We start from the raw sequence: 219,484 nt of genomic DNA, 5'->3' as shown, positions 1-219,484 counted from the left end.
GCAGTGTATGTCTAATGTGCATTTTTAACGGATAAAAAATGGGTCACAAACTGGCACCAATGTGATCAGACAGTTGGCGAGAAATACGCAAATGAGGTCATCAAAAAATAAAGCAACACAAATGCGGAGAACACATTTGGGACTTACACTTGAATTTTAAAAATGTGCGGTCAACAACAAAATCCAGCCTGGGACCCACTTAAAATGCATGCGGGGAATGCAGCAAGGTGCCCTCTTCTCCTGCACCTGAGCCTGTGCAGGCTGGACGGGGCAGATCAGGGAGTTTGTGGAATGTGCAAACTTGTAGAAAGTCATGTGGTCAAATGAGAACTTAACAGAAATCTTTATAATAAATTCTACTCGTAGTGTCTACAGGGAGAAGAATGGAGAGTTGCATACCAAGAGCACACTGTGAAGCATGGGGTGGGCACATCATTATTTGGAGCTGTTTTTCTGTGAAAGGGAACGGATCAGTATGAAGGAAATGACAAATCAGGGCCATATATGGAGAGATTCCGGGCTAAAATCTATTCTCAGGGAAAGTATTGAAGATAACATGACTGAATCTTCTAGGATAACAGTGACAACTGTAAAACATCACAGCTCTTGAGAAAATCTGCAAGGAAGAATGGCTACAATGAACAGCAGTTGTCATTATCCAACCAACAGACAACATTATCACAAATTTGAAAGGAAAAAAAATTTTGTGGCCTGATTGAAAATAATTTTGGTTCGAATGCTAAATAATAATGGCACAAAAAATGTAAAAGAAATGTCCTGCCTTGCTAATGTTTCGGTCACAAATACAACTGCCACCGCTTGATGGGGAGGCATCAACAAAATCTCTGTCAGTCAAGCGGGGACGACGACGTTTCGAAATCGGGCGGCCACAGGGCAGTGGCAGCTGGATCGCCAGCTGGCAGCAGCTCTGACTGACGATGTCTAAATGTCTCCGGATGGCGGCGTCAATATCAAGTGTCATCTGCCGCCAGCCGCTTGGGGGTATATAAACTTTCTATTTACTGCCCGAGAAATATTCTTGGCTGCAACAATGGTCTAATCTAATAACAACTTCTTCTTCATCGTGTGCGCGTTACTCTTCATCTATGAGTAGTGCAGCAAGCACAATGATCTGTCTTCTCCGTATTCTTCTCAGCATCAACTGCAATTTCGTCAATACGCAGGTCTTGGACTCTTTGTGGTGCTATCAGTGACATGATACGTTTTGTGCTGCAACAATGCTGCCTCCCCATTGATATACAGGACCCATGGTGCTCGGGATCGTCAGATTGACAACTGGTCAATGCCAGTAGTTAATCTCCTTCTTTAGCTAACCTCCTCCTGTAGCTATCCTCCTCTAGTTGCCAACCTCCTAAAGTTGTTACCTCCTCCCCTACGATTTTTCTAACAATGAGACAGTGGCAGTGGGATGGCAGCACAGGGACAAGGGTGGCAGTCTGAAATCATCCAATCATCAGAAGATTTTGGGGACCTTGGAGACCCTCCTATCATTTCAAATAATTTAGTTGAAAATTATTACTGAAAACTAACTTAACGTTTATTACATCTTTTAGAAAAAACAGCAGCAACTTCCAGCTTTTTCTACCACAACTATCACAAAAATGCACATGAGATTGCAGAGGGACTGTACATTAAAACAGACTATAGAGTATCTTCTTTTTTAATTTTTGGATGTTGGTGTGCCGCAGGATTTTTGTCAAGGAGAAAGCGTGCCTTGGCTCAAAAAAGGTTGAAAAACACTGGTCTATCAGGATGTAGAAACCAGAAAAACCAGAGAAACCAAATTCTTTCTACAAAATCTCACAAGAACAACTTTTAAAAGTATTTCTTTTATACTACTAAATATTGAAGGGAAATGGTCTTGAAAAAAAAACTGTTCTTGGCCTGGCAAAATGCTGTTGCCCAAATAGTTTTATTGTGTTTTAGAGCACCAGCTCAATATCTGTCAGTCCACCACAAGTACTGATCCACCAAACCAGCTTTAACGATGACACAATAACAATCATAATGCATTCTGTTTTGTTCACACTTCATTGTTATGCTGTTTGCTCAGTTTTTTAGTTTTTCACTGTTCAAGCATTTGTTTTAAAAACTGCTGTTCCATCAGCTCCAAAGTAAATGTCAGATGCTTCCACATCACATTTAGTGTTCTGCGTGAGCCTGTGAAATGCTCTTTCCATCTATGTCTCTCCTTTGCTCTTTCCTCCCCTGGTGTGATGATCGCAGTCACTGGCATGTCTCTCCACGACACTGCTGTGATCACTGAGGACAGGCGAGGGAGGCAGCAGAAGGGAGAGGAGGAGGAAAGAGTCATGGGAGTAGAGCAGATGTTCAGTCTGACTGAAACAGTGTCACACTGCCTCCATCTGGCCTGGAGGTACACAACAAGTTTCTCATTTTAATGCACAAACTTTGTGACCTTGCCAAAATCCAGAGAACATTATTCTCCAGGCCCACAGAGGGATTTGGGGTGTGCTGTACTAGTATTGTAGTATTGTATTACAGAATTCAACACTATCAAATTCCATCTAATTATTATTACATTTATAATTTTAGCATTCATGTCATGGCTCGAAGGCACATTAGTCGCGCCAATCCCTTTGGCTCAACTGATGCTACCTTCCTAGTAGGTTGCTCATATGTTCCATATTTTTGTCTTGTTGGAGTTAATCTTTGCCTAAAAATCTGTGCTATGGAAGGACAAAACAAATCTGTCTGGAAAAATAAAGCAAAAAATGTTTAAATAATTACAAATAGAGCCACATGAGCCAATGAATCAACTAATGGTTATTAGAGAATAAAACATTTGATGGAGATTTGCATAATGATTTGCTTTCTTACATCCTGCCACAGCTATTTACAAAAGAAATTTCTTATTTAAAATTTAAATACATCAACCAGTCTGTATCTAAGTAAAAAGGATGATGAGCCGTGGGCTGTGGACTAAATGAACTGATACAACTGAAAAAATAGGAGGCAGTTGTGAGCCGGAGGGTCTCCCTTCAAGGTGGGCTATAAGAGGCCTTAGTAGACCCCAAGAAAGAGGTGACCTCAAGCCCAAAGAATTAACAGATAACAGATTAAGGATAGAAAAGACAAAAAATACAAAGTTCTGTGCGGAAATATGTTTAAGAACAATAACAGCTTAGGGCTTAGGACTTGCAGCATGGAGAGCTGCTGATTCAAGTCTATTCTCATGCAACTGTGATCATCTTTCGATCTACTTTCAAAGCAGTCCCAGTGGTCTTTTAAGTATAATTATGCCTTTTTTTTAGCCAAAAAAAAAAAACCTGTGTCATTTTCGAGGACATTTGCAAATCAGCAGTAGTTCATTTGAAATTTGCCTCAGAGTTCTGGAGTTCTGGCTGGACTGTTGCTGAGAGCTCTCTGCATTTTTCATCTGCTTCTGATTCACAAAAATTTGAATAAAGAAAAATGTTTATTGTTGTTTTATCGCAGAGTACATTTCTATTATTTATATTTCAGAACACTAGATTTTTACACTCTTTCACGGATCTATTTGTCTGCATCAGAATGAAGCGGAGCAGGGAGTCTGTGGCTCCTGTAGGCACAAGCTTTTTCAAGTGGCATTTTTTCATCTGCTCCTGATTCACAACGATTTGAAGAAAACTGTTCTTTACATATATCCTTCGTCATCAGAAAATGCCACAAGAACGTGTTAAAAACACCAAAACATCATTTTCATAAGAGTTGGTCTTTAACGGCGACTTTTAGACTGTTGCATAAGATTTTAGCAATTTATCGTGGTAACCCTTTATATGTAGTTCTGTGGTAAAATGTCGGTATTTTTACTGAGTAAACCTTATTAGAAAAACATTTAAACTTCAAACTTCCACCATCCCTAATCACAGCTACTCCACCCTCTGCATATTGATAAAAATTTCATGAATCATAAAAGTCAAAAGCTGATTTTGTCCTTTCACAGGTCTGTAAGACAAAATTCTTCGACTCACTTCATGTCTTTGCTCCCACTGCGCTGTAGCTTGTACAAATAGCTTTTTGGCTTTCATCAATGCCTAATCATGGATGTATGGTGTTTAGATTACTCTCCCTTCATAAAATATCGACTGACTGTGCATCTCTAACAGTTCAGGTTAATAGATTTGAAAAGTAAAACACATTTTTTAAATAGTTTTCAGCTTTTGCCTTTTTTTTTTTTAGTTGTAAGTCTTGAATTTGACCCTTTTTTTGTGTCTAATGGTCAGAGTTGGTAATAAATACTGGAACATTTTATTAGAAAATCCTTTTAAAGTAATGCCCCTTCATGTTTGTTTAAGCCTTCACCAATCTTTTTGTAAAAACAAAATCTAAAAATGTATTAAGTTAATAAAAAAAAGAGAAAATATAGAAAATGACTGAATTGAAAGCAGTGAAAACATTTTTTGCAGTGATGAAATAGTGATGAAATAGTTTTTCTTAAGCAGCTTGAATTTGAGCTAGAACTAGTACGTTTTAGCTCAGGCAGAAAGATAACAGAACGGGGAAACAGCTGTTCTGTCCTTCCTCACCTGCAATTAGCAGCTTTTCTAGGTCATGGACTGTTTGGGGCTACAGAGTACACCAAGCTGGACAAACCTAAATAGAGATACAAAATAGTAAAAGAAAAGCAGCTAAACTCAATTTAACTTAATCAAATTGACTGATTACCCTGTTATTTGTAAAGAGGCAGCCATGGTTGGAAGTTGCCAGCTCGTTGCTGGACGGGGAAAATTGAAGCACACTAGACCCAAAAAATAATTGGAGTCTGAAAAACAAGATATGTGTTACATAAATAGTCTGTGCTTATACTGTGTCATGCATACTAAACTCTCTGTTAGGGTTGTGTAAGGATTACAGCTAAATTGAACTGTGATGTGCAAGTACACTTGGCTCCTCTAAACATCCCCATGACCAAAATATTTCCATACGGTGTAAAAAAAAGTGATGGAGGTTTTATATAATCTTTTTCAATCCAGTATCTGTGAAGTTATGGACTCACTATGACATGGTGTCACTTTATGAATGATGTGAGTCATAATGAGTTTAGTCAATAGCGGTCAATTTTCCAAATATTAAGATTCACTTCTCGGTAACCAAACATGTAGGTGGCTGGAAAATCATGACTTAGCTCAATATCTTGCACTTCTGTGATTTTATTCTAAGACATAATGTTCCCTCTGCTAGAGGGCTGCTGTGAAAGCAATATTGCATACTGCAATCTCGGAGAGATGATCATAGAGATCAACAAACCAATGTTTACTGCAAACATTATAGGAGATGCTTGATTTTTAAAAGAAGATAAGAAAAGTGTCCAATGTCTCCAATGGAAAATTACAGATTCAATAATCTGTAAGAAACAAAATGTGCATTGTTCGTAACCTGTATCAATGTAATATTTGGCTCAAAAGATTATTCAAGCTTAATTTTTCCCAAAAAAATCCAAAGACATTATGATTCAAAACATCTGAAATTTATTGGAAAAGATAATAAACCAACTGTGCTGGAAGTAGATTGTTACAAAATTCAAAAACGTTTGTACCACACATGACAAGGCCCTAACAGAAGAAAAAAATCTGCACAGCAAAAACTGCTCTGAACACACGACTCACAAAAAATATTTTGATCAAAAACCATGACTAAAAAATTTGATTTTCAATTTAAAATAAAGGTAAAAATCCAGCCATTTGTTTTTTTGTGTGTTACCTTACAATACATGGCTCGGAACTGTGATTAAAAGCTAATGGTCTGACCCAATACCAAAGTTAGGTTGGCTCCTAACTTTGCTAACCTCCTCTTATAGCTAACCTCCTTTTGTAGCTAAAAAAAAATGTGTTAAAGTCAAAAGTCCCACTATCTTTCACACGTGTGAAATTTGTTCTCCGCATTTGACCCAACCCCTGGGGGAGCGGTGAGCTGCAGACACAGCCGCGCTCGGGGACCATTTGGTGGTTTAACTCCCCAATTCACCCCCTTAATGCTGAACGTCAAGCAGGGACGTTATGACTCGGCCTAGATTGGAACTCACGACCTTCCAGTCACAGGGCAAACACTCTAGCACATGGCCACTGAGCATTGCAGGTTCGATTCCCGCCTTGCGCACCCATGAGTCGATGTGTCCTTGGGCAAGACACTGAACCCCACCTTGCCTCTGGTGGGAGGTTGGCGCCAGTGTTCAGCAGCGGAGCCACTGTAGGTACCATAACCGTTCGGCCTAGAACTTCCATTCGGGGTCCTTTCGACTGAAGCTAACGTCCCACTACGGTAACCCCACTTGGACAAACTACGTAGCGTCGAGATCTGCATGAGCTCTACAAATTTTCATTTCACATTCCCTTTTGTAACCTAAGGTTATTTTCCCTCATAAATTGTGTCTGACAATATTCTTTGTTATTTTTATAAAGAGATTTTGCCACAATCCGCTTGTTATTCCAGTTGAAGTTCAGCCGTGGCTGAAAATGTTGTCAGCACGGCTAAATGTTGTTCTTCCGAGTCCGTTCTGTCAATAATAAAGCACTGGGCGCACTGATTAAAAAAACTATAAGCGAACATGCATTCAATAATACTCATAACAATAATAAAGGCACTTTAGAAAACCATCTTGCTTTATGTCGGAGATCTGTTCGTTTACAACAGACTTCATAATATTTTCTTCTATGGTAGTATCCTAATTTTTCCAGACCAATCACTATCTGACACGTCATCAGACCAACGCACAGCCAATCACATAATGTGGCGTCAGCATTAGTCCCACGACCCCGTATGCAAGTTCCTGGCCGAACGATTATGGTACCTACACCGCCACCAGTGTGAGAATGTGTGTGTGACTGGGTGAATGGGTCTGTGACTGTAAAGTGCTTTGGGCCTTGTAGGTAGAAAAGTGCTATAGAAGTATACGCCATTTACCAACATCCTATAGTTGCTACCTCCTTCAATAGCTAACCTCCTCTTGTAGCTAACCTCATTTTGTAGCTAACCTTGTCTTGTAGCTAACCTCATTTTGTAGCTAACCTTGTCTTGTAGCTAACCCCCTGAAAAAAGAAAAAGAAGAGAAATAAAAAAGAAGGTTTGGTTTAAATAATACATATAAAACTCCTATTGATTTTGCAGACACAAGGGTACAACAGTGTCAGCTCACACTTTCCTTCTCCACCTGAACAAAAAGAGACTATGGTAGAAAACTAATGAGGACAATGCTGTTTACACACAGGCAAAAAAAGTAAGGCTGGTGTTTGACAGTGAAGGACATCATGACACTTTGCAGAGAAAAGACGAAAGGCCTTCAAAGAATAGCTCACACATTCAAACATGAGGTTCAATGATTTTTCATGTTCTTACACTGGCTACCTTAACTGTGTGAACAGTTTCATTAAACTTGATGATAACAAAGTAATTTTAAAACACACTGCAAACCAACAACAGTTGTTTCAGTTGTGTTTCATATGTCGTCCCATAAATAAACATGATCTGAGTAAGGATTAAAAAAAACAAAACAGTGCCTAATTCTTTTTGAAGATGTCCTGCAGCGGCAAAACATTAAAACAGTTCAACACTTCTGTTATCCCATTTCAATATCTTTGAGGAAATCTCTCCAAGCAATAATTCTCGGCTCACACTCCGTCTTACAAAATTATTGAGTTAGGGGCCCGGGATGTGATGCTCTTCCCAAATAGTGAACAGGGGGAAGGAAGAAGTTTGTTTTAAAAAAAAAGTTTAAAAATGCAAAGATGTTTTAGCTTTGGCTGGTGAATTCGTTTTTTCATATGACCATGTGCATTTGATCTTTAAAGGCCCCCCTGAATTGAACCTGTTTAAAGGCTTTCTTGTTAGTAATTCTAGTAAGTAAATTGCATACACATCATCAAATCAAATACTGGGATACTTGTCAAACGAAATGAGTGTAGTTTAGAAATAAAGGAAAAATGTGTAAATTTCAATTTGAACAATTCATTAACATTCACAAAGTGATTTTCATATTTTGTCTTTGTTCCCATAAATATCTTGTCAAAGCCAGGTGTAAGACAATGAAGTAATATGACTGACATTTAAATTATAGTTAAAAAACAGCCTAAATGCTTTAATCATTTTTGTAGTACAAAAACTGATGTGCTGCAGTACAATTTCAAGATATGAAACGCAGATGGTAAATCCGGCTCACACAGTGACTCTTCTGGATATGACTAATAATGTAATTAAACAAAAAGCACATTATTGTTTCTGGTTCAAACAAACATTCTCTCATTTGAATGGAGACAGCTGGTCTGAAAGGCAGGGAAACAACAAGGGCAAAGCTGTGACCTGCTTGAATAGGAGGGTGCTAATTAGAGAAATGATTACTGGTTGTTAGCGCCACACTGGGGACTTGATTGAAATTAACAGGGTACAAATCACAGCAAGAAAGTAACTATGAGAAGCATCAAGAACTGAAAAAAAGTGAGCAATAAAGGCCAGAGAAACAAGAGACATGGAAGAAAAAGAAATAACTTTTTTGTCATGATTGAAATTCAGATCACAGATTTGTCCAAGTCCCATAATATTTTACTATTATTAATATTATTTAATTGTCCCTCTCAGTCCTGTGCAAAGTCATGGCATTCAGGTTGTCAGTCCATCACTAAAGTGTTAGGGTTATCCTTAAAGCTACAGACACACTGGAGATGTGATGCCCGTTCAAGAACCTGCGTTTTGGGTTTAATACATGGTGTTCACATTAGACAAACAGGGAGGGGCTTCTACTTTTGTTTTCGTACTGTTTGTCAGAGCATGTTCACCACCTATAGTTGGAAGAGGCTTGGTGGCAAATGCTGAAGCAGTGCAAATCTTGCAAACATTTCTCCATGCTTTTTCTTTCACTACTATAGTCTGATATATTAAAAACATGGTTACATAAAATTTCCAACCGGTCGTGCAAAAACCACAATTAATTCTTTCTCTTCCTTGATTAATTTTCAAACAGTTGGCACTTCCGTAATTTCAAAAAGAAGCCATCGTTACGTTACAACCAAATCTAAATTGCTGGATTGGTTTAATTTCAAGCTGGTTTAACTTTGCACATTTTGCAAGTTAAAAAATTGCGTAGCTTCGTGTGAATGTGAGGGTTTTGAACTGAGAAGCCAGAAACAGACGTTTACGTGGGTGTTCATAGACTTGTCATTGGAAGTGGCCACTTCAACGTGGCCAAGGGGTCTGTATCGTGCTTTTCTTAGGCCTTTTAGAGTAAACTATATCCATATATAATAATATATTATCGTTAGCACACTAAAGAAGACTTTTTTTTAATTAAATATTTGTTATTTTTGCAAGCTCACTTCCTACCTAGATGTAAGACGACTCCATCTCTGAGGCACCTCCTTTTGCTCCTTGTGGGTGCCGCCCATTTCATGACGTCACCCTAAAGCCGCCTTCAGCTGCGTGTCTGTGTTTCGCTCACAAAAACAAACATCGGAACTTTCGCAAAGATGGATGTGTATATTAAAGGAAAGCGTTTACCCGATCCCCGCTAGCGCCGCAGAGACAGCTGGTGTGTGCGTTAGCCTGGGGGCGCCACTTGCGGCACAGACTCCTCCTGGAAGAGGGTGTTCCTTACTTATCTACGTCAGCATTTGAGAACCCACTAGCTTTTGTGGATTGGGAGGGGCTGGTGCTCAGAGAGCAGGGTTTTAGAGGATTGTGCGTGAATGCATCAAAATAGCGCTTTACAATACACTCAAAATGTCGATTTTCCATGATACAGGCCCTTTAAGGGAAAATTGTGTTACCAGCCAACCTCAGTGTATGAAAACAACCTACACACGCACGGGGAGAACAAGTAAACTCCACTTTGAAAGACCTCTGCTGGGATTTATTTGAACCAGGGTTTTTTTTCTCTGTGAGGCCTCAGTACATAAACCCATTCATACATTTATATCAAACAAATTAAGAGATAAAAAAAAAACATGTTTAGAGCTGCTTATCAGACAGTGATCATTTTTGTTTTTCGTTGCATTGTAGGTTCTTATATTTCATTAATTATAGGTTCCACAACAAACATAAAAAAATCCTACGTTATGTTCATGTTTGACTGGAAAAAGGTCTATCCCAAAGTCAGGTTTTTGGCTGCCACGCAGTCCTCCTGGTAGAGGGAGTAGTAGGCTCGAGCTAAACTGAGGAGTGGTGCGTCAGAGCTGTCCATTTCCTTCTGCAAGAAACCAACACAACACAGTGCAGTGAAATGTCAAAGCTGCACAGCAGATGCTCAAAGGACAGACTTGAATAAAAATTCACATTTCCTCCTGAAAACACGGGATCTACATGAGCAGGACACAGAAAATGCTGTACTTTCAGCAACACTCACAGCTGATGTCTCATGGTACTCCAGGCCCTGGCTCTGGGCCCATTCCTTGGCAACAGATGCCTGTACTTCCCTCCTACCGGACAGATCTGACTTGTTGCCTAACAGGACACCTTGAAGCAAACAAACAAACAAACAAAAACCAGCACTCAGGCAAACACTACAAAAAACTAATAGAATTGGTAAAACAGAATATTTCTTAAACCCTCTTTAATTCAGCGTTTTTTTAAAGTTTGTTAGGTAGCCCTAATACTCGTTCAAGTATAATGCCTTTGTCACAACTGCGCTTACAGGTAGACACTGGCTGTCCACGGGCGAAAAACAGGCAAACTTCAACGGGACACACAGAAAATGATAAGGTTGTAGACTGCTTGGTGAGCCCATAAAATTATATTTTTCATGCAAATTTCTTCTACAGGCATCCCGTGAGAGCCAGGTCGTAGCAAACACTGAAAAATAGGGTTTTTTAACTCTGTAGTCTGTATTTATGTCAGTCCTTTCATGATCTTGCGTGCAGTTTTTGTGATAATAGAGGCACAAAAAGCTGGAAGCTGCATCTGTTTTTCCTAAAAGTTGTAATCAAACTTGAAATAATTTTCAACTACATTAGTTGAAAGTAGTTGTTTTTACCTCCAGTTTTTTTAAATGCTATTAACAAAATAGCAAATAAAAACATTAAATACATTGTTTCTTAATAGCGATTTAAGAATATGTATTTTTAAATGTTTGTTAAAAAGTAACTGTAATTTCTGAACAAATATATAATCACAGGATGCTTGATAAAATTTAAACAAAAAATACCAACATTATATTCATGTAAGTAGTGAACACTGAAAGTTTTAGCTTTTCTTTTGTCTAAATCAAAAATGCAACTTTAAAAAATACTTTTTTTTGGGTGAATAAATTGGCCGCCTTACCGCTGCACCAGGGGCAGCTGTAACTTTGAGGAAGGTAAAAAGATAGAAAAGGTAGAAAAGTGCTATACAGGTATACGCCGTTTACCAAGTGTCTGTTGGTCTCTTAACATTAATGCTGTTACTTTTATTTTATTATTACCTATATTACTTATTACTTATGTAAGGGTTAATGGCCGACGAAGTGTGCGGTTACTACTTTTTAACGCACGCCGTGGAAGCCTGAACCGTCCGACGCGAACCCGCTTATACCATGGTCACTTACAAAAGCAATACATATTAACCAGGTTTTAGTCCTTAATTCTTGTTTTTTTTTCCGATTTGGATCACTTTTCTCATAAACAGCGTACTATATGTTACGTGATGCGGCGCATCGCGCCGCATCACGTAACATATAGTCCGCGTCGCGCAGCACCACCGCTGCAGTCAAGATTCGGCGATATATATATGCTGATCGTCCCGATGGGTTGAATAAAGCATCAATTCAGAGGGAAAGTTAATCGCTTACCGCTTGTTTTTGCCCAGATGATGAAGCAAAAGGTTGTTTTACAGAAGCCGGCGCAGTGATACAAATCATTTAAGCTAGCCGACCGGAACTTCTTTTTTCACCGTGCGGTTATCAGGTTTTAACGCATACCCAGCAGCCAATCAGAATCGAGTATTCAACCGGACCATGGTATAAATTTAAACTTAACTTCAGAAGTGCTTGAAGTCTGAAATAGATTTTGTTCATCAAACAGACATTATTAGAAAGCAGATGTTTCAGTTAGAAAGATGACAGGAATCTCAGGCTGATAATGATTCCTTTGTGCTCCAGAACAAACATTTAAGAACTTAACTGTTCTTTTAGACACGTTTACAACAGACTAGGGCTGCACGATATGAGGAAAACTTGCGATATGCGATATGAGGGATTAATATTGCGATAACGATATAATTTGCGGTATATAAACAAATAGCGAAACAACCAAAAACATCACTACCATTTTCTTGCAACAGTTTAAGAACTGTACTCCAAATGACTCTCGTTGACATAGGACGGAACATCTAACATAAAAGGGCTCCATCTGATTGGTCAACAACGCTAAAGGCTCTATCCGATTGGTCAAATGCATAAAGGGATTTATTTGATTCGTTAAATAATTTAAGCTGCCATAAGATTGTTTTAGCACATTTAAGGTAACCATTTATTGCATTTTTTGCTGTGTTTTGCGATATGCATATTGCACAGCTTGATCTTGCGATAACGATACATTTGCGGTATATTGTGCAGGCCTACAACAGACAGTTGGATGTTTGCGTTATTTGTGCTTCATTACAGTTAACAGCAGCACAGAGATGGTATCACATTAACCCAGTGAATCATGGGAGATGTAATGAGAAACTGTGGGGCTGAAGCCGGACGGATTAATGTCTTTCAGCTTCATCATTTTATGCACTTTTTGGACTGTCTGACGGCGGATCCTGCAAGATGCTACGCAGCAAAAAACACCTTTAGATGTTATTTTGTTGGAATTGAGAGACTTTCTGAGTTATGTTGGTACAAGGAAATGAGGACGGTAACCACCTCTGATTGGTTAGACTGATGACGTATTGATAAAGCCTTCGAGAAAGATTGGTGGAGACAGTTTGAGGGGTAGGCCTTTTCCAAAAAGAGACCAATCGGCTAAAGTTGCTGCTAAATCGAGGAACAGTCATTCCGATCAAAGTGTCTTAAACAGGAATCAAATAAAAAAAAAATCAAAACAGTATTTTTACGATCTTTCATTTTCTTAACTAGCCGGTAAGAAACCTGGTCCTGTTTGGACGAAGGCAGAGCTGATACTCTGGAAATGGTAAATGTTTTTGTGACTAGTGAAATTGAATAAATTCCCACAGAACACCTGACTGTCTCTCACGGCACACTGACTTAAAAAAAAATACTGACTTAAGCGACACAAAAAGATTAATAAGGGTGAAGCAGAATCAGATCATTCATTTATTGTGTGGGTATCCTACGGGTGTCCTATGGGTAATTGGACGCCTGTGCACCTTGAGGGTGGGGCATTTTGGGTGCAGCATTTGTGTGCACTCAGTAAGGGGCCAAGACACGCACCTTATGCCTTAGTCACATGTACCTGTACGGAGGTTGCTGACCTTTCTGGGTGCTGCAGGTCTTTTGGGTTGTCCCGGCCCATGGAAAGTCATAGACATGACCTAACGCACACACCCACTTTATGTGTGTAGCTAGCAGTGATCAGGTGAACCCTTTCCTTTTATATGCACATCCATCTGTGCTAAAGTCCGGATGTTGTTTGTTTTCATGGGCAAAACGCAGACATGCTGCTGAGGCCGGCTCTAGTCATGAACTGGGCAGCACCCATAGGGAGTGAGAACCGGTGTCTCAGAGATTGAGTCGTCTCACTTCTGGGTAAGAAAATTAGCTGTGGAAATAACTCATATTTCATTAAAAACATTTATTTAGTGTACCAAAGGTAATATATTAACATATATATGGATATAGTTAACTCTAAAAGGCTTAAGAAAAGCATGATATAGGCCCTTTAAGTGTTTGCTAAAACCTGCTGTCTGCAGCATGCCCGTAGAAAAAATGTGCATGAAAATTTTCGCTCTACGGACTCACCAAGGGGTCGACAATCTTAAAATTTTATGCTGGATCTCTGTACAGATTTGCCAATTTTTCACTTGCAGACAGCCCGTATCGACCTGTATGGGCAGTGGTGACTAAAGCATCACAAACAACTAGATTGTTAGTAAAGACACCGTATGACAGCGTCAATTGCGTCATCAGTACGTGCAACTTACATTATGTTTACGTTAAGATTTTATATAAAAATGAATTACCTGGAGGCAGAATTATTCAATCTGCCCCCTCTAGAAAATCAGTCCTTGTTTTCTCAGCATGTTTTAAATTGTGTTTACAGTTAGATGAAATTAAAGACATTCATCCCATTTATGAATTACTTTTATGCTATTTAACTTCCTTAAAAACATTTGACTTGTTATTCTCTTCAGCTGGTTCAGACTGACTGACACCCCTCTTCTGGGGCCTTTTTTAGCACAGTGTGGTGCTGCTGTGCTAAAGAAAACAGAAACAAATTATTTGTGAGAAGAAGAAAAAACTTCATAGACTTCTTGAAAATGGCAAAAGCAGAGAGCAAAAACTGATTAGAAATAAATAAAGGAGTTGCTTAAAAATAATTTAGTTGGACAAAAACAACAAAGTTGTTTTTATATTATATTTCAATTCAACAAATATCAATAAAATATCTTTTTTTATTTTTATAAAACCTATGGATTTTCTTTGTAATAAACAAACAAACAAATAAATAAACAATTTGGTTTGTTGAATTTTTTTTCTGTACTGTCCCACTTGGCTTGTGAGTCAAAAATTTGATTTTGGTCACTGGGGTCGTGACTTCAAACCTGGAGCATCAAACCACATGCTGCAAAATCGGTTTCAAGGCTGTTGCTACCAAAAATGCCCTGCTGAGTGCGTGTAGTGCTTCTCTTTATGAGATGCTCAAGATAGCAGTAGCGCACAAAACATTTACAGTTGTTCTACAGACATTTTTCAGCTTGTATTTAGTTGAATTTTGGGTTTTAGCCAATTTCCAAAGGAGATGTTAAAATAAAATAGTTTTTGGTAAATATTTTCTGTCGTTTCTAATATTCGTTAAAGAACATGAAGGGAAAGAGAAAAAAATCTATTAAAATTGAATTTGGTCTGCAAAAAATCTGAGATTTTATTTTTTGGCCATTTAATTTTATTATTCAATAAATGTGGTGTCTTACCTGGAACACGAAAACCTCTGCAGTGTCGGCGGATTCTTTCCAACCAACGGCCGCAGTTGACAAATGACTGCTCATTGGTCAAATCAAAAACGAGGCAAAACAGGGAAGGTTCACCCCACTGTTGTAGGAAATGAATGTCCATTAGGGCTGCACGATATGAGGAAAACCTGCGATTTGCGATATTAGTGATCAATATTTCGATGACGATATAACTTGTGATACAAGAAAGAACAGCAAAACAACTAAATACATCATTTCCATTTCACTGCAAAAGTTTAATTTAGATAAGAGTTAAAATAACTTAAATTATGCTCCAAATGACCTTTGTCTACATAGAGGTGAGCATCTTACATAAAGGGGCTCCATTTGATTGGTCAATAACTTAAAAGAGCCAATCCGATTTGTCAAATGCATGAAGGGATTTATTTGATTTGTTAAATATTTCAATCTGCCATAACATTGTTTTAGCAAGTTTAAGGTAACCATTTATTGCAATTTTCACTAACTTTTGCGATATGCGTATTGCACAGCTTGATATCACAATAACGATAAATTTGAGGATTGATAGTATCACATCGGTTTTCTCCTTTAATCGTCCTCTGGGTCAGATTTCTGGCTCTACATTTTATGTGGGTGCAGAGCTCTCCATGAAAAAAAAAACAACCATTTTATAAAGACGGTGTAGGTACCATAACCGTTTGGCCAGGAACTTGCGTTTAGGGTCCTGGGACTAATGCTGACGTCACATTATGTGATTGGCTGTGCGTTGGTCCGATGACGTGTCAGATAGTGATTGGTCTGGACAAATTAGGATACTACCATAAAAGAAAATATTATGAAGTCTGTTGCAAACAAACAGATCTCTGACATAAAGCGAGATTGTTTTTTAAAGTGCCTTTGTTATTGTTATTATTATTATTGAATGCATGTTCGCTTATAGTTTTTTCAATCCGTGCGCCCAGTGCTTTATTATTGACAGAACGGACTCGGAAGAACAACATTTAGCTGACAACATTTTTAGCCAAGCTAAAAGACAAGCGGATTGTGGCCACATCTCTTTATAAAAATTACAAAGAATATTGTCAGACACAATTTATGAGGGAAAATAACTGTAGGTTACAAAAGGGAACGTGAAAGGAAAATTTGTAGAGCCCGAGCAGATCTCGACGTTACGTAGTTTGTCCAAGTGGGGTTACCGTAGTGGGACGTTACCTTCAGTCGAAAGGACCCTGAAGAGAGGTTCCAGGCCGAACGGGTATGGTAGCTACAACGGAAAAAACCTCCAGAGAAGCAGCCTTACCAGTTTTTCACAGGCATCCACGAGGGCCTCCTTCCCTGCAGAGTCAAAGATGTAGAACTCCTGTAGAGGAAAGGAGCAAAGAAAAATGACGAGATGTGTTACAAAGAAAATTTTAGTTAAATAGTTTCCCATTTCCTTGTCTTTCTGGCAGAAGCATTTCTCTTCCTCCCTCCATGCTGCTACAAATGAGAAACTGACTTTTAGATATCAGCACCCCATCCATCCCTAAGATAAATAAAACAGAGGTGAACCAGCTGAGTGCTAAACTCATCTTAGGCAAACCAGCAGTCTGTTATTTTGTGTTAGTCCTCTGAAGTATCATACAATCTATACGACAAGTACAATGTCAAATTTTCAGCTAAATGAAAAAATAAAATGAGACAAATACATTTATTTACCGACTGCAACCACATGCTTCCGTTTCCTGTAGCTCAGTTCAGACGGGTTTTTTTGACAGATGCACTGACTGTCCGACCGGAAAACCACAGACTGAGAGCTGCTATGAAAGAAGAGGAGACCATGCTCACCACGCTGTGTGGAGTTTCTGGGATGTTGATACACTTCACCACCAGCTCCACTCCTGTTGTCTGAAAAACAGAAAAAGGGTTTTTTATATGCAGAGCTATTAGGGAAATACCTTTATTTTATCTAGAGTATTTTTTTCTTAAGAATGACGGGCAGCATTTGGACATGCCTGCATTAAGATATTATGAATGCAAGCTTTTGATTAAAAAGAAAAGGGTTTGCTAATAATTACTAGAAAGCTGGTTGTGTTCCCTGACTGTTACTTTCTTTGGTAGAAATATATATATTTTTGGTTTTAAATCAATTTGCTGCAATGCTGTGTGAGCTTCATGTGTGTTCAGTGGAGGTAAATGCATTACGTAAACAAATACCGGATGGCAAACTGTTAACTTCTAAAAGTTTTAAAAGGATTTTGGCAGCGGCATAAAATGTAATACACAACTTTGCATTAACCCAACTTTTGCCTCTTGTGCACATAGATGCACAAGAGAAGCATACTGCAGCCCCACTCCACAGCAGTCTAATGAGCTGCTGTGATGCACAGGAGGCCTCTCTGTGGAATGTCAATGAGGTTCTGTTAGCGAAAAATATCGTACAATATTGCTAACAGGCTGTCTGGCATTTTCAAAGGAGGATGTAAGCAGAATGACTTACGGAATTGGCTACCCTTCAAAACCAAAAGTGAAAAAACAGGAGCAGTGAGAGGACTTTCTTTTATCATAGTTTTACAACTGAAAAGAAAACCACAACTATTTTAATTAACAAAAACATCATTGAAAACAACAACAACAACAACATCTACATCACATAAACAAATAAAAATGTTATCAAAAGAAGTCATTTAACTTGTGTTTTTGGTGTTTTTAACATGTTTTTGTGAATTTTTTCTGATGATGGAGGACAAAAAAAAGAAAGTTAAGATTCAAATTGTATTTTTAAGTGGTTCTGCCCACAACCGGGGCAAATTTCTAATAAACTGCTGCCGTTCTGCAAGAGACTATGTCCTAGAAAACAACAGCTTTTTAAATTTTGGCTAAGAACTATATCATCATAATTAAAAGACAACTGGAAACACGTTTAAAATAGATCAAAAGATGTTTGAAAATGGGACTTGGAAACATTTAAAGCATTTTCCTTTTTTTTGCAAATGTTATGTATAGAAACATAAAACCTAAAACTAGCATCACAAAACGTGAAAGGATAAACATGCTTTTCCAGTGACAGACTAACTGCACTTACTGCATTTCTCCATGTGGTTTATTGACTTATTAAGTACATGTTAAGTACAGATCCTGCTGTAGTCATTTTCACTATTTCACTCTTTCTCTATTCCAATATATGAAAGATGTGGTGTCACAAGATTCTAGTCACGTACAAACAGCAGTTATTAACTAAAGATAGAGGTTGCTTTAAAGTAGGAAGTGTGAATGCAAGGGAATTATGAAGAGGATCACAAAACTTTATTTACATGCATAACATGAATACATTTAGAATCTACTACATAACTTAGCACCAGCCGCTCTTGCCAAAGAAGCACGTGTGAGCGTGTAACCAGATGATCTGTGTGGTGACCGTGTTAATCCCTCTGCGTAAAAGTACCTTAAGTCAGTCAGCCTGCACTGTGAGAGGTTTTAGAGAGAGCAACTTAATACCACACCAAATCATTTACCAACAAACAAAGCTTTCACTGAACTTTAAACAAGGCCTTAAACACACACACACACACACACGTCAACACTAAACCTGAACCTGCTTGGATTTTGTATTTCTAGACATGAACTATTTTCTTTATGTACGTTTCTTTGTTGTATCTATTGTTCCTAAATGCATGTATAGCTGTACTGAGATAGAAGCTTGAATTTTATCTTAATCTTATGTCTCCAATAATTGTTTATCTGTGCTGACCTATTACTGTATTTTACTGCTTTGTTAACATCAAGGCCAGAGGACTGAAGATGAAAAATAGCCTTCTGGTTAATTGTGTGGGCTGCACAGTGGAGCAGTAGTTAGCCCTAGTTCAAACCCAGCTGGGACCTTTCTGTGTGGAGTTAGCATTTTTCCCTGAGCATGCGTGGGTTTTCTCTGGGAACTCTGGCTTCCTCCTACAGTCCAAAAACATGCTTCCCAGGTTAATTGATGACTCTGAATTGCCCTTAGATCTGCACGTGTGCATATGTTCTGCAACAGACTGGGGACCTGTTCTGGCTAGACCCCACCTTCTCTCAATAGTAGCTGGGACAGGCTCCAGCAGGCCCATGACACAAAAGGGGTAGAGCAGATTCAGGAGATGGATGGATGGGTTGATTCTCGCTTTTTAGCTCGTCCTTTAGTTTGTGTTTTAGGAAATTGCATTGCCCCTTTTATATAAGCTTTTTTTTTAATCCAATCCAGTCTAATAGAATTAATAATTAATAATACATCATTAAATATTTTGGATATAGAGTTTAAAAAAAAGATAAAAAATGTAGTAAAATAGTCAGTATTCGTAGTGTAGCTTCATGCATTATATACAGTCTGGGCCATAAATATTTGGACATATTTGCATAAAAATGTGAAAAACTAAAGCATTTTTTTAAACACAATCCCTTCATTTCATGGGCTCGTAAGTAATTTGACAAATGAAATAACTGAAAACAAAATCGTCATTACTAATACTAATATTTCAGTTGCTGTTTGTTTGTGGGCAGATGGACAACGACCCAAAACAAACAGCCAAAGCAACTCAGGAGTTTATTAAAGCAAAGAAGTGGAATTTTCTTGAATGGCCAAGTCAGTCACCTGATCTTAACCCAATTAAGCATGCATTTCACTTGTTGGAGACTAAACTTCAGACAGAAAGGCCCACGAACAAACAGCAACTGAAAGCCGCTGCAGAAAACCCAGCATCTGGTGATGTCCATGAGTTCAATCCTTCAGGCTGTCATTGCCAACAAAGGGTTTTCAACCAAATATTAGTAATGACCATTTTGTTTTCAGTTATTTCATTTGTCCAATTACTTACAAGCCCATGAAATGAAGGGATTGTGTTTAAAAAATGCTTTAGTTTTTCATATTTGTATGCAATCATTTTGTTCAACCCATGGAATGAAAGCTGAAAGTATGAACTTCAATGGCATCTGAGTTGTCTTATTTAAAATTCACTGTTGTAATGTACAGAAACAAAATTAGAAAGAAGGTGTCTCTGTCCAAATATTTATGGTACTGACTGTAAAAAGCAAATTAAAGCAAGTAAGGTGGAATATTAGTGTGTGAAAGCTCCCAGAGACTAACAAATAATAGTGTATCTGTCTTGTTCTATTTTACAAAAAAGAAAAGAAAAGAAACACAATCTAATCACATATGATGGCAGCAAAAAATGATCAGTCCATCATTCCAGTCCAATGTGTGAAAACACTTTGAAGTGTGGATGAATGCTCTTATAATGTTCCCTTTGCATTATTTTAATTTGGAAAAACAACAGTGGGCTGAACTTTATGGGGCTAAAATATGAATGGATTTGCCATAAATTCTTGTTCACTTGTTTGTTTTTAATTTAAACTTGATTATAATGAAAGATATATATTTATTAGTGGCACTGGTTGAATTTTTGGCTAAAGATGCCTCAGATCGATTTTAGGTCAGTGAATCAGATCAAATCGGATCTTCAAAATGAACCAAAATCGACTAAGAATCAGAATGTCAACCAAAAATTATCATATGAATCGATTTGTTGTTAAAATGAATCCTTACACCCACCCAACCAGATTTGTAAAATCCTCACTAAACCAGCTAATAACCACTTCTATTGACTGAGACGTAATAATATAAAAGAGTTCTTTGGGCCAAAGCATGTTCCACTAAACACCCCACATTGAAAGTAATATGAGAAGCCCCCTGCATTTGCCTCAGGGTAACAGAACGAAACACTAGTTAGTTAAATGAAACCCTCGTCATACCATACTATAGTTCTTCAGAGTTCCATCACTGCAGATGAGAGAGCTTTTTCCCACAGCGGCATCACCTTCACACACAGACAAAAACACAAGGAATGAGGACATTCAGGGAGGAAAGGGGCTGTAGTATTATTCTAGAAGCTTCTTAACTGAGTCAGTGCGCATGCTAGCGAAACATCCATCACACAATAAACACATTAAACTTAACCAGACTGTTTCCTTCCCGCACACAGAACCAAGCAAAGAGTCTGCAAGATATAACACATATCTGCTAGTCCTTAACACTCTTTAGCTGCCTTTTTACCCTAAAGCAGTGTCAACTCTTTTTAATTAGCATTAGCCTGTTTCGTTTACATCGCAGAAAAGTTACAAACTTACCAACAAGCAGGCATTTGGCCCTCAATTTCATTATTGCATTGGATAAAAACTGTCAGTAATATCGTATTATCTTACTTATAAGGCTAAATTTAGCTAAATTTCTGAGGGGGATTAGCGCTATTTTATATACATTCTGCCATTCGACTCAGCAACATGGATTAAATTCGTCTCCCAGCAACCAGCCACAGTGGCGCTTATTGGTTAGTTAGCTGCAACGTAACCGAAAAATCTGTGCACTCGTTGGCTGAGAATAAATACTGTTGATAGAGCATTATTCCCCAGAGTAAGGTCTGTCAGGCAAAGATACTTGAACCAGGAACAACCTACCTATACATCATAATTACAGTTTGCAATAATTTCCGTCAAACACTATTGTATAAAATGTGAAAGTAAAGGAAATTTTTATTTAAACCTAAGTAAATAGGAATAAAAGTGAAGAATGGCCACAAGGGGGCAGAATTGTTAGAACTTCAACATACCTTTATTGGCTTAAATTGCATGCATTTTTTTCTAAAACAGACATATTTCTTTAGTTAAACATGACCAACAATATTTATTGAGGAATGTATACTGTTCATTATGTGAGATGAATAGCGAAGCGCGTGACACAAAGATCTCGTGAGCTCCAGCGCGTGTCCGTGTCGACTTTTTTGCGCTGTTTTGATCTGAGTGCGCGCTCCAGCGCAATTCAACAAGCACACTGTGAGGCGTGATAAGCGAGGCGCGTTCACGTGGGTGCCACTGGCTACAACACTGACAGCATCACCAAAACACCGGCTTCCTCCGTCCACACTCGACCTAACAACAGCCAATTTAGAGGTTTATCTGAACGCAGAAACAGGAGTGGAGAGCAGAGCCTCCGCGACAGAAACTAATCCCTCCTTGCAGGCAGACGCAGGACTTGTAGTACTAGTGGCTGCAGTAGCTGAGCGGTGGATCTATTTGTTTTTGTGGTTTCGCGTCGGTGCTCCACGCACACGCCGTGTCTTTGAAGTGGAAGTGGGGAGAGGAAGAGCATCTCAGTGGCGGCTGTCAAGAGAGGAGGAGGACAATGGAGGGGATGCAGGCATACGGAGCCGGGAAAGCCGGCGGAGGAGCCTTCGACCCTGTCACCTTCCTCCAGCAGCCACAGACCATTCTCCGCATAGTGTCTTGGGTAAGAAAGCAGTCCTGCAGAGGCCACAACTTAAATAGTATAAGTACTACTTCTTTACCATATTTGCTGTTTTCTTTATTAACGAAAACAAATATGCATAAACTGCTTTACAACTTTATTTATATTTTTGGAAATTATCATTTGAATTTAAATTTAGTGATTATCATCATTTAATGTAATCACTGGGTATCTTGTCTGTTCACAAATCAGCAATTAATGTATCTTTTTTTATATATAATAATTTGTTAAAAAACAGTTTAGGGTGAAACTATTTAAAAGGATTTCACAATAAAAGTTCTCTTGACTGTTTTTATCCGCACAGGAAGCAACATTTAAAAAAGTAGGCTATAATTATGAGGCATATTCAACACGTTTCCACATTCAAACGTTTAATACTGTAGGGGAAGTTCTTACCTTTAATGGGAAACCAAGTTTTAATTGACCATATTTGGTGTACTTAAAATGTGATAATAAATAAACCCAAACTCATTTAAATAACTATTGTGAAAAATCAGCTTGTGTGCTCAAATAAACATCACAGACAGGAGCTTAATCTGGGCCCAAGAAAGCCTTAAGTCCATTGTGTTTATAATAAAATGTTATCTACAATGACAAAGGTGTTTAGTGAGACAAGAGAAGAAAAAAATCTTTTTAGCCACTCTTGACAATAGTCTCTAAAATGATGTGAGCATTCTATCCCAAATTGATGCTGAATTTCCAAATAAACTCAGATTTAGTCATTAGTACACTGTGTGTCTTTAAAATGCCTATTTAAAACTTCTTTTCATATCCATAAAACAAAAAATACACACGATCTTATACTTGAAAAAAGAAAGGGAACAGAAAGAGGAAAACTTGTTTTTCTGCTCTTTTTACATACATAGAAAGCATAAAAGAGTGGACATAATAATACAGAAAAAAATGGTACTGTATCTAAACATACACATGTCTGCTATATAGCACATAGGTATTCTTTTGGTTTGAATTGAATGGAATTAGATGAATTGAATTGAACTTTATTTATCTCACAGGGAGAAATTCACTAATCATGGCAGCCCAAATCAAAAAGAAAAGTGATAATATAATGACAGCTCAATAGAAATTGTATCAATAAAAAAAACAAGTAAATAGATACACACACCAAAGCATTCAGCATAGGATAACATCAACACTGACGAGTTTGTATCTTATTTCTAAGCAATAAAGTTCTTTAATTTTGATTTTGTATCTTTATATTTTCAAAAAAATATAAAAAAAAAAAATTGTCAGATCAAACTGACACGCTTTCAAGAAAGTGTTAATGAGGGTTGCACTAGTCAATAAAATTATTATTACCAACAACTGTAATATTTTTTTAATGTTCTTATCTATAGACCAACAAATGGATTATGATGGATTTAAGTCTGTAGTTTGAAGCATAAAATGTGTTGCACAGCTCTACCTTTTATCAAGTTGTTTGAATCTTGGCTTTGAATGTGTTAACCCCTGTGTCAGAGGAACATGTGAGGGTCAGTCATGTGGTCCTTCAGTGATTTTCTCAGTCATGGGATGCAGCTTTTGGTCCTTGTGAACTGCAGAGAGTAACACCCATTTCTTTTCTAAGATCTATCCTCCTGTTTCTATTTATTTCTTTTTTCATCATGATGTAAAAAGTGTTCCAATTCAGTTTTCGATTTTCCATGAACATTTTTTTCCACTTTGTTTTAATGAATCTGCATGAAAATGGAGCAAGGAGAAAATGTCTGAAAACAAAAAGTAATACAGCAGTTGCTTTTATAATGTTGCTAAATATTAAATTAGTGGTCTAGTTTTTGTTTTTGCTGATGACAAATGTGGTTAAAGCAATTCAAATGTTTAAAACTTTCTTACTGTTAAAGTCCTACTCCGAACATCCTTTGATTTATTGTAAAAGCATTCCCAGTGGTCCTGGTTACACGATTACACGTTTTTAGCCAAAATAAATAGACTTTAAAAAGCTGTAATTTTCTGAAAATAGTTTCTGCGAACCGGCAGCAGTTTATTAGACATTTGCCTATGAGTTGTGGCCGAGATTGTTGGTGCAGAGCAACCCCCATTATCCTTCCCATTTCTGAAAGCTTTCTGTTTTCATGCTCTCCCGCTAGCTTACAGCCCCTCACACCCCCAACCTAACATTAGCAGTGCAATAAATATGGCGACCATTATTGGAGCGATCCAGCTGTACGGTGGACAAGGAAAACAAAGATGTAGCTGGATCTGTTTGTCTGCAAGTGGATGCGTCAGATTGGAGGGGAACAATTCAATTCAATTTTATTTGTATAGCCCAAAATCACAACAACAACCGGTAATTGTAAAGTACACATAAAATCATAAGGATCACGAACACATAGAATTCAATAGGAACATTCTGAACTAACCTAACTAAACAGACTAAACTAAAATGGATGTCCCTGGCCTTAGACCCTCCTTTGCGGTAAGGATAAACTCCTAAAAAAAATAAAAGAAAAACAAAGAAGAAACCTCAGGGGTGAAGGAGGGATCCTCTCCCAGGACGGACAGGCAACGTACCAAAACTCTTAGAGAAGAATTCACTTATCTAAATCTACAACTACATATTTAAATAGTCCAGCAGATGAGCTTCATCCACACGGCGGAGGGTGCGAGATCAGCCAGAGCCAGGATCCACAGCCAAGTGTAGGAGCTGGAGCAGAGACGAGGTACACGGCCAGTTACAGGAGCACGGACGAGCCCAAGCACTCCCACTCCCCCGGAGTGGGAAAGCAGGGAGCTTGTGACTTGCCGATTGCAACCTACCAATTTAGCATGGTTACAACGCCACATCCTATCCGAGTATTGTTGCTAACCATGCCCACCCCTTTATGACCTTAGTGTACCATCTTCTGATGGCTACTTCCAGCAGGATAAGGCACCATGCCGTAAAGCTCGAATCGTCTCAGCCTGGTTTCTTGATCATGACAATGAGTTCACTGGAGGCAAATGGCCTCCACAGTCACCAGATCTCAACCCAATAGAGCACCCTCAGAATGAGGTGGAACAGGAGATTGGCATCCTGGATGTGCAGCTGAAAAATCTGCAGAAACTGTGTGATGCTATCATGTCAATATTGGCCACACCCTCCAATGAATGTTTTCCAGTATATTGTTGAATCTATGCCACCAAGGATAAAGGGAGTTCTGAAGGCAAAAGGAGGTCCAACCTGGAACTAGCAAGGTGTATCTAAGAAAGTGGCTGGTGAATCTGTGTCCTCCATCATAAGAAAAATGCTGCAAGATGTTAAAAACACTATTTTCATCAGCGTTGGCGCTGTGAGTAAAACCAGAACTTCATTGTGTTCATTTATCTGAACTAAGACAACATATGGTATTTTTAATGCCTTGCAAGTTAACTGGACATCTGATAAATTACATAATTTAATATCTACAAACTACAATTCTTGAGCCGCAACATGCTTTGCTTTTTATAATCTTTTAACATTTTCTTTAGGAACTTTTTAAAGCCAAACTACAGAGTCCTCTGGCTCCAAAATACTACTAATACAACAGCCAGTGAGTATCATACTATAGAAAATAACTAAAATGATTACTAAAGTGCTTTTAAATAAACTTGTTGGCATCATAATGATCACTTTGGTCCTTAAATCCCATATTTTCTGTTTTATGCTTTCAGTTTTTGTTTATTTTCTCTTTGCGTCAGACATTCATACAGTTGTGTGTCTGTTTGATGACCCATCATCCATGGCCCCACCCTATAGCATCACTGGAGCAACAAGATGTCTCCATAGTAACAGGCACAGGCTGAGTTGTGATGTTTTGTATGATGATACAGATTCTCTGTCTGCAATAGGGTGTGTGGCAGATGGGCATCTCTGCACTTTGAACATTTTTGAGGCTGAGTCAACAAAAAGTACCTTATGAATGGTGGTCCCGGGTTTTCTCTGCCCTATCAGGGCTTACTGGGGAAGGGATATTTATCCTCTGTGGGTGTGGATGGTGTGTGTGGGTGTGTCAGCCTCATAGAGTCATTCTGCGTGTGGGGGAGATGAGAAGAATGGCAGATGAAGAAGAGTACCTTCTGTGTGCTCACGTTCTGCGGCCAAGATAGGGCGAGAACTGAATCTATGGAAAGGATTCAGCTAAACAGAGTCAACCTACCCTGGAAAGCCGAGACGCACCTCTATTGCCTGTAGTTCTACTTTGATTTTCATTTGAAAGAGAAACACATGTAAGAATCAGATCCTTCCCTCTTTGCTTTGAGCAAAGTCCCATGAATCACATTTTGCATGAATGTTCCCGCTGCAGCAAAAATGTTACATAAATTGGTTGTTTTAGTGGAGCTTCTTGCTTAAAGTGTTTTGTTTTCAGAAGTTAGTGGGTTCAAATCTATTTCTGTCTGTAACCCAGAACTGTAAGGCTGGATGGCTCCAATATTGCTTGCCATTTTTGTTGCACTGCTAATGTTAGGTTGGGGTTGTGAGGAGCTGTAAGCTAGCAGGATAGCGTGTAAATGGAGTTCTTAGTTCTTGGTTTATAGGGCGGCAGTGGCTCAGGCGGTTGAGCTAGTCAGTTAATGATCGAAGGGTCGGCGGATCAATCCCCGCTCCCCCTAGTCAACTGTTGTTGTGTCCTTGGGCAAGACACTTCACCCTCCTTTCCTCCAGTGTTGCTGGTGTTTGAATGCGTATGAATGTCTTGGTGATGGTCAGAGGCATCATTGGAAGCCACGCCTCTGTCCGTCTGCCAGAAATGAATTTCTAATGAAACTATGTCCTAGAAAATGACACAGGTTTTTTGATTTGGTCTAAAAATTGCATAATCATAATTAAAAGAAAGGCTTTTACAATAACTGAAAAGATGATCAGACTGGGACTTTAACGTCACTGATCTGTCCTACAGCGGCTTTCTCTGCTTATAAATTTCTTTTTATAAATTCCTTTGGCAGAGAGAAAGTAAACCAGCATTTTGTACACAGTGCAAGGCTGCACATTTTGTCAACTGCATGTTAAGCAAACAGACACACCCACAGTTTTTTCATACCTTCATGTCAGAAATCAGACACAGTGGAGGCCACACTGCATGTTTCATTTGAAAACATTAAAGATTAAGTTCTTGACTACACTGCATGTACATGCTCCTTTATTAAAAGAAAAATATTCTCTGATGTCATTTTCCAACAGTACAGTGTTAAGATTTCTTAAACTCTGATTGTTTTCAACTGTCAGGAACTAGTGGTGAAGGACCCAATATGCAGGAGATCAGACTTGGTGTCATAAACCTTTACATTTGTTAAATTATATCAGTGGTGGACCGTCAGGGCCTTCTCTGAAGGCCTAAAACATATCTGAATCATGTGTTAATTATATTTCGTCCATGCATACTCATTAAATCGTTCCAAATGTTCTGTCCATTCTCTTTTATTATGTTTATGATCGTTTTGAGCTGTCAGCTTCAGCATCTCCAGTGGCCACAGTCATCTTACAGCATTCAAACTTGCAGCATCGTAGGTAATGTATCTGATCTATTGTTAAATTTCAGCAGTTAAAGAGAAAATTACATTTGACTGACTATCTTTTTATAGTTTTTGTTTAATGTGCAGATTATTTATAAACAGATATATTTTAATGCAGTAATATTTTAACCCTTTAACTACCCAACCAAGACAAAGTCAATAAAAAAAAGTTTCTTTTCTGCTGCTTATCACCTGCAACTGCTACATCCAATCCATATTTTTAATGATGTGTTTTCTAAATGTTCTCTACTGTTTGGTTGAGCAGGCGCCTAAACAGTTAAAATTACTTGTCTTGATAGTATGTTGTAGGGAAGTCCCAATCCGATAACGTGGCTGGAAATCGGACCAAGTACTGTCTGACTTGATCAAAATCGGATCTCGTCTCACGATCAGAATCTGATATTAATTTTTTATTATTTTGATCGGTAACAAAAATACAACAGCAGTTTGAGCAGGAGGCTAACGGTTAACAAAAACAACTCAGTAAAGTTGGCAAGATATTCACAGACCTGGACTTTGGAGCCAAAAACCTCTTTTTAAAAAGGTTGACAGCAAGTGTCTCTTGCTTTTAGTTTTAACGCAAAAACGGCCTAAAAGGGTATCTAAAAGAACAGATATAGGCTTTTTCAGTCTTTTTAATAAGAACAGCGCTCTCCTGCTGCCAACAGTGAGGCAGCTACAAAGTGCAGGCTCCAGGAAGTGATCCAAAAAATAATAATAAAATAAAACCATAATCTCCCAAAAATGACCAAAACGAATACATTACTACATTGATATGAGCTAGTCATGATAAAACATCATCATATTCATGATTCAACAACGGTAATAGGACAAAGTTCTTGCTTTAAATTTTTAATGGAGATGTGAATTACATCTGATCAAAAATGTTCCAAAGATACTTAAAGCTTCAGTCACCATACTATGTTTACATGACTAATTATTACTTTACTGTCGTACTGCAACAAGTATTTTTGAAGAAAATGACTTTTATTTTTCAGAAATTTTTCATGTAATCATCGATCATAATTAATCAAAAAGACTTTTAGTTTCAAAGGAACTAAGCCTACAGTTTCCAAACTTTGTCACATGACCAATTATCATCTATTTTTACTAGTTAACATTTTTTTTGTTAATAGTTGCACTATTTTTACTCAATTATTTTACTCATTTCACCGAGGTGCTCTGTTTACGTGTTTAAAGATAAAAAAAAATGTGAATGAAAAAAAAGTAAGGCACCACCTGGATCAGTTTATAGCATTTTTTTCATTTTTTAAAATTGTTTTACAAAAGTATGGGATCAGGACGCTGTATCAAAGTGAAATGACTTGGAATCAGATAAGGGCCAAAAAATTCTGATTGGGACATCACTAGTCCAGTATGCGATGGCCATGTTTGCGAGAAACTGCATCTCTAAGCTTTCATTTAAATGTAGTGGCCTCAACCACCCTTTATGTACGCTGCAAATCAAAAACCACATCATTTTGATGAGGAATTACACATTTTTACAAAGAATAGAAATGTATTACAGCTGTGTCCCTTACAGATGTTTTGATTGCAAAATGCTGACAATCTTTCATAATACACACTCATAATTGTTTGCAATGTTGCGCAAATTGTTTTAATATTTATTTTTTTAGCTTCACATGAAATCAACCTGACAATCAACCTGAAATTGTGTCAGTGATAATGAAATAATGCCTGTCTGACAGCAATTGAATGTATTGCCTTCTGAAGCAAACAGGACGGGAAGGTTGAGGCCAAACAATACAAAGTGCTCTTGTAATCACAGGATTTAAACAGTTTTGCAAGCTCACTTCTCGACAAACAATGATACACTCAGAGTGATTAGGGATTGATGAAATCAGGGGGTTAAAAGAGGAAAATTTGGGATGTTTACCAGAAAACATTTATCTCTTTCATAATGAAAATCATCCCCTGAACTGTTAATTGTAAGAATAAAGAGCCAAGTGTAGAGGTGACAGACAAATACAGATTTTATGTAACTGTGCGACTGACTGTTTACATAACTGCAGCCCTAATGAAGACCACACAGCTTGACAATCTGCAATTCATTAACAAGGACCAAGCCATAACAGATGCATTGATTGATGATGGTATGAAGAAGAATGAAGAGTTAAATACAAAAAAGGGGTTAAGTGTGAAAGAAGGGGTTTGACAGATAAGGGGTGGAAAGGGAGGGGTCAAAAAAATTGAGACCACTGAAGATATATGACAACTGGACTGAGTGACCCCTCCCCCTTGGTTTTCCAAACAGGAAGAATCCACTGGTTCCAAGAAGCCAAAATCCCAGAGACTTCCATTAAGAAGTAAACAGCTATTACTCAGTCATTCTATTTGTCAGAATAAACATTCTTGCTCTAAAACTTTTTAAATATATTCTTGCTAATCCTAATTATTTTTTCATGATTTTCTTTTCTGCAGTGCAAGTTCTTTCATTCATTCAACTTCTAATCCGTTTGATCCCTTTCGGGGTCACGGGTCTGCCGGAGCCTATCCCGGCCACTTGCGGGCAAAGGCAGGGGACATCCTTGACAGGTTGCGAGTCTGACGCAGGGCAACAGTCCAAGTTATTCAAGTCATAAACTGGCTAATCAGATGCCTTAATGAAAGTATATGGTTTCACGTAAAACGTTTGACATGTTTGATTGACAGAGCCCTCTTTCAGTGGTAGGGGTGTGGCCTTCCAGCAAGCTCACTTGATTGGTGGGAGTAGCTGCCATAAAAAAAGATGACTCAGATCAATTTGGACAAATCACTGCTTACTGATGTTGTCTGGCTCCAACATGGTGACATCTGCATCGTGGAAAAATGGAAACTGATTTGACTTAATTTTCTTTAAGCAAAAGTCAGCCATTTTCTACGGCTGCTGTTTTTCTGATTTGTTTAGTAAGTTATTGTGTGCCTTTGTCAGATGGAAATAGTTACATGTCCTCTCATTGAAAGCAATTGTTTCAAGAAATATTAGTTTTCAGTCTATTTTATGTTTTGCAACCTGATCTCAATTGAATCTTATGTAACACACACAGATGCTAAATTCAAACAGTGCAAAGGGACAGTAAACAAGATTTTTGGCTAACCTTTGGTTGTTAAATTACCATTAGTTATTTAAAATATAAAATTATGAATTGATGACACTTCCCATTGCTGCTGCATAGCTGACTTCAATGCATGTTTAAATGAAGTCATTGTTCACCTTTCTCCACCTCCCCTAAGGGGTTGCCACAGCGAATCAGCTTTCACTGATTTGCACAGGGGGTTTGGTATTACTAGAGTATTACGCCAGATGCCCGTCTGACACATTTTATCAGGGCTGAGGACCGGCACAAGGAGACCCAGACCCGGGCCCGTTTATGTCTACATATGTAGGCAGTAGGGTGGAGGGCCTTGCCTAAGGACCCACACTTGATTAAACTCATCGTGCCCCCGAGGATTCAAACCTAAATTTCCTATGTGCTAGTCTTACACGCAGCCAACTTGGCTATCTAAACCACCACAAGCAGACAAGGATGTAACCTCAAAATGTGCTAGCACTTGTCTTTGAGTTGTGGTAATCATGAAACATGGTAAACAGGACATGAGAAAAACTTGAAACCCATTCAACAGACTTTTTTTCTACTAAGACTGTGGCTGAGCAGACTAATCTCAACAATAGCCTTATGAGAAATCACAATAGTCTTTTCAAAATTCACAAATTCAAGAGCCATTTCTTTTTATAGATTTTTTAAAGAAAATAACCTAGATGAAATATTCTTTTATCTAGGTCCATTTTAATTTCTTTATTTGACAACAGACAAGGATTTATAGGTTACTCTTGATTTAGAGGACATTGCTTTGTTACAGTGTAAAGTACAGTGCTGTCATTGAGATAATTGGCTGTTAGATCCACATATTGTGCCTCTTATGTGGATATCTGTAGCTCAGTTTGGGTAATTTAAACACACACAATCTCATATAAGTATTAGCTTCCTGCATTCATTTTTTGTTAATGAATTCTTATAGTGTTTAAATTGTGCATTCGAAAAAAGCTCTGAAAAGCAAATAAGAGAAATGTTTATAAAATTTATGTAACTTTATCCTTAACGGAAACCAAAAATTTCCTAAAAATTGTCTTTGACCCCTTGACGCCTATTGATGCAAATATGCACCAAACCACTTTAGCTCCAAAGTTACCTTATGGATGGATGGATTGGAATTAACTTAGCATTTACTTGAAAGTAGAAACATAACAGATATTATTTTTCTTTCATAGCTGGAAATAATGTTAGACATCATTTTGCAAAATGTTCTTGATCTATAACTGGTTTGTAAAGCTTTTTAAGCTCTTTTCCATTCAAAAAAACAAAAGATGACTTTCACTCAGTGCTCTGAGATGAAGTGGCGACTGTCGCTTCTTTTTAGTATTTTTTATTTATAATAGAATGTACCGTGCAGACAATCCTCCATTGATGGTGTTTCAGTATTTTTCCAGACTGGAATGTGTAACCAATGCAGCCTGGAGTTCTAGAAGTTCATCAGTCATACGCAAATGCTGTAACGAACATTTTTTCTATTATACCACAAACATTCAAATGCAATAGTCTCTTGCAAACATCTTTAAACTGATGTAACTCAAAGCTTGATTTTGATTGATATGATTTTGATTTATTGTTCTATTTCAAGTATTGTAGTCAAAGCAATAAAGAATTTGCACATATTTATCAAACTCATTACAGAAATAAGGAAATGCATAGATTAAAAAGACGGAAAATAAAACAAAACAATAAAGTCACTTAAATCACATTTGCTTAATTAAATATAGTGATCATTAGCTAAAGTATAAGTACGGCTTGATTTATTGCTTGAAAAGGAGTGGGTAGAACCGAACTTATCTAATCCCACCCCTACTGAGTTCATTCATTTTATAGTTTTATAGTTTTGTAATCTGGTTCTGATCCGATAGATTCTTTTCAAGTAACAAAATCCAGTGCCTAGTAATGATTGATTATCTTCAGAAAACATTCATTCATGGTTTCAGTAAACAGTCACGGTAACCGTTATGTAATAATCATTGATTATTATTAGAACACAGGATCACATTAAACCAGTAATTATTACACATTGCAGATCAAATAAAGACAATCTATAGCTTATTGATTGCAATTAAAACATTTCAGTAATCATTAGTTGCACATTACACAATGTTATAGTCATTGGTTGTAATTAAAAGATCTTTGATTATTTCACCAAGTTCACACATTTATTTGGAATTATTCAAACACCTATTGATCCTTAACTCCTCTTATCTTCATATTGTGAAATCAGAGTTTCTTTATACATTTTCTTGAATATTTGGATATTTGAACATTGTTTGAGCTCAATACTTAACCCCTTCCAAAGTTTAGTGCCTCACACTGACGCACAGAAACTTTTCTTTGTGGTTCTTATCAGTTTGATTTTGAAGTTCCTACATCCCTTCAGTTTGTAGTTTCCTTCATTTTCTAAGAACTGTATTTGGTTATTGAATGGTCAATAAGCTTCATATTTCTCATCACATACCCTGTGTCACGTGTCACATGTCTTGCAGCCTTTTCTGCGAACCCCTCTTCTGGATTTTTGTGATTTAACACAATAAGGACTCAAGTTGTGCTAAAATGCTAAAACCTGTGGAATGTCAGGAAAAAATCTCCACTGCCAAAAAAGTCTGAATGTTTTTTGTTTTTTAGATCTAATAAGTTAGATCATGTGAACATTTTTTTCTTTAAAGTCACACTCCAATCATCTTTTAATCTATATTTAAAGCATTCCTAGTGGTCTTTTAATCATGATGACGCTCAAGCTAACATTACCGGTGCAACAAAAATGGCAGGCAATACTGAAGCTATCCAGCCGTGCAGTTTTGAGCCAGATGCCAGCTCAGACGAGGAAAACATAGACGTACATTGATGTTGATCAAAGATTTGTCTGCAACTGGATGCAATTTGTATAAAAATAAAGCTAAATATTACAATGTCACAGCTAAAATCTTTTTCAAACAGCATTTTTCTATGCTACTTTCTTTATTTTAATAAAGAAAGACTCAGGAATGCAATTTTAAGATTAATTTCCTTTATACAGTGAGGTCAATAAGTATTTGATCACCCTGTGATTTAGCAAGTTCTCCCACTTAGAAAACATACCTATTTGTCACAGTAATATACAAATAAATTGTTTTAAAAAATCGTACAACGTGATTTCTGAATGTTTCTTCAGATTCTGTCTCTCACTGTGGAAATGCACCTATGATGAACATTTCAGACCCCTCCATGTTTTCTAAGTGGGAGAACTTGCTAAATCACAGGGTGATCAAATACTTATTGACCTCACTGTATATGTCTTCCATTATCAGAAATATGGCATAAGAACATGTTAATTTCATTACATTTTCATCGGAGGGGGTCTTTTATGTTGTTGTTTTTAGAAACTATGCATCTATTCCACCCCTTTTATCCCGACATTAAAGAACTTTGAAATTCACTTCTTCATACACACTCTGAGCTTCTTTTTTTTTTCAGTTCATAGTTCTGGGTCTAATAACGTCCATCTATAAGCAGACTGAGGGCAATTTGTGGGTTCACTTCTTAGGTTTGGAACACTCTGACACACAAAGGTCTTGAGATTAGCTTCTGGTGAGCTAAACACACTACCACCTATGAGCTCCCATCAAGTTTTGCTTTTGCTTGATTCTGTTATATGCAGGCAAATCTTTTTATTTGAACTCAGACTGGTTTTTAAGATTCTTCAGGAATCGACATCTTAGTTCAAAGGAAGAGTGTTAAAAAATGGGAGGTTAAATAGGGCTAAATTTTTGTGCCAAGCGTGTCTGTTTGATTGTGAAACTGGAATACTGCAGTGGCTCTCCTTGAATTGTACTTTGACAAGACCTGCTCTCTCCCACTCTCACTCCTATTACACTAGCTGCTGCTGCCATGGTGACAGCAGGTATCCCCCAACCCAGCGTTTTGCAGCTCAACACACACACACTGACACACGCATACAGGGAATGTAACAGCTTTCACCAGGTAAATCTGATCATTACTTCAAGGCTCACTTTTTGGTGCCTTTTATAGATTTTTAGCTTCTGTTCAAAGGAATGTTCTTGTCTAATTTCATTTTAAAATACCATTATGGTTTGCAGCTAACCACAGAAAAAGTAGATTAGGATTAAAATACATATCTCTTGACACAACAATCGTGTGAGGAGCAGCGAAACACCCCATTTGGAGAATTGACTTTCCAAAGCATGAGCACACTCATGTGCTCACACCTCTGACAATTAGTGTCCATAATGTGCAGTTTGGAAATGATCACAAGATCAGAGGTCCACGTGGTATTCTTCACAGTGCCTGCTTTCATCACCTCTGCAAGCCTTGTGATCTGTCTGCAGATCTAAGGGGCGGGGAAACCTCTCTGGATGCAAAAATGCGGCATCACACGTACTCCGATTTAACCAACAGTCAGTTGTTGCATGACTTGCTTTTTTATGTACAGTTTTTACGTGTGATTACCTGTGTGTTGCAGTACTTTTTTTTTTGCATGATATGCAAATTATTTATTTTCAACTACAAAAAAAAATTCTCATTTTTGCTTTTTAAGTAGATGCAAAATTAAGGTGATTCTGGAGCTGAAGTGGTTTGATGCATATTTGCATCAAAAGGCACCATGGAGTTAAATCCAAATGACTTCTGCAATAAAATCTCAATGTAATACTGATGTGTTGAAGGGAGCTTCAGAAAGAAGCTAATAAAAAAAAAATGAGTCACCGCGTTACAAACTCGTGCCCCCTGCAGATTGAGATGTCCCTGTAATGAGAACAGTCAGGGATGTGTCTGTTATTGATCGGGAGTTCTGTTCTCTGATGGATTGGCTACATGTTTTGGAATTATTCTTAACCCTTCTTATAATGGTAGAAATAGAAAGTTAAGCACAGCATAGGTTTGTTCCTGAAATGTTGACCAGAGTTTATGAGCTTTTTCAGAATTATTTACCTAAATTAAAAAATGTCTTTTTTTCATTAATGGTTTTGTTGCTGCATGGTAGTGCAGTGGTTAGAGCTCTCGCCTCAGTGAGAAGGCCCTGGTTCCAATCGAGGCTGGGACTTTTCTTGTGTGGAGTTTGCGGTTTCTCCTCGTGCATGTGTACATTTTTTCCAGCTTCCTGTCACAGTCCAAAAAGCGTTCTCATAGGTTAATTGTTGATTTTCTATTGTCCCTAGGTTGTGAATGTATGGAGAGAAATTAGACTCAGTCGGATTTGTGCGTGCGTAATTCTTGATTTGTGCGTAAATTAGGATTTGTGTTTGCATATTCTTGCTTTGTTCGTGCGTAAATTGGGATTTGTGCATAAATTTGGATTTGTGCGTGATTTGTTACTCACATAATACGTTTTGTGTATAAGTTAAAAAAATATAAAATGAAAAAAATACAAAATGCAATTTACTTATGCACAAATTAAGATTACAACAGCTTGAAACTACTTACACACACACACATCTTTAAAAAACACGCACGAATCCCTTGTTACGCACACACAAAGCCAAAGTTACGCACGGATCTACCGTGAGACTGTTTTCACGTCTCACAAATTCGTCCGTAAATGCTGCGTTTAAATACCAGTGGAATGCTCGGTCATTAGAATTTTCCTATCAGCCTTCCCTTCTAAACGTATCCAGACAATGACTCAATCAATACATGAAGACAGTAGATGTTAGTGTTGAACATAGAGGCTACTTACTTCGGGGCGCTGACCACCGAGATGGCCCGTCATTCTTCCCGTGACTCTCTCAGTCTGACTGCCTTTGAATTTTCCGGAAGAAAAAAACTGTGCCCCCTACTGGTCGTTCCTGTTACGCATTTTGTATCAATTCGGTGTCTCGGAGAATAATATACTTTTAATATATATATTAAAAGTGAACGTCATATTCTCAGATAATAATTTTTATTTTCCTTTAAAGTTTTTTTAAGCCCTGCTACACCCACTAAAAGGAAATACGTTTAGAAGGGAAGGCTGATAGGAAAATTCTAATGACCGAGCATTCCACTGGTATTTAAACGCAGCACTTACGGACGAATTTGTGAGACGTGAAAACAGTCTCACGGTAGATCCGTGCGTAACTTTGGCTTTGTGTGTGCGTAACAAGGGATTCGTGCGTGTTTTTTAAAGATGTGTGTGTGTAAGTAGTTTCAAGCTGTTGTAATCTTAATTTGTGCATACGTAAATTGCATTTTGTATTTTTTTCATTTTATATTTTTTTAACTTATACACAAAACGTATTATGTGAGTAACAAATCACGCACAAATCCAAATTTATGCACAAATCCTAATTTACGCACGCACAAAGCAAGAATATGCATACACAAATCCTAATTTACGCACAAATCAAGAATTACGCACGCACAAATCCGACTGAGTCTAATTTCTCTCCATATGAATGTGTGTGATTGTGTGGCCCTGCGACAGACAGGTGACCTGTCCAGGCTCTACCCCACCTTCACCCAACAGTGCCTGGGATTGGCTTCAGCAACCCCGTACCCCAAAAGGGATTCAGTGGATCTAAAAGGCGGATGGATGGTTTTGTGCATTATTTTCACACCATCTTATGATACATGCTAATTTGAGTAATTAGCATTCTGGGACACTCCAGAGTGTTGTGATAAAGTGTGATCCAGTTTCATTAACTGATGCTGAAAGAGAAACTGTGAATGGAGTTCTAAGGGGAAATAGTTTGTTTGCTAATGTAATCATAAAAAATTGAAAAATGCCTTTATTCTCTGCAAGATCTCAGTGATAAACATAAACCAGAAAGTTATAGAAACACATGATAAATGGTCCACATGTTGCAAAAATATTATTAGCATGATCAACTTTATGGTTAATTCTTGTCTATTTAGACAAAAAATATATACATATATAAAAAATTTTTTCTTTTTTAAATAGTTCAATACTAATTTATTTTATTAGTGCCATAAATATTTTAAAAAGAAAACAGATCAGTGCTTGAATCTGGACTTTAAGGTCTTTGGATCGCTATTTATATCACTAAATCATGACAGTGAATACTTTTGTAGTAAAGATTCTTAATTTATTGGTATCTTAGTGTCAGTAGTTGCTCTTTAAATTGCATTTTGCGGTCATGTTTGTTTTGGGCTTGCAGAGTAGCAACATTGACAGTTTTCTTTAACTTGTAATGCTTGATCTTTTACTTGGCAAAGTTTAGTTTCGTTGAGTTTGTTTTAGAGATTGAATATTATCTTATTTCGATTTTAAATTCTGATCATCTTTTGAACTTTTTTAAAACCATTTTCAGTGGTCTTTTAATTATGGTTATGCTGATTTTAGGTGAGATTTAAAAACAATCTGTGTTGTTTTATTGGAAATACGTTCTGGAGAGATTTGCCTCTGATTTATTAGCAGGACCGTTGACATGGACCAAACCCACTCCCACTGCCCGTCATCTATAATTGAGAGCTCCCTGTTTACATGCTCTCCCACTACCTTACAGCTCCTCAAAATCCCAACCTAACAATACCGGTGCAACAAGAATTATGAGCAATATTGGAGCTATCCAGCTGTACAGCTTTGAGCCAGATACCAGCTCAAACGAGGAAAACATGGATCTATTTTTTATCCGCTAGTGGATACATCAGAATGGAGCAGAGCAGGGAGCTTGTTTTCCATCCAGCGTATGTTCTACGTCACAAATAAGCTCTTTTTCAAAACTGCATTTTTCGTCTGTTCCTGGTTCACAACAGTTTGAAAAAAGAAAGACTCAAAAAGGCAATTGTGAGCTTAATTTGCTTTATATATTTGCTCCATCATGAGAAAAATGCCACAATAACATGTGAAAAATACCAAAAACACCATTTTCATCAGAGTGGGCCTTTAAAGCAAAACATTTTCCGTGAAGTTAAGTGTTTCATATAAGAAACAAAACAATTATTCACAAATCAATAGGGCCTTTACTATTTCCTAATCATTTCAAATGTCTATCTATTTTTAAAAACAGGCAGCATGTCTGTGGATGGTAGTGTTGATGGATGTCTAAAAATATATATGTAGGACACAAAACACAAAGACTTGTGTATTTATTTTGAGTGTTCTTGGTACTCGTGCAGTCTTCTTAAAGGGGTGGAGTTAGAGGTTGTGGCTTTCACATGACTTTGTCCTTTCTGACCTGGATCTTAAGCCGACTATGTGCAGCAGTGGAAAGAGCATGCGTGCGTTTAAACGTATGTAGCTAAGAGAGTGGGTCGCCCGGCGCACTCAAGAGTGCTTGTGGGCAGAGGCAAGGCCAGCAACAAGGGGAGATGGGAGAAGATGAGGGGGAGGAAGGGAGCTATGATGCAGCCAATCTAAAAATAGCACCGCCTCCATGTTCTTTCTGCCCTGTTCACTTTCCACCACTATCCTTTTATGATTTCCTTTATCTTCTCCTCATCTCTCCCTGAATGGAAAGACTGTAGTTGGAAAAAAGGGACGTTCCCCAGTCCTCTTCTTGGTTTGGAGCATTGTGGCCCAGAATGATGTGACATCCCGAAACCTTCAAACATCATGTCATGTTTCTCTGCATCCTATAAGCGACTATACTGTACTCCCTTTACTTTTGCCTGGGAGGAAATTATGTCACAAAATATCTGATTATGATGCACTGAGACTCATAAATATAACTTATTTTTCCCTTTTTTTGTGTTTATCACATTCACTGGCCTATAACTATGTCAGCAGAGCTTTAGATAACCAAAGGAGAGGATAAAACAAGGCAGACAAAATTGGTATTTTAATTTAAAATTAACACACACTTTTTTTTGTGATTTAGCTGATACATCACTATAGCTTTTTTCCACATTAAATCAAACTGAATTTATAAAGTACTTTAAATTTCCTTTTAGAACACAAAGTGCTGTACTGAATAAAGATACTTTTTAAATTTAAACATTAACACCCCCCTGCTATTCTATAATCATCCTCCTATTTCCTTGCGCCCTTACGCTACCCTCCTCTCAAATATCTTCTTTTCCATCCAGTATTTACAAAAAACTGATACAAATATAATCAATTTAAATGAATTTTAGTCTAAATTACAAAAGGGGTTTCTACAAATATACACCTTGTGTGAAAGAAGAGTCATAACCCCATGTTTTAACAGTAAAATAAGTCCAACACAAGAGGCTTTCAGCTCTCATCTGTTGTCTCAGCTGTTGGACAGGACAAAAATAAATAAATTGAAAATTAAAATTAGGTGACGGACCAGTGTAAGACAACCAGTGTGTTTCACCGTGCCACTCTCCACCAGTCCACCCCACTTGCATGATTATTTTAATAACAGGCTCCACCACTATACTTGCCTTTCTTGGACGTTCCTTGCCATCTTATCTTGGAGTTTCTATCCTTTCCTCTAAGTTTGCAGTTTTTTAATTGATTTTTTTTACATCTTTTTGTCTATTCTTCATCTAATCACCTTCTTTTGATTTTTCAATCATGACTCTTTTGTAAAACCTTCACTGAATATAAACCTAAAGCAAACTAGAGATATGATCATCTTTTCCCATTGCTGAATTGTGGATTAAACTAATAGCAATCTGTTTGTTTTAAAGAAGGCTACACAAAGGCGGAGGAACATTCTGGAAGAAGCCTTAATATGTTAAGGATGGAGTGGTTTTGCTCTCTGCTTTCCCAGTTTCTTGTGTAAGAGAGCTCCAGGCACAATTATAATCCTCTTCGCAAAGGGAGCCCATTCCTGTGATCCAGTTAAGACTGCAGAACTCATATACACTCTGGAGAATCTCATTGAACATGGAACCTGGACAGCTTCAAGCTACTTGGGCTGGGGCTTCATTTATATAAATATATGTGTGTGTGTGTGTGTGTGTGTGTGTATATATATATATATATATATATATATATATATATATATATATATATATATATATATATATATATATATATATATATATATATATATATATATATATATATATATATATATATATATGTATATGTGTATATATATATATATATATCAATACATTTATATAATTATACATAAAAGTATTGACATAGCGATAAATCACTGGAAGCAAAAGTAGAGAACAAGAATGTTGTATGAGCCTTTGGAGAATGTTTAGGTGAACAGACGAGACAAATGTAAAAGACAAATGAGATGGAGCCAGTTTAGGTGGCTTGGACATGTAGTCCGGATGCCTCCTGGACGCCTCCATTGGGAGGTGTCCCAGGCATGTCCCACTCGGCGGAGGCCCTGGAGAAGACCCAGGACACGCTGGGCCTGCGAACGCTTTGGGGTCCCCCCAAAAGAGCTGGAGGAAGTGGCCGGGGCGAGGGAAGTCTCTGAAGAGGGCATCTTTGCTTAGACTGCTCCCCCCGCGACCCGATCCGGATAAGCGGAGGAAAATGGATGGACACTGACAGGCTCCTTTGTGCAGTTTCAGGAAAGTTGAAAATAAAAATCAGTACAACATGGCTGCATCTCACCTTCTTAACCCTTACTTTAAGTGTTGTTCAAGTGTTTGCCACGACCTGTCGCCGCAGCATTCCTGTAAAAAAAAAGGGAGAATGAACATTTTCAATCTATAGGCTTACTGAGCGGTCTACGATCTTAAAATTTTTTGCAGGCCCTGCACAGCTTTGCCCATTCTTTGCCCGCTAACAACCTATTTTCCTCATACATTTTGCTTTCTGTTTGTGAAAAACAGAAAGTAAACCAACCAGTATGGAGAGAAATTAGACTCAGTCGGATTTGTGCGTGCGTAATTCTTGATTTGTGCGTAAATTAGGATTTGTGTTTGCATATTCTTGCTTTGTTCGTGCGTAAATTGGGATTTGTGCATAAATTTGGATTTGTGCGTGATTTGTTACTCACATAATACGTTTTGTGTATAAGTTAAAAAAATATAAAATGAAAAAAATACAAAATGCAATTTACTTATGCACAAATTAAGATTACAACAGCTTGAAACTACTTACACACACACACATCTTTAAAAAACACGCACGAATCCCTTGTTACGCACACACAAAGCCAAAGTTACGCACGGATCTACCGTGAGACTGTTTTCACGTCTCACAAATTCGTCCGTAAATGCTGCGTTTAAATACCAGTGGAATGCTCGGTCATTAGAATTTTCCTATCAGCCTTCCCTTCTAAACGTATCCAGACAATGACTCAATCAATACATGAAGACAGTAGATGTTAGTGTTGAACATAGAGGCTACTTACTTCGGGGCGCTGACCACCGAGATGGCCCGTCATTCTTCCCGTGACTCTCTCAGTCTGACTGCCTTTGAATTTTCCGGAAGAAAAAAACAGTGCCCCCTACTGGTCGTTCCTGTTACGCATTTTGTATCAATTCGGTGTCTCGGAGAATAATATACTTTTAATATATATATTAAAAGTGAACGTCATATTCTCAGATAATAATTTTTATTTTCCTTTAAAGTTTTTTTAAGCCCTGCTACACCCACTGAAGGAAATACGTTTAGAAGGGAAGGCTGATAGGAAAATTCTAATGACCGAGCATTCCACTGGTATTTAAACGCAGCACTTACGGACGAATTTGTGAGACGTGAAAACAGTCTCACGGTAGATCCGTGCGTAACTTTGGCTTTGTGTGTGCGTAACAAGGGATTCGTGCGTGTTTTTTAAAGATGTGTGTGTGTAAGTAGTTTCAAGCTGTTGTAATCTTAATTTGTGCATACGTAAATTGCATTTTGTATTTTTTTCATTTTATATTTTTTTAACTTATACACAAAACGTATTATGTGAGTAACAAATCACGCACAAATCCAAATTTATGCACAAATCCTAATTTACGCACGCACAAAGCAAGAATATGCATACACAAATCCTAATTTACGCACAAATCAAGAATTACGCACGCACAAATCCGACTGAGTCTAATTTCTCTCCATAAACCAGCAGCAGAAGCTATTTGTGCTAATGCATAGACATAGTAAAGTTTAAAAAGCACTGCTGATTTTATGCTCTCCTCTGGTCCTTTACTCAAATTCTAGTAGGTCTGCTGTACATGCATCAACATTTCAGATTTAATGCAACAAAGATACATCAGTGCTTAGAAATTCATTTCTTTCACTTGTTTTGGAGAGTTGAGGATGATTGATCCCTAAGCAGAACAGAGGGCTGTGATGGAATCCAATGCCAAAATCAGGAATAAAGAACAGGAGTAAAAACCAAGGAAGAACAGATGTTGGCTATGTGTGAATTTCTGCATTACTTGTGTTTGAACTTCTTACTGTCCCATCACAGTGAAACATCAAGGGCCCTCTGCTCGTCTCACTGGTAGGAGCAGGGATCGCTCTACTTTTCAGCAGGACACATGGTGATTTTGCTTCACAAATTATGCCTTAGTCACAACTGCTCTTACGGGTGGATGCAGGTTGTCTGCTGGCAAAAAAATAGGAAAACCTCGGGAATCCAGGTGGCCTGCACAAAATTTAAAAAATGTCGACCGCTAGGTGAGCTCGCAGAGCGAAAATGTTCATGCACATTTTTTTCCACAGGCATGCTGTTTGCAAGAGATCATAACCAACACTTAAACAGCACATAACTGTAAGTAAGGGTGAAGTAGGTGAGATGCAGGTGTGTAGTAACGATTTTTTTTTCAACCTACCTGAATCCTCTGCACTTCACAAGGAACTCTCACTTCTCACTTGAACAGCACCAATAGGCCCCCTATTGGTGCTGTCCAAGCAATAAGTGTGAGTTCCTTGCACATGCCTTGTTAACAACTTAAGGAAATTAGACAATCAGATTGTAGTTTGTGTGGACATCCAACATGCATCCTATGGGCACTTACATATCACCTCAATGACAAGGCTCCGGCGTAAGGGCACCGTACAACAGCATCACCCGTACATCATATGTGTCTGTAACTTTGATTGTTCTTAAAATTACTTCACGATACCATTACCACATGCACAACACTGGTACGTTCTATTTTGATGACGTCCTTTAAAGTGGCCGCACAAGCAACAAGGTTACTGCAAGACATGCCTGTGTTTTGTCATGTTTGTCTTTGTTTGAAATGCTTCCATCATCAAAGTTGACGCTGAAACATGATAATGTAGGACTCCATTCAGTGGAAACTGGGCATAAACTGTGGTAACTGTGGATCACAATTATGTTGTGTTTTTGATTCTCATTGAACCTTCATTGCATTATCAGGAACATGGTGCTTTTGCTAAAAGAGTTTAATTAGTTAATGTCATTTAGACCGTTTTGAAAAATTATGTTTCTTGAGAGGTTTTCCGTTTGTTTGATAAAGATCTCTAAAAAAAATCAACCTCATCCTTCAGGGCATCTTTCAAACAACACGTGTGTTTGGATTGGTAAAGTAAAAGGACTTTGTTGCATCAGCTACTGTATTTACCCCCATGCATGACATCTCTGACTCCTTTCAGCCTTGATTCTGCTTCACGACCAGAGCTGTCAGTGGAGGAGAAGGCTATTATGTAATCTCATTTTTTGTCACCGTTTAGTGAACAAACAGACACAGCAGCTGAGTAAACAATCTCCAAACTCAAGGTTCACCTTTAGCTTACTCTGTTTTAGTCTTTCAGTTACGCAGATACACTTTAAATCCATCACTCAACATAATCCCAACACAGGCTGCCGACAAGCATAAACTGGCCTCAGCCCAGTTTACCCCTGGCAAAAAAAGCTTCCTGTAGTTTTTGTCTGGACTGAGCTGTCTTCTATCAGCTGAGGTTCTAAAGCAAACTGACGGTACAGCACAGCGGAGTGATAAACTAACAGAACAAGTGTTTGACCATGGCACCATTGAAAGGGGATGAGAGCAGATTAGATTCCATCTACATTACTAACTCCTGTTGCTGACTCCGTTTTGTACTCTATTACTTAAAAGCTTAATTTTTACAAAAAACGATGGTGCACCTAAACATTCGGATCGCCTTATAAATGGAATAATTCTGCTTGTGTTTACTGATGTCGAAACAAATTTTGAGAGATCCACAATGCTCTGTGAAAATGATAAAAAAAAATTATACAAGTTGCAAACAAATTTGAGTGTTATTGTGAATGCGCCAATGCGGCTAGTGTGCAGCTGTGTTGGACTGTGTTTCTTTTACGTGTTACTTTCAAGGTTGGGTGTTTTTGTAAATACGCTAAAACGGCTAACATGTAGCAGTGTCAGACTGTGCTTTTTATGTGTTACTAACAAGGTTGGGAGGTCGTGGAGCTACAGTAATATTTGTTGTAGCGATATCGATCTGTTTTTTTTAGCGTGTTGCAAACAAGGTTGGGAGTTACGGGCATTGTGAATACGCTAATGCAGCTAATGTGTCACATGTATTTTAAAAACTGACATACTCATCTCTGACCGTTTTGTTTCACTTAATGTGCCTTGTAGTTCATTGCGTCTTATGTATGACAAAGGTTAGAGAATAGACCATTTATTGACAGTGTGCCCTAAAATCCTATAGTGTGGTAGGTTTTTTGGGTCTTTACCCCGTTAAAGAAAATAAATGCAGACCCTTTTTAACAGATCCTTTCTGGAGGGTTAAAACTTCTTTAACCATTAACATGACTGGTAAAAGAATATACAGGTTTTTTTTTATTGCTCACCATTTCTGTTGCACCAGTAATGTTAGGTGGGGGTGTGAGGGGTTGTAAGCTAGCGGGAGAGCTCGTAAACAGATAAGTGACGGGAAGTGGGGGTGGGGTTACTCCGCGCCAACAATCCTGCTCACATTTTAGAGGTGAATTCCTGACATACTCTTGGTTTTTAAAGAAATGGCATGTGTGTAATTAATTAAAAGACCACTGGGAACGTTTTTTAAATAGATCAAAAGATTATCAGGGTGGGACTTTATTACAATGTTGCGGAGTGTTTAATTTTTCAAAGCATTTGTTTTTGTAGATAAGTAACAATGTCAGTGCTTATTCCCCTCTAGTTATTCACAGTCAAAGTGGAAAAAGAACAGCAGATGCAATTATTCATAAATGAATTTAAGGCTCGTAAGAAGAAAGTGAATAAACCACGGTCAAAGCATCCCTTTAATGTTTTATACTCATGGCATGTTACGGGGGGAATAGGAGGGACGTACCCAGGCGCAGAGAGGAGAGGAGGCAGGAGGATGCAGGGAATGGGGGTTTTAATAACAAAACTTACAAGAAAAAACCAAAACCACTGCTTAAGCAGGCTCGAAGACTCGAAAGACAAAACGCTCGAAAACAGGCAACAGCACAAATACAAACTATCACAGGAGGAGGGGAAATACAAGACTTAAATACATACAGACAAACGAGACACAGGTGAACACAATCAGGCAGGATGGGGAACCAAAGTAAAACTCACAACAAAAACAAAACAGGAAACCCTACAAAAGAAAACAGGAAGTGAACTGAAAACATCACAGAACAAAAAGGAAACAAACCACAAGGGCAAAGAAACAGAAACCGTAACATGGCATTATTATTATTTGTTAACTGATGCTCATAACTTCAACTGTAGGTTAAGAAACAGTTGCTTTTTTGTATTCATAGGAAAAAACATTTCCATTTTTTCCATTTTTGAGTCAAAGTGCATTTGATTGCAATTTTGTTAACTTATGTTATCTTGTAAACTTTACTGTTTGATGCTTGGACTCTTTGGTTCAAAGCTTTTACATCCCCCATGTAAACTCTTTTTTTGTTCTTTCTTCTTTTTCATTCAAGCTCTTCTCCATCGTGATTTTCGGCTGCATCGCTAATGAAGGCTACATCAACCGGCAAAATGAAATGGAACAGTACTGCATCTTCAACCGCAACCAGAATGCCTGTAATTACGGTGTCTTTATGGGCTCCATGGCCTTCCTCTGCTGTATTGCCTTTTTGGCTCTGGACATCTACTTCCCTCAGATCAGCAGTGTCAAAGACCGCAAAAAGGCTGTACTGGCTGATATTGGAGTGTCAGGTAATAACGTTCCCACCCTATTTTTCTCCTTAAATTGTTGATTTTTCTTTGGATATATGGCACCGGTAGAGGAGCGGAACTTTTCAATTAAATTATTATTGAAAGTTATTCATTCATCTTCTTCCCTTTGTTCCCTTTCGGGGTCACGGGGCTGCTGGAGCCTATCCCAGCCACTTACGGGCGAAGGCAGGGGACACCCTGAACCGGTCGCCAGTCTGTTGTAGGGTCACAATCACACACTCATTCACACTTAAGGCCTGTTCACACCGGGACGAATTTCGCCGGCGATTTTCGCCGACGTTTAACGCCTCGTGACTAAACAAAGGGCACCAATGAGAGTGTGCACACCGACGCGTAAAAACGCCACGCGTCAAAAAAAAAACGCCTCGGGTTCGTTTTTTTTTTTCGACGCGTCGCGTCGAAATCTACTCGACCAATGAGAATGGCGCTTTTGCTCACGTGTCTGGAGCTTCTGAAGTTACAGTAAAACACAACTTGGGGGCGCTCAAACACAAAACTGCCTTGCTGAGCACACATACCAGCGAAGAAGATAGACGCCAAGTAGCGTCTACACAGCCGCGAAGCAATAATGACGGACATTCTAAAACATCCCCGAACCAAGTACCAGTTGGAGCTACTGGTGCTTGAAATATTCATGTTTTCTTTGTTTGATTCTGACAAGCGTGTAAATACTTGCTCTCTTCTTCTGAGTGAAAAGCGACTTTAAGAAGCGTAAAGTTGCGCAGCGCCACCTTGTGTACAGGAGTATTTCTGTTTTACATTAAGCGCCATCTAATGTCAGGGAATGAAATTGCATGTTCACTCCACTCATCGTCAGCGAAAATCGCCTGGGTGTGAACACAAAAAACGTGGCGAAAAACGCTGGCGAATAACGCCTGGCGAATATTCGTCCCGGTGTGTACGGGCCTTCACATTCACCCCTATGGACAATTTAGAGTTGCCAATTAGCCTATGAAGCATGTTTTTGGACGGTGGGAGGAAGCCAGAGACCCTGGAGAGAACCCACGCATGCATGGGGAGAACATGCAAACTCCACACAGAAAGATGGTCCCAACAGATGGTCTGTTTCAGGTCCCCCAGCCGGGACTTGAACCGGGGGCCTTCTTACTGTGAGGCAAGAGCGCTATCCACTGCACCACCTTATTCAAAGCCCTTATTGAAAGTTATATTGAAAGTTGTGTAGTTACACACCAGTTGTCTGATGCCAAGGGAACCTTGGTAAAATATGACATTGTTTTACTTTGGTGGTACACATGGACAAAACTGTCTATTCATTTTTTGTAACTCCAGGTGTTTTACTCAAGCCCATTTTCACATCCATCTTTGAAAGATGTGCTGGTCTCAAGAGCTCAGTATTATTGACTGTTTGTAAGATTTGCACCGCTTCCACGTTTCACACCAAGCCTCTTCTAACTGCAAGTGGCATACATGCACTAGTAGAAATGAAGAGGATGCCACTTCCTGCTTGTCCAGGGGGAACACCATGGGCTAAAAGTGGGTTCAAGAACCTGCATTTAGCGCATTCTTGAATACGTGTCACATGTCCAATGTATCTGTAGCTTTAAAGAAAGATGTTTTGTGGATAACTGGAAGAGTCAACAACTCCTATAGTTCATTGAGCAGAAAGATCAGTGCTCTGCTGATTCTAAAACTGATGATATAACTGATTTATCTAGTTACAAATCTACATTCTTGCAGCATCAAGCAAGGTCTCACTTGCTGTGGATCAGTGAAAATAACTATTGGAGGGACTAATCAGATTTCTATGTTTAACTGTTTGATGGAGACCTCTGAGTTTAGTGGAAGCATGAAGAATTTAACTATCTGACCATATTGTGCCAGTTGTAAAGTCAGGTGGTATCCTGTTTTAATCCTGCTCTTAATTTTTTTTAATACTAAAATTTGTGCAAATTTGTGAAATTTTCCTCAGAAACTTTTAAAATTTACATAAATCTTTTTAAGAAGGGCTAAAAGTAGTTCTGTCTGCAAAAAGAGACAAGTTCCAAAGGTCCCATCATTTTTTGCAAATATTTGCGCAGTTGTAATTTGGTTAAAGTCCCTTTAGTTGAAAGTAGTTTGAAAGTTATTTTCCGTATTCAACCCATCCCCAGGGGGAGCAGTGAGCTGCAGACAAGGACGCACTCGGGAAGCGTTTGGGTTTAACCCCCCAATCCAACACCTTAATACTGAGTGACAAGTAGGGAGGCATTAGGTCGCATTTTTAGAGTCATTGGTAAATGACTCGGCCATGGATTTGAACACCTAACCTTCCGTTCTCAGGACGGACTCGATTTAAGCCAAAGTAAAAAGTAAACATAGATATGTTTGCTGTATAGCACAAATAGACAAATAAAATGTATTGATGTGATAAGACATTTAAAAAATGTTACAAAAAAGCATGTAGTAAGTCATTTCAGGGGACAGAAACTGCTGATCCAGGTCAGCACACTGTGGCATTTAAAGACATGGCTGCTACAATTGACCTATCCTTTTAGCCCTTTCTGACCTTAAATTCATCCAACTTTCCGTTTTATAATCCTTAATTTGATCCAAATGTTCCTCAGCCATCTGGAAAAAAACAAGTTAGAGCCTTAAAATGGTCCTGCGTAGCTATACTTGAACGCAAGAGTTTTAAACGTAGAAACGTGAAACGTGTGTTTACGTCTGATTACATTTACTTTTCACTGGAATTGGCTTCTTGAATACCCGTTACTAAAGGGGTGGAGTGTATGTAGCATAACACTTCTAGTGGGACAAAAATTACAAGCAATATTGGAGCTATCCACCCGAACAGTTTTGAGTGAGATGCCAGGTAGGACGAGGAAAACCGAGATTGTGGCCTGCCCAGCATTTTTCCTATGTCATAAATAAGCTCTTTTTTAAACCCTGAACTTTTGTCCGCTCCTGATTCACAACGATTTAAGTAAATAAAAAATCAGAAATGCTATTTTAATCTTAATTTTTCATTATATATGTCCTCCATCATCAGAAAATTCCACAAGAACGCCAAACACCAAAAACATGTTTTTTATCTTAGTGGGTCTTAAAATAAAACGTCATTCACATACTAGTCATATAAATTGAACAAACGTGAAAGATTATGACCAAATCCGAATTCCTTCCCTACCCCTACATTTAGTCCTCCAAGCAGAGAGTTATGGAAAATAGTGTCTTCAAACATGGACATTACTATCACTTGATGACGTCTTGAGTAATCGCCGGTCATCCACGTTAGCACGTTGCTGCTGGCGCCCAAAAAATACATACATTATTTTATAACTTTAAGAAGTCATGCAAAAACAAAACATCATTACTTTCATTTAAATGTAAACTTCGTAACACACCCAGGTGAAGAAATGCATTTCTCCTCTGCATCACAAGCATGACTCAGAACTCAGATCCCCATAGAGGGATTGCCAGCCCTGGGTCACTAAGTCTCCCCCTTAGTGGTTTGGACACCACTATGGCTCTAAATACCCCTACAATTGAAGCAATAAGGGAGGAGCCAAAGGGATAGGGAATGAATCAATACATTACAGTGACCAAAAGACCAAAAAAAGTATTTATTCCAAAGGAGCATTTACTGTAATTTTCTTATAGTTTTTATTTAAAAAGTCTTTTTGGTAAAATGTTGCCGCTAACTTATGCATAAGGTAATCTTCTACCACCTGAATTCAGTGGCACAACATAAGTAGAATATTAAGAATCCTTGATGAAAATAGGGGCCATTTTAAATCAAATAGGTGTAAAACTTGCTACAGGTGTGCTAACATGCATTAGAGATGTTGTGGAGGTGTTGTTTGTCCGTCTGCATCTCTGTGTGAATATACCAATGACGCAGTTGAGTCTCTTAATGAGGATGTTCTTGTCTGAGACCAGATTCTCCTTTTCTGCTTCTATCACTTGTTTGTACTCTTGTTTTCTGTCTCAGGCTACATCTACATCATGTTTTGCATGCTAATGAAATAAAGGAACAGCTGGTAGACTAATGAGAATGGATGTTTCTAATTGAACCTCCAACATTTTCTCCCCCGCTACCACGCTTCCCGTTTTTGACAAGCGTTTTCTCTTTTATCTTTTCTTATTGTGATCTTGCAGAAACAGAAAAACTTCAGAATTCTTTTTTTTTTATTTTCTGCTTATAAAAGCCTGTCAGTATAATATATTAACTGATTCATATTTATCGTGTTAAAGATTCACAAGTCAAATATAGGGGAAATAAATAGTTGGTTCTAAAGTGAAGACATCAGAACTCTTGTCCAAGAAGTCCTTTTTAAAATTAAAGAGAAAAAAACTAACAAAACAAAATGAAAAAACAAGACATACTTTTTTGTAAACTAGAATTTGGAACTGGTGAAAACTGAGGTATGCACACCCCTTTAATTTTCATGACAGCGTTTTGTTCAAGTTTTAGCAGCTGCTCTGAAAATGAGGCGTTTTCTGTTGCTGTTGGAAGGATGGAAAATATGGAGTCCTATACTGTTCATAATTAAATAAATAAATATTTAATTCAATAAATAAATATGACGTCATGCAAATACACAATCAACCAATAAATCTCTCATAAATATATAAAAAGATCATGAAATTGTGAAAAACCTGCACACTGATTTTAAATTAGCCATTGTATTATTCAATATATTTCATTTTGCTTTAAAAACATGTTCATTATTTTAAAACAGCATTTTAAAAATATTCATTTTAATCATGTGGAATATATTATAATTTTACGTCTTTTTTCAGAACCTCGGATTTCAAAATCAATATTTTCCAAAGTAGCTTTGTTTTTATTTAATGTTGCTGTTTTTCACAATGGCTGATTTATTTCATGAAGAGCTTTTTCAGGAGAATGGGTCTGTCTGTCAATCAAACTAGACAAGGCGGAGACACTTTTCTGATTGGCTATTCCTTTACCCAGACATAAGCAGCAGCACCCTAACTCCCCTGACTGTATCGATCGAAGATGCTTCAGCAAACGTGATGGCGCAATGCACACCCCTCAACACTAGGGGTAGTATGCACCTCAACACATCCACAGTGTTACCATGAATTGGGCAGTTTTGGTTCTAAATTTGCGGATAAAAGTGGCTTTGGGCGAGTGTGCATAATTCAGGTGATTTTGTGGTCGGTTTGGCAATTTTCATCTTCTCATGAACGTATAGTAGTGGCCTAAGTTAGGCTGAGTGATTGTTGGAGTTCCACTAAGCTTCTATGAACTGGAGTTTCCATGAACGCACCATGCCGCGTGTGGGAGGGGCTACCAGCTAATGTTTTTAGCCTTATAGCCACATGGAGCGGTTGCTTGTGCTTATCTCAGTAACAATGCATGGATGCACAATGTACATGGAGAGTGTTAAGATGTCAGAAACGTCATCGCAGGAAAGGTTCAACATTTTTCTTGAGAGGGAAAAATAAAATCAGGACCTGATTATAATCATTGTCTCATTGAAAATAGAAAAATATCATAAGGTTCAGGAGGCCCGAGCAGGCTTGTCCCGCTTTGCGCAGCTGCCTGGTCTCACTCTGTCGATCCTCCTGCGAGCCGACATATGTCACGATGTGAGCTGTGAGTGAATGGCGTAAGAATGAGGAGTGTGAAAGATGTTGACGACCGGAGCTCCTTTGTGGTTTGGTTCACACAAACCCTCAAACTACAAAAACAGAGTTGTGGATGTTTGCATCTTCTGCAGCAGACAGATAGTTTGTCTCTATTTGATCCTCTAATGTCAGCAAAGCCTCGCGGATATTGCTGAAATATGTCATCTCTCTGACTGGCACACCGCTGAGCGGGTATCTAGGAATATGAGTCGATTTCCATGGATCAGCCAATGAGCGTTTAGATCCCGCCCACTTTCACTGATTGACAGATAGACTCATTCTCCTGAAAAAGCTCTTCATGAAATAAATAAGCCATTCTGAAAAACACCAACATGAAATAAAAACAAAGCTACTTTGGAAAATATAGATTTTGAAATATGAGCTTCTGAAAAAAGACAGAATTATAGTAAAATTCAACATGATTAAAAATGAATATTTTAAAATGCTGTTTTAAAATAATGAACATGTTTTTAAAGCAAAATGAAATATATTGAATAATACAATGGCTAATTTAAAATCAGTGTGCTGGTTTTTCACAATTTCATGATCTTTTTATATATTTATGAGAGATTTATTGGTTGATTGTGTATTTGCATGAGGTCATATTTATTTATTGAATTAAATATTTATTTATTTAATTATGAACAGTATAGGACTCCATAGGAAAAGGTGGGCTCACCACTCGCCAACAGAGATCAGGTTGATGGTCAGCATCACAGTAAATATTCCTTAGTTGTGGTTTGCTCTAACGTCAGTGAAGAACTCGACAACTGTCAAACATGTCTAAATGCTTAGTTTTGTGCAAATTTTAAAAGTATGTAAGGTATAATTTTGGGCTTTAAGTCACACCAGGAGCAGTTGCAGTTGCCAACAAAAGCACAATAAAGAAAAAAACGATATATAAGTCACAGTTGGAAGAAATTTATTCAACAAAATACGAGAACCAGAATGGACATTTGAAAGGCAAATCATAATAATGGAATAGATAACAGTAATAGACTGAGTGTTTGCACGCTTCACTACCGTAACACGATAAATCTAGTACATCAGCGCAACACATGAACAACTATTCAGATAACTATAGCATAAAAAACATGTTTACAAGTCAACTAAACTCTTTATATAACTTGAAATCACAAAATCAAAAATGAATTCTTTTTCCTCAATGTTGCTTTGAAACATTTCCGCCAAGCCTGGCGTACAGCTGCATTCAGACCGGGTTTGTGACACTCTAAACATGCATTTTTGAACACACATTTAGCCCATAGTGTTCACACTGGACAAGCAGGAAGGGGTTTCTTCTTTTCTTTTTTTACCGTTTACTAGCTCGTGTCCGTCACCTGCAGTTTGAAGAGGCTTGGCGCAAAATGGCAAAGCAGTGCAAATCTCATGAATCTTGCTCCAGGCTTTTTCTTTCATAGCTCTATTCCAATATATGAAAGACCTGGGGCCTCATTTATAAAACTTTGCGTAGGATTTGCGTCAGAAGTGGCGTACGGATGAAACATAGGACGTGCGTACGCACAGAAATATTCGGATTTATTAAACCGTGCGCACGCACATCCTACGCATCTTTCCCTTTATAAATCACAACCGATTCTAAATGCAGCGCAGCTTTTTGCGGCTACATGACACGCCCACAGTTGCCCATAAATAGTCCGTGAAACGCCCACAAATTAATATTCATGGCTTGCTAAATCATGGCAAACACAGAGAGGAAATCAAAAAAACATAACTTCACTCAATGTGAAGTAGAAGTTATCGTTGGCGAGGTGGAAAAGAGGATAAAACGTTGTTTGGAGGGCACAGTGTGGGCATTACTAATGCCAAAAAGGCACGTGAGTGGCAAACGGTGGCAGACGCCGTAAATGCTGTAGCCTCACAACCTCGGACCCTGGCCGAAATAAAAAAGAAATGAAAGAAATGATCGGACATCAAAGTCGAGGCAAAAAAACGTCTAGCGCTGCATCGGCAGAGTGTGTCCGCCACGTGGGGGGGTGGGGGTGGGGGGACCGGAGCTGAACCCTCTTGATGAGAGACTGGCGGCTATTATTGGGGAATCCCTATTAAGTCCCCCTTATCGGCGTCCTCCTCCGCCTCAGTCACCTGACTGAGACGGAGGGGACGCCGACGCGCCAGGGTCAGGCTGACACAGGTAAGAGAAATTATTAAAATGAATGCAGTCAAGTCACATGTATGCAGGCTACACAATTACAGATTATTAATATAGAACAATTTTATTTTAGTTGCTGGGTGTTCCAGCAGGGCCAGTGGTTACGATGCTGCAGCTGAGCAGCCGTCTGGACCCAGCGTCTCCACGGCACGCGGCTCTCAACCCTCCAGCAGTGGACGCGTCCTCACCGATGCAGTCCTTGAAATGCAGAGGGAAGTCAGTAGTTCAATCAGAGAGGTGGCCAAGGAGTTGGGCGAAATCAAGATCGCCCTGACTGAAATAAACTGCACGATGAGGGAATTCTTAAATAAATAATATTTTCCACACCTCTTTTTCTTTATAAGCGACGCATCACTTCCAAACGCTGGCGCACAGCAGCAGCAAATGGCTCAAATGCGTGGGGATGGGGTTCAGGGTCGGGGCCAACACAGCAATCAGCGCCAGGGGGTAGAGGCACGTTTTTAAGCTATGCCACATTGTGTAGCACAGCACATGCCAGCACGATTTGGCACACACTGTCACTTTCACGTGTTTCTTCCATCTGCCGACGGTGTCGCCGTTTCTCATTTCACCCGTTTTTGTGCGTACGCCTGGGTCAGAGCTTGCGTGGAGGACCGCACATTTTCCCGTCAAGTTTGCTTTTTATAAATCTCAACTATTGCGTAGAGAGTGGCGTACGCCTTCTTTTGTGCGTACGCAACGTTTATAAATGAGGCCCCTGGTGTTGTATAATTCCAGCCAGGCACAAACCACAATTAATGCTCGTGTCCAAATTAACTATTCACTGTTTAATACACTATATTGCACGTTCGGCATTTTGTGGACTTGTCTGGATACAAAAATCCAGTGCCCTGGAAATTTCCCATTTTAAATATTTTTTATGTGAAGAAAATTTATTTTAATTTATTTTTTTATAAGCCGTCCCAGTTTTCATTTTCAGAAGTTGACTTATAAATAGTCATCGTAAGATGTTCGTATTTATTCAATTTTTACTTCAGGAAATCTGTTGTGTTAAATTTGCAGTTTAAAATAAAAAGCAGTTGACATGGTGTTCAAATTGCTTTTAAATCTAGGGTAGTCCCATACTATTTGGTTGTTTTTTTTTTGTAGTTAAGGAGTAGGGAGTAAATTCGGACATTTTTTCTCCTCCATGATTAATTTTTAAACTGTTGGCACTTCCATGAATTAAAAGGGACCCCATCCATACGTCACTACCAAATACGTCCCTGATTCTTCATAGTTCAGCCTGGTTTAATGGTCATATGTTTTGTATCTAGAGAGTAAATGGTTAAACGTGAATGTGAGAGTTTTAAACATGGAAGTCCAAAACATGCGTTTACATTGACTTTTCATTGGAAGTGGCTGTCTGAAGGCTCTTGGGCGAGGGCAGTGGGAACATAGCTTCAGACTGAGCGGTGCTTCTTCTTCTGCGTTGCTGTCAGTAAAAAAATCTGATATACACACCCACAGTGCCCTTTAGCGGTTATATTTATTTTAAAAAATCACAAATAAGTTGCACCCCCAGCCGAGCTATGCAAAAAATGCGACTTATATTCTGAAAACTATAAAATATATTTTTGTTTGTTCCTTGTTTCTTTCTTCCCTCTATTATTTTTTTCTTAGAAATCAAGCATCGACTTATTAAAAAACAATGAAGACAGAAGCAGGGAGACAAATCAGTACTTTCTGCTCTTGTTATAGGGAGTACTGTGGTTCACAACCATAATTTGAACTTTGATCCTGTATGTTTGACTTTGTTTTTCCAGCATTCTGGTCCTTCATGTGGTTTGTGGGTTTCTGCTTCTTGGCCAACCAGTGGCAGGTCTCCAAGGAGGAAGACAATCCCCTCAGGGAAGGAGGGGATGCAGCTCGGGCAGCCATAACCTTTTCCTTCTTCTCCATCTTCACATGGGTGTGTTTTTCTTTTATCAATTATTATTTTGGTCAACTGAGAAATAAAAACCATCAAATGCTGGTGTGGACAGAGTAACCCTGACCTTCTGACTTGCGCTTCCAGAAAACCTCTTTTTTTTAATTGTCATGATCCATGTGAACTCATAAGGCTGTTTTCCCAACAGGTCGCTCAGACTCTCTTCTCCATAGAGAAGTTTAAGAATGTGTCATTTGAAGAGGAATACACCAAGCTGTTCCCCCCTCAGCCTCACCAACCTTTAGTCTAAGTGTTCTGTCTAACTCTGCCTTCATCCTGCTGCTACAATAACCCTCTGCAAATGAACATGCTCCCACAGTGGCTACTCTTGGTTAAAGGGCTACTGACAACACCAAGAAACTGCTGTTAGCAAGTGGAACTAAAACCCAGCTGTAAGAACAACTGCAGATCTGAAGCGATTGCGTTTTCTGACAGCCAACAGGGTTGATTTAGCCCCAAATGAGTATACATCTTGATCATTTTTCTTTACAAAATGCACGATTTCTGGATATAAATGCTAAAAGTCTTTTCTTAAACGTGTACATGTGCTCCTCAATGAAACATAAAACCAAGCAAACTCTCTTGGGGTTTACCAATTTATTCCTTTGATTTGCTCTGCTTTTTTTTATTGAGGTTTTTGCTTTTTATATCCTCAAAGAAGAGGCGTGCACTGGTTGCTCAGGTAGTTAAAGTTACTATGTAAGTAAATGTACAGGTGTGCATTGATGCAGCTGTAACCACACTGGAGTTCTTAAGCAAGTGACAGTTTACATGATACTTATCCCTGTAACCGTTTATGTGCCGTATTCTCTAGTCTCACTGGACTATAGGTCGCACTTTTGGGAGAAATCATGAAAATTTGAAAGGCAAATCATGATAACAGAATAGATAACTATAATGACTAAATATATGCATGCTTCACTGGCACCGTATTTTGCTTCATGAAACAGGAATCTAACATATTAGCCAAACAGTTACTCAAATATCAGTTCCATAGAGAACATGCTAACAAGTCAACTAAACTCTTTCTATCACTTTAAATCACTAAATCTGTTTAATCTCTCCTCCTCTGTGTCACTTTGGAACAATTCTGCCAAGCCTGGTGTATAGCTACAGTACAGACCAAAAGTTTTACACATTTTCATTTGATTGAGAAGGTGTGTCCAAACTTTTGGTCTGTACTGTACGTTCACTCAGAGTAAGTGACAAACTAAACAGGTAATCATGAACACCTGTTTGTTGCTATCAGCAGCAAATACTGATACATACCTACAGTGGCGCCCAGTGGGGGAAATGCGCGAGCCTTTTTTTTTTAATATCAAAGTCACACCTCTGGCCAAAGTGCAAAAAAAATGCGACCTATATTACAAAGAATTTGGTAATTCAAGCTGTTGAGCCTTCTCTTTTCATGATGCAGTCCACATTGCATGTTTTATCAATTACATCTAATGCATCGTGATACTAGTATCTGTAATCAGAAATGTCACCTGTTACTAAAAGATGATTGAAATGCAAGTGGAGAGGGGGGTCTTTCAGACAGAGTTAGCTTCTCATCGTGATGCATTTAGGTTTTCTGCTAAATTGTAATGTAGAAAATGAGTAAATCTTGATTAAAACGTCAGGGTCATTTCAAGGTTCGCGTTTTTACATAAGGCTTCCTAAATGTTGCTCAACAGGTGAAAGGTGTTTTCTCTTAATAGTGGATAGCAATGGTGTAATTGACCTTTTTTGATGCTGCAAAGCATAACTTGCTGTGGCTGACTGATTAACCCCTTTTAAGCTGTCTAACCTACTTCACAAGCTTTACCAGCACACTAATAAATGTCTTCATTTCTGCCATTTTCTTTTTCTCTCCTTCCTGTCTAACACCCCTGCTTCATTATATACCTCTATTTTCATCTCCTGCCCTCTATCCATCTGTTTCGTCATTGTTCATCGTTCAACCCTCATCTCGAAGGCGGCGCAGTCCTTCTTGGCCTTCCAGAGATACAAGCTCGGGGCCGACTCAGCGCTCTTCTCGCAGGAATACACCGACCCAAGCCTGGATGCGGGTGGAGCGCCTTACACAAGCTTTGGGGGCGAAAACATGGAGAGTCCGAATGGGGAAGGAGGCCAAGCCAACAGCGATGGGGCTTTTGATGGTACTGGGGGCTACCAGCGTCAAGACTACTGAGATGTCGGAGGGCTCAGATTTATGTAGGGAATAACAAAATTGTCCAAAATAAAGTCTAACTAGAAATAGTATTGTTTTGTTTCCATTAAAATTGTACGGAAGCCACAAACTGACAACATTGCTTTTTTTTTTTGCCCGTTTTTTCATAATAACGAAGTAGTGGATGTCGTTTCTCGTAATAACCACATCGACTATCTCTATATCATGATAAATCACGTTTTTTTCTTGTGATGAAGAGAACTTGAGCTAGTATTTCTTGTTAGCAGCAGAACACTTAAAATGAAGCCATTGATCATCGTATATCCGCTTGTAGACATGCAAAAGGAAAACATAAGCAGTCGCCTGGGCAAGTGTAGCCGTGCCAACCTTTTTCTCAAATGACGATTTGGACGTCGTTTCTAACCGACAACATCAGCACAATCTACGCCTTAGTTACAACACAATTAGAGTAATCAATTATAAATTGATCAGTTCTTCTGGTGTTCAATGATCTCCCTGAAAAATTGCTTTGTTTTGCTGCGGATCGTCCAGAAATGGAAAAAAGTATTTTCTTCGTTATCTCATTACCATGATGTTACAAAATTTGTTATCTTGTGATGACATCTACTACTTCATAATTTTTTTATGATAATGTGATAATAGAGATTGTTGTCACGAAAAAACGGGCGAAAAAAAAAAGAAAAAGCAAGGTAGGCCATTTGCAACTTCCGTAAATTTGCTCTGAATCAGACTGTGGTAGCTATTTGCTTCACTTGTGCTGCTAGCAATTCTGCTTGGACCCAGGACAGACAGAACAGCTCCAGATCTGGCCTTAATGCTGTTAGCAGTAAGAGCCGGTACTGTGTATGTCATGAAGCTACGTGTGTTTAAAATGACCAGATTAGAGTTTACAACCATCACAAATGTTGCAGCTGATGTTCAAATTAAGGTTTTTGGTGGAGTCCTAGTAGTTTTTGAGCATTAAAATTTTACCTTGCGCAGATTTTGGAGGCACAACTTGTCCCAAAAATGAAAATAATAAAGGTTCAGATCATTCTTGTGGAGAGTTGCTTGACTTAAAGCCCCACTCCGATCATCTTTTGATCAATTATAAAAGTGTTCCCAGTGGTCTTTTAATTATAATTATGCTGTTTTTAACCAAAATCTAAAAACCTGTGTTGTTTTCTTGGACAAAGTTTCTGCAGAGCGGATGGAGTTAGGAAGGAATTTGCCTATGAGTTGTAGGCAGGACCATTGGCGTGGAGTAAGCCCGCTCCCTTCCCATCATCCATCTGTTAACACGTTCTCCCTCTAGCTAACAGCCCGTCACACCCCCGACCTAACATTAGCGGTCCAACAAAAATGGTGAACAATACCAAAGCTGTCCAGCCGTACAGTTTTGAGCCAGACACCAGCTCTCACAAGGAAAATGAACAAGCACGAAGCTTATGGCCATAAATCTTTTACGTGTTCTACAAGCTTTTCAAATGGCATTTTTTCATCTTTTCTTGATTCACGACGATTTGAAAAGATTCAAAGATTTGAAAGAAATACTCAGAAATGCAATTTTAATCATAATTGTCTTTAAACATGTCCTCCAGCATCAGAAAAACACTACAAGAACATGTTAAAAACACTATATACAGGATTTTCATCGGAGTGGGTTTTTAAGATGTTGCATTGTGGCTAGAAATGATAATTATTAGTAGATATTCTGGAAGGCAGCATAGTTTAATAGCAAAAACTTTCAAAGCAAGGCACATATTCGCAGCACTTTGAAGGTGATTGTTGTCTGTGAAGAGAAAACCTCTCAGTGCTGTATTACAAAGACCGACATGCATACGTAACAGTAACCACCCCAAAAATAGAGAGAAAGAAGACTGCTTGTGTTTCCTTTATTCTTTTGTGAGGGTGTTTTTTTAAATCTTTTTCTGCAAATCTTTTTCTTAGTTGTTGCCTTAGTGCTGACTGCCAAGTCAAATCCAACAAACACTGGATGCCACATGACCCCCACAAATAGCACACTCATCTTTTACCATTTAAAGACTTGATTTTTTTCTTTAAAAAAACTTGTTCTGCATTAATAAATCCAACCTTATACAGTATCAGTAGACCGAAAAGGTCCTGCAGGGAATTTAAAAAAAAAAAAATTTTTATCTCTGTTTGCAAATCTGCATTTAAGGTCCACAATCAACACCCCAAGTATTTCTAAACATGCATTACGCCGCTTTCTGAAAGAATATTGTATTAGTAAATCTATAAATTAATGTTAATCTATAATTAAGCCTAATATAGTGTTTGACGGGAAGAATCAGCATTCTTTTAGAGCAGTATGCTTGTTCTGTATTTAAAAAAAGAAGAGCTCTATGGTCTGTTGTTACTGTGGTAAGATATACGATGAGGTAGTCTAAGCCTCATCCTTTATTTTGCTTTCAGGGTAGGGAAATCTTTTTATTTTGGATAACAATACTAACTGCTAAAAGAGAAAAAAAAATTACCAAAGTATATAAACAAGTATATACTTTATATTTTACATCTGTGTAGTTGAAAATGTGTGATGTTCCTCTGTGAAATCTGTTTAGAAATACAATGACTGAAAAAAAAGAGTAATGTGTTCAAATGTTTGTTTTTGATGTTTCAGTTTTAACCAACAGAAATAAAGAAAGACGATGTAGACAAGTGATTGTCCTTCTGTGTGTTTACTTCCCATGGCGTACTTTGTTATTTTTTCAAATAAATTTGAAAAAATAACCATCAATTAAACTGCAGCAAATCTATGTATAAGTTAGTAAATAAATTAAGTTTACAAAAGGAAAGTTTGACAAGTAAGCATTAATGCCAGTGTTTACTTTTTTTTAATAAACCTTTTAGGCTTTTGTCTTTTTGATTATCTAAAAATAGTACAGATAATCTTTTGAATATTTTGCTAATTTCAAAGTACTTTAGTGAAAATTTTTGCCCATAGGCCTATGTTGTACAGACATGTGTTGGCTACCTGTTAATATATTTTGAATAGCCCCAGTAAATAATATATATCAATGAATGTAAAAAGATAAAACGATTGCCCTTGCGCACGCGCAAGCGACACATGAATCCAAGACGGTTTTCTCAAATGTAATTCACACAGGATCCACAGGGGGGCAACATGACCAAAGAAACCGAATGAAGCCAAAGAAGGCGTTTGTAAAGATACGTTCACATGATGTAGGACAATCCACTAACCTACACTAATGCAATACCTTATAAGTAAAGCAAATGCCGTATAAGTAAAGCAAAAGTAAAATAAAAAAAGGAAAACACTTTTTAAAATCGAAACATCTATCATTCTGGTCGTATATGGTCAAAATTCGCGTTGTCTCCCCTTCTTTTATTGTAAATACCTGTAAATGAAACACACAAATAGTTCCTAATTCAGGTAAATTTACCTTGGAGAGTCATAACATGAAAGACTACCGAAATCTTGATTATTTTTAAAATTTTTGTCGTTGTTGCTTCAAAGTAGACCTTGAAACTTCAGATTTTATGGTTAAAATCAAAACAAAAAATAGAATTTACGATAGCAACCGTAAACGCACCGAGCCCCATCCAACATGGCGGCGCATCGCAGGACTTTGATGCAGAGTGTACGTTAAAAACTGCCCTAAATTACTTTTTTCGACTGATAATGCTCATGTTGGGTCATACATAACTGTTGCTTTTAGTGTGTTTGTTGTCATTTAATTTGCTGCGTGACTTTGTAACATTCGGTGTTTATTCTAACCTTAAAGCTGTGTCAAAAGTTAGCTACTTCAGATGAGCCAAGTGCTTTGCTAACCGCTAACTAGCTACATTTTCTAATTCTGTTGGGGACCTACAGTAACCAAGTTTATGTCTGTCATAGGAATATAGCAGACGGGATCAAATGTAGGAAATTGTTCTTGATTTTTAAGGAATTGTTGTTTTTAGGGCCTATCATTTTGCAATAGTAGTCCTTCCGAATACTAACTTAGCCCGGTTGTTTGGTCGTATGTTGTTTACATTCGGTTTCAGACTGAGTTATATTTCATTTTTTGTGAAATCTTTTGGGGGGAAAAACTAAAAAATATATAGTATAAGTATACCGAAAACAGCAAAAAAAGTTGACATTTATTTCGAAAATTGTTTATAGATAAACCCTACGATCTGAAAGCGTTTGTCTTTTTAAACTTTTGATGTCTGGAATTAATTGAATTTTTTTTTTTAAAGCTGTTAAATAGTTTTGAAGGCATGGTATTGGTATTGGTGCCAATATAATTTTGCATAGTTTTTATCATATAAACGTTGTAAAAGATGTATTGAATGAAGGTGAGCTTTTGAACACTTTTTCACAATTTTCTCCCAGCAGCATCAGAGTTGGACGGATGACCTGCCCCTCTGTCAGATGTGTGGGGTCGGCGCCGCCCCAAACTGTGTGTACGGCCCAGATGGCAAAGGGACTCAGAGCCACCCCATGGAGGACGGACACCTCAGACTGAGGTAAATAATCCCAGGAAAGAAAGGATCTTAAATTAGAAATGTTAAGAGCGAGAGAATAAACACTTTATTGAAAGTTCATATCTCCATTCTGAAGTCAGCTTCTTTTTTTGTCACTTCAGGTTTTGGCGCTAAGCTTTTTGTTTGAAATCTTATGATAATTACTAGGGACCTCCTACGTGATCAGAAGCTGGGCCTGCATAGTTTCAGACTCGATTGGAATCAGATGTTCCATCCAGATTTGGGATCATTATTATTATTATTTCTGCTATATCAATTACCACTATTTTATTACAATTACGCTATTTATTTTAAGCTTATTATTGTAGATAAATTCTCTTCTGGAAGTCTGCATATCATGAACACACCATGACATTTTGTTGCTGTAAAGCGCAGCAGAAAATGGCAGCAGTTTGAGCAGGAGACACAGACAAGCAGTTTCATAAAGGTAGAGAGATATTAACAACTTTAGTCTTCTAGGCTCAAAACTCTTAATAAACGATTTAAACTGACAGCAAGGTTGGGTTTTTGTTTCTTTTTAATGAGAGTGGTTCTGCCTATTTTGCTGACAGAGAGATTACAGTGAGACAGCTGCCAAGGGGCCGTCTACAAAGTGCAAGCCCTGGGAAAAAGGGATTTAAAAAGAATAAAAATGTATGCTTTCCAGAAAAACAACCAAAACAAATACCGTAAATTCCGGACTACAAAGCGCACCCGATTACAAGCCGCACCCACCCATTTTCACGTGTTTAATTAGTTTTATACATACACAAGCCGTGTCAGAGTTCAAGCCGCGCATGTGTTAGGCGATATTGTCATCCTGACAGATCAAGGCCAGCATCCCAGAGTGAGTGCAATTTATTAGCACATTGTGGGTGGCTCATGTATTTGAGTGTATCGATATCTGTCAAACAGCATGGACCTCTATTCTGTTCACAAGTTCCTCAGTTATGGTGTTTTTATTTCATTTTTTTTTTTACTTATTGACAATCTAGGTATCATACTTAAAATTACAAACAGTAACCATATAATCAACATTACATCCCTCAGTTATGAAGAGGAAATTTACATCCGCGATTCCACATTTCCCATGGGTCTTAGGGGCTAAAGGCGGGGCCAATGCCCGGCTCGCCATTCTGTTGTACGTGTTTAAGAATGAGCAAGTATCAGCAGTGCATGGAGGGGTGAACGGGTACAGCTCTCCTTCCGCTTGTGTCGCGGCAGCGTTATGGGAGTAACAGGGCTGGTTAAAAAACACACCGGTAAAATACAGCAGCGGGGACTGAAAAGCGCGCGCCTCAGCGTGATACGCGCGCCTCAGTGCGGCGCGTGCGGCAGAATTCAGAAGCCTCTGCACTCCGCGGACGCCTCTGCGCTCCGCTCCCGCGCGCTCCTTGTCTCCCCTTCCTATCTACTCCGACACCTCTGGCCAGGGCGGCTTCAAGGAGGAGCACTTCGTCCCCGTTGCGCCGGTGGATGGAGCAAATCGTTTCTGTGCAAAGCAATCGGACTGAATACTGTACGTTTTGTGTATGAGGGGCGGGTGCGTTGTTACGTGTGGGAGCCTTCAGACTGCCATCGGCCCCGCAGCTCAATCAGCAGGAGAAGATGTCTCCAGCTCACACGGAGGCTGTGAGTTTTTCAAAGCAAAATTCCGCTTTTACGGTTTCCTTAGAAACCGTAAATGGAGTGTAAATTCACTCCATGCGCTGTTCTCTCCGTCACGCAGCAAACCGGCTTTTCCAAACCCGTTGGTGACGGTGGACTTTTTTACGCTGCTTTTAACGATTGCTTTTAACTTGAAAGCTTCATCATATTGTAGCGGCGATCTGGTGCACGTTGGGTCTAATGGCACCAAAGGATTCTGGGATGCGGCCGGGCATGCGTGTTTCATTTTGTTGAACCATGACTGAAGTGTCTAAGACCTGAAGTCAAGTCCATGCTGTTTGGCTGCTTAGAGGTGTGTTGAATATAAATGTCTTGTGCTTGGTGTTAGATAAAGAATTCAAACTATTCACTGAGTTTGAAAGTACGTACATGTCTGCCGCTAATTAAATCCATAAATTAGCCGCGTCACTGAATAAGCCGCAGGGCTGTAAGCGCAGGAAAAAAGTAGCGGCTTGTAGCCCGGAAATTACGGTATATTTTTACTTTGATATATGCTAATCATGAATACTCATCATCATATTTATGCTACAAAGTAGGCCTGCACAAAATACCGCAAATTTATCTTTATCGCAATATCCAGCTCTGCAATCGGCATATCGCAAAAGACTGCGAATATCGCAATAAATCGTAAACCCAAAATGTGTTAAAACAATCTTATGGCAGCTTGACGCTTTTAACGAATCAAATAAATCCCTTTATGCTTTGACCAATCAGATAGACGCTTACCCATTGTTTACCAATCAGATGGAGGCCTATTATGTTAGATGTTTGTCACCTATGTCGATGAGGGTCATTTGAAGTGTAATTGTAAACTGTTTCTAATGAAATGGGAATGATGTTTTTGGCATTTTTCTATTTTTTTATATACTGCAAATTATATCATTATCGCAATATTAATCTCTATATCGCATATCCCAAGTTTTCCTCATATCGTGCAGCCCTACTACAAAGACAATTGAACAAAAAAGTTGAAATTAATTTTTAAGAATTTCTAAAACTACAGTCACCAAACTTTCTCACATGACTAATCATCACCCATTTTTTTTTTTTTTACTATTTTACTGTTTATATTTGAATAAATTTATTCTAGTTGATAATTGCAATATTTTGGCTTGACTGTTCAAGCTACTTCATCGAGGTACACTTTTTAACTGTTATATGATGAATGTTTACGTCCAGTTAAAGTTGATTGATTTTTTGATTTATTTTAAGCATGGTGGTCAAAGCAATAAAGAATGTACACATATTTATCAAATTCATTACAGAAATGATGAAAGGCATAGATTAAAAAGACAGAAAATAAAACAAAACCAAAAAGTCACTTAAATCACATTTGCTTAATTAAATATAGTGATCATTAACTAAATTCATGTAGAGTTTGATTTATTGCTTGAAAAGAGTGGGAAGAAGCAAATTTATATAATCCCACCCCTACTGAGTTCATTCAGTTTATAGTTTAACAGTTTTTGTAAACCGGTTCTGATCCGATAAGATTCTTTTCAAGTAAAACAAATGTTCAAGGACAGAGATGGGGATTACAAGTTAAGAAATCAGCTGAACTTCAAAAAGCAGTGCATTCGTTCTACAAAAAAAAAGGGCTTATCAACATGTGGTGGGAATTTATGGAACGGGTTGGAAGAAGTTTTAAAACGAAGCAAAAGTTTACATATATTCAAAAAACCTACAAGATGTCACTAATGGAAATTTACAAGGCTAGAAATGATCAATAAAAACAAAAAACAAATGTCACTTCTGCATAGGTGCTATACAGAAAGTAATGTGATTGTTTTGAAGAAAAAATAACTGTAAATAGAAATCTGTACAACCTGTTTTAAAAGGGGTGGGATCGTACAAGATTTCTCTTCAATCCATTCCTTTTCAGGGACACTGTCTTGATTTATCTGTCTGTTTTAAACTCTTGTGTTTTTATTTTCATTTCGTGTTTGAAGTAAAGAAAAAAAAAATTGAATTGAAAAGGTTAATGAAATATAAATCAGGAACAACTTGGGTATGTTTTAATTACATTTGTTAATTTTTTAAAATTTGTTGCAAAAAGTATTGGATCGCGACTCAGATCAAGCCTTTCAAAGCAGGACAGAACTATTTCATCATAACGGTTCAAGCATGTACAAAAAACGGTATTTACACAATAAGGAAGTGATTTACTTGAGTTTTGAATTACATTTGTATGTTGGCTTCATAATTTGTCCAGACCTGTGTGAGGATTAAGAATCCCAGTAAACATCTATCTAGCTGTACTAAGGATGACTCGAAATACATTAAGAAACATTTAGAAGAGAACTTTTTTGAAAATTTGATGGAGCCTAAACCTCTGGAATGTCATTAACTAGTCAGCAGTGTTCAAATGACTAAAGACTAGGATTTATTGAGGTAAACAAGCCTTATTTTTTTAGGCATAAAAATATTTTAGTTTTCTTTTCATCTATTTAATCCATGACATTGTTGTATTTGTTCTATTCAACTTTCTGAAATACCTGTAAAAATGCATTTTTATAAGTTTTGTAGTCTGTTTTTCGAACCTAACGTTCATTTTTTTGGTCTAATATTCAGAGGTGAAGATGGCTGCTTTCTGTACGGAGTCTTCAATGGTTATGATGGCAGCAGAGTGGCTAACTTTGCTGCTCAGTGTCTCACAGCTGAGCTCCTCCTCGGGCAGTTGAACTCCAGTCACACGGATGGAGACGTCCGCCGGATCCTCACGCAGGTCTGTGTCTGCACGCTTATTTCTCTTCATTCACGCTTTTTTTTCATTTACTCCTCATCTACAACATTTAGAATAAAGATATACAATTTTGAACTTTATTTTCTTTATAAATGGTAAATTGCATACACTCATATAGTGCTTTCCTTAAGCGCTTTCCAGTCACAGTCCCATTCACAAACACCTTCACACACTGTTGGTGGCTCCGCTGCTGAACACTGGCGCCAACCTTCCACCAACCTTCAGTGTCCTGCCCAAGGACACTTCAAAAAAATGGGCGGGCAAGGCGGGAATCAAACCTGCAATTTTCCAATCAGAGGTCGATCGCCCCATCACTGCACCACGGCCGCCCCATAAATGGTCTCCATCATCTAAAAAATGCAACAAGACCATGTTAAAAACACCAGTTTCATCAGAGTGGATCTTTATGGCTGGTCAGACAAACACATTGCATCATTTTTTCACCTTCATTAGGCGTCTGTAATCCTCTGGTGTTGCCAGCAGTGGATTGCAGACCATTACTCACAACAGTATTAAGGTTTGCACCACTGCTAAGGCATATAACTTTCCCTGTTGCTTTTGTGTGTTAAATATTGGTTTAATGGTGAATGAAAAAAGAAATGTTTCTATTTTTAACTACCTATTTTGTTTCATTTTATCCAACTTCTTGTCTTTTCTGAAAACATGGATTTTAGTTTGACAATTTCCACAGGATACTTTTTGGTGGTTGGGATACCAAGCACCCCATCTGTGTTTTACAAAGCTGACTGATGGTTTCTTTGTGTCTCCACCTGCTGTCACAGGCCTTTGACGTGGTGGAGAAGAGCTACTTTGAAACGATAGATGATGCTTTGGCTGAGAAAGCTCACTTATCCCCATACACCCTGCCACACAACGAGGTATACACACATACACACTCACACAACATATTGACTGATGAAAGTACAAATCTAGAACAGGATTTAGTTTCCATAGCAACTGGAGCCCTGGTAGTAGTTTTGCGCCAACGTTCAGTGCTGGAAGAATACGCTTACTTTGATTGTTCTCAGCAGCCTAATTGTTTAGGCTAGTTAGTGTCAGTCCACATTTTATCAGCACAGTTCTACTCTCTTTTTTTCTGCCCCTCCATCACCTTTCCCGCCCCTCTGCATGGTTAGAATGTGGCATTCCACCAGCTCACCCCTCAGAGTCAGAAGGTGCAGGAGCGCCTGAAGGAGCTGGAGCAGGAGGTGTCGGGAGGCGCCACAGCTGTGGTGGCACTAATTCTCAACAACAAGCTTTATGTCGCCAATGTTGGTATGTACTCAAATGTGCACAGGATTGATTTTCCCTAATGGCCTATTTAAAACACAACGGCTTAAAGTATCACTCCAATAATCTTTTTACCTTTTTAAAATCATTCTCATTGCTCTTTTAATTATGGTTGTGCCGTTTTTAGGCAAAATAAACATACCTGTGTCGTTTTCAAGGACATGGTTTCTGCATAAGCAGCAAGAGTTCATTAGAAATTCACCTTTGAGTTTTGGGTGGGACTGCTGGCACAGAGCAGCCTCGCTCCATTTGCCCTCCCCATTGCCGAGAGCTCTCTGTTTATGCGCTCTCTTGCTAGCTTACAGCTCCTCACACCCCCAACCAGTATGTTACATACACAACAGACATTTGACATACGTTCAAGAATGCTCATTTAGCTTATGGTGTTCACACTGTTCAAGCAGGGAGGAGCTTCTTTTTCTACTGGTTACTAGTGCAAGTCCGCCACATACAGATGGAAGGAGGCTTGCTGTAAAATGTCGAAGCTGTGCAAATCTCACAAATTGGGCAAGAAAAACAGTTTGATTCGTTGGTAGCGTCCTTGCAATGGCAGAAATAGATGACATTATGAGAGGGGAGTGGCCTTGGTTTCCCTCTGTTTTCTCTGTCATACGGCTGGTCCTCATGTCTGAGTTCACCAGATATTCAAAGTTGAGTTTGACCGCCTGCATATGTCACAACCAAATCTGAGTCCCGATTACTTACAGTTTGACCTGGTTTGACATGCCCATTTCATTTCCACGTGTTTTGTACATAAAGCCAGAAATAGTCGTAAAATGTTGCATCCAGTCATACAGTTTTGAGCCCGATGCCAGCTCAGACCAGGAAAACGGAGCTTGTGGCCCACCCGCCAGTACAAGTGTGTGCCGAACCGTGGCTAGTGGATCGAATGTGATCTGTTGCACCCCTAGTTAAAACTGTGGTCTTTTTTTTCCGGCATAGGTAAGATGAGACAGGATCACCTTCAATAATTCATTCACTGTCATGGGGTCACATTTTTGTATCTATAGAGCAACCAACACAGTTAAACATTCAACTTTTTTATGGTTGAAAATGTTTCATCATAATAGGCTGTTCACTTAATTATTTTCAGTTTTTAAAATAATTTTCCAACAGAAAAAATTCAAAATATTTGAAATATTTAATAACAAAATGTGTGCATGTTTTCATATGTAGTGCCAACCTAAACTAATTTTAGCAAGTAAAGTATTTAAAAGTGATGATACCTAACCCAGCTTTACTTCATGCACCCTGCAGCAGCGGTGGGGTTTCCTGTTTAGGTGTTTTAGAGACTCATGAATTATTCATGGTGGCGTTTTAGGGCATTTCGTTTTCATGTCGTTTTCAGCAGGATGTGGAAGCTGTTGTTACAGAGAGTGCTCAGAACTTCTGGCTTTTACCCACGAACCTAAAGTCAGATTGCAGGCATGAAGAGATCCACCTGAGGGTTTGTTTCTGCTCTTTGCCTGTGAAGTTTTTAAAAGCAACACTAGAGGGAGCACGCTGATTTATCACTGCAAGAACAGAGATGGGCATTATTGCACTCCTGTTTTGCTGTAATCATATAGGAACAATCCAAAAACCAAAGTTGTGCAAGAAGGACTAAAACTGGAGAAGAGGATGTTTGGACGTAACAGTAAATCTGAAAATAGAAGCGGTTTAAAGATGGAGCAAAACACATGAGCCCATCGGCTGTTGCTTGTCTAAAGGAAAATAAAAATAAAATATATGGCCTGGACATGTCTCCAAAAACCCAAGTCTTATAAAAAATAAGTGAATTTAATATCTTTAAGCTTAATTCATACTTTTAATTTCAATATTGTACGCCGACCTTCATCAGAATGTTTAAAGTAAAATAAATGTTACGGTAAAGTTAAGTGGTTGAAATCCTACAAAGCTGTCATTGGCTGCACTGTGTTTTATAAACAAATATTAAATAATTTATTTTAAAAATTGACTTTCTTACATTTGAAGATGAAACTACCAGTAAAAAACCTAAGAATATTGTGACCTATGGCGGACTTTTAAACCTAAGTATTTTAATACTCAGAAGGGTTTGCCATTGAATGGACTGTTCTGCTCAGTGGCCCAGAAGTACCACTGTAAAAGTTAATTAATCATTGATCTGTCCTTTACTTTTCGTTTTGGGTCATTGTCGATTCAGACATTTGGAAATGCTGTGACATGACAGTAATCATCTTCCAGTGTTAGACACTTCTGTTTTGTGTTTTTGAATCTCCAAACATGGATGTTTATCAGGTCACTGTCATGTCATCATTAATGGTTTTAATGTATTTACAACAATAACCGGAACCGATTCTTTAGATCCAACCATTGACTGTATGTGAGAACTGGACTGAGTTGCCTCTTCCTCCCGTTAGATTCTAAACACAAAGTACCTTCTGGCTACAAGAAGCCAAAATCCCATAGACTTCTACAAATTAAACTGATATAATTTAGTCATATTTGTCAGAGTAACCATTCTCTGATACATTTTATAACCTTTTATCCAGTCAGCTTTATATTTTGTAACCTGGATCCAGTTAGCTTTGGTATTTTGTTTTTCTCTCAGCAAATAGTGTACTCATGTTCATGATTAAAAGGTAGTTGAAAAGTTTGGATGATGAGTCAATGTCTTGTTCTTTGACCTGTAGATACACGTTATAGTTTCATTGCAGACAGTTTTTTCAACAAATTTCATTGACTTCAATTATGAATTGAACACTGAAGTCAATGTTCATTATTGAAGTCAATGAACAGAATGTTTTGTAAAAAAAAGTAATTAAAGATTCATATGCAATTCTGTTACTGTAAAGCAATAATTGTGTGTTTAGATTTATCTGCCAAAACAACCATAAACAGTGTCTGTAAACAACCCACTTTTGTGTGAGTGTGAGTGCGTGTTTTTTTACACATTCTTTGGGTATTTTTTTGAGGATGGACGACATACACTATATAACCAAAAGTATTTGCTCACCCATCCAAATGATCAGAATCAGGTGTCCAGATCACTTAACCTGGCCACAGGTGTAGAAAATGAAGCACTCAGTTATGCAGACTGTTTTCACGAACATTTGTGAAAGAATGGGCCGCTCTCAGGAGCTCAGTGTGGAACTGTCATAGGATGCCGCCTGTGCAACAAATCCACTGGTGAAATTTCCTCGCTCCTAAATATTCCACAGTCAACCGTTAGCTCTATCATAACAAAATGGAAGAGTTTGGGAACAACAGCAACTCAGCCACCAAGTGGTAACCCATGTAAACTGATGGAGAAGGTTCAGCTGATGCTGAAGTGTCAACCTTCTGCACAGTCAAATGCTACAAATCCAAACTTCATGTGACCTTCAGATTAGCCCAACGTTGTGGACACTCCTCCCAAAAGAGTTGAAGCTGTAATAGCTGCAAAAGGGGGGAATGGGATGGTACTTGAGTTCATATGTGAGTCAAGATAGGTGAGCGAATACTATGGTAACAGAGTGTTTATCAAATGGATGTGACTCAGGAGTAGCCAATAAACTGTTGTTGGAAAAAGAGCGTATTTGTGACGATTCCACATACAACTACTGCCTCTTTTCAGAAACTATGTCCTAGAAAAAGATGAAAGTTTTTGATTTTAGCTAAAAACAGCATAATCATAATTAAAAGACCTTTGGGGGCACTTTAATAATATATCAAAAGATGATTGGACTGAGGCTTCAAATAAAGATGAGTCTTTGTGATTTTATCTCTAAATAAACTCAGGTTCATGAGTTTTCATTTGTAATGAAAATTTCTATATTTGCTAATATGTAAATTGTTTGTTAGCTGAGCTTTTAGATAAATTGATGCTTATAATACCTCCTTGTAATTTCAGGCACTAACCGAGTTCTACTCTGCAAGTCTAGCAGTGACGGTCAGAACCAGGTCCAGCAGATTGGTCGACCTCATAGCACAGACAATGAGGAAGAGCTGCAGAGGCTCGCTGCACTGGGTGAGAGGAAAACAACTGAGAACACCTTCCTTTAAAGCATTTGTGTTCGCGTGTGGAATTCCCTTCTTTATAAATACTTAGTTTTTTCAAAGTTTGCTCTGACAATTGTGATGAGAAATGTCAAGTTTTTGGCACAAATAAAACAAAGAAAAACGTAAAAATTAACTTGTTGCTGCCAAACTAAAAACGACTGCTTTTCAAAGAGTTAGGTTTTTTATTCATGAGAAACAGGTACAAATCCCAAATAGACTTTAGTTGTTGCCTCCTTTACAGTTTTTCTCCATTGGTTTAGCTCATTTCTTGAAACAGAAATTACATTCTGAAAATTCTAAGATCATTTGGCAAAACAGTCTTACAGTTCAGCACAACACCATAGCTCACTTGCAACATCTAATATATCTCCCAAAACTGTTCACTCCTGCTTCAAAACTAAATTCCTTTCCCATGTAAAGAGTCAGTGCCATGAAAATGGCAAAGATCCTTCACAATTGCTTTGGCTCTTTTCCTGAGGCAGACCAGACGTTCTCAACACTCTTGGTGCTTTTGCCAAAATAATGTGGATGGTTCAGCACAACACCATGGTTCACCTGCAAAAGCTCATATCTCTCCCAAAAATATTCACTCATCTGTCAAAACTACATTTCTTTCTCATTTAAACAGTCAGTGCCCCCAAAATACTCCATCCCTTCGGCAATGTGTAAGCACTGCAAGTCAAAATGATTACCGTAGATGTTTTGTCACTTTAGCAGAGGACCATTGAAATATCCCTCATGTCCACCTCTCAGTCTTAGCTCAGTCATTCATTGACAGTGGATACTGTACTGTTTTTGTATAGCTAACAGAATACAATTTTGTATAAAACTGAAAAACAGAAAAAGGATTTTAGGGGAAGAGTAGCCTCTTAGGTTTACAGTAACAGCACATATTGCACTCATACTGCCAAGGAAATTCTAACCATTATCATTCACACACATAAAGTAACCATCATACATCAGAGTAAAAAGAAAATGTATACAGCATAATAATACTTTAGAATATAAACAAAAACAAAAAACTATGACGATGATATGCAGCCTACAGTGCTGTAAATCTCTTCTTTCTCTTTCGGCTTTTCCCATCAGGGGTCGCCACAGCGAATCATCGTTTTCCACCTCACTCTGTCATGGACATCTTCTACCCTAACATTAGCCAACTTCATGTTCTCTGTTAAGACATCCATATATCTCCTCTTTGGCCGTCCTCTTGCCCTCCTGCCAGGCAGCTCTATCTCCAACATCCTTCTACCAATATATCCACTATCCCTCCTCTGAACATGTCCAAACCATCTCAGTCTGGCTTCTCTGACTTTGTCGCTAACACAGGCAACATGAGCCGTCCCTCTGATGTACTCGTTCCTTATCCTGTCTAACCTGGTCACTCCTAAGGAGAACCTCAACATCTTCATCTCCGCTACCTCCATCTCAGCCTCTTGTCTCTGTCTCACTGCTACCGTCTCTAACCCATAGAGCAGAGCTGGTCTCACCACTGTCTTGTACACCTTTCCTTTGAGTCTTGCTGACACTCTTCTGTCACACAACACTCCTGACACTTTCCTCCACCCGCTCCAACCTGCCTGCACTCGCCTCTTCACCTCTTTTCCACACTCCCCATCACACTGAACTGTTGACCCCAAGTACTTAAACTCCTGCACCTTCTTCACCTCAGCCCCCTGTAACCTAACGCTTCTACCTTGATCCCTCTCGTTCAGACACATGTATTCTGTCTTACTACGACTGACCTTCATGCCTCTTCTTTCCAGAGCAAACCTCCACCTCTCTAGCTGTTCCTCCACCTGCTCTCTACTCTCACTGCAAATTACAATGTCATCCGCAAACATCATTGTCCAGGGAGATTCCTGTCTTACCTCGTCTGTCAGCCTGTCCATCAGCATAGCAAACAAAAAAGGACTCAAAGCTGATCCTTGGTGTAGTCCCACCTCCACCTTGAACTCCTCTGTCTGACCTACAGCACATCTCACCACCGTCATACTTCTCTCATACATGTCCTGAACTACTCTGACATACTTCTCTGCCACTCCAGACGACCTCATACAGTACCACAGCTCCTCCCTCGGCACCCTGTCATACGCCTTCTCTAAATCTACGAACACACAATGCAGCTCCTTCTGACCATCTCTGTACTTTTCCATCAACATTCTCAAAGCAAAAATGGCATCAGTGGTGCTCTTACGGGGCATGAAACCATACTGCTGCTCACAAATCTCCACCTTCTTCCTAAGCCTGGCTTCCTAGCCAGGCTACAGTGCTGTAAATAATGGTTGTAAATCCTGTGATTAAAACAGAGTAATGGCTGCTCCTGATCCCACTTTTTCATCGGTGAGAATGCAGTTTTTAGTTTTTATACTTACTAATACACATTTTTTGTTTTTATCCATCTTGTTTTTGACCCATCTACACACAGTAAAAAACTGATAGAAAAGCAAGTTTTACAGAAAGTAATGAATCTGACTCAAGACCCACCCCAATCATCTTTTGATCTATTTGATCTATTTTCAAAGTCTTCCCAGTGCAGAATTTCTGCCAAAATCAAAAGCCTGTGTCGTTTTCTAGGACATGGTTTCTACAGAGCGGCAGGAGTTCATCAGAAATTTGCCTCTTGAGTTGTGGGCTGAAGTGTTGGCGCTAAGCAAGCCCACCCTCACTTCCCATCACCCACTCATCTGCTAGCTAACAGCCCCTCACACTCCCACCTGACATTACTGGTGCAACAAAAAGATTGAGTAATATTGGAGGTATCCAGTCATATAGTTTTAAGCCAGATTCCATCTGGGACGAGGAAAACAAAGACGGACGTGGATCTAGTCCTCCACAAGCGGATGTGGCAGAATAGAGCGAAGCAGGAAACTTGTGGCCCTCTGATGCAGCTCCTCGTCACAGCTACAGGCTTTTTCCAATGGCATTTTTCGTCTGCTCCTGATTCACAACAATTTGAATAAAAATAATCACAAATCCAATTTTAAGCTTAATTTCCTTTATAAATATCAGAAAAATGCTACAAGAACATGTTAAAAACTCCAAAAACATGATTTTCGTTGAGTTTGTCTTTAAGGGCTCAAGATGCATTTTAAGAAACTCGTCATTAGAGGACAGTTTGGTTTGTGCTTCACCTAAAAGCATCCTTTATGTAAAACAAGATGTCAAGAAAAGATGAAGATGCATGCTGTGAATGGCCACTGTTCATTTTTTCTTCAAAGTTGTTCAGAAGGAGCACCACAATTACTATGTAAGGCCAGGAGGAGGTCCCCACATTTTCCTCCAAACACGCTCACACATTCTTTGACTTTTACTTGCACTTCCTGCCTCTGAGTTTTGCTCCTGTGGACAGCATCACCCTCACATCCTCATTGTCTGCTCCTCTGACGTCTCCATGCAGGTGTGGATTCTGCTCGGGTCAGACAAGTGGGGCAGATAGCAGGACAGAGCAGCACCAGGAGACTTGGAGATTACCGAGTCAAGTTTAACTACAATGAAGTCGAGCTGCTCAGGTGAAACCTGCTCTCATAACATTTTCTGAACGGTGACTATATAGCTTCTTATAAGCATCTCAGACGGCTCGTTTCTTCTGTTTCTCAAATAACATTTGCATTTGCAGTTTCATCTGGGAACTCCAGCTCAAAATTCCTGCTTCTCTATCTTGTCTGTTACCCATTTCCTGTTCCTGTGGTTTCTTGTTGCAGTTTCTTCATTTTTAAGCTACTTTTGCTGCAGTGTTGATTTCAGAGACAGTAAAATCTTGGTGGTGTCAGCGTAGAAAATGGAAAAGTCAATGAATTTCAGAGAGCAGTATAAGCCATTGTGTGGATCAATAAGATTATCCAGCCTCATTGTGTGGATGTCAACTGCACTTATGGGTCTTTTCATCCCCCATCCTTCCTCTTTGTCCTTCTATCTCGTCCTTCTGTGTCTATTCTTGTTGTAGCTGCTTTTATTTTGAAGTGTGATTGCAGATTTTGTGATACTTTCTTGCACCTAGTGCCCCTTGTTTCAATCTTAAGTGACTTAGATCGATTCCTTCTCTGTCTTCTTCCACTGTTAGTTCAGCAAAGACGAAACCAATCATCTCAGAGCCGGAGATTCATGGCAGCCACTCTTTAGATGGACTGACAGGATTTTTGTTGCTCATGTCAGAGGGGCTGATAAATGCACTCGAGTCAGCCCACGGCCCCGAACAGGTCAATCAGGTCAGAGGAGAAATCCTTTTTTTTTTTTTTCCTCTTTTGTTTACTCAATTTAAGATTTCCTGTAAAGTAGATGCGGATTTGTAAGAACCTTTTCTAACTTCTTTACCCTTCTTTCATCTAGGCCTATTATATTTCTTTCATCTTCTTTTCCAGTTTTTATTTTTCTGTTGAAATATTTCTGTTTGCTCCTTTGCTATTTTTTTTTACCTCTTTGTAGTTTAAAGTTGAAGTACCCACTCTAAAATGTCCCCCTCTGTCTCTGGTTACATTCTGGCCTGATTTTCATCTTCTTCTGCTCTTGTCCTTTCACATTTCATTATATTAATTATCTCCATCTTCCAGCAGCTGTACAATTAATCTTTGTGGACCTCCTGTGTCTTTTTCTGTCCTCTTTAGGAAATAGTTGCCATGGTAGCAGCTGAGCTGGCCCAGCAGACCAGCCTAGAGGCGGCGGCTCAGTCTGTAGTGGAACGGGTCAAGCGACTTCACCACGACGCGTACGTTTCTGGCCGTCAGAGGGAAGCCTACAGACACGAGGACATGACCATTCTCATCCGCACACTCAATTACCCGTTGGCGGATGGAGCACTCACACCCACGCAGGGTAGGACTTTGTATTCTCACTGGGCTGGAGACCATTTCTATAATGGATTCAGAGTGTTCATTATTCAGTTTTAGGGGGTTTTGTAGTATAGAATCAAATGGAAAGTAGATTAAAAATGTAAGAAGTGGTTTAGGCCTGGGTTTCCAGTTGGATACTTTTTATGCACCAATCAAATGGCTTCACTGCAATTGATTATCAAAACAATCATTTTCACTTAACCCAATTTTGTAACCAAATGAATCATCCAGTCAGCGTTAGCAACAGCTAACCTCACAAAAATGTAGCTGTTCAATACTGCGTGAACTTTAATCAAACTGTTTGCTATAATATGATGTGTTGATAACAATTTGTTCCTTTTGCTTTAGTTTATTTATTTTTTGGATCTTAATTTATGCAGTGAGCCTGTGAAAAGAGTTAAAAAATCAAAAAGCACAGCCAAAACTTCTGAGAAAAGCAGTTAGCAGTTATAGTCTTGTTATAGACCCACCCTTAACATGTTCTTGGCTTTTTTCTGATGATGGACATTTGTAAAGAAAATTAAGCTTTAAATTGCATTTCTGAGTATTTCTTTTTTCAAATCATTGTGAATCAGGAGAAGATGAAAAATGGAATATGAAAAAGAACTCATTTGTTACAAAGAAAATATGCTCTGCGCCAATTGTCCCACCCACTACTCAGAGGCAAATTTCTAGTGAACTCCTGCCACTTTGCGGAAACTGTCGTACAAAATGACAGATTTTTTTTTTAAACTTTGGCAAAAAATGGCAACAAAGTTGTTTTGCATTTGATATTAAATTTAAGGTATCAGTGTCTTTATCAGTATAGAACGTTTTGGAATTATATCCAGCCATTTTTTACCTAAAATGAACAAAGAAAAGTATCTTAATCCAAGTTTTTACACTGTTTCCTGAGATCTAGCCTAAATTGATTTGCTGCATTTGAAATCAAAGTCCCACTCTGATTATCCTTTCACTTAATAAGAAATCGTTCCCAGTGGTCTATTAAATATCATTATGCCGTTTTTAGCCAAAATTTAAAAGAAAAAAATCATTTTCTAGGACATAGTTTCTGCAGAGTGACAGACGTTGATTAGAATTTGACCTTTGAGTTGTGGGTGGGTGTGTCAAAGTAGTTGGATCTACTTGTCACCTGTCTGTCATATCTCATCAGTTTTAGACACATCATGCACAACCACCAAATGTTTAATACTGGTTTGATTATGTAATGTTTCTCACCTTCTCTTCCTGGTGCCCAAGGAACAAAATGGTGGCCAAGGCCTTTGCTTCCTGTTTAATAGTTGGGCACAGGAAGTGGAAAGAATTTGGATTTCTTCGTGTACCTTTTGTTGTAGTGATTTGAGTTGTTTATTTATGTTTGTCTGTATTTGCAGGACTTTAACTGTATGATTTACAAGACATTACTATCTTTTGTTGTATATTTTCTTTATTGTTTGTTTAAATGAGGCTTCCTTCCTGGGCGTGGCCAGCCAATTAACTAGAGCCCATAAAAGGAAAAGAGCTCAGTGTGAAGGAGAGAGAGCATGAGTAAGCTGTGCAGCCAAGGTGTAACAGAGAATAAAACCTGTTCCTGAACTCAACTGCCTCCTATGTAAAGCAGGCCACTCTTGTCACATCACATTGTGACAGTGGGAATGTTATCAACCCTGACCTTTCCTCCTCTCTCCGTTGCTGAGAGCTCGGAGCAGGGAGCTTGTGGCTCGCCCAGCGTATTTCACGTCACAAATACAACCTTTCTCAAAATGGTAAATATTTGTCTGCTCCTGATTCACAACTATTTGAATAAAGAAGTACTCTGAAATGAAATTTGAAACTTTATTTTTTTAAAATATGTCCTCCATTATTAGAAGATTCTACGCATTCTACACAAGAACAAAAAACACTATTCTTATTGGAGCATGTCTTTAAGGGATGTCTACACCAACAACAATCTTGTTTCTACAAGCTACCAATTGTGGAACGTTCAGCTGACACGGTGTCAGGTCAAGTGAGGAACATCACAAAGCATCACATTACCCACAACCCTCTGCCAAAGCCGTCTTTGTTGCTGACTGGCTCTTTGAAGCTCATTCATGTCCTCTGACAGTCACCAGGACTTCATTAAAAAAGAAAATGATGCTGACACACATGAATGCTTAAATAAAATCAGACTTTTAGGAAGACCGCTCTTCATAAGAGTGGAAGGCTCTTAACTTCTCTCATGGTTGTAGAAATGAGTGGAAATGACTTTTCAGATTGTTCATAATCGGATTTTTGGACTGTAATCAGAGCCAGGGATGGCTATGCACCACTCATCTGGCACTTTGTGTGATTTTTGAAAAATGACACAGTATCAGTCTATCATCACAGTTACATTCTTCTATGCCAGAATAAAATACAATCTCTGGAAGAAATCCTTCTTTGTACTTCAGGTGTCTTTAATATCTTTTCAAAATGATGGAAACCAAGTAATCGCCTGTTTGCAAAAGATGGTAATCTGGAGTCTAGACAGTTCCTTGACTACCTGCAATTGTTTTATGAATACCTGGAATGCAGAGCATTAACTGTATATGAGAACCGGACCAAGTGAGTGTGACCTCACTCATAAAAATAACTTACTTCCAACTCCAGCCAAATGAAGTCGATTCAGTCACCATTTTTTCGCAATATGGATGCCACCATGTTGGAGCCAGACATCAGTTAGCAGTGATTGGTCCAAATCGGTCTGAGTCTCTATGGCAACCACTCTCACCAGTCAGGAGTGAGCTTGTTAGAAATCCACACCCCTACCACTTAAAAGTGGTCTTGGGAGAAGCTGTCGGTAAGATGTTTCAAACGTTTGATGTGAGACCACAAACTTTTAATGAAGGATCTGATTGGCCAGTTTATGACTTGAATAACTTGCAATAAAAATGGATTACCAAGAAAATGTTAAAAAGAGATAGCAGAGAATGGTTATTCTGATCAATAGAATGAGAGGAGTATTAGCTGTTTATTTCTCAGCAGAAATCTATGGGTTTTTGGCATCTCGCAGCCAGCAGGTACACTGGAAAAACTGAATCTTAAGAGTGTAAAAAGTCATCTGTTTGTCCCTCAGTCCAGTTCTCATTTACAGTCATTGGATCAGACAAAATATCTTACTGTCTCCTAACTCCCTAGCTTTCCATCTTTTCACATTGTTTTTAATTATTATTGATTATTCATACCCCTCTATGAAGGGATATAAATCATCTTGAGGAGCACTGTTTATGATCTTTTATACCTCTTCCTTTATTAAGAAAGAATGTATATTTGTTGTTTACATGTTGGAGTTATCACCAAGATGAGGTCTTTCATGTCTAGTTGCAGATGACAGGAGAAGACTGGACAGGAGGCACTTTGATCCACTGCCTTTGTTTGGATTGTTGTTTGTCTGTCAGGGCCTTTTGAATAACAAATCACAGACTGTCAGAATGTCACCAAGTACCGCTATTGGAGCCAAAATAACAGGGTTTGTTTAGCCTTCTGAAGATGCCCGTTTTATGCCCAAGATCCACACGGCTTTTAGTGTTATTTCCCCAGTATTGGTGTTTCTTTTATCACAAGGATTTATCTGCAGTGTTTTTCTTGTTGACATTTAAAGAAATGACGTTAAGACGGTGTTTTTCTTCAGGTGGACGGATCTACCCTGTGTCAGTGCCGTACTCCAACAGTCAGAGCACCAGTAAAACCAGTGTCACACTCTCACTGGTGATGCCCTCTCAAGGGACCCTCACTAATGGAACTAGCACTGCCTCCACCCTGGAGGAAGGCACCCCCACACCGGGGTAAGCTTCACATTTCTGGTTTCCTTTTGCATCTGGATTTCTTTTTTTTCTCTTTTCCCCTGCATTGTTGTGTGAGCGTGCATGCTCGCTTTTTTTTTTATCCGCTTCCTTTATCTTTTTATTTTCAAACTTTGTTCTCACTGTGTGCTGCTGCTGCACACAAGGCCCTCAAGGTGAGCCTCTTCTGACCCCTCACTCCTGGAACTGCTAAGTTTATTTATGGGTGCGTTTAAAATAAACAGCGAGATAAGACCTTGTTCTACTTTTGCTGTATTTATTTTTGGTGAGCTGGACTTCAAGTCTTGTGTGCGGAGAAATGTCTGAAATTAAGAGGAACCCCAGAAAGGACTCCTCATCTTCAATACACTGACGTCTACACGTTCTCATGCTGTTATGTATAACACACAGCGGTAACACAACAGTGACAAACAAGAAAAACATATTTGAAGTCAAATTCTTTTGTTGGAATGTCAGTGAGAACACAAATGCACTGCTTATAGTCCCCTATGAAAATTCTCTTTTATAGAAATGTAGCAAGTGGTGTTTTAATTATGATTATAAAGTTTTTAACCATAATCCCACAACCTAAATGTCTTAAAAAGCCATATTTTATGCGGGTCATTCATTCAAACCGAGTATCTTTGCGACAGTTTGATTGACAGCGATTCAAAAGGAGAAATTCTCTGAAATGCAAAAATTAAATAATTATTTATTATATATGTACATTTTCATCCAACCATATTTTTTCTTTTGAAAAATCGTTCGCTGTATTCTTTTAATCATGATTGTGCAGTTATTAGATGAAATCAAAAACCATTAGTCGTTTTTGCAGACATTTTATGCCCATCAACAGCAGCTCATTAGAAATACAATTTTGGTTTGTGGGTGGGAGTGTTGGCATTTCCACAACGCCCTAACCCCGCATTCTTGAATGCACTTTTAACACATGGATTTTTTGCAGGACAAAAAGAGAGAGGGGCTTCTTCCTCATTTTTTTCTCTTCTGTCTAGTAGCACATGTAGACCACCAGCAGTCGAAAGAGGCTTGGTTCCAAACGTCGAAGCAGTGCAAATCTCGTGAATCTTGCTCCAGGCGCAGCTTTTATTCCGATATATGAAAGACTTGGTTTCATATAATTCCAGCCGGAAACAGCAATTATTAATTTGTACTTCATGTTCAATTTTGGAACAGATGGCACCGTGAAAAAGAAAAAGAAAAAAAAGACGCCATCCATATGTTACTAACAAATACGAGTCACTGATTGGTCAAAGTTCTACCTGGTTTAGCAGACAAACACACGTTTTGTATGTAGAGACTAAAAAAACGTGTGTTGCTATGCATGATTGGGAGAGTTTTGATCGAGGGAGCTCAAAATGCGCATTTACATAGACTTTTCATTGGACATGGTCGCTTGAACCTGTATTGCCGAGGGGGGTGTGAGCATAGCTTTAGACCTTACTGCTGCTTTTTCCTTATTTTCTGTGCTGCACTGAACACAGCAGCTTTAGATTCTAAAAAGATTCAGCGGAAATCAGAAGTGCGTTGCTCTCAGCCCCTGCTACACACAACCAGCAACAGACTTACGCATTCATCTGAAACGATAGAATAATGTCAGCATCTGTCAGTCATTATCCTGCTTGGAGTGACCTGGTGAACAGTCCAGCCCACTAACATTTTGTGCATGTCTACTCTGTGTGGGGCTGAAAAGCTGCTTCATTCTCAACTCCACAATGTTTGTCTGTCACTCACCATCTGAATTTTCTCCTTTATGCTCCACATTATCCAACCTGTCTCCTACCATATTTGTGGCTTATCCCCTTCACTCCTCTAGCATGTTTCATCCAACTACCTCCAAAACTGTGGACATCTTGGAGCCCTTAATTGAAATCCCTTTTTCCCCTCTTCCTCCTCTCTCTTTCTCTCACTCCTCCCCTGACATGGACTCTCTTCTCTGCTGTGGTGGCCCCAATTCCACGTCGTCTATTCCCACCCTTATCCCCGTCTGCTCCTGCTCTTCCACGCTTTCCGATCACCCAAAATGTTCTTCTTCCTTTTACCGCCCCCCTCTCCCCAGCAGTCAGAGCCCCACAGCTACCCTGCAGTCCACCAACACGCAGACTCAGAGCTCCAGCTCCAGCTCAGGGGACGGCAGCCTGTTCCGCCAGAGAGGCAGCCAGGCGGCGCAGCCAGATGAGACGGGCAGGGTCCCACCCTACGTGGACTTCAGTCAGTTTTACCGCCTTTGGGGGAATGAGCACAGCGACGGCCAAATCACTCAGGGAGGCCTTGGACCACAGTGAAGGAGGACCAAGTAGAACCACTTCAATTTCCAACAGACAGCAGAGACACATGAATTGTCTTCAGGCAGATTTTTAGTGGTTTACGTGACAAAAATTATTTTATTATTGTAATTCAACAGACAAACTTTGCATGTGTGGGCATAAAGGAGCAAAGTGGGAGTGAACCAAAACGGTGTTGGTTCACTTCAAAGGTTGTCAACCTTAACTGTTAAGGTAAAAATTTATTTAAAAGTTTGGTTTAATAATAAAAGTATAGCTTTTCCCTTTAAATATACAAAGGGAGTTGCCTAAATTGTCCTCCACATTACACTATGCTGACTTCTCTACAGTTTTTTTCGCCCATCAACTGTTTGATCGACACTGAATTTTCTTTAGTTAGAAACTTAAACTCCCAAGCAGAAGATAAGTGGAGGAAAAATATCCAAATCTAAAATGATAAAGTCACATTGGTCTTTTAGGTTCGTCACTGTTCTTCTTTTTTATTTTGAAGAGTTTTATTCATAATGTTTTCCAAAGAGATGGTCTCACAGATATTTTAACTGTTAACTGTTTTTTTTAAATAAAGGCTGTTTTTTGTTCAACAAAGTTTAAAGAAAATTCTTTTTTTGAAAATTGCTTCCTGCTCAGTCTTATTTTTTCATCTCTGATACCTTAGTTTTCACTTTTAGACTAGAGCTTTTCAAGAATTAATCTTCAATTTCAATTGTGATTTTGCCATTTTTAACCAAAATTGAAAAGACGTGTTGTTTTCAAGATCAGTTTCTGCAGACCTGCTGGAGTTTATTAGAAATTCACTGTTGGTGCGGAGCAACCCCAGCCCCCTTGCCCCTCCCCTTTGTTGAGAGCTCTCTGTTTACACCCTCACAACCCCTCACACCCCTGACCTAACATTATCACTGCAACAAAAATTGCGAGCAATGTCGGAGCTATCCAGCTGTACAGTTTTGTCAGATGAGGAAATGTAGACGTCCATGGATCTAGTCATCTGCAAGTGGATGCATCAGAATAGAGCAGAGCAGGGAGCTTAAGACCTACTCAGTTTTAAATGCCATTTTTTCCTTTGCTTCTGATTCACATTCATCTTCTTCCGTTTATTCCCTTTCGGGGTCACAGGGCTGCCGGAGCCTATCCCTGCCACTTGTGGGCGAAGGCAGGGGACACCCTGGACAGGTCGCCAGTCTGTCACAGGTTCTGATTCACAATTATTTGAATAAAGAAATACTCAGAAATGCAATTTTGAGTTTATTTTCCGCCAACATCAGAAATATGCAGCACCAAAAACACAATTTTATTTGGAGTTGGTCTGTAACCCTTGTGCTATCCTAGGCACTTTAACGTTGGGAGTTGGGTCATCTAGACCCACTAGACAGTCCTCTGAACCTTTTTTCTTCAATGATTTGTGATTTTCACTGGTGTCCATGGATTACATAAATCTTTCCACCTTTATCCACCTTTGTCATGGTAGGGAGGAACACGTCAATGTAAGGGTGGGGTCATCTAAGATAGCACAAGGGTTAAAAAAGGATGGATATTGACAATTTGACTGGGCTGCACAGTGGCACAGTGGTTAACGCTCTTGCCTCTTAAGCTGGGGGACCTGAACCAGAACATCAATGGAGGACCTTTCTGTGTAGAGTTTGCATGTTCTCCCCGTGCATGCGTGGGTTTTCTCCGGGGACTGTGGCTTCCTACCACCATCCAAAAACATGCTTCGTAGGTTAATTGGACTCTAAATTGTCCAAAGGGGTGATGTAAATGGTAAATGCCGTATACTTATATAGTGCTTTCTACCTTCTTACGAAGGCCCAAAGCACTTTACAGTCACAGTCCCATTCACCCATGCACACACACATTCACACACTGATGGCGGCTCCGCTGCCGAACACTGGCGCCAACCTACCACCAGAGGCAAGGTGGGGTTCAGTGTCTTGCCCAAGGACACTTCGACACATGGGCGTGCAAGGCGGGAATTAAACCTGCAATCTTATGATCATGGGTCGACCGCCCTACCGCTGCACCACACCCGCCCTTGATGTGAGAGTGCATGGATAGGTTCCGGCAGCCCTGTGACCCCGAAAGGGAAGAAACGGTTTAGAAAATGAATGAATTGACAATTTGCTTCGGTGGGCTTTTCAAAAATAGGGATTTCTCTGGGCTCCCTTAAGCCTAAGTCACATAAGTCAAACTGACATTGTGCTGCAACCTAAATGCAGGTTTTTCAGCAAATATGTTTCAAGAAAAAGTAAAAATTTTATATATATACAGAGAGAGAGAGAGAGAGAGGGGGGAATGAAGGAAGGGATGTTACAGATGGGGTAAGGGCACAGAAGAAAGGGGGAAAAGGGGAGTTAAAGAAATCTAGAGGATGATTACAGAGGTGGAGGGGAGGTAGAATCATTAAGCAACAAGATGCTGGAGGATTATCATCACCTTCTGGTGTAAATGTTAGTCAAGAGGGGCGGGACCTGTTGACACACATACTCAAGTGTTACAAACTTACCTGATGGCTCCAAAAATCTTTGCTTTCGATTATGTCAACATGTACTGTACTCCACACAACTACAGTTCACACGCACATATGCATACAAACGCATTTCTGTTACAGAATATTGTGCAAGGTTGTGCAAGAGCTGACACCTTTGCTCAGGTGGGTATTCATGTTCTGCTAAGGCAGATGATGGAATGTAAAAAGGAGAGTGTCCGGCCATCCCCACAGCAAGATCCCCGCCGAAGCTACAGCAGTTGCCAGGGCACCCCCGACACCAGTACGGTATAGCAGATAAAGACAATCCACCCACCAGGCAATCCAGCCAGACACAGGACTGCCACAGGGGACCCCAACACCAGAGAGCAGGGAGGCAAGGGAGAAACAGGTCAAATCAAAAGGTGATCGGACAATTTTTTTGACACCGGTCAGGCACCCAGGCACATTTGGAGGTCGCATGGTGGCAGTCCAGCAGCGCGCGATAATTGACTGATAGGAAGGTCTCCAAGGTCCCCAAAATCATCTGAAGATCGACCGATTTCAGACTGACAGCCACTCCCTGCCGCCGTGCTGCCGTCCCACTAACATAGAACTTCTGGCATTACTAAAACATCTTTAATTTTCCAGTTTATTCATTTGCTTTCAAGATGTTCCTTCAACAGGTGTCTCTGAACAGAAAATATCCTGTAAAATTATAACGTGTGACGCTTTTTATATACCCCAGGCAACATTTACACATCGTGCGCAATCAGAGCTGCTGCCGGCCAGCAATCCAGCTGCCACGGCCTTGTGGACACCCAACTGTCACTCCATCTCCTAGTTATGTCATCTCCGCCTGGCTGACAGGCTGACTGTCGCTGTCTGCATTCATGAACACATAAACGATTTTTCACAAAAAAAAAAAATTCAGCAGCTAATCTTGAGGATCTACTTTACCTTTAATGGTCAAAATGGCCCAACTTCATGGAAACAGTGAACAATGTCACATGCCTAAAGTAACATTTGGCCATAAGATTTTTCTCCTCCTTTGCTTTATTTCTGCCACTCCCAATTTCAGTCAGTCTTTGGTGAATAGTTCAAGATCAGTTTTTATATTCTGCTATAATGTGAAAAAGAATGGTTGAGCTACTGCAGCTCCAAAAATGAATAAAACTGTATTCCTCCGCACTATTTTTCCTTTGTTTATTGGTATTTGAATGGAGTTAAAAAGTAACCAGAGGACCTGCCTCACAGTGATTGTGTTCAGGGTGCAGTTCAGTGTCTGGATACAGATACTAAGGCGGACAGCATTTAAACCACCCCTCATGCTTTCTGTCTTCATCTTGAAAGAACATCGCATTCTACCGAGAGCCACAGAAAAGCTCGACAGAGACAGCAAGACACGTCTAAATGTGGAAATGCAACTATAATATAAGCCACAGGACTGAGCCTTTCAGGGCAACAAGAGGTAAGAGGAGAACATGGAAATATTTAAGGTGTTTGCACTTGGACAATGCTTTTTTTGAAACATAAATTGTCTTTTTTTTTTTTACTATGAGTTTGCGCACTGGTTATCATACACGACCAACTGTTGCTTCATCATGAACTTTACTGGGACCAACCACATTTATGGGGACCATAAAAACCGGTCATACTGCAGAAGAACATAAATTCTGGCAGCTCTGACCATATGTGCCAGCAGGTGTTACCTTGATTTCTCAGTAAAGTTGCACTGCAACTGCAGCAGTACTTTACATTTTTACGTTGGTGCCACATTTGCATTGATTCTCTGCCTCTTATTTTGGCAGGATTGCTCCCACCATGTTTTTTTGTCAAATGCTTTTAACATGTCTGCCTTTCCTTTCCTGTCCATTTTCCACATTTCTACATGGCATACGGAGTTGTCAACAAAAAAATAACTGCTTTTGGTAGCCCTAAAACTCTGCCGCTTTTGTAGTTACGAGCAACATTGCCCAAACACTAAGTGAGTAAATAACTCAGTTACTCCAACTTAAAAGTAACTAGAAAAGTTGCATTTCCTGCCCAAATAAGTTTGATTGCGTAATTGCTGAAGGTGGTTGCTCTTACTTAGTGAATTGCATAACTTTTAGCAATAGAAGCTGCCGTTTATTGAAAGAAAAAAAGGGTGAATAAGTTAGTAAAGCTGTTTGCAGAAGCCTTACCATTGTAATATAACCAATTTGTTCTAGCAGAAAGGGAAAGAAAAACTGACCCCAACCCAAACAAATATTCCTATGTTTAAAACTTCTTCACTTATTAAACATGTTGAACCCTTGTAGCAATCACAAGGCTTTGGGCTACAATTTGTGAAAGTTTCATGTATTTGGGTTCAAATCTGTTCTCAGAATCTCAAGTTAAAACATGCCTTGCTGTGAGAAGTAGCCAAAAGATTTAATATGGGTGGGCGTAGGAAAAATAATGGATCTTAGTGTCTGTCTGGGGCCTGTAGAGGCAAAAGTTTTTGCCTCACAGGTTTGAGGGTCACATTTATTAAAACTAGAGGCATTTTCCTACGTTTTTCTGAGAAAAATTGTGTCACTGCGACAAACAGTGGTTGAGTTACAGCAGTTTGTTCTAAATCTAATTTTTGTCTTAAAAAAATAAAACTCAATCTTCACTCTAGCGATGATGTCAACCCACTCTGGCTCAGCAAACATTCTGCAATAGACACTAATGGTAAAGTCTGATGTGGGGTTAAAAACTATATGTATTCAAACAGCTGTAGTTCAAAAGTTATGTGAAATATCCAAAAGAAAAGTAACACCAGTAAAATCAAATCCCTCCACTATATTTTAAAGTTCAAATGGTGTCTCTAGGTCAAACATTGTAGGAGGAGATACATTTTAAAAGCAATGAAGTAAAAGCGGGCTCCTCAGTGACTTCCATTATATTTGAAATTTAAACTACTTTAATTATTTTAAAAACTATAAATATTTGCAAAATGATTAAAAGAAAGTCGAAAGGTCCACAAAGAGCAGAAGAAATGGATCTTTGAATTTTTTGAATAGCACAAAGTATGCAGAAGATAGGATTGCAGAAAGTTTAAAGTTGAAGAAAAGCCTTCCTTGTCTATAAGAAAAAATGCAGCAATTTGTTGGATTGCAGAAAAACCACAAGTTGCAGAAGACAGGAATAATGTCCTAAATTTGCAGAACATTTTGACACTTGATTGTCAGAAATCAAACGTATGCAGAACATAAGAATGGACAAAAACCGTACATAAGAATTAAAATAGCTAGAAAAGTTGTATTTCCTGTCAAAATGCATTTGATTGCGTAATTGCTAAAGGTGGTTGCTTTTATTTGCCTATTTGCATAATTTCTAGCAGAAGAAGGTGAAATTTATTGAAATTAAAGGTTGGATAAATTGCTGAAGCTGTTTGCGTAAAGTTTGCAAACGTTTTTGGAGCCAAACGTGCAAAGCTGCATAGGACATTACCATTGTAATGCTGTAATTATGTTGCATTGCAGAGAAACCAACCAAGTTGTAACATCATTGCAGAAGTAAGCAGAATTGTCCATAAATGGCAGAAAAAAGGATACTGAAGGAGGAAATGCTGGGATGTACCTAAATAGTTGATTCGGAATTTGATTGTTTCTTAAGAAAACCTTTACATTTTTAGCTAAATGCCAAATCATCTCACAAACCCTTGGTAGATGTCAAATTAAACAAATTAAACAAATTAACTAGCATAATACTAAAATATTAGTAAAATAATCTTAAAAAACCTCAGTAGATGCCAGATTAGCTATGCGGGGTAGCATGATGTAAATAGAATGATTATATAGCAAAATAGCATTAAAATGTAAAGGATTGTCCAAATTATTAATTTATTCCAAACATGTAATGAAGTGGATCTGTTTTGAATTTACACCAAACAAAAATGCATGTGTTATTGAAAGCCTCAAAAGTCCCCTGGAATTCTGCAAAGCCTGTATCATTGCATCCGTGAATCTGAAAGAGAGTGCTGTCTCCATGGTAACGGGTTCAAAGTCCAGGTCTGCTCTCAGCTGCATGTCATCTTCTAAATCAGCGGTCCCCAACCTTTATTGCGCCACGGACCGCCACGAACAAATTGATGCTGTGACTAAAATAAGTCAGATTATAATCATTCTTTCACTTTTTAAAGCTCACAAGTGGTGGAATTAAGTGATATAAAATGTCCTTCTTCTTGGATCTGTTAACCCATCTCTGATAAAAACAGAACCAAGAAGTCAGTTAATAAATACAGACACTATAAACTTTATTGCAATAAATGTATTCGTCTCAAGTTTAATGTCTTTATGTGCATTCAATCAGAAATCTCAGAAAACATTTCATCTTCTGCTGAGCTAAGAAACCCATGTATTTCTATAGGGCAGCTTATCTCACCACTACATCCAAACAAACATTCATATCTTCAAAGCTCTTTCACTTATAGCAGGGGTCGGGAACCTATGGCTCGCAAGCCATATGTGGCTCTTTTGATGGTCACATGTGGCTCGCAGACAAATCCTTAATTATACTTTTTTTTTCTTCATTAGACCAGTCCTTCCCGGGTGCGATGCAATGCCAGGGGGGGCGCGCAGTAGTAGCGGTGCTTGGAGAAAAAAAATCTGCACTGCTATCAATTAACTATCATCTATTACTTCACAGAGTTTATAACAGCCTGAAACCTGCGAACCACCGTCCCTGCAACTGCGCGCTCCCGTCTCTGAGAAAGAGCGCGCAGTTGCAGCGGGATGCGTGAGGAAGAAAGGGGGGGGGGGGGGATATGCGCACAGGCAGCAAGGTGAATCGCGCAGGGATTGTCAAAACTTAAAACACGCTGCCCGTCACACACTGCAGCGTGAGTGTGTGTTTGGCTCCATGTCTGCATGTGAGCAGTCTTTCTCCCATCTACAGAACATTCATATCAACCTACAATCACGAATAAAGTCTCAACGCCTGCATGAAGCAGAAACTCACAACGTATAAACCAGACTAGACCATCAACAAAACCATGCAGCACCAGAAGTCGTAATAATGGTAAGAAATACTCACAATTTATTAGCAACAGCATAACAATGTTGTTCAAAAAAATCCACAGACTTATTGCACTTTAAAAGTTTTGAAATTACATCAAATGTACACATTCACTAGTATATTTAGTTTTAAACATATTGTTGCGGACTGAATTGGACTGGATGGCTGTTGTTGGGTCGCGTTCTAAATTCTGGAGTTCATTGAACGCATCAAGCAGAGATGCTGATTGGGTCTCGGTTCTTTCACTCAGACTGTCGTTAGGTTGTTTGGACCAATGGGGTTCAGCCATGGGCCGAATAAGGGAAATAGGAGGGCTGATGCGGCAGAATAAGAAGTTGGGTGAAGCGCTCTCAGCGGGAGAGATTGAAGAGTTGCTGAAGAGTTGATATACGGCGTTGGTTTCTATGGAGTCCTATACTGTTCATAATTAAATAAATAAATATTTAATTAAATAAATAAATATAACCTCATGCAAATACACAATCAACCAATAAATCTCTCATAAATATAAAAAGATCATGAAATGGTGAAAAACCTGCACACAGATTTTAAATTAGCCATTATATCATTCAATATATTTCATTTTGCTTTAAAAACCTGTTCATTATTTTAAAACAGCATTTTAAAATATTCATTTTAATCATGTGGAATATTATTATAATTCTACGCCTTTTTTCAGAACCTTGGATTTCAAAATCTTTATTTTCCAAAGTAGCTTTGTTTTTATTTCATGTTGCTGTTTTTCACAATGGCGTATTTATTTCATGAAGAGCTTTTTCAGGAGAATGTGTCTGTCTGTCAATCAAACTAGACAAGGCGGAGACACTTTTGTGATTGGCTACTCCTTTACTCAGACATGAGCAGCAGCACCCTGACTATATCGATCGAAGATGCTTCACCAAACCTGATGGCGCAATGCACACTCCTCAACACTAGGGGGAGTATGCACCTCAACACATCCACAGTGTTACAAGAAATTGGGCAGTTTTGGTTCTACATTTGAGGACAAAAGTGGCTTTGGGCGAGTGTGCATAATTCGGGTGATTTTGTGGTCGGTTCGGCAATTTTCATCTTCTCATGAACATCTAGTAGTGGTCTAAGTTAGGCTGGGTGGCTGTTGGAGTTCCACAAAACGTCTATGAACTGGAGTTTCCATGAACGCAACATGCAGCGTGTGGGATGGGCTACCAGCTAATGTTTTAGCCTTATAGCCACATGGAGCGGTTGCCTGCGCTTATCTCAGTAAAAATGCACGGATGCACAATGTACATGGACTGTTAAAAGATCAGGTTTATTTATTTTGAATAGTTTCACATGATAACAATGTTTCCATGTTTGTGTTCATGAGATCATCCCAGAGAGTCTCTGCTTCAGCTCAGCGCAGTCAAACTTTACGTCTTAAATTACGTGTAAATCAGAGCGCCCAGGCAGCGCGAGAGTTAGTGTGTGAGCGCAAGTTAAGGGTCTGTTGCCCTGTCCCCCGGAAAAGTATTAATAAAAAAAAGGTTTCCTCCAAATTACAGAGCCTGATTATTGGAGTAAACCCTGGCTGCAGAATTGCTCAATCAATTCCGGATCTCCGCTGCGTTTTCAGACCACGGTCAGAAACGTCATCGCAGGAAAGGTTCAACATTTTGAAGGGAGGGAAAAATAAAATCAGAGGACCTGATTATAATCATTGTCTCATTGAAAATAGAAAAAATATAAGGTTCAGGAGCCCTGAGCAGGCTTGTTCCGCTTTGCGCAGCTCCTGGTCTGACTCTGTTGGTCCGCCAGCTCACCTCCTGCGAGCCGACATAAGGCACGATGTGAGCTCTGAGTGAATGGCGTAAGAATGAGGAGTGTTTCAACGGGGGACTTATAGACGTGGACGACCGGAACTCCTCTGTGTGGTTTGGTCCACACAAACCCTCAAACTACAAAAACAGAGTTGTCAATGTTTGGTGCAGCAGACAGATTGTTTGTCGCTATTTGATCTATAATGTCAGCAAAGCCGCGCGGATATCGCTGAAATATGTCATCTCTCTGACTGGTACACCGCTGAGCGGGTATCGAGGAAAAAGAGGCGATTTCCATGGATGAGCCAATGAGCGTTTAGATCCCGCCCACTTTCACTGATTGACAGATAGACTCATTCTCCTGAAAAAGCTCTTCATTTTTTTTTTTTTTTTTTTTTTTTTTTTTTTTTTTTTTCAAACTTTATTGAATGTAAAAAATCAATACAAAATAATGTTCAACATTGAACAACGAAGAAACAAGCCAGGGGGTTTATACATTTTATGCATAAAGATTGAAACTAATACACAGATCTAATGTTTTGATGGCGTTCTTATTATCAGAGTTTCTTATTGTCTTAATGTATTGTTTGAACTCATTAATAAAGACTGAGAAATGAGGGGTATGATTCGTTACTTTTGATTTATGAATGTGCCATTTGCATAAAAACAACAAAAGGTTAATGAGGTACAACTGTTCTTTTTTATGAGATGGACAGTGGGTGATGCCAAACATAATATTTTCTAAGTACAGGCGGAAGTCAGGGTCAATGTGGGCAGAAATGAAATGACAAACTTTAGACCAGAGAGTGGTGGAAAAGGGACATGACCAAAATAAATGTACAGTATCTTCAGGGTATTCTTGACAAAAAGAGCAAGTAACATCAATATCTTCCTTGAACCTTTGTAGATATAGTTTGGTTGGATAGAATTTATGGATTAGTTTGAATGAGATTTCTTTCACTTTATTGGTTAAAAAGTATTTTGCTGGTAAATTCCAAATCTTTTTCCATTCTAAATGATAAACTAAATTATTCCAAAAAGAAACTACGTAAGGAATGGAGACAACATCCTTCTGGAAGAGTGAGCGTATACGGCGATTTGTGTTACGTGAAGAAGAAAAACAAATTTGGCCTATTTCTATTTTAGTCGGATCAATTGGCAATAAAGTTGGACTTTGCAATGATGAACTTTTGAATAATGTAATAATACATTTAGGAATTGCTTTCAAAACAAAGTTAAATTCGGTTTTTGGTATTTTGATGGAGTATTTGAAGCAGAATTCTTCATGTGACATTAAAGCTCCGTTTGAATTAAACAGCTGATGAACCAAAAGGATGTTTTGATTAAACCATGATGGATAAAATAAAGATTTATGTCTATAAGTAATGTCTTTATTGTTCCATATGTAGTATCTGTGAGGAGAAAAATTGTGTTTGTAGATGAGTGACCAGGAAAGTAACATTTGTTTATGGAAGGAAGAAAGCTTAATTGGGATCTTTTGTACATTATAGTTACAGAATAAAAGAAAGTTTATGCCTCCTAATTTGGAGAAAATGTAATTTGGTATGAAATTCCAGATTGAAGTTGGATTCTTCATAAAATATCTTAGCCAATTAATTTTAAATGTATTATTTAATGTGCAAAAGTCTAGAAAGTTAAGACCACCCTTATCATAAGTGTTCATTACAACAGTTTTTTTAATGTAATGATTTTTGTTCCTCCAAATAAAGTTAAATAGAATTTTGTCAATGGTTTTCAGGACTTTTTTGTCAACATTGAGGGATAAAGCTGCGTACGTTAGGCGAGAGATTCCCTCAGCTTTAGTTAGCAAAACTCTGCCTCTCAATGATAAATCTCTCTGGAGCCACTGGTTCAGCTTTGTCTGTGTTTTATTAATAATTGGGTCAAAATTTAATTGGCATCTGGCTTTTTTATCTTTAGAGAAAGTAATTCCTAGGTAGGTAATGGACTCTTTCACTGGAATATTACAGATAGAGAGGACGTCGCAGTGTTTAAGAGCAAACAATTCACATTTTTTTATGTTTAAACAGAGTCCAGATGCAACGGAAAAATTATTAATCAGATTAATGGCTAACGGTACCTGAGAATGATCTTTTAGAAAGAGGGTGGTATCATCAGCTAGTTGGCTGATAGTGACTGTGTGGTCTGCTATTGAAATACCTTTTAGTGAGCTGAGTTTTATAGAGTCAGTGAGGAGCTGGGTGCAGAGGAGGAATAAATAAGGGGAAATAGGGCATCCCTGCCTGACTCCTCTTTTTAGTAAAAATCGAGGAGAAGTCCCAGCATGAAGTTTGATAGAACAATTTCCTCCTGCATACATGGTTTTAACAGCTCCTCTAAAGAATGGACCAAAACCAAATTTTTCTATCGCATGGAGGATGAAGTTGTGTTCAATTGTGTCAAAGGCTTTGTAAAAATCGAGAAAAAGGATAAAGCTTTCGTCGGGACAATAATCTGAATAATCAATTAAATCAAGTACTAATCTGATATTATTTGATATGTGTCTATTTGTCATGAAGCCAGACTGAGTCTCATCTATTATATGATCCAAAACCTTTTTTAACCTTTCAGCGAAGATTAAGGCAAGTATTTTATAATCATTGTTAAGCAGGCAGATTGGACGCCAATTGTCAATGAGGAGTAAATCCTTTTTAGGTTTGGGTATTAATGTTATAAGGCCCTGGGTTAAAGTAGGAGGAAGGAAGTTGTTGTTCAAGCTCTCCAGGAATAAATGGTGGAGGAAAGGAGAAAGTTGTTCGGAGAATGTTTTATAGAATTCAGAGGTTAAGCCGTCTGTGCCTGGAGATTTATTTAATTTGAGGTGTTCAATAGCTGATATAACTTCATGTAGCAATAGTGGTTTATCACAGAATTCCTTCAAATCAGACTCAATTACCTTGGTGTCTGTGAGAGATTGTAAGAAGAGATTAGAAGTTTCTTCACAATATTTAGATTCATAAAGTTTAGTGTAGAAGTCAGAGCAGTAATTGGCTATTTTTTTAGGATTATCTGTAACATTCCCATCAATATTTAATTTTTGTATTGAATTATTTTTAGCATTTTGTCTTTCAAGGCGAAAGAAATATGCAGTATTCTGCTCTCCTTCCTCCATCCATCTCCTCCTGCTTCTTATAAAGGCTCCCTCAGCTTTTCTTCGGTACATGTCATCCAGTTTATTTTGCAGATTAATTAAGTGTTTTCGCTCATTTTCATTTAAGTCAACAGGAGATTTTTGTGTTAAAGATGTTATTTCTGAAATTAAGCTCTCCTCTTCAAATCTTTTAGCTTTAGCAAATGAGCTTCCATATGTTCTAAAATATTTAGATAATTCAAATTTTAGAAGTTCCCAATTTCTGCTAAACTGTTTTTCTAAGGAAGCTTTCTGCCAGAAACGTTTAATTAGTAAGCAAACGGTTTTGGACACCTTATCATGTTGCAAGATAGAGTTATTTAATTTCCAGTATGAATTTCTGTAACAAGTGTTTGGATTTAAAAATATCTGTATTGAAATAGCTTTGTGATCAGTTAAAGGAGTGGTGAGAATTTTCACATTTATACAATTTTCATCAAGGCAGCTTGAAACCAGCCAAAAATCTATGCGAGAAAAGCTGGTCTGGGATTTATTGCTCCAGGTAAAAGAATTTACATTAGAATTCTTTTGTCTCCATATATCTACTAACTGAAATTTCTGCATGAATCGTATTAAACTGGAGGCCATAGAATTACTAGTTCTAGGAGGCCATCTGTCTAACAGACCATCCAGAGCAACATTAAAGTCCCCTCCCATCACAATCAAGGCATTTGGATATTTGGATAACCAGTGTAGAAGACGAGATTCTAATTTCTCCAACAATAAGCCATTTTCACATTTTGCGTTGTACCCATATATGTTTACAAGTAATACAAGAGAATCATTAGTATTAAGGACCAGAACGAAGAAATGACCTTTAGGATCCCCATCAGAATGCAATACGGCTCCATTGAAGGAGTTTTTCAAAACAGCAGCACCTGCTGCTCTTTCTGAGCCATGTGATAACCAGATATCGTTACCCCACTGCGCCTTCCAGAACTGTACATCATCTTTAGTTGAATGTGTTTCTTGAAAAAAGGAGAAATCGGTTTTCTGTTGCTTTGCAAAAAGAAATAAGGCTTTTCGTTTGACATTCTGTCTCAACCCCCTGGCATTAAGAGAAAGAACAGAGAACGACAGTGTAAAAAAGAAAAGAAAAAACTATAGAAAAAGTACTATAAGAGTAGAGAAAAACTCAAGTACTGAACAAATAACTATCTCTATCCCATTATTAACAGCAGAGCTATATGGGTTAATAACAATCTCTTTGTTCGGCAAAAAATATTTGTCAAAAATTGGCCATTAAAAATAAGGGAAGAAGGATACAGAAAACAAAAAAAGCATTTAAAAAATAGGCCATTTGTAAAAAAAGGGAAAATATTTTTTGTCTTTTTTTTTTTTTTTTTAATCTATTTATTTTTTATATGTTTTTAATTATTTTGAATTATTGCTATCCTCTTTTTACCAGCTCACATATTTGGGAAAGTGTGCAAAATCACCTGTAAAAGTTCAACATTTGAAAAGCAAAAGCCCAAATCAAACCAGACCTTTTCAAGCTTGCCTCAGTGAAAAAGCGTGACAAGTCTGTCCTGGTGCTTGCAGAGCATCCTAGGTGGAAGAGGCCTCTGCAGAAGATGTGTCCATTTGGGATTGGTGAAAGTTTTCTGGACGTACTTCTTTGCCTTCTATGATGACACGAATACCTGCAAAATGAGCCTTTTTTCCTTCTTTCTTTGCAGCCTCAATAATGGGCCACAGCTTATTTCTCAGCGCTTTGTCCTCAGAAGTCAGGTCTTCAGCAAATCTCAGTTTGTTGTTTCTGAGGTACTCGCTCCTTTTAGCTGCTCTCCACAGAAGATCTCTGGTCGATATGGATGTGAAGCGGATGAATGTCGTCCTCAGTCTGTTGGTTGCTCCTGTCTTCTTTCCGAGACGATAAGCCATGTCGATATCCCCTGTAATTTTTTCCTGAGAACTGGGAATCACAGCACAGCAGATGTTGGTGACTTTGGCTTTGATGTCTTCAGGGTTTCCCTCCGGCACACCGTGTAGTCTGAGGTTCCATCTTCGACCATATCTTTCAGCTTCATTAAGTTTATGCTGCAGTTCTGATATTTTCTGGTCGTATTTTTCATTTGCAGTTTTGACTTCTTTCATCTCCACTTTCAGAGTTTCAACTTCTGCAAAAGCAAAGTCCAGGGATTTCTTCAGGCCCTCAATACTTAAAGTATTTTTGTTGATGAGGCCTTCTAGATTATCAGCCCGCGTGTTAATTGCGTCCAGAATGTTGTTCTGTAATTCTGACAAAGACATTTCAGCTTTTTGCTTTTTTTCCTTAGGTTTAACTGGCGTATCTGGAGTAGAGTCAGGCGGCAGACCGGAGCTAGTGTAGTCATGATCAGAGCTAGCAGCAGCTGGAGCCGAGACAGCAGTTGGAGAGCTAGCTGTTTTCTCAATATCAAGAGGAACTCCGAACTCCATACCTTCTTCACGGACGGTAGGTTCTCTTCCTTTTCGTTTTGTGTTTAGGTCGCTTGGCTTCATGATGAGCTGGAACGGGTTTCACAGGCTGCAGTGTAGCCGGCTTAGCTTAGCTTAGCCGTTTTCGATGTAGCCGATTTAGCTTAGCCGTTGTCCAGACCCCCAACAGCGGTAATAGATAGATTTAGAAGAGAGGTGGTTTCTTTCAAAGGCTTGGAGATTGATCTTGGTTCCTTTAGATTTCTGTAGCGTGTACTTCTGTTAGTTAAAGTTTGGTAGTAAGGGATAGAGGATAGTTTCTTCACTTAACCAAAGAGCGTTGCTTCTGCATCGGTCGCCATCTTGACCGATCTAAATAAACCTGTTCTGGATCTGCTTTCAGAAAGGTGTGGAGAGAGCTGGAGTTTGCTCTTCATGAAATAAATAGACCTTTTTCACACTTCCGCATTTTTTGACCGGAAATACGTCAATGACGTGTAAAACAACTTCCTGTTAGCATAGCGGCACATATGAAGAATGGCAGAGTCGAAGAGTTGCAGTTTCTGTTGTGTTCCAGGCTGTTCGTCTTCCAACCAAAAACAGCCTGGCCTCTCATATCATTATTTTCCTGTGGATCCAAACCTGAAACCCAAATGGATATAGGCGATCTGAAGAGAGGAAGGGCATAGTTTTAATGTAAACACAGGTAGCACCCTCTGCTGCCGGCACTTACTAACTTCGCTCCGGATGTGTGGTGCGGCTGCGTCGTTCGTCGCCTGAAGAGTGGTGTCGTCCCGAGTATTTTCCCTTGGAAAAACTTTACTGCTCCTTTGAGAAGGGAGTCAGTATATGACAGAACCTCAAACGTCAGTCTATGCAGCTATGCTGTGAAGATAGCGACACGGTGGCTAAGCTAAGGCAGTAAAGATGGATCAGGACTACGTGACACACCCACCTGCAGGTAAGGTTGTTCATAATGTGTTTGGTTAACGTTAGTCAACTATGTGTACCGTTATTGGATAAATGCATTTCTACCTGAAAAAATTAATGTATATAATAAAAGCTGGTCACGCTCTCACCTATTTTAATTACATGTATTTAATTAATTTTGGGTATTTTGTCATTAACCAAAATAAATGAAATGTATTTGTAATTAAATACTTAACATACTTTTCAAAACATGATTACTGTGTTGTGTTGAAAGGTAGAATAAATATATCAAGACTGATTTTTAATTTCTTTATCTTCACAGGTGCTCTGGATGAGGCTTTGGATTACATCCATGACTTAGAAGCCAAGTTCCTTTGCTGCAGCCAGGAGACGATGTCATGGCGGACAAAAGTTCCTCATTTGAAGACCTCCTTACTGACAATGGATCTGAGATCATGATTCCACCTTTTAAGCTTTCAGCTCCATCAGCAAGGAGGAAATAGAACAAACCCAAGCCATTACCCGCCTCAGAATTATAGTGGAAAGAGTGATCAGTAGGATAAAGTCCTTTCACATCAGGGACTCTCTGTGCCGCTCACACTGATGGGCAGTGTGAATCAGATCTGGCTTAAATGCCGTGTTTTGGCAAATTGTCAAGGACTTTTTTGTGTTGAAGAGTGAATTAATGTTTGGTATGTAAATAATGTATAATGTGCAAATAGTATGGAAAAATTTAGTGTTTCCACATATTCTTAAAATCTAGTTAAATATAATTGTTATATTCGTAATATTTTCCTGTTGAAATGTGACTTTGACTTCACAAAAATAATTAGATGAACAAATAAAACAATTTTGGTCAAAATTGTGCCTCATTTAATATTTTTAGGTATGCGTAACAACAACTGATTAATAACACAAATAACATCAAAGATTTAGAATAAAAAAGAACATTACAGATCATCAACAGTAAGACAGAAGGCTGAACTGATTTTTAAAGACAAGATAAGTGTAATTTAAGGTATGCATTCATGCATTTGCTATAATATCTATCCAAGTTCTCTTTCATTCCATCTCAGAAACCCCATCCAACACAGCCATGAGAGGTTGGGGCTGCACCTGGCATAATCTGCTTCCAGATGCCATCAGATATGGATCTGGCAGTGGTCCTACACAAGAGAAACACAACACACAAAAGTTAGACATAAGTGCATAACTACATTTAAATTTAATGTAATTTTTTTACATTTAAACTTAACTTGCTCTCACAAAGCAACAAAAAGTTAAATTATTCACCTGTATATGCCTTGTACAGTGTGGACCTCAGACCGTCTTAGCCAACTGTTTTGGGCTTTTGCACCACCAGCTCACTAACCGGTTCAGGATGGATTCCCTTATAAATAAAAGGCAAAAAGAAATTACAGTCTGTAATAACTACTGGGGGTGTTTTTATAATAATCTACAGTTGTTATGGATACACATCCGTTCTTAAATCATAATGATAATTTGATCACAAACCCACCTGTGTTCTTGGTCTGTGCCATCTTTGCAAGCCACTCGTGCAGGCCAGGGGGGGGGGGGTGGATCAGCCTGCTGACCCAGCTGTGAATAATGTGCGGTCTGGAAATTAAATAGGTTAAAATTAAGACATACTTATGTTGCTACATCAATGTAACATGAAACTATAACTGTCAGTAGGGTGACCAGATTTGAGTTTGTAAAAAAGAGGAGTGAAGTGAGTTTGTGAGATATTTCATCGAGAGTAATTGGTGTTCAGAGCTGCATACATGAAGCAAATATGATTACATTTCATCTATGTTCAATGTTATTTTATCATATAAGTATAGAAAAATAGGACATGTCCAGGAAAAGAGGACGTGTGGTCACCCTACTTTCAGAAAAATAATACTAATAGTAAGTGAAGAAAGTGCCGCAACTGTCTGCAGCAAGAAGAATGAAGACGCAAACGGGCACCTTAACATTTCTTACTTACAGCTTCACCAAATTTTTGGGTGTTATGTTAATCTCATGCCTTTTCACTTAAACACACACACAACATATTAACTGCGATGTGTTATACCTTATATTACAAATAACACCAGGATTTACAGTTGACGTAAACAAACACACAGAGTTACCGGTGATGCGGCTATGGCTAAGCTAGCTGAAGCTTACCTTGGTAATGGTGGATAAACTCTTCATGGACGAATTTATATCCCTTGTCCAATTTGTTTCCTTTAGTGGACGAATGCATCTTCACACCCTTCATCGCATCGGCGCTGATGAACTTCGGAACACAACTCAGGCTCTTCGAAAACACTCTAGGCTCTGCCATTCTCCGCCAGCGAAGCACAAACCGGAACTAGGTTTACACGTTGCTGACGTGTTTCCGGTTTTTGCGAAAAAGGTCTATAAGCCATTCTGAAAAACACCACCATGAAATAAAAACAAAGCTATTTTGGAAAATATTGATTTTGAAATATGAGCTTCTAAAAAAAAAGACAGAATTATAATAATGTTCCACATGATTAAAAATGAATATTTTAAAATGCTGTTTTAAAATAATGAACAGGTTTTTAAAGCAAAATAAAATATATTGCATAATATAATTGCTAATTTAAAATCAGTGTGCAGGTTTTTCACAATTTCATGATCTTTTTATATATTTATGAGATATTTATTGGTTGATTGTGTATTTGCATGAGGCCATATTTATTTATTTAATTAAATATTTATTTATTTAATTATGAACAGTATAGGACTCCATAGGTTTCGGCCTGCAGTAACCAGAATAAAGAACCTTATAAGAGGTTAAGTCTCCGTGCCTCAGTGTGGGAAAGGGACACTTCAATATTGTATGGCTCTCTCGAAATTACATTTAAAAATATGTGGCGTTTATGACTCTCTCGGCCAAAAAGCTTCCCGACCCCTGACTTATAGGCTACAATTTCTGAAAGTTTCATGTCTTTAGGTTCTAGTATGTTCTCACATAACTTTCAGCGAGAAGCAGCAGAAAGATTTAATATGGACGGATATATAAGTGTCACTGTGAGAAGTGGTGGTTAAGTTACAGCAGTTTGTTGAAATTTAAACTACTTAAAAAAAATGTTTTTTAAATATAAATACTATAAATGTTTAAACACATCAGAAAAGTACCCAAATAGCAAAACAAATGCATGTTTGATTTTTTTATAGCATTAAGTATGCAGAAGTTAGGATTGCAGAATGTTTGAAGTTGCAAAAGAGCCTTCCCTGTGTATTTCTGGGGAAAAGTTGCAAAAAACCATAAGCTTCACACGTAATCGCAGAACAAAGCAATAATGTCCTTAATTTGAAGAACACTCTGACTGATACTTGAATGGCAGACATCGGATGAAGTATGCAGAATATTCACGCACACAAAGAAAAAATGTACGGAAGAAAATAAATTAAAAAGAAAAGAGAAGAACAATAGTTTGATTGCATTATGCAGTTGCATTATGCAGTTTCATTTCCTGCGGAAATACATTTGGTTGCGCAATTGCTGTTGCTTTTAATTGCTTAATTGTATAACTTTTAGCAGTAGAACCTGAAGTTTAGTGAAAGGAAAAAGGTTGAATACATTGCAGAAGCTGTTTGCCAAAACTTTATGTAATTATGCAATGAAACTAATAATAAAAATGATGACAAACAATTGTTTGATTGCGTTATGCAATTAAACTGTTAGCAATAAATGTACTATTTTTCCTTAGCTGCCGGCAAACATAAAGCATTAAAATGCAATAATTTAATGAAACTGACACTCCTAGTGTTCTGGTATAGTTCTACCAATAAAATTATGATGCTTAGTAACAACAGAGAGGCTTGAAGTGTAGAAATGTAAAAAGTCTATCAGAAATATCACACAACACTGAAACAAGCAATGTGTAAATATTAACAGTATTTACTGTACATGAACTGAATGTAGAGGTTTTAAGTATCAACTTATAACCAAGTTTATAACCAAAATAGTTTCAATCACAGTAAGAGAGGAAAAAGGAATACCTAAACCATCAACAAGAACAATTTACAGTAATGAGGTGAATATCTCTCTCTGCTGCACTCAAGTCATATTCTATTATATTGCATCTTAACCTAAACTTTAACATATCATTCAGAATGATCACACTCCAAAACTGCAAAAAAATTAAATAATATTTACTTTATATGAGGAGAAAAACAAACTTTGCATAAAAAAGTTAAGTTTTCTTTTAACATATACTTCAAGTATTCTATGAAACGACGTCTTTAGCTGCATATTTATGTTTCTGTTCTACTCAAGTATTTGATAACAGTTCACCTACACGGGGGGAGGAGTCTGGATTTCTGAATGACTCTAAAGGTTAGACAGCAAGAGCATTATTTCCACAACATATTTTACAATAAACATTTTCTGTGTGAGTAAGTCGTTACTGGGACTGTGAAATCCAGTTTGTCTTCTTTTAGCGGTGCTGCTGCTTCACCACAAAACACGCAACGGGCTCGGCAGGTTCAGGCTTGTCAGAACAAAACACGTTTGAGGTTCGGCGCTTAATTAGGTTTGAACGTCTTCAGACAGACGCTGGTTATGTATTTGAAACGGTACACAACGTGAATTTTGGCGTAAACATTTGCCCATTTCGTTTCAATTAAAGTAGTGTCGATATTTCCGGCTTGAAAATGCAACCTTTGTTGCTGTGACTTCCTGTTTACATCCCGGCGGTGCCGGTGCGCCGCACGCTCACTTCAGCGTGGCCCCGCCCATTTGGCTCCTTAGCCAATCATAATCTCGAATGCCCCCCCCCCCATACACACACAGAGAGAAGGCGGGGGGGGGGGGCGCTCGCTGCTGATTAAACCACTTCAATAAACTGATTTATACAAAGTAATAGTAACGGCGTTGTAGCCGGGACGAAGGTAATTAGTTAGAATACTCCGTAACTTTACTTCTAACACCGTTAGTAAGTAACGCAGTTATATTAAAACACTGATTGCAGGTCAGACTGGCAGGTTGTTGTCGCATTCACAGAGAAACCCCAGCATGAAATGTAGCTCCCCCACCTCCTTTCATTGACTACTGGTTGCTCAGAGGGAGGTCAGACGCAGGCTTTGAGGTCGCAGACCAATATTACGGATGTTACACTCCAGGAGACTAAGCATCCAGCTGGACTGAATTAGTAGCAAACAACCTCCTCAGGTTATAGATTTTTCTGACTTCCATATGAGGGATTCTTACTAAAGAGTAATAGATCCAAGCATGAAAACAGACTTTTTTTTTTTCCAGGCGTATTTGTTCAATTATTTATACACAAGTTACAAAACCTGCAAATGACGCCAGATCAACAACAACCAAGGGCATTACAAAGATGCCTATTGGTACCTGCAGATCTGGAAATTGTGCAAAGCTTCATGGTGGTTTTCTTGTTTCTTTTTTGTTGATTTAGGTTTTATCATAATCTGGCATTTGGTTGTGTGTGTCCTAAAACACATCAAAAAGAGTACGTTTAATTGATATGCGACACCATATTATTACTAGAATAATTTTTTAATCCAATTGTTGTGTGGAAATATTCTAAACATATAAAGAATGGCTCACTAAATGAATTCTGACTGTTGAATGGCAGCTTGATAAAATAGGAAGTCTGCAAAACTAAAATAATTGTTTTTTTCAAAGGTGGTAAAAATATTTAAAAAAAATTAGTTCATGGTTAGATTTTTCTGTCCTTTTTTGACTCATCCTCAACTTTGGCTAATCTGAAGGTCACAGGAAGTTTGGAACTTTGTAGCAATTGACAGTGCAGAAAGTTGGCAACCTCTTTGTCTTATGCACTTCAGCATCAGTTTACATGGGTTACCACTTTGTGGCTGAGTTGCTGTTGTTCCCAAACTCTTTCATTTTGCTATGATAAAGCTGACAGTTGACTGTGGAATATTTAGGAGAGAGGACATTTTACCAGTGGATATGTTGCACAGGTGGCGTTCTATGACAGTTCCATGCTGGAATGCACAGAGGTCCTGAGAGCGGCCCATTCTTTCACAAATGTTTGTGAAAACAGTCTGCATACCTGAATGTTTGATTGTATACACCTATAGCCAGGCCAAGTGATTAGGACACCTGATTCTGATCATTTGGATGGGTGAGCAAATACCTTTGGTAATATTTGTGTATATTTGGTATACTTTTTCTTATGTTTTTAAAAATATATTTAGTGATTTGCAATCATTTTTATAAAATAAAGCAGTCCACATTCCATTTTTCTGTGAATACCGTGTAGCAGTGGTTGTTGACTTTTTAAAACAAGGTTCCCTTCACTTCCTAACCAGCCCTTTTATACACAGAGACAATTAAAAATGCTTTGTAGAGTGACAAAAAGCCTTGACAGCTGTAAAAAAATTAAATAAAACATTTATATAAAAGCACAACATTTTTAAAGAGAATAAAATAATTTAGAAATAAAGGCCGACATTAATAAAAAGGACATAATTGTAGCTAATTTCTCAAATTACATAAAATGTGCAAAGTGCCTCATTTAGAGTTTATTTTCTTAATTTATCAAGCCATAATTTTTCAAGCCACAAGATTTATAATACCAACATAGTTCTTCAGAAGATTTTATCAAGAGCATAATCAGATAATAAGTCCAGCACATCACAAGATAAGAACTGACATACTTTCAAAATATTTAGTGCAACAGTGCAGATCCAGGGTGGAGCAAATTTAAAACCAAAACAAACTGTTTGAAAGGCTGATCATTCAGGGGGGTTTTCCAGGAAGCATGTTTAAACTAGCCTGACTTTAACCCTGAGCTCTGTCTGAAATCCGCCTGAACTTGCTTACTCGGGGTATGTCGGTTCCAAAAGACCGGATATGAGTTGGCGTAATTACGCTCGACTTGGTAACCCTGGGTTAATGCACGTGCATGTCAAGTACATAAAGACATTCTCAATGGATCCAACTACCCCTGGCTGCAGCCTGCAGAACTGCACAACATAGTGGAATGCTGGAACGCTGAGGAATGTGTACACGCTGTGGAATGGATCGCCGATTTACAATGGATCGCCGATTTACAGAGTCACCATGGAAACGCGTGGAGAAAAAAAGAGAGCGCGACACTTCAGTGAGACGGAGTCTGAGCTTTTAATGACGGCGTATGAAGATTATACGTCCATCAAAAAAGTAATATGGCTGCATCAGCAAAAGAAAGAGTTTCTGCTTGCAGTAGAAGAACAGACAAAGTAAACGCACAAGTTTCTGATCTTATTTTCATTTTCCTTGTGACGCATATATATATATATATATATATATATATATATATATATATATATATATATATATATATATATATACAGTCAAATGATCACCAAGACTGGCTATGGATACCGACTCAGAAATGGGGCCAACATCAGTCACCTCCTCTACATGGATGACATCAAGCTATATGCTAAGAGCGAGCGTGACATTGACTCCCTGATCCACACCACCAGGATCTACAGTACTGACATTGGGATGTCATTCGGGCTCGAGAAATGCAGCCGGATGGTGACAAAGAGAGGCAAGGTAGTCCACACAGGAGAGGTCTCACTCCGAGAAGGAACAATAGCAGACATCGAGGACAGTTACAAGTACCTTGGAATTCCACAGGCAAATGGCAACCTGGAACAGGCAACAAGGAAAGCTGCAACAGCTAATTACCTCCAACGAGTAAGGCAAGTCCTGAGAAGCCAGCTCAATGGCAAAAATAAGACCCGGGCAATAAACAGCTACGCACTGCCCGTCATCAGATACCCTGCAGGAATAATAAGATGGCCAAAGGAAGAGATACAGACCACGGATGTGAAAACACGAAAGCTCCTCACCATGCATGGAGGGTTCCATCCCAAATCCAGCACCCTGAGACTGTATGCTAGCCGCAAGGAAGGAGGCCGAGGACTAGTGAGCGTAGAAGCCACTATCCAGGATGAAACATCCAAGATCCATGAATACATCAAGCTCAAGGCCCCAACTGACAGTGTGCTCAGTGAATGTCTCAGGCAATGGAGAGCAGAGGATACAGTGCTGGAGGACAGATCCTCATGGGAGGACAAACCCCTGCATGGGATGTACCACCGGACCATAACTGAAGTGGCTGATATCAAGAAGTCCTACCAATGGCTAGAAAGGGCTGGCCTACAGGACAGCACCGAAGCGCTCATCCTGGCAGCCCAGGAACAAGCCCTGAGCACCAGAGCAATAGAGGCTCAGATCTACCACACCAGACAAGACCCAAGGTGTAGGCTGTGCAAAGAAGCACCTGAAACAATCCAGCACATAACTGCAGGGTGTAAGATGCTGGCAGGGAAAGCATACATGGAGCGCCACAATCAAGTGGCTGGAATAATATACAGGAACATGTGTGCAGAATATGAACTGGAAACCCCAAGGTCAAAATGGGAAACACCTCCGAAGGTTGTAGAGAATGAGAGGGCAAAGATCCTGTGGGACTTCCAGATCCAGACTGATAGGATGGTAATGGCGAACCAACCAGACATTGTAGTGGTGGATAAAGAACAGAGGAGAGCCGTTGTGGTGGATGTGGCAGTGCCAAGCGATGGGAACATCAGGAAGAAGGAACATGAGAAACTGGAGAAATACCAGGGACTCAGAGAAGAACTGGAGAAAGCCTGGAAAGTGAAGGTGACAGTGGTGCCTGTGGTAATTGGAGCACTCGGGGCAGTAACCCCCAAGCTGGAGGATTGGCTACAACAGATACCTGGAAAGACCTCAGACCTCTCAGTCCAGAAAAGCGCAGTGCTAGGAACAGCTAAGATACTGCGTAGGACCCTCAAGCTCCCAGGCCTCTGGTAGAGGACCCGAGCTTGGAGGAGAAACCACCCGCGGAGGGTGAGAGGAAAAAAAAAAAAAAAAAAAAATTATATATATATATATATATATATATATATATATATATATATATATATATATATATATATATATATATAACTTATCCAATTTTGCCATCTTACCGTAAACGCATTACTTCTATTGGTAACAAATAATTGAGTTAAATTTATTCAACCTAATTTCTTGCGTCTATAAAACTCAATAATTGTTTATACAACTCAAATTACATATTTATCTAACTAAATTTCATATTACTCCAATTCAATTAATATTTTTTCCATCTTAATTAATTACATTTCTTGAACTCTCATATGTCTAAGTTTGAGCCGGCAGATATTCGTATTTTTATAACAAGAAAAGGACGGAAAAAAATGCATGGAGTGCATAAATTCATTAATGAATTTTCCATCATTGCCATTACAGCAAACAATGGTAGGGGTGCAAGATAAACTCATCATCCTCTCGTTCACTCTCACTCATGGTGCAGAGACGTAAGCATAGTAGGACAAAGTAACTCGGCAAAACACAGTAAAACAGCTAAACAACTAAAGACATTTGGTCAAAAACCCACACTTAAACCCAAATCCGTCCAGACAGGCAAAGGGAATGGTATCCCACAATCCCTTGCGGTGCAGATCTAACAGCAGCCACAAAGTTACACCTACTTAATTTAATTAATTTGAATGAAAGTAAAATAAATGTCTGAAAAGTACGTGTTATTTCTAAGCTGACTAAACAAAAAATGATTTATCTTAACTCAAGCAAATAATTTAGTTAGATCAAAGTAAAAAAGTTTATTTTTCCAACATCCATACGTGGTCTTATCACCCTCTCATGGTGGAAAAAGTATTATCTGAGCTTCTTCATCCACTAAATCATCTTTAAATGGACACGCCATGCTGCTTCACCTCTCTGAAAACAAACTAACCTTCAACTAAACCTGCTCCAGACCAGGTTATGTTCAGAGCATGAGTTACTATGGCAACTTGACATACCCTGAAACATACCTTCATTTCTGGAACAGAAAACTGAGGTTATCAACTTCCTTAGCCTCAAATTTACTGTGGGAGCTAACATAACCTGCTTTCTGGAATACCCCCCTGGAATATTGCTCTGTAACCGTCAAAACAGCCTCAACACACAGTTACTTTATTTCTTGTCAACATAATGGTGTTCACCACACAACTGCTGTGTTTCTTTTAAAGGTTGAATTTTTTTTCCCCACACAATGATTGGACACGATTCCATTATTTTAGATATTGTCATCTAATTTCTTTAAATATTGTTAACTTTGAGAAAAATGTTTAGCCATTTTTAAAATTACTTGAAGGAAACATTGTGCATTTAAACATTTAATCTGAAAACCCTATTTTGTTTGTTTTTTAGACGCTTAACAACAGTAGTCTTTGTTGCTAAGGATAAGGAATATTTGTGCAATATTTTATTTTAAGGGGTTATGATGTGGTATGATATTGTTTTCTACTGACGTATTTGCATTAACAACACATTGTAAGGTAAATTTGTTTATGTAAAGTCATGCAATAAAAATGGCTAATTTCGCATTGCATTGTTGTATACTTGTGGGCAAAACCCCCTCAATTTACTTAATGGTTTTTGGTGTGAGCATATGGCTGGAAATGGGAGACAGGAAACAGCCGAAGAGGTCTTTGGTCAAGCTGACCTGTCAATAAAAGTAAAAAAAAACTGTCAATAAAAGTCTGTATATACTTTTGAATAATAATTGGCACTTAAAGGGACATTTGATTACTTTTGTTCGCGTTTTTGTCATGCGACTGTAAACTAGTTAAAAGCAGGCAGAGGCGCTATTAATAATTGATGTTTGTGCTTTTGCTCCCTGGCGCCCTCTTGCGGTTACTTCTTGTGTCAGTCAGTCAGATCGACAGCTGTGTTTCTGTGTTTTTACAGTTTTTAATATTAGCCTTTAGTATCTGTGCAAAAAAACGTTCTCAGAGCTAAAAGACTACTCGAAATTCAAAATAAGAAAACAAAAACCCTGCTCTCCCTTCGTTGGCGCCCACTCACTTGCTCTCATATTTCAGTTTTTTCCTCTCGTGCCTCGCGCTCGCGCCCCCCTTCGTCCCGCTGATAAGCAGCATAGCGGGGAGGAGTTCTCCTCTCCCGGGGCTCCTCCTTCCGCTCTCATCGTTTTTTTTCCTCGTTTGCCCCCAACGCTCACGCGCGTCTCCACCCCCACCCCCCTCCACCTTCGTTCAGCCTGCTGGCCAAGAGGTGAAGATGTGAAGGACGGGGACAGAGGGGCATAGTAGAGGGGGTTTCTCTGGGTGTTTTTTTTTCGGAGCGGAAAAACGTATCCGGAGCGCCGCGAAGGAGAGTGGGGGACTCTTCGGAGACAGAGACGGAGAAGATTGAGAGAGGAGGCGAACGTTGGCTGTAAACACGACAGAAAACGCCGAATAGGACGCCCCCCCCGCGCCGTACCACCTCCCGCGCGTCCCTTCTCATCTCCATCCTCCTCTAATTCGCGCCGGAGTGGCCTGCTCTCTCCGCCGGTCTTGAAGTCAACGTTTCCCATTGAATCTTTCTCTCCGTGGCGGGATAAACATTGAAGGAGCCGTCGCAATAACCGAAAGGACTCCCACACGCGCGCGCGCCCTGCTCGGGATGTTTTAAACGGTGCTTCCGATAAGCTGGACAGGAGCGGAAACCGAGGGCAGAGGAAGACTGCAGAAGACCCTGCCTGACAGAGGCAGGGACGCCGGCCCCGACTGTCAGCGGCTCTCCAGCATCACCAATGCTAATGCACGGCTGCTGCTGCCTCTGCTGCTGCTGCAGAACTCGGATCAGCAGGGCTCTCATCCACCATGAACCTCTGAAAGGCATCTGACACGGGCACAGATGGGTAAGGAGGGATGCTGGGATTGTGTTTGCTGGTTTGTGATGAGACAGTAGCGGGATGTTAGACCTATTTAAGTTTTGCCTCACATTTTCTTCAATTTGCATCTTTTTTGCCTCCGTGTATGTATCTATTGACTTTACTCTCATATCAGTATTTTGCATGATTACAAATACAGGCTTTGTGGTTGAGTAAATATATTTTTTATTTCCATTTTTAAATCATATCCTATGGGTGGATTCATGTTGCACTTGTGCTGCCAGGATTATGGATTTTGGATAGGTTTGTCTTGGATTTCCAACAAAAACAGATGAACTGAATTAAGTTTCTCTAAAATGCTGTCATTTCACTTTGCCCTGCAGAAGAAAGTGGTAACATTTTACAGGAAAGACTTGTCACACATTTCCTTGCCCTGTCTGCACCATGCTTGTCTCTAAGCTGTTTACATTTGCATGCTGCAGTGTAACACAGGCTGATTGAAACTATTTACCCATTGCACTTAACTGAAACTAAAATCCATGTTTACTTGATTACTGATTTCCCATTCTTAACTCATCCTCGGAGGTCAAATCCAGATCTCCAGAGGATGCTTGAGTTTGAGTCACACTTTGCAAAAAAAAAAAAGAAAAAAAGAAGGGAACTGTGGAATAAAGGATGCAATTGATGGTTGTGAATGTAGCACACTTAAGAGGTTTGGTTGTATTTACCTTCAGAAGTGCAGCCCGGCAGATGTGTAAACATGTTCACCAGAGAGCGTGCTTTGGCCTATCCTTAAGATGAGGGTTGATTTAAAGACCCACTCCGATGAAAATTGTGTTTTTAGCTTGTTCTTGTGGCATTTTTCTCATGATGGAGCTCATATTTAAAGAAAATCAAGCTTAAAATTACATTTGAGTATTTTTTTTGTGCAAATTAGTGTGAATGGACGAAAACATGCTGGCTGGTTCACAAGCTCCCTGCTCTGCTCCATTCTGATGCATCCACTTGTAGACCAATTGACCCATGTACGCCTTTGTTTTACTCTTCTGAGCTGGTATCACAAATTTCCAGAGGCCTGAGCAGGCTGCCTCCACAAACCGCAGTGGCTCTCTGTCTGGTCGCCAGTCAGCATGCCGGGGTCCGGTGTAGCAAGCAAGCAAGCTCCACCACCCGGGGGCTGGCGGAGCGGGTGCGAATACTCCAGCCCCATGGGCCCTGTGACAGACCGGTTACTTGTCCAGGGTGTACCTGCCTTCGTCCAAAAGTAGCTGGAACAGGCTCTGGCATTGATGAAAGTTTGGAACAACAACCCTTTCATCGTTTCGCTATATTAGTTTTGTATTTGCTGACTGAGTCACTGAAAATGTCACTTGCCAAAATTTTAGTACCTGATTGGTTTATGCGATGGGATAACCTCGCAAAAGTTCTCATAAATGAGCTCTCGCCGCGCCACTCAAATCGCGCACTCAAATCGTGCTGGTGCCGGGCCACTGTGCCCGTCACTCAAATCACGCCACAGGATCATGTCTGTACATTGATAACATTGACCTAACACTGATACTGGCCAGTCTCACTGACGCGCAAATCGCGTTCGGTGTGACTACAGCTTTGGGTTGGAGTTGTGAGGAGCTGTAAGCTAGCGTTAGAAAGTGAAAACAGATGGGTGATGGGGGAAGTGGGGTGGGCTTTATCCACACCAACCTTTTAGCCCAACAACATTGTTAATCTCTGCAGAAACTCTGCCCTAGAAAACCACTCAGTTTTTTTTAAAAATTTTGGCTAAAAACGGCATAATCTAATAAAAAGACCACTAGGAACGCCATTAAAATAGATCAAAAGATAATCAGGACTTTAGTGGGACTTTAAAGTCCCACTCCGATGCCAGCTCAGATGAGGAAAACAAAGGCGTACATAGATCTACTCAACTACAAGTAGATACATCAGAATGCAGCAGGGCAGGGAGCTTGTGGACTGCTGATTGTAGCTTCTACATCACAGCTACAGGCTTTTTCCAACTGCATTTTCGTTTCCTCCTGATTCATAATGATTTGAATAAAGAAATACTCAGAAATGCTATTTTAAGCTTATTTTTCTTAATAAATGTGCACCATCATTAGGAAAAATGTTAGAAAAACACCCAAAACATGATTTTCAGCAGTGGGTCTTTCAGGGTTTGATAAAAGAATGGAAAAAAAATAGTTTGTTTGCTGTTCTGTATCAGGATGACATTTTAGAAATGCCACTGTTTCCTTGTTCTGACTGAACCTTCATTCCCATCTCCTGGAATGGCATCTTTGAGTTTTTTAAATTGGTTTTGGATGGCATGCAGGTCCAGTGTAGGTGTACAGAGCCGTAAAGCAGTCAGAAGAGAAGACTTTTTGCTGAGGCCAGTGGAGCATAAGGTGAAGCATACAGCTTTAACTGCTGTACTTTGTTTTCGTTCAGTAGCGTTGAAGTGGTTGATGATGTCTTGCTAAACATCCTAGAGTCAAGCGTTTCAAACAATCACGTAAGCACAGAGCATATCTTGTGGAGATGCAATTCAGATTGTAGTGATGCTGATGCAGAGAGACAGCCCAGTGGAACAGCGAGAGTTCCTGTGTGTGTTGGTGTTTAAAAAGACAAATATTCAGGGGGATTTTTTTGACACTGCTAATATCTTAGGTAGTGCTTTATCATGCTCAACTAGAGAAAAGAATTTCTTCATTACAGACATGGTGAATGGATGGATGCACAAGATGAGTGAAAACTAAAGTCAGGACAAAAAAAACCCCAGAGTGTCTGACTGGGCTCAGGGAAGGAATGAAGGCTTTTATTCATTCATTTGCGTGAAACTGTGTGGAGTCAGGAGACCCACCTGAGCCCCACAGCTGCAGCTCACTTCCTTTGTCAGAACTGATCAAGAACACACGTGTGCTGCATCTTTGTTTTTCACCTCCTGCTGCCTCACCTCCTGCTGCCAATTCACTGTCATGTGGAGATGCTCATGGGAGCACGATTTAAGCCTTTGTGGTAGTTAACTGTACTGGCTTATTGTTGATTGTTTGATTGAATTTATATGATTGGCTGGGGCCCTAGTGTAGGTGGTTTGCAAGTGTTTTTGCACCTCCACAGAATCAAGAAACGTGTCTTGTTTAGCAGATTGTCTATATGTTCCATTCTGATTTTTGTCCTTATTTGTCTCAGTATAGCTTTGCATTCTGCTGATAAGTCCAATTTCTGCAACTATCAGAGAGTCTCTATAATTGTGAAAAAAATTAGACAGCTACAGATGGAAAAATGTGTAAGTACTACAGGCTGCAAGATTTGAGGTACTTGTGATGTTCATTATTAGTGATAAATATTGCGCTGATGATATTAATCGCGATACAAGGATGAATAAATAGCAAAACAAAAAACAACGAATACATAATAGTGTTCCCCTGCTTGTTCGCGTTTTAATATTCGCTGTTTCACATCTTCGCATATTTTTTATCAGTCACAAGACTCCTCTTCAGACAAGTCAAGACGCTTGTATGAGATTTTGCGTCCTGCAGGAATTTTAAGTAGGGAAGCGGAGATGGAGAGAATGCCTGGCTGCTGACGAAGAGATGGTTCTACTGGTGTAGGTACCATAACCGTTCGGCCTGGAACTTCCGTTCAGGGTCCTGGGACTAATGCTGACATGACATTATGTGATTGGCTGTGCGTTGGTCCGATGACGTGTCAGATAGTGATTGGTCTGGACAAATTACGGTACTACCATAGAAGAAAATAGAATGAAGTCTGTAGACAAAGACAGCTTTGAAATAAAGCGACTTTGTCTTCTAAACATACCTTTATTATTGTTATGATTATTATTGAATGAATGTTCGCTTATAGTTTTTTCAATCCGTGCGCCTGGTGCTTTATACTTGGCAGAAAGGACCCGGAAGAACAACATTTAGCCGTGCTGACAACATTTTCAGCCACGGCTGAACTTAAACTGGAATAACAAGCGGATTGTGGCAAGATGTCTTTATAAAAATTACAAAGAATATTGTCAGACACAATTTATGAGGGAAAATAACCTTAGGTTACAAAAGGGAACGTGAAAGGAAAATTTGGAGAGCCCGAGCAGATCTTGAGGCTACGTAGTTTGTCCAAGTGGGGTTACCGTAGTGGGACGTTACCTTCAGTCGAAAGGACCCTGAACAGAGGTTCCAGGCCGAATGGTTATGGTACCTACAGCGGTTCCTGAATCGCTATGACCCAAGATTGTGCCCCTGCATGGAGAAATGGCATCTGCTGACTCAGAAGCGGATGGAAAATATCTTGATACACTGAAGAAGAATAATTATCATCCGAATGATGGATGAAACCGGCGTCTTCTGGAAGAAGATGCCTTCTCGCACTTAACTGCTGGAGGATGCACGGGCTCCTGGTTTTAAGGCACAGAGAGGCAGAGGGACACTCCTAATGTGGGTTATAAAGTACGCTACTGCACAGTCTGTTGCTCTGAAAAAAAACAAACTCTTTTATGTTGAGCAATATTCTAGTTGTCTTTAAAGAAAAGACCACTTACAAAGCATCAGAAATGTTTCAGAAGGTTTTTTAATGAGTAAGAATCAAGGATGGACATTCTTCCGCCAGGGGGGATGGGTGTTGGTTGGTTGTCTGTATTTGTGGATTCTGCGTATTTGTAGGTGTCATTTGTCCCTAATACCCGCCAATACGGGGAATACTGTTTTATTTAACCCTTGTGCTATCCTATGACCCCACCCTTACATTGACGTGTTCTCCCTACCATGACAAAGGTGGATAAAGGTGAAGAGGATTTCATGTAATCCATGGACACCAGTGAAGATCACAAATCATTAAAAAAAAAGGTTCAGCGCACTGTCTAGTGGGTCTAGATGACCCCACTCCCAATGATAAAGTGTAGGATAGCACTATTGTTAACGTCCCACTCCAACTATGTTTTGATTTATCGTAAAAGAGTTCTAGGTGGTCTTTAAATAGGATTGTCGTCTTAGCCTAAATCAAAAAACCTGTTATTTTCCAGGATAAAGTTTCTGCAGAGCGGCAGAAGTTAATCAGAAATTAGCCTCTGACTTGTGGGCGGGGCTGTTGGTGCAGAAGTAACCCGACATTAATATCCCATCATTCCTTTTGTTTACACTCTCTCACAATAGCTTACAACCCCAAGCTAACATTAGCATAGCAACCAAAACGGCGAGCATAATCAAAGCTATCCAGCTGTACAGTTTTGAGCCAAATCAAATGAGGAAGATTAAGACGTTATGGTTGTTAAGACGTGGATGCATCAGAAGGGAGCGGAGCAGTGAAACTTTGGCCCAGTTTTCATCTGCTCCTGATCCATCACGATTTGAATAAAGAAATACTCAGAAACACAGTTTAAATCTTAAATCATTTTAGAAATGTCCTCCATCATGAGGAAAAATGCTGCAATAGCATTTAAAAAAAAACAAAAAACATAATTTTCATTGGAGTGGGGATTTAAATAAAAGTCAACATAACTTAAATTAAACTCCAAATGATCCTCGTCTACACAGAAGGCAAGCATCTAACAAAAATCTATTTGATTGGTCAACAACATGAAAGGGTCCATCTGACTGGTCGGAGGGCTTTTTTGACTGTTAAATACTTCAAGCTACCTTGAGATTGAGATCATGTATGTAAATATTTAAGGTAACCATTTATTGAAGTTTACGCTATCTTATGCGATATGCGTATCACACAGCTGGAAGTAACAACAGTCCCGCCCACAACTCGGCAAATTTCTAATGCTGTCCTGCTGTCTTAAAAAACAACACTGGTTATTTAAAAAAATATAAAATATGATCAGAGTGGGACTTCAATGTTAGCCTTTTATAGGGGAATAAAAGAGTACAGAAAGAGTTTGTCTGTTTTGTTTGCATGCTGTATAAATGTGTGTGACTCATTCTATTCTAAGAGATTTTACAAAGACCAGAAATGCTTTGTGTCAGTGTGGTCCATTTATGACAACAGTTCTCTTGTCTGTTTAGCAATCGCTGATTTGCACAAATCCACTAAGAGAGCTGCTTAAGAAGGGTGGCTGTTTCATGCATTAGTCATTCAACTGTCGGCCTATTCTCAGTCAGGTCCAGCAGAGGGAACGGGCTCCACTTGCTGAAATCCGGCTCTAAGCTGGCACTTCTGAGAGACTCCATCTGTATTTGTGTTGGTAATGTGCAGCTTTTCCCACTTGCCCATGCTCTCCTCCTTTGCTCCTTTTCTCTTTTCACGTCTCCCGTTCGTTATTTTGCTGCCTCTTTTCTGTGCCTGTGACTCAAGTTGCAAGGCTGAAAGAAATGGCTTTGCTGGCACACAGGGAGGGCCGTCAGTTGATAGTGCCAGAGGTAGTCTGGGTGCGCAGAGATCAGCATCCCCACATATACCCTTTTCCTGTTAAAACAAAGCAAGAAAAGAAGAGGATCCTAAAACAAGATAGTTAAATCAGCTGCAGGTCAAGCTTTTTGCTGTCCGATTTTTTTGTTGTAGTTTTTTGGCTTTTTGAAAACTCATCTAGTTCATTTAGAGTGGGAAAGTCAGACTCTGCTTACCTTTGATCAAAAGACAGCCTGTTTTCAAGATTTTCTTAGAAAGTGTGTTGGAAATGAACACAGACACACACAAGGCTTGTTGTCATAGGCAGATGGGGGCGGACATCTGATAGTGTGGGAACAGCAGTAAAAGACGGAAACTAAATTTCCAAAGAAAAATCAGCCCTTTTCTTGGGACACCTTTGCTTGTTGGTAATGGAGCAGTGCGGATGTAAGCAAACCAAATGGAAACCCATCGCGGAATCAGCTTTCTTTTTCATGTTTACCCAATAAAGAGGTACTTTAGGTAGGTGATGCAACCTTATTTATTATTTTTATTTTTTTACATTTATTCATTTTATATACACCTGCTTGTAAACGGAAAAAAAGTCAAGACTTGTTTTTGTGAAATGAGCAAATTTAAACCTTTTATTGCAAAGATTTTGATATCTTTACAATCTTAACAATTCATCATCAGAGGCTTTCTAATTTACCGTTAGAGTACAGTGTTTCCTTGTTTATTGCTGGGATTACATTCTAAGAATTATCCGTGACAGGTGAAATCTGCAAAGTGGCATTAAAGATGTTTTAAGGCTGTTAAACCCCTCACTACTTACACTTTTCTCAGACAGAAATGAACATTTTCACACTTTTCTTGTTCAAACTCTCAAAGTTCAAACTTTCATAGAAACATAAATCTAGAATTATAGAATGAAAACAAAGATCTGATGTGATCAAAGATTTTTCTAAATGGGGCAAACTGAGCACATTCTGCACAAGAGACACGACACAGAGGAGATTTATTGACAAGGTCAATCAGGCCAATCAGGACCCAGTGTTAAAAAAAGTGTACGGAATTGCACTGAAAAAAATCCCAAAAAACAGCAAGACAACAAAAGGAGAACTAAAATATAGCGATGGAAAATTGTATTTGAAACAATTTATCGGATAAAAATTCAGACCATAAATTAGATCAAAGGAAAAACATGTCTTTTGTGTTGACAAGACCTTTTTGTAGGTAACCCCTTAACATTCTTTCCACTACTGTAACTTTTCAACCATTTATGCAATTAAAATAATTTTACCGGATTCAGAAGCAGATATAAGCAGCGTTGCAATGATATGCAGCACTTTACAGTAGTGAAGTGCCTAAGTGATTAGCATATATCAGTTGATTCTGTTGCATAGAAAAGCGACTTTGCTGTGATATGCAACGCTTTGCGTTAGTAACATGCTGCATACATGTATCTAGCTTAAAGCAATGGTAGCGCTCTTCAGATGGTAATGTTGTGGCTTAAGCCTGTGGTTGTGTTCTCAGACCTCAGCCGTTTCAGACTGACTTGAAGGAATCTAAAAGATGGCTGGTTATTACTGACTAAGTCTAGATTACTTTGTCAAACAGACTGAATGGCAGAGTTTAAGCAACAGTTAAGGGATGGTTGAGCAAAGTATGTGAAATGGTGTTGAGGCCTCAGCAGTTCCTCTTACTTCCTGCCCAGGGGCGGGGAAGATATTAATAGATTTTCTTTAACTTTCAGTAAGTCAGGTGGGACAAAGGGATGTTTTCTGTACTTGCACACAAAGGTAAGATCACTGGTGTGTACAAAGTGATTACTGGACACAATTTGGTGGAGAGGAAAAGTAAAGAAAAAGGAAACCGTGCATGAGCTTAGGGGAAGTCCCTAAAATTACCAGGTTGAGAATTATCTGTTAAGAATGTCACTGAGACAATGGTTTTGTCTCAGTGACTGTTGTTTTGACATTGGATCTTACAGTAGAACTGCTCCTCATGTTCACTATCATCGTCATGCGTGTAATCTCTGCTCCTCCGGAGGGGTCATGTCAGGCTCCGGGATGTCCAGACAGCTCAGTGCAACCTCTCACCAACAGGTTTGCCTCAGCTGAGTTCGGCCTGCTGCTACTGGTGCTGGAAAAATTGAGCTGTGGTCGGGCTCTGAGGCAGTATTTGTGGACACTGTTCACTTTCGGAAACGCACAGTGGGTGACACCTGCTTGACAGTTTCTGCAAAAGGCAAAGATATCAAATGTAAACCTGTTCTTTTTGTGTTTCGACCTGTCTCCGCTGGTTTTTCTTTTTTACATGTCAACCATGAAAGCAGCCACACATACATGAACTTGTGATCACCCTGAGTCGCCACCCATGCAGAGATGGTCCTCTTTTGTGTGTTACCTACAAACTATGCACAGTGTGAGGGAAGTTAAAAAAAAACGGAGACTGAGTGTGTGGTGAAGTTTATTCTTCTCGCTTTCAGGTTGAGTAGTTTGAAATCTTATGGGTCATATTTTTTCTGTCTCTTACTGCTGTTGCCTATTTAGTTATGTAGATAAAAAAAAAAAAAAACAGACAGGAGCAACTGGATTTTAAGGGGAGCACAGGTGTATCTTACAGTTCCCTTGAGGCTTGTACAGCAACCTTAAGGGATTTCATTTTCATATCATCTGCGTTCCCTGAGCTGTAACCACTTCTAAGAAATTAGTTTCACTGTAAGGGGAAACTTACGATTCTTTGTGAGCACAGTTATGACGAGTTAGAAAACTCTCGGTGTGGAGGGCTCTCTATTCCTCTGCCGCGTTGCGCTGTGGAGAAACACATTTCTTCACATGGATGTGCTCTAAAGCACAGAGGTTTACATGTAAATGTAAGTAATGACTTTTTGTTTTAGCATGAGTTTTTAAAGTTATAAAACTGAGGTTGTTATGCATTTTCCGAGCTCCCATTGTAGATGGGAGTGGATACATCCTAAGTTGAGCTCAGCTGTCTCTTGCAGTTCTCTTGATCCTCATGTGGCCACCTTAAGGGAGGTCATGAAAATAGAACATACAATTGTAGTTCTTGTGGTAAGAGAATGTATTTGTAAGGATTATTTAGGTTGTGCACACTGATGACATTCAGATGATGCTGTTGTATGTTGCCTTTACCCCACACCATAGTCGTTAGTAAAATGTGGGGTGCCGGCTTCTTGTTGACTGTGCGCAAATCCTGCACGCATGGGGTGTGCTGGTGATACACAAGTCTCTGTAGGATACCTGTATGATTCCCACACAAACTATGGTCTTATTGTCTAATTTCCTCATTTCTAACACCCAGGCTGCGTGCAAGGAGCGCACGCTTTTCAATGCAGTGCTCAGGATTTGGGGGGGGGCTTGAAAAATGAAAAACCTGTTTGACTCCCCTGCATCCACCCTACTTTACCCTTTCATGTTAGGTGCTTGCTACCCTCAGCATTCCTGTCAAAAAAATTGTGCATGGACATTTTTGTTCCAGGGGCTCACTGAGCTGTCTATAACTTTCCTGCGGACCACCTGCATGCCCTGTACAGGTTTTCCCATTTTTTTCACCCCACAGCCAACTCGTATCCAGCCATAAGGGCAGTTGTTATAAGGCCTACGGTAGTGATGACTTTTGTCAAATTCTATTCCAAGTTGTATGACAGAGCATGCCAGTTAATGTAGGGACAGAAAACAGCAATGCATTGATAATAAGAGGATATGTTGTTTTGTTTTTTGATTTTTTTTTCCCCCCAGAATTTTGCACCCCAAATACCCACAAATGCTGTAAAACAAAGATAAAAAAAATTGCTACCTCTACTTTGTGCAAACAAAATTATATATTAACAATAAACATATTAGAAAACTGACCTTGTAGCCGGACAAAATAAAATCTAAAATCCAATAACCATCAAACTCCATCAGCAGTAAAATACAGAGGCCGCTGCTTTTTGTTGGTGTGAATTACTTTTACTATTTGTTTGGAAAACTGACCAGTACTCGCAGGCTTGCTTTGTTGTGACACTTGCTTCTTTTTTCTTTTTTTTAAAGCAAAGTTTTGTTAAAGTCAGCATGCCAAACCACATTGGAGATGTGTTGAAGCACAGCTAGGATACAAAATATAGACTTTATGGTATCCAATCTAGACTTCAAGTGTAAGTCTTGGCCTTGAAATTGAAAGCATGTATATTTAACCAAAATTGTCCCAACATTTCATTTAGATTAAAAAGTGTATTTCTGCATTCAAATTTTAATTGTATTTATTTGTTTTTTTAGTGGTAATTTCTAGCCGTATGAGGTAATGGTGCAAATGGATTTCCAATTTGAGTTAAATCGAATCTATATCTGTATTTACTCTGTAACTGTAAAATCAATTATTCTTAATTAGGAAAGTGAGCTTTCCCCTACCTAGGAACATCAACAAAAGTAATCTACCTTTAAAACTAACTAGAAACAGTTTTCTATTGCAGAGATGCAGGAAATTAGTTTTTTTTTTATCGGCAACCCCTGTATAAAAAGTGTTTTAAATTATTCAAAAAGTAACATCTAGCTGTCTGTCCATGTATTCATGTATGGAGGGATGGATGGACTGACAAATGGATGGAATGTTATGAACAAATAGTCATTAAGCTAGTTTCTTATACTTGCTTTTTTCTGCATTTTATACAAAGTTATTAATTTACTGCCATCACAATTTAAACCCCATCAACCGGTCGTTTAGTGTTCGGTCGTAACTCTATGTTTGCTTTGACTTTTACTGTTTCTTTTTGGAGCATCCTGGTATTCTGCTTTATTAGCATGACCTTTCCTGGTTGCCATCTGCACACCAAAGTAACACCATGAAGACTTCCACAAGGATGTTAAACAAACCTCACAGGTAGATGGCCACCATCATGTGAAGCTGTGGGCTTTATATTTCTTGAAAAACTATAATCTTCACTTCCACAAGCACACATTTGTCACATGTTCTAGCTTTTCTGGCCTATTTCAGTCTGCATAAAACACAAGTGTACTCTTTGCAGCGATTGACCTACTTGATTGCTTCTCTATAGTCTCTTAGACACACACAAACGTGGAGCATAGGCTGCGATGATTAAATATGGATTTCTTCTCTGGCACATGCAATTGAGTATGGCAACAAAACACTCAACACATGGCAGTTGTTTGTCAAAGACAAGCACACTCTCATTTACAAGCTTTGCACTTCCTTATAAGCTTTGAAACCCAGTTGTTGTTGTTCCGTTTAGCCAGTTCTTTAGGGTTTTTGATTCCTTCTTCTGACTACTTCTGCATCATCAGAATCAGAATCCTTTTATTGTCATATGTACAGCTTTTACACTGACATAGGAGATGTGTTCCAGTACAACCCAAACAAGATCAGACATACAACAAATACACACATACAGTTCAGAGTTGGCATTGGTGACAAAAAAGTCATATCTCAACACTGTGATACAATGTGTAGATACAAGAAATAAACTACACTGTTTTAACACAAAAGCACATATTCACACGAGCAACACTGTACACAAAGTTCAGTGGTGGGAGGGTGGAGTGCGTGGTGGGGTCTCCCCCTGTGATACACTCTGAGCGCAGCTGCAGGAGTGCGTCTCCATGTTCATGTTCTACTTTTAAATCCACGGACAGTTTTATGTTGAGATGTTGTCAGACAGTTTGGCGAAAATAGAACCGCTTCACTCTTGAGAATACATCATCTCAGAGAATGGAGAAATTATCTTGACTTGTGCTCAACCTAGTAGATGTTTATTGAGGTTGCAACGGTGGAATGTACCACGACTGCACAGTTTATAGGGGTGCCCGTTGCCAGTTAGATAGTGTAACACAAATGGCAATTGTCTTTAAGGAAGGCCAAGATGGTTTGTGTTTACCTTGAAGTCCTTAAAAATATTCAAATACAGTGGTCCCTTGCTATTTTACGGTTCACTTTTCACAGTTTACCTTATTTTTTTATGCTGTTTTTGTTACAGTGCATTGTGTCCTGTGTTCTGATTAGCTGTAGATAATTGTCAGTTGATCTCTTCTGTGCCGTATCTACTGAACAATATGTGCTCAAGCTTGCCAAATGTACTTAAATCTTCAGTTGTGAGCAGTGCTTTGGTTATATTACTTCAAAAGGTCTATGTCATGCTTTCTCAAGCCTTTCAGAGTAAAATATAACCATATATATGATAATATATTACTTTTGGCAAACCAAAGAAACCAAAGATTTTTTTTTTTGTTTGTTATTTTCGCAGCTCATTTTCCTACCTGTAAGTCAGATGAACTGATCCCTGATGCACAGCCTTAGCTCCTTTTGGGTGTCGCCCATTTGCCCACAGAGTCTCTGTGTGTTTTTATATCTTATCGTCTCTACCTTGCAGCATCACGCTGATTTTCAGATAGATGTCATAATTGTCCAAAAACCCTCAAATCCGAAATGACGTGTCTTGGGACCCTGAACCAACTTTGTTTTTAGTGGTTGTAGTGAGTAATTCAAGATCTTTGTCAAACTGAAATAGTTGATAAGCCAGTAGATAATTAACCAAGATGTTTACACTTGGTTGATTGTAACAGTCACCACCCACACCTGAACATACAACTCAGCTTTTGTTTTCCCATGTGATGCCAATGTTTCTTTCCTGTCTAACAGTTATGCAAAGACATATATTCACATCTCAGTTTCTGTTCTTTATTCCTAAGAGTTTGTCTTTCCCCTCCATAACTGCAGGGTGTTGGTTGGAAGTTTTTTGATTTTGTATTCATGCTGTGGATAAAACACTTTATTCGACATTTCCCAATGAAGATCTGTCAAAGGCAGTGTGTCTGAGTGAAACCAAGAATGAATTTACCAACCAAATCGTGTAAATGCCTTTGAAGGGTCCATTTACATGAGCCAAGTTGAGAGTGTGCTAAAAAAAAGGTTATAAAGACAGTTAAAAAAAGAGAAACAATTCAGACTGACTATCTGGGGGCTGGAATCATTCAGTACACATATCACATTACTTGTTTTAGTGATGTTGGTACATTTTAGAGAATTTGGTCACTAGTTTTGAGGTTGTCATGTTTACAAAGTGGAAGATGACTGTGTAAATGGATAGACTAATGGAGATGAGGTTTGGAGAAATAGGAAGACCAAAAATATTTTCATCAGGATTATCCTGCAGCACGGAATCCCATCTGGGGAAGTGCTAAACTCTCAAACACACGAACACTGAGTCAGGAGGCTCAGAAAAATATTAAAAAAGGGAAAGCTCTACTTTATTCAGTGCGAACAAGAAAAACCCTCTTTTTGTTCCAAAAAGGAGTCCAAAAAGGTGTGAAGTTTTTACTTATTTTTTTTTCTTTTCTTCTGGTTGAATCTTAACGAAAAATGCATTCTGTCTGCAAACTACTACCCACCCTTCAGTAATCTGCAGCTCCCACCGGCACAGAAAAGCATATAACCTCAGCATGCTTTATATCAGTGGGCACATAAACACCTCACAATGAACATTATAAAGCTGTAGTGCTTGTTTTAAAAGAGACATGCTCCATAAAGAGCATAATGAAGTCAAGTTTACATTTTTCCACTAAAACCAGCTGGTTAGAGCAGACGCTCAGAATCACGATTAACAAAAATGCTTTTTTGAACAAGGAAAGGGCATTTTACGCGGAAAACTGCAACACGTTTTTTTTAACTATGACAGCTGAGGTAAAAAAAAATAAAATAAAAAAAAATAATAAAACTGATATTTCTGTTGGCTGAATTCTCTTCTCTGTCAAATATGTGTGTCCAAAGGAGAGGTCAATATTGTCTATCCATGTGTGTTTCCAGCATGACAACAGTCCCCGTTTTAACAGCAGTGCAGTTTCCTGCTGTTAGTGCGTCATAGTGAAATGCAGATCATATTGTGTTTCTGTTTAACGTTTCACCCTGGTGGGTGTGCATTGTCCAGTAAAGGCTGTGTAAGGTGACACTGCTCACACAAGTACAGGATCTGCATTGTGGATCCTGGAAAGTTGTGAGGAGCTGGAGAGTTGGGCCTGGGCCTCAACATGGAACAGGAACTGGCCTTAACTCTAGTAAAAAGTTGTGTTTATCTTTAAGACTCCAAGCTCCTGAGAGATAAACCCTTTCCTTTTGCATGTTCCTTTTCACACAATAGGGTTAGGGTTCGAAACTAATAAAAAACTATGTTTGTGTTTTTTTTTATTTTTGGTTCTTCTCAAAGAAAAATTACTTAAACTAAAAATAAACTAAAGTTAAGTTATTTGGAAATCACAGTAACAGTTAATTGGAACAAATTGTGTTATGTAAAAAAGCTATTCCATTGAAAATATCCTATACACTCTTTGAATGGAAAATTGGTTGTAAATAATTACAGTAGTGAATATGGTTAGTTTTAATTTTACTTATCTTTGCATCCCTCTATCAGTTTTATTCTAATGTTTTTCTTTTCTGTTTAAAGTTGAAAAAATTCAATATTTCTGGCGATGGGTTTTTGAGTTGGATCAACCACTTCAGGCTTTATTTTTGATGATTAAGATCCTGTGGGTGACATTAGAGATTATCCCTCCAGTGTATATATGTTTATGATTTGAATCTTTAAGCAAACTAATATGTTTCTTTTATCAATTAAGCTGTATTTAAATTACGAAAATATTTGAAGCAAGGAAAAAGATGGCTTTATGATATACTGACACTTTTTTGCCCGATGGTTTCATACCAATGCAACGGTTTTTCAGTGTGAGCATGATGGGTAATCCACAAACTGCCTCACCATATCATGATGATACGCTATATTAGAGGAAGGAGGTTCTTCCTTGAATGGGCTTCATTGTTTTCCAGCAGATCTGTCTTGGAGACAAGCCTACAGGCAAAGCTCTCACACACACATGCAACCAGTCCAACACATAAAAATATGCAGAATAATTCACTTGAATTAAAAACAGTTTTATTCAATAATTCTGTTTGTTCACATTAGCTTTCTCCTCGGAAAACTGTCAGCACTTTGACACAAACACAATGAATTCCAGACGCTCTTGAAGACATGTCAGGAATCCAGGAGCTCGATAAAAGACACTTTGTGTAGTTTCATGACTTGGGCTGTGTGTTTGCGCTGAAGCCAAAACATCTTCTCCTTCAGCTAGATTCGTCAAGCTGTGCGGACAAATGTTTCTCTTTGAATTTGAAAAAGTCAGAAGTTTGTTTGACCGGAAATCCACTGCTTCTTTGATAAAAGCACTGGAGACTTCACTTTGAACACTGCAGAAGGAAGGTTAAAGAAAGAAACTCAAACACTGAACAAACACTATTTATTAAATGTCACAAATGAGTATTTTGGATTACTTTGAATGAATGGGTGGTTCAAATGCCTTTTTTTTGGCAGCACATTCGAGAAATCTGATGCATCTGCTCTACTTCAAAGTTAAAGAGAACCTTGAGAACCAAATGTGCTGTTCTGGCAGCGCTCATTCAGATTACCTGTACCCCTTAACTCTAGTCCCCTGGTTTGCAGTTATTTATTTATTTTGCTCCGTTTTTGACTGCTTAGAAAAATTGAGTGTTTTTTTTGTTTGTCAGATATCAAAGACAAACGATTTGGGATGAAAGTCACCAATAATTCCTGCGAGCATGAACCATTGTTGTCTCCAGGGTTTTTCATTTTTGGCTCCATCATCAATCATAAATGTCATCATGCCTGCCATTTTGCCTGTGTTGTTTGACCACATATGAAGCTAACCAAACTCTGTCTAAAGGACCAGGTGTCTGCCACGCAGACATCATGATTGTCGATAGTCGATAAGAGCAAAAATGTGTGCGAGGAAGGATCATTTCCTCCTCATCTGTGAATCAAACTGGCTGCCAGCTCTGTTTGGACTGCGTTCTCCTTTTGATCATTTCATGTGCTGTACATTTTGTCAAAGTGACAATATTTAGTCTAAACTGGTAGCATCATGCAAGAGAGGAAAACACAACAAAACCTTCCTGTTGCTCAGTGTTTATATCCTAAAATGATTGGATCTCATGCATGTTTGTAAAAGTAGGAAAAAACGTCATTTTTTAAATTTTAGGTTAAAGCATAGAGCAGTACTGTAATGATTGAGGTAAAGGTAATGGTTGTAGTTAAACCACATTTCTTTGCCAAATTCTTCAACTATTTTTTACCTGTACCAGTGGTCCTTAAGAATTGAAATTTTTTATTCTGTTAAAAATGAGAATTTCCCTTTTTTCCTTTATAAGCACTTATGTGATCAAAGTGGATTGTTTTAAATACACGAGAACAGCAACTCAAATATTTGTTTAAATGATCACAAGCCTGAGATACAAAAGAACACATTCTTAGGTGTACTGAAGCTGAAAACGTAATAATACATTATACAGAGGGGAAAGCAAAGCAATATTTAAACAAGCAGCAAGAAGAAAAAACAAAGCAGAAGGAGGAAAATGAACCAAAATCCTCTGTAAGAAGATGAGGGCAAACAACCTTCATTCTGTATTTATTGCTATAAGTAAAACACTCATCATACACTTGTTCACATTTTATCTTGTGGGAAATGTCTAATCATGTTGATTGAATGCAAAATACTGGCGCACAATAGCCAAATGTGAAGTATTTTGCATATGTCACCTTCCTGCTTGCACAATTTAGCAGATTATTTGCCACATTTTGGCTTTAATGTTGACAGGCAGCCCTAAATCCACTTTTATAGTCTTTTGTGTTGGCATGTAGTACAGACAATGCATAATTAGTTTTGTGAGGTATTAAAACAGTGGGAAACTTTCTCATCTTACACCGGTTAAAAAACAAAATAGCATAAGGGGGTCAAAACTAGTCAAATTACTGTTACTAGTGAAACATTTTAAGGATAAAATGTGAAAGGTGAAAGGAAGTGCCTTGCCACATCTGATTTGTAAATGAAAAAAAAAAAATCCAAAAAACCCATATGTTAATTTAGTGTACGGTAGTCTTCTGTCATCATTTACAAAGCAAATTAGCTGTTAATCGCAAAAGAGAAAATGCCAAGCCGGTGACACAAACAACTCACAAAAGCATCTAAATATGTAAAAAAAAAATTAATAAACATTTGGTAAGAGTAGTGGTAATGACATATTAAACATGTCGAAAAAGTGATTTATTTTAATAAAATAATTCTCATTCACCTTTTACAATACATTAAAAGAGCATGCAAACTCGTAATCATTCTGTATTTTTATGATCCAATGTTGATGGTCCCCTCACTGTCTTTCCTTTTCTCTTAACTTTAGCAGATCTCTGACTAACCCCAGCTGTTTTACACACTCTTTTACCACAGAAGTTCTGCCTCTTTGCAAAAAGCAAAGAGGCTGGGCTGCTTTGAGTTGCTTTTTTCTTATTTCCCCTTTTCCTGTAGTCTTCTTGGCACTAGTTGGTTGTGTTTCTACTGATTTGATTTTAAAATATAGTAAATGAAAAAAAAAAAGTTCACTCAGCGGTTCATTAGCTTCAGAAGGCAAGTATTATTGAAGCATTTGTCCATGAGTTGTCATGGTGCTTGTAATCACAAGGTCTAGATCAAGGTCTGCTCACCTTTTGGAATGCACAGAGTCTTGTCAACCTCCAAGTCCCTGTCCATTTAGTCTCCATCTTTGTTCACGTTACTCCTCTGTGTGTCTTGCAATAAATGCCAATGTGCCATTAGGTCTTTTTGTCAATGCTTCATTGGGATGGAGAGACTTTTGAATGTTGCATTAATCCGTAAATGAATATGATGACCTGTTAGCGCTTTTTCTCCCCAAGAGGCTGTTGTTCACTCAGATAATCCGGTCACACAAGTGTGACTTAAGTACTGCTCTGAAAAACGAGGTGCTATGATAGAAGCAACAACTTATTTTAGTGACCAGGATGCAACAGTCTACCTGGAAATCCACATGATCTCTAAAGAATAGGAGAGTATGGGGTAATTGATTACTGGGAATTGATGAATCGATTTCTATTCCTACTATCCAGCCAGATCGATCTGTCAGAGGCAAGGTGATAATCAAATCAAATCGAATAGACCTATGCCATTAAAAAACTCTTTCAAAATAAGGTAAATTGATAATTGGAAAATACCATTTGGATTGAGGCATGTTAGGTTTATTTTACTATAACTTAAAAACACACGTGTGATGGCAGCAAAAGAGATCAAACCATCATTTCAGTCCAATGTGAGGAAACACTTTGAATTTTGCAAAGACAAGTGACCATACAGTTTGTTACAATGTTTGAATAATGTTCCTTTTGGATTATTTTTATGTGGAAAAATTAAATTAAATTAAACTAAAATTTGAATAGTTTTGTCATTAATTCTCTTTTGCTTGTTTGTTTGTACACATTTAAATATACACAGGATTATCTTGCAAAAAAAAAAAATAGGAATCTGAAAAACTCCACCTGCTCTGTTCAGTACCCAGGTATTTATCTCTGAGTCACACTAGTTGAATTTTTGGCTAAAGATGTCCTGGATCAATTTTAGGTCAGTGAATCGGATCGGATCATTCAAAATGAACCAATATCCTCTATGAATTGTATCAGCAACCACAAATTATGATATAAATTGAATCATCGTTAAAATAAATCATTACACCCCTACAAAAGACACAAGACAACTTCAGTTCATATTGGTGTGAATGTTTCAGCAAAGCTGGATGAAGGTCTTCATCCCGTGAACCTGGGTGGTAGGACAAGACACATTTTTCATCACTGATTTCATACTGACATTTCCTAACGGTCTATAATTTTAATGCGGTATATATTTCATGCTGAATAACATTTTGATGTGACAATACAACAAACTTTCAGAGAATGATTAATGGACTCAAAGCTTTTTTCTTTGCTGTCAAAGGAGCAATTGTTTTCAGGGTTTGCTATTGGATAGCAGGGTTGAAAAACTCTTTTCACTCAACAGTTTCTACTCCCGATAATTTAGCTTCAGGTATATTATATTTGGTGTTCATTGGGATTTCTGCACATTTGAAAAATGTGATTTTCTTTTAAGGAGTTGTTGATAAATGGTCTGAGCTTTTTTAGTCTTGTTAACTAAACAGATTGCTTTTCACTGAGAAGTCCTACCGGCTACAGAAACTTTATCATGCTGAATTTGGAGGCCAGGTCTCAAACTGCTGACATATTTGTTTGTGGACAACAGCTTTATTTCCTAAGCGACAGCTGCCCTTAATGGATGACTGCATGAAACTACGAAAAAGCCCCCTGACTGTTCGTTGTTTCAGGAGTAGAATGCAGCGTTTTATAAGAAAAGACAGACTGTGTTTGTGTGTACAAACGATGTTATTTATCAATTTCAGCAGACAGCTAAGTGTTTGTGTCTAAATCATGCAATTTTTTTAAACCCTGAAGACTGGGTCACTCTTGTCAGCCTAATTCAGGAATTGATGGTGTCTCTGTCTATACTGGCTCTGTCTGCTGAATAGAGGAAACAATCTGGGTCAAATCAAGGAATCCGGTACACAAGCAAAGACAGGCGGACATGGAGGAAACACAGAAATTAGCTGTGAATAGTCGTCATCATCAACTTAGCAAAGAATGAAAACAAGTCTAAAGCAACAATTTGTATTTTTTGCTTAGACACACTATTTTGCCATTTCACTGTTCATGCCTACTCCCTCTTTCCTTGATCAGTTGAAGGTCAGATTTTATGTTAAAATGGATTTTTTTTCCTCTGGAATTTTATGGAGTTGGTTGATCTAATGCTAAAATGATCCATTAAACTGAGTTTATTTTCCCTTCCCCCTCAAAAAAACGAAAATGGAAAAACAATCGAAAGAGCCAGAATTTAGGTAAAGGGCTCCGAGAGTGTGCAGAAGGTCTGCTGGTGGGCTGGTGTGTTTGGGAGAGCCTTGATCTTTTGTCTAACTAGCATGAATCAATGACAAACTCGTCTTTCTGGGTTTCCTCATTTTGAATGTTATAATATTGAGCTTTCTATTTTCAAACTAGTTTCACTTTTAACTTTTTTTTTTATATTGTAAAATTCTAAAGTTATCATTTTGTTTTATATTTGTTCTATACTGTTACTTTGTGACGTATACTGCTGACCTCTTGGCCAGGTCACCCTTAAAAAAGGGATTCTGATATCAATGGGTTTCAACTCGTTAAATAAAGGTTAAATAAAAATTTCTAACATGAGGCTGAGATCTATGCCACTAGCTTTGATCTATTTTGGTTAAAATCTAATAGACCTAATGTTTGATAAGACCAAATACACCAAACTTTTTGATTGTTTGGGCCTTGTGTTTACAAGAACAGTCTTTCATGTGAAGTAGTAGTTTCTTTTTTTTTTTTTTTTTAAAGCAACAATTCTGCTTATAACCGCTGTTTAAGCCAAAATTTTGACCACATTGACCTATGAGCCACATAGAAGTTTATTGTATCAATTCTAAAGTAAAGTATTGTGCATCAAAACCGTAAAACCGCGCATCAAAACCCCAAATGCATAAATTGAGAACCAAAACCAACAATTTGCAACCAAAAGATATAACCCAAAGCACAATCATATTTCTCACCAGCTGATTTGTTTTCTTACCATTCTGACATCTTCGTTTATAGTTGAGCTTTTATTTTTTTTCGGTTTTAATTCTAAAACCTGTTGACACGTAAAAACATTGTCACGTCAGTCATGGGGAGGGGAGGCGGGACATCTCCGGCATCCAGAAGCTCATTGGCTACCGAATAACTCAGAGTCTTACATCAACATACAAGTTTAGAAGCTGAGTTTTTCATGTTTTTCAAATCTTTTGAGTCAAATCTCAAATTTGATTAATCCTAGTGACAATTCACGGGCAATTATTCCCAGGTTTGACATGACCGATCCTGACACTGTCGTACAAAATGGACTTTGTTTAATCTGTAAAAGTCATGAAATGAGCCGGAAACCCCGCTAGCATTGAGCTAGCTAGCATGGCGAACACGGGAGAACATTGTTTACAATGAATGGTGATAGTTTTCATGCAACATCTTATTTTTTAAGATCTTTTTTCACTAGCAGCTACTGGTGGAGCTCATCTGACTGTGCTGGCGTCCTCCGGTTACATAAAGTACACGTTTGATTGTTTAATATAGTAAAAGATTTGAAAAACATGAAAAACTCACCTTCTAAACTGGTATGTTGACGTAAGATTCTGAGTTATTCAGTAGCCAATGAGCTTCCGGATGCTGGAGATGTCCCACTTCACCTCTCCTTGACTGACATGACACTGTTTCTTATGTGTCGACAGGTTTTAGAAGCAAAACCAAAAAAAACTAAAAGCGCAACTTAAAAACTAAAAGCGCAACTCAAAAAGATAATTTCAGAATAAAAGCGCAACTCAAAACGAAGATTTCAGAATGGTGAGCAGGGGTTAACATAACCCAGAAATTTGCACTGGCCCATAGGGCCAGTAGTTTTTGGAAGTTACTGGCCCTGCCTGAAAGTTACTTGCCCGACACCGCGCACAGCGCCACCCGCCGCCGCATGCGCGACCCAAGCAACGGACGCCGCAGGCGGACGCAGCAAGCACCGCAGGCGGACGCAGCAAGCACCGCAGGTGCTTGCAACTTTAGGGGGTTCGGGGGCATGCCCCCACGTAAAATTTTCATATGGTGCAATTTGGTGCATTCTGGTGACATCTAGCACTTATTTATACACTTTTCAATTACTGAAAATAGACCATATCAAACTTAAATCTGCTCTAGTCTGTTTCAGATTTTTTGAAGAGAGGACTGCAGTGTAGTAGGTAACACTAGTTAAGAGGTTTTCACGGTGCCTCTAATCACTGCTATTTCACATTTGTTCGTAATCAATAGTTCCATCCATCCATCCATCTTCCTCCGCTTATCCGGGACCGGGTCGCGGGGGCAGCAGACTGAGCAGAGATGCCCAGACTTCCCTCACCCCAGCCACTTCCTCCAGCTCCTCTGGGGGGACCCCGAGACGTTCCCAGGCCAGCCGAGAGACGTAGTCTCTCCAGCGTGTCCTGGGTCTTCCCCGTGGCCTCCGCCCAGTGGGACATGCCCGGAACACCTCCCCAGGGAGGCGTCCAGGAGGCATCCGAACTAGATGCCCGAGCCACCTCAACTGGCTCCTTTCGATGTGGAGGAGAAGCGGTTCTACTCCGAGCTCTCCGCGGGTGACCGAGCTTCTCACCCTATCTCTAAGGGAGCGCCCAGCCACCCTGCGGAGGAAGCTCATTTCAGCCGCTTGTATTCGGGACCTTGTTCTTTCGGTCATGACCCATAGCTCATGACCATAGGTGAGTACTGGAACGTAGATCGACCGGTAAATTGAGAGCTTTGCTTTTCGGCTCAGCTCTCTCTTCACCACGACGGACCGATAGAGCGACCGCATAACTACGGACGCTGCTCCGATCCGCCTGTCAATCTCACGCTCCGATCTTCCCTCACTCGTGAACAAGACCCCAAGGTATTTAAACTCCTCCACCTGGGGCAGGGACACTCCATCGACCGAGAGATGGCAAACTACCTTTCTCCGGTCAAGGACCATGGCCTCAGATTTAGCGGTGCTGACCCTCATCCCAGCCGCTTCACACTCGGCCGCAAACCGCCCCAATGCACGCTGGAGGTCCCGGTTCGATGAAGCCAACAGGACAACATCATCTGCAAAAAGCAGAGAGGAAATCCTGTGGTCCCCAAACCAGATCCCTTCCGGCCCCTGGCTGCGCCTAGAAATTCTGTCCATAAAAACTATGAACAGAACCGGTGATAGAGGGCAGCCCTGCCGGAGTCCAACGTGGACCGGGAACAGGTCTGACTTACTGCCGGCTATGCGGACCAAGCTCCTACTCCGGTCATACATAGACCGGACAGCCCTCAGTAAGGCTCCCCGGACCCCATACTCCCAGAGCACCCCCCACAGGATGCCACGGGGGACGCGGTCGAACGCCTTCTCCAAATCCACAAAACGCATATGGACTGGATGAGCGAACTCCCACAAACCCTCCAGCACCCCAGATAGGGTGTAGAGCTGGTCCACTGTTCCAGGACCAGGACGGAAACCGCACTGTTGTTCCTGAATCCGAGGTTCGACTATCGGACGGACTCTCCTCTCCAGTACCCTGGCATAGACTTTCCCAGGGAGGCTGAGGAGTGTAATTCCCCTATGGTTGGAACACACCCTCCGGTCCCCCTTCTTAAAGAGGGGAACCAACACCCCTGTCTGCCAGTCCAGTGGTACGGTTCCCAACCGCCACGCGATGCTGCAGAGACGTGTCAGCCAAGACACTCCCACAGCATCCAGAGACTTGAGGTGCTCAGGGCGGACTTCATCCACCCCCGGGGCCTTGCCACCGAGGAGCTCGTTGACTACCTCAGTGACTTCAGCCCGGGTAATGGACAGCCCCACCCCAAAATCCTCACTCTCCACTTCTTCAAAAGAAGGCTTGTCAGTGGGATTTAGGAGATCCTCGAAGTACTCCTTCCACCGCCCGACAATGTCCCCAGTCGAAGTCAACAGCTCCCCACCTGCACTGAAAACGGTGCCTGTGGAGAACTGCTTTCCCCTCCTGAGTCGCCGGATGGTTTGCCAGAATTTCTTCGAGGCCAACCGATAGTCCTTCTCCATGGCCTCACCGAACTCCTCCCAGGACCGAGTTTTCGCCTCCGCAACAGTCCGGGCCGCAGCTCGCTTAGACTGCCGGTACCTGTCAGCTGCCTCTGGAGTCCCGCAGGCCAGCCAGGCCTGGTAGGACTCCTTTTTCAGCTTGACGGCATCCCTTACTTCCGGTGTCCACCACCGGGTTCTGGGGTTACCGCCGCGACAGGCACCAGAGACCTTGCGACCACAACTCCGAGCAGCAGCAGAGACAATGGAGGTGGAAAACATGGTCCACTCGGACTCAATGTCCCCAACCTCCCCCGGTACCTGTTTGAAGTTCTCCCGGATGTGGGAGTTAAAGACTTCCCTGACGGAGGGCTCAGCCAGACGTTCCCAGCAGACCCTCACAGTACGTTTGGGTCTTCCAAGTCTTTCCGGCCTCTTTCCCCGCCAGCGAATCCAACTCACCACCAGGTAGTGATCGGTGGACAGCTCCGCCCCTCTCTTCACCCGAGTGTCCAAGACACAGGGCCGAAGGTCACCTGAAACAACTACAAAGTCGATCATCGACCTCCTGCCTAGGGCGTCCTGATGCCAGGTGTACTGATGGACGCCCTTGTGCTCGAACATGGTGTTCGTTATGGACAAACTATGACGAGCACAGAAGTCCAATAACAAAACACCACTCGGGTTCAGATCAGGGGGGGCGTTCCTACCAATCACACCCCTCCAGGTGCCACTGTCATTGCCCACGTGGGCATTGAAGTCCCCCAGGAAGACAATGGAGTCCCCCGTTGGGGCACTTTCCAGTACCCCTTCGAGAGACACCAAGAAGGCCTGGTACTCCGAACTGCTGTTCGGCCCGTAAGCCGAAACCACAGTTAGAGACCTGTCCCCCACCCGGAGGCGGAGGGACATGACCCTCTCGTCCACCGGGGTGAACTCCAACACTTGGCGGCTGAGCTGGGGGCTCACGAGTAAGCCTACGCCAGCCCGCCGCTTCTCACCTTGGGCAACTCCAGAGTGGTAGAGAGTCCAACCCCTCTCTAAGGACTGAGTTTCAGAGCCCAGGCTATGTGTGGAGGTGAGCCCGACTATATCTAGACAGTATCTCTCAACCTCTCGCACCAGCTCAGGCTCCTTCCCTCCCAGAGAGGTGACATTCCATGTCCCAAAAGCCAGGTTCGATCAATAGTTAAGAAGTTTTATTTACTTTTTTGCTCTGACTACCTTGAAGTTCTGCTTTTGAGTCTGAGATTTTTGAGTCTGAGATTCAGGTATTTGGAGTTGCCTTTGATTCTTTGAAATTCAGCTTAAAGCTTAGTGCATACAGTTTCATCTTCAATGCATTCATTAAATATCTTGCTGTCCATACTACTAATTCCACCCATTACTCCATCTAACATATTCCTATCTATTCCTGCCACATCTTCCACATCTCTGACATGCTTCAGTCTCTATTCAGCATCTTCAGTAGCCTCCCCATCCACTCCTTCCATATCTATTTTCGTGCCATTAAGTTGCTCCGACGGATGCAGAGAGTGAACACTGTTTGCTGTTGTGGAGCGTGCGCACCACGTGACCAAAACAATCAGGTTGAAATGAACCAACTCAACAGGAAGTTAACTTTTCTGATTTGTCAGATATTACAAGAGTTTCCTGTCTTCATTTCGGCTTTCAACTATACTCAAGCGCTTGTAAAATCTGTCATCTTCAAGTCATGCAGCTGTATGTAAAAAGAAAGTTTATACTGCTTCTGTCAGCTGAGACACAGTAAGTTTTGAGGGCAAAGGGGAGCTTTTTTGGTAAAACCTGTGAGGCCAGTTAGCTTTAAAATGGAGGTGTGAAACTATGCCAGAAGGCAAAACCCAACCCCAACAAACACACCTTGATATGACAAAGCTTTGGTAATTTCACTCGTGTTCTCCAAACATGTTGCTGTTTGAGCAGTTCTCCACACCAAAGACTAGTTACTGCAGAAGTGCGTTAGCTTGTGCATTTCTGTAAACACCTATGTGTTCTGTTTACCTTCTTTCTTTTTTTATGAAAATGTAAATGCAGCCAGTAGGTAAAGTAGTGTATATAGAAAGTAACACGCAATGGTAATGACCCAAACAGCATTTACATATGTAAAGAGTCACCAGATCTTAGTCACAACTGCCCTTGCGGGTGGATACAGGCTGTTTGCAAGTGAAAAAAAAGGGCAAACCTGTACAGGGCGTGCATGTGGCCCACATGCAATACCAAGGTCACAGACTTCTTTGAGCCCATAAAGCAAAAATGTTCCTGCAGATTTTTTTTCTAGGGGCTTGCTTAAACAACATGTAAGGGTGTAGTAGGTGAGACACAGACAAATCTTACAGATTTTGAATTTTTTTCACCCTCCCAAACCCTGCGCACTGTGTAAGGAGCCAGTTAGTGTCATTCAAGTGATATGTGTGTGTGCTCCTTGCACAGTCCTTCCACAGAGGCTGACTGTTAGAAATTAGGAAATTAGACAATCAGGAAATTAGACAATCAGTAGGTAGTTTTTGTGGGCATCACTTGCCACCCAGTGCGTGCAATGTGCTTGTGGTCAGACAGTAGCCAGTACATGCATCTTACTGACGACTAGGATGCGGTGTAAAGGCGCCATACTTCAGCATTATGTCATTAGTACGCGCAACTTGCATTATGCTTACAAATACAAATACACACACAACAATCGGTTGTTCTATTTTCATGCAAACTCACAGCACCCATGCGGGTCAACAACGGTGTGGGTCCTGGTGTTGTTTTATGAAGCGTTATTTATCCGTCACACTTTAAAAGTTGGACGCAGTTGAAGTTAGCATTCTGTTATATCCCTCTGCTTTGATATTATGGTAAAAACTTTAAGTTTAAACCAGCCGCAAATATTTTACAGAGAATGAAGATTCAACCAAATAAAGTTGCTGACCTTCTGAAGAAATGTCTGAACTGAGGAAACTTGTAAAAGGGACATTTAGGAATTGTTCCTACAGAAAGGCTGAATTTAGTGGGAATTTCTAGTTTCGGAATGCAACCTTGATAGACTTAAAAACTTTAAACATTGGTTCAAATGTACATTCTACCAGGGAGGTGTTTGATTTGTGGGAGAAGCTAATGAGGGCTAGTGGATCCTCCTTTCATTTTTCTTAGTGATGTCGGCAGTTGTCCTATCTAGAAACAGTCTTTACAGCCATTATTTTGTTGTGTGTTTGTGGTAAGTTTCTTTCTTTTTCAAATTAGAACTAGAGCAGAATTAAACTTTGTTCAGACAACTTAATACAATATTGTGGCTTGTAGCTGATTCCATGACAACCTCTTTCATGTTTTGTCTCTCCAGATAGAGAGATCACAAACAATCTTTTTTTTATTAGACTATCGTGAATCAGGGAAATGGCAGTGGAACATGTCTCGAATATAGTTCGATATTCCCACATTACTATCGTTTCTGATATAAAACATTCTGTTTACATACCTCCCACCGTCTGTTTCTAAAGTTGGCACCTTAAAAATTATATTTATACTTAAGAAAGGGCAATTGTGTTTTACTGTTGGGTTGTTTGTTCCCCACAGCTTTTATTTACAAGTGCAATCAAAATGTACTTAAGTGACTTATTTTTTCTCTGCGTGACCCCAACACTGCCACCCCTCACACGGTCCAGACCAGCAGTTCTGAATTTCTATCATGCAGCCCTTTCTGATCTTTGCCTGTGGCAGATAAGTGAGCCACAAACAGCAGGGCCGGGCCTTGTGATCGCACCTTGCATCAGAGTTGCTATAGTTGTATAAACTCCACTGTGGGAGAAACCTCGTGGACTTCATCAGACACAGTTGCTCTCACACATGCAGGAGCAACTGCAGATCAATCTGTCACACTGCTTGAAATCTCCTCCTCATACAGGGGAACGATGTGGCCAACGTGAAGAGCAGGAAACAGAGGAAGTCTTTGTGAGTGTATTCGTGCGTGTGTGCATGTAAGCCAAGACTGAATGCTTTTTTTTAGGTTTGTCTGAGGTATGTGGTGGTCACACGTGTCAACAAAGGGGTCTTAAGAGTAAGCAGTATGAATTCTGACCAGCAGCTTCATTTATTGACCCCACATTTTAGTCTAAAACTTTCATAGGAGTCCGAATTTCTGCAAGGAAACATGCGTCTGTGCGCGAGCATACAACTAAGCACAAAAAGTGTTTCAATAAGCTACTGACAGTTGCAGTGTAAGGTGACATTTCAGGCACAGGTCATACCTACACAGTCACTTCTCTTACTCTACCTAACTTCCCATTGTGCAGCGTTTGCTGTAGTTTGGAAATGGGGGTGGTAAGCTCTACCTATGATTACACAAGTGATACAAACTGTAGTTGACATGGAGGACTCGCTCACTCTCTCCTTTAAAATGGTGCCTCTGCTGGGATGTGCTGTGCTCTGATAAGCACAGAGTAACTTTGTTTTTTACAGATGTGTATCTAGACTAATTACTCTGTTTGGATATGTTATTCCGTTTACCTCTTCTTTCCATGTTTCAAGCCAGACTGGCGCAAAGATAAAACCAAAGCAAACAAACCAAACTGGTTTGAAAAAGAGACACAGTGAAAAAGTGGATACAAACATTGAGTGTGCCATGCTAATCATTTAGTCACAGTAGTTGCTGACAAACATGACTGGTATGTGAACCCACACCTGGTATGTGAACACAGGTTCTTGAATGCCCATTACTAGCGCATGTACTCACAATTGGAAGAGGCTATGTTCGAAATGTTGAAGTGTTGTAAATCTCTCATATTTTGCTCCACAATTTTTCTTTCACAGTTCTATTCCCATATATGAAAGACTTTGTGTCATATAATTCCAGCCGGACATAAACCGCAATTATTAATTTTTCCTTCATGATCAATCTTGAAATGGTTGGCCCTTCCGTGAAATGAAAAGGATGCTACCCATCTGTCACTACCAAATGCGCTTTCCTGTTTTGTTCAAAGTTCCACTGGTTTAACTTTCAAAGCACAATCAAACCACCCTCGGCGTGTGAACGTAGCATTAGAAAAGAAAAACTATAGCTTCTCTTTTGCCTAATGGCTGAGACTGAATCTAGATGCTCGGCCTTGCTTTTACTATGAGGTAATTATGATGCCACTATAAATTGCAATGCTATATTTTAGCTCACAGCTCTTCGTGTTCTCTTGAGTTGTGTTATAAAAGGAATCAGATTACCTGGGGCTTAGAATCAGCAAATAACAGTGCCTCAGGTATACATGCAGAATCCTTTTTTTAATTTTTGCGAAATTGTATACTGTGCAGCCTTCTCCTTGTAACCACAGCCATAGTTTTTTTTTTTTTTTTTAAATTCAGCACTACCTCTTGATTTCCCTACCTATATAATTCTTTCTCTCCAGGCTGTTTACTTTCTCTTTCTGACTCATCTTTCTGCAGCTTTAAATGTACTAACCTTTTCCTTCCCAACAATTATGTTTACCCACAGGCTTTTTTTTTCTGGTTGTTGTTGTTTAAGTGTCTAATGTTGCTCTAGTCTCTCTTCTTTAACCTGTTTTCAATATGCAAAGCCTGCCCGCGTCATTCTGTTCCTCTGTGCAGAACTTTGCTTCTTCTTTCGAGGACACTCTCCAGCCTCCAGTTTCCTGTTATGCATAGCACAGCACAATGCTGAACACAAAGGCGCCATTCTCCCTGCTCGTCAGGATTGATTCTGTGCATTCAGTAGTTGTTGCCTGAACTAATGCAAATGCCGCAAAACATTACAAAAAACAAAATGAAAGATTTGTCAAGGCTACTGCCTCCACGTTTGCATAACTACATTATGAGTAGGACAGATGATGAGTGTGTGTCAATGAATCCCCCTGCTTAGTGCTTTATTTTTGACCCACTTTAGTTAATCCCCTGTCTGTGTTTTTGTCCTTGATGTTTGATTGAATTGACAAGGGAGTACCTTTGACTTGTCTGTCTGCTACATGGGGTAGACTGCCATCTTGACCCTGCAGACTGACCAGTCCGTCAGCCAGCTGTCTGCTTTCGTAAATTGCAGCTGCTCTGAACACGAGGCAATGGCGATCAGGTGCACATTTCAAAAAGTCTTTCTGGCGAAATGTAAGTAAACAATCACAACTCACCCACAAAACCCACTTTATTTTCCGATTCCATTTGACTCTCTCCTACTAGGATATCGTCAAGCCTGCATTCGGTTGGTTCAGTTTCACTGCAGTCGCCACTCTGACGTGCACAAACAAAACTAATGACACAAATAGAAATGCTCGCCTCTGCAGCAAACAGTTTTGAGTTCAGCAGGTTTCTGGGGGGAAAGCAGAAGACATTGTGAGAGAAACAAGAAAGAGGGACTTTGTCTCGTCCTGTCTTAAAAATAATTTCATTCTGTGGGAAAAGATCGTATTGATGGTCTTTGGTCACTGTCGAAAGGATTTGTTGAGTCCCCTTATTAGGCCAGACTTTTTAAAAAATATCACTTGGCTCAGTCCATGCCAATCCTCCATGCAGTGTTAACAAGCTCAAAGTAACACTTCTGTAGCACTTTGCCATCTTTTCCAATAGGAAACTTAGTGGGTTTAACAAAAGAGGAGGATGCTACAGAAAATTAATTAAATTAATTTTAATTAATTAAAGAAATAAATCAGTGCTGGGAAAATTGTCTTAAGAAAGCAGCCCTCTTTAGCGAAGGTGCACAGGAATATTTTATTGCAAACTGCAAACAAGGGACTGGGTTGTCTGTTTTACCGCTGCACATTCAATGCTGCTGCATTGTGATGCATTGTGTGCATGTCCTCCTTAGGTGATGTTTCTTTGTCTGTGCTGCAGCGAGAATATTTGAGTATTTGGAAGTCATACCTCGTCTGTGGTGCGTCAGCTTAAAGTGAATGAAAAACCAGATTGTAAATTTGTAAAATACCCTTTGTAAATTTAAAAAAAATGGAAAATTTTAAAATTGTTTTCGTTAACTAGTGGCATACAGTAGTGATAATGCTCGCCCAAGGTTTAGTATATCAAAGGGGGTTTAACACAGCCGTAGCAAACAACAGACGCTGTTTTTAACCGTAAATGACATCACCGTAACCCGATGCCAATCATGTCCCAGTAGCCGATGGGCTGAAAGCCCCCCCCCCCACAAAAAATTAGGATCATTGCGAAAAACAAAAATTCTGAATTGAAACTGTTTATAAAGGACAGCAGCTGTTACAAGTAAACATTATTTTTCAACAGTTTTAAGTATGTTGGTTTATTTTCTATTTAGTCTTCTAAAATGTATTTAACATTTTTTTCTTTAAGTTTAAAATGTCTTTTGTTTTAATTTGAAATTGTATTTTTCACATTTTTGATATTTCTTTTAAGTTTACAGTATGTACTTTCAAGTTTAAAACTTTTAAAATTATTTTTCATTCACTTTAACCTTGTCCTGATTTGACCCCCATACTCCTCCTTTGTCTGGGAGCCGGTTTAGCTCGTGCTGGTTTGCGGCGCCTTCCGTCCGTGAAACCAGGGTTCGACTCCGGGCTGCTCCCTGTTCCCTTCTCTACCTCTGTGCTGGTCCCAAGCCTGGTTTGAGAAGGTTGCGTCAGGAAGGGCATCCGGCGTAAAACATTGCCAAGTTTACCATGCGACTTGTTTGCTGTGGCGACCCCTGAGAAGCCGAAAGAGGAAGAAGAAAACTCCTCCTTTGTCTATCCTTATGTTGGCTTAAGTGGCAAGAAGTTTGGCACTGTGAAACAAAGTGAACAATGTTCACATCAGTTTGTTACCATGTAAATTTTTATGTATTGTCACAACACGTCATTTGTTTATGTACCGGTAATTACATTTTTTGGTTTTTGTGTCCCCATGACTCTAATCCTGACCTTGAATGTATAGCTAAAGTGGGGCAAAAAAGTATTTGGTCTGTTACCTATAGCAAAAAAGTATTTGGTCAATAACAATAGTTAAACTAAATACTTTGTTATTTACCATTTGTTGGCAGTAACAAAAGTTGAACATTTTCTGTTATTCATCACAAGGTTTTCACAAACTCTTGCTGGTATTTTGGCCCATTCCTCCATGTAGATCTTCTCTAAAACAGAGATGTTTTCGGGCTGTCACTGGGCAGCATGGACTTTCAACTCCCTCCAATGATTTTTCTATGGGGTTGAGTTCTGGAGACTGGCTAGGTCACTCAAGTTTTCGTGAAATGCTTCTTACAAAGTCACTCCTTCGTTAGCTGGGCCCATCTGGGCCTGCTCGGAAGATTTTAAGAATGAATGGGGCCATGTATCATCAGATTTTGAGTGAAAACCTCCTTCCATCAGGAAGGAAATTAAAGATGAAACGTACCTTGGTCTTTAGAATTGTAGTGATCAACAGTTTCATTAACTGAGGTGAGTGGTGATGGCAGAGAGAGTTTTTGTATGTCCTCATGTATGGCTGCATGGTCAGTGTTTTTCAGGTTCCTGAAATATATTTCCCATTTTGTGTTTTGATGTTGGTGAGCTAATGCTACTTCCAATGAAATAACCTTGTGGTCAGACACGTCCAAGTCGTAGACTTCCTTGCTGGTAATAGGGGCTGTGTCAGTGATAACCAAGTCAAGAGTGTGTCCTTTAGAGTGTGTGGGTTCTTTTACATGCTGTGTTCCAAAAAGTCGACAGTAGACAGTAGCGACAGTAGAGTTTTATGGGAGTGTCTACATGTAAGTTAAAGTCACCTAGTTTGTGGGAGTGTCTACATGTAAGTTAAAGTCACCTAGTTTGTGGGAGTGTCTACATGTAAGTTAAAGTCACCTAGTATGAGCGTACTAGGTGAGGTTGCGCATATTGTCGTCAGCAGGTCTTGTAGTTCAGTGAAAAAGCCGGGGTGCATTTTGGGTGGTCGGTAAATAAATATTTTTATTGTTATTTTTTCTGTTCTACATTTGAATAACAGGCATTCGAATGTAGACGATAAAGGTGGTGAACTGGGTGTAAAATAAAGGTTTCTGCGATATATGACAGGTAGGCCTCCTCCTCGTCCAGTATTTCTGGCTTTTTCAAAGTAGGTGTAGTCTGGGGGACAGGCTTCATTTAGTGTCAGATATTCCTCTGGTTTATGCCAGGTTTCAGTTAGACACATTACACCAATGTGTCTGTCATTGATGTCTTCAGATATTAAAGATGATTTGTTTGAAAGCAACTGCAAATTAAACAATTAAATTATTAAATTAGGCGTTGCTTTTTAGTCTTGGAAGAGAATGGCGCATCCGGAAATCCACTCAACATTTTTGATTTCTCCAGTGATGACGCAGATTGTTTATTAGTCCAGGTAGTTGGCGTGTTCTGATGACGTAAGCAGCAGTGGAGTTTTAGATTTGCGGCAGCAGGAGATTGGTAAAACGGGTTGCTGGGGTATGTCCAGATGTTGTTCAGGGTATCTGGATTGTAGGGATAATGTGGCTATGGCGTTTCCCTGTTGTTTCGGGGGTGTGACGGCTTCGTCCATCCAACTTCTAAGGTTGTCGAGGTCGTCGGTTGACAAGAGCGGTTCACAGCGCTCATCGGGGGGATGAGAAGGTTCGGGTGAGTACGTTGGTTCACTTTGTAGAATGTGCACAGTGAATGTACCTGAAAGTTTCCGTAGGTGCTCCTGTTGTTTGATGATGCAGTAGAGAAAGGTGTCTCGTTAGAGTTGGCAGCCGGTCCGGGGCATTGATGGATATCACCGGACAGCAGAAGGTAGATGGCAATGACCAAAGCAAGGCTTTGTTGCGGCTTTAATTTAATTTCAGAGTGCGTTTTTATACGACGGTAGTGATGTAGATGGACGAAGGTAGTAGCCAGGGCAAGTTTCCTGAATCCAAAGTGCTTGTTTAGTTGGAATTCCGTTTTTGGTCGCATATATGATGGCTTACTACTGCTGTTGTATTCATTGACATTTAAAGTTTGATAGTTGTCATCATACTTTAGACTATTAAGCAATACATAAACAAGCAGAGCTGCAACAACACCTGCTGAACATGGCGCTGCCAGATTGTCAGTTGTCTTGTATGTCGTCCATTTCTTAATAATTGCTCCCACAGTTGATTTCTTCGCACCAAGCTGCTTATCTATTGCAGATTGAGTCTTCCCATTCTGGTGCAGGTCAACAATTTGGTTTCTGGTGTCCTTAAACAGTTCTTTAATTTTGGCCATAGTAGACTTTGGATTGTGACTGTTTGAAGTTGTAGACAGGTGTCTTTTATATAGATAACAAGTTCAAACAGGTGCCATTAATACAGGTAACGAGTGGAGGACAGAGGATCCTCTCACAAAAGAAGTTACAGGACTGTAAGAGCGATAAATGTTGCTTGTTTGGAGGTGACCAAATACGTATTTTCCACCACAATTTGCAAATAAGTTTTTTACAAATCAGGCAATGTGATTTTCTGGATTTTTTTCTCATTTTGTCTCTCATAGTTGAGCTAATTACAGGACTTTCTCATCTTTTTAAGCAGGAGAACTTGCACAATGGGTGACTGACTAAATACGTTTTTGCCTCACTGTGCTGGACAGTTTTTCGTGCATCAATGAATCAAAAGAACAGTCAAAGAACACACACAACATATACAATATACAATATCCATTTACTTAAAAACAATCTTTTTTTAATGCATGCACATTATTTACCTTGACGCACCTAATTTTTATCTAAAAGACACACCAGTGCAAACTCAACACGCTTCTGCTTGGGGACAAAGAAGCAGACTGCAATGGAGTTTCTAAACTGAGATGAAATAAGAAGACAGACAAATCTCCAGTGGCGATGTTTAACTTTTCAAAGTAGAATCAATAGCTGTGCTGACATGGACACAAGTAATTATAATATATTAAATATATTATATTTATTATAATTATAATATATTAAATTATAATATTAATTATATAATTATAGTATTAAAAATAAACGCTTGATCAGAATAAAAATGCATCATGTAAACACGCCATTCGGAATACTCTGACCCGATCAGACTCATTCAGATCAAGAGTTCTTTAGAATTGAGAAATGTTGTTTCCAATGTTGATCCAATCGTGATGCATTTAAACAATTTGTTCAGATTGTGCATAGACGGTGTGGCGCTGTGGAGGAGGCTTTGGACCTCAGAGACAGAACCCATGTCAATGAGCAGACCAGTTGGACTCGTAGTTTCGTGTTTGCGAGCAGGACAGGGTTCTTTGTCACGGTGTGCACTCAGGAGGAAGCTTCGGGCTGCAGTCCGTCTGGCTTCTTTGGCTGCCGGACTCAGTCTCAAACTGTGTCTCTGAGCAGCTTCAGAACGTGATTGTTTGCCGTACAAACAATCACACAAATTTGTGTTTTTAACCGTGTCCAGACAAAATGTAGGCTGATGTTATTCCCACAAGATGCAGCCAAGATGCACATTCCGGCATTGCCTTTACAGATTTCAAGTGCTTTGAAGGCTACCGTATTTTCCGGACTATAAGTCGCCCTTTTTTTCATAGTTTGGCAAGAGGTGCGACTTATACTCCGCAGCGACTTATATTAGAAATAAATTGAAATAAATACATTGTTAACCCTCCTGTTATGTTCATTTGTGAGGAATAGAGATGATGTTCCTGGCTAAATTTGATGTATGAGGTATGTTAAGTGTTAAGAGTATGTTAAGTGACTCAGAGAATCAGCAAACCTTTTTTTACAGTAAGATCTTGAAGGCTAAAAACACAATATTCTATTTTCCAATGATTTCATAGATTCAGAAATGCAATAAAAATGACAACTGTTTCTAAAAATAAAGGATGAAAACAGAGTATTAGTTGGCCAATGATGCTTCATGAAAGGAATGAATAAATAAGTATTAGAGAGAATTACTGTGAAATTATGAGATAAACAGTCTGCTATGATTGTGTCATATGAGTTTGTGCAAGTTATTATATCTTGGTCTCAGATTTTGTCAAATAAATTTCCCGTCAAAATGCGACTTATAGTCCAGTGCGACTTATCTGTGTTTTTTTCTACTTTATAATGCATTTTTGGGCTGGTGCGACTTATACTCCGCAGCGACTTATAGTCCGGAAAATACGGTAAATGTTGTTGTTGGCGCGTATTAACCTAACCCTTCTTCCTGGTCCGGGACCAGGAACAGCTCTCAAACCCATCTTTTGAGGTGGTCTCGGTTGGTTTCCAATCAGACTGAGCTTCGGTTTGCTCTGAGATTCCTCAGTCTAAATACAATACGTCCTCAGAGCAGAACAACTGGACCAAAACGGCCACTGTAGTCTGTCGTCATGTGATCTATACACCGTCAGAATGTAGCAACAGATGAGCTTCGGACAAATGTAAAGCAACGATTGTTGTTTTATAACTCATGTCATCTTACATGCTTTTCTGTCTCGTTACGCAGCACGTGCTGTTGTGACGTAATCCTAAAATCTACCTTGTAGTTCTTCAACCGAATTTCCTCAAAACAATGTCACTACATTGCAACGATGAGACACAACAACTCATTGAAATGTGGTTGGAGGAATGCAGGCTCAGTAAAACAACTTTAAATGTGATACACAGTATTGCTTCTCACGGTTTTCATGACCATTTATATGGCATAAACACTTATCAGTGTACCATAGCTATCTTCTTGCAGTGAAAAATGTTGAGCCTGACGTTGACACAGGCTTTTAAAATTCGTCAGCAAAATATAAAGTTTGAATAAACTAGGACTGTAAAGGACTGTAAAGCGCAGGGCTTCCATAATTTCTGTCTGTAGTTGCTTTGCCCCGTTCCTTTGTTATTCCTGACCATGTGATCCTGATCATGTGGTTTTATTTACTAGCTTTGGTTCAAATCAGGAAAGGCCATTTGACAGAAGTCTGAATACAAGGTTCAGAGCTTGGTCTGGACCAAATTAAGTGGACTGGGTCTGGAACAAACAGTTTTCCCTGTCTGAATCCACATTAAGTCTCAAAATAGAAATTCATACAGAAACCTTTCTTAGACACAAGACCGATGCTTTCCTCTCAGACCCTTTACACCTGATTCTCTTGTACTTTTGTTTCAGTTTCTTCACTCGCTCACGGTATGGGAAAAGCTGTGTCAGTTGTTGCTGCAGAACCTAAAAGCCTGACAAAAACTTCTCTCGTCATGCTCTGAAGCGCAGCATCTGCAGATCTTTAGATGAAGAACGTGATGTGTTTCCCTCTGGAGGAAAGCTGCTTCTGGATTGTTTCGTGAAGTTTGGAAGCTTGATTTGTGCTGTGTAACAGAATTAAACAGGCTTGGTTTTTTTTGGACAATTGCGTGTTTCTTAAATGACTGATTCCCCCAGTTATGCAGTATTTACTTCCTTTTAGGCTTTAGTTGTGGCAGACACCAAAAATGCTTTGCTTAATACAAACAATTGTGTGAGAAATGGTAGCTTCCATTTAACCTGGACAGTTTTTCATGCGTAAAAGGTTTTTTCACATGTAAATAACATTTAAATTACATGCAAGGGAAAAAAACAGGAACTAACCAAGTGACAAACGACACTTTGACAAAAACTTAGTTGCCCTACAATCTTTCTTATGGGAAACCTGTACGGGTCATGCAGGTGGCCTGCAGGAAATACTAAAGCTAGACGGTGGAGTCGGTGAAGCCCTAGAACAATAATGTTCATGCACAATTTTTTCTATATGCATGCTGCGGGCGGCAGGTCATGGCTAACACTTTAACGACATGCAAGGGTAAGTAATGGTGAAGTAGGCACGTCATACAGCGTTTTTCTATTTTATTTCTTCAACCCCCCAGATGCCCCCTAAAGCCTGCATAAACCTTTTTACATGCAGATATTGAAACTGTTTCAAGGATGCAAACACATTTTCCCATGCTATTCTTATGGTTGCATTATTGAAACTGTCTTAGCTTCCTCCTTACATCCGGGGGGTATTCCAGGAAGCAAGTTTAAACTACCCCGAGTTTAACCCTGAGCTCTGGCTGAAATCCGCCTGAACTTGCTTACTCGGGATATGTCGGTTCCAAAAGACCGGATATGGGTTAGCGTGCACAGCGAGTACATAAAGGCATTCTCAATGGATCGCTGATTTCCGGAGTCACCATGGAAACGCGTGGTGAAAGTAAAATAACTGTCTGAAAACTGTGTTATTTTTAAACTGATTAAACAAAAAAATGATTTATCTTAACTGAAGCAAATAATTAAGTTAGATCAACAATGTAAAAAGTTTATTTTTCTAACATCCATACGTGGTCTTATCACCCTCTCACAGTGGAAAAAGTATTATCTGAGCTTCTTCATCCACTAAATCATCTTCAAATCATGCTTCACCTCTCTGAAAACAAACTAACCTTCAACTAAACTTGCTCCAGACCAGGTTATGTTCAGAGCATGAGTTGCCATGGCAACTAGACCTACCCTAAAACATACCTCCATTTCTGGAACCGAAAGCTGAGGTTATCAACTTCCTTAGCCTCAAACTTACCGTGGGAGCTAGCATAACCTGCTTTCTGGAATCCCCCCCCGGTTCATCAATCCAGTGACCTGTAAATTTATAAGAGTGAAGCTTTTGGAAACAACCTCGTACTTCCTTTTCCTAAAGAATTTGTCTGTTTAAAAAAATGCAAGGGATGACTGTGGCTGTTGGTGTTTTAGAGCTCATGCACACTGACAGGTTTGACATTCCCCAGGGGTTGATTCCTGTAAAACAGTTTCCTTTGGCAGATGTAAAGGTTCACCTGCAGATGATACAAGCTAACCCTGACCCCCTGAGGGCAACAATCTCGGTTCACTTGAGGGTGAACCAGAGTACAGATAGAAAGGGAGGGTAAGGGAGTAAATGATGCAAGTGCTGCAAGCATCCAAGAAACAAACCTCAAATCACAAGACAGAGGAGGCAAGACTCACAAAACTGTTGAAAAGATAAGAGGGTAGATATGCTGGAATGACAAGATGCAGGCACTTTTTACAGCTTTATAATCAGAGGATAAGTGGATCTAACAGATTTACACCTTTGTGCTTCTTTTTTTAAATGTTAGTCAAGAAATCACTTTGGACCCTCACCCCCAGATTTTGGAACTGCATGATTTTCTTTGAGGCGGTTTGGACTTTTTTTTTTTTTTGAGAGCATTGTGTGTGAAACCAAACCAAACTATCGGCATTCTTCACTTGAAGTCGAGTCTACAAGATTATTCTTATTCTTAAGCAACCCTTAGCTAACTAAGGCCAAGGCCTGATACAGAGTTCTTTAGGTTTTCTTGAATGTAACAAAATTAATTTAGGAATTAATTAATTTTATTATGATACAAATAAGTTCGCACTGTTTTCAGGTTTGTATTTGGAGTGTGGGGGATCTATAATTGTGCTTGGACCACTTCAAAAAAAGAATATGCAGCATGTGGTTTTCACTTTTATTAATCATCCCAGCCTTTTAGAGAAGACTGTTGTCCAGTTTGGATGGTAGTCAATTATTGACCAAAAATTGTTCCCAGGTGTGACTGTGTGGGGTTATGTGACCCTTGGACAGACTGGTAAATCATCCAGGTTCTACCTCACCCTTCCTTGAAGGTGGCTGGGCTAGGCTTCTGCAACCCTGTGACCCCGAATGGGATTAAGCAGTTTTAGAAAATGGATGGTTGGATGTGTGAATGGCACCTATACATAAAAATACATCAATACAGTTTTCCATCTCGCAAACAGTTATTAAGACTTTCTTTCATTTGCACACTTTGCATTCTACGCTATTGAGAAGGATTTCTGTAAGGATTTTGTAAAGTTGAGCAAATATATCTTTGTAGGCTTCTCCCTAAGTGCAAATAGTACACTGTTTATTAATGGAATCAATGAATAAACTAGAAGAAAGCGCTGTTTTTGTTCGTGCACTTTTCACAGTTGAAGGCTCAGACGCTGTTTGATTTGAAGAAAAGTAAAAACTAACACAGGGATGGTTGGAATGAACGTGACGAGTCAGGGTGACTTTTTAACTCTCAGCCTCGCTGTGTGCTGGCAGACGGCCAAGGCTGACTGTAACTTGTTTGGAAGTGGCAAATGTAACTGTCGCCATTTGTCTCTGAACATTAAAGCCTGTTTTACATTTGAGGTATTCCTTTGTTTTGTTGTGACAAACTTGTCCTAACTTGTCCCGACATCGAAATGCAACAAAAAGCGCCATTTTTGTCAAGACATGCATGAGTTGAGTTAAGTTAAGTTATTTTATTTCATGTTTAAATGTGTTTTGGCTTCAGCAGAAGAGATGAAGCAGGAGGTTTGATGTCTTTACCGCAGGGGGGTGTTAACAGTAACAGCTGGAGCCTTTGCTGAACTCTGCAAAGTATGCACACACTTGTTCAATATCTGCATTTAAACTTGGCACGTTTAGGAGGGCATGACAACAAGCAGCTGAAAGGCGACCTTTTTATTGTCTCGAGACTAAGTTAAAAAATAAAAATAAAATAAAAGTATGTGTGTCACAACAAACTTCCAGCCATGAGAAAGTCAGCGGAGTGTGAACAGAAAGCAGAAGGAAGGCAGGAAACTGATCAGCAGTACGTAACAAGAGTTCAGTTTTCAAGTGGCTGTGGGTGAATTTTATTGCTTGAGTGTTTCATTTTAAATTTTTAGAAATTTCTTAGTCTTAATTGAAAATAAAAACTGACATTTCTGATTTACAGGAACAAACTTTTCTTTATTTCTGTCGGTGAAGATGTTCTCCAGCTGAGAGTTCAGGATCTCCACTGAGGACATTCTTTTTGCCTGACATAATGACGGTCTCTTGGACATTCGTCTCTCTGTTTCACCCAAGGCTGTCTTTTATTTTGTCTTTGTGTTATTCCCCCTCGGTGCTTGTTGGGTGAGGCTGCTCAGAGGCTGTGTTTGGTGCTAAAAACACTCAGAGTCTCTTCTGAGTTCTGGATCAAAGCTTTTATCATGCCAAAATATGTTTTTTAGGACTTTTTGTTTGTGCGTGCTTTCACACTCAGTGTGAGCCGAGCTTTGTAATGTACTTCTCAGAGATCTTGGTAATCAGAAACGCCAAAACAGTTTTGTAAGGTGTGGTTCATCATTTAGTTATCTTTCCTAGAAAATAATTACACTGCTGCTCAAATACATAACCACGAAAATATTTATTGGGATCTTGACATGTCACTTTTATGGGTTTATGGTATAACAACTATATCATAGCTTACTGGGTTCATTTGTGTGGAGATAATAAAAAATGAACAGATGTTTGTTTTGTCACAATAATTTGTTGTTCAGATTGGCAGTCTGTTCCTCACGCCTTAGCGTTCTTTCCATCCTTTTTCCAAACATGCAGGATGACATTTGCATTTTGCCAAAGTAGTTGAACAGGTCATAGTGACGCGTTGGATTATAGCTGCTATTTATGGTCATAACTTGGTCTATTTACTCTTCATTTTCCTCTGAACTCATCAAACGTGTCAAATTTTGACTCATAATGTCCAAACTCTTCGCAAAATGAATTCACAGGTACACATAAGGTAATTTAACCTTTGTGCTATCCTAGGCACTTTAACGTTGGGAGTTGGGTCATCAAAACCCACTAGACAGTCCTCTGAACCTTTTTTCTTCAATGATTTGTGATCTTCACTGGTGTCCATGGATTACATGAAATCTTTCCACCTTTATCCACCTTTGTCATGGTAGGGAGAACATGTCAAAGTAAGGGTGGGGTCATCTAAGATAGCACAAGGGTTAAATAGGTTGAAGTGTTTTGTGGGTGCTGTTTCACAAGAGTGGACCAATTGGAGAATAATTTAGTAGAGTTTAAACTGCAGTTTTAAGCTCCTCCAACCAACTCAATACATCTAAAAGAACTAGTGTATGAAAGATGTGACTGACGGAACTAATCAAAAAAACTGATTTGTTCTGTTGTCCTAAAAGCACCACTGATGTTGTTGTTTTTCCTTTTTTAAATGCAATGCAGGTTCTGTCTTTCTAGTTTGTCACTTCTATTTCAGTCCTTGGTTGAACAGGTTTTACTAGATCAACAGCTACAACAATAAACACTACTTCACTTGAGCAAGTCGAGGCCACACATTCTTAAACCTGTTACCTTTGACGTCAGCTATTGGTTTGCTCAAATTTTCAGACTAGTAAAACTCGCCCTGTCCGTTTTCTGACAGGTGGCATTGAAGGTGTGAAGGGACCTGCAACAGTAGCTGAGCACCAACCGCTGTCATGAGCTCTTTGGAATAATTTCAGCAGTCATGTCTTGGCTTAAATGTATCAGCAAAAGCTTGCCGATGCGATGCTGGCGGTTACTCTGTTTGTAAGTGCTTTTGTATAAGATTTGGTGATGGGTCCTATTAGTGTGGTACACTATCCTCATTTGCCTTTTTTCCTTGTTTTCTTCTTTTCTTTCACAACTATCCAGAAAGGGAAATTTTGGGCTGCTTATTTTTGTGGCCGTTTTGTACATTTGACAAATTTAAAGGGTTTTCAAGCATGAGCCTTCTTCTTAAGGTCATGCCCCTCAGCATCTCAATCTAATTCAGGTCAGAGCCTCTGACTAAACCACTGCAGTAGCTTCATTTAGTTCGTCTTCAGAGGTAGACTTTCAGATGTACTTTCTCTTGTCTAATCTGCATCAAGCTCTTTATATTTTTTACATCCATTTTTGATTACAGCCTTTTTCTATTTAAGCCATGTGACTGTAATCACTTAAATTTGCTGCACTTTTGTTGGTTTACTACTGCCCTAATAGTTAAAGGTTATTAAATAAAAATATATGCATCATTATTATTGTATGTTAACTTTACAAGCAGCATAAGCACATGAACTAACACAAGTAACATAAATATGTTTTTATCATTTGACAAAACAAATTAGACAATTTTTTGCTCTTTTTGTGATTAAAAATAGTTTTAATTAATTTTACTCAAGAAAATTACACAACTTGGCAAACAAATATTTAGTAGTACATCAGGATACACAACCACTTATTTTGAGTTAAAAGATGACCCTAACATTTCCCAGAATTTTTTTTAAGTTCATCTAAACTTTGTTTTTTTAATTACATGTCACAAGCAAACTGCCGCTAAAAAATCAACAACTCAGCAAAATGTTTGATATGAGGCTGCACGATATGAGAAAAAAAAAAAATATCAGTGATCAATATTGCGATGATGATATAACTTGCGATACATGAACAAACAGCAAAACAACCAAAAACATAATTTCCATTCCACTGCAACAGTTTAATTTGTATAAGAGTTAACATAACTTAAATTACACTCCAAATGACCCCATCTAACATAAAGGGCTCCATCCGATTGGTCAAATGCATAAATGGATTTATTGGATTTGTTAAATACGTCAAGCTGCCATAAGATTGTTTTTGCACATTTAAAGTTAGCATTTATTGCAATTTTAGCCGACTTTTGCGATATGAGTACTGCACAGCTTTATATCGCGATAACGATAAATTTGCTGGATATTGTTCTAAAAGTTTCCAGAAATTTGAGGTTCTTGCTAATAGAGGCAACATTAAGTTCTCAGATTGTTCATTTTTACCTTCAAACCTTTACGAAGGGGGACATTTCCTTTATAGATTTCTGCCTTCTATTTTGTGTTTCATTTCTTTTGATGTATCTGCTGTTTTCTTGTCTTTTTTTCTCAAAAGGTGTAGACAGGGTCTTTTATTTGACATTCCCAGCTATTCTTCACAATTCAATCTCCTCTTTCATTGCAGGATGAAAATGCGGCGGCACAAAGTGTTCTTGCTGTGCACGGTGGGTCTATGTGTCATCTCCTTCCTTCACTACTACAAGGCCCTCCATTACGTCTCCCTTCTGCGTGAGCTCTCTGCTCCCTACCCCAACATCAAGTCCTTCATCATGGTCTCCGGCTTCTTCTGGAGGGAGAAGGGTGCAGGTGCCACCCCACTCATTCCCGCCTCAGCTGACGATGACCCTCGGCTGCCTGTTCGGCACAATTCGGACACCAAACACAGGGGAGGAGCAGGTTCTCTCGGAAGCCGGAGAGATGAAGAGTTGGACATAAGTGATGCCATGAGGCCAGAAGGTCCTGGAGTAGGGGACCATCTGGGGTTTAGGGTGCCAGACCCTCCTCATCCTTGGGAAAAACCAGACGAAAACAATCTTGGAGAGCTTTCAAAAGACGTAAGTTCATGATTACAAAACTATTAAAAACATTTCTTTTGGAAATGTAATGTATTTGATTTTGAAGCTTTTTTCTTACCTTGCAAAAAATCTGTGTCTTTGATCGCGAGCAGCCCTTTGTTTTCATTGTATAATACTGAACTTCTTTTTTACAAAGATTTGAACTTTGAGAGTTTAACCAAGAGAAATGTGTAAAAAAATCATTTATTTTTTAATAAAAGTGTATTAGGTGTGTAGTGAGAGGTTTTACAGCCTTAAAACATGCATAACTTCATCCTACTTCATAAATTTTTCCTATCAAAGATATTTTTAGAACGTAACTCCCGCAATAAACAAGGGAACACTTTATCTCTATTTCTGTAGGTAAACTTGGCAGCCTATCTGTTCTTTTTCCAATATTAACTGCAAATCAATTCTCTAGGTTGCATTTGATCATTGATAAGTTCTATTAAGCTATCAAGGCATAAAATCCAGCTGCTACAAATTTTACAGAAACATTCATTTAATGTGTCTTTGTTCTTTTTAATACGTGTGGAATTTTAAAGGAATTCAGCTGGAACAAAAAATAACAAATTCAGACTTTAACTTCCTCTCTTTGTGTCCTGAATATGTACAACATACCTTTAGGGCTGAGTGAATAATCGATAAATTTGAATTTGTTGTTTTGGTAATTTCATTTTTGGAAGAATTTAGATTTTATTTTCCCAGCTTTCTGCTCTCTTGCGCTTTTGTTGTTCGGAGTAAAGTCAGTCCGCCGGTCTCTTGCAAAGTGCAGATGTGAAAACAGCAGAAAGCAAAGAAAAGCGAGGCTGAGAAAAAAAAACACTAGCGCATGTGTCGCGAATAGCGGCCTCTGTGTTTGTCTTCAGTTTAAACGGATGAAGCCAACTACCCCCTGGCTGCAGCCTGCAGAACTGCACAGCATAGTGGAATTCTGGAACGCTGAGGAATGTGCACACGCTGTGGAATGTTAACCCCGCCCACATTTAGCCTGTCTTCTTCATTGGTTTTACAAGTTTCCATGTGCAATATTGCCACCTACCGGTTTTTAAGGAGTTTTTCCTTACCGTGAAGGGGGGGGGGGGGTCTAAGGGCAGGAATAACAGTTTAGTTTAGTCTGTTTTGTTAAAGTTTAGTATTTTCCTAATGCATTCTTTGTATTCATCATCCCCTTTGTATTGTTTTTCATTGCGCTGAATAAAATTTTTTTTTAATTGAATTAGAGAATTTATACAGTGATTCCTGTCTTCTTATGCCTTTTACAAGTTTCCATGTGCATGTATTAGGGAGTTAATAAATTCTGTCTGGCCTCACAGACTCAAAAAAATAACTCATTGGATGAACTCAATTTAATTGTTCTGGGGCAGGATTTCCATCCAATAAATATGAGTAGCCCCACCTCAAAGAAAATTCTTCCATGTAACGAAATATAATCGAGTTAGTCGAACTCAATTTTATCAAGAAAGGCAAAGGAAAAAGATCATGCAACAGAAGTCTAAAGCCAGATTTGAACTCCGAACCTCTGTATTATAAACCCGCTATCTAAGCCACTGAGCTAACACTCCGGAAGGCCGCCGGTAAAAATAAATAGATTCCTTATTTCTATAAATGACGCTCTTCGTGTATCGTCTTATTGGGAGAAGCCGAGTTGAAACGATTTCATGCCACAGTTTCGTTTTTTTACGTGGAAAAAACGAACTAAAGTTTTCACTTTTGAAAAGTCGAAGGATTTGAAGGACTAATAGTCATACCAGGCATTACATTAGATGAAGGAGTTGAACATTTTAAAAGTTCAATAGTTAAAATAGGTGAGAAATTGTAGCCGTGAGATGGCAAAAAGCATAAAGAGAAACAGGAAAATAGCATTCAACAGCATGCCCCTTACTTGAACTCAATTATTTTGGATTACTGGAGTTATAGGGTAAACTATTAATACATTTTGTGTTAGGTCAATTAAATGTAGATACAATATTTTAAAATAAATATTTTTAAATAAAACAAACATAATTTTATTGTGTTACATGAAAGAGGGACTTGAATCATTTTTTTGAGTGACATAAAAAAAATTGCACCATTCAAATTTTCTTCCCATCTGTTCTCTTTCTTCCTCATACAATTCACAATGACACAAAATGTGCTCCACTGATTCTTCCCCTTTCCTGCAATCACAACTGCTGTGACAAAGGTGAATCAAATGCACAGGCTCAGCGTGGGCGGGGTTAACATTCCACAGCAGACGGGCTCAATGTGGGCGGGGTTAACATTCCACAGCGTGTTCACATTCCTCTGCGTTCCAGCATTCCACTATGTTGACCCATTCTGCAGGCTGCAGCCAGGGCTTACTCGATGAAGCAGCGGAATATGTGAGGATTTTTAACAGGATCCAGAAAGAACTGGAGAATAAACATGTTGTACTTACATTAGCTACAGAAAGTTTAATCAAAGTGTTGATTTGGAGACAGTGGTGTCGTTACACATTGATGCTACAATGCTAAATGCTAAATGTGACTTCAAACTTGGAGCATCAAACCACATGCAGCACAATCTGTGTTTCAAGGCTGTTGCTACCAAAGATGCTCTGCCGAGTGCATGTAGGGCTGGGACGATAACCGCATCACTGCACTTTTTTACGTTTTGCATATGGTGCGTGATTGGAACTATAGTAAACACATTAAACGCATTCATCTTTGCTGATAATTTACTTTTTCAGCTAGTCCTGTGTTCAGACTTTCCTTCTTTCTTTCAGACTCTTCTCTCCTTCTCTCCCACCGCGCCTGTCACTGTCTGTCGTCGGCGCCCGCTCTCACTGCCTCTGCGCTGCACGTGGCTCCCTTTACTCAAACGCAGGCGCGCGCTTTTAGAAGCATACATCCTAATCCTCATTTCCGTCTCGCGAGGAAATACGACAAATTTACTGCGTTGTAATTATTAATTTCCATTGTAATCATTTCCATTACAAGCTGCGGGCAGTCTTGAGTGCGTGCCCGCCGGAGGATTTTGCGTTGGGGGGGGGGTTAAACTGTTCTCCTCCGTAACTCCAAACATGAACGCGCACTGTTAGATTTCGATGAATATCATTACATGGTTTGTTTGGGAACTATTTTGTGCAGCGCAAAGTTACGTGTCTGTATAAACAAAGGCGGAGCCTCCTGCCCCGCGTTCTTCATGGGTGTCTTAGTTGTTACTGTTATTTGTTAATAAAGAATAGTACGTTGTAATTGTATTTATTTCCGATGCGGCCGTCTGGGGATTTTGTGTTTGTTTTGTTCTTTTTTTGTTTTTTTTGGGGGGGGGGCTGCGGTTAACCCTTGTGCTATCCTAGGCACTTTAACGTTGGGAGTTGGGTCATCTAGACCCACTAGACAGTGCTCTGAACCTTGTTTCTTCAATGATTTGTGATCTTCACTGGTGTCCATGGATTACATGAAATCTTTCCACCTTTATCCACCTTTGTCATGGTAGGGAGAACACCTCAAAGTAAGGGTGGGGTCATCTAAGATAGCACAAGGGTTAACTGCGCCCCCTGGTGGTTCATCACCACGGTGATCAAAAATTCGACACCGTCACAGCTCTAAGTGCGTGTAGTGTTTCTCTTTGAGATGCTCAAGCTAGCTGTAGCTCACAAAACATCTGCTACATTGTTCTACAGACATTTTTACAGTTGAACTTTCTGTTAAAGCCAATATGTTAAATATATTTCTTCATTTGTAATCTTTGTTAAGGACAGTAAAAGCAGGGAGGAAAAAAATCGATTAAAATTTAAAATCAAATTTGGAATGAAAAAAAATCCGGGATTTTATTTTTTTGGCCATATCGCCCAGCTCTATGTTCCCTTTATCTTTATTTCGTAATTATTGATTTTCTTCAGGAGGCTGAATTTTATTTGCAGTTAATATTACTTTTTTTGTTTAAAATATTTACCCAGCTCCAGTTCATCCCCCCCTCCTGTTTTCAGCACATAACAATGCATCACAGACAGTCTTGTTGACAGTCACTGTATTTATTCATTATATGTTTTTTCCTAGGGGGAAGCGGAAGTCTACCATGCCAAACATTTTGAGCGAGAACATCCAAAAGCACATTTAGGAAGGGCACACATAGCAGTGTTCCTGGACAACCAACAGTGGGGCCCCTTAAAATCCATGGGGGACCTTCACACTCGCACTCACAGGCTCCAGGATGACAAAACGTCTTACTTTGTCAGCACCAAAGCTGGAGCCCTTTGCTTCAAACAGGGGACAGAGATGGCCTCCCAGAAGGATGATGCCATCAAAATGGTTGGGGCTGAATCGAATATGGCTGCTGAGGGGGCTGCTGCGCAGCGGAAACCTCTGCAGCTCAAGGAGCGGCCCTCCATGTCTCCAAAGACTAAGATGCGAGCTCGGAGTGGGGGGAAGCGGCTTGTCAAGTGTGTTTGTCGGCCAGGATGGCATGGACCTTACTGCGGGGTTCCAACTATGGTGTACCACTCCAACCTGCCAACCAAGGAGCGACTAACTCCCAGAGAGACCCCGCGGAGGGTGATTAATGCTATCAATGTGAACCATGAGTTTGACCTGCTGCATGCACGCTTTCACGAGCTTCATCAGGCTGTCGACCTGTTCCTTATATGTGAATCCAACTTCACTGCCTATGGGGAGAAACGGCCTCTTAGGTAAGATCAAACGTCATTTTTTCCTCTTTTTCTTTTCTGTTTCACAGAGTAATTGGCACACATTCAAGAACATGCTAAACATTGTTTACATAGGGACTCCTTTTTTTCCTTTTCTACTAGTGCATGTCTGTTTCCTACAGTTGGAAAAGGCTTGATGAGTGATAAGTGGGCTTTTTGCCTATAGCCTGACTGTTAGAAATGATAAAATTAAACAGTGTAGTCTTTGTGGACATCTTATGGCACTTATGTGTCACCTGCACATCCCATGCGTGCCGCATTTGGACGCAGTCAGTATGGAGTCAGTGCGCGCACCTCACTAATGACTAGAATGTGGCATACGGGCACCGTATGAGAGCATCATAACTGCGTATAACTTACACTATCCTTAAAATAATTCCCCATACCCTTACCACAAACACAACAGTGGTATGTCCCATTTTTATGATGTCCCTTATGAGGCTGCACGACACCAACAAGAGAACTGCAAGACACACCTGCACCCCCTTTAAGATGCTGCCACATCTGTTTACGACCCTCCATGGGCCCGGACAACCCGCTGCACTTGTTTGGGTCTACCCCTGTGTTTGTGCATGTGAATAAGGCATAATGCAGGTTATACCATTGATGGATTGCCAGTAGAAACCCAGAGTTTAGCTGCTCATGTCACCCCTACCCCTCCATTTACTAAAGTCACCCTAGTTCTCCAGCAGCTCCACTGGCTCCCACTTCAACTCCGTACCCATTTCCAAACCCTTTTACCTTCTTTCAAACTGCTAACAACCTCCCTCCTCCATATCCCTCAGATCTCTTCTGCATCTCCACTCCATCCTGTTTTGTTCGACTGTTTCCCTCAATTCACTTGTTCGTCCCACGTCTCGCCTCGCCACCGTGAGCCATCAGCTGCTCAGCTCCTCGTGCTTCCCTGACCTTTCTCACTCTTTTTCACATCCTCATTCAAGTCATAACTGTTTAAACTTCCTTTCAATCCCCAAACAAAACAGCAATTTCTCCTTTTAACCTCTCTGAGGTTGTTGCACTTGTGTGTATTATGCTTTTATTGTTGTTTTTAAATGTTGCAGTGTTCTTGAGTGCCAGAAAGGCACCTTCAAATAAAATGGGCTTTTTTGTTCTGATTGAATGCATTTTTCCCATTAAAAAATCAAAAAGTTGTAAGTCTTTTTAAAAACAAATTAAGTTGGAGTTTATTGCTCCATAGTGACAAAGGTAGTGACTACTGGAAAACCTATGGACTGACAAGGCGAAAGTAAAACTAATCTGTAATTTACACATTTCACTTGGTAAAAACACAAATACGGCTTATCAGAGCAGTAGATAGACTGTGAAGAATTGTGATGGCAGAGGTAATGGGGGTTTCTTTTATGTTTTTATAAGGAACTTGATTAGGAGATTTCTGACTTCTATAACACATTTATTCTATCCAAGGTTGCAGCTGAATACAAAGCTTCCACAATTTACTTGTGCTCATTCTGATATCATATCAAAAATGATGGGGGTAAGAGGAAACATGACCATCAAGCCTAAAATGTGGTGGGGAATTCAAGGCTGTGGTTGGAAGTTGTAACTAAAACAAATAATAACAATTGCAATAAACATATCAAGAACTTTAATAAACAGAAGGGAAGCAGTTCATATCATTTAGATAGCATATAAACATGACATTTTTGGGGTCATGATGTCACATTACAAACAGAGCCTTATCAGGTCATAAAAACCAGTTTGACATGCTTCCTTTCCTGTTTTTTTTCTATTGCAAGAGCGTCAAAAATCCCAACACAATGCATCAATGCCTAAATCTGCTTCTTTATCATCACTGAAGCAAAGATTGATGTTGAAGAACATTAAACAACAGAAAGGAAGCCCTAATATCAACGACTAACATTAAATATGAATGTCCTTTTTTATTTATTGCTCTTTTGACTTCTATTTGGCAGCAAAGCATGAAAAACACGCATAAAACATGAAAGTAGACACACAAAAATAGAAAAAGGGTTAAGAATAAAATCCAATTGGTAGCCAATATTAATACAACAATGCCCAAATAAAACAACAATGGAAGGTGTTGAAGCATGTTTTTGTACACGTTGGTAATTTTGCTCTTGTCATCCCTCTAGTTTCCTGCGCCTTCTCCTTAATGGTACATACAACTACATACGTCACAAGATCCTCTACGTGTTCCTTGACCATTTTCCAGACGGGGGGCGGCAGGATGGTTGGATTGCTGATGACTACTTGCGTACTTTTCTGACAAGAAACGGCATGTCCAGGGTGGTAGGTTTAAGACCAGACGATGTCTTCATCATCAATGACGCAGATGAAATCCCAGCACACGAGGGCCTCCTCTTCCTCAAGCTGTTTGATGGTTGGACGGAACCTTTTGCCATCCACATGCGCAAGGTACCAGCAGTCCGTCTTCTGGTTAAATGTTGTTGAATGTTGTTGATGTCAAACAGTTTGTAATTTTGATTTTTTTTTTTCTTTCCTCTTCATGTGCAGTCGTTGTATGGCTTTTTTTGGAAGCAATTTGGGTCTTTAGAGGTGATATCAGGCTGCACTGTGGGAATGCTCCGCCAAGTCTACGAAGGTGATGGCATCAAATTGCGTCGACGTGATTACTACACCATGCCTGGTTTCAGGAAGTATGAGAATGACACGGGCCACATCCTGGTTCAGTGGTCTGTTGGCAGTCCCTTCCACTATGCTGGTTGGCATTGCTCTTGGTGCTTCAAACCTGAAGGGATCTATTTTAAGCTGGTGTCAGCACAGAACGGCGACTTTCCTCGGTGGGGGGACTACGAAGACAAGCGTGACCTTGATTACATCCGGAATCTAATCAAGACAGGGGGTTGGTTTGATGGCTCCATGCAGGAGTACCCCCCTGCAGACTCAAAAGAGCATATGTATGCACCTAAGTACATGCTAGAGCACTATGACCAGTACAGCTACCTCCTGAAAAACCCTTACAGTGACCCGAAAAAGTGAGACTTTCAACTTCAACAAGGGACAGTTATGTGAAGAGACCCTGAGTGAAGGATTGGCACTAAGCTTTGGACAACACCCATGAGTTTGGGGTCTGAAAAATGATTGCTCTGGGGTCAAAAAGGGAGTACTTTTTTCCACACCAATCATGACTAAGAGAACATCAAGAGGATACAACCACTGGATCTACAGTACAGCATCACACCATTATTCTTTGTCTTGGAAGAGGCCAAAATAGCTTTCTTACAGTATTCTGTCCATTTTTTTGCTTTTCAAACCGTCCAGTTGGACACACCAGTTCTCTGAGAGGAAAGGGCAGCTTACTTAAAAAAAAAAAAAGAAAAAAAAAGAGGGAAAACAGGGATCTTAAGGAGCCAAATTTATTGAAATTTGACACTCAAAGTGAAGAATTGTTGTTTTTGTCTGCGTTTACCAAGGTTTACAGTTCAGCTCACATTACTGCTTCAGTCTCTACCTTCAGATGTCTTCCTGCCATAAGTCATGATATCATTGCAGAATCGAACTCTAACTGATGTGATCACATTCTCAAGTCTGCAGGAAAAATAGAAATCCTCCTAAGAGCACCAAAACACGTCCACTCACATTCATCGCCATGCACCTTAGACTTGCTTGTGTGTTTGTAAAAACTGTGCGTTGTCTTGTCTTTGTGTTGTAGTGTTTTGGAAAATGAAAATGGTGGGGAATCGTAGAAAGGAACACGAAAATAACAATTTCTCCTCAAGGATGAGACAGAATTATGTTTACATTGCCCTAACATGACACACAGCAAGAGAGCAAGAGGCATTATGGAAGGAGAAGTGCAGTGATGTTAAAGAGGCAGAATGCATTTTACACGGATGAGTGTGTGCATGCATGTTTCCTTGAGAATAAATGACTGCTTTGTCTATAATCCTTTGCCCCGTCAGTAACCATCTGAGACAAGTTGGATAAAACACCACCTTCCATTTTTTAAGTCTGTCAGCTTAGTAGCTGGCATTCCTTTTGTTTCCTTGGAAACTAAAATATGTAAAACACAGGTCTGGTTTTGTTAAGATGCGTGGGTGGATGTGTGTCAGTGAAGGAGCTGTAGTTCTGAGATGAGGTCAGCAATGACAAAGTTTTGCTGATAAAACCTTTCAGTTGCGGAGCCTCTGACACTTCAGATCTTCTCCTTTTGTCCTGCACTTGCTCTTTTCGCTTCCTTTTTCTTCTTTTTTCACAATAGTTGCTAAAGTTAACCTTTATTCACTGACCTCCATGAAATTAAACTTGTTTTTGAAACTGCACCCTCACAGTTCCACGCTTCACTAATCTTTGCATCCCTTCCCAGGAGTGAATGACTTGGCATATGTGGTTCTTGTTTATCCCCCAGCTGTGAACAGCTGTCCTTGTGGTAAAAATGCATAAAAATCCCCACTCCACCTCATTTGGTGGAACTTTTTGTTGTGGATGATTCGGCAGGCTGGCCTCTATGGATGTGCAATGTGGTTTTGGGTCATTTAAGGATCTTTTCAAAAACAAAGAAACCAAATATTTGAATTTTAAATACTACAAGGAATACTATAAATAGAACAGAGTTAATGTTTTTTTTTCTGTTTAAATCTAATATCGTTTTCTTCCCTTCTTAATAGGGTTTACTGATTGTGTTTTCTCAGCCCTAGGCTTGATTCTGTTTTAAAATGAAAGATCCTCCAAAATTGTAAACAGTTTTAAGCCAGAAAGGTGATGAGTGATTTAAGGGATGAAGATTTGTCTAAAAGGTCAGAGTTTGATACTAATACTTTATGTTAGAAGTCAGAGGCATGCACAGATTGCACTATTCCTCTGCTCATACCACTCAGTTTGTCAATAAGCTTGCTCTTCCCGGCTGTACGCGCTTGGCGGGAAAATAAGATTAGCCAGCAGGCGGCTGACAGTTGTTTGGGGTCAGTGTTGTGTTTCCTGCGGGAGCAGCTGTTTGGGGTTTGGAGTGTAGAGCCAAAAAAGTGTCTAAATCTGAAGAAGCTGCAGAGAAACTTTAAGAAAATAAGAGTTATGCAAACAGTACTAAGTTTAAGCCTTATTTATTTTTCTTTTAAATTCAATTCCTTTGCATTTTGAAAGACATATCATGATTGAGATAAAGGTAAAACAGGTTTCAGCTATTGAGACAGGACACACTCTAGACAAGACTGCACTTCCCCAAATCATAGAAAATCAGATTCTTTTGAGTCTCTTCTAACAAAATATTCAGGATTTCTCTGCAACCACCCAAAAGAGAAACTTTCTAAAGTCATTTAAACAAAATACTCACCTGTCATCTGCTCTTGCGGCTGTAATTAAGGATAACCTCTCTGTGTAATCAAATTGTTGCTGCCAAGGTTTTATTTTCTCAACAAAGAAAGGACAGAAAATGTGCCTTGCTGAAACGCCCTTTCAGGAATGCAACAGAAGCGTCACATAGCAGACTAATGGGGTATGTATGTTTAAAGCCCTATCAAGACACAATTAACTCAGACTCACTCAACCCTCTTCTGCAGTCTGACTGCACATCTGCTGCACACTCACATGTCTGCAAGTCTGTATGCTTTTGTGTGGTTTAGGGCGTAACAGTGGTGACTCATGGTTTTTAAGAGTTTTGCTAAAAGATGAGCTGGGGTTGCTTCACCGGGCCTATTGTCTGTTATCGCCATGGTGATGATCCCTTGAGAAGTACCTGGCTTTGTTAAGAGCCTTAGGTCATCCTCCAAGGCGTAGATTGGTAGTTTGGTGGCAGGGATCAACAGTTGGTGGAATCCCGGAGGAACTCTTCCCTTGGGGGTATTTTTAACACTAGAATAAATCCAGGTGGTTTAGTTTGATCGACTGGGAAATGCCCCAAAATGTGCTTTACTTTCACTCCCTATTCCTCTGAAAGTGGTCCAAACTGCCTACAAACATCAAGTACTTAAAAAGAAATTGGCTTCACTAAATTTCAGAGGAACTTTCATATCTGCCAATAGAAAGGGAATCTATCTGAAGTAAAGCAAAACTCTGGTTTGGACCACACAACCTGGGGTGGAAGAGCTCTTCTTTTTAGTCTCAGAACCAATGAAGAGTCAAAACGACCAACAAACAGAAATTTTGTGCCAATGGTAAGACCACTGGAGTTTTGGGAAGGATTATTGTGTGCATTATTTAATGCATAAAAGGAGAAAAGAGTGCAAAAAAACATTATTAAAATATGATGCAAAATAAAATAAAAATCAAGCTGTTTGCACACAAAGCTAATGCAGTCTCAGCTGTCTACAGAAAGAAAAAAGGGACAACATTGATGAAAACCTTCTTGCTGCACTGCAGACCTGGTCAAGTTAAGAGAGCTGGTAAAAAGGAAATGTGTAAACTAGCATATTTACCGGTAGTTACGTCGCCATATTGCAGAGCAGCCTGAGTTGCCCCAATTGCACTGCAAGGTTTTAAAGAGCCTCATCTCCAAATTTAAAGTTAAAGTTTGCCTAAGGGCACTTCAGCAAGTTGTAGCCAGCTAGAGGTAGGTCTTAAAAGCACCAAGCTATTTGTGACAGCATTTTAATGTTAGGTTTTCCTGCTGCACTTACCTTTGGTCATGATCACATCAACACCAGTAAGTTGAGAAACAGGGCTTACACTAAATGTGAATATGTCTCTGAAATCTCTCAAAAATAAACTTCCAGGTGAGTGAAATGTTCAACATGAAGAATACCACTGCTTAAACATCCTTATTATCTATTGCATTTAACACTATGCAATGGATGATGCAATTAAAAAAGAAAAGAGAGACGAAAGAAAAATAGAAATGTGGATGCAACTGTGACATTCTAGGAAAAATCTGTGTGTCTAAACACAAACCATTTAGAGAACAACCTGTATTTTTCGTATTTAAAGTCAAACAAATGCAAATAGATCCTGCATTGAAACAAAAGCAAAGAATTCATGTATTCTTTTATTCATTCTCACCCTATGTATTTTTTCATGACAATAGGCGATGGAGCTGCAGATGCAGATTCAGAAACTGAGCATCTGCATGGGTTATGCTGTGATGTAGACATTCCCCCACAGGGAAATGTCCACATAGATGCTTTAAAGCTACAGGGTATAGAAAAGATAAAAGCCGCAGCAGAAAGTCACAAACTCTTTATTGCTTTGGGATTTTACAGGTCTTTCTGATTTTTGTGTTACAGCATTTTTGCCAAAGATACAAGCTTTTAATTTGTAGCAAAAACCTGCCAGCAGTTCTGCAGTAAACTGCCACCGGCTGCTGTTGCTGAGATGAGGGGGAATACATTAAGTGAGTCAGCTGCAGGTAGAATTGGAGTAATGCTCTGCAGCTTTATTAATATCAAAAACAAGAAGTTTATTTTTCTTTAAATTGCAGATTCCATCAGGTTCCCTCTTTTGCCCACAGCTTCCTAGTAGAGCAGAAATTGCTTAGCATTTATTTAAACCTTTGAATAAAGTATAAGTATAGTATTTTTGACAAATGACCTAAAAGAAATACAACCATAAATAGATCAAACAATGGGCTGTCTTTGACTGCTGTCTTTATACCTCGTTCACTTATGCTACAAGTATGTGACCCCCCCTTCACCAGTAACCCCCCCTCATCTGTGTTTTTGCTCTCGCACTCCCTGGCTGGCTGCTTGTCTGCAAGACTTGCATGATTTCACTGCTTTGGATCCCTTCCAGCAAATGATCTTTTTTCTAAGAAACACAGGCCTCATTCAGGCCAGCAATCTAAGAGACAGACGTCCCGGTTGACTTGAAGTTGTTCCCATGGGGAGTTGAAGATGACTTGAGGTTTTCTGAACGCTCTTTTGAGCTCTTGAAGCTTCACAGTTTTAAGTATTTTAAAGGAGGGTAACTGAAAGCTTCCTATGAAGCTCAGATAATTTGTTTTTTCTCCCTAAAACTGTAAATAGGAAAATCAATCTTCACAGTCGTTTCAGCAGGATTTCACCTGGAACAAAAACTCACTAGAATTAATCATCTTTGGTATGTTAATGTGCAACCTCTGGTTTTCAGGCTTCAGCTGGGTAATTTAACAGTTTGCAAACACCAGTTGGGTTAAAGTGTATGTGTTACCCAATCTGAGTAAGAAAAAAAAACCCAGCATTCTACAACACTTGGATCAGTAGGATTTTTAAGTGACTTACAGTGAGCTGAGTTTACATCGCTTTACCAAAATGTGGTTAAATTAATAGAAAACGTGTCTGAGTTGATGAGTCACATTTGTGAATCTGTTCAAGAACAGATTGTTGGCATTGGGATTGATATTATCAAACAAATTTGGTACAGGGGTCCATATGCTGTGATCAGACATATGAAAGTCAGAGCTGCTGCACAGCCCAGACAGATGGATGCAGTGACACATGCATGCTCCAGGGGGCAGAAAAGCAGTCTGGCCAACACCTGGCTGCAAAGCAAGTGCCATCACAAACAGGAGGGGAGTGATGAACATATGGGTTTCTTTGTCACTGACTACTACCATCTTTGGCTGGGTTTGCAACCCTGCAACAGTACAATGCAGAAGTGTGCATTTCTTTAATCTGTAGGATTTCATTTGGCCCAGTCAGCTAAATTTTTTACACATTTAAACCCTCAGTGCTTCATAACTAAACTGAAGATGAAGCCAATTTGAAAAGCTGAGAAGTCCAGTTGGCTTTTATGTGTGGACCTGGGTCAGACAGGTAAAACAAACCATGATTACGACGCCATGCAAGAGGAGCCGTACAAGATCAAGCCTGGCCCGGTTCAGTATCAGCGCCAGAACTTGTGCTGATCCTGAATGGCCATTCACTCTGGATGTGTCGTTCTCTCTGGCCTGCCAAGTGGGCGTGGAGAAAAGATTTAGCTTGGCTGGAACAAAGAAAAGCTGATTGTGAAATCATATTCAAAGCCTTGAACATGACATTTCCGCCCGCTGGCTTCCTGTTAGCCTCCCAGTTGCAGACGGAGCGTCTCAGAGCATGCATTAACTTACATTTGTGGACTCCATTTATTTCTGTTTGATTTGTGTTACTTGTAATCTGAATCTCTTTGGTTTTCTGGCCTGGATTGAAACAGACTGTAAAATGAGGGTTTAGAATGAGGCAGAATGTGGGGGTGATGATGAATGTTAGTACAGGAGGGTTCAAATTCCCAGCATTCCCTATAAGAATCCAATATTGAAAAAAAGGATGGGACTGTTTTGATTTAATTTGCACTTTTGCTTTTACATGAGGTCAGTGAAGGGGGCTTTCTTTTATTTAATTTTTTGTTTTTTGGTCAAGTATGATGAGTGTCTCTGTTTTTTTCTATTTCACTTGGCATTCGGTATGCCTGGTTTTATAGCTCCATTCTATTGGCAGCTTGATTTAAAATGTGGTGTGTGTATGTGAAGGAATGTGGTAGTTAAAAAGCACTGTCCCACTTTCAAAGCTGACTCCCAGTCCACCTCACAGATCCTTTGGCTTCAAACAAGAGCGTTCTGCTTACCTTTTACTTATGTTTTCAATTAATTTTGTGGCAAATCATTTTCTGAGCAGTGATCATTACTTGTAACATTTTAGTCTATATAAAGATAGACACAGAACACGACTCTTTGCTTTTCAACTGTGTTCAAATTTCAACCAAGCCTTCTGCTGGTCATACCAACTATTGTATTGCTACGTTCATGCCAGGCATGCGTCGCAGACCAGAAAAAAAAAAAAATCTCAGCCAGTAGGAAGAGGTCAGGCCAAGATGATGCTTGAGTCCGCATGTGTCTTTGTATTTTTGTGTCTGACGTTGTGTACATGTCAAAACAGTTTCTTAAAGTGGTGCTGCTTTTGTTGCTCCAAACACTGAATCCATGTTTTGCTTTGAGCCCACAACAACCTCATTCATTCACGTATGCCTGAATCATGACTCAGGTGCAACGGTTTAAAAAGGTTATTAATGCTAATGGTATGCTTCAATAAAACCAGCCAAATTTTTTTCTTGTTAGTGATTTTTTTTTCATCAAAAAAAACATGTGACAGGCCGGTTTTTGCTATTTACTAGATGATTATTTTATCATCCATTCTCTGGAAGGAATCACAAAGAGGTCCTTCACAGGTGCCCTCCTGTTCCACACTTATGCCTTTTGCCGTCCACTCAATTCCATCCAGATTGGACAAAAGGCTACAGAAAAAGCTCCCACACATCAACAGCAACGCCTCCGTGGATGACTGGCACCTGGCCTCCGGGGACATGCTTAATTGTCTGCTGTCTGCAGCAAATTAACTAACGAGGCTGCTTGCCAATCCTAATCCTCTGCAGCCTGGTTTGCCAGAAATAGCCCTCTACTTTTTTTTTTTTTTACAAATTTTGTGTTAAAAAAGAAGAAAATGAGAAATGAATTAATCATGGTTTACAGTCTATGGCAGAGGGCTTGAGTGTGTTCTGTTTTGAAAACTAGGTGCTGCTTTATTTCCCTGTTTGTGCAGATTTCAGCCACTTTCAGGGGTAACTTACAAAGAAGCGCTCTTTACGAGAATGTAAAAATGTGATGTGAAAACTGTCCAGATGAAAAAAAAAACAACACATTTTTTCGATGATGTCCAATAATTTATCCTCTGCCTTGCTCTTTCCATGTGCACTGATGATTGTAGATAGATTGTTGCAAAGTTGTATTTTTATTTTTTATTTAATTATTAATCCATTGTTTTGAGGGCTTGTTATTTTTTTTCTTACCTTTAAGGGTTCAAAGTGTGTGAAAAAAAGGGTGTGTATTCACTGTACGTTTGGAAGAATGAAGACAAAAATGATGGTGTGTTCTTCTCATGTGTAACATTTGGCTTCCAAACACAGCTTCTGTTTCCAGCTGGAAGCAGTGTGTTCATCATGTTGCTTTGCATCTTCATCCACTCATTCAAATTAAGGCAAAACAAACTGCAGCAGAAGGAAAAGAAGGATATTTTTCCATCAGTGTGGAAAATGTTGAAATAAGAGACAATACTTTTGAAAAAAAAAGAAGATATTTTTCTCTTCTTTGGGGTCACAGAGGAGAGTGTACATTTTTAAGTTAAGTAAAAGTAATTAAAAAAGCTCATTTGTTCTCTATATGAATGACTGTATGTTAACCATGAATAAAGGTAATGACAAAGTCATATAATAAAATGAGTTTAAAAATGTAGTTGTTATTTTGTATGTGTTTGTGTACATGTATGTGCACTTAAAGTAACTTCCATCACTTGCCTCACTAGAGGGCAGCACTGATAAACACATGGCATCTCATTAAAGATGCCTCCTAGAACTAACAACATTTGAATGGTTAAAGTACATTTTTATTATTATCGTTTGGTCAGTTGATGAACTGTCTAAGTGAATGTTCTTGCATTTGGTACTCAGGTGATTTTTAAAAACTATGATGAATTAAAAAAACTCCAAAAGACTCTTATTTAAGTGTAGAAATCCAAGTAGGTTCAAATAAAAGCAGTCGACTGGACTTGCCTTGTATTTCATTTTTAAAGACAATTCACCTCTCTTCCAAAGCTTCTTGGAAAAAAGGTGAAGCAGCTTTAATCATTAAAAACCATCCAAGAGCATTTGACTGCTCTTTTACCTACCACTTTGATGGAATCAAAATTGATTGTGAGAATCTAAAAAGATGAAGGCAAAGAGATTTTTTTTCATCATAAATAAGAACGGTGTCTGCATTTTGTTTTGGTAAACTTGCGTGTTTTTTAAGGTTATCAATCTTTCCCTATCATATGATTTGATACGCATAAATTAAAGTTTCACCTAACTTACAGTCCAACTCTTTCACCTAAATAGATGCATTTAGTATTCATTCGGAATTTAAAAGAATTAATGAAATTGTTTTTTAACTGGGAAATTTCTTTTTTATTCTTTCTGGCATTTTTGATTTTAAGGAACAAAAACAAAACGTCTTTGACATACCGGAATCAAATCAAATCATTTATTCTTTGTAGAGCACTTTTCATACTGATGAAACTCAAAGTGCTTTACATGGTAGTACTTTTGCCAGTTAAAAAACCTAAAGCAAAACAAAGACCTTTACACACCAAAAAAATCATGAAGGACATGCAATGCCCAATCTGTGGCATTCTGGTTTTCAGCCGTTACTGCTGTTACTCCCAGTACTAGATCCATTTTTCAATACGTATCTGTATCCTTTACATCCCTACAGTTTTTGCTGTCAATTTGACACATACTCTGTAGTGACATTAATTCTGTCTTTCACTTAAACTACGTTCACTTCTCCCTCAGCAACGCGAGTTCAAGCAACCACTTTCAATGAAAAGTCTGTGTAAACGCATGTAAACGCGTATTTTAAGCTTCCCCGTTCAAAAACACTCCCATTCACGCGTAGCTACACAAGTTTCTATTACCTTTTTCGAGCTCTATGTACAAAACAGTGACCTTTGTATGGGCGTTGCCAGTTAAACCAGGTCAAACTTTGACCAATAAAGGACTCAGATTTGGTAGTGACATCCTTTTAATTTACAAAAGTGCCAATCGTTGGAAAATAGATCATGAAGAAGAATTCAATGTTTGTAGTTTGTGCCCGGATGGCCGGAATTGTATGACTTTCATATGTCCTTCATATGTCGGAATAGAGCTGTGAAAGAAAAAGCCTGGATTTGTGAGATTTTCAGCATTTTACACTGAACGTCTTCCAACTGTAGGTGGTGGACTTGCACTAGTAAAGAGTTGAAAATAAACTAGGAGAAGAAACCCCTCCCTGCTTGTTGAGTGTGAACACCATAGGCTATATATGCGTTCAAGAACCTATTTTTAGCACGTTCTTGAATGCGGGTCACATGCCCTGTGTGTTTGGAGCCTTATGCTGCATGACCCCACCCCCTTTAACCCTAGTGCTATCCTATGATCCCACCCTTACATTGACGTGTTCTCCCTACCATGACAAAGGTGGATAAAGGTGGAGAGGATTTCATGTAATCTTTGGACACCAGTGAAGATCACAAATCATTGAAGAAAAAAGGTTCAGAGCACTGTCTAGTGGGTCTAGATGACCCAACTCCCGATGTTAGTGCCTAGGATAGCACAAAGGTTAAAAAATCAAGATATCAAAATAGCATTTGTTTTTTTTACCCGAAACAAACTATTTAGAAATAGATAATTTAGATTAAACCATATCTGAACCAATCTGCTATGGTTCAGATCGAACCGTTGCAGCTCTTTGGTCAAAAGATCCTGCAAAACAAGATCAAAGGAAAACAGTCTCTGTAAAGTTGAACATTCCTGGCTTTCATTCTGTCAGTCTTTTTTTTAATAGCAAACAAAAGTGTCAACTGAGGCTGTGAGACATGAAGCTGAAATCAGGCCACTTTAGTCCTAATATTTAGTTAATGGTCCATTTTAAGTGCCAGACCAACCAGAATGGAGCAGACTTAAGCCACTCCCAGTGACATAAACACATGTCATACTTTTCATTTGGATAAAAAAAACATCTACAGCTTTGTAGATATTTGAATAGAGCTTTATTTAAAATTTCTGTACACTTTGGGCTGTACAAACAAAGCATAAGGAGCCAGAACAACTATTAACTCTCAGAAGTGAGAATAATTGTTTGTGTTGCATGAAATGTATTAAAAACAAACAACTGCTCCTCCAGAGTAAACATGCAGCATGCTCTTCTGTTTAATAAAGGAAAAAAAACTGGCTACAACATATTCTCAATGCAAAGGACGTGCGGTAATGCAAACAAGTAGCATCCTTTATGTTTTAATAAAATAAAATAAATTGTTTTGGCAAAATTAAAAAAAAAGATAGAAACGTTCTTTTTTTAATGTTTCAGCTTTTTGTCTTGCATTTAACCTGCCGCTGATGAAAAACTGAAATTTATCATCAAAAACCTTTCTTTTGGAAGAAAACCTTATGGTACTGTCGCTTCTCTAAAAGGTAAAAACAGAATCAGTGGTTGATGTTTCAGGATTAAAAGGTAAATTCGTTTTAAATGTAAAAAATATGTCTTTTTTTATATAAAGCAGCTCAACAAAAAAACAATCGTAAACCCAATCACTAAACTGAAAGCTGTTTCTAGCAAAGTTAGGCAATAAAGTCTCTGATTACAGCTGTGCTCACAGGAAAAGACACTTTTTATAAACCGACAGCCAATTATAAGTTTCTAGGAAAGGAGGTCAAACTTCACTTGAATCCAGACTTATAAAAAGCCTTTAGGCAGACGTAGCTGGCACTTTGGAAATGTTGCATACAGGAAGCAGTTTATTTGGCAAGAGGGTTAGAGGGCAACACTGACTTCCTCTTTGAAGCAACTCTGAAAAGAAAAGTTAACTTTTTGAGTTAGTTGACTCTTAATCCAATTTTAAACTGCTAAACTCTTGCAGGAACCGATCTCTTTTAGACTAAATTAGAATTGTCATGAATAATTAACAAAAGAATACCATTGAAAAAGGATTCAGATACATTTTAGGGCTACACGCGCAGCTGCAGTCATCAAGTCACAGAATTATTTTATAACCTTTTGTAATTCCTTTTTCATTTCTGCTTTTTCCATAATAAATATTTGCATTATATATTATTACATATGTTATTTTATATTATAAAGAATTATATATAAATGAAGTAACCTAAACAATACCCATTACCATGCTTCATCTCATTGCCTTGTTAACTCTTTTTGTATTTTCCAATAACTTTTGAATTACAACTTCCACCTTCACAGTCAATAGCCACATGGCAGAATTTTTTTTTCAAAATTTCAATATCAATATCAATATCTATATCAATTTCAATATCTAAACAAAGGAAACAGAACAAACAGAAATAATTAAATGTATTGCTGTGCAAAATGAATTAATGAAACAGGAAATGACTAAAAGTAACCTCAAAGGACACATCATTTCCCTTCAGGCCAGATGAGGGGTGGTCTGGACCGTCTGAACAGACCGGAAAAGTTACCCAATTTAATTATCCACTGTCTGCTTTAATCAATATAATCAATTTATAATAAAAAAATGTAAAAGAACATAATAAAAGGCAGACATAAAGTAGTTTTATTCAGTACATCACCAAAACCACATAACTGCTTTGAGAAATCTGCTTTAGATTAACTTACAAAACTCTCATAAACATCTTTAAATAAAGAACAGTAAGTGCTAATAAAGTAGAGGTACTTTCAATATAATATATAGAAATTGCACAGAAAATAAAAGTAAAATTGAAATAAATGACAATTATCATTAGAAATTAAGGTATATGTGAAGTGCAAGATATGAAATGCTGATTGTTAATCCCTTCATGTCTGAATTATTTCCAATTAAAAAAAAACCTTTAGTGTCTTTTCTTTTCAAAATGATGCTAAATTTAGAGTCCTGGATTTCATGGACTGCTGTGAATTAACAACATAAGCCATGAAGTGATTTCCTTTTGGCTAATGTTCTCTTGGGCAACTTCAGAGCTCAAAATGATTTGATGAATTTTAAAAAGGCAGTCATGGTGTTTTCTGTTGGAATTTTCATCCATAAGGCTTTTTTAAAAACCTCATGCTAATCAAAGATTCATTTGAACACAAATTCACTATGCCACTCAAATACCAGTGAAGGAATTCAACCACCTTCCCCTTCAAACCCCTACTAGGTTCATTTGAGACCAGGGGCCTCATTTATAAAACTTTGCGTAGGATTTGCGTCAGAAGTGGCGTACGGATGAAACATAGGACGTGCGTACGCACAGAAATATTCGGATTTATAAAACCGTGCGCACGCACATCCTACGCATCTTTCCATTAATAAATCACAACCAATTCTAAATGCAGCGCAGCTTTTGCGGCTTTATGACATGCCCATAGTTGCCCATAAATAGTCCGTGAAACGCCCACAAATGAATATTCATTGATTGCGAAACCATGGCAAACACCGAGAGGAAATCAAAAAAACGTAACTTCACTCAATCAATGTGAAGTAGAATTTATTGTTGGCGAGGTGGAAAAGAGGAGAAAAGTGTTGTTTGGAGGGTACAGTGTGGGCATTACTAATGCCAAAAAGCCACGTGAGTGGCAGACGCCGTAAATGCTGTAATCTCACAACCTCGGACCGTGGCTGACATAAAAAAGAAATGGTCGGACATCAAAGTCGAGGCAAAAACACGTCTGGCGCTGCATCGCCAGAGTGAGCCTGCCACGGGGGGACACCGGAGCTGACCCCTCTTGATGAGATACAAGCGGCAAGAATTGGGGAATCCCTTAGTGAAGTGGTGACTGAGGCGCAGGGGGACGCCGACGAGCCAGACGCACCGGGTGACACACCCCCAAAAGCCCGCGGAGGTCCAACAGGACGGCTCGAGGAAGTCGGAACCGGCTCATAAGCCACTCGTCCTCGTTTGCCAGCACGTCTTCTTGCTGTCTAAAGATGCGTTCATTCCGAATCCTTCCATTTGCCACATCTTCTAAGAGCGCAAGATCAGCCATTGTGCGTCATTGCGCATTCATTGTGATGGGGCATTTTATTTCCATCCATTTAATTACATCTGACAAGCTGCAGATGTCGGTAATAATCGACGTGGAAATGGGAAATTGTTCAGCGCAAATGTAATTTCTTGTTGCTTTCTGAATGGTTGAGACAAACGCCATACATTGTTTTATCAAAAATAAAACAAACTAAAGCATATGCATGAATACCATAATTCTGTAGCTTATGAAGAAATGTTTTAATATGAAAACAACTTTCCCTAGTGGACAATTAATGCATCTCTCTCTATCTATCCATCTGTCTGTCTGATTGCACCTATATCTGCTCCGCCAGACGGACACATTGACGGGAATATCAGTTTTGTACATTATTTCGTCTGTTAACTATATTATTTATGAGGATGAATTGCACAACATGCCAATATTGCTGAACATATTTCACTTTTCTTTTTGCAAATATGTGTTCATTTGAAATTATGTTGTGATTTTCGTTAGATTTTTTTTTTATTTGTCTCACTGCTGATCGATCAAAGGGGTGTTCGTGTAGGCTGTTAATTGTAAGACTTGCTTTGTGAAGTCTTCATGTTATTTATGAGAGGCAGTATTGTCATTTTCACTTTCACGTGTTTCTTCCATCTGCCGACGGTGTCGCCGTTTCTCATTTCACCCGTTTTTGTGCGTACGCCTGGGTCAGAGCTTGCATGAAGGACCGCACATTTTCCCGTCAAGTTTGCTTTTTATAAATCTCAACTATTGCGTAGAGAGTGGCGTACGCCTTCTTTAGTGCGTACGCAACGTTTATAAATGAGGCCCCTGCTCATGATGGATCTTCTGCCGAGTAGTTTAGGACAGCAAAAATGTTTAAATATTTTCTCATATATTTTATTTGAATACCTTTGACAGATTAAGTGGCTGGATGGCTCAGTTGGCAGCATGTAGGACTGGTGTGTGGGAAACCAAGGTTTGTTTCCTAGGCAGCTCGATAAGCATTATCCAGTGTTGGTCCTTGGGCAAGAACCTTTGTGCTACTGCTTATTTTTGTACCCAAAAGAGGGCCCAAGTTTGGGTCTCGCCGGATTAATAGTTATGTTGTAATTCTTGTTTTTTAGCACCAACTGCTGTCACCTTTGTAGTCCATTCTGGTCTTGTTCAGGTCAATCTTCTTCTCAATCTTCTCCCTCAAATCCACTGAAAGTTCTTTATTCTTTCCCATGTTGGATAGTTTGGAGTCTGACTGATTGACTGATTCTGTGGACAGGTTTCTTAAAGGAGAGGATTAATTTTAAGGTGTAGTGGACAGTTCCATGTAACCCTTGTGCTATCCTAGGCACTTTAACATTGGGAGTTGGGTCATCTAAACCCCCTAGACACTGCGCTGAACCTTTTTTCTTCAATGATTTGTGATCTTCACTGGTGTCCATGGATTACATGAAATCTTTCCACCTTTATCCACCTTTGTCATGGTAGGGAGAACACATCAATGTAAGGGTGGGGTCATCTAAGATAGCACAAGGGTTAAGTCTGTTAAGTTGACCTCTTTTACGGGCCCTTTTAAATCAGTAATGTTTGTTCAGTAAGACTTTGTGAACTTTGTTTGACATTAAAAATAATTTATTTTTGGACAAAATACCTGTGCTCTTAGCCATGATTGCCTGGACCATCACAAAGAGGACCATTTCTATCTGTTTGTTTTTTGACCTCTTCTTCTCCACATAAATCTGAATGGAGCTCTTTACTCTCAGACAGCAGGCATACAAGACTGTCCAAAAACCAAAATGGAAGAAAATCGTCTCCATTTGTCAAACTCTTGCTGCTTTAGAGAGATTTTTTACATTTCTAGAAACTAAAATGTGTGTTTATGGGATCATTTATCAGACAAAAGTATTTGAACATGTCGTGCGCAGTGACTGCTGGGGAAGTAAATCATGTAGGAGTTGTGTATTTATGTCAAACTGTTTTATTTCTGCTAAAAGTTAAGAGTTTCAAATCCTAGAAAAGCTTAATATTGCAAAAAATATATATAGAAAACCTCCAAAGACAAGATGCAACAACAAAGAAAAATGAGATCCAGGGGAAAACCTGTTTCCTGCAAACCTCAGACTCATTTTAATGAAAACCCACCATGAGAAGGCCTTGTGTGCTGCTTCATCCAGCTGTCAGTTTGAAGGGAGAAAAAAAACCAGCATGCAGATTTTGTAATAACTTCTCTGTAAGGATTGCAGACATTAATTAATGTTTTCTGAAACACATAATGGCAGCAAATGTGACGCGACGATGCTTCCACTCCATTCATTATTGTGACATTTCTAAGCATGATGTCAGTGTAAGTGGTTTTTGACGGATAAAATGATCATTTCTATACAGAGGCCCTGAAGTACAAATCAAATCTACAAATCACTCAACAGAAAAACATTTTAAAGATCAAACATTTCATTCATTCATTGTCTAAACCCGTCTTGAAAACAAAACAAATTTCCAGATACCAAAACGTAAAAAACAAAAAAGGAAAAACTCTTCAGAAAACAAAAATAATTCCCAGAAAACCAAATGAAATGTTAGAAAAACAAAACACAATGAGAAATTGGAAAATACTTAGGCTAAAAACATTTCTCTTTGGACAGACTTATTGCCAGATTAGCTAGTAATCAGAGAATATTTAACCGTACCCCAACTTTATCTGGATGAAGCTCATCTGCTGGGCTATTCAAACAAGTAGTTGTAGAGCTAGATAAGCTGATTCTTCTCTAAGAGTTCTGTTACATTCCCTGTCCATCCTGGGGGAGGATCCCTCAGTCATGTGGACATCCTTGAGATTTCTTCCATTTTTTTAGGAGTTTTTTCTTACAGTGAAGGACGGTCTAGGGGCAGGGATGTCCAGTTTAGTTTAGTCTGTTTAGTTAGTTTAGTATTTGCCTATTGAATTGTATGACACATGATCCTTGTGATTTCATGTTTACTATACAATTGCTGTAATGAAGCCTGTTGAGATGACTATTGTTGTGATATTGGGCTATATAAATAAAATAGAATTAAATTGAAATTGAAAATACAAGTATTATGGGACATCATTGATTGGATGATGACATTAGTCCATAATTTCAACTCAAAGTTATTTGACATGAAGCAATTTTGCACGTCATCAATGTGTTACGAAGAATAATGAATGAAATATATGTTATTGAACCAAAAACCTTGTTTTTTAGTCCATGAGGGTAACTTGTGTTAAACAAGCATTTTATATATCACTCTAATACATAACACTTTTTTCTGTTTTTCTCTTCTCTAGACTTAAGCATCACTTAGTGGAATTTCTGCTGAAAATGTTAGTAGATGACATGAGAAATCACATCTGTCTTTAAGAAGGCTTCACTGGCTGCCTTTTTCTTTCAATAATTAATACAGGATTGGGCTATGGAGAAGACCACGTCAACCGTCTGCAGTTCAACCCTGAAAAGATCTGTCTATGTTCTCCTTGACACCTCTCCCCACTAAAAAGTTCAGAATTGTGGGAGACCAACTTTTTGCTTAGCTGCCTATGAAAAAACCTTCCTGAAAACCTGAAAAAATCACAGCCTCTGGCTGTCTTTAAAATGGCCCTAAATACTTGTCAGTAAAAACCCAAACTCTTGGTCTTGGTTCACTTTTTTTACAGAGGAGTATGGATCTTGTGGCCCGTCCAGAGTATTTTCTACTTCACAAATAAGCACCTTTCAAATGACATTTTTCATCTGCTCCTGATTCACAACAATGTGAACAAAGAAAAACTCCGAAATTCAACCTCAAGTTTTATCTTTTTAAAATAAAATTAAGATCAACTGTATTAATCCTTGTGGGGAAATTCAACTGTAGTAGCGGCACAGTAAAATAAATATGAAATGTACAAAAAACTCTTATATACATGTACACACATAGCAGCAGACACATGAACATAAAATAAAATGCCCAGTTAATGTAACTGAGAGATTCAAGAGCACCTAATATGGTGTATTAATGTGTTTATTTTTTACCCGACAGTTACAGCCGAGGTATAGTCTGATGGCGGACTGCAGGAATGACTTCTTGTTCCGTTCCTTAGAGTAGCAGGGTTGCTGGAGACTTGCTGAAGCTGCTTCTGAGTTTGTCTCTCTATATATCTCTATATCTGTCCTCAATAATCAGAAAAATGCTAGAAGAAGTAAAAACACCAAAAACACAATTTTACCAGAAAGGTTCTTTAAAGCAGTCATGATTTGGTTGTTGTTTTGCTCCTGTGACTTACTGAGCTTTCTGGCAGAAAAAAGGGCATGCAGTATTTTATCAAACACAATACACAAATCCAAATACATGGGCATTAGTTTATATACTTATCTACATACAATATCTCTACCCCTAATTTGATTAAAAAAAAGCATTTATGTAAGAAGCACATTTTGGAAAATTACAAAGCAAGAACTATACATGATTTGCTCTTTTACTGAATAGATCATGTTCAAAAAGTCTTTGTGTACGTGTACGCTGATTAATTGTTATCCAATGTTCATTAAGGATGCACTTTTTTTTAGGATTTATGTAAAAAAAAGTTTGAAAAAACCCTTTTTAAAACAGAGAAAGCCTTAAATCAGGGGTGTCAAACTCATTTTAAGTGAGGGCCACATCAGCATAGTGGTTGTCCTCAAAGGGCCAGATATAACTTATACATGCAACTAAATGTGATGAAAATATATATAAATGTACAAATGTAACTACTCCTTAATGTTAAATAACTCATTATTTATTTATTATAACGTTTTAAAGTGACACAGTTGCATAAAAAACATATGTTTGCTTGTTACTCTGGCATAAATCCTTTTAAATTTTGTCCGCTTATTAAAACCCACATAACTCCATTAATGAAGGATCAAGCTGTCCAAGTGAATAAAGAAAAATAACATAGAACTGAGCTAGAAAGAACATGTATTACACGTGTAACATTTTGTCTGCATAAAGACATAAGACCTGCAAACATTGAATAATTACATCAGCAACTACACATAAATAATATGTAATCAACTAAATAAAATTTTTATTTCAAGAAATTAAAAACTTTTGTGCTCTCGCGGGCCACATAAAATAACATGGCGGGCCACATTTGGCCCCCCGGGCCTTGAGTTTGACACATGTGCCTTAAATGAATAACTATCCATTTTTTAGGACCTTTATGAGTAATACATAAACCACTAAGGATGAAGGAAGTTTGGTGTCTGAGCAGTGTTCCCTTTTTCCCCTCAGCTTTGACAACATAACATGCTTTAAGTAGATAAGAACATCGACCTGGGGCAAACACTTAGCAGTTGGCATGTTGTCTGTCAAATCTGCTGTCTGGGTGAGAAGAGAAGTCATCTCCTCCATAGTAACTCTAACAGCCATTTTTTAAGTCAGAAAGCCAAACAGCTATGTGAGCCTCTGATGGACAGATAAGTTGGAGCAAAAGACATTTTCCCTCCAGCCTGAGCATGAACCCACTGAGGGGTCATTTTCCAACTCACCTTGGCCTTGCTTGCAGCAGTTTTCCACACAAACTGCCAGGTAACGTTTTGAAAAAAATAAGTTTGCGTACATTTTGATTTAAAAAAAATCCTGCAGACATAAGTTTATTTGGGTAACACAGCATAAGCTGCTGATCTAAATGTTAGACCAAGTTCCCCTTTTTCCAACAGTTCCTCAAGTTACTCCACTGATCTATCAGGGGAGATTAAGAGTAAACCTCCTTTGAAAATCATCTTAATTTGCTGTTATTTCTTCAACTTGTGACCCCTTTACTAACAAATGAGACCAACAGAGCTTGAAGTAACCTTGTCATGATCCATCCTCCCCATCAGCTTTGGCAATACTTCCCCCTTTGTGCTATTACCAGTGGCGGTTCTACACTAACTTACTCCCTGGGCGAGTACCCCCCCCCCCCCCCCCATCTTCTATTTAGCCATTTTACACAAAAATGCTTAATTTTTCTAGAATCGTATTACAGGGGGGTCAAACTCAGTCACACGGGCCTAAGTTAAAAACACGCTTAAGGTTTTGGGCCGAAGAAGATAAACATTTACTGAACACACTAAGGCTAAACTTTTAAACCTTTTTAACTGAACTTTTTGAACATAAATATGAATTAAAACAGGAACATTAATCCAGAATAACTCAAGTTAAACCTTAAATAACTTGTAATATTTTGCTCTCCATAGAAATATATTCTGTCATAATTATACAAATATGAACATGCTGCAGAACAAAACAAAGAAAGCCTGGAAATATTAATAAGAAATTACAAATCAAATAATTCCGTTTTTTTTTTTGCTCTTTTATAATTTTTGAGAGCATTATTTATTGGAGCTGGACTCCTGCTTCATTTTAAGCAATCATTTTTTTATGTGTGACGTCCTGTGTGTGTCTTTGTGAAACATATCAGAGGGATTAGATCTAAAAAAAACTTATTGTGATTAATATGTTTAGGTCTTATAAAACATTAAAGACTAAATCATAGAACTCATCAGTGGGATTACTCCAAAAATATTTGGCATTCCCTAAATTTGTGCAACACCAACAGTAGAAATCCTCCAAAAAACCTCAATCCATAAAAGATGGTCTGCGCCCACCACCCCTCCCCTTCCATCTGACACACGCGGCTCCTTCTCTATGACGGGAGGCGCAGCTGCGGCCCAGAGTTGATTGTCAGATAGAAAAAGACTCCCAATCACCTGTTAGTGTGATTCAGCCAGCCACCGGCGAGTTGCGCCCCCCTCTCGAGTTTTTTGACTTATGTTCCAAAGACTACCGGGGTGTGGTGTGAGGTGTGGCCGCCAGCATCTTGCAGCAGAGGGAGGTGGTCACGTGCGCGTCGGGTCTGCTGTGTCGGAGCAAGGATTTGTGGGAAATAATCCCCATTGCCTGCTTTTGTCGAAATTGGGTTGAGCACGGGTGTTTGTTCTGCCTAATTCCTTTTCATGTGCCTGTTTTATGTTGTTTCACTCTGAGTTATCTCATCTTTTTTTTTTTTTTGCACCATAAGTGTGAAGACAAAATAGGATGAAGACATTCTTAAGAGTCTGATGTGTCAAAAGAAAAGCGTAAAGTGTTGGCAGCTGAAGCAATTTCAAATTAAAAGCTCTAAGCTTCCTCTCTGATTATAGTAGCACATTATGTGTAACGCATCGGGCCCCCTATGAAGTGCCGCCCTGGGTGACCGCCCACATCGCCCATGTCAAAAACCCCTACTGGCTATTACCCAGTTTGGGCTCAGTGCTGCTTTTACAATGAAACTGTCATGACAGCCGCCGCCGCTCCCTCACAGCGGCTGCTCATCATGTCTTATTCTCACCACCTGTGCGCCTCAGTATTTAAGCCTGCCACGTAGTCTCAGTCAATGCCGGAACTTTTAGCCATTTTGCCTGACTACTAGCCTTGTTAATCATCTTTGAGTTGAAGTTCAAGTTATTTAACTCATGTCCTGTCTATGTTAACGCTCCAGGTCCTCAAGCCAAACGTCTACTTACCTGTCACGCTTCAGGAAACCAAGCATACAGCCTGCTCGTCAGCCGACGTTCTCACTCCATGTTTTTCTCCACAAGAATGCTACTCCAAATCGGATCCTCCCCAAAAATCTGTCATCCCTGACACTGGCCTCTAGAAGACCCCCTTATTCAAGGTTTTCACGCTCCTTTTTCGTTTTTTCGTTTTTCGTCTCCTTCCTCTTAGTCTGCTGGCGGCTCCCATCACTTGCAACGCCCTCTGGTGTCTACTCTGAGTACTGCAAGTTCCAGCTCCCCAGTCTCCTCAGCCGACTAATATTAAGTTGCATTCCTGGGTCTGTCGTTTTTGGTTGGTTCTCAAGATCCTTCCTGACAGAAACAAAGAGGTGAAAGCTGACAGAAGTACAACTGTGGAGTTTGCAGCTATTTTATTTTATTTTATTTCCTTATAAACACCATGTTTATGTTCTTGATTATAAAGAAGAGAGACATAGACCTGAATATGTACTGGTTATTTTTGTGGAAACTTAAACAATTTGGTTAATTGTTGAAGTTCCACTCCGATCATCGTTTGATCTATTTTGAAAGTGTTCTCAGTGGTCTTTAAATGATTATGCCTTTTTTTTTTGCCAAAATCAAAAGAACGCGTGTCCTTTCTTAGGATATGTGCAGAGCAGCAGTAGTTTATTAGAAATTTACTTCTGAGTTTAAGGTTGGACTTATGAAGACACCGAAGCTACTGTCACCAAACTTTCTGTACAGACTGATTATGACCTTATTGTTATACTAAAATAAAGAACATGTCAATATTTCACTTTGTTTATTTTTAGGAATTTTTCATATTTACAAATGGATCAAATTTGGTCAAAAATCCTCAATAGTGCTGAAGATGCTATGATTTTTTTACATCTTGTCGTAGGAAAATAAGGTCATGATTAGTCAGTACGAGTTTTGTCGGTAACCACAGCATCTTCAAAAGATTTTTGACCAAATTTGATCAATATGTAAACTTGTTAAATTTCTAAAAATAAAGGTGACGTGCATTATGACATCTTTGTTGCAGTAGGACAATAACATCATGATTAGTCAGTAGGTTTTGATTCAGAGCTATTGTGTACATGTTATGATTCATATATCTATTAAATTTTAATAAACTATGCAATAAAATAGACATTGACTTCCTCACAAAATTTAGCATAATGTAGCATGACTATGCTGACGAGTCTTCATTACCAGTTCATATAAATATAAATGTTTATTGATTTTTACAGAATGTTTCACAGGGTACGCACTTTGTTGACGGTCCCTTGGCAGCTGGCACGCTGCTCATTCTGCATTCACTGCTTTAATCGAACAATTCTGATTAAAAGACAATAAAAACGATCTTGTTTCTATAGAAATGCATTTTTAGTTCACTCTCTGTGTTGATACAAAAGGATTGAGATACTTGCTGACACATTTGAACGTTTATCAGAAGAGTTATTGAAGCAGGAAATCCGAATCTGTGAAGATCTAATTTAACCGAACTGCAGCTGCTCTATTCCTCCCATATTCCTCAGTGTAGCTGATAGCTTGCAGTTTAAACTGTGCTTCATAATCGTGTCTCTTTGCATTTTCAGGGTTTCCCAAATGATTTTGTTCTGCATTATGCACATGTCTGCACCATTGTACTGTGGGGGGGGGTGTCTTTTTTTGCGTCCTCTCCTCTCTCCCTACCGTTCTCGTGCTGTTCTCTCCTAGGTCCTCTTTACCGAAGTCACACAACAACACATTAGGGCAGCTCTGTACATTTTGGAAAAAATGTAAGACTTTCACCTTATGGTTGTGAAAGTACTGTATATAGAAAATATGATCAAGACAGAGAGTCGCCTGTTAAACCCCCCTGTTCTGAAAAAGAAAAGTCCCGCCCCGCCGCCTCGCAGATAAGACATGCAAATTTCGGCCAATCAGATCAACCAGAAAGGTTCCTGCTCCCAAGTGACATAAACGCCCCCTTAACACTGAGTGTAAATCCTGGTGAGGGCACAAAGGAGGATTGCAGCCGTGCAGTTGTAAAATAAGGGGTCGCTCGGTTAGAATTGCGCCTGCGCGGTTGTTAGGTTCACTCACTCAGTTCCTGAATACGCCCGCTCAGTTGTCTTTACGCCCTTTCACTTTATGGCAGAGATGAAACGCCATAGTACGTCTATTTTTGGTCTCTATGTACAAAACAGTGGCCTTTGTATGCAAATTGCAAGTTAAACCAGGTAGAACTTTAACCATTCATTCATTCATTCATTCATTCATTCATTCATTCATTCATTCATTCATTCATTCATTCATTCATTCATTCATTCATTCAGTCATTCATTCATCTTCTAATCCATTTCATCCTTTGACTCAAATTTGATAGTAATGTATGGATGGCGCCCCTTTTCATGGATGTGCCAACCATTTGAAATTTAATCATGGAGGAGACATTTTTATTTGCAGGTTGTGCCCGATTAGATTTTCCTGACACAAAGCCTTTCATATATCAGAATAGACCTGTGAATAAAAGGATTTGTGAGATTTGCACCACTTCAATATTTCACACCAAGCCTCTTCCAACTGTAGGTGGCGGACATGCGCTAGTAAACAGTAGAAAATGAAGAAGAACCTCCTTGCTTGTCCAGTGAGAACACTATGTGCAAAAAATGCGTTCAAAAACCTGCGTCACATGGTGTGTCCATAGCTTTATTGAGCTTAATTTCAGTGTCACAGATATTTCCATCTAAGACCTGTTTTCCTCTCCTGAAGTCCTGTCTCCGTGACAGATGAGGGGGTCAGAGGTTATGTAGTTCTGTTTAGCGGCGCTCTGCCTCGGCAGCAGTTCCTGCTTCCTGTTTCTAAACTCCAAGGAATAAAAATCCAGTTCAACCAGACCTGAAAGCAGCTGCCTGCCCGAGGCTTGAGCTTCATGCTAGGACCAGAATAAAAGGGTTTCAGTGTGTCTTTTATTGTTCCTCTACATTCATCCCAACCTTCCCACCACCAGATGAACTATGCACTCTTTCACATCTGCTCCATCACTTACATAACTGCAGAACTACACGCAGGAATGCTGAGGTCGTGATACTGTGAGTACTGATACAAACTGTACATGCTAAGCTGTAAAACCTCCACCCTTTATCTTTTACAGCGGAACATAATAAGGCAGTTTGTTTCGGATCATTTAAAAGGAGAGGAGGTTCTGCCTTTTTCCTCCTCCATGCTTGAAGATCAGCTTGCTTTCCTTTGCCTTCCTGGGGCCTATTGGATCATAGTTTTTTGCTGTGGCTCTGTCAGCACAGCAGACCCCCCCCCCCCAAAAAAGAGCATAATTCTAGTGAGTTCACTCATCAGTATACGATCCAGTTATCTGTTTGTTCTCCCATTTCTCTTAGCCTTCACCACTGGCGACTCTGAAAATCATTTGTCTGTCAGGAACATTGTTAGTGAGACAAACTCAAATTTTATTATTATGTTTGCTTTCAGCAGACAGATGTGTTCACCTCATGAAGGAGTTTTTTTATTTTTATTACCAGACAGTTTGTGTTCCAGCTGCCAATGAACTTTTTATATGAAAATTTTGTATTTATTATAAGTTTATAAAAATTGAACAGGCTAAAATGTAACCATGATGCACATTGCAGGAAGCGCTTCTGTTTAAACTAAGAAATGACAAAAAAAACTCTCTTTTGTACATTTAATGGCTGATGACTTTCAAACTTTTATTATCAAGAATTCTGCAGACAACGAAAAGTGGCAAGCAGAGTCAAAAAGTGAAATACACACTGCGCAGCAACAACAGCTTCAAAGGTCTAAAAGCTAATAAAGACATTTAATGTACAAATATTTACAAAACTGCTCTGCAGTTTGTCCCTTTGTAAAAATACTTGATAATTAAATGTTAAAACCCTGATGGATGTTTGGCCAACATAGCACCTTTGTTCTTACACTTCACTTGATTGCTTAAAACTGGACAATTCCCCCAAATTATTAAAATATTCCTTATAGTATAGGTTCTTGCCTAACTTAGTAATTTTAGATAAATGAGTTTATTGGAGGAAATCCTCTGATTTTCAAGTTCTGCGTACTTTATTAAAAAGCCAGTTCAGCAGGATAACTGCTTTCTCAGGATAACTGTGAAAGCTTTCAGGTTGATGTTTAGTTCATCAGACACATTCTCATAGGAAATAGATAAAAATTGAAGTTTTGAGCGTTGCTTTATTGAATTAAATTGCAGGATTTTATTCAAATCATTATCAGGTTGACTATCGGTGTACTTGCAAACCCTACATATGCAAGCAAACTGACTTTAAATGCATTTTTCTTGGCTTACTAGTTTTTTCAATGTTTTTTAAAAATAACTAAATATTTTAAATGACTTGTGTGTAGATAATTTGCCACCAGACAGACAGATGTGCAAGCTGAATCCATATTTCCTGTTTCATGGATCCACAAAGCTGCTTTTTTTCTGTGGCTCCAAGGGCATCGTCATAGCAGAGGAAATTTCCCTCAATAATATGATGTACCACTGGAAAAATTTGCTGCAGCACTAAGCCTCATAGATCTAAACAATTAGCATGAGCAATGCAGAGCAAGAACAAAACAATATATTTTGTCTGTAATTTGGATGAACTGACCTTTTTAAGCTTTCTGTGATAAAGCAGAGAAACATTGATTTCAGACAAAAACATTGGTCTTAGCCTCACAGCTACTTTGCAACCACCTAAATGCGATTGCTCTAATTTAATTCCATATGAGTGATGCAACCATGGTTTTCCTCAAAAGCCAAAGGCAGAATAAAAATACAGTGGAAGGAAAATAACGTTTTTTAAAAATATAATTTTAGTGCAAAGAAAGCATTTCTCCTGCTGTTTGTTTCTGTTTATTTTCATAAAAAAAGCACCTCTCTTGAAAAAGTTGCAATTTCCTCCTTTTTGATTGTGGTTCTTTACAGAGCTGTGTGCGTGGAGACAAAAAGTATAAAGAAATAAAGACAGAAGGAAAATTACAACCTTCTCTGTTTCACTGGATGCTAGGAGCCACCAGGTATCCATTGAAAGTGATGTAAACATCCACATCATCACTGTAAATGGCGTTTTCCCTCTCTCTTTTGTAGAGTCGAACCCAGACCTCATCATTCAGAGCTAGATTGAACATGACGCTCTGACTCTGCATAATGGACCTCTCACTGGGCTGAGCATAGAGAATCACCTGCTCCTTGTCATTGTGCATCAAATGGAGGTAAGTCTCCTTAAAATTCCAGGTATGGATGTTGACATTGAAGAAGTAGATACCGGGCACGTAGCAGTAGAATTTACCTTTGAACATGTTAAAGTGTTCGTGGAGATTTACGAAAACTGTGTCGAACACTAGGGCCTGGTAGTAATCCACGCTGTGAAGGGCCTTGCGCCGGCCAACTGAGAAAGAAGAAGAAGGGATCTTGCAGGCGTCTCCAGGGGCACCTGCCTGACCTTTGCTACCTTTAAGGCCAATAGCTCCTCGGTGGCCAGGAGGGCCCTCTAAACCTGGCTTTCCAGGAGTACCTTTGTCCCCTTTGTCACCTTTATCACCTGGAAAAATACAAAAATAAGTTGAACTAGACATTCAAAACAACAGGACAACATGAAGGAATGATCTATAAAAGTAAGTTTGTCAACCCTCTACTGAAGTAAAATTTTTGGATGCACTCTGACATCCTTTCACATATTCAAAATTCACTAATAATAGTTTCTATAAAGAGAATTTTATTAGTAGCTGCATGTTGCTAAAAAATCCACGTTTTTCCAATATTTTACTTTTTTTTCTTTAGGGATTACTTTATTAAATCAGCTGTTTTTATTTGCAGCCTGTTGTCTGTCTTCATCGCTGACATTTATTAGGTACGGGCTGTTTGACCCTGATCCTCAATATCCTCCACTGTACTTGTTGTTCAACTTTCCCGTTGTCCCCCATTCACCCTTCAGCAGACCTTTAGGGGTCGCCAAAGCAAATCAGCTTTCATTGATTTGCATAGGTGGATGCAACGGATGCCCTTCCTGACACAACCTTGTACTATGACTGGGCTGGGGACCAGCACAGGAAGACTAGTGCAACATTTGGGCAACAAAGCCCAGGGAACCACACTGGATGAAGCTCATCATGCCCCCTGGGAATCAAACCCTGACTTTCCATAAACCCGTCCTACACACAGCACACCGAACAACCAGCCAGTCAGTCTCCATCAGAAAACCGAAGCAAGGTATGTCCAAAGTCTGTGCCGCAGACCGCATTTGGCTCATGTCATAAAATCAATAATCTGCGGCCCCCAGCCCTTTCTAAGTACTGTGTGTACAATTGCTTGATTGTGATTGGCTGACAATGATGGCAGCTGCTTCCAGACCTAGTAGAAATTGACGTATTCTTTATTGAAACACAAAACAACTGTGCCTGGCTAATATGCCAAGGGACCATGGCTGTTTTTGAGAAACCTGATAGAAGCATTACCAGACGAGACTTGCTACCTTTGACAAACTGGAGCGGAGTGTGTGAAAAATTGAAGCAACTTAAAGTGTTCTCACGGCACAGCAGAGTTTTTCACAAGAACCCGTGAGTCAAAGCACGGCAGACCTTTTATCGATGGAGAATTTATTAAAGACTGTGCAATGAAAATAAAGGAGAACATTTTTCCTAAAAGTAGCAGGAGTTTGCTAATGGTTGCCTGGCTCGGAACACTGTGGTCCGGAGAATTGAAGGCACTTTATCCGATGTTAAGAGAGTTGGAGGCAAAAGGAGCGGACCGACGCATCCAATATCGCTCATATTTTTAAAAGAATGGACACTTTGTCCGTGCACCCCAATGTCGCTCCAGACCACCTGCACATGGAGCTCCTTGAGCTGCAGTGTGACGTTGAGTGTCACAGTCAACACCAACAGTTCTATCTGATCAACTTTTACTGCCAGCTGGATAAAGGCAGGTTTCAACAAATCTGAACATTTGCAATGAAAATGCTGAGCTAATTTGGCTCCACATACTTGTGCAAGAAGACATTCTCTGTTATGAACCTTAATAGGAACTGTGTGAGGCCAAGACTAAATCACTCACTTGTGCGACATCTTGCACGTCATAAACCCAGCAGGGACTGGTGCTGTAAACAGTTCTGACCTACTTCCAGTGTCTCTGTTGACTCCTGTCTGTGTGTTGCGGGTCACAGAGTCAGTTCACCAAAGCTTCGATGTAATTTTATGGTCACAGCTAACTGCTGTAAATTTGAGTCGTGACCCATGAGACTTAAGTTGCAACCCACGTAGCTTCACCTCACCAAATCGGGCCATCTTTGCAAAACATTTGGACACTCTTGGCCTAAGCTGTTCCTCTGCAAGGCTTCCTTCTGGTCCTCTCCTGCTCTTTTCCAGGAGGATTCCTAAAAGAAACCTTGCTAGACCTTCTAAGAACTCTGTGTCTATTTTCTTAATTGTTATTTACATTATAGGCTGTTGTAAATCTGTGGCAACAACCTGTGACTACTTAACCTTCAGGGCCTTATGGTTCAAACAAAAATAACCAATTTATATGTGTCTGTGATCAAAGACATAGTGGCTTTTAATTCTAAATATAATAACTATTTGTGTTCCTGTTCACATGACTTAAATGTAGAAATTTACAGTAAGCATTCAATACTGAATAATTTATTGCATTTCACATGAATCCAGATTTATTGTTGACAAAATATATTTTTTTAAGACAGTCTGTATTTTATTTCTGGTATTTAAATATGAAATTCACAGTAATTTTGGTGAAAAATGTATTCAGATTTCTTTCTCTTCTATATGAAGAAATAAAAATCATTCCATTGCAAATTTCATTGAATTAACATTGTATTTGATGTTGTTACAAAAGTCCAAAGAAGGCAGGCTGAATGGTTGACCGTTATGCATTTTCATCTCACCAACTCTGTCCTGCTATAAGTTTGGACACCCCTGTCCTAAAGTACCTTTATATTTATCTTCATCATGTTGGCAGCTTTTCATTAGTTGGGATTGCTTTTCATCTCCCATCTACCATAACAATTCACAGTAGTTGTAACTTGGCCCAGGGAGGACACTGTAGCTCAGTGATGTCTGGTTGGGGGATTCAAATCCCAGAATTCAAAGGCAATGAATTTTTGGGTAAGGCACCTAACCCCACTTTACCCTCAGTTTTAAGAAACCTAGAAGATGTTTTGGACAAAACAAACTGCTTTAAATCCCCTCGTTTGTTTCCCCCTTTTTACCCATTTGTCAAGTTTTGAATCTTATGTCGATAAAGGTTCTCATTTATCCAGATGATGTTGCCTTGAAGTTGAGTCATGGCATCTGGACTTGAAGTATTCTTTCTTGAAGAATACTTCTTAAAATGTTTCCCCACTCAAATGATGAAGCCGGATAGTGTTTTATTAAACTAATCTAATAATAGTTGCTTGGCCTTCAAAAGGTTTTTGCTCATGCTTTTGTTTTTGACCTGCTTGAAAAAATCTTTAGCAATGTAAAGTAACGTAAATAGCTGACGACATAATGCTCAGGTAAAAGTACTGAGACAACAGACACCTCACATTGCCAAAGCCAGCTCATCCCACCTGCTCAGTGACTAAAGACTCTTTCTCTCTTTCTCTTCCCTTAAGGCATTTGCAGGGCATCGTGGTTAAACGTGTCAAAACATGACAGGAAAGCAAAAAAAAAGTTAAGCATTTTTGCAGACTTTTTAAAGACAATGTAGCACTAAGGCTAATATTGTACATGTATGCATATTTGTTATCAAGCAGGGAGAAGGCCTTAAATTACAAAATATTGCACAGATATTACTACTAAAAGAACATTTTTTTTGTTAGATAGCAAAGGGTTTTTACACAGGATTTTAATGAATTCTGCAGGCTTTCTCTGCACACTTTGGTGCACATGCAAATATCTCCAGGTCTTTTTTTTTGTGCCACATAAAGAAAATGCACTGTGAAAATTGCAGGCAATACTTTTTTTTTTCAAAGCCCAGACCTCATATAGCCTTTTAATACCACTAATTGTTTGTGAGGCCCAATCCTACATGGCAGGATTGTGACACAAAGCATACTGACCAGTTCTGGTCCATCTGCAAGCCCTATTATTCATTTTCTTAAAGTGCTGTCCATTTAGTAGAACTTAAAAAACTATCTTAAATTCACCAAACGGTGATATAAAGACTCTAAATGTATTGTTTTATTTTGAAAAAGATTGTCTCGGCTTTAATTCCGTCCCTCCTCCTATGATTTTCCTGTCTGCTGGATCATAATTACATGATTTATCTTTGTCATTTTTTGGGGGGATGACCGAAACTTTACTGCTGAAATGATAATCATTTGGCAGTTTCCAGAAGCAGAAGAGATTATACAAAAAACTTACAATTGGACAAAAAATGTTCACTTTTTTTCACGGATACTATACAAAGCTGCCCGATCGGATTTGCAATTACATACGAGACGATCGATAAAAATCCCTAGGACGAGTTTTTGTTTTCATCTGGTACTAAAGGTGCTGTTTTTTTAAAATTCAAGATAGCGGCCTCATTCCAAGATCAAAGGTCATGAAACTTCTGTGGTGTTTTAGACTCGAGCTAGTGTGTGTGAAATTTCGACAAAAATGTCGAATTCCCATGCTGTCGAAAATAACGAAAATCGCCAATTCTCAGAGTTCTCCACAAAATGGCGTATGGCCATCCCATAATGAATTCAAAACTTCTTTGAGATATCCCAGAGAAGTTTGTTTTGGCTTCATAAATGTATTTTGAAATGTATTTTTTGGGCCCCATTTGTGATTCTCGGCCCATTCATTTTTTTTGCAACATCACTCACTGTGTTGTCATCGTCTGGGGGGGGGGGGGGGGGGGGGGGGGATGCGGTCGTTTACTTTACCAAAAATTCATTTTCAATTTATCCGAGGTGTGTGCAAATTTTGGTGACTTTTCGAGTATGTGGCGGGGGTCAAATTTTGGCTCAAAGCGGAAGAAAGAAAGAAGAATAATAATACTGAAACAAAGCAGAAACAATATAGACATTTTTGGGTTAGAACTGCATATGTTTTTCTATGTATTTTGCTTTTTTCTACACACTGGTCATGTTAGTTTGGGCTTGTTCCATTCCTTTGAGGACTTTTTGGACCTTTTTGGAGGGCTGATTTTTTGTCTTTATTGCGGAAACAATTTTTGCAGTTAGGATTGTATGTGTTTGTTTGTTTTTTGTTGTGCTACACTCTGGTCTTATCTACTATACACAAAAAGATACTTGTTACAAATTCCATTTAAGCCAAGCTTTGGTTGAGTTTTCATGTTGGTAAAACTTTGTACTTTTTATGTGAACCAAATAAATGTCTTCTGTGACACAAACAAGCCCCATCTCTTAAACCCTGTTTTTGGGCAGCCAAGCATTCATGCTTGCAAGAAATACAAGTAAGGCATGGATTCATCCATCTTGTACTGGTTTGAGGGTTAAATGAGGGTTGTAGCAGACTTGGCATCAAATAACTCAAATATGAAGCCACAGAGTTATGACACAAGGATACAGCTGCTCTGGCTGACTTGGCAGCCAAAGAAACTAATATTAGAACCACATGTTCACACAAATTGTTTTGCAAACTATGCCATTAAAAAATTCTAGTTTTTTTCTTAATCCCTTACATGTCTTTTTTCACCCCTTGAACTGGTTGTGTCCACTTGACAGTCAATATGATGGAAAACAACACAGTTCCACTAATATACATCATCTCTGTTTGTGTTCCACATTGTCTACCTAGGGTCACTGCCTGCAGGAAAGGCCTCACTGGGAGAATATTAAGCTGATTTAGCCAAACATCTTCCTTTTCTATTACATAACTAATAAGTGAAGGACCTGTAGTTCATTTTAAGTGCTGTTATTGATTGTATATCTATATGTGTTTAATTGTATTACATCAGAAACACTTTTGGTTGTGAGTATTATTTAAGGACAGGGTAAAGGCTGTTAAGGTTTTGACTTTTCCTTAACAAAGAGAGGCACCACACAGGAAATTAGAATTTTGTTAGACCTCTGCAGAAGGAGAATCTGTCTGTCACAGAGGAGTTCTGTCTTCACAGTGCATGGAGCCTCTTTTCATTGAAAACTGAAGGTTGCAGACATGAACGTGGGTCGTTTCATCGGGAAGAACAGGAACATCATATCTTGTATAATCAGAACTTTTCATGTCATTGTTTTCTTACTGAAAGATACAACTGAGACAATCATATTAGTATGTAAGCAAATAATAATTATTTAACCCTAAAAAAGGCTTTGTTTGATTTTAGGCAACTAACAACCTTAAAGTCCCTTTCCAATCGTCTTGACATCTACTGTAAAAGCGTTCCCAGCTGTCTTTTAAATTATGATAATGCCATTTTTCTGCCAAAATAAAATAATAGTGTTGTTTTCTAGGACACACATTTTGCAGAGCAGCAGTAGTTGATTAGAAATTCTTTCTGGGTGGTGGTGGGGTGCTCGTCTGGGGCTGTGGGCGTCCTTCTCCGGTGGGGCCCTGCGTTGGGCTCTACCGGCGCGGCGGGGGGGCTGCTTTCCTGGCTGGGCTGGGGCGGCGCTCTCTTTCCCTCCGCGCCTCCCTGCTCTCTGGCTCTGGGGGCCTCGCGGCGGTCCTGCTGGCCCTGGCCTGGGTGGCGGTCTTGGTCGCCCGGGGGGCGGTCGTTCCCTGCCTGTTCCCGTGTGGCGTTGGGGGAATTCCGGCTGCCGCTGCTGCTGTGGCGGGGGTCTGGGTGTGGGGGTGGCTGGGCGATCCTCCTCCTTCTTTTCACATTCCACCATCCATTTTAGAAGAACATTAACAGTCACCTGAGCACAGGTGTTAGCTCACCTTTGCACTTAGTTTGCGTGATAGAATGAATGAAATATTTCACACTAGTTGGTTTAAAGGCATAGGTATGCGTTCGTGAACACTATATGTTTTGTGTACATGTTGACATGTGGACATTTTTTGCAGCTAGCAGGTGTGTTGATAATATTTGAGTGTGTGTGAACAGGCCCCGCCCTTTTTGTACTACATTTGAACCGTACCGTAATGATAAACAACCAGTAAACCTGTCTGCTCTATGCTGCTTCATGGTCTTACCCCCCCCCTCTCACTATCCCCCCCCCCCCCCCCCCCCCCCCCCCCGACATCCCTCCCTCTTCTTCCCTTCTTTCCTTTTCCGTCCGGTCCAACACCAAAGATTTTCAAACATGGTTGAAATGAATAAAGCTTGGCCTCAATTACAAAAGGGGTTTATTCAGTCATACCTTTGGTTTGTCTGAAGATTAATAACCCCTATTGTTAAAGTAAAATATGTCCAACACAAGAGGCCCTCAGCTTTCATCTGCCTGCCTAGCTGTTGGACAGGACAAGTTAAAAAAAAAAAAAAAAAAAAAAAACAAATTCTTTCTGGGTTGCGGGTGGGACAACCCCAACCAAACATTACTCATGCAACAGAAATGGAGATCAGTATTGGAGCTATCCAGCCAATTTTGAGCCAGATGCCAGCTTAGGAAAACAAAGGGTGTATTAAGACTGGAAAAATCTGTTCTGAACCTGTTATTTGATCTGTGTTCAGACTGCTGTCAACCGGACTATCCTATTTCGTACCAAAGCTTGTAAGCAAAACCATGTGACTAAAGATCTCTACAGTCATTGGCCAGACATAACAAGGGCGGGGCAAAGCAACCATCTGCAGAAATTATGGAAGTCTTGCGCTTTGCAATCCTTGTCGGGTTAGTTCACTTAAATACATTTTACATGTCGCTGACCAGTTTTGAACACCTGTATCAACATCAGGCACAACACTTTTTACTTGCTGCCGTGGTCTGGCTGAGGCATGGTGCAAATCGGTTACCAGCAAGAAGACAGCTATGAAGGCATGCTGATAAGCCTTTATGACTTATAGATTGTCGGGAAAACAGTGAGAAGCACTGTGTTTCAGATTAAAAGTTTTTTTTATGAGCCAGCATGAGCACTTTTTAATGAGTTGCTGGGTCTTATCGTCATGGTGTAATGGCGTTGTTTTAACAGGAATTCTGTTAAGGAAACTACAAGGTAGCTTTTAGGATGACATCACAACAGTACTGGGAGGTTGCCGTCTAATCAGACACAGAAAAGCCTGTAAGAAGCATTTTCAGCTGTGTTAAAATAAATGTTCTAACAAGTAACACTTTTTTTCTGTTTGATAACACGACTGTCAGGTGTCGAGGCCGCCCTCGCACACCTGCCTTAGGTTCCCGCTCCTGTTCTACATCTATTTAGTCTGCCTTTATAAGTCCTTCACTCCCTCCGGCCATTGTCGGTTCATCTGTTCTCTTCTATGGAAAAGACCACTGATCCCTGCTGGTTAAAGCCAAGCCAAGCCAAGCAGCTCAAAACCAAGCAAAGCAAAGCCAAGCCAAGCCAAGCAGCTCAAGACCAAGCCAAGCCAGGTCAAGCTAAGCAGCACCACACCAAGTCTAGCCAAGCCAAGCAGCTCAAACCCAAGCCAAGCCACTCCAAGCCAAGCAAATCAAGACCTTCCTCAGCCTTTCCAAGCCTAGTCGGACTCCAAAACTAAGCTGTCAAGCCTCTCCTTCCGGATCTTCTGCCAGTTCTCCCCCCCACCTTTTCAATAAATCTGTTTCCAGTCTGCATTTGGGTCCAGCTTATTCAAAACCTGCCAACGACAATCGTTGCTTTACATTTGTCCTTGGCTCATCCGTTGCATTATTCCCACTCTGTTTACATTTAGAGAGATACAACAAACATTTAGTACTTTGTACAAACATTTCTTTAAGGTTTCACTAAAATGTGTTGTAAATAATTGTAAGCACTGAAGACTTTACTGAGGAACTGTTGTTAAAAATATAGAACAAAAAAAGCTATTCTGGAAGACTGCTAAAAGATGTTTTTGTTCTGATAGCAGTTCTCTTCACCCAAACGCTCTCTTTCTTGTTGAAAGGGTCTGTCAACTTACATCTCCAACATTAAGTACACTTCACATTTTATTAAAGTGCCTTAAAGAACTCATGCTTGTCCTTTTCCAGTTGTCTTTTTAACAACAGAGACCTACATATGTGTCTAAAAAATTGAACTCCCAATCATTAAGTTTAAGTGCTAAATATCTGACTTTAAGTCATTTACTTTTCCAGCAGATTTAAATGTTTAACTCGCATTTAACAAGTGTTTATACATACACTTTTCCACAAAGAATGGGAATTTTTTTGCAAAATGAACTCCGTTGTCAAACAGAATGTTTCTGGGGTTTGTAATTTTGAAATAATCCCAGACACTTCCCTTTCTGAATGTCAACACAATGATGAAAATAGGCTATTTGAAAATATTATTTTCATTGCTTTTTTGCATTGCAAATATGTATTTAGCTGGATTTTTGCAACATGACCTCACTTCTGATTGAGAAGGCATACAGATTTATGGCAAAGACAGTGATTAAGGAAATGTAGTTATATTCATGTAATCATGAATGTAGTCAAAGATAATAATAAGGCATGAAATGCTTCACTCAGCCGCATCCAAACCCTGGATTATCTTCTAAATATGATCCGTGAAAAGATCTTAATTCCTGTGTTGATTTATGTAACCCTTGTGCTATCCTAGGCACTTTAACATTGGGAGTTGGGTCATCTAGACCCACTAGACAGTGTGCTGAACCTTTTTTCTTTACTGATTTGTGATCTTCATTGGTGTCCATGGATTACATGAAATTTTTCCACCATCTAAGATAAGCACAAGGGTTAAAATGCAGAAGCAGAACTGAAAAGTAGGCATGTTTTTTAAGTGTAAGCTTATGCTGTGGTACCTTTAAGAATGGTCATGTTGATGATGGTTTTAACTTCAGGTATTTGATAATTAGCTGGGGTTGAAGGTTCCATGTTGTCGCAGCACCGTCTGCACATTCTGGTAGGGGGTCTGGAGAGGGAGGGGATGCTGCAAGCCAGAGGAAGGAGCAACAGCAGACGAAAACATCCCGCCAACATGGCTGTCACAACCTAAAGCAAACAAAATGTTAAAAAGTCGTCAAAATTCACTGAAGAAAACGTTTAGTATGGATTAATTTTAGAAAAGTGCAGAACTGCTTTCTTCAACTTCTAGCAGGAAAGCAAGCCAAAACCTCCAACTTTTTGGGTAATTATTGTCTCCTAGTACACACTGCAACTTTCAACATTCCTGTGGAACACTGGTTAGATGTCAGAGAAGAAAAACTAGAAATTCTGCAAGTTTTGTGCTTTCCAAATCTCTGATGAAAGACCACAGACATAAAAGCAGTTTCAACTAAACACAAACAACTTTTCAAATAAAATGTCAGAAGGGCCAGTGGAGTTTAATGTTCTTCATGTATTGTCTTTCCAAATAAAATTACAGAAACATCACAAAATATTTCAAATGGTAAATTTTTTTTTACTTCCCCGGAGGCCCAAAGGACTTAACCACAGTCCCATTCACCCTTGCGCACTCACAGTCACACACTGATGTCCACTCTGCTGCCTTATGCTAAGTTCACACCTAACGCAATTTGTGTGTCAAGTTCGTGTCCGCTGCCTTTATTTTGATGCTCACCAAATTGTCTGTTCGATACTTGTCCAAAAATGTGTTCATAAACTTGACCTGCTGTGTGAGGAAGGAGCTACTGCCTAAAGAGTTTGGCCTCATCGCTACAAGGAACCATTGAATGTATCTCATTTACAGTTCATGGAAGACTTCAGTCCGTTACGTGCAAAACTTTATCGAAATTTTAGAGATATCGAAAAAACAAAATTTTGCTACTACAATTTCCATTAAAACATGAATGCATATAAACACAAACCAACTCAGTCATTCAAAAACATGCTGACAGATGCTAACAATACCTTGATTAACAGCAGATACATTTATATTTCTCATAAAAATGCATGGAAGACACAGAGACTGTTTAGTGATCAGATTTATTTCCCCCCGGCCGTCCCCCCAACTCCATCTGGATGAAGCTCGTCTGCTGGACTTTAAATATGTAGTTGTAGCGTTACATAAATTAATGCTTCTCTATGAGTTCTACATCGCCTGTCCATCCTGGGGGAGGATCCCTCCTTCATGTGTACACCCCTGAGGTTTCTTCCTTTTTTCCGGAATTCGTTTTTTTTTTTTTTTATTAGGAGTTTTTCCTTACCGCGAAGGAGTGTCTAAGGGCAGGGATGCCAGTTTTGTTTAGTCGGTTTAGTTATCTCAATTTAGTATTCTCCTATTGAATTCTATGTATTCATGATCCTTTTGTTTTTATGTTTTACTTTTTCAATTACTGAAATGAAGCCCATCGAGACGATTGTTGTTGTGAATTTGGGCTGTACAAATAAAATTCAATTAAATTGAGTTGAATTGACATGGTCACATGAGTCACTGCCATCCTAGTGGGCTCTAGCACTGTGTTTATCATGTTTTCTGCAGACTGGTTTGTCTGACGCATATTTGAGGATGAAGAGCAATGTATTTCACCCTTCTTTGATATGAATGTCTTGCTTGGAGGAACACAAATAGCAATTCCCTCATCTGGTTCAAAATCAGAATCATTAGAATCAGAATTTAGTTCAAGATAGTCTTCTTCTGATCATGATCAGTGATGACTTCCAGAGCCTCCTGGACTGTCATCTTTCTGCTTCTGCTGCTCATTTTGTAAAGGTCTGCCTGACAGAGTTTAATGTTGGAAGGACTCCCATGCAGAGAATCTTTTATATGTTTTGCCCCTCCCCCTGTTGAGTGTCCACTGAATGTGGGTTGAGTTTTCCCACGAGAACATAAATGGTTCCTGTCAAAAGTCATAACACCTATGCACCTGTGTGCGTGTGTTTGTGTGCGTGTGTGTCTATGTGTGTGATTGGGGTGAAATATGTCTCACAGCTGAAAATGAAGGAATACTAATAATAATAAGACATCCTTGTACCTCTAGTTTGACCGCCGGGTCAAATTGACCCGAACAGTATCTATGTGATATAAACATGCAGGGGGGGGGGGGGGGGGGGTTGCAAATATGTGAGATGAACCATTTTCATAATATATGTTGATTACGCTAATTAAGGCAAGCAGAAGAAGTTTCATGCTGAAAAAAATAATTTTAACTATTTTTGCCTCATGTGCCTCATGGTTCGGTTTGCCTTATTTAAGTCAAACAAAAGACCATTCATTGACGGCGCACCGTATATTCCAGTGTGCCTTAGAGTGAGGGTAATGTGGCAAATTTGGTTTAAGAAATTAGAGGAACACCCAGAGGCTCCCTTAATCCTTTTATTGTTGTTGTTAAGAACAGTCAGCAAAACAAATGAATAAAAACATGCTCAGTGTTTACTTAACACAAACCAAATGGTGAAAACATGGACGTTCAGAGTTAGTCTCATAATTTATTTTACTAATTTGATATATTCCCCTAATAAAATTAAACTTTTGAAGTAAAAAGATGTTCTTTTGTGCTGCAGTCAGTTTTCAGCTTATTGAGGCGTTTTTGAAGCTTCATCTACAAGAGCTCTAATGATTCTCTATCACTGCAGTGCAATTACTATAGCTGCATCTGAAATGGGATTTTCTGAAATGTCATTGTGTTCCCAAGTGGTGCTTTTGTGCTAGCTCAGCTTTACTGATGTTTTATTGGAAACAAAACAGATGGCTAATTTTAGTTTTCTTTTTAACAGATACTCCGGATGTTCCATCTGAAGCATGAGTCAGGAACTGGTGGTGGAGGGCCCAAAATGCAGGAGACCAGGCATAGTGACAAAACTAAAACATTTAATGCAACAACTGAAACATGCCAAAACCATGGAGAAAGAAATCTGTGGCAGGGCAGAGCAGATGCCCTGACACTGAGGAACCAGAAACTTATATACACTCAGGGTAGTTGACTAAATGAAGACAGCTGTGGAAGAACAACCTGAACCTTGTGTGACAAAGGACAACTAAGAACATGACCAAAACAACAAAAAAAACAAACTTAACAACAGAACCGTTACGGCATCATTAAGTTGGAAAACATTTTAAACTCATTTTGAGCATATTTTTCATATCCACTGCTCCAATGTGTACTGGTTTTTTATTCTTCTGATGAACAACCCTTCATTTCTTAAGTCCACGATGAACTCTATGACCCATCAGACTGCAGTTAGTGCTTGTCTAACTCACAAAGCCCTAAGGACCTTAACAGCTGCTCTGCTAAAGCAGTTTCATTTTGGGTGTTTGTCTTTGCGTGGCTGGAAAAGGCTTGTAGAAAGATGACAGGAGCTCTTGCTTTAGACAGCAATGCTGAAAGATTTGATCATTTTAAGGTTTTATTGAAACCCATAACCAGAAGGCTTCAGATATGTTGACAGTTTGATTGACAGTAAATTCAGAGGAGACACCGTTTCCCTTCATCTTCTTTAATTTTTTTTCTTTCTAAAAACCATATTTGAGATTCTTTTAGATCCAGTCTTTTGGGGTCAAATCAGAATCAGTTTAGAGTAAAAAAAAAACAGTGTAAATAAAATAAAAAAAGAAACTTAAATTTTTTTTAACTTGACAATAAACATTTACAATGTGTTTTTAAAATATTGGAGGACATATTAAGATTTTGAAAAAGAAAGTCATAAAATTGGAAATACTATATTTTAAACTTGAAAGAAATATTGAAGATTTGAAGAAAAAAAGGTCAATTTAAAACTTGATCTTGATTTTAATCTGTTTTTTCACTCACTTCAAGCTGATCCTGATTTGACCCCATGCAATCTATTCTTACATTATAGTTTATTTCGATATTCTGTGTAAACATAAAATCAAAAAGACATAAAATTCAAGGGGAAGTTGGTCAGTTCTGAACAAGAATGAGATTCGTAGGAGAAGCCAAACAAATTCTCTAGGGCTTCTTTTGAATGATGAATGTGTACAGGATGTGAGATAATAGGTGCACGGATGTGAGAAAACAAACGACTGGAGCTCTGCCTCAACATTTTTATCTGACTACTACTGTAAAATATGACCGCTCCAGTTATAATCTGGATTTGTCTCACTTATACAGTAAGCCAGATGTCAGGGGACAGGGTTGTGCTTACTGAATTTTTGGTAAGAGAATGCAGATTAATCAGATACTTTTTTTCCCACACTTAAAACTTCAAGTCAGTAAAGAAAGGAGGAAGAATGGATAGTGCAGCCCAAGCTTATGTAAGAAACTGCTTGAAACTTGTTTGTTTGTTTTTTTGCTTTTTTTGTAGAAACACTCTTCTGACACTGATAGATTTACATTTTAGAGTTTTAAAAGAGTCCCACAAGGCTTCTGCCTGTTTACACTGTGGTTACAACAGTTTTCCACAGTAGGATAGTTTACATTATCAGCAATCTAAACGTCACAAAAATACAACATAAAAAGAAACAGACTAGGTCCTCTACACTCCTCTCCCTCTATAAAAAAGCAAATAAAAGGAAATAGAAAATCTATTTTCAAGAGCGATGTCAGTCCAGATCAGTGCTGTGAGGTCACAGAGGGTTTGACAGGGTAATCCTTGGTTTACTGGTCTTTTTACAATAATGAGTCATAATGTTACATTTACTTACGCACTGAGAAAAAAAAATACCCCTGAAAACAGTTTTATTTAACCATACTTTTAACTCCTATTAATGGGGTTGTGATGGAAATCTAGTGTTATCAATCAACTACAATAGAGTAAACCTGACTTGCGACCTTTTTACTTTTGAAGAGCATCATTGACATTGGCTCTAATAATAATAATTGTTTGTGGATGATACAGTCCGGAAGTAGATGGCTGTGTTGCAGTAAAAAGTGATGCTCCTGCAACATTAAAGCTTTCACTTCTGTTGGTGTTGGCACCACAACAGAAAAACAAAAAAAAGGTTTTCTAAATTGATGGCAACAGAAAACATGAATCTTGTCATGTTAATCTGACACTTTCATTATCGTGTAGTTTAATTGTTTTATATATCTCAAAGTATGTGCACAGAAGCGTGAACAAGGAGCTGTGACAGTGACTGAACCCTCTGCGCGCGCACACACACGCACATCTAGGAGTTATCCTGGATCCAGTTTAGGAGCCACGTCAACAGCCTGAGCTTTAATTTGGCACGCACAAGAGCTCTGCGTAAAGGCGCACTCTAAACCGAAATGCGCGGCAACTGGCAACTTTGTTAAAAAAATAAAAGATTGCTGAGTTGGCGGATCCTAAACAGCGCTGATAATCCTGCACGTCTCTGCAGGCTCTCAAACGCGCCGCCGGCTGTTCCCTTTGCTTTCCCCGTCCTCCCCTCTTACGCGTTATTCCATCTTCTTGGGAAAAAGTTGCGCTTGTTTTATTTAGTCCTAAAGTCGCTGTCACATCACGTGACAGTGCGCGCTAGTTTCTTACCTGGCGGCTTCTCACTGCAGTTCAGGGGGAGTAGGAAGAGACCTCTGCTGCTGCTGCTACTGCTGTCAGACTGAGAGCTGGTTCCACACTGTAGGAGGAAACTCTCCCCCTCACGCGGCCCCCAGTCTATAAGGACGCATATGCACACGCCTTTGTTCTCTTCTGCAACATCATGGAACCACATCAGAAGTTTTCTCTCTGTGATCACCTCCAAACCTTTTCCACATCCCTCCCTTTGAACGGCATAACTCACAGAAGCAAATCACATCTTATGTAAGAAGAGTTTGGACTGGAACTTCCCAAACCAAAATATAGGTCACCCCTCCCTTTTTTCCTTTTCTGGACCATCCAAACTTTTCCCTGCTTATGACTTGATACATCTTTTTTACACTTATATCCATGTTCTTAAGATGTGTGTTACCCATTTTTCTGTGTTAGCTCCTGAACTGACACAATATGGGTTGTTTCTCCCAAGAAAAAAAAAACAATTTTCTTCTTTTTTTGTGTCACACATATACATACATCATCGTCTCTGCACTTTTGTTTTGTCAGGAACTTGTGTGTGGGAGGAGCTACCATAGGTTTTAACTCTTGTGCTATCCTATGACCCCACTGTAGCTTACAGTGTCATCTCTAGCCTATATAACTCCTTGTATGGATTATCTTTGATTCTTTTGTCTTGCTCAACCCTTAACCCTTGTGCTATCTTGGATGACCCCACCCTTACATTGACGTGTTCTCCCTACCATGACAAAGGTGGATAAAGGTGAAGAGGATTTCATTTAATCCATGGACACCAGTGAAGATCACAAATCATTGAAGAAAAAAGGTTCAGGGCACTGTCTTGTGGGGTCTAGATGACCCAACTCCTAATGTTAAAGTGCCTAGGATAGCACAAGCCTTGTTGCCACAATCAGAGGCGGTCCTGGCTGGTTTGACACCCTGGGCAAAACACTGGACCCCCCACCCCCACCCCACCCCACCCACCCACCCTTCACCCACCTTTTCCAGCCCTGCCCCAATAACTCAAAGCCTGCATACATACAATCACAATTAAGACAAGTTAGTTCACACTTAACATGCATCAGTTTGTGTTTTCTTTTTGAAGGCTGGCTGGCTTCTGGTAAAAATCGCCAATTTTTTTTTTTGAGCTGCATACCACCCTGAATTATAAATGAATTAATTCCAGTCATTACAGATGGTGCCATGAATGAACATCATTAAACGATTCAAAGGAAAACGCCTGATGTTCCTGCAGAATCCCCTGTTAGTGACATATCTGCAGTGAAAGGCATCCTGAGCAAAAACAGCTTCTTCAGAATTCAGAGCTTCAGGCAGCACAGCCTGGTATTTGTCTAATTGATTTAGAGTCTGATCCTAAAGCAAGGTAATCCCCTCAGACTTGTGTCCAAACTGTGTAAGAACCACTGTGAGAAACAAACAAGGTAGGAAACATGGTGTGGACGCCTAATCTTTAGGGTTAAACCCCATTCAGATGGTTCTGCATCAAGCAATCCAAACAACCGTCGCACATTTATGAGAAAGGCTGCGAATTTGAAATTTGGAAGAACCTTCAGAAGACTCCCAAAAGATCAGAAATGGCCGAAATTGTGGCCGTAGGAGACTTATGCAGTGGCAGAAACATTTAATTCTTAAATTCATTGAAACATTTACAAAACAAACAAAAAAAACTGTGACAAAACAAAGAAAAGGCACAGCAAGAACATGGAGACAAGAGGATCTGGTGGATAAAAAGCATGGATTTATATATCCCAAAGGACTAACTGAAACAGAAACAATTGTAATAGTTGAAAACTGCAATTTAGTGTGACTGTGACCAACTGAGAAACCCTTGCAAGTAAAACTTAAAAGACTGAGCCTGACAGAGGTCATTACAACTAAATAAATTACATCTAAATTAAGCTCTAGTACTCACAAGAAAGCTTGTGAAACCAAATCCAACTCTTCCAGGCTTCTCTCCATTGTACATCCTTGATGATCCCTGAACTTCGTTGTTTGTATCAGACTGATTTTTGTATTCCCACTGTTTATTTTGTGTGTTAAATGAGCATGTACACTTCTGCTGCAACAATAAAATTTCCCAGGCTGGGATCAAAAAGTATTTTTATCTTCTCTTTCCTCACATTCCATCCCTGTGCCTCAGGTCAGCTGATCAGCCTCTCCTTCACACACTGAGGTCAAAGAGGAAGAATTGTCTATTTGTGTATCACCGTAGCTTTGGCTCACTAAAGAAAACAAATGTTTGAAATATGAGTTAAAAAAAGTAAGACTTTCGACTCAATCTCTGAGGCACCGGCTTTTGCTCCGTGTGGGTGCCGCCCATTCATGACGTCAACCTAGAGCTGACATTGGCAGCGTGTCTGTGTTTCGCCAACGAAAACAAACAACCTCAGAGCTTTTGCACAGAAGGATGCTCATATTTTTCACATAAAAGGAAAGCGTTTTTGCCGATTAATGCTAGCTCTGCGGAGAACGTTGTTAGCCTGTGAGTGGTGCTGGCAGCGCAGGCTCTTCCTGGAAGGGGCTGTTCGTTAGGGTTTTAGAGGAATACTCAGAGATGCTTGAATGTATCAAAATCTTGCTTTCGGGTTGTTTTTTGTGAGAAAAAGAGTTAAAAAAGTCTTTGCTTTCATTTTTTTTGTTTTACAATGTTTTCTCATTTAAATAGGTTTCTTAAATTGTTTTTTTAATGTACTTCACTTTTTTTAGCTGCAACTGTATTTTAACAAATAACAAATAAAACTGATTTGAACACATTTTTGTTGTAAAGAGAGTGATTTTGAATAAGGGTTTGTCTGTGAAAAGTGCAAAAAAGTTACAAATAAATCAACTGAATTAAATTAACTGCATTGTTTTTTTAATGTCATTGCTTATTAATGTCTGTATTTTAATTTTTCCAAAAATAACAGAAAACTGACACATTTCTAAAAGAAACCTTGGAAAACTGTGGGAGGGCATAGGCTGCACAATGGTGGGTGTCAGGGAGAGTTGTGTTTTGGTGTTGCCTGCACATTTTTTTCCAGTACAGCTGGTTGGTATTATAAAATCAGCCTCACATACTTGTGCAGTGTAAAATAATACAAGTATAATATTGTTCTACCATGACCTCTCAGTTAGCAGAAGACCTGTGAGGAGCCATTGAAATTAATCATCAACCTGGACATGACCTTCAGCAAAACATAAATAAACATTACAGTGATTGTCTCACTGTGTAGCATGGAGGGGGGGGGGGGGTTGCATTGCTACACAATCAGGTTAGTGTAAATTCCATTTCTTATAAAACGTTATTGTTAAATAATCACACAAAATCTGGAGATAAAACTTTTAAAATAGCAAGCAAGGAGTGAAAGCAGATTTCCTGTGGTGACCCTTGGTGGGATGTGCTGAAATGTAAACACACAAACAAAGGATTTTTACATTTTATGCAGGATTCTGACTTTCGTTTGTGATTTCTTGTTGCCTAAACCCCACTAATTACCGCTAAACATGCATAGAACTGTTTGGAGCTTTATCCGATGTTGCAAATCAAAAAAAGGATTTACAGGCTGCATTGAATTCATCATGTGATTTAGCAGGATGACTTTGCCAAACTGGTGGTGCAAATGGCATTGACTGTGAATGCAACATTATTCTACATTCACACAAGGCATCTGATAAGCATTTTAGAATGCACAAAACTCGCAATCTTGAACATACATTTATCCCATGGTGTTCACACTTCCTGTCACTACCCAATACTAGCGCATGTTACAGTTGGAAAATGCTTGGTCTGAAATGTTAAAGCAGTGCAAATCACTTAAAACTTACTCCAGGCTTTTTCTTTCACAGCTCCATTCTATATGAAAGACTTAGACATAGAATTCTGGCTGGGCACAAACTCAAATGAGAAATTTCTTCTTCAAGATCAATTTTCAGATGGTTGGCACTTCTGTGAATTAAAGGGACATAATCCATATGTCGTACATGTTAGCTTCAGTATCTTCAGAGCTATTGAGCACCTTTATTTTAAATCATATTTCTACTAAAATTTAAATTTTTTAATTGTATACATGATTTTTACATAATGGTATTTTCTTTGAGCTTGCAATTTGTTGAAGTCCCTTTGCAGCCGTATCACTGCCATGTCTGCATTTACAGCTCGAAGAGAACAATTCTCATCAAAAGGCAGAAAATTTTTTTTTTCTTTTGAAAATCGAATTTGCAATCCCCTCTTTGCATTGTAGAAGAAAAAGAAAAAGCCGTTTGGCGGATAGCTTTTTAATTTTATATTTGAGCCAACAAACGCAGCTTTTACTGTGAAAAAGCACTTCTTGTATTGAATTTTTATTTTGAATTATGAGACAAAGATGCTTCCATAATTAAAACTTTAAATTTCGATCACCAGTTTTGAACGTGAGGGACAACACTGTTTACTTGCTACTTTGGTACGGCGGAGGCATGCTGCAAGGCGGGTACTGGCTAGGAGATGTGGCATGTGTGCTTTAACTCAGAGCATGCTAGCAACTGCAGTGATGCGGAGACGTCGAGTATGAAGGTAATGGATTGGATTTATCTGCGCTTTTCAAGACACCCAAAGCGCTTACATTGTGTCCATTATTCATTCACTCCTTATTCATACTTGGTGATGGTAAGCTACGGTTGTAGCCACAGCTGCCCTGGGGCAGACTGACAGAGGCGTGGCTGCCAGTTCGCGCCTACGGCCCCTCTGACCATCACCAGGATCATTCATGCGCATTCACACACAAGTGGAGCCACACTGGAGGCAAGGAGGGTGAAGTGTCTTGCCCAAGGACACAATGACATTTTGGCTGGTGGGAGCGGGGAATCGAACCGCCAACCCTTCGATCATTGGACGACCCGCTCAACCACCTGAGCCACTGTCGCCCGAAGGTAGGCTATAATAAGTCTTTATGAGATATAGATTGACGGGAAAACAATGAGAATCAATGTGTATCACGTTAAAATTACATTTTAATGAGCCTGCATTCATCCGACTACATTTCAGTGAGCTGCTGTGTCTCATTGTTGTGGTGTTATGGCATAGATTTTAAGAGAATTCTGTTAGGGAACTACAATGTGGCTTTTAGGATGACGTCACAGCAGCGGTAGTTATGCAGCGAAATGAGACACAGAAAAGCCTGTAAAATGTGTTTTTGGCTGCGTTAAAGCTATGACAAGCCTTTTTAACATTAAATCAATATCCTTGTAATCAGGCTGTTTTCAGCCTAACTAGTAATGCCAAGAGTGCAACTAGTTAACATCCAAAGTGACATCCAAAAATGCGAACTAGTTAACTGGTATGTTTAAAACTGTCCACTAGTTTACTAGTGGGCACTATTTATGCTTGCAAGTTAACTAGTGACAATCTAAAAAGGCCACTAGTTAACTAGTTACATGACATTTTTTTACTTGTTCACTGGTAAGGCTCCTGTAACCCATGTGCTATCCTAGGCACTTTAACATTGGGAGTTGGGTCATCTAGACCCACTAGACAGTGCGCTGAATCTTTTTTCTTAAATGATTTGTGATCTTCACTGGTCTCCATGGATTACATGAAATCTTTCCACCTTTGTCCACCTTTTTCATGGTAGGGAGAACATATCAATGTAAGGGTGGGGTCATCTAAGATAGCACAAGGGGTAAAGTTAACTAGTTAACTAGTTTGACCAAAATCTCGTACTAGTTTACCAGTGTGATGCAAAATGTTAACTAGTTGACTGGTGAGATGTATGTAAGTCTTACTAGTTAACTAGTGAGAGAGAAAATTGCACTATTTGACTAGTGAGCACATTATTTTCATACAAGTTGACTATTGTATCCTTATAAAAGTCACTTGTGAACTAGTAAAGAACTTTGAGTCAGCTAATTAACTAGTTTTACAATATGGAAATGTGCAGGAGTGATGTAATCCAGAAAAAGTCCTCCTATTGGCTCCACGATTAACCCTTTCAGTCCCAGTCTTTTTTCCACTATTGATAATTACAGCCCTGTGATAGGAATGGTTAAGCAGCTGCTGTAAAACACTCACATAAACTCAATACTCCAAATCCCTTTGAGGAAATCACATGTGCTGAGTAATGACCCACTCCGATGTAAAGTGTGTTTCTGGTGTTTTTAACATGTTCTTGTGACATTTTTCTCATGATTGAGGAAATGTCTAAAGAAAATTAAGCTTAAAAATGCATTTAGCGGTATTTATTTACTGAAATCATTTGGGAATCAGGAGCAGACGAAAACATACAGTTTAAAAAAGATATAATGTTAGGTTGGACGTGTGAGGGGCTGTAAGCTAGCTGGAGAGAATGTAAACAGACAGCTGTCAGCAACTGGGAGGGGAAAGGGTTTGGGGTTGCTCCACAATCGGTCCCACTCACGACTCAGAAGCAAATTTTTAATTAACACTATCAGCAACAACACTGTATCGTACACTGTAGTTAATTAACCATCCATACACGCAAATAAAATCCCAAGAAGAGCCACACATAAAAAGTAAAGGAAAACATTAACTGTTTGTGAATTTTCTGAATTAAGAGGTTGATCAAACAATATGTTTACAGCTTGGTAAAGACCTAAAAGTAGAATTTTTATTTGTTTGCAGAACTTTCTCCTACATCTGTGAAAATATCACAAAAGCTATCTTTTAATCTACAAACCTAATAAAAACAGATCTTGGTTGCTCTTCAACTCCTGGGTTGACAATCACTCCGAACCCGAATCACCCCACTCTGAACCTGCCTGCAGCAAGCAAACATTTGAAATTAAATGATAAAATCTGCAGAAAATGCAGCTGCAGGTTTTCCGGAAATAACCTCAATTCTTTGTTTATCAGGAAATATTGTTTCTCCTTTTTTCATTCCCTTATGGCTGAAATCAAATTTTCAAGTGACACTGAAATTGTATTTTTAGTTGACAGGAGTATTGGGCGCATATTAAAGTCTAAAGGTTTCATCTGTGAAACTTTTGCAGAAAAATCCAATCTCTTCTCTGAAAAAACAACCTAGAAAAATAGTATGAGAAAAAAAACACTCCACAAAAGTACAACAAAACAAAATGTATTCAAAGGTTTTTCATTCCTGTTTGCTATGTTTGTGTTTGTCTTTTTTCTAAAACAAAAACATTTGCTAAATAACTTAACATGAAAGTTATGTTGATGAGTAGCATCCAGTTCAGTCCAGCATTCCTGTGTTTTAGACATTCAATTTCCAAAATACTTACAATAAGTTAGGGCTATTGTTATTGACATGAGTGCTTTTCCTGTTTGGTCTGAGTTTTAATGAAATATGAAAAAGTTCCCTTCGATATGACTAAAAATGAATGAGAAAACACTATTTGTACTAGTTTGATGTTTATTACCCCAGTAAAATTAGGACAATAATAAAGCCCCAAATAACAACCATAGACCTTGTTAATACAAGGTATTTCCACCATTTGCAGCAAAGACAGCTTGACAGTGATGTGTCATTAACCTCATAATGTTGTTCTTAGTCAATGAGTTCCACTCTTCCACAAGTGGTAGTTCTGTCAGGTCCCTTGGGGGTGGGTCACATTCACCCAGTCTCTGCTTCAGCTGGTCCCAGACATGCATGGGTCTGGTCAGGGGACATTCTTGGCCAAACCATTTGAGGCATTCCCACTTCCTGAAGTCCAGCTGTGACAATTCTGGCCCACTGTGGTGAAACATTATCATCCATGAACAGAAAATTGGGGGTGTGCTGGTAAAATTGGGGGATAATGATGGGTCCTATGGTGTCTCTAGGAACATTCAGTGATTATGCCATCTACAATAGTCAAATTAGTTTTGTGCTGACTGGTGATGCCTGCCCAGACTCTTGCACCTCCTCCACCATGGGGACCATGTTGACCATGTTGCACATCGCTTACCTTGCCTTTTTTTAGACAACTATAATTTCTGTGTAAGGTGACCCGACACTCATTGGTGAACAGGACAGTCGACCATTGCTGCAGTGTCCAGGTCACATTGTTGTGTGTCCACTGCAAACGTGTCTTGCTGTCAGTGAAGTCACCTGCAAAGGTCATCTGGCATTCAAGTCCAAGCAGTGGAATTGGGCGCAAATGGTTTGTCTGGAAACCTGGGTAGTGGGTACCCATCACATTTGGTAAACAAGCTTGCAGCTGTGTGGCATTTGCAAAATGATGTCCTTAGGTACTGGTCAATCTTGTGGTCCGTCACCCTCTGGGTTCCACTGAGAGTCAGTCAGCTTGTGACAGACCCAGGAATTTTTCTCAACATCCCTACCATGTTGTGAGTAGTGTAAATACATTTACGCTTTGAGGCTCAGTTTTGGATAAACTGAGTCCTTTTAAAACTATTTTTCAAAGACATTTACTTCATTTTATGACTATTGTTCACATTTAATAATTTTTCAAGCAGTAGTTGGATGCTCATGTCAACACTACGTGAGTGCAATGCAATTTGAAGCTGCTTTAAAATTTTTCTGACACATTTACATTTCTTCACATCCCTCGTTTCTCCTATCTCTTACCTCCACTCTCCTCACTTCCACAGGCCATTTAATTTTCATCTTGCAGCCACGCTGTCTAATGCCTTTATGAAGCTAACTTTCTATTAGTTTCAATCCTAAACCCAGCTGCTATTTTTCCCATTATCCTCATCCATTGAAGCAACTATAAAATATTTTATCTTGCACCCTTTCTTATACGGAGCCCTTGTCCTGACATTAAGATATTAAAATATATCTTGTTCCCACAGATTAATATCTTGTTCCCTCAGATTAATATCTCGTTCGTACGAAATACTATTCCATTCCCACAAGATACTATTGCGTTCCCTCGAAATACTATCCCGTTCCCTCGAAATGATAAACTCCTGTGAACGCAATAATTATTTCGTTCGAACGCAATAATTAATCCGTTCTAACGCAATAATTTTTCACGTCATAAGTCATTCATGCGGTTATGCTCTGTACGCCGGCAAAAGCCGCTTTCAGCGGTAACTTCCGTGTCTCTGTGACCCACATTCGTTCAAAAATGGAACATGAAAAACAAAAATGATCACTTTATTATTGTCTCAATGAATAGAAGAAAAATATCAAAAATACAGGACTTATATTTCATTAACTTTAGCAGTCAGTCGCTTTACATTCGAAGGCTATTAGGCTACATGCTAACTAACTAACCGATCATTTATCCTGTTATTAATTTACGTCATAGATTTACAGCGGATAACTTCACATTTCTGTCTGTGTGTGTCTCATTACATTGCATTGAAGACACTGAGGATGTTTAGAAAACAGATTTATTTATTTTAAAAAGCACAAAAGCATCCATCGTATTCACGTTCATTCACATCATCCTGATGGTACGCCCTCCGTCATCTTGCTGCAAAAGCCGCTTCCTGCCGCTACTTCCGTGTCACTGTGAGCATTCAATAGGGGTAAAAATAAAAGCAAGAATGGTCGATCTGTTATTGTCTCGATGAAAATCTGAAAAATATCATATTAAACTGTCTGCTTCGCCTAATGCACTTACCATTAGCTCGTAGCATAACAACAATAGCACTACGTCTGTCATGTGAGGGGACTCGAGAGCAGGTAGGACCCAGACGCAGAGGCAGGAGGCAAACGGTTCCAGGGCAAGGGATTTATTAACGCAACAAAAGGCGCTGCAGAGCAGGATCACAAAACAAAACTCACTGTGGCGTGGCATGAAACATGGAACAAGGCATGAAGGGATGACGAGGCATGAAGACGTTAAGAGACATTACAGACGTTAATGGACCAGCACAAGAGGAAGGGAGAGACGAGACTTAAATACAGGCAGGGCAGACAAGACACAGGTAAACAAGATCAGGACAGATAGGGACCAGGAAGTAAAACTCAGGAACATGACCAAACAGAACACCTTTCAAAATAAAACAGGAAACAGAACCAAACATGACAGAACAAGAAATAAATCAAAAACCAAGAAAAAAGAAACCCAAACCATGACAACGTCATGTTTCCCAGAATGCTTTGCGGCCAATCATTGGCCAATCACTGTGTCCCTGTAACCAAGGTGTAACAACAAGACCAATGGAAACGTGTGTCGCGGGCTATGACGTAAATTTTCGTTGAAGGAAATGTTGAAACTTAATTGTAGTGGCGGTCATGTGCATTTTAGTTCTGTTAGCAGCAAGGGATTGTGGGATGTGGTCTCCTGATCTAATTAGGACTCAGCATGAGCGTTTCTTTTTGCCCACGTTTTTTTTCATATGGTAGTTTTGTTGTTCCACCTTAGTTTATTCCTCCTGTTATGTTGTTTCTTTATGTTGCCCCATGAGTGTGGAAGGGGGAGAGGTTGATGACGCCTGTGCAATGTTCAATGTGGTTCATACATAATATGCTTGTTATGCTAGGAAGGGGATTACGTTCTCAGCTTCTCTTTCTGCCCCCTTCTCTCTGAGACTGTCCAAAAGCGCAGCCAGTTGATAGACAGCTCAACTTTTTGACAGTTTGACTCCCGTTTTCCTGCTGCAAGTGACGTATCTGCTGGGCTTTACAATATTTATTCTACACATTCTTACAGCATTGGAAAACGTTAAGAATGATTGTGTCTTGTTTTTCCTCCTACAAAACCACATAAAAAAAAAATATATGTATCTCCCCCATATTTTTACATTTTCAAACATTTGAGCCACTAGGGCAGCGCTAAAGAGCCGCATGCGGCTCCTGAGCCGCGGGTTGCCGACCCCCGGTCTAGATGAACCAACTCCCAATGTTAAAGTGCCTAGGATAGCACAAGGGTTAAACCACATTTCCTGTTGTAGCATTTTAATTTTAAAATATTTTTTTCAGAAGCTGGAAGCTTAAAAATATTGAACCCAAACTTAGGCCTCATTCATACCAGTCCCTGAAACTATTGTCTGACATTAAACCGTCCCGTGGCCCATAAAGGTTGGAGACTACTGGTGTAAGTTTAAAAAATTTAAGGACTTTGACATGACAAATGTACATAACTGCAGGCAATGTGAAATTTTGGGACCAATTCCAGCATGGCTGGTTGATTTAAAACTAAGATTGAAATTGAACATCAAAATACTTTTTTACACTTTTTTGAATGTTAACAGGGCAGCTCATTCTTTGCTTATTATTATTTGCTTCTAACTGTGTGCTGCATTGTTTACCTCTGTTTGCTAAGCCTTTGACATCTATTGAAACAGAAATAAATGGTGTATACATGCAGTATTTGGGGCTTTTCTAACATTGTTGAAAACAAATTTCTTCTTGCAGTCTATTATTGAAAATATCACAATATCTCGCAGCAGTCCTGGACTGCAGGGATCATAATTTTTCTTCGCAATTTTTCTTTCCTACTGCACCTTTGAGTAAAATTTTAAACCCCACTACATACTAGAAAACTTACCAAAATTTTTACCGGCTGGCCCCAGCATCTACGGCTTGGCGGGCATTTTGTGGCAAAGTGTGAAATTTTCAAATTTTCGTACGATATGGGAAAAAAACTTGATCAAGCAATCTTCATGAATTTTCACACACAAAACCAGGGGAAGTTCATAACAATGACCAAAGTTTCATTGACATTTGACCTCAGGAAGAGGTCACCATCTTGAATAAAAAAAAAAAAACACCTTTGGTACCATTTACAAATTTTACCATCGAAGGGATTTTGATCTATCACCTCCTAAATCAAATTTGTCACATGCAGCTCTGACCAGGATGACAGGCAGAAGGGGAGAGTGAGAAGTGTTTAGCAGCTACTCAGCCAGTGAGGGGGGCAGGTCAAAGGTTGGGCAGCAGGGGCAGGTGGGGCCTGTCAGCTTTAGAAAAATCACTTTTAAATTTCTTTTATTTTTATATGTTTGTTACCAGTAGCGGTTTTAGGCACGGGCCATACGGGCGATCGCCCGGGGCGGAAAAATGACGGAGGGGCGGCGCCAGCGGCTCAGCTCTTGTAAAATACTTTATGCACCACTATTGGTTTACTTATATCACAGTTTGTAACAGCCTGAAACCTGGCGGTGCCCCCGCCCCGCAGCTGCGCTCTCTCCTGTCTTTGAGAAGTAGACGCAAATGTGTGTGAGAAGGAGAAGGGAGGGGGCGCGGGGTGAAGAAGGAGAAGGGAGGGGGCGCGGGGTGAAGGGTGCAGGCTGAGAGGTGAGCACGGAGCGCAAAACGCATGCGCAAACCTGGCTGGATCTTCTTCCAGGGGGCAACGGTCGCGGGCCGCGGCTCAGTGCTTGATGAAAAAATAAAAATTAAAATTGCGCCGCCATGTAGCGAATTGGCGCCCCTGGGTGCAGCTGCACGCGCTCCTGCTGGAAATGTTTGACGAACGGGGGGGGCTGCGGGTATAAAAAAGGTATAAAAAAATCATTCTTTTTTGGTTATTTCTGTGTTAAATGCCCAAATAAAAAATGGGAAAACAAAAAAAAATTCTTCATTTAGATGACAGTTGGTTTAGTCGACACACTTGATATCTATGTCAGGACATTTATGCTAAATGCAAAAACATCTGAAATATGGAGAAAAAAGGTCAAAGCTGGTGCCCAATTTAGAAAGAAAAGAGAAGAAGAGGAGAAAAGAGACAAAGAAAAGGGTATTATCGCATAGCTAGATGCACGTTTTCTAAATTCGAATGCTACCTGCCCTACAACAACAACAACAACGTTGCAGAGGAAAAATCTCTTGTTTGGTCTATTATGACCAAAACTGAAGTAGGCCCAAATATTGCAAATAACGTTATTTTTAAGATATTTATTCTTAAATGTTTGCTCTGCCTTAACTTGTAACATTAGTTATGATTCGTGTGTCTGTCTGCTCTGCTGTAACACAAAGTTTTTGTTGTGTTTTATTGTTGTATATTAGTTCATAATGTTAAATAAGCTGTGATGGTAGCATGCTGCTGATGCTGCTGATGCTGCTGCTGCTGCTGCTAGCTTTTCAAAACTCCAGTTGATCAAGTCATACCTGAGATCACCAATGTCTCAGGAGCAACTCACTAACCTGCTGTTGTTAGTATCAATCATTCAGTGGGGGAGCAGATTTCATATGATGACGTTATTGACAAGCTTGCATCAGGAAGGCCACAAAGGTTAGGTTTTAGTTAGTGTTTTCAGTTCTTAGTGCTGCAGTTACATTTATTCTAGTGTATTATTAGTGTGATTTGTAGTTTATAATATTTATTTCAGATTATTTGTGTTTATTAAATATTTCCTAACTGTATTTTCAGTTACAATAAATGGACAAAGTGACTCTATTGGGGGGGGCGCCAGAGGAGGGTCTCGCCCGGGGAGTAATTCAGGGTAGAACCGCCACTGTTTGTTACTTGGTTATCTTCATCAACTAACAGAGGCTATATTTTTTATGAACTTAAGTGAAAAAGTCTGTTGTTTTTCTGATTATTATCACCGTTTTTGCCTTCAAAAACTGTGTCAGGCTGGAGGAAAACAACAAGGGAAACCAAAGGGGGGAAAAAGTCTGCTTAAGCTTCTCTGTTTCAATGTCCATCTGTGCAAATTCCTCTGTCCGTCCCTCTGCCCTCACATTTCCTGCTGAACCCTTGCTCACTCCTAACACCCTCCTCCCACGTTCTTCTTCTCTTCCAGTCTAACCACTACTCCCAAGATAAATCTGGACCACAATAAAAACACGCAGCTTTTAGCTGAAACCTATCATCAAGGGAAATGAGTTCAGGGCAGTAACAGAGAGAAGAGAGAAGGAAAATTGCATTTTTTAAACTAAAAACTGTGACTTTTTTCCATTATTGCATTGTTTCTTCTAAATCCTAAAACATTTTTAAGTAAAAAAGAAAATTGTGGCTTAAATTGTTTCGTGTTTTATAACTACATCATATTGTTTTATATTTTTTTGATTTCAACCCTTATATGGACCTGATCATGCTTTAACATTGTGTACTCTCCTCACAAGAAGAGCTTAAATGCGATCAGACACGGCGGATACTTAACCTGTACAAGAGCCATGATGAATTTATTGTGGGTGCTGCAAATTCCTTTTAGGGTTTGAGGAAAGTATTCAGATTTTGAGTTTGTGGAGGAGAAAAAAAGAAAAATGGGCTGATTACAAATGTGCATAGAAAAATGGATAGTTGATGGATTTTGTGCAGAGCTACCACAAAACTCACAGTTCTCCAAGCAAAAGAAAAACAAATACATTTTTGAAAGTGCACGAACACTAACAATTTTCTGGGGGGGATGCTGTATCTGCCTAGATTTTTTTGAAACAAATGAGTGTTTTCCCATGGCCTTTTATTTGTAACCTACACACTAATTCAGCTCCACCAAAACTCAGATCCTCTATTGGAATCATCTGCACACCATCACCATACAGATAGAGAAACAGCTGCAGAGGCAACGAATAGTACAGACAGAGCATCAAAGAATGCTATCAAAGTGCACTTTAAAAAATCCTTTCTCATAAATCCACAACATAAACCTGGCAGCTCTGCAGTTACATTAGTGTTTTGACTGCAGAGAGTGGAGCACTTGATGGTGTATTATGCCTTGATTTGAGCTGCAGTGTTTAAAGAAAAACACAACATAGATAAAGCTGGAAGTAGCTGCTTGAAGCATTTACTGACATCTAGAGGTAAATACGGATCAGGTCATCCTTTCCAGCTGACGGGGAAATCCTCAGGAGGCTATAAGTCATTTCCTCTTTGTGGGATCAATAAAGTTCTATTCTATTCTATTCTATTCTATTCTATTCTATTCTATTCTATTCTATTCTACTCAACCTGTGGTTGTTCTTTTAAAGCAGTTAGTTTTTACATTTAAATCTATTACCAAATTTTATAAAACCAAAAGAATTTAACTGTCATGGTGCCTTTGGCAGCTCTCCTCTCCCTCCCCTCTCTGCTCTGCTCCTGACTCAAACCAGCTGTGGCCGCTCACGTCATCATCTTCCTGACCTTCGGAACCCTTGTGCTATCCTAAGCACTTTACCATTGGGTGTTTTGGGTCATCTAGACCCACTAGACAGTGCTCTGAACCTTTTTTCTTCAATGATTTGTGATCTTCACTGGTGTCCATGGATTACATGAAATCTTTCCACCTTTATCCACCTTTGTCATGATAGCAATAACACGTCAATGTAAGGGTGGGGTCATCCAAGACGGCACAAAGGATTAAGGAGATCCAGTGCCAGCATTCATTGCCAGTTCGTTGCCACTGATGGTGCACAGTCTGGTTGCTAAGTTTATGCTCAGCTCATGTGTTTTTGCTCTTGCCTAATCTCGCTTTACTGCAGGACTACTAACCACGAGTGGTCACCTGAGTCTCCCGTCT

At 39.2% G+C, this 219,484-nt stretch overlaps 5 protein-coding genes and 1 long non-coding RNA gene across 12 annotated transcripts; 3 read left to right on the top strand and 3 right to left on the bottom strand.

Annotated features, from left to right (window-relative positions):
- Positions 1 to 9,311: 9,311 nt before the first annotated feature.
- ift27 (intraflagellar transport 27) lies at positions 9,312 to 21,379 on the bottom strand. Its single transcript, XM_004066075.4, has 7 exons — positions 21,193 to 21,379; positions 20,818 to 20,882; positions 16,885 to 16,944; positions 16,358 to 16,417; positions 15,058 to 15,175; positions 10,352 to 10,461; positions 9,312 to 10,195 (listed from the first exon to the last, which is right to left on the bottom strand). The coding sequence occupies exons 1-7, from the start codon at positions 21,221 to 21,223 to the stop codon at positions 10,091 to 10,093; spliced, it is 549 nt and encodes a 182-aa protein (XP_004066123.1). The 5' UTR covers positions 21,224 to 21,379; the 3' UTR covers positions 9,312 to 10,090.
- Positions 21,380 to 21,877: 498 nt separating this feature from the next.
- syngr1 (synaptogyrin 1) lies at positions 21,878 to 61,316 on the top strand. 2 transcript variants are annotated; one of them, XM_004066074.4, is made up of 4 exons: positions 21,878 to 22,348; positions 46,599 to 46,836; positions 56,395 to 56,540; positions 56,707 to 58,185. In XM_004066074.4, the coding sequence occupies exons 1-4, from the start codon at positions 22,244 to 22,246 to the stop codon at positions 56,806 to 56,808; spliced, it is 591 nt and encodes a 196-aa protein (XP_004066122.1). In that variant the 5' UTR covers positions 21,878 to 22,243; the 3' UTR covers positions 56,809 to 58,185. The 2 variants fall into 2 exon arrangements, with proteins under 2 accessions (XP_004066122.1, XP_004066121.1); XM_004066073.4 differs by lacking the exon at positions 56,707 to 58,185 and adding an exon at positions 58,516 to 61,316 and having other exon boundaries at positions 21,880 to 22,348.
- A 943-nt stretch (positions 61,317 to 62,259) lies between these two features.
- Positions 62,260 to 84,403, top strand: tab1 (TGF-beta activated kinase 1 (MAP3K7) binding protein 1). 4 transcript variants are annotated; one of them, XM_020704914.2, is made up of 11 exons: positions 62,260 to 62,333; positions 63,074 to 63,204; positions 67,441 to 67,594; positions 68,395 to 68,490; positions 68,749 to 68,887; positions 72,756 to 72,872; positions 76,305 to 76,416; positions 76,968 to 77,112; positions 77,509 to 77,716; positions 81,365 to 81,518; positions 83,596 to 84,403. In XM_020704914.2, the coding sequence occupies exons 1-11, from the start codon at positions 62,301 to 62,303 to the stop codon at positions 83,816 to 83,818; spliced, it is 1,512 nt and encodes a 503-aa protein (XP_020560573.2). In that variant the 5' UTR covers positions 62,260 to 62,300; the 3' UTR covers positions 83,819 to 84,403. The 4 variants fall into 4 exon arrangements, with proteins under 4 accessions (XP_020560573.2, XP_011476723.2, XP_011476729.2 ...); XM_011478421.3 differs by having other exon boundaries at positions 83,593 to 84,403; XM_011478427.3 differs by having other exon boundaries at positions 63,071 to 63,204.
- Positions 84,404 to 87,568: 3,165 nt separating this feature from the next.
- Positions 87,569 to 171,053, top strand: mgat3 (mannosyl (beta-1,4-)-glycoprotein beta-1,4-N-acetylglucosaminyltransferase). Of its 3 annotated transcripts, XM_011478411.3 has the most exons (6): positions 110,480 to 111,322; positions 153,274 to 153,419; positions 154,842 to 155,271; positions 159,297 to 159,925; positions 162,058 to 162,340; positions 162,440 to 171,053. In XM_011478411.3, the coding sequence occupies exons 2-6, from the start codon at positions 153,358 to 153,360 to the stop codon at positions 162,923 to 162,925; spliced, it is 1,890 nt and encodes a 629-aa protein (XP_011476713.2). In that variant the 5' UTR covers positions 110,480 to 111,322; positions 153,274 to 153,357; the 3' UTR covers positions 162,926 to 171,053. The 3 variants fall into 3 exon arrangements, with proteins under 3 accessions (XP_011476719.2, XP_011476713.2, XP_011476714.2); XM_011478417.3 differs by lacking the exons at positions 110,480 to 111,322; positions 153,274 to 153,419 and adding an exon at positions 87,569 to 87,750; XM_011478412.3 differs by lacking the exon at positions 153,274 to 153,419 and having other exon boundaries at positions 110,482 to 111,322.
- LOC110015391 lies at positions 125,822 to 142,429 on the bottom strand. The gene is made up of 2 exons (XR_002290585.2): positions 141,128 to 142,429; positions 125,822 to 126,874 (listed from the first exon to the last, which is right to left on the bottom strand). It is a non-coding gene; the product is annotated as an uncharacterized LOC110015391 (long non-coding RNA).
- A 16,459-nt stretch (positions 171,054 to 187,512) lies between the features above and the next one.
- On the bottom strand, positions 187,513 to 204,523 carry c1qtnf6 (C1q and TNF related 6). The gene is made up of 3 exons (XM_020704896.2): positions 204,184 to 204,523; positions 198,636 to 198,825; positions 187,513 to 189,390 (listed from the first exon to the last, which is right to left on the bottom strand). The coding sequence occupies exons 2-3, from the start codon at positions 198,811 to 198,813 to the stop codon at positions 188,843 to 188,845; spliced, it is 726 nt and encodes a 241-aa protein (XP_020560555.1). The 5' UTR covers positions 198,814 to 198,825; positions 204,184 to 204,523; the 3' UTR covers positions 187,513 to 188,842.
- Between the last annotated feature and the right edge of the window lie 14,961 nt (positions 204,524 to 219,484).

The sequence above is a fragment of the Oryzias latipes genome, chromosome 1, assembly GCF_002234675.1.
Source record: "Oryzias latipes chromosome 1, ASM223467v1".
NCBI lineage: Eukaryota > Metazoa > Chordata > Actinopteri > Beloniformes > Adrianichthyidae > Oryzias > Oryzias latipes.
Note: the sequence above shows the minus strand (reverse complement) of the source record. Positions and strands in the feature narration are given on the sequence as shown.

What these genes read in the sequence shown, in the direction of transcription:
- ift27 (XM_004066075.4), bottom strand. Translation starts at nt 21,223, where the DNA reads ATGAAATTGAGGGCCAAATGCCTGCTTGTTG. An exon ending in GGCCAAATGCCTGCTTGTTG is followed by an intron (nt 20,883 to 21,192) that starts GTAAGTTTGTAA and finishes CTGTGTGTGAAG; the next exon opens with GTGATGCCGCTGTGGGAAAA. An exon ending in CTCTGAAGAACTATAGTATG is followed by an intron (nt 16,945 to 20,817) that starts GTATGACGAGGG and finishes TCTGTTTTTCAG; the next exon opens with ACAACAGGAGTGGAGCTGGT.
- syngr1 (XM_004066073.4), top strand. Translation starts at nt 22,244, where the DNA reads ATGGAGGGGATGCAGGCATACGGAGCCGGGAAAGCCGGCGGAGGAGCC. An exon ending in TTCTCCGCATAGTGTCTTGG is followed by an intron (nt 22,349 to 46,598) that starts GTAAGAAAGCAG and finishes TTTTCATTCAAG; the next exon opens with CTCTTCTCCATCGTGATTTT. An exon ending in GGCTGATATTGGAGTGTCAG is followed by an intron (nt 46,837 to 56,394) that starts GTAATAACGTTC and finishes TTGTTTTTCCAG; the next exon opens with CATTCTGGTCCTTCATGTGG.
- tab1 (XM_011478419.3), top strand. Translation starts at nt 62,301, where the DNA reads ATGGCGGCGCATCGCAGGACTTTGATGCAGAGT. An exon ending in GCTTTATGTCGCCAATGTTG is followed by an intron (nt 68,888 to 72,755) that starts GTATGTACTCAA and finishes TTGTAATTTCAG; the next exon opens with GCACTAACCGAGTTCTACTC. An exon ending in GCCCCGAACAGGTCAATCAG is followed by an intron (nt 77,113 to 77,508) that starts GTCAGAGGAGAA and finishes TGTCCTCTTTAG; the next exon opens with GAAATAGTTGCCATGGTAGC.
- mgat3 (XM_011478411.3), top strand. Translation starts at nt 153,358, where the DNA reads ATGTCTTGGCTTAAATGTATCAGCAAAAGCTTGCCGATGCGATGCTGG. An exon ending in TTGGAGAGCTTTCAAAAGAC is followed by an intron (nt 155,272 to 159,296) that starts GTAAGTTCATGA and finishes GTTTTTTCCTAG; the next exon opens with GGGGAAGCGGAAGTCTACCA. An exon ending in GGGGAGAAACGGCCTCTTAG is followed by an intron (nt 159,926 to 162,057) that starts GTAAGATCAAAC and finishes TCATCCCTCTAG; the next exon opens with TTTCCTGCGCCTTCTCCTTA.
- c1qtnf6 (XM_020704896.2), bottom strand. Translation starts at nt 198,813, where the DNA reads ATGTTGGCGGGATGTTTTCGTCTGCTGTTGCTCCTTCCTCTGGCTTGC. An exon ending in CAACATGACCATTCTTAAAG is followed by an intron (nt 189,391 to 198,635) that starts GTACCACAGCAT and finishes GTATTTTTCCAG; the next exon opens with GTGATAAAGGTGACAAAGGG.